The sequence below is a fragment of the Leptodactylus fuscus genome, chromosome 2 (genome assembly GCF_031893055.1).
Source record: "Leptodactylus fuscus isolate aLepFus1 chromosome 2, aLepFus1.hap2, whole genome shotgun sequence".
NCBI classification, from domain to species: domain Eukaryota; kingdom Metazoa; phylum Chordata; class Amphibia; order Anura; family Leptodactylidae; genus Leptodactylus; species Leptodactylus fuscus.
In genome coordinates, this window is record NC_134266.1 from 42157310 (window position 1) to 42445667 (window position 288358).

General features: G+C 40.8%; 2 protein-coding genes across 2 annotated transcripts; one reads left to right on the forward strand and one right to left on the reverse strand.

Annotated features, from left to right (window-relative positions):
- Positions 1-2112: 2112 nt before the first annotated feature.
- PUDP (pseudouridine 5'-phosphatase) lies at positions 2113-211905 on the forward strand. Its single transcript, XM_075263657.1, has 4 exons — positions 2113-2218; positions 80280-80498; positions 88052-88281; positions 211646-211905. Exons 1-4 carry the CDS (start codon positions 2149-2151, stop codon positions 211820-211822), a joined length of 696 nt encoding a protein of 231 aa, XP_075119758.1. The 5' UTR covers positions 2113-2148; the 3' UTR covers positions 211823-211905.
- LOC142196158 (uncharacterized) lies at positions 95339-137392 on the reverse strand. The gene is made up of 7 exons (XM_075266383.1): positions 137301-137392; positions 136933-136984; positions 135146-135211; positions 133205-133281; positions 96509-96907; positions 95758-96299; positions 95339-95589 (listed from the first exon to the last, which is right to left on the reverse strand). Exons 1-6 carry the CDS (start codon positions 137390-137392, stop codon positions 95780-95782), a joined length of 1206 nt encoding a protein of 401 aa, XP_075122484.1. The 3' UTR covers positions 95339-95589; positions 95758-95779.
- Positions 211906-288358: the final 76453 nt, after the last annotated feature.

The window sequence follows — 288358 nt, forward strand, 5'->3', positions numbered from 1 at the left end:
CCCCAACAGAAAACACCAAATTCTATTAAACAAAACAAGGTCTTGACACTCTGTGTATCAGTGCAGGAGACGTGATGATGCCTGTTGCGCTCAGATGTAGAGGTCTAAACCACCCCAGGATAGGGCTGCTTGGTTTGTTTTAGAGCGGCCCCATCCTGGACTAGTTTAGAAAAAAAATAGTAAAAAAATGAAATGGTGAAGCTGCCGTCCCCTCCAAAAGTTCCGCCTGAGGTGGCCGCCTCACTAGAGCTGCAGCCCTGTATGTACTTAAAGGGGCTCTATCATTGGGAAAAGTCATTTTAGATAAGCACGTCCTTGCATAGCCTTTAGAAAGGCTATTTCACACCTACCTTTGGCATGTAAATTGCCTCAGTAGTCTTTGAATAATGCTAATTAGCTTTCTGAGTGCACCTGAAGTCTCACTGTGCACTGTCTGCTCTTTGTATGTACAGCAGAGGCTGCTGTGCTGATGGCCCATCTCCCTACTAGCACACACAGAGAATAGCAGACACAGACACTTCCGATGCACGCAGAATGCTCATTAGCATATGAATAAAAACGGACTTATTCAAAGACTACTGAGGCTATTTACATTCAAAAGGTATGTGTGGAATCACCTCTCTAAAGGCTATGCAAGGATGTGCTTATCTAAAAATGATGTTTCCCAATGATAGACCCCTTTAATTTCCAGCAATGTTAGGCGAGATCCCGACACCTTTTGCTCTGTAAATCCAGGATACTTAGTGATCTTTCATACTACCATATTCTGATTATACTTTTGGAATACGTAGATCACCTTTATCCCCATCTCTACAATGTCACAGTGTTATAATTACAGTCATTGTTACTAGAGTCAGAACTAGTGCATAATTAAAGTCTTGTTGGCCCCGATGCAATCTTTTGTCCGGGACCTCCTACCTCATCCCTACAGCGAATTCTTGATAGTGATTGTTACAAGAGCTCAGGAGTTTAATCCACTTTAGTGTAGTTAGGGTAATCTGTGGGTCTCCTTGATTTATGGGCCAGATGGAAGCTGCAATCTCAATACTGATGCCAGTGCTTATGGGTCCCCTAAGGGTTTTTTGATCAGGATTTTGAGGCCTCAAAATCCTAACTAAAAAGACGGCTCCCATTGAAATCAATGGGAGCAGGTCAGTTGTTTTTTCCGGGAGTCGTTTGTTCCGGCTTCCAAAAAAAGAAGTGACATGCACATCCGCCTGAAGACACTCCCTCCTGACTAGGATCATTCATTTGGGCCTAATCCGGAGTGGAGTGCACTACTGGATGCCGATGCACTGCACCGGCATCCAGTTGTAGCTACCCGCATTTTGACCTGAACCTGAGGTTCCCGTCCAAAAAACCCTGTGTGACCTTACCCTAGGGCTCCTGATGCACCTACACGCCCTCAAGTTACGATCCTGATCAGTATGTGCACAAGGAAAGTAGCATTGGTGATGGTTACGTGATATAGAACTGCAATCTATAGAGTGCAATAAGTGCCTCAGACACCTGGTCTATATGTCACAAATAGCAAAAAAAAGTCACATGTAATTTCGAGTACGATTGAATCAAGTACTAACACACACACACACACATATATATATATATATATATATATATATATATATATATATATATATATATATATATATATATATATATATCCATCCCGCCATGATGTGTAGGTTACTGTATCTGTGTACAAAGAAGATGACAGATTCAGCTCTGCTGCTTGTGTATGAGCGCTGCTGTAAGAAGATAAACCTATACGCTATTGGTTTAGCGGCGGTCCTTTACGTATTGTGAAGGATTTTTGCTATTTTCTTTAGGCCTGCCATTTATTTCCTTGGCGCTTTCTATCCCTACGTCTTTAATTAAGTCGCTTTTGCTGTAATATTCCCCAGCAGCGAAATGATTAAATTAACTTGGGATTTCCTCGACTCTGCGATCATTTATATTCCCAAGAAAAGAGAGGAAGAAGCAAGTGGCGGGTGATTTATAAGGCGGCCAGCAGAATTACAAATCTGCCTGTGATCCCACGGTTAGATTGTGGTTGTCCTTGAGGTGTGTCTCAGGCTGCCCATTCATTTCCTCCATTGCTCTAGCTCAGCTCGGTGTGTGAGGTGAACTCTCCCCTGAAGTGACAATATGGCGCTGTCATCCAGCACACTGCAGCCTGTCTCCCACATCATCTTTGACATGGACGGCCTTCTGCTCGGTGTGTACAATGCCTTCTTATTACTAAGCTGGTGTGCGCTCTGGGAGGGAGAGAGTTAACAGCCGGTCCGGTCTCTATTAACCCTTTCCAGTTCGCAGGCCGCACTGTCTATGGCATGTGTGCACTGCAGCAGAGTAGTGAGATCTCTGCAGTGGGCGGGAACAATCCTGTCACACGTCACTACTGCTAGTATATAGTACAAGCCCTCCTGACGTGACATATATCCCTCTTATACAGGGGGTAAAGCCCGTATATGTGGCACAGAAGTCGTGCAGGTACTGCACAGCACACAGGTCTGTACTGCAGCTGAGGGAAGTGCGTCCTCCATTACCGTAATATCTGTTGTACGTGGGAAGTAAAATTACCACATTCATCCTAATTAAGTGGCACTGCAGCTGTGTGTAGCTCCAGGGCTGAGTATATGTATATCTGTGTATAGGGCCGCGTCACACTTGTGTATGAAAATACAGATACAATAATGTGATTATTTTATGTGGTTATTATCTACTTTTGTTTCAGTATTTTATTGCTTTTTATGAGATATTCACTTTTCTTTGTTTTCATTGTTTTTGTCATCTTTGTAATATGTGATTATTCTCCACAAAATATTTATTGTATGAAACAACAGGAAAGCAAACTCATGTCCCCCCCCCCCCCCCACACACACACATATACATACACACACGTATACATACACACACGTATATATATACACACACACATATACATACACACGTATACATACACACACGTATATATATACACACACACATATATACACATATACATACACACACGTATACATACACACACGTATACATACACACACGTATACATACACACACGTATATATATACACACACACATATATATACACACACATATATATACACGCACACACATATACATACACACACACATATACACACACACACACACATATATATATACACACACACACACACATATACACACACACACACATATATACACACACACACACACACACATATATATACATACACACATTCATACACACACACACATAAAGCAAGAACATATCTTAATCCTTTTTCCACTATAGGACGGTATATGACAGCGAAGCGGGGACTCCTAGTACGATGATCACTATAATACCAGGAGTCCGTCTTCCAGCAAAGTGTACAGGGCGGTAAATCTGTCCCACATCCAAAACTTAGTGTGATACCAGCCTAAGGCTCAAGGCTGGAGCTCTACACAGATGCATCTTTATATATGAGGTGCTCTATCAACATTGTATAAGATGGCAAACATTATGCCAAAGTATTAAAGGGATTCAATCATTAAAAAGCAATTTTTTTTTTTGTCCCTAACACGTAGGAAGAGCCTTAAGAAAGGCTATTCTTCTCCTACCTTTAGATGTCTTCTCCGTGCTGCTGTTCTTTAGAAATCCCGATTTTCTTTGGTATGCAAATGAGTTCTCTTGCAGCACTGGGGGCGTCCACAATGCTGCGAGAGAACTCTCCAGCGCCACCTCTATCTTTGCCTGGAACGGCCTCTCCTTGCATCTTCTTCCGGCGCTGACTACAAACTTCTAGGTATGCGCAGTCGGCCCTACCTTTGGGCCTCGGGCAGAGCTGACTGTGCATGCCAGCAGCAATTTTCCTGTAGTAAACTAGTGTAAGCGGCCATTTTCCTGTGGCTGCTTACACAGCAAGCTGGGGTAAGCAGCCACAAGAAAATGTCCACGAGCATGCGCAGTCAGCTCTGCCCGAGGCCCGACGGCAGAGCCGACTGCGCACGCCGGAAGAAGACGCAAGGAGAGGCCGTTCCAGGCAAAGGTAGAGGCGGCGTTGGAGAGTTCTCTCACAGCATTGGGGACACCCCTAGTGCTGTTTGAGCGCTGGGGCCCGCCCCCAGTGCTGCGAGAGAACTCATTTGCATACAGAAGAAAACTGGGGATTTCTACCGAACGGCGGCACAGAGAAGACATCTAAAGGTAGAAGAAGAATTGCCCTTCTTAAGGCTAGTCCTATGTGTTAGGGACAAAAAATAGCATTTTAATGAATCCCTTTAATTGAATAACACCAGGCTACCATAAGGGTGCGACTAGGCCGTGAACGTTCACACGATTTTGCTTGCAGACTGTGCAGTCTTTTGATATGACACATAGGTGTGGATTATTTGCTATGTGCATTTAGCCAAGTTTGTCCTCAGCCTTGTAGCCATACATCATACATCAGTTTTTAGCCTAATATGCAGTTCTGAAGTGTCGTAACAAATATTCTGCTATTTTAGATGCACAATTTGTGGCTTTTCTTGCTCACCAGTTTTAGAAAAGTAAATGCGATCTTCGAAAGAGATGTCGTTTCGGGCAGATTTGGGGCGGTGACTTGCAGAGATGACTGCGCCAGCCTTTCCCTGGGCTTATGAGATACAGTCTATATAAATCATGCGGCTTGTTGCTACAGATCTTGCCAAGTGCCATGTGCATATTCACTATAGTGACAGTAGGTACTTGACCCCTGAAGGGCCAGCGTGCGGCTGATTCTAATGCACACCCTATAGCCATGTCTGTGATATTACAGGAAATCTCTCATCGCAACGCTTCCCTCTTTTAGTGTATCATTTAGTTAGACCTTAAGAAAGTGAAGATAAATTAGCATTAAACTGGCAAGAGGACTGAAAGAAGGCGGCAATCATTTTCCTCTTGCTTGGCACATAAAGCAGCTAAGTGTGTGTTCTTCTGCTAGGAGGAATTATTTCTTCGAGAAAAAGAAGTATGTTGTGTAATGTATTGATGCTCCAGGTGGAAGACAAATGCCATAAAACACTTCTGGTTTTTTGTAGTTGTATCTAACCCAGTACACGTACAGCTCTTCTATCTATGTACCAGTATCTATAAAGTATCTTTACAGAGATGGATGCTTTACTGTATATACAGCACAACCTTCTTAACCCCTTGTAAGTCCAATGATCACTTCCGTAATACTGTGTATAAATCTGCTTTTTAGGTCTTTTTAGTCACTAACTTTTCACACACCTCATTTCATTCATAATAATAATAATACATTTTATTTATATAGCGCCAACATATTCTGCAGCACTGTACTATTTGTAGGGTTCAAATACAGACAGAAAGATACATTACAAAGAAAATCATTTCACACAATGGGACTGAGGGCCCTGCACACAAGAGCTTACAATCTATGAGGTAGAGGGGGTGACACAAGAGGTAGCAGGGGCGGCATTGCTTATGCAGAGGTCAGACACTTTTGTAATAGAGATTACTGTCATTACACAAACAAAACTTTATGAGCCATCACTAGTGGTGTCCTGTAACATGTAGATGGAGCTTGGACCTATGAAGTTATCCTGAGATGACATCATATCATGTGGGGAAATGTGGGAGCGGGGACAGAGGAGGGTTAAGGGTTTATGTTAGAAATTGTGATAGGCCTGTCTGAAAAGATGTGTCTTTAGTTTGCGTTTGAAACTGTAGAAATTGGGAGTTAATCTGATTGTCCGGGGTAGAGCATTCCAGAGAAGTGGTGCAGCTCGGGAGAAGTCTTGTATACGAGCATGGGAGGTTCTGATAATAGAGGATGTAAGTGTTAGATCATTGAGTGAGCGGAGAGCACGGGTTGGGCGGTAGACAGAGATGAGGGAGGAAATGTAGGGAGATGCGGCATTATGGAGAGCCTTGTGGATGAGGGTGATAACTTTATATTTTATTCTATAATAAATAGGCAGCCAATGTAGTGACTGGCACAGACCAGAGGCCTCACTGTAGCGTCTAGCCTGATAGATGAGCCTGGCCGCTGCATTCAGAATAGATTGTAGAGGAGAGAGTTTAGTGAGGGGAAGACCGATTAGTAAGGAGTTACAGTAGTCAAGGCGAGAATTCATTCTGGACCATAATGTAATTTACTTTAATTAAAATGTGTGGCTGCTGTCTGCCTGAAAAACTTCTTTAGGTTAAGGCCCTACGTAGCGGGCCGAGGCAAAAAAAACATTGTGGAAGAAAACGCGGCAGCGACGCATCGCTGTTTATCTCACGGAAAGTCGGCCGAGGATTTCTCTGCGGATTTTCTACTTCCATTATACCTATAGGGAATCTACTGGCGTTTCCATAGTTATAATTGATATGCTGCGATTTCCAAAAACGCAACAGTTTTGGAAACTACAGTGTGTTCGCTGCACATATTTTTCTACAAGGTGTGGATGGGATTTGCTAGAATCCCATCCACCTTGCAGTACCTGTAAAGCGCCGCATTGGGGCCCCCTATCTTAAAATTCCTGCCACTAAGTGTCTCCCTTCTAGCTAATTTGCGGTTGATTCCTTTACCAGTTCCTTCCCTTGATATGAAATAGTGGCAAGACGGAGAGACAGAGAGAGGACGGAGGAGCTGCTTTGCCCTCCTCACACAGTGAATGTAGAGTAGGTGGGAGGGGCTGATTCTCCTCACAGACCCCACGTGTCTGCAAACTGCTCTGTGCAAAGGACTCGATTCTGCAAATCTCACAGCTTACAATGTAAGAAAAGTCTTCTCTGCACTTGTATCTACCGTATTTTTCGGACTATAAGATTTCGGAGGAAAATGAGGGTGCGTCTTATAGTCCGAATGTGGGGGGAGGAGCGGATTTGCAGCATGGCCGCGCTACTGCCACCGCTGGTTTTCTGCAGCGGCAGGAGCGTGACAATCTGCAGGCCCCGGCAGCTAAGACAGTCCCCGGCATCTGCCGGTCTATTACAGCAGATGCCGGGGAGTGTCTTAGCTGCCGGGGCCTGCAGATTGCCACGCTCCTGCCACTGAAGAAAACCAGCGGTGGCATGCTGTAAATCCGCTCCTCCTCTGCAGGTCCCGGCAGTTAGTTAGCCCCGGGGCCGGTCCCCACCGGCCCCATACCTTTAGTGATACAGGCCGGCTCCTGCACGGCGAGGCCGCAGGAGCCGACCTGTTCCGATGACAGCTGGGAGCCTAATGAAGGCTCCCAGGCCTGTCATAGATATATATTACTATCGCGGCTGGTCTATGACACTCCGCGATAGTAATGTATAGAATCTCCCATAGACGGCAATACACTTGTATTGCCGTCTATGGGACTTGCAATCAAATGATAGGCGGGGGATAATAAAATAGTAAAAAAAAAAAAAAAAAAATTCCTGGATTACGATCACGATTAATTAAATGTTTTACATTGATTACAGTCCATGAACAATTATTTTAGGCCACTCCCCTTTGATAAGCCACACCCACTACATATAGGTCATACCAGACCGCTGAGTGTTGGTTTCAGTTATTCACACACCAGTGACACTTAAAAAAAAAATATAATAAAAAATAAATAAAAGTTCACCTCCTTTCCCTAGAATACATATAAAGGTATAACATTACTGTGAAACATACACATTAGGTATCCCTGTGTCTGAAAATGCCCGGTCTACTAATAGTTTTATGTACAGTGAACGTCAAAATCAAAAGTGCTAAACTGCCGGGTTTTTCTCTCTCTTTTGCCTCTGAATTAAATACAAGGTGATCTAAGCAATAAACATTTCCCAAAATGGTATAACTAAAAAGTACACCTGGCCCCACAAAAAAAACGCCCTATACATCCCCGTACAGCTGCAGGGTCACCTGTCAATGTGGCCTTGCAGCTGTTCCAAAACTACAACTCTCATACATTAAATATTTTACCATTTTTTGCCTGAATTTTTTTTTTTCCCTATTTTTCTCCTCTAAAACCTGGGTGCGTCTTATGCTTGTGTGAGTACAGATTATTCACAGACAGCAAGCAGCTTTCCTGACCGTGCTCATAGATTAGTTTTTTTTCTTGCTGTTTAGTTGCATGTATTTGCCTTGTATTTGCAGTTAAGTGTTCCTGTATCTCTATATTATGGTCACTTGGGCTTTTCTTAGTTTTTTGTTTGCTGTTGTACAGTTACTCCTGGAAGTATGGCAGAACATTATCAGTAATAGATAAAGAAGGGGGCAGGCCGCTCCTTATTGCACAAACCCTGCCTGAGAGATAAATGCAAAATGTATTTTAGCCACATGTGTTTTTTAGAAGCCGAAAAACTGAAAGCATACCACATATGAAAACTTATACAAGCTTTTGAACGATTATCCAGCAAGACCCTGCACATATTTCAACCTTTTATAAAAACTCTGGTACCCTTTAAAACATAAACTTGTACAGTAATTGCTCTAGTGACCACTAAAGGGATCTTGAGAATTAGCTCACAGATCAGTTATTTATGCTAGGTTCACACTAGGGCCCGGACTCCGTTTTCAGGTTTCCGTCTTCTGCATGCAGAAGACGGAAACCTGTCATGCCGAGTCCGGCCATAAGCGACGGTGAGCGTTTTATGCGCTCCGGGGCGAAACCGTTTTTTTTTTAAACCGGACACCGAGTACTGCATGTCCGACTCTGTATCCGGTTTTAAAAAAACAGTTTTGCCGCGGAGAGCATAAAACGCTCACCGGCGCACACGGCCGGAGACTTTTCAAACCCATTCAAATGAATGGGATTGAAACATGCCTGCAGGTTTCCATCTCCTGCCCCTGTTTTGTGCAGGAAACAGAAACCTGCAGAACGGAGTATGGGCGCAGATGTGAATGAGCCCTTATACAGACTGAAGCAATGACATGAGTGCTGCGACCTCTTCATTGCATACCAAGTATGGCACTGTACATTATGTAGGGCTGTGTTTAGTATTTCACCTTAACCCCATTCACTTGGATGTGACTGAGCCACAAACAGGCCATGTGACAAATGAACATGAAATCAGTGACCTGTGAAGCAGAAGTGCTGCTCACTTGAATGCCACTGCCGATAGCCCTATACTTTACAATGTAACAATATCCTGTATACACTCATGCTCCCTCTAGTGGTGGCTGTAGTTAGCCAGAATGTTATCAATTCTAACAGTTATATCTTGGACATTATAAAACATAGAAACTTGTTTCTAGAGTTGTATGAAAGAGGACATTCTCCTATTTCATATAACTGCAGTTGCCGTTCTCACTGTATTATTTGCAGAGATATCACTGGTTGAGGACGCAGGCTGGATTGGGAGCACCTCTATGACTATGTCTTTCCTGCCAGTGAGATCTCTGTAAATAATACAGTGAGTCTCCTCCAGTGAAGCACATACTGTATCTACACTTTATATTGTTTATGATATCACTTTTATAAGTGAACCTCCCCTACCCTTATTTTCGCTGCACTACATACAAGCTTTTACTCTGTACCCAGTAAAGAGCAGGTACAGGTCTCAAGAGAGAAACAAGGGAAAGAATAAAGAAAGGAGCCGGTCAGTTCTTTCTTCCGGGAGCTGTTTGTTCCGACTCCCGGAAAAAGGAACGGACATGCTCATTCTTCAGGCTCAGTCATCTTGCGAATCCGCCTGAAGACACTCCCTCCTCCCAACTAGGCCCATTCATTGGGCCTAATCCGGAGCGGAGTGCGCAACTGGATGCTGGTGCACTGCACCGGCATTCAGTCGTAGCTACCCGTATTTTGGACCAGAACTAGAGGCAGCCTCCGCCTCAGGTTCCGTACCAAAAGACCCCGTGTGACCACAGCCTAACTTTCTCCAGCATTCACTCTGCTGCTTGCTGGTTTTTCCAGCTCTTGACCAAACCTTTTGTCCTAGTCACTAGTACTAGTATTTTGTAAGCTTAGAATAGTCAGCAATTATATCACATGATAAGAAGTGTTTGGTTGCAGTTGTATTTTTTTTTACTTCTGGTGATTGGGGGACCAGTTAATAAGTTGGTGCCAAGTATCTATGTGTTCACATACTTTCCAGAAACATCAAATAACACACACACAAAAATATTTTTATGACCCAAGGCTCCAACAGTAATGTTGTGTTCCTTCATAACATACTGGTATATAGAGAAATGCCCTTATCCTTTATATACCATCTTATTGTATGCTTTAATAATAATAATAATACATATTTTGGCATACAGACATACAATAAGTATTGAACATGTGACCAACCAAGTAAATATATTTCTAAAGGTGTTATTGACATGAAATTGGGTAACAACCCATCCAATCCATACCGGCAAAATAAATCAAACCATAGATGTCCATAAGCTAAGTTATGTGTAATGATGAGAAATGACAGAGGGAAAAAGGATTGAACAAACCTACTGACATTTATTTAATACTTTGTACAAACACCTTTCTTGGAGATGAAGCTTCAAGACACCTCCAGTATAAAGGAATGCATTGCTTAGATGTGATTTTTGGCCCATTCTTCACACAAACATTCTTCAAATCCTGAAGGTTCGGTGTGCCTTATCTATGAACTCTTGAGCTTTAGCTCCTTCCATAGATTCTCTATTGGATTCGGGTCAGGTTATTGGCTCGGCCATTCTAGCAGCTTTAGTTTCTTTCTCTAAAACCAGTTGAGAGTTTCCTTGGTTGTGTGTTTGGGATCATTATCTTGCTGAAATGTCCACTCTTGTTTCATCTTCATCATCCTGGTAGTTGGCAGCAGATTTTTATGAAGAAGGTCTCGGTACATTTGTACATTTGTCATCCTTCCCTCTATTATATGAAGTTTGATAGTCCCGCATGCTGAAGAACAGCCCCACACCATGATGTTCCCACCTCCAAATTTCACTGTTGGTGATTTGGGGTCATGTGCAGGGCCTTTTGGCATCCAAACATGGTGTGTATTATGGCATCCACAATTCAATGTTGGTCTCATCTGTGCAGAATGTATATACCCAGTATTTAACAGGCTTGTCTGAATATTGTTGAACAAACATTAAAAATGGTTTTTGTTCTACAATGGAGTCTTGCATGGTGAGCATACATACAGGCCATGGAGGTTGAGGGAATTCCTTATTGTTTTCTTCGAAACAATTGTACCTATTGATTCCAGGTCTCTCTGTATCTCTCCACAGGAGGCCCTTGGCTCTGGTGTCCAGTTTCTGGTGAAATCATGTTCTTTCCACTGTCAGATTATGGCCCCAACAGTGTTCACTGGAACCTTCAGTAGTTTAGAAACTCTTCTGTAACCAATGTCATCATATATTCTGCAACAATAAAGCTTTGAAGGTCCTGAGACAGCTCACTGGTTTATCCATCATGAGATGTTGCTTATGTGGCAGCTTAGTAATGAGACACCATTTTGTAGGCAATCAGTTAAACCCGATAATACACAGTCCAGTCACATTAATGTGACCACCTGTCAAAATCCAGAATAACCACCTTTGGCAGAGCGGACCGCTGCGAGACGTGCAAGAAGAGAGGGGATGTTGTGATGATGTCACTGGGATGTTGAGCCATGCCGACTCCAGTGCCGTGGCCAGCTGTGCTAGGTTATGCGGTTGAGCATCCATGGCGCGAACAACCCGATAGAGGGGGTCCCACAGATTCTTGATTGGGTTCAAGGCCGGGAAATTTGCTGCTTAAGGGAGTACGGTAAACTAATCCTGGTGCTCCTCAAACCACGCACGTACACTGCGAGCTTTATGACACGTCGCATTGTCCTGCTGGTAGATGCCATCATCCTGAGGAAAAACAATTCGCATGTAGGGGTGAACATGGTCCACAAGGATAGATGCATACTTGTGTTGCTCCATCGTGTCTTCCACAATGATGAGTGCACCCAGATGGCTGATGACACGTGCCTTCTGCGATTGGTTATTTAACGTTGTCGTCAAAAGTAGGCGGTGGCCACATTAATATGACTGGACTGTGTATTATCTTCACTATGATTCTTCTTATTCACTATTTTTCTAATTCCTGATAGATTTCAACTGGTGTCAGGTCTTTACATGGTTTTTTGCAACTGACTTTCTTCATGTGTTTAATACTTTTTCCCCTTTGTCATTTCTCATTTGTACACATAGCTTAGTTTATGGACATCTATGGTGTGATATCTTTGACTCTGACGACTGGATAGGTTGTTACCAACATCCGATGAGAATTTCATATCAGTAGCGACTTTACTTCCAATTTACATTTTATTTACAATTTACTTAGTAAATTGGTCACGTGTTTAAATCTCATTTCATCCATTGTATTTGTTATGTACCAGGATATTATGCAGGGAAACATAAGTCTGAAGCATTGGGTTAAAAAAAAATATGAATAGCTGATAGCATTTAGAATAGCTGGAGCTGTGGCTTTGTCATTATGCTATTATCTGCCATGCAAGCGGCCGTGGGTTCAAATCCCAATATATATCTAAATCAGATTTACATAGAAGGAGACTTTAGAATGATCTCTTGCACTGAGCTGACATCACTTCATTGAATACAAATAACTGGGCAGCTGGGTAAAAGAGTATGCTGCCAGGGTATTGCAGCCTTGCAGCGCTGGAGTCCTGGGTTCAAATCCTGCCAAGGGCAAAACATCTGCAAGGAGTTTGTATGTTCTCCAGTGTCTGCGCGCCTTTCCTCCCATACTCCAAAGACATACTGATAGGAAAAATGTACATTGTGAGCTCTATGTGGGGCTCACAATCTACAAAAATAAAATAAATGAAGGTGTTGGACAACTTTGCTTTTATATTGATACATATCCACAATACTTTTGTGCTGATAAGTTTACATGCCCCTGGCAGGCTTTGTAAGATTTGTGCTAGTTTTTTTTTTTTAAGAAAACAAAATAATCAGACAAAACACATCTGTTATTTTTAATGTGTTTGAGATTAAAGTATCTTGCATCCAAGAACCGCACAAACCTTCAACAACCCACGGCAATAAAGGAAATAGTAATATGCTCCTGCTCAAAAGTTTACGCACTCTTTGTTCTCTAATTCTCTGTATTGCTTCTTTTTATATCATTGACGTCTGACAATATTTTGTGACTGTTGTGAATGAAGCCATTTATTTTCTCATGTGGCAAAGCTACCCACGGGCAAAAAGTCACACATTTAAATTCCTTAGTAGAGGTATCTAGCACAATCCCCATGTTTACGTTTTCCCCAAAATGGGTAGAACCCTGGTATGAAGAGTTGGCATTATCCTCCATCTTAAAGGGATTCAATCATTAAAAGGCAATGTTTTGTCCTTAATACGTAGGAATAGCCTGAAGGCTAAGACCCCACGGGCCGTATCCGCAGCACTAAAGCGCTGTGGGAAGAACCGCTGCGTGATCGCATTGCGGTTCTTTCCGCAGCGGTTTTAAGAGAAAGTTCAGAGTTTTCCTCTGCGGACTTTCTCTTAACATTATATCTATGGGAAAGCCATTGGCGTTACCGTAGATATAATCGACATGCTGCAATTTGCAAAGCCGCAACGGCTTTGCAAATCACAGCGTGCCTGCGCTGTGATCTTTTCGGCAAAGTGGGGATGGGATTCGCATGAATACCATTCACTTTGCCTGCACTGTACAATGCCGCGATTTTTCCCGCAGCGTCTCCGCTGTGGGCAAATCAGGGCGTTTACGTCCCGTGGGGCCCCAGTCTAAGAAAGGCTATTCTTCTCTGCTAGATGTCTTCTCCGCGCCACCCTTTGGTAGAAATCCCAGTTTTCTTCTGTATACAAATGAGTTCTCTCACAACACTGGGGGCAGTCCCCAGCGCTCAAACAGCATCAGGGGCGTCCCCAATGCTGCGAGAGAACTCTCTAGTGCCGCTGTCAGTTTTGTTCCTATGAGATACTGTTGGGTCAGTTACTGTGTTACATTGCCCATACTGCTCTATGCATGCTATTGTAACTTATGGACTACTATATGTTATGTATAATGTTATGATTAATGCCCAAAATATAATTAGTTTAATGTTAAAGATCGGCATGACTCAACCAGTTTGTAGCAAGTTGAATAAGCCACAAATTTTACAAAAATGTTGGGTTCTGCTGAATATGAACTTTTTGGGGAACCTCACCCTTGAGCCATTATTATACTCTAGAATCTCTTTTAGACCCCAGGGTATAATAAATGGAGGGTAGGTGCAGAAGATACACACTGATACCCAATGCCCTTCACCTCTTCTGGGCTCCTTCATGGCATCTATTGATCAAGAGACATGTTTGGTCCTCTTCTGCTCCCGGCCATCTATATTCTCTTCTTTCACTCTCTGCAAAGCACTAAGTGCTAGAACATTTTCTTGACCATTGCTTCTGTTAGTTCTGGATGTAAATCCAGAGATAACTGTGCAGAAAATCAGGAAGTGGGGGGGAGAGGAGACAGGAGGGCAACTGAGATGAAATGCCCACAGGACCTGCCGAACCACATTTTGGATTTCTGAGTTTTCCCTACGCTGTGCTGAAGAGGTCTAACCAGATCAAAACAGCGCTGTCCACAGCTGGGATTCTGTTCCTTTTGGAATAGATTTGGTTTGGCATATCCTTGCAGCATAGCAATAGACTTGTTGAAAAAGTCATGCATGATGTTTAAGAGGGCTACTCCTGGAGGGCAGCAACAGAGGTACTGTTTTCCTATTTACATCTTGGAAAACAGATTTGCTTATTTTTCCCATAATCCCCCAGTGGAGTGAAAATGGCTTTGTAAGACTCTGCAGAATGTTTGTGCCCCTTCATTCTAAGGAGTCTTGGGATCTAGCCCCTACACCAAATTCACTTTATTTTCTATTATATAGGAGAACCTTCGCACAAGGCCTTACATAATACATCATTATATATATCAGAGATAATTTCAGAGATAAATTTCCATTTGTATTTTTTGAAGAACTTTATTTTTCTTCCTATTTCATAATAACATTATGAATCGAATGTATCCATTCCAGTTATTGAAGTCACAAAGTGATCAAATTGAGCTTATGTAGCAGTTTATGATACTTATTGTATGACTAAATCAAATGCCTTCAAAACCAAATCAGATTTTCTATCTCTATATTTGGATCAAAGTGTAGTACGATCTGCCTAAATTCCATCAAGGTTGCTCTGAGAATGTTTGCTGGCAGCCTTCCCTATGTAGGGCATTTACAATAACCGAATAACTTCTCCTTCCAAATCAAGTTGTTGGAATGCACTGATCCACAGAAAAAAGCCCTGGGCTTTCTTCCATTCTACCCTTAGCTAAAAATTTCTGCTGTTTTCTGCCAGATTCCAACGCATCTATCACAACTGACAAATTCTAAGATATTCTTTTCATTTCAGACATCCAGAGGAAATAAATAGGAAGTTGAGTGAAGAATCATTCAGACATGTTTACTTTAGATTGTATGATAATATGGAAACTGAACAAAACATAGAAAGAAAATTGAAATTATTGGTTCTAAATATTTCTAATTACTACATAAAATATAAGCGGTTGTCAAGGCTAAACAATATTTCTATTCAGGCTGGAGGAGGTGAAAAAAAAGCAAAAAAAACCCAAAAACATACCTGTCACCGATTCTCTGGTGTCCTGGGTGGAGGTCTAGTCCAGTCAACTGCCTTCTTGTTGATGAATTTTTCATCAGCTGTTACGTCCCGATTCTCTTCAATCACATGACTCCTGTGGCCAATCAACGGCCTGAAAAAGGGAATCAGGGATGGCACAGATAGTGACATCTCCTGTTCTCTTCTTGATGCCACCGATTGGCCTCATCTGTCACGTGCGATAGGTACTTCCTTTGGAAGACAACAACGGAGCTGAAGGATCGGACCATGCGCAATGGCGCCGGAGCATCGGGTGAGTATGGCTTAATTAACAGATACAATTTTAGACTGGACAACCCCTTTAATTTCCAATCAGTAGTTAGTAGGATTGTGCAGTGAATAAAATATGTTTAACTATAAAAAAAAATAAAAAAATAAAAAAATAAAGTTAGATAACTCACTAAAATACTTCAGTTGTCCATGTCTCCCAATCGGAAGGTAGCTGCTCTGTCTTGCTCCTAGAGGGTCCGCTTCCATCATTTACTCAGCATGTTAGTAAGTTGCCTAATTAACTATTTCAGTACATTTAAACATTTGACTTTGCCTTTGTCTCAGACAAGTTGAACATGTGGAAAAAAAAAAATCAGTACAATTTCAGACAGATTCCACGAAGGTCACAGTCACAAGTGATTTGCATTGCGGTTTATAAAGGTAGTTGTCTGTGACTTCTAACATACAGTACGACTGAAAGTCTAACCGGTTGACTTTCCTTGCAACACAATCAAATAGACAACCATTAAATGCAGTGTTGCAGAAACATGTCACCAGGTAGGCCTAGCCTAATAATGCTATCCCGCTGTCTGTGTCTTGTGCAGAAGCTCAGTCTGTTCCAACAAAAATGTTGCAAATCCTGGTGAAAGCAGGTCGCTAGTAAATGTAAATGGCTGGTAGTAAGCCACCTGTACAGTTAGTACTTATTGTCTAGTTAGTGCTCAGACGAGCAGGAGTTTTGCCTGAAGTTAAGGCTGTATTTTATTTTGCTCGTTTTGTACCTGAAATGAAGGTTTATTTATTTTGCAGTTTTTTTTCTAAATAAACCTGCTTGCTACTAATTTTGTGTACCTGTCTCTGTCTGGTTGGGTCCGCACCGTTGCTGCCAAGCTACCTTCCCCACACTTTATAGACATCTGCTATTATTAATATTGTTAATTAGAATATATGCAAGAAGGAAGACAAGAGGACAGCATTTTAGTTTCCATCTGAAGTGTATATTTTACTTGTCTTTTCTGAACAGCTTTGGATCAGTGCAGAGATATATACAGTATGATGTGTTCTTTTTATTAGCACTATAAAGTTTTATGTTGCTGGTTCCCTGTTTAAAATGCACCTAAACCTTCTGTCATGAACTGAACTGTGTCTCCCGTACAGCCGAGTACACTTTGAAACTCTGAGCAAAAACAACCAAAGCTGTAAACTAGTTTTAGCAGAGAAAAGAAATATGTTCTGCAAAGAGTAGTTACAGTATGGAAAATACTCTTATTGGTAAAGAAACGCAAATCAACTATAGAATCTGTATTTAGCAAAATTGTATCTATCACGGAGCCTGTAAGACTTTTTAATGTTTCCTGATTTTTAGTTCTCCTGCTGTTGGTTAAGCAGCATCCAAGGTATTTTTATGGCAGGAGCGTGCCTACTAGGTGTGCAAAAGGCCCACTTGTACCCTAAAATAATATTAGCGGTCCCTCTGTGCTGTTAGATTGTAAGTAAGAATTAAGTTCCTTACTATTTATGGATTTTATGGAGAGCCATGAATGGCCTATAACTATTAATCGACTCATCAGTTAGGAGTTAACACTTATTAATTTGGACATACAGGACTATTAAGGGTGGGAGGGTCTTAATGTAAACTGTGTTGTAGAATAGCCTCAGAATGGTGGTGGCTAATGTGGGTGTCAATCCCTTAAATCCTTAGATGCCATGTACTGTCATGACTGCTCTAGCTAAAGGTTTGAAAGGGTCATTGCCCCTTCCATTGATAACCCCACAGTGTGATCAAGGAATGCTGATGATTTGTTAGGCCCGGGTCACACGGGGAGTGGATTGGTGGATTTTTGTCCTGAGAGTGACACGGGAAGCTGCATCACAATAGGGCCAAAATGCGCCTGCCATGACTGTCGCAGCTTCCAACAGTCGCAGCTTCCCCCTCCGGAGTAGGCTCAAATGAATGGGCCCAGTCCAGAGGGTGCTGCCACGAGGCTGACGCCAGGGCTGAATCAGCTGTGTAATCTGCTTGAAGAAGGGGCAGCTCACTTTGCCGCAACATACCACTCACGGAAAAAAGTAAGCTGGCGGTCTAGATGGACCTCCATTGTGAGGGGGCGGATTATGACGTGGATTCAGCGCCATAATCTGCCCCCTCTTTCCCCATGTGAACGAGCCCTTATGGTGGCAGGGGGCCTACTGAAGGATTATGGAGGACACCATCTTGACTCAGCTTTTCTTGTGCTCTTTTAAAGTGGTTGTGCTGAACTTCGAAAACAAGACCGCTTTATTTGTCTCACATAGCGCCATCATGTCTGTTGGTCACAACGCCATGCTACATGTCATGGAGAAGAAAAAAGCAGCCATGTTTTTGAGCCCTGCACAACCCCTTGCTTTACTCATTGAGGTCTTCTGCTTACACATACTTCTCAACTTTCAAAGGACACAAAGATGGAAAAGCTGTGCCTCTAACTCCGCACATGTACCCTTTGACCCCACCAATTCCTAATGATTTGTTGTGTTCCCAAATAAATAATACGTGATGATGATGATACCGCCTTAGTTCCTACATGACATTATAAGGTTCCGTAAGTGGTCCCACACCGTAAAATGTCCTCTTCACGTAATATAATGTTCGTTAAGTAGCTCCAAACTATATAGCCCCGATGTACAGCATAATGCCCCCTAAGTGGTCCCACACAACGTATTGTCTCCAAATGCCCCCACCAGTTGGCAGCATAGCTAGCAAGTAAAGCGTTCCTTAGATCAATTGGTGGTACATTCCCCTCAATTAATAATAGCAGGTGACAGAAGTATGATGGGAATGGGCTCACTGTAAGGGTAAGTTCAGATGGGGTTTTTTGGACTGGAACCTGAGGTGGAGGCCGCCTGAGGTTCCGGTCCAAAAAAACAAGTTGCTGCGACTGAAAGCCGGTGCACTGCATCGGAATCCAGCCGCACACTCCGCTCCGGATTAGGCCCAATGAATGGGCCTAGTTGGGAGGAGGGAGTGTCTTCAGGCCGAATCGCGAGGCGAAACGGCCTGAAGAATGAACACCTCGCTTCTTTTTCTGGTAAAAAAACATGAGCGGCTCCCATTGATTTCAATGGGAGCCATCTTTTTGGTCAGGATTTTGAGGCGGATATGGCCTCAAAATCCTGACCAAAAATCTCCGTGTGAACTTACCCTAAGTAGGGAAATAACTGATACTATACGGAGGAACTACGGATTCACCGAAGTCATGGTTTGAGTCAAGGAGATCTGTGCTGTCACAATGTAAGCTATTACAGTATTTATTGCTTTACTTATTAGTTTATTTTTATTATTTTAACTTTCTTTGTAGGAGACTAGAAGTAATTCTTTACATGCCAAAAAAAAAGTCTTAAGAATTAGAGATCAGACATTGACATTAGGCTTTCTTTACATTTGTATATAGCGTATATCGTGCAGCACTTATCAGGGCAATGCAGGTTTGGTGCATGAAAAGGAAATTCATTGAACTTCTAGCTCAAAGCATTATTACTTTGCCCCGGTTTCATTTCATATTGTTTTTGTTCGTATTCCCTCTTGCTTATCTTAGACACCTAAGTGACCTTGTTTGTCGTCATTCTATTTTCTATTTCCTTATGATACTTATTTGCCCTATTCTTGCTATTCTGCTAAGTGACTGTTGATAGCAAAAAATATTCCCCCAAGGAAACAAGAATATGTTTCTTTCTTCTCTGTGTTTGTAAATCCCTCCTGGATGTGATCAATCCATGGTCTCGTGTCTTGGATGTTACTACATAACCTACAGAACAGTCTATGTATAATAAAAGGCATAAAAGGCTTGTTTGCTTGTTCTTATAGGTCTTTGTTTTTCTTTTTGTTTAGAGGAGCAGATACAATAAGTTAAATTCTACCAAATTTTCATGGGATTGCTCAAGACCGAAATGAATGACTTATCCTTACTGTAGGTCACCAAATTAAAATGGTGGGGCTCTGACACTTGATTCCCTCATTGATAAACTGTTGCCTTCACAATGTAAAAAGCCAGAAGCAATGACTGAACTGTATTCTCCAATGCCCGAATTCTGTTTCAACTCACCTACCATTCATTTGAATACGAGGTGAGGTGGAATAGCACATGCTGCAGGAAGCAAGCGGCAGGAATGGGCGATGCTGGAACCCCGCTCCTCTGCCACTTTCCCCTGCTAAAACACCCCACATTTGGACTATAAGACACCCCACCGTTTTCCTCCCAAATTTGGGAAGGGGGGGAAAAATTGTGTGTTATAGTCTGAAAAATACAGTATATGAGTGTATATATTTTTTTAAAATTGAGACTTATACAAAGTTAGGGCTCGTTGACATCTGCGCCCAGGACTCCGTTCTGCAGGTTTCCGTTTCCTGCACAAAACAGGGGCAGGAGACGGAAACCTGCCGGCATGTTTCAATCCCATTCATTTGAAATAAAAACGGTTTCGCCACGTAGAGCTCAAAGTGCTCACGGCCGGACTCGGCATGACAGGTTTCCGTCTTCTGCCGGCAGAAGACAGAAACCTAATATGGAGTGCCGAACGCTGGTGCAAACCCAGCGTTAGAAAGTTACAAAAGAATTGAGACTGATACAAAGTTTGCTTAGTTTTTAGTTCTTTTGGTTACTTGTTTCTATGGTTACTGAAGTACAATTATAATAATTTCATAAGTTTTTGAAATTTCAATGACAAATTCATTAAGTTTATGCAAGGAGTCAATATTTACTTTGTTGACCCTTCTTTTTAAAAGGGTTGTCCCATGAAAAGCATCCTATCTATACTGCTAGTTTATGTGGATTTAAGACTTTTCCTAAATACACTGCTTTATCAAAACTGCTTTGTTTGGCCACTTAAATTTAATTTATTCACTTCATTGTTGACACTGAATTCTATGGCCACTGGGCTTATCTACTAATTTCCCAAGTGATGTAGCTGCCTGCTCTCAGGGAGGAGGGAGGGGCTGACAAGCAACGGAGCTCCTTAGATAGGGTAAGGGGGAGGTGAGAGCTCCAGGATTACTGTGCTGTCTATCTTCAGCTTTTCCACTTATCAGCCAATTTAATTGAATTTGACTGATAAGGGCTGAGATAAGGAGTCCGTTACCTCTATATGTAATGCAAACTGACTCAAATCCAGCTCTGCTACATCAGTTTCCACATCAGCTTTATACTGTGGTAATGCGTTTACAACCAATCCCTCATTACTGACTGCAAACATAGCAGATAGCAGAGCAAGTGAAACCTCGCCCACCAATGTGCCGAGAAATCCAGGAAGTGAATAGAACACAGAGCCTTCAGGCTGCAGAACAAGAGTTATGGGAATACCCCTTTAAGGTCTCAGTATTAGCTTCTGTGCCAGACTGTGGCTTTACTGATGACAACTAGAGATGAGCGAGTACTATTAGAAACTACCATTTCGAATAGCATGCACCCATAGGAATGAATGGACGCAGCCGGCACGCAGGGGGTTAGTGGTCGGCCGCTGGCAAAGTCTGCGCGCTGGCTGCTTCCATTCATTCCTATGGGTGCGTGCTATTCGAAACGGCTATTTCGAATAGTACTCGCTCATCTCTAATGACAACCTTTTCAGTGCTAGGAAATGATCATAGCTTCAGTTTTCTTTTTGTGTTTGTTTTATTTTTTGTTTATCCTCCTCCTTTTTGAGGACTGACCATAATTTCTCAATGGTATTGAGATTTGGGGAAATTCTTGACCATGGACCCAAAATTTCAATGTTTTGTTCACTTAGCCTGTTAGTTATCACATGTACTGTGACATGGTGCTCCATCATGCTGGAAACAGCCTTGTTCATCACCAGATTTCTTAGGGATGATTTGATGAAGTTGCTCTTGGCAATGTTCTTAGAAAAGACTATCTTCTATATTATTACATTATGTGGTGCATAACCAAAACTCTTATATTACCAAAATACTAATTGCTGTTACTGTCAAAGCCAAAACTGGCTACAAAAGGAATAGTAAACAACAATGGAGCATATAGCCCCTCTGCCCCACGTATTGCGCCCCTTTAAAAAAACTTGATATAACATGCCTTGAAGTAAATCAACAGGCTTTTATTTGTGTACACGAAGGTGTATTACATCCAGTTTTTTTTAAAGGAGCGCAATACGTAGTGCAGAGGGGCTATACGCTCCATTGTTGTTTATTGTCTGGCACAGTCAGTCTACGCGACGACCAGTTGCCCCTATCGTTTGCAGCCCTACCCAAAAAGGGATTCCCCCAATATACAATCTGCTCAAACATCCTATTTGGATAAAGCAAGTTCTCCCCTGGTCCTCAGAGGAAGGTTTCAGGATGAACACGCAAACTCAAAGTTTTGGCAGATGGAGCGCAACTCTTCTTTTTCGTCAACCACTTACTAAAGAAATAGGAAATATATAGGAAACTCTTATACTTCTACTTTCTGCTCAATCCACTCCTGGCTTTGGCTAAAAAAAAAAAAAAAAAAAAAAAAAAAAAAAAAAAAAAAAACCAGCAAAATCTGCACCAAAAAAGCAGTCTTTTTTTTTGCAACATTGGTCAATCGCCTTAGGCTAAGTCCCCATGTGGCATCCCTAAGCAAAAAAGCGCTGCGGGAAAAAACGCGGCGGCAACGCATCACAGTTCTTCCCACAGTGCTTTAGTCAGAAAGTCTGCAGAGGTTCTCTTTGCGGACATTATGTTTCAATTATACCTATGGGGAAAAAAGTGTTTCCGTAGGTATAATTGACATCCTGCAATTTCCAAAACGGCACCGATTTTTGGAAATCTCGGCATGTCCGCAGTGTGGGCATGGGATTCGCTAGAATCCCATCCAGTTTGCTCTGACTGTAAAACTCCATAATTTGGTGCCCTGGCCTTAAACAGAAGAAACTCATAATCTATGGCACCTGCTCAGTTCCTGAGTGAGCGCTGTGTTTATCTTTCTGTATTTTTGCAGCTTTCTTTTTTCTTCTTCTCATAGTGGCACCTTAGCCTTAGAGAAATTTACCCAATAAGTTTTCCCAAAGGTCACTGTCGCAAAAACCACCTAAATTCAAGTGATTTTTGCAGTGGAAAACCTACAAGAATCACCACAGATCATCCTCTGCTTTTGGCTCCGTTCTCAGAGAGTAACACGCCGCTCATTTAGACACATATACACGTGTCAGAGCGCGGCGCTTCAAAACAGGTCTCATTGATTTCAATGGGTGCCGGCTTACGTGCGCTACACATTGAAATCAATGGAAGGCTTTGTAACCCATTGATTTCAATGTGTATTGTGCGTAAGCCGGCACCCATTGAAATCAATGGGATCTGTTTTGAAGCGCCGCGCTCTGACATGTGTTTGCATGTCTAAATGAGCGGCATGTTACTGCGTAGGAATGGAGCCTAAGCCTTTGAGGCTATTGATTGGCCGAGCGACCATGTCCTGTTTGCAGATTGATTAGAGAGAAAAATACTGATTTTTTTTTTTTTTTTTTTTTTTTAAATCTCCCTCTCTTTCCTTCCCAGGATATCTCAAGTGTATGGATTTCATCAATATCAGCCACTTGAGCTATTGATTATCAAGAGAAAACAACAGTTGTCGTTAAATATATATTTGCTATATTATTTGATACATTATCTTTCATAGTAAAAAGCATTCCTATGACACAACACGCTTGCTGGGCTCTAGAGGATTTTAATATTCAGCTTTTGACCTGTAGCTCTGGTAACACAATACAAGCTGCTTTGTATGGCCGGCTGTATCATCTTAAGAAGTAGTAGATATAAGGCATTTTGTTGGGAAAAAAAAATACCTGTGTCAAAATCTTTTCTGCTCTATTAAAAAAACAATCTTGTAAAGTTATCACATCTAATATTATGCATTAATTGGCACAGTTGTAAAGTAACATAATTCTAACGTGTGAGATGGTTTATTAAAGCGCATTTTATTTTACTTGTATATTGAGATCTCGTGCACACAGGGAAATACAAGAGACAAGGGACCTGAATTGTACGTAACATAGACTGAGTGGACATAACACTAACATGGTAGATGGCTAATACCCCACGTAGCAAAATGCAGCACTAAAAGCTGCAGAAAAAAAACACGTCAGCCTTTCCGCAGGTGTTTTTGAAAACAGTTTTACCACTGCAGAATGTGTGGATGGGATTAACCGGTTAAGGACCAGGCCCAGAAATGTGTTAAGGACCGGGCCTCTTTTTTCAAAACTGACATGTGTCACTTTAAATAGCAATAACTTTGAGACGCTTTAACTTACACAAGTGATTTTGAGATTGTTTTTTCGTAACACATTGTACTTCATGTTACTGGTAAACACTAATCAATATTTTTGTATTTATTTATAAAAAAATTGGAAATTTGATGGAAATTTGGAAAAAAATTGCAATTTTCAAAATGTGAAATTCTCTGCTTTTTAGGCAGATAGTCATACCATCCAAATTCATGAATAAATATTATCTCCCATATCTCTGCTTTATATCGGCATCATCTTTTGATTGTCTTTTAATTTATTTTGGACGTCACAAGGCTTACAAGTGTAACAGCGATTTTCCAGATTTACAAGAAAATTCCCCAAACTAATTTTTTAGGGACCACTTCAGTTCTGAAAGGAATTATAAAGGCCTATATAATAGAAACCCCCATAAATCACCCCATTTTCAAAACTACACCCCTCAAATTATTCAAAACAGCATTTGGGATGTTTGTTAACCCTTTAAGCATTTCATAAGAATAAAATTAATATGGAGGTGAAATTTAGACTTTTCATTTTTTTTCACTAATACATTCATTTAGACCTAAACTTAACACATTCACAAAGGGTTAAAGGAGAAAATGCATCTCAGATTTTGTTATGCAATTTCTCCCGTACATAGAAATACCCCACATGTGGGTGTAAACTGATTTTTGGGCACACAGCAGTGAATGGAAGGGAAGGAGCGACACTGGGTGTTTGAACAGCACATTTTGCTGGAATAATTTTCAGGCGCCATGTCTCATTTGCAGAGCCCCTAGAGTACCAAAACAATGGAAACCCCTAAAAGTGACCCCATTTTAGAATCTACACCCCTCACAGAATTCATCAAGGGGTATAGTGAGCATTTAGACCCTACAGTTGTTTCACAGATTTTACTAACATTGGAATGTGTAAATGAAAAATGACTAAAATGTCACGTTATCACCAAAGTTTTCATTTTCACAAGGGTTAAAAGCCCCCCACAATTTGTTAAACAATTTCTCCTGAACATGGCAATACCCCATATGTGGCCATAATCTGCTGTATGGGAACATGGAGGGGCTTGGAATGGAAGGAGTATTATTTGGCTTTTGGATGGCAGATTTTGCTGGAATAATTTTTAGGTGCCATGTCGCATTAGCAGAGCCCCTAGAGTACCAATACAGTGGAAACCCCCTAAAAGTGACCCCATTTTTGAAACTACGAAAGCTCTCTAAAGTTTGAATATTTTTCACCTAACCCCTGCCCCCCCCCCCCCCCGCACCCCTCCCCCTGCCAGGAAGGTACCTAAAGACCGGACGTATTTCGGCAATAGTCCGGTCTTTAGGTACCTGGACCACAGGCCGTAAATTTACGTACGGCGGTCCTTATGTGGTTAATCCAAATCCCAATCACTCTGCCAAGACTGTAAAACGCAGCATTTTTTTACCGTGGCATTTCTGCATTGGCAAAAATGCTTTGTTTTCACATTGTGGGGCTTCGGCCTAAAGTCAAAGCCCCACATTAAAAAATGCTGCATTTTACATTACCTAAAAAATGGATGGGATTCTGACTAATTCAAGCAACACATTGCTGAAAAAAATCTCAACGAAAAACAGTGCGAAAAAAAAACACATTGTATTTTTGCCGCATTTTGACACTTGATAAGTGATGAGTACCCAAAGTATGAGGCAAATGTTAACAGGTAAAACTACAGGCATCACTCCTGTCCTCACAGGTGATGCTCCCTGCTTTCGGGCGGGTTCACACCAGCGCCCGATCTCTGTTTTCAGGTTTCCATCTTCTGCCAACAGAAGACGGAAACCTGTCAGACCGTGTCCAGCCGTAAACGCCTGTCAGCGTTTTGTGCTCTCTGCGGCTAAACCGTTTCTTTTTTTTAACCGGACACAAAGTCCTGCATGGTTTGGAAACTGACTGCATGTTTCCATCTCCTGTCCAGTTTGGGCAGGAAAAGGAAACCTGCAAAACGGAGACCGGGCGCAGATGTGAACCCGCCCTTACTCACAGACTAGGCCGCCAACCTCTTGTCACGCAGTAGCTCTTTCCTGGGTTGACATGGACCAAGCAACCCAAGTATGAAGACTGCTTTTATACTGCTTACTATCACCTTGGTGTTACCTAAATGTCATGCCACAGCTAGTATAGGGTCGTACCATGGGTTATGCTCAAATCCTTCTGGGGGGCAACACCTAGACGGAACTAACATTTCAGCTACACACTTTGCCAATGGTTACAAAATATATCTGGCAAAAAGTTCCAATGAAACGCAGCCTTCTCTTGGAATATTAACCTGTCTTGAGCCTTCAGACAGCCAGCCTGACAGATTAGATACTAAACCGCATCCTACAGCTGGCAATGTGGTGCATATATGCAATTCAATAATAATTAGAAACAGATTGATGCGTAGCCATTCAGGGCCGATCATTACGGGGGTGGAGGTATGTTACATATGTACATTCCAAGCAAATAGAACATTGTTTTCATCCTGGAACTTTTCTATACATGAAAGATTCAATACGTCTTGTGTTTCGACGTGGATGTGACGTGAATGGTGATTGGCAACTGAAGGACTTTTTAAGGTCTTTAAAAGTAAAGAAGGAAGATGTTATTTTTGCCTAAAGCCAAATAATAAATACTTGGATTTTATATAATAATAGGAAAAATAATCAGGTACAAAGTTTGACTATAAACTTACCAGACCTGACCTGGAAGGTTCTGAACTGTATGTCGGTTAGGAAGCAATACTAGCAATTTATATACCCGAAACTAAAAAGTATGCTTTTTTTTTTCTGATGCTTTTACTTATTCACATCTCAAATTTGCTGAATGTCTGTATTGCATAATTAATAATACTGCAAGATTCAGAATTATTGCTTTGGCCTAGATACATACCTGCTGATACATAATGGATTAGTTCATATATTCAAATTTTATAGTCCCCATGTACTTTTTCATCCTGCTCAGATGCTTGACATAAAATTCTACATATGTATTATACATTGTATTCTATACTGACCCTACACTAAAGAATGTGAATGTGTGTTGACTGTATATAAGGACAAGTGTGTTCTCCTTGAAGAACTACATAATGTGTCCCCGGTCTCTTAAGACCTTCTTCTTCTTTCATCAGCATCTTGCATAGTACAAAGATAGAAAACGGCAGCATACTTTATCCTACTCCATATCTGGATAAGGACTTTTACCATCTTAGATTCGACTAGGACAATGAAAGTATGTAAAAAAATCTATCTAGTGCATTAGAGCTATTTATGTAAGTGCAAAAAGAAACCTGTGACCTTTTATGAGAGGTGTATGCAGACTCCGAGATAAACTTTCAAGGTAGCACTGTGGTATTTATAGTCATATATTTTTGATAGATATGATATGCTTGTGTTTTGACATTGTGTATAGATCATTGCGTTATCAGATTGACGTTAAATGGAACCTGTCATCAGGTTCATGCTGTCCAAACAATGGTCCCTTATGACAGAGATCAGTTGTATGTTTTGCTATAAAACACTACAGTATTTCAGAGACAATATACACAGTCCAGTCATATTAATGTGACCGCCAGCTACTTTTGACATCAGCGTTAAATAACCAATTGCAGAAGGCACGTGTCATCAGCCATTTGGGTACACTCATCATTGTGGAAGGCACAATGGATCAACACAAATATGCATCTATCCTTGCAGACCTTGTTCACCCCTACATGCGAATTGTTTTTCCTCAGGATGATGGCAGCTACCAGCAGGACAGTGCGACATGTCATAAATCTCGCAGTGTACGTGCGTGGTTTGAGGAGCACCAGGATGAGTTTACCGATAGCTTTAGTATCCCGAAAGCTCGCAATATGTCATCATTTTTTAAGTTAGCCATTAAGAAAGGTATCAACTACTGAAGACTTCTCTCAAAAAATGTTTTATTCCCTTGGCCAGTAAATTCCCCAGACTTGAACCCAATGGTGAATCTGTGGGACCACCTCGATCGGGTTGTTCACGCCATGGATGCTCAACCGCATAACGACACGCGAAACCTGACCACGGCACTGGAGTTGGCATGGCTCAACATCCCAATGAACATCATTACAACATCCGCTCTCTTCCTGCACGTCTTGCAGCAATCTGCTCTGCGAAAGGTGGTTATTCTGGATTTTGACAGGTGGTCACATTAATGTGACTGGACTATTTATTATGCCTTGCGTGTCAGTTTTCCGATGTTCAAAGCATAAAAAGTTTCCATTTTTTGTGCAAATCGTTTTTGGGGAAAAAAAATGAGACTTCCTTGCTTTTGTACCGCCTGTACCATTTTCCCAAATAGAGAACATAGCTAGAACTGTCAGGGGGCAAGGCTATAGACCCCACCAAATTTATTATCATTTATGCCAAAAATCTGGTGCAAATATGGTGCTGTAAATTTATATCAGCTTTGAGGTAGCACAGATGTCCCACAAGGCGCCTCATTAAGGACAAGGTGTCCACCTCATCATAAATTGGCCGCATCCTATACTGGCCTTGGAATTATGAAGACTGGCATTGAAATAGAAATTCTGCATAAGATATTTAGCATAATATATGTGTCATTTTGGACCTATTTGTGTTATTTCCTTATCTTATTTACTATGCTTTTAAGCGTTTATCTCCCATTGGTAATTGTCAAACAATGAACACAATTAATGCTAAAATATGTTTGCCAATAGGTATTTGGCCAAGAAAACACAATGCACATATGTTCACACAATCCTATTTAGCAATAGATAATGGTGCTTTGCGAAAGTGTAAGCAGTCAGCTATGTAATGAATTCTGTAACATTTGCTTAATAATTTTAAGCCAGTGCATCATGATAATTACATCCAGTGCATGACTGTATAATCAGGGCCGGAGATGAAAATGATCACAGTTGTTCAAGTCAGAGAGAGAAACTTGACCTTTTATACTTACATATATGTACACATTGCATACTTATTATATTGTATACATATTGTCAGGGTCTGGGGTTGCTAGGTGGGGTGGCATATACACACAAGTCCAGTTTCTTTAGTCCAAAACAAAGGTAGAGTTTACTTTTCTCTCAAAAATATAGTGCAGCATCAAAAGGAAACAATACAAAAATAAATACCTGCCCGGCTAGGCTCTAACTAAACATAGAATAGGTTACCTCACCTAGAATAACAGAAATCTAAAAGCCAGTAGAATCATTCAGGACACCGCTCCAAAAATATGACCTCTCTCTTTGGCTCTCCAGGTAAACTCTGCCAAAGTGTTGCTGCTGGAGCAACTTCTTAAGTCTCCTTGACAGGGAGACTCTCTGCAGCTGAGTTGCTGCCGGAACATCCCCAAAGTGTGGACTGGAGGGGGTGGAATTACAGGTCCCACTAACAACCTACCTGTCATTCCGAAAAATCCAGCCCAATACTGAGCATTTACCAAAATGCTCAGCAGACGAAAGTTGTCTGCTGAGAACAAACATTCCTTCTTGAGTTTTCTCATCTCACCCACCTTAGTAGTCTGGGTGAGATGTACACCCCCTCCATTTTCTGACCAGCCATCAGCTTACAATATTTATAAAATTAGGTGCTGTTTTTTTCCAAGTTAAATGCACCCAATTGTCATTGCTATTGACTTGAACCATTTCTTTATCTCAAATTTTACAGTAAGATATCCAGAACAGTTCTAGGGGCAACACGGTGGCTCAGTGGTTAGCACTGCAGCCTTGCAGCGCGGAACTATATCTGCAAGAAGTTTGTATGTTCTCCCAGTGTTTGTGTGGATTTCCTCCCATTCTACAAAAACATACTGATAGGACATACTGATGGGGCTCACAATCTACATTAAAAAAAAAAAAAAAAAAGATATCCAGAACAGTTCTGGATGTCACCTTGGAAGTTATTTACTGCTCTTACAAGTTCTTATTAGGCCCTGCCTTCAGCAATGCCTATTAGGTAGCAGTTTTATAGGATATAACACATTGCAATATTTACACATTATAGGCTTGGGGGAAGTGATCAAACATAGAAAACAGTGCTACTCAACTCTCCCGGGCTCTGGCACTACCCCTGCTTTCTTCTGGTGTCGGTACGCATAGACACAGATGTCACAATGCTGTGTGACCGATGTGAATGCTTCAGTAGTTCCTGAGATCAGTCAAAAGACCGAAGGACAGCAAGGAAAGGTGCTGGAACCTAGGAGAAGTGAGTAACACTTTTTTAAAAAAAATTTTTGATTATCTCCCCTGGGTCTCTGCCAACTATAGTCAGACCCCAGAGTATAAAAGCAGTTCCAGTTTGGCTTTAATCTCACAGTGTTCATAGTTTCATAGTAGAAGACAGAGGTCTAACAGGTCCAACCTATAACCCTACAGTGTTGATCCAGACGAAGGGGAAAAAAACATGAGGCTTTTGCCAATTGGCCCTCATCAGGGGAAAAAAATCCTTCCCAACTCCAATCTGGCAGTCAGTATAAAACCCTGGATCAACTTGTTCTTAACAAAATTTAAAACACATAACCAGTAATATTCTTTTGACACAGAACGGCAACCAGGCCCTTTTTGAATTTGCTCAATGAATCCACCATCACCACTTCCTGGGGCAGAGCGCTCCATATCCTCGCTGTTCTTACAGTAAAGAATCCCCGTCTATGTTGCTGATTTCTCTCCTCCAGACGTAGAGGATGTCCTGTAATTGCACAAAAGGAATGTCCAGCACCAATCAGTCGATATATAAAACTTAGCTTTTATTGGTATTCCATTAAAAAGTTTCTCCAAACAGCAGCGACCATCAAGTTAACGTAAGTGCATAGATGTTACATTTGCTACGCGTTTCGGGACCAGAAGTGTCCCTTCCTCTTGGCTGATGCTCCTGCTGCTGGGCAAACGTCAAGAAACTTCTAGAATCTGCTCAAGCCTTAGAGACACAGCTGACCCGAAGATGACCTCCCATAAGAAACCAGTACACCTGAAGAAGGGCGTAGTATAACGCCCGAAACACGTTGTGTGAGAGTTTTTGATGTTAATAAAACGAATTTGCCATTTTACCAAACAAGAGAGCGCAGTTCCTTACTCCTGAATTCATACCGAATCTGAGTTGTTGGTCCTTCTATCCCCATTCTTGCATTTGTACAATTTTATTAGATTTCCCCGTACATGTCTTTTTTTTTTAAAACTGAATACCTCAAGTATATTAATCTATTATTGTACTTAAGTCTACCCATACCCCTAATAATTTTGGTCTTTCTTCTCTGCATTCTCTAGTTTAATGATGTTCTTCTTGTATACTGGGTCCCAAAATTTTGCGCCATACTCTGTGGCTAAACTAGACATTTGTATAGACATAACTATGTCCTTGTCATAAGAATCTATGTCTCTTTTGATGCATCCCATAATTTTATTTGCCTTGGCGGAAGCTGCCGGGCAATGGTCACTTAAAGTAAGCTTACTGTCCACCAAAGTCTCTTTCAGTGGCAGTCTTACCCAGTAATTTACAGTACATAATAATACATTTTATTTCTTCGACCGAAATGCATAACCTTACACTCAGTAAATTCTCTACAGGGTCATTAATAAAGGCATTAACCACTTTCGGACCGCCCATAGACTATATACGTCCGGGAAGTGGTTGCCTTGTTCTGACAGTCAGTCGTATGCGCCGTGCTATCTTGCGGCCGCAAAATCACGGCCACAAAATAGCGCGGAAATCAATGGGAGCGTGAACGGCCCGCAAAAGCTCACGTGGCGTCTACGTGCCACATCACGCGGCACGTTACACCGTGTGAACCCGGCCTTAAACTGATTTCTTCATAGAAGCTGATCAGATTAGTCTGACTGGGTGTTATAACATTATTTACATTGAGATACTCCAGGATATCATCTCTTAGAAAACCTTCAAATATCTTACTCACCACAGAGGTCAAACCAGTCTGTAGTTTCCACGCTCACTTCTAGACCCCTTTTTGAGAATTGGCACCACATTTGCTATGCAGCAATCCTGTGGAACAGGCCCAGTCAATACTGAAGCCTTAAGTATTAGATATAAGGGTCTGTCTATCACCGTGCATAATTCCCTCAGAACTCTGGGGTGTATGCCATCTCTATTTTAGTATTTTGAAAGTGGCACCACACTTTGTTCTGGGCTAAATAGGTTACATTTAATGGAGTGTTTAAATGACCCCTAATCATGTTGCTGATCATTGGATTTTCTTGTTTCAATACTGTAGAGAAGTAGGTATTTATTAGATCTTTTCCTCATCCTCCTCCACCATTACACCCAGATTATATTTAAGAGGGCCAAAAAAATTGAAAAAAGAATACAGTGAAAAACAACCTTTATACTGGTGACTTTCTTCTTACATTTTTACGCAAAAAGCAACAGTTTACTTTCACTGATACTATATGTTCTCAAAAAGTTTACTAACGAAAATGAATACAGCCTAACAAACACAAATCTTCATGATTCTTTCACGATCTTGAAAATGTCGCTTACTGATATTTACAGTATATAATGTTTTAGACTTGGATTAGATACTTTGGAGTCTTCTGAGGAAGCCATGTTGTTGATGTATAAAAACTAACTAGGAATGTGAGAAATGCATATGTGGATGTAATGTATGCAGTGTAAACTATAGCAAATCCCGAAATCAATTTACTGTGTCTGCTGTATTAATTTGTTGCCTGAAGCTGTCAGTTTCAATGTTTCAGCTTTAGATTGGACCATAAATGGTTCTTTATGTAGGTGTCTAAATCATACTCCATTAGAGGGAATCTGTTAGGGCTATATGGGGCACCAAGACACGCAAAGGTCATTATGGAACAGTGTCTTAGTCCCATGGTATCTTAAATAGCCCACTCCTAACTCTGTGGCCACAGTTGAAAAGAAACAAACCTTTATACTCTTAGGACAAAAAAAAAGTAAAGAAAATAAAAAAGAGAATAAAATAGTTCCCTATTTTATTTTGGTAATTTCATGGTCTGGTGGTTTAGTCAATAAAAAAGATAAATGATAAATTCCTAGGTGGTCTAAGTCAGTGGAGGTTGTTATTTCATAATGTGTAGTCTTGTAGGACAGTGAAGAGGTCATTGGTGAATTCATATTACATCTAGTAGCTCCATCCTTGGATGGCTGTTATAACATTGGGACTCTGGGCCATTGCTGTTTCGTCACTCCCTAAAACTATCCTTGCCTGTTAGAGACAACCCTTATCAGTATACTGTAGATGTAATAGCGTTGAATTCCTTTACTAAAATTCCTCCCTATTAGCCATTGAATGTTGTTTGGTACTGGGTAATGTTACCCTAGGCAATAACAATGGATCATTTTACAGTAAGGAGATGTTATGTGGTAAGGGGTTGTCCAGGCGGTCCACTCACCAAACATTGTAATTCCTGCTATGTATTGATAAATTAATTAATGATTATTACTACTATTGTTATTATTATTATTATTATTATTGACAAAAAATCTGGCATTCCATGATCCCATGTTGAAATACTGAGGTAAATTTCAATATTTTTTTTTTTTTTTAACTTCCTGTAAGACTTCCTGAGCCACATTGTGTACATGAAGGATATAACATATATAGAGAACTTGTCACATGAAAATGTGGATGCGGACAGCGTGGTACAGAGCAGGGTGAGCTGAGCAGATATATAGTATAAGTTTATTGGAAAAGAGTCAACTTTTATTTCTTCCATTCTGAGCTTATTAGTCAAGTGGGTGGCTCTGTTATTTTATTTATTTTTTTTTAATGTAGATTGTGAGCCCCATATAGGGATCACAATGTAGTTTTTTCCCCCTATCAGTATGTCTTTGTAGAATGGGAGGAAATCCACACAAACATGGGGAGGACATACAAACTCCTTGCAGATGTTGTTCCTGGCGGGATTCAAACCCAGAACTCCAGCACTGCAGGTCTAACCACTGAGCTACCGTGTTGCCCCGTGTGGCTCTGTTATGGATTGACAGACTCCTTTGTACGAATGTATATACAGCCATAGCTGTCAGACACCTGCTTGCCTACTGACTGGACATTTACATGAATAACATGAACATTTCACTGAATCCTATCCAAGTAAAGTCTCTGCCAATCCGCTCAGCTCATCCTATGCTATAACATTTTGCCTACAGATTATTCTGTATTTTCTCTGGAATGTGGTTTTTGCAAGAACCCCTCCCATCTTCTATCTCCAGGATATGTGATAAGCTTCTCATTGCTGAGGGTCTCACTACTGGAATCCCCATAGATCATGCAAATGTGTCCCCCATAGGAAACAGAGATAGCTGGTCTAAGTAGAAGAAAAGTGTCAAATCCAGGCCTTACTATTTAGAAAAATTCACATTTAGTTGCAGCATATTAAAACATCTTGTAATATAAGCACCGGCTCTCAGATGCTTACCTTTTAAGAAAAAATACATTCATACTCATGCCATGCTATAGTTAACCCCTACTGTGTGACTCAGAACTTTCTTGCCTAAAATGCAAACACGCCTGAGCTCTTTTCCATGCAATACATTAAAACCTCTTGTAATATAAGCACCATGTCTCCGATGCTTACATTTTACAAAAAAATACATTCTTACTCACACAATGCTATAGTTAACCCCTACTGTGAGACTCAGAACTTGTTTGTCTAAAATGCAAAAGCATTGGAAATCTTTTTCCTTTATAGTACGAGGTTTTTTTTTAATGGGTTGTGAATAAAAATAGTTTTCATTAAAAGAAACAATTTCTCTTACTTTGTTAGGGTTTTGGTTGGTACTTGTGAGTCTTTATTAGAGATGAGCGAGTAGTATTCGATCGAATACCTTCCCACCATAAGTATGCGTGTAAGTGGCCGGACACCAAGGGGTTAAGCACATTGAATATTCGATGCGTTTATCCCCTTGGTGTTCGGCCGCTTACACGCATACCTATGGCGGGGAGGTATTCGATCAAATACTACTCGCTCTAATCTAGTCTTTATCTGCAATTTTTTAATTTATTTTAATTAGAATTATTTGTCTTTATTCTTTTGTTGTATCCGCAGAAAAGTTGGAAAGACTATGGTTTGTCTTCACAGTTTACTAATGATACTGTTGCTTAGAGCAGTGGTCCCCAACCTTTTTTGTACCAGGGACCGGCTTCAAACAAGACCATTTTTCCATGGCCTGGCGGGGTGGGGCAGGGCTTTGGTCATATGGGGCAGTGATTATATGCGGGTTCCACCGTGTGGAAGGCTCTCCGCCGTGACACTCAGCGAGCCAGGCGGGCATGACAGGAGCGGACATGGCAAATTGCTAGACACCGAGGCTGGACACTTCGCACTAGGCCACATTGCTATGGTAACATGTAAACTATCAGGTAGTGCCGCATCCTTAGTAACTACACTGTAGCAGGGCGGCGGCCTGGCCCCAGACTTAGATGGACACTTCACGATAGGCCACCTTGCTATTTTAACATGTAAATTATCAGTTAGCGTGGCGTTCTGTAGCTGGTACAGGACACCGTGCTACACGATAGTTTACATGTTATCATAACAACATGGCCTAATGCGAGGTATCCAGCTAAGACTGAGGCCAGGCTGCCACCCTACGGACCGGCAAGAAAATCTCAACGGCCTGGTCCTAGCCCTCCGATCATTGATTGGCCACCCCTGGCTTAGAGGTACAAGTGACATTGGCAATCATAAAGTGATCATGTAAATATTGAGGAGGTGCAAATATGATTCAGTAATAAAAGTAGTAAATTCCGTACTATTTTATAGTGTTCTGTATAAGGCAGCGTGTACAATCAGAGGAAATAGAATAGGACTCCATAAAGACTCTTCTGAATTCTGTGCACTGTGTGAAATGTAAGCCTTTCATCAATCACCATAATAGACAGAGAATGATCATAAAGATCAGCAGAAGCTCATAGAGATATTATGTCAGATCGACTGCCATGAGAATGCGTTACATACTGGTGGACGAGTGGCCTCCAATTGTACACTCATGTTCATTGCTGAGCAAAAATGAATGATTTTTCCAAGCTTTTCAAACAAGTATCCAAGGTCCAGCTCTCAATCTACTCATATATATGTTCAGACAATAGCTACAGTATTTATTCAACCACACCATTCAAATGCAAGTTTGGCTGACGATGTTTGTGTATGTCAATGGGGAGAGGGGGATAAAGACCCTATTAAATGGGCCAATGTTCAGGGTCAATGTTCAACTATCAGCAATGAGCACTCCTAGGAACGCTTGTTGCCCTGACTAATTGCGTTCTCGATCAGTTGATCTGCTCGCTTGCATATTATCAGCAGCACATGTATCAGGGCAGTGTTGCCAATAATAATCCATGCAGCAAAATGGGTGAGGGCGGATTCACACCTGCACCCGGTTTCCACTTTGTGAGTTTCCGTCTTCTGCCGACAGGAGACAGAAACCGGGCAGTCAGTGTCCGCCCGTGAGCGTCTTCTGGTCTCCGAGGCAAAACCGTTTTTTTTTTAACTGAACACAAAGTCATGCATTTCCGATTTTGTGTCCGGTTAAAAAAAAAACGGTTTTGCCGTGGAGACCAGAAGATGCTCACTGGCGGACACTTTCAAACCAATTCAAATGAATGGGTTTGAAAACTGACTGCTGGTTTCCATCTCCTGTCCAGTTTCTCAGGCAGAAGATGGAAACCTGTAAAGCGGAGACCGGGCGCAGGTGTGAACCTACCCTGATAAACAATTGCAGTAGTTTTATTAGGCCGATGCAAATAAGTGCCAAACAACGGTTTTCTCATCGAACAACACTTCCGCCACACCAGATCTGGCTTTATAACACAGCCTTACGCTACCGGCAGACACCGCCTATCTCTCTTATACTCAAAGGCTTGCATGGAAATGCAACATGTTTAATGTCTCAACTAGAGATGAGCGAACAGTTTCAAATAGCACGCTCCCATAGAAATGAATGGACGTAGCCGGCACGTGGGGGCCGCTTCCATTCATTTCTATGGGAGCGTGCTATTCGGAACGGCTGTTCCAAATAGTGTTCGCTCATCTATAGTTTCAACATTTACCAGAGGGAGATCCTCATACACAAAACGCCAGGTTCACAACTGTGTTCGGGTTCCCGTTCTTTGTGTCTGCTTGTGGACCCAAAACCAGAAACCCAATCCACTTAAAAAGCGGTTACCCGCAGAAACTCAAGACCTCTTGGACTATAATGGTGTCCGCTGGGTTTCTACCCAGTTTCCGCCCGAAAAATGTCGGGTGGGTTCACATCTGTGCCCCGATCTCCGCTTTCAGGTTTCAGTCTTCTGCCGACAGTAGACGGAAACCCGGCAGACAGTGTCAGCCCATGAGCGCCTGTGAGCGTTTTGTGGTCTCCATGGCAAAACCGTTTTTTTTAACCGGACACAAAGTCCTGCATGGGTTTGAAAAGTGACTGCCAGTTTCGGTCTCCTGTCCAGTTTCTCGGGCAGAAGACGGAAACCTGAAAGCGGAGACCGGGGCGCAGATGCGGACCTGCCCTTAGTACACATTTGTACTCCAAGGTAACTGATACATTTCATAAATACATTGCATGAGTTAACGCACATAAATGTAAGGGCCCCTTCACATGGCGTAAGCGCTCGACTCATTCCGAGCCGTACACGCGAGCGCTTCTAAACACTTCCCATTCACTTCAATGGGAGCGCGCGTAAAGCCGGCTTTACGAGTGCTCCCATTGAAGTGAATGGGAAGTGTTTAGAAGCGCTCGCGTGTACGGCTCGGAATGAGCCGAGCACTTACGCCGTGTGAAGGGGCCCTAAGACATTGCATAGTGATTAGAGATGAGCGAACACTGTTCGGATCAGCCGATCCGTACAGCACACACCCATAGAAATGAATGGAAGCACCTGTGACGCCGGCCGGCGGCAAAGTCAGCGTCACAGGTGCTTCCATTCATTTGTATGGGAGCATGCTGTTTGGATCGGCTGATCCGAAAAGTGTTTGCTCATCTCTAGTAGTGATCACTTTGTGACATAAAAGAAAAGAATAGAAGCATACATAAACCACCACAGTTACAAGAGGATTATACCTTTTAGATTGTATTCTACCTCCTTTATAGATAAGACAATGTCCCATAGAAATAATACGAATACTGAGATCTTATTGACATGCTTTGCAACTGACTTAATGGGGAAAGAGAAAAAAGGCAAATGCGTTTCCACAGCAGAAATTTAGTTAATGCATTAGCAATTATCCAAATGATGCAAAGCAAAAACATTCATTTACAAAAACAACAAGGTAGCGAATGGTTAAGAAAAACCTACGCGCAATGGTTTACTTATGTCCCATTTCCTTTAAACCATCTGGCATGATAATATCTACATTCTCATTAGGAAAATATTGTAAATTGAATCTGTCCTTTCCCCCCTCGCTAATGGAAATATATCCATCAGTCTCTGAATGGTTCAATAGTAACCAAAACACATCTCAGACAGTGCCCGACATCTGTTCACACTGTTTTATGACCCTAATATACATATTTATAAGTACCTTTAATCTCACACAATGTCTAAAGAAAATCACTGGCCTCTTTTGACTTCACATCTACAGAAAGGTTAAATCCTAATGGTCCATTATGGATGAAGAGCTTGACAAGGACCAATAAAATGTAACTAATAAGTTGTGCATTATTACTATTATTATTTCTGATTCCCATTTGCGTAGCATCTTGTAAAATAATCATCCTAGCGTAGATATCGTGATAATTTAGCGAGCTAATACATACAGAAATCCCAGAGGTGACAAGAAAAAGCGAAAAACAAGCTGATGTTGAGAAAAAGACGCTGAAAAGCTGTTGTGAGCTCATTTAAATATGTGGAATATTCTATACATTATGAATATTTTATGGGAACATCTTTAACATTCATCATTCTATCTGATAAAAAAAAGACTCAGCAGAGGGCCTGTGACTTCTTCATCACATAAAGGTTTTTCGTCTTCTTTTATAAGTTTTCTCAGGTGGCAAAAATGGTGGTTCTAATTGTATTCCTTTTATCCTAACTCCATGTTGTGCTTTTGCATACCACTGTGAACCAATATGCTTATGTTGCAAATGATTTATGTAAGTACAGCGTATTGATTTCAAGATGACAGCAATAGCTAATAGCTTATTCACCCTGCCCTCAGGGAAGCAAGCACTGGCTTTACCACATGTCAGGGGTTCTTTTAAGCTGGATCTTTATTAAGCGAATGTCTCAAGATCCATGTAGGGTTGTGGTTTAATGACGGGTTATAGGGGGTTGAAAGATGTCGGTGCTATTATATATTAAAGAAAATACATGATGAAAGTGTACACAAAATATAGTTATCCTCACTGTTTGCCAATCTAACATTTTCGGCATGATTGTAGCAAAAATAGTCTTGTAGAAATCTTGCAGAGAACAAAGGTGATCTTCTCCATCTTCGGCTGGAGACTGACCGACGGGTAGAATATAGCCATGGGAGCAGGAAGTAAGGATCTTTACCCTACCACAGGGTAAAAGGGGTAGTCACCTGCTTCTAGTTGCCTTAGGCCGGGTTCACACGATGTCTTTTGATCAAAAGATCCCGCGGCGTCTACGTGGCACATTACTTGCCAAAAGACATCGTGTGAACCCGGCCTTAGGGCTCATTTACACGGGGCAAGAGGGGGCGGATTTTGGCGCTGTTGAGAAAGGTGTTACAGCAGTCTAAGCAGGAGATTATAAAGGTGTGGACTAGTATTTTTGTATTTTCAGGGTTGAGGAAGGAGATTTGATAAATGTTCTTGAGTTGAAGGCAGCAGGAGTTGTTGAGAGCTTGGATGGGAAGTTTGAAGGATGGGGTAGAATTCAGGGATACCCCTAGACAAAGGACTTTTGGGTCTAAGGGAAAGTGTGGCATCACTAACTTAGATAGATTTTGCGTTTTCTCCATGTGAAGTTAGAGAAAGTGGAAGGAGGCTATGGCTGCTAGACTCTCTGGGACTCTGGACAGCTGAGTGGTTGTGTCTGGTCCAGAGAGATATATTTGAGTGCCATGAGCATAACAGTTGTATTGGGACTCTATGAGTTAGCCAAGGGTGTAGATGGAGAACACAAGGGGTCCCAGGATAGAGCCTTGAGGGTAGGACCGCTTTACCCATAGGGCCAACAATGCAACCACACCAGGCCAATGGTATTTGAGGGGGCAGAGGGCTATTTATGCGGAAATTAAATTATGGGGAGCCCACTTAAAAGAAAAAGTTTGAACAGGACCCCTTAATATATTAAAATGGCCCTGCTTGAGGGACACCTACAGAAAGAGGACAAAGATGAGGAGGTAGTGTGTGTGGTTGGTGAGGCTATGAGATAGTTTTAAAAGGTGGTTTAGAGTAGGAGTAACAACTAGGGTTAAGGTTGAGGTACGATTCGATCAGGTTGAGCATGCGGTGAGGTGGCATTTTGAGATTTGAGTGGAGAGTTTTCCATTGGTGACAGTGGAGTAGCAAGTTAAGGATGCAAAGCATTGCACAATTGGGTTGAGGCTCACTCTGATGGTGTTCATTTTGAGATTAGTGATGTGGGAGGGGGAGGTTGTAAGAGGTATTGAATAAGTGTTTGGCATTATGGAATAGGGAAGCTATAAGTGTGGTGACGTAGACCTGTTTTTCAGAGATGAATTAATTCTTGAAATTGAGAACTTCCTCTTTATAACTGATAGTCTTCCTTGAAGTGGCTTTTCTTCCAGAGGCATTATGATAAGGCACGTCACATTATCCCTGCACAATTTTCAGAGAGATCACTGGTGGAAAACACGGTCGAGACTGGGATATTTATATGCAGCTATGATATACACCAGTGATATCTATAGAAATCTACCATGTAAGAGATTCTTCTCTTTCACATGACACCAAAACAAGTTTCTACGATTTAGAATGCCTGTGATATAACCAAGCGACCTATATAGTGACCCTATAAGGCAGTTGTCTGAAAATAACTCTGAAAATATTCTATGAATAAAGTTCTAAATATTCACATTAGTAGTAAAGTATATTGGCAAGTTTAACTCATTTACATTTTAAAACCACTGAGAAACTTTTGTGTCTTGTCAGAAATCTCCTATAACCTGATCCCCTCTACAGTATAATGTTATTATGTTTCATGTATTTTGTAACTTTTCCTTTTTTTATTATATAATACCCTGTTGTCCTACTACACAGGCTCTTATGAGCAAGAGGTTTTGATCTAAAGGCAGAGTTATAAATAACAATTAATTATGATAAGAGAGTAAATTGATCTTCTGCCGTCAGACGACATGTTCGTTGTTTTTCCTTCAGTGTTTGTTATAGAGAGGCAGATAGAGGCTAGAAACAATTTCCTGCTATGATTTGTACTTCAGTTTGTATACCTGCATTAAACATTTCTCTGCAGGCAGCTTAAGGAAAAGATGAAGAGTCTAAAACATCCCACATTTGAGAAAATATTTTCAAGGACACAGTAAGTGGTTTGCTGAAGATGATGTTTTAAAAAGTAACCAGTAGTTACCATTCAGTGCAGAATTTGAGAATTTCCAAAAAGAGGTTTTTTTATCAAGTGGAATTGTGTGTTTGTCACCTACTCACATTCGAGAGATATGTCAACAGACAACATGAAAGACAATATACTATTCTATGTCATATTAACTGGGTTGTCTGGTCTATGACGTTATTTAGAATACAGTACAAAATTCATATTCACCTTTGTACTTCCATTCTGAAGGTTCCTTGGTCTTCTGACACTGTGCTACAAGGAAGCTACAAGGAAGCAGGGAACAGCAAGGAAGACAGAAACTTTGGAATGGGTGTGATGAGTTGAGGTAGTTCTCAGAAAGGGTGGAGGTAGAGAAAGAATTCCAACTGTGCTGGAATTAGTGGAGGGTTGTCTCTCTCGTGATGGTGGAGATGGTCAAAGGTTCTCTTTAAGTTTCAGGAGAGGTCCTAAAGCTTTAAAAAGGACTTTTCACCTCCTGGGGCACATGCGGTTTAATTAAATTCAGCGCACTATCGGCTTTCCCGTTGTGTGCCCCTGCTGAAGCGCTATTGGTAGAGATGAGTGAGTAGTATTCGATCGAGTAGGTATTCGATAGAATACTACGGTATTTGAAATACTCGTACTTGTTCGAATACTACTCCTATTCGCAGTAAAGATTCGATTCAGAACCAGCATTGATTGGTCTGAAGTCAGCTCCCGCATAACCGCAAGCTACCAGCTCTCCCGACTAGCAAAGAAGAGCCTGCTGCAGAACCAGCGTTGATTGGCCAAATGCTATACAGCCAATCAATGCCGGTTCTGCAGGATGAGTAAGTTCACTTGCTTCCCACTAAGAAGGAGTCCGCAGGAGGACTCCCCCGAACGGAATATCTGTGCAACTGCAAGTGCTGTGTAGTTAAAGTGCATGGACCCGTTATAGTCTATGGCAGGGGTCCTCAAACTGCGGCCCGAGGGCCACATGCGGCCCGCCAAGCACTTCTGTCTGGCCCCGCCGACAACGCTGGCAGGCGTGCATTTATAATGAAGTTCCTGGGGAGCTCGGGCCAGGCCATGGAGCGCACTTCACTTTACCTATTGGAGGGCACTGCTCCCGATGTCTGTGCGATTTGCTCTGCCTCCGGCCCACTATTTAAAAAGTTTGAGGACCCCTGGTCTATGGGGTCCGTGCGCTTTAACTGCACAGCGCTCCTCCTAAACACTCTCCTCCTGCTACTTGTGGACTTGGTGACTTTCCTTTAGTCGAATAGTGGTTTCCCCTGAAATGAGCATTTTTTTCCATAGACTATAATGGGATTCGATATTCGATCGAGTAGTCGAATATTGAGGCTCTACTTGAAATGAATATCGGATCTTGAATATTTCACTACTCACTCATCTCTAACTATCGGTGCCGGTACTGAAGCTCTTCACTGTCGGAAGGGCGTTTCTGACAGTCAGTCAGGAAAGCCCTTCCTCACAGCAGCGTCTATAGCGCTGTACTATGAGAGGGGGCGTTGCTTACCACCCAGCCATGATGCTATCAGGAGTGGGGGGGGCTTTCTAGCGGTGTATTAAACTACATGTGCCCCAGATACTTTTTCTGTGTGTTGTATTAAACTGTTCCATTGGATTTTTTTAGTTGTAGCTACATCCGGTGCTAGTATTTGGCATATCCTACAGTATACATGAGTATATGTTTAAAATATCAGTTTTTCAATAGTTACAATATGGGGGATAGTCAAATGATCCAGACTCTAAATGGTTTGACCTGGATTTAATTAGGTATTGAACCTTTGTGTCAATAGGTAAAGGGATGAGTTGGCAACAGCTATTGAATCGTGCTCTCTACTATATTGTCAGAACATTTACATGCAGAGTATTACATGGAAACAATGTACTGTAAATTAGATATTGGAAGTAGCTGGGTATAGGCAAGTAGCTCAGTTATTAAAGGAAGACAAAGATGTTCTAATGTGATATATACATAAATATATATATCATTATTTATTTTAGAATAAGGCCTTGTTCACATTTGCCCATATTATGTTTTGTCAATATACTGTCTACAATACTGCCTGAGCCTATCATAGTATATAGTACTTATTTATAAAGCTGGCTGAAGTATATGTAAAGGTTGTAAATATAACTTTTCTCTTCTTTCAATTGTTTTCTCACTAGGCTGACTGTAAGCAGTACCTGTCCACCTAGATATGATGAGGTTATGTGCAATGTAACCTACTTGCTCTAAAACTTTGGAATTTCTTAGGTTTTTTAAAACAAAAGCAGAATAACATAATATAATAAGGCTGGAAATTAAGAAGTGGGCAAGGTAATATGACAGAATGACTGAGCGCAGGAGACAGATTAGGGGTGCAAGGGCAGTCTCTGTGTGTTCTCATAGTGGGAGTATAAGCAAATAGTATATTACAATCCTATAGAAATTAGGATACAAAATATTCTGTATACTTCATGCATGTCATAAATCGCACATTTTATAACTTGAGACGTGCTGTATTGGGTAAATAGAGATGCATACAAATAATGCCAAACCAAAAGTACATCAGCAAAACTGACTCTACGCAGTCTTAAAGGGGTTGGCCACTTTCAGACCAATATTACAGGACAACATTTTTTTGTTTGTATAATGAAAAGTTCTCCAATTTCTAACATACTTTCTGTATCGATTCCTCTTGGTTTTCTAGATCTCTGCTTGCTGTAATTCATTGAGCTTACTTCCAGCTGATAAGAATCAGTCCATTATCATGTGATATATGGTCCATGGTCATGTGATATATGGTCCATGGTCATGTGATATATGGTCCATGGTCATGTGATATATGGTCCATGGTCATATGATATATGGTCCATGGTCATGTGATATATGGTCCATGGTCATGTGATATATGGTCCATGTTCATGTGATATATGGTCCATGGTCATGTGATATATGGTCCATGGTCATGTGATATATGATCCATGATCATGTGATATATGGTCCCTGGTCATGTGATATATGGTCCCTGGTCATGTGATATATGGTCTCTGGTCATGTGATATATGGTCCCTGGTCATGCGATGGACACATAGGTGCAAACAGGCAGTCTACTCCGCTCCTTCTATGACTGTACATACATAGATAGCTGTGCATTCAATGGTTAAAGCACATTATACTGAATCTTACCCAAAAAAGTTATATATCAATCTACTCAGATCCTCCAGCAGTTAGAACATCATTAAGTTCCCTTTAAATTCTTGTTATGAAGCTGTCCTTCTGATACATGTAATGTGTCCAGTCCTACTGAGAAGAGGTCACTTTTAGTCTAAGGTCCCACGGTGTGGAAAAGCTGTGTGTGTGTTTTTGTTTGTTTTTTTTGTTGCAGATTTTGATGCGTTTTTTTTTTTTTTCAGCCAAAGCTAAGAGTGACTACCAAAGGAACGGTAATTGTATAGGAAATACTTATACTTCTCCATTCTGCTCAATCCACTATTAGGTTTGGCTCAAAAGAAAATGCACAAAAATCTGCAAAAAAAAAAAAAAGCAGCTTTTCCGCAATGTGGACTTGGCCTTAGTGTGTCAGTTTTGATTGACTTCATGCAGAGTCAGTTCAGCAAAAATTACAACCCTTCTTAGTAGTATACATTGCCTATTGTTTAGACAGATATTGACTGGTCTGACGCAGTGCTTGATGTCAGATTAATTGAATGTGAGGTTTGTGGGTTTGTTTTTAATGTAGATTGTGAGCCCCATATAGGGAACACAATGCACATTTTTTTTCCCTATCAGTATGTCTTTTGTAGAAACGGAGGAAATCCACACAAACATAGGGAGAACATACAAACTCCTTGCAGATGTTTCTTCTGGCAGGATTTGGACCCAGGACCCCAGTGCTGCAAGGCTGCAGTGCTAACCACTGAGCCACCGTGTTGCCCCTAATGTGAGGTTTGTGTTTGATACAGGAATACACATTATATAGAAGGTTAGGCTGCTTAAGATGTGTGTTTGTGGACCTTGGGCAAGAGTATGCATGCCCTGGGAAGGAGTCAGAAGAGCAATTGGCGGCACCCTACAATCTCCATTATGGCCTCTGCATTCTTCGTAAACTGTAATAGAAAGGTTTATGATAGTTAAAGAATAAGTTGAGCGGCACTAGCGCTCAAGAGATTGTGCAGATGTGTATGGAGTAGGGTTGAGCTGATCTTAAGATTTCAAGATCGATTTTAAAATCCAATTTCCGATCATTTTCCAGCCGATCCCAATCTCGATCGTGACATTTGTTCGATCGCTGATCGGAATCCGATCTTTTCCGATCCCGGTCCTCAACCCTAGTCAATGCTTCTCTATGAGAAGTCACTTTTAGGGTTGAGCCGATCTTGAGATAACCTCCGATCTCGATCCCACTGGAAAAGATCGGGTCGGAATTCCGATCTTGATCGTGAAATTTACTCAATCGCCGATCGGAATCCGATCTTTTCCAATCCCGATCGCTCAACCCTAGTATGGAGACTTAACTACTCTATGTGCGTCTGTATAGTGGTCTGGACAGCATTGTATTATGGGGTTATTGTCTCTTAGTAGACATTCTTTCGGCGGAAGTAGCTATAGCATGTAATATATCATCCATTACATACATTTTCTTTTTGGATTCTGCATAATCAACATCAGGCTAAGTGAAGATCACTCCGCACAGAGAACTAAATGATCCTGAGTCTTTCTTTTTCTTTTTAATTGCTATGACTCCTATAATATCTTTTCTATCTTCTTTTCTGAGCTTGTATGTGTTCTGTCTTGTAATATATTACTGTATTATCCATGCTGCTGTAACACACAGAATTTCCCCATGGTGGGACCATTAAAGGACTATCTTATCTAATAATAATGAGACACTTTCTAGAAATCTAAAGGTACCTTATTATTTCTCGATGAAATTCAAAGGTCATACAGAGCAGTAAAACACTTGTTTTCACGACTTCTGTTCTATTTACCTCTTTATTTTCCCTAATAAGTGAGAAATACAATTTAATGGATGCTTTGGTATTTGGAGCTCTAATCATTACGGAGTTTACAATTTTTCTTTCAGCGAGGGTTAAACGTGTCACCCTGGACATGAAATGCCTATTTAGCATAGTGGAGTAATCGGAATTAAGCAGGTAGATTTCTTTTATGTGCTGACTTCTGTTTCAGGAGCTTTAATCGTGTAAAATGAATTCAACACGATGATCGTTATTCAGGTGGAAATACTTTCCACAGCAAGACAGCTTGTTAATGTAATGTTATGATAAATCTCCAATTTGGTGTCTGAATTTCCTATTCATTTGAAAGCTACGGAGTGGAGATCTAATTAGCAGAAATCCAGAGCCCCGGGGACAACAAGCCTTTACTCCGAGCCCTACTAAGAGTCCACGGGATATGTTTGGAACAAAATACTGCTTACCAGTTTTATTTAGATTGATCGACTTTGATATATCATTTCCTTAAACCAAGATAAATAGAAACACAGCACAGAATTTGTCTAGAAGTAACAAAGTAAATATTGTGTGTGTGGCAATGGGTTTTGTTCAATCTAGGTTAATAAAGCAAGCTGTCGGTAATTTAGAATTGTGCATATTTAATTGAAATTGACTGGCTGCTTAAAATAAAAAAAGAAAGGTAAAGAGCACATTTCATTGCAGAATCTCACTACTTATCCTTGTACAGATATAGTATTTCAATGTCTGTCATGGCTCAGAGACTCTTTTATCCTTCCAAATATTGTAATCTACTATCAATTATTTTGTCTTTGGTTTGATAGGCTGACAGTAATTAGAAAGATAAGACTGGTTTCTTCCAAAAATCATGTTACACTTGCTCGATGGTTGTGTCGGGTATTACAGCTCAACTCTAGTTTCTGGGGATATTATCACTTCTTAAAGGGACTCTACCATTAAAACACATTTTTTCTCATTGACACATAGTAATAACCTTCAGAAAGGCTATTCTTCTCCTACCTTTAGATGTCTTCTCCGCACCGCCGTTCCATAGAAATCCCGGTCTTTGTCGGTATGCAAATGAGTTCTCCCGCAGCACTGGGGGCGGGCCCCAGCGCTCAAACAGCACTGGGGTGCCCCCAATGCTGCAAGAGAACTCTCCAGCAATGCCTCCATCTTCTCTAGGAACAGTCTCTCTTCGCATCTTCGTCTGGCGCAGGCGGTCAAACTTTTAGGCCTCAGGCAGAGTCGACTGCGCATGCCCACAGGCCAGAAGAAAATGTCCGCTTACTTACTGTGTAAGCGCCCATTTTTCTTGTGGCTGCAGGCATGTGCAGTCGGCTCGGCCCAAGGCCTAGAAGTTTGGTGGCCTGTGTCGGAAGAAGACGCGTGAAGAGGCCGTTCCTGAAGAAGATGGAGGCATCGCTGGAGAGTTCTCTCGCAGTATTCCTTATTCAGGAATGCCTTCAACCTCCAGTAACACTACTACCACCTCATCACCATCTGAACAGTCTCTTTCCTCACCTTCTGTCTCTTTCCCTCTTTCCTCATAGATTGTAAGCCCTTGCGTGCAGGGCCCTCTACCCCACTGTGCCAGTTGGTCACTGTTAGTATTCTATCTACCTGTATATTTTGTGTACCGTGTGTAAATCCTCAAATGTACAGCACCATGGATTTAATATAATAATGTACAGCACCATGTAATTAATATAATAATGTACAGCACCATGGAATTAATATTATAATGTACAGAGCACCATGGATTTAATATAATAATGTACAGCCCCATGTAATTAATATAATAATGTACAGCACCATGGAATTAATATAATAATGTACAGAGCACCATTGAATTAATATAATAATGTAAAGCTCCATGGAATTAATATAATAATGTACAGCAGCAGGGAATTAATCGTGCTATATAAATAAGCAATAATAATAATTTGAGGTGTGTCAACGCTTGGCAGACTCCTGGGAATGAAGACTGGATGCTCTGAGGAAGCCCAGTAGAATTGAGGGAGGGTAAGTATGACTGCTTATTAGTTTTCTGCACTTTCTTGTCCTTTGCTTATTATATTCTGGGGTTTGAAGAGACAGTACAGTAATAGCACTTCCAGTTTGGACCACAACAAGACTGGTGGACGAACCATCAGTCCAACTAATCTCTCGAGGTCTGCCCATCTCTTCCTCCAACTGATAGCACCCAGCTGCCAATTTGCTCATAAATAATAAATAAATAGGAATAACAGAGGAATGGCACAAAACTCACATACAAGAATAGTTGCTCCAAAGTTGTTATGAGGAGCAAAACAGATATTACTGTATATGTCAGGAGATCCACCGGGAAGGCAGTATTTTCAATCCACCAAAAAAAATAAAAAAATAAAATCATGGCCCCTTGTGACACATACACGCTAAACGATAAAGCGGCTAAAGCAAAGCAAATGAACTATCACGGCTGTCATGCTACAAAACCTTATTCTGTAGGGGCAGAGGAGTCCCAGTCCAGCTTGTCAGATTCAGCATATTAGCCAATCACATGACTAAATAGCTACATAGTGGATTGAAAAAAGCCATACATCCATCATGTTCAACCTTTAATACCTGCTCACCCCAGAGAAAACGTAATCCGTTCTGCCTTTGTGTTGAAATATTCCTTTCTGGACTTTAGTTACTACTGCAAATCATGTAATATTTTGCTTCTGAAAAATGGTGTCCAACTCCTTCCATAATTACACATAAAAAATTCTACTCAAAATTTGTCCAATTCCCCTGACACATACAGTACGAAATCTTGGCAGGTTAGTGCAGCTAATAGAGAATTGTTCCATATGCAACTCCTATCTACGTCAATACAATTGCATACAATTTGGCCTCCAAAAGGCATCAGGCAGCTCAGATGGTTTTTGAGTACATATACGGATGTAAATCCAACAAACTAGAAAAAAAATATCAAAAATCATAGATCCGTCAAAGCAATACACTAAATTACAAATATCCACAGACTCTTCTATACTTATTCAATACATAATTGACTTTATTAAAAGAAATACATAATAAAAAGGTAAAGAATCAACTGAATCTTAAATAGGAATGTCGTAAGCATTGTATAGCATTGCATAACTCAGAACAAAGCTGTATTTTGTATATTGATATGCAAAACACTAGATGGATATTCTGAGTATTATTATTACTGTACATATTGGTCTTTGGCTTGGTGATATTTCACCCTTCTTAGGATGGTGGATGGATGTAATCTTTATGATGGTGAATTTAATTTGTTCTAGAAACCTATAATGTTTATTTTGTTTTTAAAGGTGACCGCCGGTGTCCGTATGCGGCCTCTCTGCCTGGAAACAGTTTTTTTGCACAGATACAAAGTCGTACATGCAGGACTTTGTGTCCGGGCAAAAAAAATGGATCCAGGTGGAGAGGCCGCATACGGACACCAACGGTCACCTTTAAAAACCCATTCAAATGAATTGGTTTTAAAGCTGGCCTCTGGCAAGCCGTTCCCTGTCCAGTTTCCCCGGGGTTTAGGATGGAAACCCCAGGGCGGACAGCAGCGTTAGTGTGAACCCCCCCAAGTGGTGCAGCTTATGTCATTCCTTTGTAAGATCCAAGATTTTCTTTTTGTTGTCTTCTGTGATAAAATGTGCTGTGGCAGTTGAACCAATTGCAGAGGGTTGGTTTAACTCTGCTATATCTGTATACAGATGTAGCAATGTTTAACCTGACTTTCTGCAGATTGATAACTTTTTGCGCTATAATATCTTATCACAGAAGACAACAGCAGCCATTGAAATCAACTAAGCACATTAAGTGTCATCTTAAACGTTGCTACATCTTTGTGTAGGGAAGGCAGATGAAGGGTGATGTGCAGGAATGCCCTTTGGTTGGTTGGTGCCCTGTTCAGTATCTTCTTTAATAGTGCAGGACGGAGGTACTCAGTTAGTTAACAAACATATATATATATATATATATATATATATATATATATCAGAATTTTAAAAAATAATAATTTTTAATAACTCACCGGCCACTTTATTAGGTACACCATGCTAGTAACGGGTTGGACCCCCTTTTGCCTTCAGAACTGCCTCAATTCTTCGTGGCATAGATACAACAAGGTGCTGGAAGCATTCCTCAGAGATTTTGGTCCACATTGACATGATGGCATCACACAGTTGCCGCAGATTTGTCGGCTGCACATCCATGATGCGAATCTCCCGTTCCACCACATCCCAAAGATGCTCTATTGGATTGAGATCTGGTGACTGTGGAGGCCATTGGAGTACAGTGAACTCATTGTCATGTTCAAGAAACCAGTCTGAGATGATTCCAGCTTTATGACATGGCATTGCATTATCCTGCTGAAAGTAGCCATCAGATGTTGGGTACATTGTGGTCATAAAGGGATGGACATGGTCAGCAACAATACTCAGGTAGGCTTTGGCGTTGCAACGATGCTCAATTGGTACCAAGGGGCCCAAAGAGTGCCAAGAAAATATTCCCCACACCATGACACCACCACCACCACCAGCCTGAACCGTTGATACAAGGCAGGATGGATCCATGCTTTCATGTTGTTGACGCCAAATTCTGACCCTACCATCCGAATGTCGCAGCAGAAATCGAGACTCATCAGACCAGGCAACGTTTTTCCAATCTTCAATTGTCCAATTTCGATGAGCTTGTGCAAATTGTAGCCTCAGTTTCCTGTTCTTAGCTGAAAGGAGTGGCACCCGGTGTGGTCTTCTGCTGCTGTAGCCCATCTGCCTCAAAGTTCGACGTACTGTGCGTTCAGAGATGCTCTTCTGGCTACCTTGGTTGTAACGGGTGGCTATTTGAGTCACTGTTGCCTTTCTATCAGCTCGAACCAGTCTGGCCATTCTCCTCTGACCTCTGGCATCAACAACGCATTTCCGCCCACAGAACTGCCGCTCACTGGATGTTTTTTCTTTTTCGGACCATTCTCTGTAAACCCTAGAGATGGTTGTGCGTGAAAATCCCAGTAGATCAGCAGTTTCTGAAATACTCAGACCAGCCCTTCTGGCACCAACAACCATGCCACGTTCAAAGGCACTCAAATCACCTTTCTTCCCCATACTGATGCTCGGTTTGAACTGCAGGAGATTGTCTTGACCATGTCTACATGCCTAAATGTAATGAGTTGCCGCCATGTGATTGGCTGATTAGAAATTAAGTGTTAACGAGCAGTTGGACAGGTGTACCTAATAAAGTGGCCGGTGAGTGTGTGTGTATATATATATATATATATATATATATATATATATATATATATATATATATATATATATATATATTTTTTTTTTTTTTTAATTTAGATATTTAATTTTTTTTTATTCTGAGTTTATTATATTTAATTTTTTTTATCACTATAGTTGCACTGACATGAGGAATAGAGTTACCATTCCATTTATGCCATATGGTGAACAGCATAGTGAGAACATTAAAAACAATGCCAGAATTGCTGTTATTCTGTTATGTTTACCTTAGAAACAAAAATGAGAAAAATGACCAAAGGGTCATATGTACATCAAAATGTTACCACTGAAAAATACAACTTGTCCTATAAAAACAAGCCCTCACACAACTCCGTTGACAGAAACAGCTTAAAAAAAAAACATCTCTATGGTAGCACAAAAACAACAGTGTCTTTTTTATGTAAAAGTAAAGCGACATAAAAACCCCATAAACATACGGTATTGGGCACAGTTTAAACTAAGCATGAAACTGATAACACACTGTCCTACTGTATTAAAAATAAATACATTTTTATAAAAATGTAAAATTGCTGTTTTTTTCCAATTCCTACCAGAAAGAGTTATTCATTTGTTCAATCATTTATATATGGACTCAAAATGATCCCTTTGAGAAAAACAACCATTGCCAGGAAAATATATAACGCTCCAAATATAACAGATTTTTCATAAACTTGTTTTCATTTTGAAATAATAATAAAATATTGAAAAGAGTTCTGAATAATTTGGCATCATTTTATTCATATCAACATGCAGAAAAAGTTAAGCATATCATTTATACTACATGGTGAACATAAAAACAAATCTATTACAGAATTTGCTGAATTTTTTATTTTCTTCTAAGTAGTGTCAATAGTTTTCAATATATCACGTACTCCGAAATGAAAATTGAAACTCATACTGCACAAAACAAGCCCTCATTTGGAGGGGCAACACGGCGGCTCAGTGGTTAGCAGTGCTGGAGTCCTGGGTTCGAATACCACCAGGAACAACATCTGCAAGGAGTTTGTATGTTCTCCCCGTGTATGCGTGGATTTCCTCTCATTCTACAAAGATATACTGATAGGATAAAAACAATGTACATTGTGATCCTTATATGGGGCTCACAATCTACATTAGACAACAAAAAACAAGCCCTCGTTTGAAAAATATAAACATGACATGAAAAAGCCCGAAATAAAATTGCCACATCATCCCGGCAGTGATAATCGGTTAAGTTTTTATTTATTTGCTTATCATAATTGCAAGATTGGGGCTGAACATAATATCTAATAATAATAGGATTGTCCAATCTACGTTCCAGACGCTCTGCATCACATTTTTGCAGCCACTATTTTCAGCCCGTTGTATCATTCCTCCAAGAAAATATTCAGGTCACGAGAAACATCTTTAAAAAGAAATTGTCTTTAGTTGTTTTATAAACAGCAGTTTTAGTAAAGGAAAGGCTTCGCGTGAACAGTGCAGGACACAATATTAGCATTTCTGAAGGTTTAATGCTTGCCATAAAACACCATTTTTATCACGCATCATGTTGCTCAAAATTCTGTGTACTCTGTTTATTGAGGAATAAAATTAATGAAATTGCCTGTTTGCAAAAACGATATTTTTCTAAAAAGAAATGGATGTTGAGCTGCTTAAGATGCCGTTTTGTGACATGGTGTTGTACTCTTTCAGCACCAGTAATAGAAAATGCCACTTAGTATCTATTACGTCTGTATCTCTGTTTCAAGTTTGTGTGTTATTTATTATAAAATCTGAAAATTGGTTTCGCACAGGGTAGGATTTTTTTATGTGTTCATTTCACAGTGGCTGGCAGATTGAGTACAGCTGTTTTACAGACAGAATTACAGGAACCATGTTATTAAATCTGACTAGTCAGCACAGTGATACCATAGTGACCCCAAAAGACTGTAGAATTATGAGTAGCAGCCCTATGTCTCTTGCAGTTCTCTATGCTGGGAAGGTATTTTTAATGAGTTCAGGCTGTCGAATGACTCTGTACATCAAATGTGTTTTGCTTGTTTTTTTTATTTATTTATTTAATTTTTTTTAGAAAAATGATCATATAGCGTTTTTGTTTGATACTGTACAGCACGTATGGACATATAGAATGCTACATAAAGGACCTGTCGCTGGAAAACACAACTTTGCTGGTGATCAATGAGATTGTGAATCTGCCTTCATATTTTTTAAAATGTATATTCGATTGATTTTATGACCATGGGATTAAAGCAGTGGAAGCAATTTTAGTAGGTTTTCTGAATTGTTTTCTGAAAATGAAACCTACATAAGAGACAGGGAAGGCATATTTCCAGTAAATAGATATATACACATAAACAAGATAAAAAGATCCATGCAGCTTAAAGAAACACTAAGCCTAGCTATAAACAGTACCATTTAATGGAGATGATCTTACCCCCACTGCTTGTTAGCCTACAGCTTTTTGTACGTGTTCCTTAACCTGTTAATGTCCTCGTAGATGTGTGGTATATAGCTAGTATAGGCTTAACCAGTATTCACCCAGGTGCTGGAGATATTGGTGCTTTTAATTTCAGCACTGATATCTCTCCACTATCAGAAGGATGGGCCTTCCAGTCTAGCGTCCCCTTCTCTCCCTGACAGTATAACTCTATGGAAAACTGTTGTCGGGGGGCATTCCTCACAGCCCAGCAATGGCATTAGGCTATAAGGCCCGCTCTTCTGACAGTGGAGAGATAGCGGTGTCAAAATTAATAATTCTATATCTCCAGCACTGGAGTGCATACTGGAAAAGTCCGCAGTGCGCTAAATTCAGCGGTGTATATAATACCACACATTTGGAAAGAGGATGTGATAGGTCATCTTTAAGAATAGGAAGGTAGGTAGGGTAGTTTGGACGTTATTACTTGACTGTTTTCATATCTACCTTCGCTGCATTCCAAAATTCATAACCTTTTAAATCATTCTGTCGACATTTTACGTGAGAGCTTATTCTTTGCGTGATGAGTTGTATTTTTATATGGCACCATTTTGGGGTACATAGAATGTTTTGATTTGCTTTTATTAACTTTATGGGGGGTCTGTTTAAAAAAAATAATAAATTTAAGATTTTCCTGGTCAGCGTGTCCTGATGCTTTCAACTTTATTACTGTTTGTGTAGATGATGGAGTATAGAGTTTATGGAAAGGGCTCTTTGTGGGGAAACTTGAAATTTTTATTGATACAAATTTTTGATATCTATGACTTTTTGACCACTTGTTATGCCATTTTTGAAGGGTAGTGAGGTGGCCAAAGTACATTTATTTTCACAGTGCGGTATAGTATTTTTTACGGTGTTCTCCACATGGGATAAATAATGCTATTTCTGTATAGCATAGAGTTATACACAAGGAGGTACCTAACATGTTTGTTTACTTATTTCGGTTACTGTAACATCTCTGCCTGTTCGGGTCTCTGCACCGCCCTCTGCTCTGCAGGAGGCGGGTGCAGTTTGGTTCATGGCTTAAAATTTTTGGTTGCACTGTGTGAACATGGCTCTAGTGCTGTGATTGTATTTGCACCACACCCGTCTTCTGCCCTTGTTTGTCTCTTCTCCTCTAATGGTTAATCTAGCCTTGCCCTGTGATTGACAGCTGCCTTCCTGTCAATTCCATGGGCGGGTTCTTCCTCCCTATTTAACCTTGGCTCTCATTCACACCTATGCTTGCTATTGCTGTGTGCATACTCGCTCCGTACTGTCACTATTTTGCTTGCTTTCTTATCCTTGACCTTTGGCTTTCCTCACTGATTATTCTTTGGACTCTGATTTGGCACTGCATCGCTCGACTGTTATTGATCCTTGGCTAGCTGACCTCTCTTTCTTGTTGTCCGTCTTGTCTGCATTTTGTGTCTCACCTATACAGGAAGGTTGCCGCCTATTACATTGGATAGGGCCTGGCAATAGGAAGGGTCAGTGGGGGGCTTCAGCTTAGGGCTCACTGTCTCTTGTGTCTTGTCCCAGGGTTTAAACAGTTACTGGGGAATTGCTGTCCTAGCAATTCGCTTACAGTTACTTTGTGTTTGTTTTTAAATTAAAAGGTGTTTTTTTTAACTTTTTGTTACTGTTTTCTTATTCCAATGAATTGATCTTGCTGATCTTTTTGTCTTACACATCAGGCAGGTTCCTGCTGCAGCCAGTTGTCCTTCTGCCAGACACAGGACTATAAGCAGAAGGACAATGGACATAGTAGTTCACCTGTTACAAAATAACATTTATTTTACGTATTTCTTAGTATTTTGTAATATGAGATAAAATAGTGTAGGATCAAATGTAAGGACGAGATAAGGGAAGGAAGCGAAGAAAAGTCGAGGGATTATTCTTTTATTTGTACTATGCATTTTCTTGTGTAATATTCTATTCAAGGCAAACATTGTATGTATGTGTATGTGTGTGTATGTAGAAGTAATGATCTTAACCTTTTTCTATGGTAAACCCCTGAAAACAAGCAATTTTATTGACATGTATATGGTTAGGCTATGTTTACATCATTTAAAGAATCTTCGGCACAGAATCCATCTAAGATTGCAGACAACAATTGCTACAGGCACAATTTTTTATCCAAGAAAACAACGGATATCGGGATCCATTATTATCCATTATAAAATGGATGTCTTTATTGTTTAATCTGTTCTTCTGTTCCTACGACGGATCAGAAGAATGTGTTAAACAGCGCAAGTCTGAAAGCAGCCTTAACAGATAAATAGAGAATAATGTGTTGTTGCACAGTATTTGCTGGATAAGATTTCTCCCATGTTCTGCTGGTTCAGAACTCAGTCTTTGAAGTTGCAAAAGATGAACTTGTCATTTCTGCAGTTCAAATAACAATGTGGCCGTACTATCTGCTGTGGAACTCCTGTCTGAGCTCCCGGAAACTCAGGCATTCCTAGTTGGCAAGCCTTGTAATAGCACGTTCCTTTTGAGCAATGTAGTTGGACAAAACTGGATACGATTTTTGAGAGTCAACTCTTATGTGGAAATGAATTTCAGTAGAAATAACTTCACAGTGTAGATTACTAATGGCAGATTTGTAAAGGTCCTAAGCAGAGAAAAGAAAAAATTTACAGTATTACTCTCACCAGTACAGCTTTCATTTTGTTATGTGATGTACTCACAGCATTATGTGATATATTATATTGTAATATATGTGTCACATAATATGTATTATGTGACACATATATTGTAAGTAACAATTACAAATCTCAAGGGCCCTATCTATAATGGTAACTTATGTAAATTGAAGCCTTTTCCTAAATAAATGACTTTAGAAATTCTGCTTTGTTTGCCTGCTATGTGAATTTATTCCTCCTATTGTTTACACAGTGTTGCTATAACCACTGACTTATAGGATAAGTGACGTCACTCACTCAATGCTCATGCCGACAGGACTTTCGCTCAGCTAATTGCACTTTGCTGATAAAGCCCAGTCTGTTATCTCTCTATGTAAACACACAGATAACACTGAGTTCATTCTGTACAAGCATCTGCATAATATCTGATCTGTATAAGTGTTGTGTGTCCCGTTCAGCCAGAGGGAGGAGGGGGAAGACAAACAGAGGAAGTGTGAAGCAGAAACTGCAGGCAGACTGTAGAAACACTGAGATGTGAAAACCCCTTTAAGTATTACTAGAAGGGTTAAATTGTCAAATCATAGTAATTCGATGTTAGAAGTTGAAAGGGACTATCCAGGTTTGGAAAAACTTGGCTATTTTCACCTAGAAACAACATGATCATATATTCTAGGTTGTATGTATTTTTGCAGCTCTGCACCATTTACTTCAAGCTGTAATACCAGATACAAGCCATGGACATGTATGCCATTGTACATGTATTTTTACAATTATGGACAAAGCCCTTAGTAGTGATTTTCCATGATCACTGGAAAAATCCAGGAGGAGCTAGGGTTAGGTTAAAATAAAAATAAAGATATACTCATCTACCTCCAGTCTTTTGTTCATGTGTCACATCCTCCATTCCATCCAGTACAGAAGCTCCAATGACCACTGCAGCTAGTCGCTTGGTCTCAGCAGTTGCCTGATGAATATTGGTGACCTCTCTGCTGATATATCACTGGTCCTCACATGCTGGAGTCTGGCGTATTCATGTACTGCTTCCTCTCTCTCCATCTGTTTAACTGGACTGTACAGATGGTAATTGAATGTTATATGAACTGGTTTGATTTCAGCAAGTCACAGGTGGGGGTGGGGGTTGAATGACATGCTGGAGTAGGAGGAGCTGGTGTGTGATCAAATCTGTTGAAGAATAGATTTAGTTCATTGATCTACTTTGCGTCTCCTTCTGCCTGGGAAACAGGATGTCAGTGACCAGATATTGCTGTAAGACTATTCCATACTTACTGACACATCCCTGTACCATCTGCTGTTCCATCCTTCTCCTGTAATTGGCTTTCCCCTCCCTAATTTGTCGCCTTAGCTCTTTTTGCACAACCCCCAGGCATTCCTTATCAGCCCTCTCTTTTTATCTTTGAGAAGAGCTTTTATATCAGAGTTAATCCATGGCTTGTTACCAGAGAACTTAAAGCTAAAGAGGTCGTTAAAACCTTCTAACTTTAGTTTTTGCTGCTTTAGGGACATGATAGGAAAGCTGAATATGTGATGCTGCAGCTGCCTGGACTTATTTGGGGGTTGGAAAGAGACAGGTGCACTTTAATATAATACACTGGTACTATCTAGTATTACATTGTAAGTTGAAATATCAGTTTTCTTTTCTCTCAGTTGGAGTCGTTGGCACCTTTTGCCTTTTCTATAATGTTCAAGACTAATATTGTCTATAGCAGTGGTTCTCAACCTGTGGCTCATGTACCTCAATAGTTATGCCGCGCAGTCTCGGAGTACACACCATGGCTGGGAACCACTTTTCTGGAAGTGGCAGATTTAGTGATTGCTCTGGGTTTTGAGGCTCCAGGAGGGGCTAGTTGCACCCAAACCCCTCAAATATTGATGTTCAATGGTTGCCAAGCTAAGGCAGATGTCAGAAGACATTGGGCCATGGTTAAGGGACTGGATCTCCTCTACAGCAATGGGTAGTCTGAGCTGAATAAACAATTTCTGATCTATGATCTGATGAATGTAAAGAATGTTTAGGGTATGTCTGCCACAGCTACCTCCACAGGCAAAAGGATTTACTGGGTGCCCACCAGTTTCCTTCCACACTTGAGATCAATAGTAGGATCTATCCCATTACAGACACTAGTATCCATTAGGGGCACTCGGTTAGAACTTTTTATCTTGAAAAGGTTGAAGAGCACTTGTCTATAGTCGTATTGTAGTCTTGTAATCCATCCTTATATTTTACCTAAAGCAACAAGTTAACCTTGCGGTGCTTGCTTTGCATTATTCTGTTATTTGTATGTGAACCTGCTATTTTATAGTATTGTTGGGTTATGTATACAATGAATTGAGTTCCATATCTTAAGCTAAGAGTCAAACTTCAAGGTAGGCAGTCATTTCTAATGATGATAGTACAATGGATATGTCCAGTGTGTGCGAAGCCAGGAGTGGCTGTTTCTGCAGATAATTCTAGATTAGTTATGTTTTGAACAACATATAACCCATCAGCAATGACTGAAAGTATACAGTTCACCAAATAAACCCTCTAAAATGCCATAAAAGCCTAAATGGGGAAAAAAATAAGAGGAGCGACTCACTAAAAGCCATTTGTGACAATATAGTCCATTTGAAAGAGATAATTCTTTAAAAAAAAATCACTCGCATTGACTTTTATAACGCATTCAACAAAGTGATGTTATCGTCTGATCCTGTGTGATAGTTTAAGTAACACTGAAAATGTCATCCCGTGCCATTGTGAGACAGTAAAAGGCATAAAGTGTGAAGGATTTAATGAAGCTACTAGGACAACATCAACGCAGTATAGTGTGACACTATTAAATAAAAAATTGTGACCATTATGCCACCTGCAAAATAAAGCAGACAGAGGTTCCTGTGTTCTCTGGTTCGCTTAGGCCACTTCTCTTACAATTCCGCAGCAGGGCTAGTGTATGTTTTCATACTGATCTTTCTGACATTTATACTAGACAAAAGGTCAGAATTTTAATGTACAATAATAAATTCTCCATGAAGCATTATACATATTTTATATATCTACTATTTTGATGTTCAAAAGAAGGATCTCTCGAAAAAGAAATTACATTGTACAAAGAAACAGAGTGAAGGCTTAGGAGCGAGAAGAAAGACTGTGCAGATTAATTTGGAAACGGGATGTCAAAGCTTGGGATGGGTACTAAGTAAATTGTAAGAACTTCTTTTTTATGTTTTTTTCTTCTAGTAATAAATCTAAGTCATATAATGAGATTGGTTACTTTGAATTGAAGTTAAGAGATATCCTAGCCACTTTAGCACGTCGTTTCTCAAATCTTGACCTCTAATTATAGGATTTTTCATTGTATACTTTAACATATTTTGCAAGGAACAATGGCAACCCTGTCATTTTTACTGAGGCCTACTTATCCCGCCAATGATTCTTCTCCGCTTTCCATAGTGAGATCTTAATTATCTTTTTTTTCCCCTTTCTTTTTGTCAACACTCCGCTTATTCATAACTGAGTCTGCCATAGGATAAGACTAAGCGGATCTTAGATTAATATTAAACATTGTGTTAATTGCTACGTCTCCCGTATTGTTAGTGAGGTGCTTGCAGATTCGATTTGTTATCTTGCAACTCGTTCTGAAGTCTGAGAAAAATACTCAGCGAATGTGTTAATTCAGAATTGCAGATGTCACAGAAGGTGATTTAGTATTCTGCTGTATATTGTGGTGCCTGTTAGAAAATCACCTATTATGTCTAATTGCATGTCAGGCCATTAATAATCAATAGGACACAGAATGTTTTCACAAAAGGAATGTGGATTATCTTGGAGAAAATGTGATTTTATTTTTAATCTTATGTATTATTACATTTCTGTGCACACATCATACTTGATCCATGGTGTATACAGTGAATTCAATGGTGTTGCTTATTACAGTGATCTTAAAGGATTACTAACTTATTTACTGCTGGTATGAAAATAGGATATTCTTTGAGAGAATTACTGGGATGACATAATTTTAGAACTAACGTGATACACATTGGCCACTTCCCATAGTCAGTTAGCCCTGCACTACTATGTATTGTAAGACGTAATACATCGGACAACGGTGCTGCTCTTCACTGCAACTTCCATAATTTGATCCCAATATTTTCTGTGCAGTGCATTTTAATTTTATAAGACTCCCCTGCTGACTGCATTAACATTTCTGATCCTGGACAACCTCTAAGAGCACATACAGGAGGTATTGGTAACTAAGGGGAGTACAGGGTCTATAATTTAAAGGTACATACAAGTATCTTTATAATGTACAATGTAAGCCGATGGCTGGTCAGGTAATGGAGGGGGTGTACATCTCGCCCAGACTACTTAGGTGAGTGAGATGAGAAAACTCCAGGAATGTTTGTTCTCAGCAGACAACTTTCGTCTGCTGAACATTTTGGTAAATGCTCAGTATTGGGCTGGATTTTTAGGAATGACAGGTAGGATTGGAAGTGGGACCTGTCATTCCACCCCCCCTCCAGTCCACATTTTGGGGATGTTCCGGCAGCGACTCAGCTGTAGAGTCTCCTCATCAAGGAGGCTTAAGAAGTCAGCTCCAGCAGCAGACTTTTGGCAGAGTTTGGCTGGAGGGCTGACAGAGAGGTCATATTTTTGGGAGCTGTGTCCTGAATGATTCTACTGGCTTTTGGATTTCTGTTATTCTAGGTGAGGTAACCTATTCTATGTTTAGTTAGAGCCTAGCCGGGCAGGTATTTATTTTTAGGCTACACTCTGAATGCCGTAGAAACAAAGTCATAAGAGAGCTGCACCAGCGCAGTTATTCTCCAATTCCACCCAATTTAGAATTTTTATTCAAGCTCCCCAGTACATTTGTATGAAATATCCAAGAGTACCACTACAAAGTACAATTTGTTTGTGGACATATAAATAAAAAAAAAAATGGCTTTAGGAAGGCAGTGGGTCAAAAATCAACATTGAAAAATGCATATGGAGTGAAGAGGTTGCAAAATTTTCAAGTATGTTTCTAGGTAATTCTGAATTAATTTGGGAGAGAGCCCAGACTATTACTGTTACTAGTAGACCAGTGCATTAAATTAATCCCAATACGAATTCCCATCCAGTTTACACTTTCATTTGCACATTGTTCTGTTTACCTGGGCAATAATCTATCATTTTTAATCTTACACAAATGCTTTGGTCACACAACCAATGACCATTTTGCCCATTTGTCAGGTCATTGTTTATACATTTACTTGGAACAATATTTAGTGACCAGTGTATGTAGGAAATTGTGTTCCCGATAATTGGCACAGTTGTAAGGATTAACGAAAAGGGATTCAAGCCTTCAAGCCTATGATGGCCTAAACCCCAACCTAAAATAATACAATTTTTAATAATATTGAAGCCAATAGTGAAAATAGAGAGATATTGCTATTTATGTGTCAGACTTTATAGTAGACTGTCACATACAATATGTAGCAATTCTGTTATTTAAGGGTGTAAATAAGGCATTCACATTTCGGTATGATCTGTCAATTGTTTATCTTCCAGCACCGCAGGGTTTACACTTCTTGTTACTTGTGGAACTTGCAGTCAGTTGAGACATTAAATTACATGGATAGGTGAAAACATATATTTCACCGCAGTGTAAATACTACGGAGTATGTTAGAAAGAGAATGAATAAGAGAGATATATCAAAGTTCAGCTTGTCATTTGCTATCATGTACATTGCAGTAACACCTGCTGATTTTATTCCTTTAGAGCAGGGATACACAACTCTTTCTGGTTTGAGAGACATATTGTCAGATAGTCCTACTCCCAGGGGTTACAATAAACTTAAAGAGGTATTCCTATCTAAGATGTTCATGGCATATTAACAGTATGTGCCATAAATGTTTGATAGGCAGGGACTGCGCATCTGGGACTCCCATTTACTGAGACAACACAAAATCTCCTATAAAGTACAGAGGAGAGAGCGGCACTTCTCTGAAATATCAAACAAGATACTGGGCAATGGAATATTATAAGGTAGTGCATGGCATCGAATTCATCTACTAGACTACAATACGTTCTGTGACTTGATCTTGGATGGTATTGAAAGAACATGGTCAAGACATGGTATTGATGGTTGAGAATGAAGATGACAACATTGCAAACCATAGTTTGTGTTTTCCCAGTTGACTACCTCACCATTATTTTAGTTTTATTTTTTTAAACTTGTTTTATTGAAGGAGATGCAACAAAATAAACAGGGTAATCAAGAAAAACATGTACAGTACAGCAAAAAGAATAAAACAGAAAAAAAAAAAAAACACAGATAAGCAATCAAAGAACTGCCACGCCACCATCCCACCCCCGCCCTCCCACCACGAGCAGAGAAAAGTGCAAAAACGGAAGGGCACTACAGTGTCAGCAAATACACAATTTCACCTATAGACAAGGGGCAACGGATCCACCCAGCAGACGTCTCTCCTCAGGGTACATAAGCGCCCAATGCTGAATGCATGGAGGCAGCAGAATATTAGGTGGCGGAGAAGTACACCACGCCCCCCGAACCTTAGTAAATTTCTGAGGGCAGCCCCTGCCTTTATATATAATTTGGTTAAAGGGGAGGATTGAATTAACCAATTTGCGCCATTGAGACACCGACGTGGACCGAGGGGCCATCCACCGCAGGGCAATAGGCTTCCTGGCATAGAATAAACTTTTTCGGAGAAATATCCGTACATGATGGTGCCAGGAACATTATATATTTTTAATACTTGTATAGAACCATCATATCCTGCAGTGCTTTACAGGCATTGTCAGTCACAGTCTAGGATTGCTATCAGGATGTCTTTGGAGAGTAGAAGGAAACCCACACAAACATGGGGAGAACATACAGACTCCTTACAGATGCTGACCCTGGTTTGATTCAAACCTTGGGCTCCAGGGCTGCAAAGCAATAGTGCTTAGTTGTTGTAAGTGACAGGCTAGCTCAGATACACCGCTCACTATGTTACCATTTAGAAGTAAAATAAACTACTAGTTTTCACAGTATTTCAATCTCCAGTGCCAAAGGTGCTTACATGACAAGGTATGGTACCTGAAGCCCTAAAAAAAGCCTTGTCGTCTTAGTATCATTCTGAATCCGATAAGCTCTTATACGTAAAAATTTCACATGTCGTCTATTATGTTATAGAATTAGTCCTATTTGTATTCTTGCCAAATAAAAGTTCTATGTAGTCCACAAGCAATACTGCAATACAGTGCAGATATTCTACATTGCCCAAATTATACTACTATTATACCACTTTATAGCTCCCATAACAAGAGCTATCGTTTCGTTAAAAGCAAACAATTTCCTGAGAAATTTGTCAGTAAATTTTTATATGAGGTTCCGAGCTGCGGGATTCCCATCTACCATGGTCTCTGCTCCAATATGTATAAATCTGCAATACGCACAAAGGAAGTAGGGCACTGGAGGTCCCCTGTAGCTTACCAGCAGGTCATGTAATGTAATAGTATTGATCTCTTCACGATCTCTTCACAGTTTTTGAGCCAAAGCCAGAAGGGATCCAGCAATATGAGGAGGTATATATATATATATATATATATATATATATATATATATCATTCCTCTATATTTTTTTTATTTAGTTTTTAATCCACTTCTGGCTTTGTTACAAAATCATCATTACAAGAAATTGTGGGCGATTTGCATTTTAGTTTATGATGTAAAGCTTCCACCTAACAATATAAGGCCGGGTTTAGATGGGTTTTTTTGCTCCAGAATGTGACGCGGAGACCACCTCAGATTCCAGATCAAAAAAGGCTAGCCACACCTGGATGCCGTGCACTGCACCGGCATCCAATTGCGGCTTTCTGCTCTGGATTAGGCCCAAATGATGGGCCTAGTCAGGAGGATTGTGTTGCGAGACGGATATCTGCGGCTGAATGAGCCACTGAATCCACCTGAAGAAAGGGCATGTCGCTTTATTTTCCCGCTACTAGCTAGCGGAAAAAAAGAAGCGAGTGGGTCCCATTGAAGTCAATAGGAGCCGTTTTTGGCAGCGGATTTTGAGGCAGATTCCGCATCAAAATCTGCTGACAAAAAAACTCAATGGGAGCAAGTCATTTTTCTTTTTCCGTGAGCTGTTCACAGTGACCGGCTCCCATTGATTTCAATGGGAGGCGTTTTTTTGAGCCGGATTCTGATGTGGATTCTGCGTCAAAATCCGGCACGAAAAACCCCGTGCGAACCCAGCCTAACTATTGACTATAAAATTACCCCTGGTCTACTCACGCCACAATATGTCTGATAATTTTGGCTTCCAGACACAATACAGGACAGCATCGGTATGAGACATCACTAACCTTCATTCCATTTCTCCACCAGTTTTTTCTTTTCTTTGTTGCATAAAATTGCTATTAAAAAGTGAGTTTTACAAAAATGTTTACTTTTTGGCTGTCTTTTGCGAATACTATTCTCGCTCTATAGAATCTCCTCATAGATTTGAAACAAAACATTCTTTCATGAGCAAAGGAATAATTTACAGTATTTGATGGTTGGCACCCCCAAGGATTTACTTCTAGCCTTCTAATAATTGTTTTCCTCCAGAAAGGAAGTAAATCCGGGGAGATGAACTTAAAACATATGTTTTTATTTATCTATGTATAACAAAAAAATATGTAGATCAATACACCAAGATCAGAATCTTCAGCCACATATCTGGGGACCGTAGATTAGCATTTTAAGCAGACAATGTATTTCAGAAGTTTCCTTTCATGTTTACATTATTGTGAAGCAGTAAAGGATGTACAGAATCTAATATTTACATTTACTGTAATATTTTGTTAAAGTTTTATTCTAGTTTTACTTATTTATTTTAATTTTATTTTTTAGAGGGTTATACAATTTTCTAATTTACATTTCAATTTAAACACTGTTTAAATTGTCTTCTATTAGTCGTGTTTTCTTGGTAGAAGGATTAGTATTTTGAAGAACATTTGCTATCATAAGGCTAAGGCCCGATTTCACATCTGTGTCAGGGTTTCCCCATCCTATCCGCATAAAAAGCAGTTACCTTAGGAAACCGGCAGACCCCATAGACTACAATGGGGTCCGTGTGGTTTCCGATCAGTTTCCGCACGAAAAATGCAAAGAGAAAAGTGATGTTTTCAGCGCTTTTCTCTCCATATTTTTCATGCGGAGAGGGGAAAGGAATCCCAAAATGCAGATGTGAACCAGTCCTGAGGCTCCACATAGTTAAACACAGCTAAAAAATGCTACAGGAAAAATTACACCAAAAACACATTGTGGCACATTTATCAATATTGTCTGCCTTTCACTGTCTTAGGCTGGGTTCACACTACCACCTCTGTCTGCCCTGGGATTTCCATTATAAACCCCGAGGAAACTGGACAGGGGACGGCTTGCCAGCGGTCAGCTTTAAAACCCATTCATTTGTATGGGTTTTTAAAGGTGACCACCGGTGTCCATATGCCACCTCTCCACCTGGAAACCATTGTTATTGCATGGACACAGTCCTGCATGTACAAATTAATGGGTTTTAAAGCTAACCGCCGGCAAGCTGACCCCTGTCCAGTTTCCCCGAGTTTTATGACGGAAACCCTCGGGTGAACAATGACAGTAGTGTGAACACCGCTTTGGAATACAAATCCCATTAGTAGTTTTAGATATATTTATCAATCTGTCATACAGACCTAAGTTTCTAGAAGCTCCAAAATTTTGACTCCCCATAAGACAAATATGTAGCGCAAAAATGAAGAGAAATATTTGGCGAAAAACATGTAAACAAAAATTTTAACTTCTAGGCTGTAAAGAACCAATATTTGGCACAGGCATCAAAGACCCTGCTTTTCTTAGCATTATAAAAGCAGATACAAATCATCTCTCAAACATTGAGACAAATATCTGGCACACCACAGGGATTTTTGGTGCACTAAGTAAATTGTCGTAAATTCTTTACACCATTTTAAACTTGGACTCATTTGCACTGGAAATCTGCGGAATATTCGTAATTTTCATTTTCATAAATGTGTCATAAAGTGAGACCCTTCTAAACCTCGGCCATTCTGGTTCGTATTTTTCAAAACTGTCGATCCTTCGTATTTATATTTTCTTTCTTTTGCACACTGTTCATAAATATGTCATAAATGCTGTGCACTATGAATTTTGGTGCAAATGTAGAAAGAAAAGTGTTAGACTTGGATTGATAGATGAGCCCCATTGTGCTTTGTATTTTCTCACCTTATTAAATCTATAGGGAAAGCGCTTGAGCTCTTCTTCTACTTTGTTGAGATGAGATAAAATGAAGTCTAATTCACTTTGCTTGAGCTATAAAACAAGTTTCTTCCTCCGCTGAGTTTCCACTGCAGCCATAAATGCTGGGTTTCTGCAATGTAGAGCCTTAGCCGAAATGGGAATCCCCAAGATCGTAACCATATTAAAATTTGTAGACAATTAAAAAAACATTTTGTAACTGTAAACAATTAAGGATTTTGCTGCTTTTAAAGAATTTCTGTAAGTATATTAGAGTATATTATTGATGACAGACTCGATGGGTTGCCAATGGATAACGTGAATGCAGGAACTTTCGATGCTTTGACAGAAACTCAGTTATGATTTTGTTATTGAGGCCTAGTCATCTTCTCATGCATGTAGTTCCTTCTGTCTCTGTGTTCCTGCAAAAGAAGATAACCAGACCACAAAAAGGTTGTTATGGCTGGGTTTCTGGCAAGTCCCAGACTATAGAAAGTTCCTACATTCATGGTCATATCCATTGGTAACCAATCAAAGCAAAAGACTGTCTTCACTAAGATGGATGGAGAAAAATTTAGAAATTCAGGATTTTTTTATCATTGTATATTTAAAAAAATGTTTGACTTTTATTTGTCTACAAAAATGGTGAGGAATAGTAAAATGGTGAGGAATTTGGTGTGGAATTTTCCACGCTGAAAAAATTCCACTAGTGGAAAAAGAAAGCTAGCAGAACCCATTGAAATCAATGGGAGGCTTTTTTTTTTTTTTTCAGCGTAAAAAATTCCACACCAAATTCCATACCATTTTCCTCCATGTGAATGGACCCCACGGGATTGTGGTTCTTTCCACAGCGCTTTAAGGATCCATTCACACGGAGAAAAATGGTGTGGAATTTCAGCGCTGAAAAAAAGCCTCCCATTGACTTCAATGGGTTCCTTTTTCTGCTAGCTGCTTTTTCGCCTCAAAATCCGCTGCCAAAAACGGCTCCCATTGACTTCAAAGGGGGCTGCTTGCTAGCTAGTAGCGGAAAAAAGAAGCGACATGCCTCTATTTCTCGCAGACTTGGCGTCTGACTTAGCCACGGCGTCCGCGGCGCGAGGCTCCCTCCCAATTAGGCCCATTCATTAGGCCTAGTCCGGAGTGGAATGCCGCAACAGGCTGCCCGTACACTGCATCGCCATTCCAACGTGGCTAGCAGCACGGTATGTTCACACGCGGATCCGTTTTCCGTCATGTAAACATACCCTTAGTATACCTGCTACCTGTATATGAGGTAGTCAGAAGAAATAGCATTAAGAGCAGAGTTATTTAACGCCAGTCCTAGTGCTACTCTCTTATTCTTGCTGTTGAATATAGTGTCAGTCATGCTATCCCAAGTGGATCATGTAATCCTTGACATTCAGATAGTAACGTGGATACATGACCTACTATAGGACTTGTGCCTGATCATTACTCAAGACACATCTATTGTCTAACACCTTGACTGGCAACTATCAGATTGCTATCTACTACAGCTATTTTATTTGTTTCTTGTTCAATAATCCAGAGTTCAGTTTGCAATGTTGAACTAATCCTACACCTGCGAGACCGCTCTGCCAGTCTGACCAAGGGAAACCTCTGCATGGAGTTTATTTGTTCTTGATATATTTGTATGGGATTCCTCCTATGCAAAAATAAAAAAAAAATCATAGATTAGTCTCCCATTTAATCGGCTCATGTGCGTATCTAAGAAGATTAGATTACTGTAGATTGTGAACCCTGAGATATGGAATAAATAAAATGTAATATCTTTTGTACAGCATTACTGAATATCTTGGTGTCATTATAACCGATTGGAAATGAATATTTAAATGTAATGTTGAGAGGTTAAATTGTAATATTAGACCACTGCATACAATATCTTTGCCAGGCGTGTGAGCATAAATCTACATGATTTCAGTCTGGATTACAGATTTTGGATCTGCGTGCATTTCGGATATACTGACACAATAGAGTGATTTCCTTTACAATCCAGATGTAGCCAATTTCATTAGAAATTTCGTTTCGAATAGCACGCTCTCATAGAAATTAATGGACGTAGCCTCTTCCATTCATTTCTATGGGAGCATGCTATTCGAAACGACTGTTTCGAATAGTGTTTGCTCATATCTAGAGATGAGCGAATCAAAACCGATTAAGTGGAATTAAATCTGAATTTCAGGAGATATTCGATTTGTATCAAATCTTGAATACCTCACTTTTCGTGGTAATGAATCGCACAGTTCTGATCGGGGGTTTTAACCGAAGTGAAACATGACCATGGCATCCAAGAGGTTCCACCATGCTACATGTCCCCAAAATTGGGAAGTGCTGTCGTGATTAAAAATTAAAAAATACTGATACTCACTTGTCCTGGGCTCAGCATCCACTCTGGAGATCTGGGTTCCAAAATAAACCCATTGAAGTCGATGGGAGGCTTTTTTTTTTTTTCAGCTCTGAAACTCCACACCAAATTCTTCACCATTTTCCTCCATGTGAATGGCCTCTTAAAGCGGAACCTGGGAAGGGATAACGCAATTAATTTTTTAAATTAATTCGGATAGAATCGAATAGTATATAGTAATTTTTGAAAAATTTGCTCATCTCTAATCTTCAATCTGGCAACTCGCTGGACAGTGATGGTTTATAGCAAAAGAGCCATCGAAGGCAAGAGAAAAATTTGAGTAAAAGCAATTAGCAATTGTTTACTTAATTATTAACGTTCAACTTCATCTTGGCTACAACTTGGCTACATCTTTACACATGTACATTGTTAACAGCCAGCCTTATGTTCAAAATATCAAATATTGTCCAACATATAGAACAAGTCTATTCCCAGTTCCTTCCCCAAATGGTTTCCATCCTGAAGGTTTAATACTGAGCTTCCACCTTCGTACTTGGTAGCACTAATAAGAATTACATCCCGAATCTACAGAAAGTTAATCCCATCCATCACACATTAGGATTAAGTTAGCCACATCACCAGATTCTTATCCAATGCGGGGAGTTTGAGCTTGACAAATTGCAGCCTATGAATGGTACTTGGTATATTAACATAAATCGTCTGAGTAATAGCTCTTATCAGATCCTGGTAACCCGTATAAACGGTTTGGCTTCCCATTTGACGCTGTGTGGTTTTGTTTGCCTGTTTATATTGCGGTAGTAGAGACAGTTTATTATTCTGGCTTGATCTTAAAAATGTACGAGTACCACATTGCCCTCAGATCGTTGTCTATTCCTTTTATTTGTCTCTTAGTTCCCACTGCATCAGTAATAAATTAGGCTGTAGGACAGCAACAGCTTAAGCCATATGCCTTCAATTTATCTTTAACTTTCACTTGCTGAGAACGCCACCTGGTACTGCCAAGTGTACACTTTTTTTTTCTTTTAGTTAGGCTATCAATCTTGAAACTATCAGAGCTAGTCTGTTAAATTTGTGCTGATTTGAAACAGTATTGTGATATATGTCCTGTGGGCTTTTGGGGCTGCGCTACTCCATTTTTTTTTTCCTATTAAGGCGTGCTAAAGGATTTGTCCGCACTAGACTATTGTTGATGGTTGGTTTTAGTCATATGTATTTTATGACTTTCGCTCACAATGAATATGCCCAGGGAAAGGTGGAATAAGGTGCGCCAGTATTTAATCACAAATAAAATTTCACCGCCATCAAAATTCTTGTCGTTTTCTACTATATATTTTATTTCTAGGATGCGAGGAACTATATGTTTTGTAATATTAACCCCTTCCCGCCGATGGCACTTTTTGACTTCCTGACCAAGCTCGATTTTTCAAAACGGACATGTGTCACTTTATGTGGCAATAACTTTGGAATGCTTTAACTTACCAAAGTGATTTTGAGAGAGTTTTTTCGTAAAACATTGTACTTCATGTTAGTGGTAAATTTTGGTTGATATGTTTTGTGTTTAATTATGAAAAAATAGGAAATTTGGTGGAAATTTTGAAAAATATGCATTTTATAAAGTTTGAAATGATGTGCATTGCATACAGATAGTCAGACCGCCGAAATTATATCATAAATCTCATGTCCCAGATCTCTGCTTTATGTCGGCATCAAACTTTAGTCACCCTTTTATTTTTTACGGACATTATAAGGTTTACAAGTGAAACAACAATATTCAAAATTTTCAAGAAATTTCCAAAACCCATTTTTTAAAGGGACTAATCCAGTTATGAAGGGGTTTTGAAAGACCCTTGTATTAAAGCCCCCCATAAATCACCCCATTTTCAAAACTGCACCCCTTAAATAAGCCAAAGCAACATATACCTAGTATTTTAACCCAAGAAGTGCTTAACAGGAATTAATACAAAATGGAGGGGAAATTTTCAAATTTGATTTTATTTTACTAATATTTTTGTTTAGCCCTAGAATTTGCACATTCACAAGGGGTTAAAGGAGAAAACGCATCGCACAATTTGTTATGCAAGTTCTCCCGACTACCATAGTACCCCACTTGTGGGTGTAAACTAATATATGAACGCACAGCGAGACGCAGGAGGGAAGGCGCGCCAAGGAGCTTTTAGAGGGCAGATCTGGCTGTGATCAGTTTCAGGAACCATGTCGCATTTACAAAGCCCTTGAGGAGTCAAAACAGTGGAAACCTCTAGAAAGTGACCCCATTTTGAAAACCGCACCCCTCAAAGAATTTATCAAGTGATGTAGTGAGCATTAGTAACCCCGAAGTGAATATGTAAGCTGTGCGGAGTAAATTGGGTACACCAAATCCAATTCTATTTTCCCACTAGCTCCTATGACACAGATGGGGAAGAGGGGCATTCTGGGGGATCAGCGCTGGTGTATTATCTCTCATAAGCTCTAAATATGGGGTGTCCCCTGAAAACGCTCGCACAGCTTACACATTTCCTTCTAGTCGCAACCACTTATGTCCTAATGATTTGGCGACTTTTGGGGGTTTTGTCTTCACATTGTACAAGCTAGATTTTTATTTTTATTTTCTGGCAATGTGGCCATATGAGGGCTTGGTGTTTGCGGTATTAGATGTACTTTTCAATGCCACCATTTTGGGTCCTGTAACTTATTGACTACATTTTATTAACTCTTTCTGGGTGGGAATTAAAAGGAAACATCAATTCTGCATTGCTTTTTAGCATTTATTTTTTTTCCCGTGCAGCGTACAGCATAGGTAACATGGGGTAACCTGTGGGACGGTACGGTTACAGCGATACCTCATTTATATGATTTTTTAATGCGTTGCTATTTGTGCAGCATAAAATTCAATTAAGGGAAAAAAAATCAATTATTTTTGCATCGCCATCTTCTGAAAGGCATAACGTTTTTATTTTTCGCTAGACAGAGCTGGTTGAGGGCTTAATTTTTGCGGGAACACCTCTTCTTTTTATTGTTACCATTTTGGTTTTCATCTGACCATTTGATTACTTTTTATTGAACATTTTGTAAGGGAAAGGTGGTGAATAATCATTATTTTGTGCAGTTTTCTACGTTTTTTTTATGCCGTTCGCCGTTCGGGTTAAATAATGTTTCAATTTTATTGTTCAGGTTATTACGGACGCGGTGATACCAAATATGTAATTTTTTTTATTTTTCTTTACTTTACATAATAAAACATTTTACATGGGGAAAAAGGGATTTTTGGGGCTTTATTTATTTCTAATTTATTTTAAACTTATTTAAACTTTTTTATGTTTACTTTTTTATCACTTTTTTTCTGTCCCCATGGGGGATTGAAGCAGTGATCGGCTGATCACTGCTTCAATAGATATACGCTGCAATACACGTGTTACACGCACAGGCTGACAGCTTCCTTTACGGCAGGATCAACCAGGTACGAGGATGGGGTAAGTGATGGGGCAGACCCGGGGTCACTGATCATGTTGACCGCCGGCATCTCAGGGGTTAACACCTGCGATCGGACCCGGTTCCGACTGCGGGTGTTACGGGGCATTGTCAGCCGTGTATTACGGCTGACACCCGCAGTGCATGGTGCGCACACAGTTTCTGTGTGTGCACCATGCAGCCGCCGTACTATTACATTGGTTTGCGGGAAGTCCTTCCTGGCAGCGCCGTACTATTACGGCGGATGTCGGGAAGGGGTTTAAGGGTCTCTGACGTTATAGCTGTGATTAACCTTAGAAAAAAATGAAATGAAAAAAATATAGGTTTTTTTTTTTTTTTTTTTTTTGCAGTTAAAATATTGGACTATGAATAACGTCTAGGAATTCACTGTTGTGTAGATTGAGAACTATAGTGAAGGAAATAAGTATTTGATCCCTTGCTGATTGTGTAAGTTCGCCCACTGACAAAGACATGAACAGTCTATAATTTTAAGGGTAGTTTAATTATAACAGTGAGAGATAGAATATCAAAAATAAAATCCAGAAAATCACATTGTATAAATTTTATAAATGTATTTGCATTTTGTATAGTGAAATAAGTATTTGATCTCTCTGGCAAACAAGACTTAATACTTGGTGGTAAAACCCATGTTGGTGCGCACAGCAGTCAGAGGTTTTTTGTAGTTGATGATGAGGTTTGCGCACATGTCAGGAGGAATTTTGGTCCACTCCTCTTTGCAGATCATCTCTAAATCATTAAGATTTTGAGGCTGTCACTTGGCAACTCGGATCTTCAGCTCCCTCCATAAGTTTTCTATGTGATTAAGGTCTGGAGACTGGCTAGGCCATGTCATGACCATGATGTGCTTTTTGTTTTCCCTGGCGGAGGGAATGAGGTTGTCACTCAGGATTATACAGTAAACGGTACATGGCTCCATCCATTTTCCCATTGATGCAGTGAAGTAATCCTGTGCTCAACAGAGAGATACTCCCAAATTATAATGTTTCCACCTCCATGCTTGACAGTGGGGACTATGGACAGCTTTTCTCTTCCTCCAAACACGGCGAATTTAGTTAATGCCAAAGAGCTCAATCTTTGTCTCATCTGACAAATCTGGATGCTTTTGAGAGTGATTGGGAGAAGGTGCTGTAAGGAAATTCAGTTTGTTACAGCAGATAGATAAAATAATAATAATAATAATAATAATAATAATAATAATAATAATAAACTAATCGTAATTAACTAGATGTAATTAATACTGTACTATAACCAACTCAGTACCAGGATCATTGCACAAAACAGTACCACAGAACCAAGATCACCACAAAATATATCACCAGAACAAGATCACAACATAAATACAGTACCAGACTCATGTTCACCACAAAATACTCAAGAACTCTTTCCATAAATATAGTATCAGAACCAAGCTTAGTACTAAGATCGCTACTTAACCAAGCTCAGTATATAAATATAGCATAAGAACAAAGCTCACTGCAAAAATATAATACCAACACTAAGGTAAGTATATAATCACAGTAACAGAACCAATATCAGTGACCAATATCACCTTATAAATACAATACAAAAACCAGGCTCACTACATATCTATAGTGCCAGAACCAAGCTCATTACATAACTATAGCATAAGAACCAAGCTCACTACATAGCTATAGTACCAGAACAAGCTCACTATATAACTATAGTACCAGAACAAGTTCACTATATAACTATAGTACCAGAACAAGCTTACTATATATCTATAGTACCAGAACAAGCTCACTACATAACTATAGTACCAAAACAAGCTCACTATATAACTATATAACAAGAACAAGCTCACTACATCACTATAGTACCAGAACAAGCTCACTACATAACTATAGTACAGAACAAGCTCAATATATAACTGTAGTACCAGAACATGCTTTCAATATAACTATAGTACCAGAACAAGCTCTCTACATAACTAAAGTACCAGAACAAGCTCACTATATAACTAAATAACAAGAACAAGCTCACTACATCACTATAGTACCAGAACAAGCTCACTACATAACTATAGTACCAGAACAAGCTCACTACATAACTATAGTACCAGAACAAGCTCACTATATAACTGTAGTACCAGAACAAGCTTTCTATATAACTATAGTACCAGAACAAGCTCTCTACATAACTATAGTACCAGAACAAGCTCACTATATAACTGTAGTACCAGAACAAGCTCACTACATAATTATAGTATCAGAACAAGCTCAATATATAACTATAGTACCAGCACAAGCTCACTACATAACTATAGTACCAGAACATGCTCACTACATAACTATATAACCAGAACAAGCTCACTACATAACTATAGTACCAGAACAAGCTCACTATATAACTGTAGTACCAGAACAAGCTCACTACATAACTATAGTATCAGAACAAGCTCACTACGTAACTATGGTACCAGATCAAGCTCACTATATAACTGTAGTACCAGAACAAGCTCACTACATAACTATAGTATCAGAACAAGCTCAATATATAACTATAGTACCAGCACAAGCTCACTACATAACTATAGTACCAGAACATGCTCACTACATAACTATATAACCAGAACAAGCTCACTACATAACTATAGTACCAGAACAAGCTCACTACATAACTATAGTATCAGAACAAGCTCACTACGTAACTGTGGTACCAGAACAAGCTCACTATATAACTATAGTAGCAGAACAAGCTCACTACATAACTATATAACCAGAACAAGCTCACTACATAACTATAGTATCAGAACAAGCTCACTACATAACTATAGTACCAGAACAAGCTCACTATATAACTATAGTACCAGCACAAGCTCACTACATAACTATGGTATCAGTACAAGCTCAATATATGACTATAGTACCAGAACAAGCTCACTACATCACTGTAGTACCAGAACAAGCTCACTACATCACTATAGTACCAGAACAAGCTCACTACATAACTATAGTACCATAACAAGCTCACTATATAACTATAGTACCATAACAAGCTCACTATATAACTATATAACCAGAACAAGCTCACTACAGCACTATAGTACCAGAACAAGCTCACTACATAGCTATAGTACCAGAACAAGCTCACTACATCACTGTAGTACCAGAACAAGCTCACTACATCACTATAGTACCAGAACAAGCTAACTACATAACTATAGTACCATAACAAGCTCACTATATAACTATATAACCAGAACAAGCTCACTACATCACTATAGTACCAGAACAAGCTCACTACATCACTATAGTACCAGAACAAGCTCACTACGTTACTATATTACTAGAACAAGCTCACTATATAACTATATAACCAGAACAAGCTCACTACATCACTATAGTACCAGAGCAAGCTCAATGTATAACTATAGTACCAGAACAAGCTCACTACATAATTATAGTACCAGATCAAGCTCACTGTATAACTATAGTACCAGAACAAGCTCACTACATAGCTATAGTACCAGAACAAGCTCGCTATATAACTATAGTACCAGAACAAGCTCACTACATAACTATAGTACCAGAAAAAGCTCATTATATAACTATACAACCAGAACAAGCTCACTACATAACTATAGTATCAGAACAAGCTCACTATATAACTATAGTACCAGAACCAAGATTATGATATAAATACAGTCACAGAATCATGCTCACAACATAAATGCAGAACTAAAACTAAGTGTATAACATGAATCGAGCACCAGAACCAAGTTTATAGAATAGATTTTTTTTTTTTTTACAAATATTCATGAGGTTTAGTTTCAGGCCAGACTTGTTTGGCACAACTACTATTTTACTCTAGAGTCTCCTCAGATCCCAGATTATAATGGAGGCCCAAAGATGGTGAGTAAAAATAGCAAACGGTTATTATAATCTTGCCTCATCTCTTCTGGTTCTCCGGCAATCCCCTGTTGTCCTCTTCAGGTCTCTGGCTGAGGCCATGTGTTCTGCGGTCACCACTGAGGCCTGTGGGCATGTAGACTGCGTCGGTGTTGTAAGTATAACTGTTTGTTAATTTTACATACATCCCCTTGGTCTTCAGTTGATATACTTTGGGGTCTGAGGGTAGTTGGTGAACCCCAAAAGTTTTAGATTTGGATTGATAAATAAATACAGTGCGAGAACAAAGCTCATTAAAAATACTGAACCAGAACCATAATCAGTACATAAATTCAGTACATAACTAAGGTTATTACATAAAGAAGCAGAACACATAACAAAACTATAGTACCACAACCAAGATTGGTGGTGACTCAAAAATTTTTTTTATTATTCAAACAATTAAGTTCCGACTGCTGCTGGGCAAGAAGCTTTGCATAAATTTTTGTGTCACAATTACGAAGTGATGTGGTGTGAAAGTCAGTTGGAATATTGGGGGAATTTCTGAGTTTAGGCTGCGGCCCAACATCGCGAAAACACAGCGACTTGACCACGGCAGACACACTGCTAAAAAGCACTGCATTTTACATTCCCTGCAAAGTGGATTGGATTTGCAAATCGAAACATGTCAATTATACCTACAGAAATGCTTGCGTATTCCATATGGGTATAGAGTAGAAAGTTACAGAGGAAAACTCTGCAAACATTCTGTGAAAAACTGCAGAAAATACATGCGTTTCTTACAAAGTTTTTTGGCTGTGGCTCACTACATGGGGCCTTACCCTAAGGCCCCTTGCAGACCACCATGACATGGTTCAGTGGGTTTTTCCCAGATAGCACACTGACCAATTCATTTCTGTCGGCCCACACATGACTGGATAACGGTGCCTTATGCGGGCTGACAGTCCGGGACGCAAAATTCAGGACAAGTCCGTTTTTTAGGTTGTTTCTCTGCAGCTTCTATTCATTGAATGAATGGTCCATGGAATCCTGGCCTGTGCATGGGAAGCACACGGATAACATCAATCACAGCTGGAGGCTAGCACATGGTTGTGTACAACTGGCCTTATGCTAGGTTCACACTAGCGTTCGGCAGTCCGTTCTGAGCTTTCCGTCTTCTGCATGCAGAAGACGGAAAGCTGTCAGATGGGGTCCGGCCGTGAGCGGCGGTGAGCGTTTTATGATCTCCACCGTGAAACTGTTTTTTTTGTTTTTTTTTAATCAGACACAGAGTACTGCATGTCCGACTCTGTGTCCGATTTAAAAAAAAAACGGTTTCGCAGCAGAGAGCATAAAACGCTCACTACCGCTCACGGCCGGACATCTTTCAAACCCATTCAAATGAATGGGTGAGAAAGAGTCCTGCAGGTTTCCATCTCCTGCCTCTGTTTTGCGCTGGAAACGGAAACCTGCAGAACGGAGACCAGGCGCAGATGTGAATGAGCCCTTAGATCGTCACAGTTTTGATTTGCATCACATCGGAGGAAGCCTGACAGACTGCCAGGCTATAAATGGTGGCCATTTGGGGAGTCAAAATGGTTTGAAATATCTGGTAGCATGAGTTAGATATCCTGAAGACTGATCATAAAATAACTCATGTGAAAGATATTGCAAACAGCTTTAGATCTTTCTGTTGCCAACAATATAACTTAGGATGATATTGGAACACTGTAACTTTCCATAGATGACATGAATACTATTTCACAGTTTGTACAGCTTTCCTATTTCATTGCAATAAGTTATTAAAACTTTATGCCTTACTAGAAGTCTTCTGGTCTTAATGGCTTCTCTTTTAATTTAATCTCTTTTGATTTTTTAAACTTTTAATACACAACAGAAATAAATGTTTTAGTGCCTATTGTTACTGAGTAACTGAACATATTGTTTAGTAATTATAATGTTACATGGTATACAGTCCAAGGACAATTCTATATCAGGCCCAAGAACGCCTGGGCATTGGCTGTTTATCTTTCCAGGGACCCAGCTGTATGATCTCACGGCCATCCCAGAGAGTAAGCTGGGATGGTTTATTACCATCCCTGCCTTCCCGATCACTATATAGAAAACATTCAGTGACTGAGTATATAGCTATGGGAACTGCCATGATGTTGCTTCCATTTGGTTAATCAGTGCAACTGTCAAAATTAAAATTTACATAAAAATTATAACCCAATGTGTCACCGAAAAAATATGGTGAGTATCTTGTGCCTGTTTGACAGAGGTTCTGCCAGTCGTATCTGTCGATCTAAGATTGATGTCCTATCTTATGGATTCAATAACAGTTGTGAAAAGTTGAATAGCTTCTTTAATCCACCAATATTCAGCTCATTTCAAAAGACTACAATCAAGGGAATAGGAAAAGTAGGTGCAGAACCTAAAATTCCCTCTACTGAGACCAATACTGAAAGTGGCACAAGGGGCATAGGAGTTGGGCCGTACATTAGGCTCAATTAATATCAAGTTTCAGTCCGGTGCTTGATAATCTTCAGTCTCACAAGGTCAGAATCAGAACATTGAACAAAAAAGATCCAGCTTCTCTGACCAAAGTAAAATGTCATTGTATCAGAATTGTATTTTTGGGGCTTCCTTTTGGAGGATTTGAGTAATTAAAGGGATTCTCTCATTAGGATCCATTTTTTAACTAATTCCACGTAGGAACAGCATTAAGAAAGGCTATTCTTCCCCTACCTTTAGAATTCTTCTCCATGCCACCCTTCCATAGATATCCCGTTTTTTTCTCTGTATCCTAATGAGTCCCCTGCACTGCTTGAAAACTCTCCAGTGCTGCCTCCATCTTCTACAGCTGCACCTCCCCGAGAAGAGGCGACTGCGCATGTCTGTTTGGCCATTTTACTGTGGCCAAGCGTACTGTTCCTGTAAGAAGCCACAGTAAAATGGCCAAACAGTCGGTTCTTCCCAATGGCGGAGCCAACTGCGCATGCGCCGGATTTACATCCCGAAGACAGGATCACTGGAAGGTGAAAACGCAGAGGACGTGACGGAGAGGCGCGGTTGTAAAAGATGAAGGCGGCACTGGAGAGTTTTTAAGCAGCATAGGGAATGCACCCTATGCTGTTTGAGAGGGAACGCCCTCTGGGCTGTCTGGATACTCATAAGCATACCAAGAAAAAATGGGATACCTACAGAACAGCAGAGCAGAGAAGAATTCTAAAGGTGGGGAAGAATAGCCTTTCTATGAAGAATAGCTAGTCCTATGTAGTCTTAGTTAAAAAATGGATTCTAATGATAGAATCCCTTTAATTACTCAAAGTATAGTAAATACTATATATATTTCTGTTACCATTCAGTGGTCCATAATATTTGATAACTTGCCATTTCTAATTTCCCATTACAGGAATTTAATTGCTTTTCTTTTTTTTCTGGTGTAAAGTACTACTATATCCCACTGTACAAATGTAAGTAATCCAACCTAATGCTATTACATGCTTTCCTTTACAGATACCGAGCGCCTCTACACAGTGGTTTTCACAGAAATCTGTGACCGATTTGGGAAAAAATACACTTGGGATGTCAAATCCTTAGTCATGGGGGAAAAGGCATTGCCGGCAGCCCAAATTATCTGTGATGTTCTTGACCTTCCTATAAGTGCTGAAGAATTACTGAATGAAAGTCGAGTTATGCAAGAGAAGGTTTTTCCGACTGCATCCCTTATGCCAGGTATAGTAAAAATTATACTATGAGGGTCTTGCAAATACATCTATAGCTGTAGCAGAGTTAACATGAACGTCTGCAACTGGTTAAACTGCTGCAGCATGATATAGGATTACAACGTAAACCAATAAATTGTTTTTCATTGCCTTTCCTTGTTTTTGTGGCCTTCTGTGATAATATATCACCTTGCAGGAGTTTAACCAGTTGTAGACATTTGGGTTAACTCTGCTACATCTGTATGTAGTGCTGTGTATAATACTGGTGTATGAAGCCTTGCTCCTTCATACCCTTCCTGCCACAGCCGTTTTTTCTACTCCCTACTAGAGATGAGCGAACACTGTTTGGAACAGCACGCTCCCATAGACATGAATGGACGTAGCCAGCACGTGGGGGGGTTAAGCGACGAGGGGTTAAGTGTACGTGCCAGCTGCTTCCATTCATTTCTATGGGAGCGTGCTGTTCGGAAGAGCTGATCCGAACAGTGTTCGCTCATCTCTACTCCCTACCTTTTTTATTATTATTATTATTATTATTATTATTATTATTATTTTATTTTTCCAGTCATAGAGAGTACATGGGCTTATTTTTTGTGGGACAAGTTGTATAGTTACCATTCTAACATTTATTCTCAATAATGTACTGGGAAGCTGGAAAAAAAATCAGAACGGGGTAGAATTAGAAAAAAAAAACAACAACCTAATTTACAATATTTTGTTTTGTTTTTGTAGCATTCACTGTGCAGTCAAAATGACATGTAGATTGGTACGTTGTGTGAATGTAGGTTAAGGCTGAGTCCTCACGTTGCAGGCCGCAACCAACAAGTGCTGTGGGACAAACCACGGCAGCAATACATTGCATTTTTTCTCACAACATTTTTCATAGAAAGTCTGCAGTGGCTTCCAACAATTTTCCAACCTACAGCATTCTTGTAGGTATCATTGACATGCTGCGATTCCAAAAACCGAAACGGTTTTAAAAATATCAACATTTCCTTGGCACATATTTTTCTGCTACAATCCCATCCACGGTTTAAGCCACGTAGGGCCCTGTTTTTTTGTTTTTTGTTTTTTTTTGCTGGGTAAGTTTTTATTGATACTATTTTGGGGATTGTCTGAACTTTTGACTCTCTTATTCTTTTACGGGAGGAGAAATAGCAAAAAGACAATTTGATTTCTTCCCCACCAGTCAATGTCTGCATGCCTCTATCAACCGATTACCTCGCATATTGAAATGGAAGTTAAGACATCTGGATTCTTCAATGACAGATGTAGACCCTGAGATTTTATTTTTCTAAAATTGTCAAATGTGTTAGACAAACTACTTTACAGTATGTGATGAAGATTCTTGTTATTTTATATATATATATATATATATATATATATATATATATATATATATATATATATATATCTGTATGTATCTGAATGACTCTATTTACCTAGTTATGCCCCCTGTGTCTGTTCTCATTGGGTATATTGTAAAAAGCAAGATGGTCACTATTCTGTAATGTTTGATTCATTTTGTCACAGAAGACAAACACCTGCACTTAGAATTTTTTTTTTTTCTTCAGTCACAAACCTAAAAAACATGATAAAGTTTTTCTTCTGTTTTTTACTTTTCTGACTGAAGGAAAAATTTCTAATTTTTACAAGTTAGTGAATGTAGATGGACACCAGGAGAAGGGTGTTTTTTTTTTTTTTTTTATAGAGGTGTGTTAGTGCTAGTGATGGGTTAATAAATACACCCATGTACTTTTAGCAGTGTTTGGAGTGTCTGGGTGTCTCTGATTGCTGCAGCATTCTCTGTGTTTATTTCCATGGTGTTATCTTCCTGCTGTGCTGCTTCCTGTGTAGCTGCTGCACTAACTCCCTCTCACTCAGCCCCCTCCTGTCTCACTCGTTACAAAGCCCTCCATCTCACTAAGCATAGCCCCTCCCACTCTCACTGACTAGCGATCACGCTTATTACTAGCCCCTCCCACCATCCCTATCTTACAAAGAGTAGGAACCCCGCCAATTACTAGCCCTTCCCACATCCCTATCTTACTAAGACTAGGGATCTTGCCCATTAATAGCCCCTCCCACCCTCCCCCATTTCCCTAGCTAAGCTATTCCGCCCACTACTAGAAGGCAGGAAGGAGCCATTCCCTGGATACAGGAAGGCTTAGTAAGTATTGATGGGGATAGTGGAGGGGGAAGAGTAATGGTTACGTTCCGTTTCGGAAGTGGTGAAACGGAACATCATTGGATTATCTGAAAGTGAACCTGGAGATATGGGGAATTTATAGATTTTTTAAAATTTATGTAAATTAGAAGTTAGATGGGGGAGCGAGTTTAGTTTAAGGGTTAATTATCAGGTTATCCTGGACAACCCCTTTAAGTAATATTAGTGTGAAGCCATCCTTATACTGTATAAAATTTGCCTTTCAATTCCATTACTATGTTGGTAGACAAAACATGCATGGACCGGAATAAAGGACCGCGCTTCACCAGATTACAAGTCAACTTCTTTATTAAAGTTCAGCACAACGCGTTTCGAGCAGATCGCCCTTCCTCAAGTGCAAAGGAACAGTTTTCAGTGTGTTAGGACAGAACTCAGCTCCTCCTCTTTCCCCCAGGAAGTTAATAAAGAAGTTGACTTGTAATCTGGTGAAGCGCGGTCCTTTATCTCGGTCCATGCATGTTTTGTCTACACCATTGGTGACTAGGATCCAGCTGCTCAATCACACATAGGGAGGAACCCCCTACAATTGGTTTCCAGGCGCATATGGTAGTTGTGAATTTCTCACAACTCCATCAGGTGAGAGTTTATCAAACTATCATCACCATAACCTTATCCATACAATATTTCACCATATACAGCTCGGTGCTGTCTTGTTTTTTATTATTACTATGTTTTGTGGTATGATTCAGGTAACCTAGAAAGTGTGAGTGCTTCTAGAGTTAATACATACCACAAAAGCCATAAAGTCACCATAAAGTCATATGAGTCAAGTTAAACTTTGCTGGTTTTTTTTTATTATTTTTATTTTTTAAACTTCTGGATTGTTTTTGGTTAAGATGAATTGAAAAAATGAGAAAGGTATAAAAAAATAAATGACATTACAACTGGATTATTATTACTGGTGCGATACAGTAATGGACAAGTCTCTCATTGAAATACTTGGTCAAACATTTAGCTATACAGTTGTGTTCTAGCTAGCAGCAGGAGAGTTGACTTATTCACAATCCCATGAATTTGTAAGCTTAGAAAAATATTCATATATTTAGTTTCTGAGTTTTTTTTGTATCTGCTGTTATTTATACTGACGGGTAACAGCTCAACTTGCTGCAACTGACATATCGTAGGGAAAAGTGCCAGAAGCAATGAGGTGTCATAGTACTTTATATCTAAACTAAATTTAGCTAAATAAGTTATTGTACAAAGGTCAGTAAAGCATAAATGCTCGGGAATGACTAAATTTCCTATGCCTCAATTATATTCATTTTGTATACCTGCTGAATAACCGTATTATTCACATATATACACTCACCGGCCACTTTATTAGGTACACCATGCTAGTAACGGGTTGGACCCCCTTTTGCCTTCAGAACTGCCTCGTGGCATAGATTCAACAAGGTGCTGGAAGCATTCCTCAGAGATTTTGGTCCATATTGACATGATGGCATCACACAGTTGCCGCAGATTTGTCGGCTGCACATCCATGATGCGAATCTCCCGTTCCACCACATCCCAAAGATGCTCTATTGGATTGAGATCTGGTGACTGTGGAGGCCATTGGAGTACAGTGAACTCATTGTCATGTTCAAGAAACCAGTCTGAGATGATTCCAGCTTTATGACATGGGGCATTATCCTGCTGAAAGTAGCCATCAGATGTTGGGTACATTGTGGTCATAAAGGGATGGACATGGTCAGCAACAATACTCAGGTAGGCTTTGGCGTTGCAACGATGCTCAATTGGTACCAAGGGGCCCAAAGAGTGCCAAGAAAATATTCCCCACACCATGACACCACCACCACCAGCCTGAACCGTTGATACAAGGCAGGATGGATCCATGCTTTCATGTTGTTGACGCCAAATTCTGACCCTACCATCCGAATGTCGCAGCAGAAATCGAGACTCATCAGACCAGGCAACGTTTTTCCAATCTTCAATTGTCCAATTTCGATGAGCTTGTGCAAATTGTAGCCTCAGTTTCCTGTTCTTAGCTGAAAGGAGTGGCGCCCGGTGTGGTCTTCTGCTGCTGTAGCCCATCTGCCTCAAAGTTCGACGTACTGTGCGTTCAGAGATGCTCTTCTGGCTACCTTGGTTGTAACGGGTGTCTATTTGAGTCACTGTTGCCTTTCTATCAGCTCGAACCAGTCTGGCCATTCTCCTCTGACCTCTGGCATCAACAACGCATTTCCGCCCACAGAACTGCCGCTCACTGGATGTTTTTTCTTTTTCGGACCATTCTCTGTAAACCCTAGAGATGGTTGTGCGTGAAAATCCCAGTAGATCAGCAGTTTCTGAAATACTCAGACCAGCCCTTCTGGCACCAACAACCATGCCACGTTCAAAGGCACTCAAATCACCTTTCTTCCCCATACTGATGCTCGGTTTGAACTGCAGGAGATTGTCTTGACCATGTCTACATGCCTAAATGCACTGAGTTGCCGCCATGTGATCGGCTGATTAGAAATTAAGTGTTAACGAGCAATTGGACAGGTGTACCTAATAAAGTGGCCGGTGAGTGTAGTAGGTTTCCATTGAGTGACATGTCAGCTAAGCTTATTGTCAACCAGTTCTTTAGAAAACGTATAAAAGTTCAGCTACTGTATTTTTATCTATTATTATTATTATTATTATTATTATTATTATTATTATTATTATTATTATTTTATTTTAACTAATAATAATATAAACTTTTAGGGCATCATTAATTTTATGAAGAGATTTATATACATAGTACAAGTACAATAAAGATAACTAGTTGCCTATATTGTATAGTTGGAAGGGAACATGCGGACAGGAAAGTACTTCACAATCTGCTTTTCTGTCCGCATGACTCGTGCGGAGATCTGGCAGCTAGCACACGGATCACATTACAGTCTATGGGGTCCGTGTGCTTTCACTGTACACCGCTTGCAAATGTGTTCGGTAGTCCATTCGGGGGGTCCCCGTTTGGCTTCCCAAATGGATTACCAAATGCAGATGTGAACCAAGTGTAAGTGGGGTAGGAGCAGTATGCTGTAGGCTATTCTGAAGCAGTGTTACTTTTAAAGAGTTTGTGGGAGACATTGGAAAAATCTTGCAAATGGTTGTATGAAGTTGAGATAAGAGTGAAGAGACAAATCTTGTGAGGATCAGAGATTACATGTTGGGAGGTAATGGGCAAAGATATATGGAGAGAACATGTTGTGGATGGACTTATATGTCATAGTTACTATTTTGATTGAATTGAATTTGTTGTGCCATGGGTAGCCAGTGGAGGACCTCACAGTAATGAGGCAGATGAGAAATGGGGAGATACCCTGTTTCTCCAAAGATATGTCCTAGCTTGATTTTGCAGGGTTTATGGAGCAGGCTTGAAATATAAGCCCTATTCCAAAAATAAGCAATAGCTACAATCAGCGACTCTAGCACTAGGTCATATCACGTCTTTCTAACACTTTTCATTTCATGCTCCGGGGCCCGAAAATTAAGTCCTAACCTGAAAATAAGCCCAAATCTTTTGCGGAGAAAAAAATTATATAACACCCTGTCTTATTTTCAGAGAAATACGGTATGAGCATGCTTGTTCTATCAAATATATCCCTTTTTAGACTGAAGTCACCAGGGCGATCAGCCTATGGTTACATGTTTGGCGCCCAGAACACCAGATAGACTGCTAATTTCACTTTGGAAAGCTGTGGCCAACCAGCCATGTTACAAAGGTGATATAATATATCATAGTGGACATTCTGATGAGTATGTCCTCTCCATCTTCCTCCTTCTGTCTGATACGCTCTCTATTCCTTTCTACCTCCCCTCTCTATTCTGGAGACGAGCAAGCGTTCTGAATAGATGACATATGGTTTTCCCATGACAAAGACACTTGCGCTTTATGTTGTAGTACAGAAACCTGACGCATATTTAGTTGTAAAGGAGTATTATAATGATATTATATGATTAGTTATTGATAACCTATCCTTGGGATAGTTCATCAGTATCTGATTGGTAGGGGTGTGGCTCATAGCATTCCAACTTTCTGATAGTTTAGGGGGCTGTGGCACCATGAAGGAAGAGGAAGCACATATCTATATATTGTATAGTCGCTATGCCTGGCTATTGTAGATCAGATCCATCCATACTGTAGTGTAAGTTCACGACTCTTTCTTCTCATTACCGGGTCATAAGTTATGGAAACAACCAAATATATACCAGTGTAGCATAGTGATGCTGTTCCCTATACAGTGAGGTACAGAAACAGTGTAGCTCACTGCATTATGCTGTTTCCATAACTCCTATTCACCTATAGGAGAGTTACTGTATCAGTGTAAAATAGTTGAATGCTTTAACTACATAACCACGTCAGGAAGGCAAATATAGGTCTATTCCCATCTGGGATAACCCTTTAAAGTCCAAGAAAGTATGTGATCTTTGGTATGTGATCTGGTGATCAAGGTGTATGTGTAACATTCTAAGAAAACATATTTACTTTTATTGCATAATGGTACACAGTCCAGTCACATTAATGTGACCACCTGTCAAAATCCAGAATAACCACCTTTGGCAGAGCGGACCGCTGCGAGACGTGCAGGAGGAGAGGGGATGTTGTGATGATGATCACTGGGATGTTGAGCCATGCCGACTCCAGTGCCGTGGCCAGCTGCGCTAGGTTATGCGGTTGAGCATCCACGGCATGAACAACCCGATCGAGGTGGTCCCACAGATTCTCAATTGAGTTCAAGTCTGGGGAATTTGCTGGGCAAGGGAGTACGGTAAACTCATCCTGGTGCTCCTCGAATCACGCACGTACACTGTGAGCTTTATGACAAGTCGCATTGTCCTACTGGTAGATGTCATCATCCTGGGGATAATCAATTTGCATGTAGGGGTGAACATGGTCCGCAAGGATAGATGCATACTTGTATTGATCCATTGTGCCTTCCACAATGATGACTGCACCCAGATGGCTGATGACACGTGCCTTCTGCGATTGGTTATTTAACGTTGACGTCAAAAGTAGGCGGTGGTCACATTAATATGACTGGACTGTGTATATAAATGACTTTCTTCTATAAAAACCTGGCACATACAGTAGCTCTAGTACTAAAGGGGTCGCTTGTCTGAGACGTTCTATATAAAAGTATCAGTGGATGATACGTGTGCTCTGCAAGGTACAGTGGTGTCAGTATGGTGTCTGTGATTTCATTGCTTTCCCCATTCATTTCCTATAAGAGTGAACTCCCAAACTCTCTTTTTCCAGAAACTGTCACATATTATTATTATCTGCTATCAATGATAGTATGGACACGCTTTATCATGTAATCTTTGCATTTCTCATTTATTTCCTCTCTCTTTTTCCGTCACAGGGGTTGAAAAGTTAATCTACCATCTGAATAAGCACAACATCCCAATGGCGGTCGCCACCAGCTCAGCCAGAGTGACATTTGATATGAAAACAAGTAGGCACAAAGAATTCTTCAATTTATTCCATCATCTTGTGCTTGGAGATGACCCAGAAGTGAAAAACGGCAAACCTCAGCCTGATGCTTTTCTTGTATGTGCAAAGAGGTTTAACCCCCCTCCGAGCACCGGCAAGGTAAGTGTGAAAATATATATTACCGCCACCGCTGTGTAGTGCTAGATTTAGGATCACGCAATCATAAAGTAGTTAAGTTTCCACCGTCCAGTTTTGCTTTGCAGGGCAAGGGGCTTAATGGGTTATAGGTTATGTAATGTCTTTGAAAGCAGAAAAAAACTGGACTGAAAATTAACTTTTATGAGTCGTTTTTCAAGGCATATCCTAAAAATCGACTTGTTTGAAGGCTATACTAATTTATATATGTAGAATACATTGTATCAAGTGTATTTAGAATACAGCAGAACCTGATTCCAGGTAGTATCTTATATCATTCAGTCCTGCCAGATACAATGAATATTTATAGGGGAAGGTAACGGACCACTTATCTTAGTATATAAATTGTTGTATGGCTTTAAGGCGTACTGTACTGCTAAGGCACTCATTATCTTATACTTAGAACCTGGAAGCCAGCTGATTTATGTCAGTCGTACCACTCCATCTCACTGCTAAATGGCCATGCAAAGGTTATTCCCATAAGTCGAGCTGTCAGGTTGCATAAAACCATTACACTTTTTTTAAAGAAAATGGAGAAAAAGTTTCTGCAGCAGGAAGCATACCGTATTTTGCCTCACAGGGCTTTTTGTATTTCAGTGGAGATAATGTTTGTTTCGCCCAACTTAGTTCATTGCTATCACACAATCGCCAATATCGGTACCTTGTATCTTCACAGACATCTAATAGGAGTCTAGTTTTAGAAAGCATATACGGTATAACAGGCATAGGTAGCTTAAATTATAACATTGCATTTATTGCTAGGATCTCGTGGTATAGGCCGCTCTGCTACCTAATGAGTGAAAATTCTCTTTGGGGTCAATTATAAGATATTGCAAACATGGCAAATCTGTAAACTAATGTGCTATCGGAATTGTTCATTTTCAGTAATAAGTAAGGTCCGTAAGTCTTCAAGGCATACATTAGGATCTTGGAATTCCTTTCAGCAAGTTATTTGAGCACTCTGGTGACTAAATGAATACTTTGAAATAAATACAAAGCATCTTATAACAACAATGGAGGAGATACAACCTATGTACTGTATGTAGAGGTCTATGTGACTGATGGTATATTAAAATAGATGCTCAAGAGTGATCGGATATGTGCAGATTTACCTGCAGATTGGGGCAAAATGGTGGCTCAGTGGTTAGCACTGCAGCCTTGCAGCGCTTGAGTCTTGGGTTTGAATCCCACCAGGAACAACATCTGCAAGGAGTTTGTATGTTCTCCCCGTGTTTGCATGGATTTCCTCCCATTCTGCAAAGACATACTTAAATGTACAGTGAGGTACAGAAACAGTGTAGCTCACTGCATTATGCTGTTTCCATAACTCCTATTCACCTGTAGGAGAGTTACTGAATCAGTGTAAAATAGTTGAATGCTTTAACTACATAACCACATCAGGATGGCAAATATAGGGCTATTCCCATCTGGGACAACCCCTTAAAGTCCAAGAAAGTATGTGATCTGGTGATCAAGGTGTAAGTGTAACATTCTAAGAAAACATATTTACTTTTATTGCATAATGGTACACAGTTGCCTTTTAATTCCTACCGTTATTGACTTGTGTGGTTATTTTGTTTTATTATTAGAAAATATTATATTACAAAAAAATATAACTGTTGTAGATATATAAAATCTAATCAATAATTGGACAAATAAGACTCAGCAAGAGAACCAAAAGCAGCTCTAATATTAATAATATGTTCTTTGGATACTGTTCATGTGTCTTTTGTGCTACAGTATTTGCGATGTACACAAAAATGTCCATCTTCTATTGAGCTTACTTTTTTTGTTTCTTCTTCTAAGGATCATGTTTGCTTATCAAAAATTTATAAGTGACTTTAAAATATGGGCCAGTGAACATCTTTAGATTTGAAGCATTATTATACTCTTCAAAATAAGCCCTAACAGAAGTAACATATAAATGTGCACCAACCTTATATTTAAAAGCAGTGTTATGAGGTATGTAGGCTAAGATAAGATAAAGTAAAATATTCCTTTAACTATATGATTTGTAAAAAATCTAATCAATCCTAGCAGGACTTATAGGAGAAACAGTAAGGGAGCCTTCGCACGGAGTTTACACTCCGCTCATTATGAACGTAAACTCGTTCAAAATGAGCGGCGTAAAAAAGCCTCCCATTGATTTCAATGGGGAGCGTGTGTATGCTGGCACCCATAGAAATCAATGGGATCTGATTTTACGCCGCTCATTTTGAACGAGTTTACGTTCAGAATGAACAGAGCATAAACTCCGTGTTAAGCCTCCCTAAGAGTCTTACTAGAGATGAGCTAACCAGATTCATTCTGAATTTTTCCAAAGTTGTTAGATGTACATAATATTATACATAATATTTATTAATAATAGTAATAATAATATAATACCTCCTATGCAGACAAACCAAGTCAAAATGAATGAGTAACTGGAAGCAAGAGATTTACAGCTATCTATCAGAAAAAAGAAGTTTTGTTCCTTCTGTAAATTGTCCATTATATTGTAATATTAAGGTATGTTCACATGGTGGAAACCTTTGTTGGCTCAAAAAACCGCAACAAAATCTGCAACAAAAGAAGCTGCGTTGCTGCAACATGAGGCCTCATCCTTAAGGCATGAAAGTGCCCTACTATTGCAACATTGAGCAAGAAGGGGTCAAAAAGACACGGAAAGGGAAGGGGTTAAGGATAGATAGTCAATTTTATTAACGTAGATAACCAGGGCTGACTCTAGGTTTTGGGCCCATGGGCGACAGATCCTCAGTGGGCCCCCTTGTGGAGGAGGCAGGGGAGTCGCGACACTGCACGTCGCAGATGAAGTGAGTGACATCACGCAGGAGTGTGGCATCACCAACGCCATACTTCCCAACTTTTGAAGAGTAGAAAGAGGGATAAAATGTGCGGCGCGCTCTGCGCACCGCAGCAAATTTAGCTCTGCCCATTTTTATGTTGACTCCGCCCATTCTCATTCATTTTTCGTGTGCTCCCACACAGTATGATCCTCCTACAGTCACCTGTAAATTATATGCCCCCCTCCATCTCTCCCCCAGTTTTATATACACCCTTCCTCTGCCCCCAGTTTCATGTCCCCTCTCCATCTCTGTCCCCAGTTTCATGTCGTTCTCCCCCCTTCATCTGCCCACAGTTTCATGTCCCCCTGTCTCTGCCCCAGTGTCATGCCATTCTCCCCCCTTCATCTGCCCCAGTGTCATGCCGTTCTCCCCCCTTCATCTGCCCCAGTGTCATGCCGTTCTCTCCCCCCCTCATCTGCCCCAGTGTCATGCCGTTCCCCCCCTTCATCTGCCCCAGTGTCATGCCGTTCTCCCCCCTTCATCTGCCCCAGTGTCATGCTGTTCTCTCCCCCCCTCATCTGCCCCAGTGTCATGCCGTTCCCCCCTTCATCTGCCCCAGTGTCATGCCGTTCTCCCCCCCTTCATCTGCCCCAGTGTCGTGCCATTCTCCCCCCCTCATCTGCCCCAGTGTCGTGCCGTTCCCCCCTTCATCTGCCCCATTGTCATGCCGTTCTCCCCCCTTCATCTGCCGCAGTGTCATGCCGTTCTCCCCCCTTCATCTGCCGCAGTGTCATGCCGTTCTCCCCCCTTCATCTGCCGCAGTGTCATGCCGTTCTCCCCCCCTCATCTGCCCCAGTGTCATGCCATTCCCCCCCTCATCTGCCCCAGTGTCATGCCGTTCTCCCCCCCTTATCTGCCCCAGTGTCATGCTGTTCTTCCCCCCCTCATCTGCCCCAGTGTCATGCCGTTCTCCCCCCTTCATCTGCCGCAGTGTCATGCCGTTCTCCCCCCCTCATCTGCCCCAGTGTCATGCCATCCCCCCCCTCATCTGCCCCAGTGTCGTGCCGTTCTCCCCCCTCATCTGCCCCAGTGTCATGCCATTCTCCCCCCATCTGCCCCAGTGTCATGCCGTTCTCCCCCCTTATCTGCCCCAGTGTCATGCTGTTCTTCCCCCCCCCCTCATCTGCCCCAGTGTCATGCCGTTCCCCCCCCCCCCTCTCCTTCATTTGCCCCCCAGTTTCATGGGCCCCTTCATTATGTTCCACCTTAATGTTTAACACAAAAAACAAACACTTACACTCACCTTCTATCGCTCCCCTGCCGTTCTTCTCTCTGCTCTCACGCCATTCACATAGTTGTAGGCGCGATGTGACATCATCACATCGCGCCTACACACGCCGCAGCGTTAAAGCAGGAGCTGAGCTGTCACAGCTCCTGCTTTAATTGCCTATGTATTCAGCTCATCGCCGATGAGCTGAAATCGGGACAGGCAAGTGCTGGGGCTGGCAAGTGCCGGGGGCCCCCCAGAGACTCTGTGGGCCCTGGCACTTGCCCGACTACGCCGTGCGCTGACGCCGGCCCTGTAGATAACCCCTTCAAAAATATACATTGTAGCAAACATGAGTTGGAAAATCTAATATGTAGAAAGTTTTGTGGTTTGGAAATTGAACACTGAGTAAAAATTCTTTGTTTATTAGTTTCGATCAACAATGAAAAAAAGTATTTGGATTTGACATTCAATTCAAGCACTATTCTTACGTATCTACCTCGAAACAACTTCCTTTGTCATAAACCCCTATCAAGTATTTTTAGAAGTAATATAAACCAAGTTTTCTGTGTGCACTCAATGCAGGAATCAATTTAAGCTACTTTATTACCAAGACTACAGGACCGTCATTCTGCGGAGATGTCGAGAGAAATATAGGCCAGAATATATGTCAATGTCAAGATACAACTTTTTAGAAATACTTCTAACTTGTGTAACTATTCCACAGAGCAAACTATCCCTGTGTGGATATTAAAGGGTCTCCACTATACACGAATTGATAAAATATCACCTTGGGAATAGCTTCCTTTCCTATTTAATACAGTACAAGTTCTCAATGTGTCAAAAGTAGAAATCTGTTAAAATACATAACAAAATACATAGACGACTGAAGTAACAGCATATCAGTGAAAGACTTTCAGCAAACTGACACCTTTTTTATACCCAACTCAGAGATGAAACAAGAACACTAAGCTAGGAAATGAAAGTATATACTGGTAGCCATATCTGGGCCCTGTCTCTTTACCAGCAGGTTCTTTTTAAAGTTACGTTCCAGTACCTAGTATGGCCAATGATTATTAAGTGTATGAAAAAGCTATATATAATACAAAAGAGTATTCTTCTGCTAACGTATAAAATACATTTATGATCACATCAACATGAGATTTAATGAAAAGAGTAAAATGGCATCCGAAAGGATAGCTACTGTACATGCTATACCAATTTTTTTGGAATGACACCCAAGAAAAACTACATTGTGTGTTGCCGGTAGCTTCTGTGTTAGTATTGACTGATTTCTGTACAGTTATCAGTTGAGTGACAAAATGGATCCATTTAAAGGGGACTAGAGTTTTTATAAAAAACTGAAATATGTGATGGGTTTTATGAATGTATAAGCCTCCATGCATGGTTTCCTATCAGTTTTTTTGCTTCTAATTATCACTTTATGGCTGAAACACATTTTACGTTTTCTTTCAGGCTGTGGGAATGTACTATAAGGATAAACATAGAAGCCTTTTCATATGTATATAAAAGTGGGAGAATTGCCGAATCTGACTGCTGAAGAGCCAATCAAACAGCTTCAAGCTCACATTCTATGACTGGCCAGGTGGGACATGTGACCCCTCTGTATAAGAGGCAGGGTCACAGGTCCTATCGCCATTCCAGCTAGGTAGACTAAGTAGGGAGAGGCTGCAGCTGGAGATGGGACAATCAGGGACAGTCAGGTGAAATTTTATAATTGTCCTTTTCAGGACAGTACAGCGAGGTAGCGAGAGGAGCCAGATACTGTGAGGGAAAATTAACCTAGAAATAAAAATAGAAAATTGTGTGTACCCATAATGTCTCCAAGTGCAGTAACAATAACTGTATGTGTACCCATACTGCAACACTCAGGAGGGCCAGGACTGATGTCACGGGTAATATGTCAGATGTGGCCGGCTTGTAGAGGGGCCATTGATCCCAAATGTCATTGATCCCAAATGTGCACAAAGTCTTTTTGATGTCCCCGACTACCCGCCTCCATGTGGTACCTGACAATGACAACAGACAACGAGGTCTCGGGGGTAGTCGTTGCTCTTTTACTAGCAGGACGAGGTAATACAAATATACAGATGATGGAGTAATTCTTCATATACAATACTGTGATCCCTGCAGACAGTGTCCAGTTAAGCAGTTGATGAGCTTGGAGCACGAATGCTTTGGGCTTGGTTACTTGTAGTTGCTTGGGTAGTTAAACTTGTATATACTTGTAAAGATGGCCTGTATCCAGGGGGTTAGTCCTCAAAAAACTGGGTACACGTATATAGAAGAGGAAATAGGGGTGTTGACAGCGGGAGACCCTCAAATTCTGTCAGACTAGCTATGGGCTCTTTAAATATAAATTTGTCCCAAAGACTTACTTGCATAGAGATACGTGCGGGGTTCCCAGATTTATGGATAACAGGTCAGCATACTTTAGTACTTGCAGACTTGGAGCTTCAGAGGAAAACACTCTCTGATGAGAATCTTGAGCACAGAGGAAAAGACATCTCTGGTTGAAGTGCCCTGATGCTTGGCTGCCACTTTCAACTCCACATGTCTAGAACTCTTCACACACAGAACACAAAGGGTTCCCAACCCCCTCTAGAGAGGGGTGTAACTCCTCCTGCTCCAGGCCAGTCAAGGGAGCTTGATTGGTCCTGAAGGTCACCTGATCATACTGGAAACTCCTTTACATTAGCAACATAAATTACAATGGAAAGTATAGGCAGGTGCAGTTCACAAAACATCCACAAGATGGTGCATTAATAGACCCCCATGTGTGCTGGCTCTGGTGAAATAGAAATACTGTTAAATATATAGGAAGGAATGGGGAGATACCTCTTTACCTTATATGCAAATATCCATACCATCTCGGTCAAGGACTATTAAAGGGAATGGGACGAGCAGTACCGGGACATTACAATACTGTCTCTAAGCCAAGTAAAAATAACTGCATGTGTACTCATACTGTCTCCTAGAACAGTAACAATAACTGTGTGTACCCATACTGTCTCCTAGCACAGTAACAATAACTGTATGTGTACCCATACTGTCTCCTAGTACAGTAACAATAACTGTGTGTACCCATACCGTCTCCTAGTACAGTAACAATAACTGTGTGTGTACCCATACTGTCTCCTAGCACAGTAACAATAACTGTATGTGTACCCATACCATCTCCTAGTGCAGTAACAATAACTGTATGTGTACCCATACTGTCTCCTAGCCAAGTAACAATAACTATATCTGTACCATACTGTCTCCTAGTACAGTAACAATCACTGTGTGTGTACCCATACTGTCTCCTAGTGCAGTAACAATAACTGTGTGTGTACCCATACTGTCTCCTAGCCAAGTAACAATAACTATATCTGTACCATACTGTCTCCTAGTACAGTAACAATAACTGTGCGTACCCATACCATCTCCTAGCACAGTAACAATAACTGTGTGTGTACCCATACTGTCTCCTAGTACAGTAACAATTACTGTGTGTGTACCTATACCGTCTCCTAGCACAGTAACAATAACTGTGTGTGTATCCATACCATTTCCTAGCACAGTAACAATAACTGTGTTTGTACCCATACCGTCTCCTAGTGCAGTAACAATAACTGTGTGTGTACCCATACTGTCTCCTAGCACAGTAACAATAACTGTGTGTGTCCCTATACCGTCTCCTAGTGCAGTAACAATAACTGTATGTGTACCCATACTGTCTCCTAGCCAAGTAACAATAACTGCATGTGTACCCATACCATCTCCTAGCACAGTAACAATAACTGTATGTGTACCCATACTGTCTCCTAGTACAGTAACAATAACTGTGTGTGTACCCATACTGTCTCCTAGCACAGTAACAATAACTGTATGTGTACCCATACCATCTCCTAGTGCAGTAACAATAACTGTATGTGTACCCATACTGTCTCCTAGCCAAGTAACAATAACTATATCTGTACCATACTGTCTCCTAGTACAGTAACAATCACTGTGTGTGTACCCATACTGTCTCCTAGTGCAGTAACAATAACTGTGTGTGTACCCATACTGTCTCCTAGCCAAGTAACAATAACTATATCTGTACCATACTGTCTCCTAGTACAGTAACAATAACTGTGCGTACCCATACCATCTCCTAGCACAGTAACAATAACTGTGTGTGTACCCATACTGTCTCCTAGTACAGTAACAATCACTGTGTGTGTACCTATACCGTCTCCTAGCACAGTAACAATAACTGTGTGTGTATCCATACCATTTCCTAGCACAGTAACAATAACTGTGTGTGTACCCATACCGTCTCCTAGTGCAGTAACAATAACTGTGTGTGTACCCATACTGTCTCCTAGCCAAGTAACAATAACTGCATGTGTACCCATACCATCTCCTAGCACAGTAACAATAACTGTGTGTATACCCATATCGTCTCCTAGTGCAGTAACAATAATTGTGTGTGTACCCATACCGTCTCCTAGTGTAGTAACAGTAACTGTGTGTGTACCCATACTGTCTCCTAGTGCAGTAACAATAATCTGTACCAATCCTACTACTGAGCAATGGGTCCTCCCTATTTATTTTTATGACTTGGTAATTTGGACACGTGGCCAGAGCTTGCCTTTTATGCCATGGAGATACTGGCCTGCCCTGGGTGCTGGCTCATTTTGCAGCCCTCTACCCCTTACTATCCCTATTTTACAGCCAATTTTGGGTCACCAAGTTCGGGTCCCCATTGATTTTATTGGGCTTTGGGTTCTAGTTTGGGTCAAGTACAGATACCCAAATCGAACTTTTGGGCAAAGTTTAGCTGAACTCATCAAACCCGAACTTTGACAGGCTCGTTCAACACTATACAGTAGTTATACACCAACATTGTATACTTTAGGCATACATTAAAAATTTACAATTAAAGTATTATTTTTAGGAGCGATTTTCAAACTTTAATGTGACTTTTGGAGGATTAAGTAGCTTCACCATTGTAAATACTTACGGAGACAATGAATTAAGCGAACATATTTTTCAGTCATTTATAAATTCAGTATCTATGTCATTGTAGAAGTTTAAGATGACCCGGAGTCCAAGAATTCCGAAATCGCTGCACTCTCTCAGTTTCATTGTTTATTACATGGAACAGAAACAGGCAAGCAATAATAGGAGCAGAATGCTGCATTACATACATTTACCCTTGGGAAAAAATTTTGACCAGTTCATTTCAGGAAAAAGCATTGAATGAACAAATTCTTTGGCTCAATGTGATGATACTTGCTTCAGTTTCAGGAGCTATGCTCCACTAAGAGACTTGTGCTAAGTAGTCTGGAAAAGGCTAAATGGGGTCAAGCTGTATCCCACACACAGCATCTCTAGAACATCCAGACAGAGGTCTGGAAAGTGTAGACTTCTCGTCTGACATTTAATCAATCCACAATTTAATGAGGTTACATATAACAGTTCTATTTAACAAGGGATATAAACATTGAAAGTAGACAACTTTCTATAGTTATGTCTGCAAATTCTTTATCTGTCTATAAATTCGCTCCTAGAGGGCATGTTTATTGAGCATAGCAGTCTATGATTGTTTTATATAAATGAGCTTTTTTTTAACTATTTTTTTTCTTTTAAGTGCATTTTTAACGCCGGTGTTCGAGTGTTTTCTGCAGCTCATATGTAGAGTGAGATAAATACAATACACTTTAATATGCTGAAGCATGCTTGAAAAAAAAAAAGGGTCAAAGCTGCCGATGTCTTGTGCAATAGGTAAACAAAAATAACCAATTTGGCATATTAGAGTCTTGTCTTTTCCAACTACTTTCTCGGAGATTCGAGCGCCTTGTTTATCGATAGTGATTCTGGATGCCTGCACCATAAAGATGCAATCTTATTAACCCATTATGCTGTTCACAGGAAGATGCTGATACTGTAGTTTATCTGTCTGAAATGCATTTGTGATGTCATCTTTATTCATAAAAGGAGAGTTGTGATGTCATAGCTGCTTATCTGCCTTAAAGGGGCTTTCCAGGCAATTTTTTATATTTTTTATTTTATTTAAAATGTGTATTAGTGCTATTAATGGGTTAATAAATGTACCTATAAACTATTTAGTGTGTTTTGACAGTTTTCTGGGTGTCTCTGGGGGCCCCTGGTGTCACCTACTTTTGTTTACATCCTCTGCTTCCTGCTATGTAACTTTTTAACCCCTCTCACCTCTCTCCACCCTCCTTCCTTACTCCCCCCTCCCATACACCCCCTTCCTGTCTCTCTAGCTAGTCTTTCTTGGCTAACTATCTTATATGTCCTACTCCAGATACTCAGCCAAACCCCAGACCCATATTACATACTTGCCTTCCATGGCCTCTTCTCCTGTATTGTGCGTACGCTCCTTTACTACCGTCACCTCTACTGCGCATGCGTGGACACGCAGTAGAGGTGATTCACCGGCAGCATTGTGCTCACACTGCTAGAAGAAGAGGAGAAGAGCCCACACCCTGCCAGTACAGGAGGACGTACCGTTTCACCTGAAGAAGCCGTGGATGGATAAGTATTAGTGAAGTGGATGGGGGAAGAAGTAGGGACGATCCGTTTCCAGAAATGGGGAAACAGATTGTCACCGGATTCTCAGAAAATGTCTGTGGGGTGGTCACATGACTGCCCCAGGGATATGGGTTAATATACATTTTTTATTATTAATGTTATTTAGAAAGTAGGAGGGGGAAAGGTGTTTAAGTTAGTGTAGGGTTTTTTAAATATCACGGACAACCCCTTTAAACATTCCTATTTTTTTTTTTATAGTAGTTTACCTTGCAAACCTGTTGTTATGTCACTTCTTGTGCTTTCCTGAATGAAACAGTTGTTGCTGCTGACACAGCATAACATAATAGAATCACAGTTGTGGTATCCCAGCCAGAGATATACTGAACCTATACACCAGTAGTCGTGAGACATGAATGGGAGCCTAACCCATAATATGTGATCTAATAACTATCAGGAAGCACTATATTATGTCTATTTACAGGTAGGATTGGACAAGCTTAACTGGGGTTGTCCAGTTTCAGACAAATATTGAGAGACAAATGTTAATTTTTGTGCAATGAAAAGATACACAATTTTCCAATATATTTTCTGTATCAATTTCTCATGGTTTTCTAGATCTCTGCTTGCTGTCAATCATTGTGCTTACCTCCACTGGATAAAAAGTAGTCCATGGTCAGGTGATATATACGGTCCATGGTCAGGTGATAAACACACAGTCACATAGTCACAGCACAGGAATCAGACATCTGCCTGGTAATGAGCTGTGCACTTGTGTATATCACATGACCACGGACTGTATATCACATGACCACGGACTGTATATCACATGACCATGGACTGATTTTTAACTACTGGAAGTAACAGAATGAATCACAGCAAGCAGAGATATAGGAAACTGTGAGGAATTGAAGTTTTCATTATGCAAACAATAACGTTTGTCTCCAGTATTTCTATGAAACTAGATGACCCCTTTAAATGCAAGGCCTCCTTGTTGCTGCATAGGTTGTATATACTGTATTGCATGTCCACCCCTTGTGTCCCTGCTGACAGCTGTTTTTGCAAGGCACTTGTTTTCAAGTAAATGCCTGTTTATGTAGTACATGATCAGACTGGATGTTCGTAGCATTTTCTTGTAGCTGGTACCCGGTCTGGCACTAGCATGTGACTCCGTGACTCCCTCTAGGATGTTTATATGCATATGGAAAAAGGTTGTCAACATGAGCCAGAATGCAGTTGATAAAAACACACACACACACACACACACACACACACACACACACACACACACACACTATCAACCTCCAAACAAAGGAAATAGAATGTGAACACAATATCAAACTATATGCAAGAATAAAACATTCCATGCAGAAATCAAGCCCTCACATCTCCATGAACCAAACAATAAAAGTAATATTATGGCTGTCAGGATGTGGCTTCTAAATATTCATCTCTTAATACAAAAAAAAAAAAAAAAAACTAAAGCAAGCTGTGATATTGGGCTGAATTGGTTTCACAATAAAGTGGAGTCCTAACCAAGGAGCATATCGGTTACTGTAAATGTGGGCACATCTGTATACTTTTTTTAGGGACTGTTAGTAGTATAGGGTAATCTTGCTGCAGAGAAAATCAACTTTTAATCCATATGCAAATGAGCTTTTCAGGACAGGTCATGGCAGTGCACTAAACATCTAATTTGCATATGATTACGTTGATTTTCTCTGCAGTAAGTTTGCAGATAGACACCTAAAGGTAAGTTCACTAAGCCACTAAACAGCTCTGCAGCAGAATAGAAATGCTTTAGAACCAATTTGGATGGTGGTAGACCCCTTGAAATGTTAATATTTATTTTACAATGGGCTGAAGAAATTTATTGCAAATTTTTTAAAAAATTGTTATTGATTGATTCTCTATTCTGGGGGGAGAAAAAAGCAAAAAACTACAGTGGGCTAAATGATTTCATAGATCTGTTTGTCTCTCTGGATGATAAATTGTTCTCTGGGATATCTCTGATTCAATCTCCAGACCCTTCAGCTTATTTTCTGCCAAATGTCACCAGGCAAAATGTACAGTTTTTTTGGACGATGCTGAAAGCAGCCTAATAAACATTACAGATAGAAGGCAACTAATACAATAGATGCTTATTGCCGATTCCCTTTGAACATGAAAGAGTTAATTAAAGCACCTCCCCTGATACTCGTAGAGTTGCTTAGAATAGGAACACCTGTGGCAAGAAGCTAGGGACATCTAGAACCGAAAGCTAAAATGTAGGATAGTCATTTATCATTTTGAAAAGTCCTTTTTTTTTAGTTTTTGCTTCTGACATGTTCCTTGATATCCATAGAATCCTGCGATACAGATTTATTTGATTTCAATCTTTGGGTAATTCCTGTTTTTAGTATCATCTAAAGTAAGCACAAAAGATCACGTGGTTCAGAAAATTTAGTGAATTAAAAAAAAAAATTGCATCAAATTTTAAAATAAATAGTGATATAAATACTGTAAGTAAACCACCACGAAAGATCAAATTCTTAGCTCTGTGCTTAATAATCGTACTCTTCTACTGCTACTATTAAAATAAATAATCACAATTACAAAAAACCTAAAGGACTCTCTTATATCCAAATTTCCGTTAAATTCTAATCTCATGCAAATTACAAAATTATATATATTTTATTTCCTACTGCTATTTTTTTCTACATTTCACTAAGTAGGGCCTTAGCCTAAAGCACAGTGTTTCTTCCATTGCGTTTCTGCAGCAGCCCAAATTGTTGCAATTCCTTAAAAAGGACCTTTCACCGATTTGGGCACAGGCAGTTCTATATACTGCCAGAAAGCAGACAGTGTGCTGAATTCAGTGCGCTTTCCCGATCTGTGCCCCGGGTAAAGAGCTATAGGTCCCGGTACCGTCGCTCTTTACAGTCAGAAGGGCATTCCTGACAGTCTGTCAGGTACGTCCTTTTTCACAGCAGCGCCTATCGCGCTATACAGTGCGAGCAGGGAGGAACGCCCCCTCCCTTTGCTCACATTGCTCGTCCATAGATGAGTATTATCAGGAGGGGAGGGGGCGTTCCTCCCTGCTCGCACTGTACAGCGCGATAGGCGTTGCTGTGAAGAAGGACGTACCTGACAGACTGTCAGGAACGCCCTTCTGACTGTAAAGTGCTACAGTACTGGGTCCAATAGCTCTTTACCCGGGGCACTAATCGGGAAAGCCGACAGTGCACTGAATTCACTGAATTCAGCTTTCCGGCAGTTTATAGAACTGCCTGTGCCCAAATCGGTGAAAGGTCCTCTTTAACATGGGGCCTTAGGGTCCATTCACACGGAGGAAAATGGTCAGGAGTTTGGTGTGGAGTTTTCCACGCTGAAAAAAAAGCCTCCCTATTGATTTCAATGGGTTCTGCTAGATTTTTTTTCCACTAGTGGAATTTTCAGTATGTTCAGTTATCCAGAGAACAAAATGAATGTACTGCGCATGCGCATTACGGTTGTACAGTTGACTACAACAAAATGGCACTCGTACATGCGCAGTACCAGTCTGAATGGAGCAGAACTGTGCATTTATGAGATTTGAACTGCAACAGCACAATCTGAACGGCAGAATATCTGGGGAGGGGGAGGGCAGACAGAGTACAAGCAGTAGAGGGGCAGGATGAAAGGTGGGGTACTCAGAGGCCCTGGGGAACGCCCAGGATGTTCCGTGGGGTTCATTTGCATAAGTTATTATAACGATTTATAAAGAAACGGCAGGGTCAATTGAAAATGTAAAGACAGTAGTAGAATAGCATTTTTAAATGCTATTCAGACATGTGTTTAGGTCAAATTAAGTTTTCCCAATGATAGACTCCCTTTAAAAAGTTGAAAAAGCCCAGCTTATAAATTTTACCTCTGAAAAACTGACTTATGTTGCTAAGAAATCCCCCCATTATATTTTAATTTTTGCTTTTGAAAATAAATCCAAGAGCTTGTCTTCTGTGATATTTCATTGAAGCTGTACCAGTAAGCCTGAGCTGCCATTGCACAGGATAGAAAAGGTCAATGAGATTGTACAAAAACTTAGGAGCAAAGCACGCTTGTGCTTTTCTAATATCATATATCTAGATTTATATGAATACACCAGCATCGATTTCGTGAGCCAAGATGGAGCTATTCACTAGCTTTTAATATTTCAACGCTCTGTAAAGAGGAATGTAAAACCCCCATGATAGAAAACATGCACTGATGTAACATCCCTGCTCTAGATCTCCAATGTCCTGTCAGTAGACCTTCACGACTGTACATTTTCTGAGAAAGGTTATGTTTACACCTTGTTGACTTCAACTCAGACATATATACCTTTATGAAAAAGTCATAGCAATGTATCCTGTAGCACTTTCATATGTTTCTATAGCCATATTTTTGACAAGTTTACATCTTTACATAGTGTGGGGAATCGCTCAGGTAGATGCTTGTAGCAGTGCAGGAAACAGGGACACAGACACTGGATTGCACACAAGTACAGGCTTTATTCACATGTAACGCATACGCCGCTTTTGCAAAGACACAGGATAAACAGAACAAAACCCTTCTCGGCTGAGAAACTAACTTAAGGAAACTTTTCCCTGACTATACAGGAGACTGGCTACCAGTCTCCCACCTTGGCAACAACAACGGGTGGCACAGTGCCTGCTTTTGAGGTCCGGTCTGGACAGTACAACTCTGTCAGTGTGGTGCCACATTGCTAGTGTTCACACTCGGACTGTTATTAGGGCCTGATTAGTCAACTGACCTCCCTGGTGTGAATCTTTACCATGCACCCTTTAGGTGCCTGGCTGGAATGTACCTGTCTTCTCAGACTACACCCTTCACTCTCTCACAATAGTCAGCATGTCACTCTTTTACTTTAAAACAAGCAAACCAAAAAGAAAACCACATACAGTGTCAGTAAATACTATCGTGCTATGAAGTCGCTGGGCAGATAGTTTATAATATTGCATACAGTACATATGGCTACAACATTGTGGTTTCAATAGACAAATAACAAGAATACTGAACCATGTCATGGCCGAAGTATTTTGCCACTTTAGCCTTGACACTATTTATCAATATGTCGCACTCACTGTTTTAAGGAGTTTTTATATTGATCCTCTCATCCATGTAATTGATTTTCTAAGATGTTCATATACTTGGGTTACAGTGTACCATTTTTAAGTTCTTATTTCAAAATCGGTGCCTTAGGTTCACAAACATTAACTGTTTATTTTATTAGAAAAAAAAAATTGGGGGGAGGAGATTGCATTTTTTGCAGCCATAACCTGAAGTGGCTTCAAAATAGTGGTATATGAGGAAAAATAAGGGCTTCTTCCAGAGGTATGGCTAGATGTAGAGCACGGAGAGGGGCAAACATGTCCAAGTGGCCGCCAACTTAGCTATACCCATTTTATCACTATATGGTGACCATTTCTCTTCCATTTGGACCACCATGGCAACTTCTTTCAATCTCTGTAAAGTCTGCAGCAAAGACATCTTTTGCTCCTCACTTTTCTAGGCACCTGACCACATTGTCCTCACATGCACACCCATCCTGACCCCCAATTGTGTAAGCACCATGATCCCTTCCCTGTTTATATATTGTCATTCATCTCCTAGTGGCCATGTAATGTAACTACAGCCTCGTCCTACCCTGTTTGCCCGAAAATAAGTCATCCCCCGAAAGTAAGACATAGCAGAGGTTTTGTTGAATTGCCTAATATGAGGCACTCCCCGAAAGTAAGACATCCTCCAATAATAATAATCTTTCTGCGCAAAGATTGTATGAGGGAAAACATTGCAGCCGTCTGAACACTGTGCGCGATGTTCCGTGTGCACAGGTATGCTGGCTGCTGACACGGCTGTGACACGTTGTATCCACTGTTCCTTTGGCTGTAGGATGAGCTGGGAGATGCTGTGCATACACTAAGCATCATATGCGGCGGGGGGTCCACTCTCCCAGCTCATCCCACAGCAACAGGAACAATGGATACAATGTACGGTATCACAGCGGTGTCAGCACACGGCTGTGCACACGGAACACTGCACACAGCGTTCAGCCAGCTGCAATGTTTTTCTTCATATAGTCTTTGCACAGCAAGCACATCTCAGCATAGCGCAGTGGTGGCAGCAGCACACAAAATAAAATAAGACATCCCTTGAAAATAAGACAGCATTTGTTTAGGATCAAAATTTCATATAAGATCCTACCTTATTTTCAGGGAAACACGGTATACACGTCTATGTGACAAGACTGTAATTGCATTATACGGTCATTATAAACAGACAGCGTTTGATATAAAAAGGCACCATAGCCCCTTCGTACAGCTGATCAGTGGGGAATCACTGATCTGTTACACTGTCTACCAATAAGCATTTGGACACCTGTGGTAGAATAGTAAAAACAACATTTATTCATATTCAGTAGTTGGTAGAGCCCAGCAGATGCTTCCTTACGGATGGTATTGATCAGCATAATACTCCTGGATGCCTGTTGAAACACCTGGTCAGTGTCGGACTGCGGTGTCTAGGGCCCACCAGTGGAATTATTTCTAGGGGCCCACCATCAGGATCCCTGCAAACCAGCAATACCAAGACAGGGCGGTTGAAGGTAATAACATATCAGGAGCCATGCTGCTCACCCGCCATACGATGTGCAACACTGCACTACCTAAACTTATTGCCACATACTGTATGGAAAGTGAACAGCGTGGCTCCTAGAAATGTTAGCATTACCTATAGCTGCGCTGTCCTGGAACAGCTGATCTGCAAAGGTCCAGGCTGTTGTGTCATCACAGATGTAATATTGATGGTCTATCCCAAGGACAGACCATCAATATTACAAAGATGGATAAACCCTTTAAAGATTTGTCCAGGAATTGGAGCGACCCATGTGCTGGGAGGGAGGTGTAAAATAAAAAATAAAAAGCGCCTTCACCTGTTCCTGTTGCTCCGTTGTCCGCTGCCAGTGTCCATTCAGTCTCGCGCCGGTGCCTCCATGCTGGGAGTCCTGCACCTCATGTGACCACTGAAACCAATTAGGTCTCATTTCTGGAAATCCTGTATCTAACAGACACAGGCGGGGACAGCGGGGTGCTGGGGACAAAAGCTCAATGAAAAACACTGTGGAAAAAAATATATTGAGATTCACTGCAATTTTTTCCCACAATGTTTTTTTAGCTGCATCTCGCTGTTGTGCCTAATCCTTAAAGAAGACCTTTCACCATCTGGGGCACATGAGGTTTAATACACCGCTAGAAAGCCAACAGTGCGCTGAATTCAGCGCACTATTGGCTTTCACATTCTGTGCCGGTACCGTAGATCTTCATCGTCAGAAGTGCGTTATGACAGTCAGTCAGGAACGCCCTTCCTTACGGTAGCGTCTATAGCGCTGTACTGTGAGAGGGGTCGTTGCTTACCAGCCAGCGATGACGCTGAGCGCCTATAGCGCTCTCACAGTACAGCTCTATAGGCGCTGCTGTGAGGAAGGGTGTTCCGGACTGACTGTCAGAAACGCCTTTCTGACAGTGAAGAGCTACGGACTGATAGCTCCTCACCGGGGGCACAGAATGGGAAAGCCGAAAGTGCGCTGAAATCATCGCACTGTCAGCTCTCTAGCAGTGTATTAAACCGCACCTGCCCCAGGAGGTGAGAGCTCCTCTTTACCATCTCAACATACTGCAGACCACACTATAAGGATAAGGCCTAACACTGCGTCCCACAGAAAAAAACCGCTGCGGGAAAACCCCCGGCACCGACACATCAGTTTTTCCTGCAGCGCTTTTTGCAGAAACTCCACAGAGGTTTCCGTTTCCGCGCTCGTTTTGTACACGACACAGGACTGGGAGCAGAAAGCTTCATCCACTGTATAGTTGTGTGGCAGATTCACTGCAGCTCAGCTCCCACTGACTTCAATAAGTGGCGAGATGCAGAGAAGGTGCCGGCTGATATACAGTGGACAGAGCTTTCTGCTTCTGGCCCCGTATTGTGTACAGGACTGGTGCCAGAAGTGGCTCCATACAGCTGATCGGTCTGAGGGCTGGGTGTCGGCCCCCTACAGATCAGGCATTTATAGCCTATTCTGACGATAAACCATAGAAAATTATGCCTGGACAACTCCTTTAATTTTCCCCCAAAATGACCCACACTTTAAAGAGGTTGTCCAGCATAATTTATTTTTTATAATTAGTTCTGGGAGGTGAAAAACAAAGTACACATAAAAAAAACCCCAATCATCTGTTCCCAGTGCTCCGGTCCTGCAATTCTGCTGGTAGTTACATGCCGGACTGGACCGCACTGGGAGACACTGGGACAGGCAGACTTCCCCCTGCACACTCCGATCGGCAGTGTGCTTAAAAAAATAGAAAGTGTTTTTAAGGGCTCGTTCACATCTGCGCCTGGGGTCTCCGCCCTGCAGGCATTTTTCAAACCCATTCAAATGAAGTGTGTGTCCGTAAGCTCCTGTGAGCGTTTTGTGCTCACCGCGGCGAAACGTTTGTTTTTTTTTAACCAGACACAGAGTCGGACATGTAGGACTTTGTGTCTGGTTTAAAAAAAAAACGGTTTTGCCGCAGAGAGCATAAAACACTCACCGGCGCTCATGGCCAGCCTCAAACCGATAGGTTTCCGTCTTCTACATGCAGAAGATGGAAACCTCAGAATGGAGACCAGACGCTGGTGTGAACCTAGCGTTAACTGTGTTTTGCTCAGTAGGGCCTAATCCTTAGTGGCCCCTGCACACAGTATTATCCCCCATAGTGGCCCCTGCACACAGTATTATGCCCCATAGTCAGTGGCGTAACTAGGAATGGCGGGGCCCCGTGGCGAACTTTTGACATGGGGCCCCCCCCCCATCCCAACTGACGCCGAAGACCTCGACCGACCCCCTCCTCCACACTCTATTATGTCCCTTACTTGCCCCTGCACACAGTATTAACCCCAATAGTGTCCCCTGCACACACAGTATTAACCCCAATAGTGTCCCCTGCACACACAGTATTAACCCCAATAGTGGCCCCTGCACACACAGTATTAACCCCAATAGTGGCCCCTGCACACACAGTATTAACCCCAATAGTGGCCCCTGCACATAGTATTAACCCCAATAGTGTCCCCTGTACACACAGTATTAACCCCAATAGTGGCCCCTGTACACAGTATTACGTTCCTCTGTGGACACCCATAAACAATTATTATACTCTGGGGTCTTTTCAGACCCCAGAGTATAATAATCGGAGACCCGGGAAATAAAAACATAAAAAAAAACAAAAAAACACTGTTGCTTCTTACCTGTTCCCCGGCTCCTGTGCTGTGCTGTCCTCCTCTCGCGTCCTTCGTTAATGACGTCGGACGTCACATGACCCGGGAAGCATGCCGGGTTCATTGACGTCAGAGACGTCAGACAGCAGTAGGACGGAGGCCTGGCAGGATCGCGGAGAGGTAAGTAACAGTTTTTTTATGTTCCCTTACCTCTCCGGTCCGCCGATCATTATACTCGGGGGTCTGCAAAGACCCCCGAGTATAATGATAGCCCTTGTGGGGCCCGCGGTGTCACTTGCCGATCCCGGCCCAGCCAGGATCGGCAAGTGAATAGGGCCCGTAACTGCCTATTGAAAAAAAACCGCAGCGGTAGCGGCTGTCACCGGGCCCCCTAATGGCCCGGGCCCTGTGGCAGCTGCTACTGCTGCTACCACGGTAGTTACGCCACTGCCCATAGTGGCCTCTGTACACAGTATTATGCCCCATAGTGGCCCCTGCACACAGTATTATGCCCCATAGTGGCCTCTGTACACAGTATTATGCCCCATAGTGGCCCCTGCACACAGTATTATGCCCCTCAGTGGCCTCTGTACACAGTATTATGCCCCATAGTGGCCCCTGCACACAGTATTATGCCCCATAGTGGCCCCTGTACACAGTATTATGTCCCTCAGTGGCCTCTGTACACAGTATTATGCCCCATAGTGGCCCCTGCACACAGTATTATGCCCCATAGTGGCCCCTGCACACAGTATTATGCCCCATAGTGGCCCCTGCACACAGTATTATGCCCCATAGTGGCCCCTGCACACAGTATTATACCCCATAGTGTCCCCTGCATACAGTATTATGTCCCATAGTGGCCCCTGCACACAGTATTATACCCCACAGTGGCCCCTGCACACAGTATTATACCCCACAGTGGCCCCTGCACACAGTATTATGCCCCATAGTGGCCCCTGCACACAGTATTATACCCCACAGTGGCCCCTGCACACAGTATTATGCCCCATAGTGGCCCCTGCACACAGTATTATACCCCACAGTGGCCCCTGCACACAGTAGTATTCCCCATAGTGGCCCCTGCACACAATATTATGTGCCATAGTGACCCCTGCACACAGTATTATGCCCCATAGTGACCCCTGTACACAGTATTATACCCCACAGTGGCCCCTGCACACAGTATTATACCCCACAGTGGCCCCTGCACACAGTAGTATTCCCCATAGTGGCCCCTGCACACAGTAGTATTCCCCATAGTGGCCCCTGCACACAGTAGTATTCCCCATAGTGGCCCCTGCACACAATATTATGTGCCATAGTGACCCCTGTACACAGTATTATGTCCCATAGTGTCCCCTGCACACAGTATTATACCCCACAGTGGCCCCTGCACACAGTATTATACCCCATAGTGGCCCCTGCACACAGTATTATGCCCCATAGTGACCCCTGCACACAGTATTATACCCCACAGTGGCCCCTGCACACAGTATTATACCCCACAGTGTCCCCTGCATACAGTATTATACCCCACAGTGTCCCCTGCACACAGTATTATACCCCATAGTGGCCCCTGCACACAGTATTATGCCCCATAGTGACCCCTGCACACAGTATTATACCCCACAGTGGCCCCTGCACACAGTATTATGCCCCATAGTGGCCCCTGCACACAGTATTATACCCCACAGTGGCCCCTGCACACAGTATTATGCCCCATAGTGGCCCCTGCACACAGTATTATACCCCACAGTGGCCCCTGCACACAGTAGTATTCCCCATAGTGGCCCCTGCACACAGTAGTATGCCCCATAGTGGCCCCTGCACACAGTATTATACCCCACAGTGGCCCCTGCACACAGTAGTATTCCCCATAGTGGCCCCTGCACACAATATTATGTGCCATAGTGACCCCTGTACACAGTATTATCCCCCATAGTGGCCCCTGCATACTGTATTATTCCCCACAGTGGACTTCCCGAAAAGGGAAGATGTGAACCAGGCCTAATACATATAACATACATTTACACACATACATTCATATACATACACACACACACCTATCTACAAATATACAGGACTCACACAATATATCAGACACTTTACACAAATATACACACATTAAATATACATATTTTACCCAAAAAATGTACTTACATTTGGCTGTGTCCTGTCTGGCTGTGGTGAAAGCTCTGTTTACAGCAGCCGGCAGACGTCCCCCTGCACACTCCGATCTGTGTGGGGGAGGGGCAGCACAGCTCCTGCTAGTGACGGCAGTGTGCAGTGCAGGGAGCAGAGACACACACTCGCACCGATTAGTACAGGGGCCCATTTTGGCACGGTCAGGATCCCGATCGGGCCCCTGAAGATCCCGATCGGGCCCCTGACAAGTGCATTTAGATAAAATTAATAGTCAGGCTCGGGGGCCCACCGGGGAATCCCCCGGTGCTCCGGCGGGCCAGTCCGACCCTGCACCTGGTGTATGTGAGCCATCGGTTGGATGCGGTTCTTCCGAATTTCTCTGGCCAGCACCCAGTTTCGGGGGTCTGCCGACTCAGGGCACATTCTGACAATCACTGTTCACCTTCCACTTTGTAATCATATAGGCCACTGTCAGTTTTGGGTAATTCAGTTCGCTTGCTATGTTCCTTAAGGATCGATCATTTCTGTGGTACCCGACAATTACCCCTTTCTCGAAATCGGACAAATCTGCACTTCGTGGCATCTTGCATGCAACTAATATCTATGCTGTTTCCTATTTAACAGTGGAAGGCGTGACGCGCATCATGACCGCAGATCTCTTCATTTGCATGAGTGTCCAAATACTTATTGGTAGTCAGTGTATTGATGATTTATTCTGAGGATAGATCATCAATAAAAATGAGGTGGAAAACACCTTAAGGCCAGGCACATGGCGTAAGTGCCATGGTGGGCGACGCTATAAAAGCTGCAGAAAAAAAATGCAGTGTTTTACAGTTCCTTCAAAGGATTCTAGCAAATCCTATCCACATATTGCAGAAAAATATGCGCACTGGACATGCTGCAATTTTGAAAACCGTTGTGCTTTTAGAAATCGTAGCATGCCAATTATACCTACGGAAATGGTGGTGGTCTCTCTATAGGTATAATGGAAGCAGAAAGTCCATAGAGGAGACCTCTGCAGACCTCCTGTGAAAAGTGCTACAGGAAAAACAGTTCTGCGTTACCTCTACAGTTTTTCCTGAAGTGCTTTTTTTTCTGCAGCCTTAATAAAGGCACTTTAGCCTTAATAAAGGCCAAGCGCAAACCTTAATTAAATTAATTACCCCCTTATATTATGCCCCTGATACCTACTGACATAAAGAATGCGCCCCTAATGACCCCTTATATAAATAATACCCACTAATGGCCCCTTATATAAATAACTTCGCCCCCTTGTATTCATAATGCCCCCTAATAGCCCTTATATAAATAACCCCCCTTATCGTCCTAAGGCCCTAATAAATCCTCCCTTATAATTCCCCCTCCTAACCATCCCCTTATACTGTTAAAAAACCCACAACTGCGTTAAACAAAAGAAAAAGTTATACTCACCTACGTGCAATCCTGATGAATGCGGCCTCCGCTGCCTCCTCTTCTTGACCTGTGCTCTGTGCGCAAGGTCCATACATAGGATACCAGCATCTTGGCCAGAAGGGCGCAACGCAATGACGTCATCATGCTGCTGACCTATGCTGAGAGCTGATGTGCTGTCTGCTCTCAGTGTCTTGTAAACCGCAAGCCTAAAGTGGCTTGCAGTTTACAAGACTGTTAACATGCAGAATGAGTTTTAACTAGATTAGTGTCTGCAGACGATTTGCAAAACTGCATATTTTTTCACAATTTCTCTAGAATCTCATTAACATTGCATAGACTGTTTTTTCCCATCATGGCAAAATCGTGGCGTGTACACCAGGCCTAAGATAATCACTCAAAAGACCTGCTCTGCGCAAACATGCATACTTCAGTGAATGGATAGGGCATATTCCAAATCATTGTTTCCATCAGATTAAAATGAAGAAAGCTCTGTGTATCTGCTTGTATAGACAGGGTCACAAGTCACCAGACAGGTGACAAGAAGAGGTTGGAGGGACACTTCGTCTATGTAGCAACTATTCTACAGTGGGGCAGATTTAATGATACTGCCTAATAGATAATGTAAACTTAGAATATAGTCTAAAGATGGACCAGTGGCAAGTAGTATCCCAGCAGTGAAGTCCATATTCCTGTATGGGTCTAAAGCAGTGATGGTGAACCTTTTAGAGACCGAGTGTCCAAACTGCAACCCAAAACCCACTAATTTATCACAAAGTGCCAACACAGCAATTTAACCTTAATACTGTGCGGATCCACAATTGAGGACAATTAAGGACCCACAAATACGGTTGTGTGAATAGGGTTTTACCAAGCTTTCAATATTGCAAACAACTTTGTACTGCATTTGGTACAATTAATGTTCATTATTTACATTGCACAGATCTGTTTTATAGTGACCATGTAATGTTGTCATGACCTGTAATAATATTACATGTCTGCTAAAACAGATATTGTGTGATATAAATAGTAAAGGGCTCCCACACAGTCCAATCTGCTCCACAATGAACCCCACACAATACAATCTGCTCCACAGTGAACCCCACACAATACAATCTGCTCCACAGTGGACTCCACACAGTACAATATGCTCCACAGTGAACCCCACACAATACAATCTGCTCCACAGTGGACTCCACACAGTACAATATGCTCCACAGTGAACCCCACACAATACAATCTGCTCCACAGTGGCTCTACACAGTACAATCCGTTCCACAGTTGTCCCCACACAGTATAATCTGCTGAAAAGTGGCCCCCACATAGTACAATTGGCTCCACAGTGGCCCACACACAGTATAATCTGTTCCACAGATGGGTGCCCACAGAGAGGACTCGGAGTGCCACTTCTGGCACCCGTGCCATAGGTTCGCCATCACGGGTTTGAAGGGTGAAGAGTCTATTTAGACAATGCCCTTGGCAGTGGCCCAAAGTCAAACTGGTCAGGTGCAGTTGCAACTACTCTCGGTTCCTGGAATGTATACTTTCTGTTACATGTCTTATATAGAACTATTTATCATAACCAACCTATTTAACCTTCAATAATTTGATATTTCAAAAGCCCTAACTGAGGAACATGCGATGAATCATCGCCAAGCTCTAAAAAAGATAACTGAACATTTTTTATTCCTACCATCTATAAAAATAGTTTCTGTGACTATTTTTTTCAAGTACGTGACAATGATAAATGACAAATATTCTTGACAATCTGCTAATATTTATATTGAAATTCAGTTCTCCACTAGAGTGCCCATTTTCGTAAATGTGTTTTTGTCACATAACTTAATATAAACTGTTTTGGTGTTTTATTCTGCTGGTTATCTAGTTTTATCTCTTTCAAGCATTTCAGTCCTTAAAAAGATAAATGTACCCAAAGAACAAAGCAAAGCATAATACCGGATCAGCTTTTTTTCCTGACATAAATGTCATTGCATTCTCCGTACAAGTGACCTACAAAAGAAAATGCATATTGTAACATTTATGCTTTTTCTCCATTTTTCAACCGCTATTTAGTGTGAAAAAAACCGGCGCCGTGTAGGTCTAAAATAATAATGATCTTAATAATGATAATAATTCAGTTAATAATACTAAAAGTGAATGCATCGATATGTATTTAATTGATTTTCCAGGCTCGGTGTTGTTTCTATAGAACAGGGTTGGTAGAATGGAGTCAGAAGCATTTGCACCATTGATTGGTAATTATTGTGTTTCATGCCTGGAGTATTTTATTGCTCCATAAAGTGTGTGTTTTTCTCTTGATAATGATACATTTGCATAATAGTGCAAGGTAGAACCTGAGTGCCATTTTCGATAAGTCACAATTAATGTCATTTACAGAAACCGTTATTAGAGCCGGTAAATGGAGCTTTTAAATGCATCTTTTGTGAGCAAACATTTTCACCAGAGACCTGGAAAAAAATCCAATTTTATACCGTTGGGCCCTGCATTATATAGTATAATTGTTTTATGAAGTGCGTGTGTAACATCTCTGCCTGTTCAGGTCACTGCACCACCCTCTGCTCGCATGTGGTGGTGCAGGAGGCGTGTGCAGTTTAGTTCCTTGCTTAGAGTTTTTGGTTGCAGTGTGTGAACACAGCTCTAGTTCTGTAATTGAATTTGCACCACACCCGTCTTCTGCCTCTGTCCATGAAGTAGTTAAATTTGGTTTTGCTCTGTGATTGACAGCTAGCCTTCCTGTCAGGTCCAGGGAGAGTTCATCCTCGCCTATTTAGTCTTGGCTCACATTGACACTGGTGCCTGTTATTGCCTTGTGCTTGCTGGCTTTCTCTTGCTGTTTTGTTACTTGTATTCTTAATCCTGACCTTGGCTTTTCCTATTGACTATTCTTTTGGACTTCGATTTGGCAATGCATTGCTCGATTGTTACTGAACCCTGGCTAGCTGACCTCCCTTTGTTGTTTGTCTTGTCTGTGTTCTGTGTGTCACATATATATACGAAGGGATCATCTCCAAGTTGCCGCCTATTGCGTAGGATAGGACCAGGCAAGAGGAAGGGTCAGCGGGGGGTTTCAGCATAGGGCTCACTGTCTCTTGTGCCCCTTCCTCCAGGGTTCTCCAGCAGCTACTGGGGAATTGTCATCAAAGCTATTTCCTAGTAGCATGTAGGAATTAAGCAGTGACTTCCTAGGTCCTTGTTATGAATGGACGCCAATACTTACATAGCTTACTTTTCTAATCTGAAGGACATTGCAAAGTGAAAACTAGAGGTGAGCGAATGGAAGCTGACAAAGTGGAATTCGATCCGAATTTCAGGAAATATTCAATTTGCATCAAATTTGGATTTCCTTGCACTTCGTGGTAACACATTTTTTCAGAAAGTGGCTGCTGCACGTTAGGACATGGGGCAAGGAACTCTGGGAATGCTCATAATGCCATGCAGCAGCCAGCCAGCCCTGTGATGTCACAGCCCTTTAACTCCTTCACGACTGCCCACGGCATCTGGAGCGGGTGTTAGTTGTAATCTTTCTCCATATGCCCCGATCAGTAAATTACTCCACTAAATTACAGATGATACATTCTTTAGATAAAGCCCCATGTAGCGAGCCGCAGTCAAAAAGCTCTGCGGCTAAGAATGTGGCAGAAACGCACAGCGTTTTTTTCCGGAGGGTGTTTCGCTTTCTGATCCTATTATGCAGCGTTTTCCAAGGTATAATTGACATGCTACGATTTGCAAATATGCAGCAAGTATGCTATTAGTTCATGAATGGATGAATACTGCAGTATTTACCAGACGTTTGCAATGGCATCAGTGAATGATAAGGAAATTTTTCATTAGATCTGCGCTAGAGCTAAACCTCATGACATCCCTTAAAGGGGATATATGCAGGTTTCATATTCCTGTTTCACTTGACCAGAAGTGCTATTATTATACTGTGGAGTTTTTTCTGACCCCAGAGTATAATAAGTGGAGACCTGTGATGGGGTGCACAAATAAAGGAAAATCTCCCAGGCTCCCTGTAAGGGAATTGCTAAGACAGCAATTCCCAGAACTGTTAAACCCTGGGAGGGGCACAAGAGACAGTGAGCCCTAAGCTGAAGCCCACCGCTTTCCCTTCCTATTGCCAGACCCTATCCTAGGTAATAGGCGACAACCACGAGGACAGTCCCTCCCTGAATACGTGAAACACAAAATGCAGACAAGACGAACAACAACAACGGAAGGTCAGCTAGCCAGGGTTCGGTAACAGGAGAGCGATGCAGTGCCAAATCGGAGTCAAGAGAATAGTCAATGAGGAAAGCCAAAGATCAAGTATGATAGTATAAGCAAAACAGGGACAGTAAGAGCAGGTATGCACACGGCAATAGCAAGCACTGGTGTGAATGGGAACCAAGGCTAAATAGGGAGGAAGAACCCGCCCATGGAGTTCACAGAAAGGCAGCTGTCAATCACAGGGCAAGGCTAGATTAACCACTTAATGGACAGAGGCAACATAGGCAGAAGACGGGTGTGGTGCATATGCAATCACAGAACTAGAGCCGAGTTCACACAGTGCGACCAAAAACTTTAATCCAAGAACCAAACTGCACCCGCCTCCTGCGCCGCAGCACGCGAGCAGAGGGTGGTGCAGTGACCCGAACAGGCAGAGATGTTACACTCCCTCATGGCTTTTGGCGCTTCCCTAGGGTCCTCTTCCAATCTCTTGGATGGAAGAGGACGCAGTAGGAAGTGATGTCCTGTGCCCAGAAGATCTGGACAGGAAGACAGGTAAGTATGATGGGGTGGGGGGTGGATTTAATTAATTAGGAAAGGCTTGTAGTGGGCAGGCTAGCTAAGGAAATAGCGAGAGGTTGAGAGGGAGTGAGAGAGAGGGGAAGGGAGTAAGAGAAGGAGGTAGTGTGCGTCAGCTCTAAGTGATGCAAAAGGAATCATGGTAGTTGTAGGAAAACAGAACTGGAAGATACCTATGTAAACAAATGCAGAGGGTGCCAGGAGCTCACAGAGAAATCCAGAAATCACTCAAAACACTGTTCAAGGTATTAGGTGAACTTATTAACTTATTAATAGAACTAAGTGACCTTTTCTGGAAAATGATTTTTTTTTTGTGCCCGGAAAACCCCTTTAAAATCTGTACTTGGCATCATGGTGCACCATCTACATCAAAGTGCACTACAGGGACACATAGCAATTACAGGCAGTCACCGGTGTATTGGTGATGTCAGTGTATATGACAAAATATCACTATGACCATTGTTTTCATTGGTTACAATTGTCATGTTCATGTACATGAAAAAATACGGAACCCCCAGGTACCGGGTACATCAGATTTTATTTTATGTCCATTTAGTGCAACTTGGCCCTTATTTTTATTTGTCCTTGTCTTATTTTTTGTTCTTTTTTTATTTATTTGTAAGATACAATAAATTGAAGAAGGTGTAAAAAAAAAAAAAAAAAAAATACATATATATATGGACAGGTAAAACAATATGTTATGTCTCAGAGCCAGCACCTGGAAAAGTTCGCAAGGAAGTAAAATCCTTTGAGATGACAATTAAATAATATCCAGCATCCTCCAAAGCCTACGAGGCAAGAAAGACTGATAACCAAGAAATCTAACATTACATCTGTCAATACATCTTATTGAAATCAATAAGCCCTTATCAGCCGCTACCTATCCCCAATATCAGCCGCGTCGAGAGCTCGCATCGCTACGTCGACATCTCATCCATTGTTACCATTAATAAACTGGCTTCTCAGTACAGTGTCACTAAATCACTCCGGAGATGAGAGCTGCTGCAAACTGCAGGATAGTGTGTTACGGCAGCGTGTTCCTGAGCCCTCCACTACTTCAGAGTCAAGGCCTAAACCGTGACTACTCCAGAATCATTAAATGACCCCTGCTGTCACCGAGCACTGACAAATGTGTTTCAAGATATAATCTTAACAGAGCACTTTTGTGTAGAGTACTTTCTACCCAGAGGCAGCTCTCTATTCAACATATTATGAAAATCAGGGCTCAAATAGAGATAAGCATTGCTTTATATGCTCGGTGATGAAGCATCACTGCGGAACAAAGCACTTCTATTGTGATAGGATTGTATTATAAAAATAAAAGATAATATGTTCTCTCCGCAATGGCAGGAAGGCCATTTTATCTGTCTTAAAAATAAAATATTCTCACCTATCTATTCCTTCCTTTATTTTCCAGGAAAACGTCTTATTATACACAAGACAACAAAACAACCAGGAGTTCTTATTTATGCCGCGGATTAAATTAAAACTTCATTTTTTGGCGCGTCAGCATAATTGCTGTTCTCGCAAAATATTATCATTACCATTTATATCAAAATGCTTCTGTCTTTCACCGATTTAGTGTACGATGGAAGGAGTCATTTCGGGAAATCTATTTTTCTGCATGACTGTGTATCAAAATAACTAAAACCGTTGTCTATTTCTCTCGAACAATTGAAAAATATCAGCGATAATGTCACAGAACAATAGGCAACCCCAATGTTATCATTTCAATTTCAGGAGAGGGGTAATAATAGCAATATTAATTAACATTATTGCATTGAAATTCTTATAGTTTGGAGTTCATTATATTCCTCAGGCACCAGTTTTACAAAATTTCCAGATAATAAAACCAACAATAACATATTAGGGAGTGTTGACTTGGATTGACCTGTCAGAATTCTAATGGATCTTTCATTGGGCCCAGGCTCCAAAGCTATACTGGGCCTCAAAGATTCAGATGTAGTTGGCAGTCTACCGTTGCGGTTTTGAAAATTGCAGCATGTCAATTATATCTATGGAAATGCCGGCGTCTTTCCCATAGATATAGATAAAACAGAAACTCCGCAGAGAAAAATTCTGTGAACTTTCTGTTCAAAGCGCTGCAGGAAGAACTGCATTGCATTCACGCCGTGATTCCCCCAGTGCTCTAGTGCGGCGGTTCCGGCCAGTGGGGCCTTAGCCTTACAGTGTTTATTTCAGGACACATAAGCCTTGGAATAACTAGCCTTATTGGTTAAATAAGTTGAATTTTTTTTTTTCGCTAGAAGTAGAAGATGTAATGTCTCTGCCTGTTCGGGTCTCTGCGCCACCCTCCGCCCGCATACTACGGCGCAGGAGGCATGTACAGTTAGGTTCTTTGCTTAGAGTTTTTCATTGTGCTGTGTGAACAACGCTCTATTACCTATCTCTGTAATTGAATTTCCACCACACCCATCTCCTGCACTTAGTTTGCCTATGTTCACCAAATAGTTAATTCTAGCCTTGCCTGTGTGATTTATACCCTGTCTTTCAATCAAGCCTAGTGCAGGTCTTTGACTTCCTATAGACAGGCCATCAGCCCACACAGGCTAGCTGGCTATTGTGACTCTGTCCTTAAACTTTGTCCTTGCTAAGCTCCTCTTTCTGCTACTATTGTATTACTGATCTCTAACCCTTGGCTTCTCTTGTGACTATTCTCTTGGATTACAATTTTGTACTACATTTCTTGACTGTTGCTGGACCCTTGGCTAGCTGATCTCCCTTTATTGTTGTTTGTCTTGTCTGTGTTCTGTATTGTCACTTATATCACTTATCACTTGTTGACCAGTTGTCCTCTGCCACCTAGGGCATTGAGGCAAGCAGGTAAGGGCAGCAGTGGGTTCAGCTTAGTGCTCACTGTCTTTTCGTGCCCCTTACCCCAGGGTTCACTAGAAGCTACTGGGGAATTGCTCCTATTGCAATTCCCTTACAGAAGAATGGTATAAAATGTGAAAAAATTTAAATTTTGCTTCTTTTACCTAAAAAAAAAAAAAAAAAAAGTTTTATAAATAGTATTGCATTTAAACATGTTAAAATTTGTTTTCTTAGTTCTTCTGATCACATGGGGCTACACATTTATATAGTTTTTCAACAAAAATTAGGTTTTTTATTGTTTTATATTCAGCATAGCTTATTTTCTGGACCCCTAGTCTATGTGTGAATTAAGCAATAGTTTAGTATAGTAGAGAGCTGTAAACTGCTGGTGTTATCTCTAGCTAGGCTCCCTGCTGAGACAGAGCAAACATCTAGGAAGCAGATGATGAGAGGAGGTGGCAGGGGATGGAATTCTGCTCTATCTAAATGAATGGACAGTCAGTTTCATTTTGCTATGATCACTATAAAGCGTTAAATTTTGTTGATAAAGGTAATAAAAGCTTCCCTTATTACAGTGTAACTCCCGGATATTAACTTCAGCATGGAGATGCCAGTGCTTATCACTCCTACAACAGCAGTTGTAAATCACAAATTGTCTGAGCTCATTAGACGATGGTACCAATCACAATTGGAATTTTTATTATTTTGCGCCAGGTTTGCCACTTTATAGGAAAAAAAAAGAGTGGGGAGGGGGAAGGGGATGAAGGCTGGTTGGATGTGAATGCCTGAGACCAATAAATTTATTAGATTTTACGCAAAAATACTGGCACACATTATAGCTGAAACCTACTTGAGTCCCTGATTGTTTTAGGTTTCTATTCAGAAGCAGAGGACTTCATGCGATGAAGCCTGAACTATTAAGAGGGTAGAGCCTTAAAAGGACAAAGACACAAGGGTTAAAGGACTACACACAAAACAAAGTGGTATAAATTTGAAGAGCTACCCATCGCTCACAGCTCTAGATCCTCATATCTCTGGGCACACATTCCACTGAGTGGGTTCATGTCTTATCCTGCTCATCCTGAGGGGGCTTTAACCGAAAGGTTGCTTCCACTCTTGACTGGCCACCTCCATACTACAGAATTTTATAGTGCCATAAGGTACCCAGAGACTTTGTACAGTCTCCCAAACTTGGAACAATTTAAAGAGGACCTTTCATGGGTTTGGGCACAGGCAGTTTTATATACTGCTGGAAAGCCAACAGTGCACTCAATTTAGCGCACTGTCTGCTTTCCAGATCTGTGCCCCGGGTAAAGAGCTATTGGTACCGGTACCATAGCTCTTTACAGTCAGAAGGGCGTTCCTGACAGTCTGCCAGGAAGGTCCTTCTCCACTGCAGCCCCGATTGCGCTGTACGGCTTTCCAGCAGTATATGGAACTGCCTGTGCCCAAAGCCATGAAAGGTCCTCTTTAACTGTAGTTTCCGAACCCTTTGCATCTTCATTGAATGCCGTCTAAATAGGCAGGCCCATAGATTGCTCAGTAGATGTTCATACATGGTGTTGATTTAGAATTCAACCTTGCTCCTCACTTGACCCGGCTGCAAAACACCTACTCCTTGGAGGCTATCATGCCCCACCAGTTTGGGTGACTTTATGTGTGTTGAGAATTTGTAATTGAAAGTATGCTATCGAATATAGACCTGCCTGGAAAAGGGGAAATTTCTCATTATGAACCATAAGTCTTGATTCTATACTAACCAAAATGATGTGATGTTACCCTTGATGGGATGTTGCATTGTGTCTCGTATAGCACACCTTTATATGGAGTTATTTAGCAAGTATTTTGAAAAAAATATGCCATAACCCTTAAAACTAGCACAGTCTTTGTTCACAATATTCACGTAAGAGGTCTCTAAGGTTTTACCTGGTATTTATTTAAAATTCTGGAAGTACAAGTTCATTTTATGCTAATTTCACACACCTAATGGCTTTTAGATAGTAATGATGGTTAGTCCCAGTTGACATGCATTGGTCTCAAACTAATAACAGAGACATGCAAGCTTTCTTGTTCTAATGACAATTCATTATGCAATGCAATACCTTCCACAGCTTTTTTCCTTTTTACATTCCATACTGTTAAATTAGAGACAATGTTTTTTAATTGAAAATCTTGCTTGCGCACACTTTGGAAACACATCTAGCAAATAGCTGTGAGTTACATAAAGTAATCTACAGTTGTAATATCTCAAAGATTGTTATTGTAAAATCACTTGTGAAAAACAAAACAGAAAAAAATAAAATTATATACTTTTGTATTATATGCTACTGCAATGAATATATATTGTATCATTATAAATAATTATTAATATATATTAATCTAAATAAATCACTTACACTTTTAATTGTTAGACTATTTACACTATACTGCTCAAGGATTTAATACTCTGTATATTGGTAACATTTATTGCTTGGTTCAGTGTCCTTGCCATGTGACAATAGTATATTAGAAAGAAAAGTGCAAATAAGTTCTCCTTGGTGGAAAAGGTGAACTTGCTCTAGTGCCAACTTTTGGAAGGTAGCTCCCTATAGATCAATGCCTGTTTTTTGTGGAACTTAGTAACATAATATGATAATAAAGCCATAATAACCCATCCAAAGCTGTTGTGATATGACCCTGACAAAGCAGGGTAGTGGCTGGATGGGTGAGAGGTCATAAATTTGGATCAGAAGGGGTACTATGGCTCATTAAAGAGACTCCTCAAAAGAGGCCGCTTTTGCAGCATACAGGGACTGTAAACCATCCATGCCCTGATAAGAATTATGGGAAAGAAGTATGCAAATAAGCCAACCTTGGTGGAAAAGGAGAAATTGCTCTAGTGTCACCATTTGGAAGGTAGCTCCCTATAAATCAATGTCTAGTTTTTGTGATGCCTAGTGGCATCATCCTCAAAACAGCTGTCTGTGGTCTGGTCTCTCTTCTTTTATGAAAGAGTTATTCTGGCTTGGCTTTATTCCCAAATTAAGGTACTAGGTTTCCAGTAAACCAGGCACTGATCAATAGGGAGCTACCTTCCAAAGAGTAGTGCTAGAATAAATTTTCCTTTTCTACTAAGAAGGATTTATTTGCATATTACTTATCCAGAACTCTTAGCAGAGCACATATGATTTTAGTTAGTTTGAAGCCTCCTTTCCTAAAGAGACATTGTAGCCCTTCTGATCTAATATTAAAAACACACATTTATAGAATAGAAAGCGCCACTTTGTCAATAGAATGAGCCCCCTCTTGGTTCTATTTTATGTTTTTCAGGCCCCAATAGTAATGCTAGCATGTATGACAGATAGTACAAGGTACTAGGCAGTAGCAGTCTGACAAATGCATGTGATGTCATAACATCAGGACAAGTAAACCGAGATTAGTAGAGATGGTTCAGAGACGGCAGGAAATTCAGCAGGTGAATATAATGTTTATATTTGTTTTTTACCCTTAGCCTTCTTTTGTTTCAATCGCGGAATATTTGCAATATTTGTAAACCCTGCAAATTCTCCTGTACCAATTATTGTATGTTGCATCCTAATGCATAACACTAGTGATACTGGACTGTTTCTCTGAGCTGGCTATGACTTTTTCAAATTGACTGTGGACTATATGAATATCCTTTTGCCTGCCAATATGAGTCTTGTACTATTGTTGCATTTTGACTGTTGTGTCTCTGACCTTGGTATTGTTATTCCCTTGGCTGTAGCAGATTCTCTCTTGTTTATCTGGTGTTAACTCATGCAATGTACAGTTACACTGTCCCCTGTTTGCTATTGTATGTTGATCGGCAACTATTCTGCAGACACATCCTGGGGATTTGCAGATTTGGAGCAATCCGAATTCCTATATATATTCCTATATATAGATTATTGGTATACATAATCTATGGAATGGGAATGGTGAACATTTATACAGTATTCAGAATGACTTATTTGACTTAGACAAATATTAAAACTTCTAATAGTTTCCTATTTTATCTCCAGTGATCCAAAACTTTATTTTCATCAACACAATCATTAAATACAAAGTATAATGTTCCTACAATGCTAATGTAGTGTTATAACCGCCCCATATGTACTATTGTGAGCGCTGTAATCCATCTCGCATCTTAATGTATGATGTACTTTTCCTTCTGCAGTTTCCTATTTAATGTCTGAAGCTTCAAACAAAATGATTCTTTCCAAATAATTAGAACAAAATCTGTAAAAACATCAGAGCAGAATTTATGTGATTTGTGACTGCGCAGGGGACTTAGTGCATAAGAAATGTTTAGTGGAGAAGATCTAGATATGAGTGTGGGGATCTCTGGGGATTCTACAAAGTACATGTGAATATTTGACTCATAAATCAAAATTAAGATGATCAGAAAACATTCCGCAAACTTTATAGTGACAGGTTAAAACAAGTTAAATATCTGCTGTAATGAATTACTACATGTTACAGTCAGAACATTAAGTGCTCATTTGGTTAATATTGATTTGCTGACTTCCATACAGCTAATTCAGGAAATATAGAAATGAATTAGATGTTACCATAATTGAGTTTGTAAAGCCAATACATTTTTGGAAAAATTTGAAATATATTAGAATAGGTCTAAAGCCGATTGCACACGACCGCAGGCTAATGGGGTGCCGTGAACAAACGGCATGGGTGGTGTGTAGAGATGAGCGAACACTGTTTGGATCAGCCGTTCCGAACAGCACGCTCCCATAGAAATAAATGGAAGCACCTGGCACGTACACTTTGCCGGCGGCCGGTCGCCGTGCCAGGTGCTTCCATTCATTTCTATGGGAGCGTGCTGTTCGGAACGGCTGATCCGAACAGTGTTCGCTCATCTCTAGTGGCGTGCTATTCAATGAATAGGAGCCACAGAAGCAAGAGTGCAAAATCGGACAGGAATGGGACCCGTTCCATATTTTGCAGCCCAGACTGTTAGCCCACACACGTCACTTTGCCATTCACATGGGCCTATAAAAATGAATGGCTCTGCATGCTAGCCGGGAAAAAACAGATAACACACTAACCATTCATGCAGTCGTGTGCAAAGGGGCTAATACTAAGTATAGTCAACACAGGTGCATTGACCAAACCCATTAATTTTAATAGTTAAACCTACATAACTATTCATGAAAGATCCATAGAAGTGAATGGAGAGAGGTGCATATGCAGGGCAAAGACTTCATTAATTGCAGCTATCAAATGGGGTCCGGGGACCCTTGTTCTCAAGATAGTTATGGGTCCCTTGTCAACATATTATAAACATATATATATATATATATATATATATATATATATATATATATATATATATGGCTCGTATGTAGATTGTGAGCCCACATAGAGCTCACAATGTACACTTTTTCCCTATCAGTATGTCTTTTTGGAATATTGGATGGAAATCAATGAAAACACAGGGAGAACATACAAACTCCTTGCAGTAGTTTTTTTGCCCTTGGTGGGATTTGACCCCAGCATTGCAAGGCTACAGTGCTAACCACTGAGCCACCGTGTGGCCCCTAAACATATGCCATATATGTCCACAATCAGAATACCCTTATAAGATAGGAATCGCCATCTTTTTTGGGAGTTACGAATGCGGTCATATAAGTCAAAGCAAGGAATGGATCCAAAAAGTAGAAAACCATAAAGTAATCACAAAAATAACTATTCTTTTTTATAGACACTTATAGCTCTGGCTCTATAATCCACATTAAAAACTGCCACAATGTGTGATTTCAGCCTTATGGTAAGATATGTGCACAGGTATATTTGTGTTCTGTCCACTTGTGATTTAGCAAGCTCTTAATGGACACAGCTCTGTGTATCACCAAGTCACATGAAGTATTACATCTGTTTTGTGGAATCTAATGGCTCAAAAAATCACAACAAAATCTGCAACAAAAAAGTTGCGTTTTTGAAACATGAGACCTCAGCCTAAGGGTAAGTTCACACGGAGTAAAATGGAGTGTATTTTGGAGTGTAATTTTTTACACGTGGCGTTTCAGTAGCGTTTACGGAGCGTTTTTTGGAGCGTTTACTGAAGCGTTTTTTTACACGTGTAAAATGCTCCAAAAAACGCTTCTGAAACGCCACGTGTAAAAAAAAAAAAAACACTCCAAAATACACGTGTAAATTTTTTACACGTGTAAAAATTACACTCCAAAATACACTCCATTTTACTCCGTGTGAACTTACCCTAAAGGTATTTTCTAGCGTATATATCACCTCCACCGTCCATTACCTTGGAACCAAGCTCAAAGTGTCCCCGTAGAGTTTTCTTTTCCACTCATAAGTAAAGTCTGAGTTCTGAGTTTTTCCTATTATTAGAGTACTGTGCAGAGTGAAGAGTTGTATGTGTGATTGTAGATTTATTGCAATCTATTTCCATTCCAACTCTTTCTTCATTCATGATCTTTGTTAGACAGGAGTCCTAATTGATATCTCATATCCCACAATACAGCTAATATCATAAAACGTGGCATTGTTCTTTAGAGTACGGTTCCAGCTACCGATGGGGATACTTCTTCCATCAGAATGTTTAAAAATGACATAGAGATAGTGTGGGTCGTCCATAGACAACCTTATAATCCTGGATGCTAAACTTCTGGTGGAAAATGTGGCTGGAACTACCCTTGGAATATAAAGAATTTTTTTTTATACAAAATTTAACAAATTTAAGTAAAAAACAGAACAAAGTGTTACCATGTCTAGGCTCTACTTCCTTGCCAAGTATATATCATTAAGACAGCTTGACAGTGCCGCTCTGAAACTACAGATCCCATGAGCGCACTGTTATCTTCTCCTCCTTTCACATTCATGTAAATGATAGACTTGGTGGCACAACAAAATAACACATTTCCACCGTCCAAGGAAATAACTGATAGAAATTAAAGACATGATTTGTGTTCGGTCTCAGCAAGCAATGGCAGATGGAGATAATAGTGTAGAAACAAGAGTATTTTAGACAGCTGGATGTTTTACTTAAAATATTACATTTCTTATATTAATAATAAATATATAATGCCTATAATATATAAAATATATATTACATTTTTATGTTCATTTTTAAATTGTTTTATTTGTAAAAGCATTGTAAATCAGATCAATAGGCATAGTCTAAGGACATGGAGATGTCAGGGTTTAAGGATTTAATAACATAAAATGTAACAACTTTAAGGCTGAGGCCCCACGTTACTGAAACACAGCTTTTCTGTTGCAGATTTTGCTGCTTTTTTTTGAGCTAATGCCATAAGTGGATTTAGAAGAACGTAGAAGTATAAGAACTTCATATATTTTTCTCCATTCCTTTTGTAGCCATTCTTGGCTTTGGCGCCAAAAACCACAACAAAAAAGCTGAGGTTACGCAACGTGGGGCCTTACCCTTAGTTCACATCTGCGTCAGTAATCCACATGGGGACCCCCCTGAACAGACTACCGAATGCATTTGCAAGTGGTGTGCAGTGAAAGCACATGGACCCCATAGACTATAATGGGGTCCGTGTGCTTGCTGTGAGATCTCCACACTAGAGATGAGCGAACAGTAAAATGTCCAAGGTTCGATATTCGTTTTGAGTAGCCCCTCAATATTCGACTACTCGAATCAAATATCGAACCCTATTATAGTCTATGGGGGGAAAATGCTCGTTTCAGGGGTAGGCAATGTTCGATCAAATTATACTTACCAAGTCCACGAGTGAGGGTCGGGCTGGATCCTCCGTGCAGTCTTCTCCTTGCAGCATCCCCACAGCGTCTTCCGGCTCTTCATTCACTCTGCCAGGCATCGGGCCTGGGCAGAGCCGACTGCGCATGTCCACACTACAAGTGGACATGCGCAGTCGGCTCTGCCCAGGCCCGATCCCTGGCAGAGTGAATGAAGAGTCGGAAGACGCCGCGGGGAAGCTGCACGGAGAAGACTTCTAAAGGTAGGAGAAGAACCAGCGTTGATTGGCCGACTGTATAGCATTCAGCCAATCAATGCTGGTTCTGCATCGAACTTTTACATTCGAACAGCGAGTGGTACTCGATCGAGTACAAGTATTTCGAATACCGTAGTGTTCGATCGAATACCTACTCGATCGAGTACTACTCGCTCATCTCTACTCCACACGAGTCATGCGGACAGGAAAGTAGGCTGTGAAGTACTTTGCTGTCCGCATGTTCCCTGCAGAGATCTGGCGGCAAGCACACAGACCCCATTATAGTCTAAGGGGTCCGTGTGTTTTCACTGCACACCACTTGCCACTGCATTCAGTAGTTCTTTCGGGGGTCCCCATGCAGACTCTCCCGAACAGATTACCAACGCAGATGTGAATGGGGCCTTAGCCTAAACCTGCTTCCACACACAGCAGACGTCAATGTGTTTGCCGCCTAAACGACCTCATTCAGAGAAATGGAACTGATTTGCAGTCGTAGAAATTTCTGCAACTAAATCTGTCACACGTGAAGGCGCTAAGAGAGTTGTTAAAAGCAGATATTTATTTTGATGGACTGTTGTATATTCGGCTTTGTACTTCATTATTCCCTGTGGCATAGTGAACCTTTATTACAAATTGTTCTTGCTCCATTGTCTAACCACAGAAGTGTGGTCTGGTGTATGCTCTCAAGTGAAGTCTCAGCATATTTCAGGAATTAATCTTCATAAAGTTTAAACTACATCATGGATTATTTATTTATTCTTGTACTTCTGTGTTCCATGCCAATATAGATGCGGCATGACATTATCTAAACTACAGTATAAAGATTATCCATAATTGAAAAGAACAGAGGAGAATAGAGCTGGATGCCCTGTCGGATGTAGCAGCGAGGTCAGATCTCTACCTTTAGATTTGATGATGTTAGAGAATGTATAATATCCATAATAAAGGAAGTCTAGACGACATCTCCGTTTGTAAAAAACAAGAAATCAGTGCAAACTTACAGCTGTGCCAACTCTATGGCAGTCACTGTGATTCTGGAGAGCGGTGACCTGAAAACCAAGGAATCGCTCAGTGGTTGCAGTGGGGCCTGGGAGGTAGAAGTTTGTACAATTCTCATTTTGTTCAAAGTATGTTCAATTCTCGATATGTTCACTTCCCAAACTCATTAAAGGGATTCTACCATTAAAACCTCTTCTTTTTGTGGAATCCCATCCCCTATGCTTGCACTGTACAATGCCGCGATTTTTCCCGCGGAGCTGCAGACAAATTGCAACGTTTACGACCCGTGGTGCCCCGGCCTTTGCCTTAGGCTGCTTTTTTTTATGGCAGATTTTGTTGTGTTTTTTTGAGCCAAAACCAGAAGTGGATTGAGTAAAAGGTAGAAGAACTTCCTATATATTCCCCATTCCTTTTGTAGCTATTATTGGCTTTGGCTCAAAAAAAACAAAACATAAACTCTGCAACAAAAAAAGCTGCGTTTCTACAACGTGGGGCCTTAGCCTTAAGCTAAGGTTCCATGCAGCAAAATACAGTAGAAAAAAAAATACAGTGTTTTTCTCCCCAGCATTTTTCATTGTGTTTTTGCATTTTTTTCTAATTGTTTTTCCTGTTTAAAATATATAAAGAAAACACTTGTGATACCACAGCTAAAAATAACATGCTGCGTTATTTAAAACGTTTCTTTTCCATAGTTCTTTTTTTTTCCATAATGTGTTGTTGAGATTAACCAGAATCCTATTCACTTTGCTGGTACTCTGTGCATTTCCACGGCAGACAAAAATGATGTGTTCCAAACAGTTACATAGTTACATAGTAGATGAGGTTGGATGAAGATATCAGTCCATCAAGTCCAACCTATAACCCTACAATCCCCTACAGTGTTGATCCAGGGGAAGGCAAAAAAAAAAACCCATGAGGCTTATATAGGGGTTTGGTTTTAAAGGGTTATTTCTATCTCATTCAGATTGGAATACTGAATTAAATGTCAGTTATTCCCATCTCAGTCACATGGAATTATTAAGTTCGATGTCCATGTCATTTCCTTAAACAGTGACACAGTTAGGGTTCATACCTGTGCCCGAACTCCATTATGCAGGAAACCTGCATTCACTGCCCGCTGGTGAGCACCTGTGAGCGTTTTGTGCTCTCTGCGGCGACAAAAATCGGACACAAAGTCCTGCATGTCCGACTTTGTGTCCAGTTGAAAAAAAACTGTTTCACCGAAGAGAGCACAAAACGCTCATGAGCGCTCATGGCCGGACACTTTTCAAACCCATTCAAATGAATGGGTTCGAAAAGTCCCTGCCGGTTTCCGTCTCCTGCCCAGTTTCTCGGACAGGAAACAGAAACCTGCAAAACGGTGATCGGGCACAGGTGTGAACCCGCCCTTAGTTATGCTGTTTCCATAACTGGGGATTTATAGAAAGAGTGTAGCTTGCTATGCTACATTGTTTCCATAACTCCTATTTATCTCTGTGGGACTTACAGAAACAGTGTGGAACATAAAACACATTGGGGCAGTTTTTTTTAAGACTGGCATATCATAGGGACTGGTCCTATTTCAGGCCGTTTCCACAGATCACTCATTACACTGAAGTCTATAAAGGATTCAAGAGAACGCATGACCCACAGATAACACAGCCATAACAAAAATGGAAAGTTTGTCTGTTTTTATAGTCATTTTCTCTGTATTATTGTAATTGTAACCAGAACATCTAGGGTGGATACATTTCAGCAGTAAAAGTTACTATAGTATATATGTGGTGCTATTTAATGACAATAAACTACAAATACTGAGCACCATGATGGTTTATTGCCCAGATGGAAATGGAAATGTTGCAGGCGCATGAGGTCACTAGAATAATGGAAGTGGACCTTAAGAAGTCTGTATGTTGTTACCATGATGACAATAAGGATATCCAACATTACTTGATATTGCACTTTGATATTTTTGTGAGCTGTAGTACTAGGCCCTTTTTTAATCTCATGCAACCTCTTCTATACTTGTTTATTACTAGTGTTTGGCTGCAACTTCGTCTGTGTGTTGTTGTCGATGATCCACCTATATGCAGCAAATTGCTGCCATCGATGATCCACCTGCTCCGGCATTTCAGCAGCTTTCAAGCTGTCCTGCTTCTGAACTTGTTCCTTGCGCCATGTCTGTGATTGTTCCAGCATCTCAGCTTCTGGCTGAGACACCATATAATGAGTGTGTTGTTGGCATCGATGAGCCACCTGCTCCAGCATTTCAGTAGCTTTCAAGCTGTCCTGCTGTTGAACTTGTTCCTCGTTCTGTGCCTGTGGTTGTTCTGGCATCTCAGCAGCTTGCTGGAACGCCATGTAATGAGTGTGTTGTTGGCTGATGATCTGCCTGCTCTGGTGTTTTGGCTGCTCTAAGAGCCGCTTGACACCTAGCTTGCTCAATCCTCCTCAGCTCCGCTTGAGGAGAGGTCAGTTGACTTCTGGCTGCCTTCATAATTCTTGTTGTTTTATAATTTTGCGACAAATTCAATTTTCTTTTTCATGTTTAAAATTGGCAAACTGACAATTTGGATTAAAGGAATTTTCCCATGTCAGTGTCTCAGCACTAGAGCAGATCAGATAATATGCAAATACTTGTACACAATGGCCTCAGTGTTATCTGTGTGTTTACATAGAGAGATAACAGACCTGGCTTTATAGGAAAACTGCAGTTGAGAGAGTCCTGCTGGCAAGAGCAGTTTAATATAGTATATGAACATAAATTCATAACAGCCGTGAAGCCATGTCATTTACTGGGATAAAAAGTAGCCTATGTGTTAATTGAGGTTACAAACTATCTGTGTCCAAATTTCATCCAAATCGGTGCAGCCATTTTTGTGTGATTGATTGAGTAACAAACATCCAAACTTTCACATTTATAATATTAGTAGGATAGGATAGGATTAGTAGGGTAGGATAGGATAGGATAGGAAGGATAGGATACTTCTATAATAAATGCAGTGAAACTTAAATTTTTGGAGTTTCCCTTTACCGGTAATAGCTTATCCTATATATCTCATCCCTGAAAATGTCTTGACCACGTAATTATTATTAGATACAGACAAAACATGATTACATCAGCAAAAATCTATAGTAAAATACAAGATACATAAAATATTATTCGCCCACCAACTATTCTGTAATTGAAATTTTGCTTCCTTGCCCATGCAAAACTTTTTCTAGATTTCTGTCTATTAATTAGCCGCAGTAACCAACAGGCATGCTTAGCTGCATAAAATTAACAAGGTCAGGCTTTTATATTAATACCTTCATCACATCAGACCTTTACACCATTAATATTTGTTAAATTGCTACTTTCTATGTCGGTTAATGGTCAGTATAATTAGGTGTAGCATGAGATCCTAAGATTTGGAGTCACAAGGGCTACAATAAATTCTTTAGTGCAGTAATAATACCCATTAATGTACTATGTCTTCCATTTAAAATTGTATAGCGTGTATTAGCATTCATCTATTTCAAGAATAATGGGAAGTGTCAAGTGTGCACAAGTGACAATTGAAGGTGTTTCACTATTATATTTTATTCATAACATATCATGGGTATAATTATTGTATTCAGGATGCACTTGTACTATGCTGCATAAACACTCACTGTGGCGCACACTCTACATAGTTATTATACATTTTATGCTTTACCTGTTTATGTAGATTATAGAATTGCACAGACAGAAATCATTTTATACAATGTTTAGGAAGCAACTAGAAAGTCAACTGTCCTATTAGCACCCTTTCCGTCTTTCTGCAGAGAAAATTTTACTTAAAGGGATTCTATCATTAAAACAACATTTTTTTTTTCTCAATAACACGTAGGAATAGCCTTAAGAAAGGCTATTCTTCTCCTACCTTTAGATGTCTTCTCTGCGCCACTGTTCGGTAGAAATCTGGGTTTCTTCCGTATGCAAATGAGTTCTCTTGCAGCACTGGGGGCGGTCTCCAGTGCTCAAACAGCACTGGGGGCGTCCCCAATGCTGCGAGAGAAATCTCCAGAAATGCCTCTATCTTCTTCTGGAATGGCCTCTCCCCGTATCTTCCTCTGGCTTCAAACTTATAGGCACGTGCAGTCGGCTATAATGTCAGGCTTCGGGCAGAGCCGGCTGCACATGCCCGCTTGGTGTAAGCAGCCATTTTCTTGTGGCCGCTTACACAGTAAGCTGGAGTAAGCTGCCACAAGAAAATGGCGCACGCATATGCAGTCGGCTATGCCCGAGGAACGATGGTCGAAGTTTGACCGCAGCAACGGAAGAAGATGCGGGGAGAGGCTGTTCCAGAATAAGATAGAGGTGTTGCTGGAGATTTCTCTTGTAGTATTGGGGACGCCCCCAGTGTTGTTTGAGTGCTGGGGACCGCCCCCAGTGCTGTGAGAGAATTCATTTGCATACCGAAGAAAACCCGGATTTCTACCAAACGGCGGCATAGAGAAGACATCTAAAGGTAGGAGAAGAATAGCTTTTCTCAAGGCTATTCCTACGTGTTAGTCAGAAAAAAAGGGTATCCAATGATAGGATTCCTTAAACAGGTAGAATAATACCGGCTGTAAACTGCAGCCTGTACTCTGCTGGTGGGTCTCATAGCTCAGCAGTGTGCTGTAATAGTCATTAACCATTAATAATATCATTTATTATTAATAATAATAATAATAATAATAATAATAATAATAATAATAATATATTTATATAGCGCCAACATATTCCGCAGCACTGTACAATTTGAAGGGTTCAAGTACAGACAAAAAGACACCTTACAAAGAAATTTAATGGATTGTAGTGCAATACAGGGCATGCTGCCTAGGTGTAGCTTTCTATATCATTGGATACATGTTACCTTTTTATTAGTTGTATTGGAATCCTCTGGACTTCAGATGAGCAAATCTTCAAAAAATGCACCTTGCCAGCATTTTCCTAACAATAAGTTTTTCAGGGGCATTTTTACCATATATTAGTCTGTATGGGCTAAATTACTGTATTTCTAATTCCTTATACTTCTGTGGCATTAAAATAGAAAATGCGACACCTATAGCAAGGTAGCAGGAGAGCTAGTAAGGTTGACAATGGGCTTCAGAGTTGCCAGTTGTATTGTATTGCCCACTTAATAGTGTCCCTAAAATATGTAGCAGCTATAATGTCCATTACATTGCTGTAGGATGTAGCTGTTTTGATAATGTAAGATCTATGTTAGTACCATTTGTCCCTATAGCCAGTTAGGGACATGCACAAGCATACAAATGGTGGTTAGGGTTAGGATTGGGTCATGGAACAAGAGCCCCTTATTGCACTTGGCAATGAGTCCGTGCAGATGGCAACTTTGACTGATACACAGTATTGTATCGGCAGCCATAAAACTGCAGTCCCAACAAGTAACTAACTTGTTTTAGTTTGTTAGCATTCTTATTGAGTCATTAGTTTTAACACCTAAATAAAACCCGTTGTGGAAAACATCTTGTAAGTTAAGTGTTGTCTGGGCTGTTACATCAAAGGAGGTGGAAATTATTGTATCATTTTCTAGATCTACTCCAAAGATCAATATTGAAATTTCTACAATGAACACTTTATTTAACCATGCACCGCCTGTGGAATTATACCAAGCAGGTAATGAAAACCATTATATCCTTGTCATCAAGGCCATAATGACTGTTAAGTAGCGTATTTTGTCTTTATTTCAGCAAAATTGTCATTTTAACCTTTAGATTAGGAGAATTATATTACAGCACCATCTGTCTGAGCATCATTACTATGTAGTCTTAAACAAATCAAACAAGTTAATAAAAACAGATTACCTAGCAATGAAACATATTTTAGGATTCCATATTTATTCATAACATTGCATGGATTTTTAATATGCTACAAAAAAAGCGCTACTTAATACCGTACGCTATGACACTGCACCGATTTTGTAATTCTCCTTATACACTGTGATGCAATGTGTCGCTTTTTAGGTGGCAAAATATCAATTTATACAACATGTACCGCCATCTCTCCTGAGATCGCTGACTAGGTAAATAGTTATATTCTCCCCCAAACGAAAATTTGGGAGCACTGTTTCTTAGTCCTCTGCTCTGCACCATTCTGTAGGTAAACTAGTAAGTTGGCATTACAGTTCCGATTGTTAATAGGATGTCTCCTTATACACTTACGCTAGTATTATTTCACGAGTGTGAGTTAAAACATACGGTAACTTTTTAATATACATTTGACAGGCTATGTTCATTTCCTTTAGGAATACGTATTTTGCATTGGCACCTTTATTAGTAGCCTTCCATATTAAATCATGTCCTGCATTCATAACTTTTCTGTAAAATGATGGAATATATATAGTCAGTGGGGTCCTTTGGGATCTGTTGGTGTCTGTCATTACACAAATCTGTCTTACTGTTCAGTATGTGGCAGAACAGAAGAACTGATTCAGACAATGCACATGTGGACATATAAAAAAAACAAAAAACTTGATAGTCTTCAGTAGTTGATACCTTTTTAATGGCTAATAATGATGACAGATTACAACGTTTCAGAACTCTAGGCTCCTTTCTCAAGTAAATTTTAAAACCATTTCAGTCCTGAGGAGGGAGTGTCTTCAGGCCGAATCGCGAGGCAAAACGGCTTGAAGAATGGGCATCTCGCTTCTTTTTCTGGGAGCTCAAACAAGCCGGCTCCCAGAAAAAATTCCTGAGCGGCTCCCATTGATTTCAATGGGAGCCGTCTTTTTGGTCAGGATTTTGAGGCGGGTACGGCCTCAAAATCCTGACCAAAAATCTCTGTGAGAACTTACCCTTAGAGTAAACTCTACTTTAACAACAATCTGGCACAGTTGTCCAGGACCTGAATATTTTTGATACTGATTAACCAAAGGATTATCCAAAGGATATGTCTCAAGTGTCAGATCAGTTTGGGTCTGACACCTTGAACCTCTAACCAATCAGCTGAAGCGACCGCTTATTCAAGTGAAAGGGAACGGGGCTGTCGTTTCAGGCACCACCACTATTATGTACAGGCTGAAGCCCACATCAACAGATTGGTTTGGAATTTGGGTGAAACAGCCTAATCAGTGGGGAGCCTCAAGGCATGAACACCACAGCTGAATCGGCCACAGCATCCGTGGCAAGATTGGGCAGGGTGGGAATGCCATTTGTTATGTTCTGTGATAAGATATCATGCTACAGCAAGTTATCAGTGTCTGTATATATACCCATGCAGTATATATCTTTAGTTGCACAATGACTCACTAGTTTTCTAACAAGTAAAATGGAACCATCATGTCTACTGATGTCCAATAGTAAATTCTTGCATTCTCTATAAACATTTCTCTATCATCATTTTGTATTGAGCAGTTCTTCTGTAATATCTCTATAAATTTATGAATAACACTTGCATGATACCATTGCCCTTGTCAATCCCTATGTGTCGTTGCATAGTTTGTCAACAGTGATTGGACAGCGTGAGAGTGTTAGTGGGACACAACCCTGAATTGTTACACCCAGATGACAAATATACACAGTCCAGTCACATTAATGTGATCACCTGTCATTATCCAGAATAACCACCTTTCGCAGAGCGGACCGCTGCGAGACGTGCAGGAAGAGATGAAGAGGAGAGAAAAGGGATGTTGTGATGATGTCACTGGGATGTTGAGCCATGCCGACTCCAGTGCCGTGGCCAGCTGTGCTAGATTACACGGTTGAGCATCCATGGCACAAACAATCCGATCAAGGTGGTCCCACAGATTCTCGATTGGGTTCAAGTCTGGGGAATTTGCTGGCCAGAAGAGTATGGTAAACTCACCCTGGTGCTCTTCGAACCACTCACGTACACTGAGCTTTATGAAACGTCGCATTGTCCTGCTGGTAGATGCCATCATCCTGAGGAAAAACAATTCGCATGTAGGGGTGAACATGGTCCACAAAGATAGATGCATACTTGTGTTGATCTATCGTGCCTTCCACAATGATGAGTGCACCCAGATGGCTGATGACACGTGCCTTCTGCCATTGGTTATTTAATGTTGATGTCAAAAGTAGGCTGTAGTCACATTAATATGACTGAACTGTGTACATTTGCAGAACAACGCAGCGCGGTTATAAGAAAAGATGCTCTGTAGTTTTTATATTATGGAGAAGAGAATTATTCTCTACAGTGGGGAGAGCTGCTCAATAAGGAAAGTGTGAAAACAATATAAAACAACTAATACATCTGGCAGACACCACATACTGTATAGTACTTCATTTTTGGCCAAGTCTGTAACATAATACAGGTGCATTTTTCTTAGTTTCTTTCCCCCATTCTTTTCACCTCCAACTGTCTAATCTTGAGACAGGTAAGAAAAGTGACAACTGCTTGACAATGTTCAAGGCTCAGCCAAGTCCCTGTCACTTTTCACACCTATTGGCCTGACAATCTTCGCTGTGAATCCCTTCACTGTCACAGCCTGATGGTAATTTACTATAGTGTACTACTAGAATACTGCGTGTTATCTATGCAAATATGGACCTAAAAGTTTATGAATATTTTTATAGTTGCTGTTACATACTCAACTTCTATCTTACAAGCCGTCAATTATACTGTCTTTAGGATGTTGAAAAGAAGCTTGGAAGAAGCAGCTGGCTTATTATTGCTGTGAAAAGAATACAATTTGTGTACAACGTAATCCATCTTATTCTATTGCTATTCAATAGTTGTGAATAAGGCGCCTGTGCTCTGTTGAAGTGTATACTCTGTTCTGCTGGTGTAAATCAGCTCCTGGTATAGGCCGCAGTACACACATTTGTCCTTGTATTCTAGCTTGTTTATTAGACAATGATGCCAATTACTACGATGAATAAATAAATACATTACAATATAATTAAAGGAATATTCGCGTAAATGCAAATGTAGGTTTTCACTTGTATAATAGGAGCTCGTATAGTTTTCTTGTATGGTTTGCGTCTCACATATCTCTGCTTGTAGACTTTGGACGAGAATCTTCATTATTTACTTGAGGCTGAAAATCTGTTCTTATCACGTGTTGCTCACATGGATGCATGGCTCGATGACCGGTACATTTACAGTATCAGACCTGTGATCATCTTCTACTAACCAGGACACCGTTTCATTATACAATCAGCAGCTGTAAGATTCACCTTTGCAACCATTCTTCTATTATTTTTGATACCTATATGTATTTAAAGTGGAAACTGAAGCAACTTTAACCCCTTTTCCGACCCGCATTACTATTCCGTTGGAGGAGCTGCAGCAATAGTAAGATGCGGTGACAGCGTGCACCATCATTTAAGAGTCTTATATCTATTTCACAGCTGACACCTCACTATAATGGGCGGCATTGCACAAAACTCAAATCCCAGCTGTTTAACTCCTTTGATGCTGTAATCACTGCTGACTACAGCACCTAAATGGTTGGACTGAGTGAGGGCTCTCCTTCTGTTACCCAATTAATGCCCCCTATGAATTGTCATGGGGTGTCACCTAATAAAGGCCTGCTATGGATGTCAGTCTAGTCGGCCCTGACAGAAATAAGACTGCTTTACAGAGGTATTGCGTTGTAATGGGAGCTTAGTAGGCCCTGACAGAAATAAGACATTGCTATACAGAGGTATTGCATTGTAATGGGAGCTTAGTAGGCCCTGAAAGAAATAAGACATTGCTATACAGAGGTATTGTGTTGTAATGGAAGCTTAGTAGGCCCTGACAGAAATAAGACATTGCTATACAGAGGTATTGTGTTTAAATGGGAGCCTAGTTGGCCCTGACAGGAATAATACATTGCTATACAGAGGTATTGTGTTGTAATGGGAGCTTAGTAGGCCCTGACAGAAATAATACACTACTATACAGAGGTATTGCATTGTAATGAGAGCCTAGTAGGCCCTGACAGGAATAGTATACTGCAATACAGAAGTATGCAGTGTACTCAGTTAGGCTAAAGCCATTCATTGTGGAGACACAACATTTTTGGCCATTCTTATAATGTACCAAAGGAAAATAGGCGAGATATATGAAGACTGGTGTTTTTCATAAATTCTGCCAGTTTTCTGGTGTAAATGATAAGAAATCTGTCAGGTCACAGCACGCTCTTGTGATGCCCCTTTCAGGAAACTTGTGTGGGCAATGCAAAAGCACCAGTTGCCACAATTGCCATAAGTTTTTACACCATTGATTTCTTTGGGGTGAGGGAACAAGGCAGCAAAACTGAGGGAGTCATTTCATTGTGAAAATGTTCTACGTTTTCACAGTTTTTTTCCTAGTGTTTTTTTAGCTGTATAATAATAAAAATAATTAATAATGATAATAATACATTTTATTTATATAGCTCCAACCTATTCCGCAGCACTGTACAATTTGACATCTGACATGTGTGACCTTGGACATACAGCAGCAATCAAACGTTTGCATGGACAAGTCTCACTGTGTGACTAAAGAAGATTACAAAAAAAATTGCAGAAAAAAGAATGCAAAAGAAAAATGACTATGGGAAAAATATTTTTGGATTTGGACTAGTTATAGCGTGTTTCCACTTGAATTTTTCGGCCTGCATGAGAGCTGTAGACACAAAACGACAGGATATTTTTAATGAAAACTATTTGCAAGTTGCTTCATTTCCTATTTTAGATACAGTGGAACAATAAATAAAATTTGCTGTAAAAGTGGACACACAGTGCTGTAACTTTTAAGCTTTATTTGCTGAATCTAGAAAACCCCTTTACTGCTGAAATGCAGTGATAGCAGTTCTGGTGAATATTATGTGCAATTACGATCAAAATAATGTTTAATGTATGATTCAAGCATTTCAGTTACGGATATAAAGAATGATATAGACATTCTGGTTCTGCTTCCATTCTGTATCCTGCAGTCTAAATGTGGCAAAGATTGTTGCAGTATTGTGAACAGCCCTGAACTAAATTACAAGGACATCAAGCACATAAACTTTTAACAGGATATCTGTCTAAGCACTGGATCATGCTCTATACGGTATAATAAGATTATTAGTCATGAAGGACATAGAATTTGATACTTACAACATTACAACAGTCATTGGTTTGAGTGCAATGTGATATCGCACAGCGGGAGAAACGTGATAATCTACTTTATCAATTTGTTTTGTAAGTCTAAGTGGCCATTCCTTACTCTGGTGTTTACTGAGATGAGAATTATGCTTTTCACTTTGGGAAAGAGGACATCCAAGATTTGTTGGAAAGTACTGTATAGAAACTAAATTGTCCCCTTAACTCCTTCAGTTCCAAGGCCAAGACTGAAAAGTTTTTACTTTGGTTCCAATATTTGTTTAATTAAACTGTTAATTCCCAGGGGCAAAAAAAACAAAACAAAAAAAAAAAACTGTTAATTCTCAGGTATGTAATGCAAGTTTAACCCATAAAATGCCCTACTAAGACTAACACCCCACATAGTATCCCACAGCAAAAAAGCGATGCGGAAAAACCGTGGCGGCGGTTCTTCCCACAGCGCTTTGCACAGAAGGTTACCTCTGTGAACTTTGTGCTTTGATTATACCATTCGGCACACTGTTGGTGTAGGTATAATTGACTTGCTATGATTTAGCCTAAAAAAACATGCAATGCGGTTTGGCCATGAGATACCTATCCTGAATGTTTGGCCACCCAGTAGTTGAGTGCAGAGATGCAAGGGGTTTGATAGTATGTCTCAATAGAGTACCGGTAGTGAATTTATTTCATTAGTAATTGAAATCCTTAACTGAATTTGGTCTAGGAATGTACAGATCTGTATAGCAGACCGACATTGGAATTGGATTATATTCGACATGAACATTCCAAATGTAATAAGAAATAAGAAAAGAGAATTCACATACTGTAGTAAACAGCCCAAAGGTCCTTGATCATAAGAACGTAAAACATAGAAATGGCAGCATACCTCCCTGTAATGTCTTTTGTTATTTTTAGCCTACTAGGAGTAATTGACCTCTAGGAAACATATACACATAATAGCTGGATGCAATGTGATCCTGGTGGCCTATACAAGTCTGCATTTCTTTTTAATTACTTCTTTTGTTCTTTCTATAGCACGTGTTCTCCATAGCTATAGTACATAACCACATCAGCTCTAGTAGAGAAGCAATACTTAACTCTTCCAGTATTTGAGATAAGAAAGTACATATCTATACAAGACTGACATTGGAAATTGTTTATGTTAGACATTATCATTTGAAAAATAATAATAAGAGGATAATTCACAAAATGTAATAAACAACCCAAAGGAACTTGATTATTGGAATGCAAAACATAGAAATGGCAGCGTACCTGCCTGAAATAACTTATTTTTAGCCTTCTATGGGCAACCGACATCTAGTAAATATATAGCACATACTAGCTGGATGTAATGTGATTCTAGTGGCAAGTCAAGTCTACATTTCTTCTGAATTACTTCTTTTGTTCTTTCTGTAGCATGTGTTTTTCCATGGCCATAGTACATGACCACATCAGCTCTAGTAAAAAGTGTCTATTAGTGCTATTAATGGGTTAATAAATGTAACCATATACTATTTATTGTGTTTTGAGTGATTTCTGGGTACCTCTGAGGGCCCCTGGTGTCTCCTGCTTTTGTTTACTGCTTCAGCTTCCTGCTTTCTAACTTCCTGACTAACCCCTCTCACCTCTCTCCCACCTCTTTCCTCATTTCCCCATCCCATACACCCCCTCCCTGTCTCTCTATCTATCCTGTCCTTCCCTATCTACTCAGACCCATATTATATACTTCCCTCCACGCTTCTTTCTGAGACACAGTCCCTCCTCCTCATGTACTGTGTCTGTGCACGCTCTTTTTCTCCAGCGATGAGTCACCTCTACTGCGCATGCGTGGATGCACAGTAGAGGTGATTTACTAGCAGTAGTGCGCACAGTGCTTGGAGAAGAGAAGAGTGCGCACCTTGCGCCAGTACAGAGGAGGGAGGAGCCATCTTGCCAGTAAAAGCGTGGAGGGTGGATGGGTGGGAGTAGTAGTGACGATCTGTTTCTGGAAATGGGGAAATGGATCGTCACAGGATAATCCTAAAATGTGACCGCCCCAGGGATATGAGTAAATATACATTTTTATTACTAATGTTATTTAGAAAGTAGGAGGGGGAAAGGTGTTTAGATTAATGTAGGGATTTCAAATTATCCCGGACAACTCTTTTAACTCTTCATGGTCCAGAGCTCTGTTGGGATGTAGTTGTGTCTGATCGGTTCATCAAGTCTTTTATATACCCAGTCAGTATATATAGGGCTTATAGGTGTACCTGACAATGCATATGCCCTGATTCTTGGCTACTATGTTTTATTTTTTGATCTACTCTCCTGGTGATGGTGCTTGGCTGCTCATGTCACCAGTTCTACTATTGTATCCACATTTTGTTTTATGTTCCAGTCCTGCTTCCCTTTCCATGTTCAGGTCTACTCGGGGGACCACTTTCCTGTCCTGTTTGTGTGTTCATGTTTCTGTTTCTATCTCCTAGTACTTTCCTGTTGACTTTTTCTAGAATACGGTCCCTTCCTAGTATCAATATTCCAATTTTTTTTTTTTATTCCGTTCTCATTGTCTACTCTTGTATCTGTCTGTCTGTGCTGCTGCGTCCTGCTATAAACAAGTGATTTTCTTCTGGAGACTGCAACCTGGAGATTTACTTGCAGATTAGAGATGAGCAAGCAGTATTCGATCGAGTAGGTATTCGATAGAATACTACGGTATTTGAAATACTCGTACTCGATCAAATACTACTCACTATTCGCAGTACAGATTTGAATCAGAACCAGAGTTCTGATTCGTCTGTGACGAGGCGGAGTCTAAGATTGGACCACAGCAGTCTTCATTCTTCAGTCTTCAGTCCGTTCTAGACTCCGCCTCGTCACAGACGAGCCTCCGGCAGAACCAGCATTGATTGGCCGAATGCTGTACACTGTATAGCATTCGGGCAATCAACGTTGGTCAATGCATTCCTATTAGAAAAAGTCAGCTCTCCCGCAAGCTGCCAGCTCTCCCGACTAGCAAAGACGAGCCTGCTGCAGAACCAGAATTGATTGGCCGAATGCTATACAGTGTATAGAATTCAGCCAATCAATGCTGGTTCTGCAGGATGAGTAAGGGCCGGGCAGTGCGTGGCAAGCACCCGGAGCCCATTATATGCCATGGGGTCCGTGTGCTTATCTGTCCAGCGCTTGCAGTTGCGCTGATATTCCGTTCGGAGGGGTCCTCCTGCGGACTCCTTCCGGATGGGAGGCAAGCGCTAATGTGAACCAGCCCATAGTCTAAGGCAGACCTGGGCAAAGTCCGGCCCTCTGACTGATTCAGTCCGGCCCGCACAGCTCTGACTAGGGAGGCGTGTCAAGGGGGGCGTGACTTAGTGCCGGCCGAAGATGGAGATGTGGAGCGTGTCATAAAGTACTGAGAGATGTAAGGTGAGCTGCAGAGTGGAGAGAGAGAGTGTGTGTGTCTATATGTGTGTGTGTCTGTCTATATGTGTGTGTGTGTGTCTATATGTGTGCCTGTCTATATGTGTGTCTGTCTATATGTGTGTGTGTGTCTGTCTATATGTGTGCCTGTCTATATGTGTGTGTGTGTGTGTGTCTATATGTGTGCCTGTCTATATGTGTGCCTGTCTATATGTGTGCCTGTCTATATGTGTGCCTGTCTATATGTGTGTGTGTCTATATGTGTGCCTGTCTATATGTGTGTCTGTCTATATGTGTGCCTGTCTATATGTGTGCCTGTCTATATGTGTGTCTGTCTATATGTGTGTGTGTCTGTCTATATGTGTGCCTGTCTATGTGTGTGTGTGTCTATATGTGTGCCTGTCTATATGTGTGTCTGTCTATATGTGTGTGTGTCTGTCTATATGTGTGCCTGTCTGTGTGTGTGTGTCTATATGTGTGTCTGTCTATATGTGTGCCTGTCTATGTGTGTGTGTGTCTATATGTGTGTCTGTCTGTGTGCCTGTCTATATGTGTGTGTGTCTATATGTGTGTGTGTGTGTGTGTCTATATGTGTGCCTGTCTATATGTGTGTCTGTCTATATGTGTGTGTGTGTCTGTCTATATGTGTGCCTGTCTATATGTGTGTGTGTGTCTATATGTGTGCCTGTCTATATGTGTGCCTGTCTATATGTGTGCCTGTCTATATGTGTGTCTGTCTATATGTGTGCCTGTCTATATGTGTGCCTGTCTATATGTGTGTCTGTCTATATGTGTGCCTGTCTATATGTGTGCCTGTCTATATGTGTGCGTGTCTATATGTGTGTGTGTCTATATGTGTGCCTGTCTATATGTGTGTCTGTCTGTCTATATGTGTATGTGTGTCTGTCTATATGTGTATGTGTGTCTGTCTATATGTGTGCCTGTCTATATGTGTGCCTGTCTATATGTGTGCCTGTCTATATGTGTGTGTGTCTATATGTGTGCCTGTCTATATGTGTGTCTGTCTATATGTGTGCCTGTCTATATGTGTGCCTGTCTATATGTGTGTCTGTCTATATGTGTGTGTGTCTGTCTATATGTGTGCCTGTCTATGTGTGTGTGTGTCTATATGTGTGCCTGTCTATATGTGTGTCTGTCTATATGTGTGTGTGTCTGTCTATATGTGTGCCTGTCTATGTGTGTGTGTGTCTATATGTGTGTCTGTCTATATGTGTGCCTGTCTATATGTGTGTCTGTCTATATGTGTGTCTGTCTATATGTGTGCCTGTCTATATGTGTGCCTGTCTATATGTGTGCCTGTCTATATGTGTGTGTGTGTCTATATGTGTGTCTGTCTATATGTGTGTGTGTCTATATGTGTGTGTGTGTGTCTATATGTGTGCCTGTCTATATGTGTGTCTGTCTATATGTGTGTGTGTGTCTGTCTATATGTGTGCCTGTCTATATGTGTGTGTGTGTCTATATGTGTGCCTGTCTATATGTGTGCCTGTCTATATGTGTGCCTGTCTATATGTGTGCCTGTCTATATGTGTGCGTGTCTATATGTGTGCCTGTCTATATGTGTGTCTGTCTGTCTATATGTGTATGTGTGTCTGTCTATATGTGTGTCTGTCTATATGTGTGTCTGTCTATATGTGTGCCTGTCTATATGTGTGTCTGTCTATATGTGTGCCTGTCTATATGTGTGTCTGTCTATATGTGTGCCTGTCTATATGTGTGTGTGTGCCTGTCTATATGTGTGTGTGTGTCTATATGTGTGTCTGTCTATATGTGTGTCTGTCTATATGTGTGCCTGTCTATATGTGTGTGTGTCTATATGTGTGTGTGTGTCTATATGTGTGTCTGTCTATATGTGTGTCTGTCTATATGTGTGCCTGTCTATATGTGTGTGTGTGTGTGTGTGTCTGTCTATGTATATGTGTGTGTCTGTCTATATGTGTGTGTGTGTCTATATGTGTGCCTGTCTATATGTGTGTGTGTCTATATGTGTGCCTGTCTATATGTGTGTGTCTGTCTATATGTGTGCCTGTCTATATGTGTGTGTGTGTCTGTCTATGTATATGTGTGTGTCTGTCTATATGTGTGTGTCTGTCTATATGTGTGTGTGTGTCTATATGTGTACCTGTCTATATGTGTGTGTGTCTATATATGTGCCTGTCTATATGTGTGCCTGTCTATATGTGTGCCTGTCTATATGTGTGTGTGTGTGTGTCTATATGTGTGCCTGTCTATATGTGTGTCTGTCTATGTATATGTGTGTGTCTGTCTATATGTGTCTGTCTGTCTGTGTGTGTCTCAGTAACCTAGGGGCACAGAAGGAAGGGGAATGTTATACTAGGGCAGAGATGGCAGATGGAGGGGGGGGACATGAAACTGGGGGAGAGATGGAGGGGGGAACATGAAATGGGGAAAATAAAGGGGGATATGAAACTGAGGGAGAAATGGAGGGGGGGGACATGAAACTGGGGATAGATGAAGAGGGCACAGACTGGGGGGACATTAAACAGTGGAGGAAGCTGTAGGGGGACCTGTCTGCCTCTAGTTGCCCCCAGTTTGTCACCCTCCAGCTACCCCTACAGTTTAATGTCTGCTTCCTGATTTTAATGTACCCCCCTAGTTGCCCCCAGTTTCATGTCCCGCTCCAGCTGTCAATTTATTGCCGCCCTCCAACTACCCCCACTGTTTAATATCCCCCTCCAGCTGCTCCAGTTTCATGTCCCCTCTAGTTTCCACCAGTTTATACTGGGGCACCAGGAGAGGGACTTAATACTGTGGGGCAGTTGGAAGGGAACATTACAATGTGGGGATATATAATGTACGGGTGACTGTAGGAGGATTATACTGTGTGGGGGCACATGGAAAGATGATTGGGAATGGGAGGAGTCAACGTAGAAGTGGGTGGAGCTAAATTTGTCGTGGCACGGCCCTCTAGCATAGTTTCAATTTCTTATACGGCCCCATGGGAAAATTAATTGCCCACCCCTGGTCTAAGGGGTCAGTGCTCTTTAACTGCACAATGCTCCTCCTCAACACTCCTCAACTGCACAGCGCTCCTCCTAAACACTCTCCTCCCGCTACTCATGGACTTGGTGACTCTCCTTTAGTCGAATAGTGGTTTTCCCTGAAACAAGCATTTTTTCCCATGGACTATAATGGGATTCGATATTCGATCGAGTAGTCGAATATTGAGGCTCTACTCGAAACAAATATCAAATCTCAAATATTTCACTACTCGCTCATCTCTATTGCAGATAATTCCGCATCTCTGTAAGGAGGTTGAAGGATAAAAACAAGAGATCTCTCAAACTTCACACCCTAGTTTAGTCAGTGGCAAACCAGTTGTTGCCATATGAATTTACATTGATGTTAAGAAACCTCCAGTATATTGAAGCCTGACAACTTTGTTACTATTCTTACTTATCGCAGAAGTAAAGTAACATTTAAGCTTAACAAGGAAAATCTCTTCTATCTTGGAATTACAACATTTATCAAGAAAATATGAAAGCTTTAATTTAGAATTATTACTTTTTTAGAATGTATAATAATATATGTAATAAAACATTAGGTAAAGCCTGGATAAGCAGTGTTCCATGAAAAGGACTAGCTTCATCAAGACATGATGCAATATTTAATACATGTTCTATTAGATTTACTGTTTAAAAGTCATTAGAGCAGAACAATTATACAGACTAATCTTTTTATTGCTGAATGGAAGTTTCTACTGGTTGTCTGTGTTGCATTATGATAAAATTTTTACTTTATAAATTATAATAATGATGTTACAGGAAAATAGAAAACACAACTTGACATAAAGTCAAGGACTTGTAGTGTTTCCATTGGTACTATTTATGGTTATACTCTTCACCAACTAAACCTTCCTAGCACCAAACTATCATTTGTTTTGCTGTATCATACACTTTGAAAATAGCGTAGCATAGCCACTTGTAGACAAATTGAATGGTGGCTGCAGTACGCCAATATGAGGGCCGTACTAAGCAAACCTAAGCTTACATAGTATTGTAAGCTGCAATTTTCTCGTGGCCGGTGGGCGTGTGCAGTCGGTTCGCCCTAGGCCCGAGGCCTAGAAGAAGACGCGGTGAAGACCTCGTTCCAGAAGAAGATGGAGGTGGCGCTGGAGAGTTCTCTGGCAGCATTGGGCTGTTTGAGCGCTGGGGCCCGCCCCCAGTGCTGCGAAAGAACTCATTTACATACCAAGAAAAAACGGAATTTTAGGCGAATGGCAGCACGGAGAAGACAACGAAAGGTAGAAGACTAATAGCCTTTCTTAAGGCTAGTCCAATGTGTTAGGGAGAAAAAAAAATGATTGAATGATAGGATCCCTTAAATTTAATAACATACAGCACCATGGAATTGATATAATAATATACAGCACCATGGAAGTAATATAATAATGTACAGCACCATGGAATTGATATAATAATGTACAGCACCATGGAATTAATGGCGCTCTATAAATAATTATAGACATGTTAGAGTCTAGAGACTCCGTGGACAGCGATCTGCTGCCTGCAACATCCTTCAGCATGACCGGTTTGGCAGTGGGTCAGTAATGGTGCGGTGCGGCATCTCTTTAGAGAGCCACACAGCCCTCCATGTGCTCATCAGAGGTAGACTGACTGTCATTAGGTCCTGAGATGAGATCCTCAGACCCCTTGTGATACCATATGCTGGTGCGGTTGTCCCTGGGTTCCTCCTAATGCAGGACAATGCCAGACCTCATGTGGCTGGAGTGTGTCAGCAGTTCCTGCAAGATGAAAGCATTGTAGCTATGGACTTGCCCACCCTTTCCCCAGACCTGAATCCAATTGAGTACATCTGGGACATCATGTCTCGCTCCATCCGCCAATGTCATGTTACACCATAGACTGTCCAGGAGTTGGCAGATGCTTTAGTCCAGGTCTGGTCCTGAAACTGTAGAAGCTGCTGTATTCTAGAGGACCTAGATCAGCTACTGATACTGGACCTAATTGTATCAGCCCTAGAAATACAAAAAAGTACTATGAAAATTCCCCCTAATGGTCTAAAAAGTAAAAAAAAAAAAAAAAAAAAAAAAAGATAAATAAAGCATAAAAGTTAAATATTAAAGTGTAGAAAATAATATTAAAAAATAAAAGTGTTGTGTCACAACCACAGGTTGCAAAATAAAAATTACCTTGATGGAGAGAGAAAACTATTTTTTTTTTTTTTTTTTAAGTTCTTTTGTTCGTCCTTGTGCTATTCAAATATATCTGTGAAACATTTGAAAAACAATTATAACAAATAAATAAAATATTCCCTATTTGTCACAAAAATAATTTAAATAACCAGAACAAGAAAATGTTATAGCCCTCAAAACTGCCTGGACAAAAAAAAAAAAAATCAGAAACTGCATCTGGTCCTGAATAGAGATGAGCGAACACTAAAATGTTCGAGGTTCGAAATTCGATTCGAACAGCCGCTCAATGTTCGTGTGTTCGAACGGGTTTCGAACCCCATTATAGTCTATGGGGAACAGATACTCGTTAAGGGGGAAACCCAAATCCGTGTCTGGAGGGTCACCAAGTCCACTATGACACCCCAGGAAATGATGCCAACACCTCTGGAATGACACTGGGACAGCAGGGGAAGCATGTCTGGGGGCATCTAACACACCAAAGACCCTCTATTACCCCAACATCACTGCCTAACAACTACACACTTTCCACATTCAAAAAAACCTCTATCAAAGTGGGAAAATACCTGGAAACCTTCTTTACTCCCCAAATGGATGGACACAAACCCCAATTTAAGCTCAACAAACAGTAACAACCACCCCTTTAAATCACGTTCCCCATGACAACCACAAATGGAATAGGCAATGGGAATTCCAAAAGCCCTCACCCTTAACTGTCATTTTGAGTGTGTGTGTGTGTGTGTGTGTGTGTGTGTGTGATGTGGTAAGACCTTCCAAAATTCACTTTTCTAGCCCTTAACATGAGCCCTTCCAAACAAAGTTACATGACCTTAAGCTGAGCTACCAGCAGAGATTGAGGCCCTTGGCATGAGTAGAGCCTTGCACCAGCAGTGTTTTTGGCACTTAGGGTGAGTTGAGCCTTGTACCAGCGTGTGTCCCTTAACATCAGGCGGGCCCTAAGTTCTGCGCTTTGCACAAAAGTTCCACATTAACTAGGCTGAATGGTACAAAGATTAGTAGGCCCGAGAACCAGGAACAGATCTTGCAATGGCTGTCAGATAACGCTTAAAGCACATTGTCCACCAGCCAGTCAGCCTCTACCTCCTCTTACCCAACAGTCTTGTCCTCCTTCCACCCAAAATTCCCAATCTTCCCAGAACAATAACCCCAACTGTCCCTGCTCCCCAGAGCTGTTCTCCCTTCCTTTGACTGTACCGCAACCTGCCCCTCCATTTCGCGATTCCACGGACCTAACAGACGAGTATCTGTGTCCAGATGCTCAAACACTAGAGTCTCCTCCATTCCATCTCCGGTCGATTTGGTGGCGGATGACCAGCAACCCACCCTCATCGACGACGATGAGACGCAGTTGCTGTCAGGGCAGCCAGTTGACATGCGCATTGTGCAGGAGGAGGAGGCGAGACAGGAGTTGGAAGAGGAGGTGGTGGACGACGAGGACACCGACCCCACCTGGACAAGGCAGATGTCAAGCTGGGAAAGTAGTGTGGATGTTGAGGCAGGTGCAGCACCAAAAAGGGTAGCTAGAGGCAGAGACATGTCCAGAGGCAGAGGTCAGCTGCTTTGCCGAAGCCAGGCCAGACCCGGAATGTCCGAAGATGTTCCCTTTTGTACCCAGCCCAGAAAAACTCCCCCATCGAGGGCACGTTTCTTGAAGGTGTAGAGTTTTTTCAAGGAATGCGCCGAGGACAGATATAGTGTCGTCTACACAATTTGCCTCTCGAAATCGAGTAGGGGCCCTGAGAAGAGCAACCTGTCCACCACTTCAATGCACCGTCATTTGGAATCCAAGCAATGGAATCAGTGGCAGGCAGCAACGGCAGGACAAACGTCGCCCGCCGTTCATGCCACTGCCTCTGCTCACAGTGCTGGCGATGCACTCCAGAGGACGAGCCAGGACATCACTTCATCTGCCTCCGCCACTTTGTTGACTTCTCCCTCATCCTCCCCTGTTTCTGTCTTATCTCCTTCTCCTGCACCATCAAAGGCACCATCAGGCGCTTCTTTACAACAACCCACCATCTCTCAGACATTGGAGCGCCGGCAGAAATACACCGCTAACCACCCACCCACGCAAGCCTAGAACGCCAACATCGCTAAACTGCTGGCCCAGGAGAGGTTGGCGTTCCGGCTTGTTGAAACTCCCGCCTTCCCGGACCTGATGGCAACTGTGGCACCTCACTATGCCGTCCCTAGCCGTCTCAACTTCTCCCGGTGTGGCGTCCCCGCCTTGCACCAGCACGTGTCACTCAACATCAGGTGGGCCCTTAGTTCCGCGCTTTGCTGCAAGGTCCACTTGACCACCGACACTTGGACAAGCGCCTGTGGTCAGGGATGCTGCAGTGCTTATCTTTAATGACAGGCAGGGTGAATGTGGTGGAGTCTGTTCCCCGGGTGCAAACTGGGGTGGCCTATCTCCTCTCCCAGGCCAAAATTCATGGCAGGAGTAGACTGAAACCCTACGAAGCTGCAACCTCCACCCCAGCTACTAGCGGAAAACACTGTAACACTGGCATGGGGAGATGTCAGCAGGCCGTGCTGAAACTGATCAGCTTGGGGGACAGACAGCACAGTGCCTCCGAGGTCAGGGATGCCATCCTGGCTGAGATGGCATTTTTTTTTCCCTGCTACACCTGGGGCCTGGCATTTTTGTGCCTGTGATAATGGCTGGAACCTGGTAGCAGATCTGGAGCTTGCCAGACTCAAACACGGTCCACGCATGGCCCACGTTTTCCAACTTGTTGGTGCCATGTTTCTTTGAAACCTACACCATTGTGCCTGATATACAGGTCAAAGTGGGGCCATTTTCGTAAGTGAGAACTAGCCTCTGCTAGGCAGAAAACATTCAGAGCACACTCCTCTCATCTTCGCACCGTTGGCTGGCGGAGGAAGACGAGGGGGTTGGAGTGGCATCTGATGTCCCTATCCCACACGAGGCTAGAGGGTGCACTTCAGTGCATCCCATTGCTTCACCACAAATGGTGTGAAGGGGAGTGGAAAATGGAGGAAATGGAGAGTGACCCTTACAGTTGGGGCCAGCAAAGGCATGCCAAGTAACACACTGGCACACATGGCTGACTTCATCTTGGGTTGCTTTTCAACACATATTTCACATCATGAAGAACAAATAATACTGGATTTTTTCAAGCTTCGAACCCCGGTCTAGGTCTAATGTCTGTTCCTTTCTTATATTAGGGGAGAGGGAAAAAAAATTACTTCAGTGATACGTTTAGCGTACATAGACTGACTATTAATGTGTATCCCACTTAGTGTTGTTAGGGTTACACACCGTCGCAACCTGGCTAAAGCTTCTATAGCTGTTAATAAAGTCAACATAACTTTACGGTATCCAAAAAGACAGCTGGTACCGACAGAGAGCAAGACAAATGTCACCCAAAGCTGTGAGCTCTGAACACCCACAGTGACTTTGGCGTCATCATCATTATAAGGGAGCGGGTGGTAATAAATAACTTGGTAGTGCCTAAAACCCAAAAAGCTTATACAACTATATTTACATTAAGATACACAAATGAAACTTTTCAGTAGCATGTCATGAGACAAGCTGATAAGCTCTTCCTTTGTGCAGTGCTATTTGAAAGTTAAACGCTGCCTTTATTTTAATTCTGGAGAAGGTGCAGACATTAGATTTAGAACATGTTGTCTTCATTGTCCAAATCCTCTATATAGGTAACGTGTTTTTCGGGCCGAGCTGTCTGGGAACGAGCTGGTGCAGCACTGACAACCTGGGTGAATATGGCAAGAGCCTGAGATGTAGGGTGAATGAATCCCCAAATTATTTGTGGAATTCCCAGTGAGACAATGGCACTGTATACCAGTAGTAAAAATTGTGGGTGCACATAACCCCCATATATTCTTTGAATTCCCAGTCAGACAATGGCACTGTATACCAGTAGTAAAAATTGTGGGTGCACATAACCCCCATATATTCTTTGAATTCCCAGTCAGACAATGGCACTGTATACCAGTAGTAAAAATTGTGGGTGCACATAACCCCCATATATTCTTTGAATTCCCAGTCAGACAATGGCACTGTATACCAGTATTAAAAATTGTGGGTGCACATAACCCCCATATATTCTTTGAATTCCCAGTCAGACACTGGCACTATATGGCAGTAGCAAGAAATGAGGGTATTTGTATTCCCAATATATTCTTTGAATTCCCAGTCAGACAATGGCACTATATACCAGTAGCAAAAATTGTGGGTGTATATAGCCCCAATTCTATTGCTAGGGGACTTGCAGGGTATTTCTGAGGTGAAGGTGGGGGGGCACACCGTTGGAACGGGGATTTGGGGTGTATATATGGGGTATACAGGAATACACTGTCAGTGTGTTCCATTCAGGATCCTGGGAAAGCTGGGTTGCGGCGATTGAGCCCGTCAGTGCCACGTTACACTGACAAGCTTCTCCCTGGAATTGAAGTTATATGTAAGCCCAATATATTCTTTGAATTCCCAGTGAGACAATGGCACTATATGGCAGTAGCAAAAATAGTGGGTGTATATAGCCCCAATCCTATTGCTAGGGGACTTGCAGGGTATTTCTGGGGTGAAGGTGGGGGGGCACACCGTTGGAACGGGTATCGGGGGTATATATCGGGTATACGGGAATACACTGACAGTGTATTCCATTCAGGATCCTGGGAAAGCTGGGTTGCGGCGATTGAGCCCGTCAGTGCCACGTTACACTGACAAGCTTCTCCCTGGAATTTAGCTCTTATAAGAACTGTTGGTTGTCTTCTCCTTCCTATCCTAGCCTGTCCCTGCCTACCCAGAATCTAACCCCTAGCTAACTGGACGGAAACCTCCGTCCTCGGTGAATTGCAAGCTCAGAATGACGCGAACCTGGGCGTCGCTGTTCTTTTAAATTAGAGGTCACATGTTTTCGGCAGCCAATGGGTTTTGCCTACTTTTTTCAACGTCACCGGTGTCGTAGTTCCTGTCCCACCTACCCTGCGCTGTTATTGGAGCAAAAAAGGCGCCAGGGAAGGTGGGAGGGGAATCGAGTAATGGCGCACTTTACCACGCGGTGTTCGATTCGATTCGAACATGCCGAACAGCCTAATATCCGATCGAACATGAGTTCGATAGAACACTGTTCGCTCATCTCTAGTCCTGAAGCAAGAAAAGTACCCCGGCCCCTCAGTGGTTAAATAGGATCTGTCAGCTCTCCTGACATGACGGTTTAGTAATTATTTCTATTCTATATAAAGCATCAATTCTGGGGCGTATGATGTTACGCAGTTGACAATACACATGTTTCTAGCATGAGTTACAGAGCTGTGTCACAAAGGAACGTTCTAAGAAAATATCCACTACAATTATTATTTCTTTAGGAATACAAGCATTTACTAAAACCAACATGTAGCTAGAGCTGAAAACTTTCCATTTAAATTATTTTTCCAGGTTTTAGAGAAGTTCACCTTATTTCCTAGAAACACCGTCACTCTAGTTTAAGATATGAGTTGACTGAGCCTGAGCTGCAATAGCAGTCTCTAAGCTATGGACCCACATTGCGGAGAAGCTGTTTTTTTCTGTTGCAGATCTAGATGGGTTTTTTTTTGAGCCAAACCCAGGAGTTGCTACAGAGGAAGAGTAGATACAAAGGGAACACTTAGGGTCCACTCACGCGGAGGAAAATGGTGAGGAATTTGGTGTGAAATTTCAGCGCTGAAAAAAAAAGCCTCCCATTGATTTCAATGGGAACTAATTGCGGCTAATTCAGCAGAGGCATCTGCGGCGCAAGACTCCCTCCCGATTAGGCCCATTCATTCAGGCCTAATCAGGAGCGGAATGCCATGACGGGATCCCGGTGCACTGCATCGGCATTCCATCATGGCTAGCCACGCTGTATGTTCACACCCGGAATCCATTTTCCACTATGTGAACATACCCTTACTAAGGCATGGTTAACACTACCGTTGGATTCTGTTATGAAGGTGTCTGTTAAAAAAAAACCAAAAAAAAAAAACCAGACACCTATCATAATAGACATTAACGGACACTAACTGGTGTTAATGTGTCCATTTTTTTTAGCTCATCCATTTAATGGATCAATTACAAAAAAACAGACACACTAACATCAGTTACTGTCAGTTTGTGTCCATTTTTTTTTATACTATCTGTTTTTTCTTGTTTTGTTTCTGCAGGCACAGAAAACAATGGACACAAAATAACAGACAGTAACTATCAGTGGCTATTAGAGATGAGCGAACAGTGAAATATTCGATATTCGTTTCGAGTAGCCCATCAATATTCGACTACTCGAATCGAATATTGAATCCTATTATACTCTATGGGGGGAAAATGCTCGTTTCAGGGGTAGGCAATGTTCGATCAAATTCAACTTACCAAGTCCACGAGTGAGGGTCAGGTTGATTCTCCGAGAAGTCTTCTCCGTGCAGGGTCCCCAAGGCGTCTTCCAGCTCTGAATTCACTCTGCCAGGTATCGGGCCTGGGCAGAGCCGACTGCGCATGCCCGCACTACAAGAAAATGGCCGCTTACAGTCAAAGCGGCCATTTTCTTGTAGTGCGGGCATGCGCAGTCGGCTCTGCCCAGGCCCGATGCCTGGCAGAGTGAATTCAGAGCCAGAAGACGCCGCGGGGAAGCTGCACAGAGAAGACCTCTAAAGGTAGGAGAAGAACCAGCATTGATTGGCCGACTGTATAGCATTCGGCCAATCAACGCTCCGAATGTATTAGCGAATGAACGCTCCCTAAATGTATTAGCATTAGAGATGAGTGAATAGTATTTGTAACTCTAGTTTTGAATACCTCGTTCCCATAGGAATGAATGGAAACGTCCAAACACCAAGGGGTTAAACACCGGCCGTGCGCCGGCCGCTTCCATTCATTCCTATGGAGCGAGGTATTCGAAACTAGAGTTTTGAATACTATTCACTCATCTCTAATTAGCCTTATTCACAGACAGAAACCATTTTTTAACTGACCATGGATATAGTAGAAGTTCCAGCACTGATAATAAAGTTATATGGTAGAAGATACTATAACACTTTGCTAAGTAGTGAAAATGGAAAATGATCCAATAATTACAAAGAGTGAGATAGAATGCGGGATTATATTAAAAACATCAGACGTTGCGACTGATTAAATAACCTCTATTATCACAAACTTTGTAACTTTTTTCAGATTTGTCTTATTAGTATAAATATTATTGTAGCACATACAACAAAGCTGGGGAAAAAATGAAAGACCCCTCACTGAGAATGTGACAGAATGTCTCACCAGGGGCTTCTTTTTAATCCTATACTATTTATTCAGATATCTCATGCATTATTAACATTTTAGGTTTATGAATATAGCTAAGGCTCTGTTCACATGTGCAACGTGACTTTTGTCTATAACGAAAACAAGGCTCAGTTTCAGACTTGTTGTATAACATATACCACTGACAACTGAAAAACTCGATCAATTTACAGTATTACTATAAACTTTTAATAAATTCGTAGTTAGCATTCATTTAACTCATCAAACATTAACTTAAAGAGGAACTTGTCACCACCTCCAACAAGCCCAGTTCTTTACTTAAAGAAGACCTTTCACATCCTCAGGGTACATGCAATGTAATACACCGCTAAAAAGCCGACGATGCGCTGAATTTAGCGCACTAATGGCTTTCCCGTTCTGTGTCCCCGGTGAAGCAATATCGGTACCGTTACCGTAGCTCTTCAGTGTCAGAAGGGCGTTTCTGACAGTCTGACAGCATCTATTGCATTGTACTGTGAGATGGGGCATTCCTTACCACCCAGTGCTGCCGCTGAACGGTGAGGAACTCCCCCCGGCACTCTTCTATGGACGTGTACTGTCAGGAGTAGGGGAGGCGTACCTCACCGTTCAGAGACATGGCTTGGTGGTAAGGATTGGGAATGCCCCCTCTCATAGTATAGTGCAATAGACGCTACTGTCAGGAGGGACAAACGCCCTTCTGACGCTGAAGAGCTATGGTAAAGGTACTGATAGCTCTTCAGTGGGGGCACAGAACGGGAAAGCCGATAGTGCACTGAAATCAGTGCACTGTTGGCTTTCTAGCAGTGTATTACACCACATGTGCCCTGAGGATGCGAAACGTCCTCTTTAATTTAATAGCTGCTCCTCCACCAATTCCAGCACAGTTGGAATTTTTGCTCTAGCCCCACCATTCCCCGAGCTATCAGTGCTGTTAGTTTTGGTGCCTGATATGCTATTTAGTCTCTGTACTGTCAGGAGGGTGGTGTCAGGCAGGAGCAGACAAGGGGTGTGATTCTGAGCTCTGACCCTGGCGGCCTCTGATTGCAGCTCTGAATCACACCCCCTGCCTGACACCACCCGTCTAACATTTCAGAGCTTACATAGCATATCAGGGACCAAGACTAACTACACTTGTTGCTTGAAAAAATTACAACTGTACCAGAATCAGTGGAGCAGTTTCTATTAATCGATGCTAAGAGCTAAAATTGGTGGTGGTGCTGAAAGGTCCTTTTTAACTTGTCATTTCGGAGGCCGCCTCAGGTTCCAGACCAAAATACGGGTAGCTACGACTGATGCAGTGCATTGGCATCCAGTCGCGCACTCAGCTCCAGATTAGGCCCAAATGTATGGGCCTAGTCGAGAAGGAGTGTCTTCAGGCGGATGTCGCAAGGCAAATCCGCCTGAATGAGCAACTCGCTTCTTTTTGCGGGAGCCGGAACAAACAGCTCCCGGAAAAAGAACTGGAAAAAGAACATCTTTTTGGTCAGGATTTTGAGGAGGATACGGCCTCAAAATCCTGACCAAAAAACCCAATGTGAACTTACTCTAACTCAACCCCCGTTGAATTCAGTGGGAGCTTTGCTGCAGTACCGTAAACTCTGTTGCTCGATCCTACATCTATGCTCCTTTCTGCCTCCTATTTAACAGACACTTAAAGGGAATGTGTCACATTAAAATGACCTATTTTTAAATAATTTTTGGTATTTTTTTTTATTCCCATATATATCTTTTTTATTTTTTTTTTTATTTCTAAGTTCATTTTAAAAAGGAACAAAAAAATGAGACATAACACAAGATGAACATCAGACAAACAGAACAAGTGGAGTCAATGAACATAGCATGAGGCTGGCTGTCATGTATCATAACCAGAAAGGAAGTGAAGGGGCTAATTAAAAGAAGGTAGTAAGGAAGATAGGGTAGAGGAGTCCCAGTGGGTAGAACTAACTCAGAGCAGGGATAGTTAAAATCTGAGATGTGTGTGAAAGCTATCACATGTGGTGAATAGACCTGACCCAGAAGTCTAGAGTACCAAGTCTTACTAAGTACCAATAATACCAAGTCTAGAGTACCAATAATACAATTCTTGTAAAAGTTGTCATATAAGTCATTGATGGAAGAGGTAGGATTTTCCATGTGCATCTCATCAATGACCCTGGGGATTCAGAGACAGCAATGGTGGGCTGGTTTGTTTCCACATCAAACAGAATGTTAACTTGTATAATGACTTTTCAATGGCTTTTGCTGTGTTCTGTAATAAATTTCTACAGCTAGTTAAGACCTGGTTCACACCTGCATTCAGTACTCCATTCGGGGAGTCCGCTTGGGACCCCCCTTCCCGAACGGAATACCAAATGCATTACAAAGAGGTGAGAAATGAGAGCACACGAACCCCATAGACTATAATGGGGTCCGTGTTTTTTCCGGATGGTGTCCGCACAAATCATGTGGAGAGAAAAGTTGTGCTTGAAGTACTTTTCTCTCCACATGATTTGTGCGGACACTGCGCAGAAAACACACAGACCCCATTATAGTCTGTGGGATATGTGTGCTTTCATAAGCTCACCGCTTTTCAATGCGTTCAGTATTCCCTTCGGGGAGTTCCCATGCGGACTCCCCAAACGGAATACCAAATGCAGATGTGAACCGAGCCTAAGATAGCCACAAGTCATATACATATACAGCAGGAAAAGGATCTCTCTTTAGGCCACATCCCCTTTTTCCAAAAGCAAAAGTGGCAATGGCAGCATATTATCTGGATAAAGAGGCATAAAGGCTTCATACACTGTGTTCCAAATTATTATGCAAATAATATTTTCTCATATTTCCAAAAATTACATATATGAATTGCAGGAGAAACAAAAGGGGAGAAAGCCGACCCTAGTGTAGTATTTACAGCTTCCTTTGGCAAAAAGGTGAGCAGAAGTAAAGTCTCTCACCTGGTGGGGTTGTGTGGGACACAACCACCTTTTAGGGCAAATCACAAACACCGCAAGAGCAGCTGCTGGAGGATGACGTCCCGAAGACGTGGAGGCAGAAGACAAGCAGACCAGCCTGCTGGAAAAGCTGGGCCAAAAAGGATTACCAGCGCTCGCTCGATGTGGTGTAATATAAGCTTTATTGCACAACGCGTTTCGAGCCCTACACGGCTCTTTCTCAAGAGCACAACATTGACCTTCCCAAGCAAACCACAGACGGAAGGAAGGATACACCGTAAGCAGCTTCTGAACTCTCTTGTCCATTGAATTTGTCAGGTTTTGGATGGTTTCTGCTTCAATTGTTTTGCATGAGGACTGAATACCCTCCCAGAGCTGTTGCTTAGATGTGAACTGCCTCCCGCCATCATAGACACTCCTTTTGATGATGCTCCAGAGGTTCTCAATGGGGTTGAGATAAGGGGAGCATGGGGGCCACACCATAAGTTTGTCCCCTTTTATGCCCATAGCAGCCAGAGATGCAGATGTGTTATTTGCAGCATGAGACATTGGTGCATTATCATGGATGAAAATGATCTTGCTGCGGAATGCACGGTTCTTCTTCTTGAACCATGGCAGGAAGTGCTGTTTGAGAAACTCCACATACATTATGGAATTCATCTTTACCCCTTCAGGGATCCTAAAGGGGCTGACAATCTCTCTCCACATAATTCCAGCCCAAAACATTACTCCACCTCCTCCTTGTTGGCGCCGTAGCCGTATTTTCATGGGGTGTCCATCAACCAGCCATCCTCCACTCCATCCATCTGGACCATCGAGCATTGCATGGCACTCATCGGTGAACAAAACAGTTTTGAAGTCAGTCTTTCTGCTTGTGTGCAGTGGATAGAGGAGGTCGACAGGATGGCTTACGCACAGCTACAAACCTCTGAAGGACCCTGCATCTTGTTGTTCAGGGGGTGTTGGAGGAACCAGCAGCTTCAAAAACATGTCTGCTGCTATGACAAGGCATTTTTGCAGTTGCTCTTTTAACCTGACGTAATTGTCAAATTTCCCTTATCAGCACGCACACGTATGTGCTGTGAATCAGCTACTTACTTCTTGATTGTGCGATGATCACGATGAAGTGTATTGGCAATGTTGATTCTAGTCATTCCTTGACCTAAATACTCCACAATTTGTTGCTTCTCAGTAGCCGACACATCCTTTTTCTTTCCCATTTTGGCAGAAGATATAGGCTGCTTAATAATGTGGGACAGCCTTCTTAAGTAGTCTTGCCTTTAATTGGACACATCTGCCAAACTAATTAGCACAGGCGTCTGCAATTGCTTTCAGTGATATAAAGAGCCCTGACACACATCACCATCAATGAGTTTAACTGAAAAACAGAAAAAAACCTTACCTTATCACTCCTAAACACTTTTTGCATAATAATGTGGAACACAGTGTAAATAAAGCGCAGAGCATAAAAAGACCACAAAAAGGCGCAAGTAGTTTAATGAGTGTGAGCCAATAATTTCCCCAATGATAAGTGTCTAATAAGGTTGGTTGTAGTATGTAACCATTTAAGCATAAAGACTACATACTTAAACTGGTACAGTAAAAAAAAAAAAAATAAAATTATTAGCAAAATTTTTTTTCCAAAAAATTTATCTATCCTTACGTACTCTTGATCATTGTTCATATCTGCAGTACTGCTTACTGTTACTTGTCTGTGTGATAAGCTTTGGCATAGTTCGTTGCGTTTTGTATATTATTTTTTTTTGTTTACTTGACAAATTTAAAAAAACAATAAAAATGTATTTGTGAAAAAGACTCAAGTTCAGAACCTGTACAGATACATTCATATTTAGTGTTGGATGTGTGTATCATATACAGCACCTTCTACTTTTTATCTGGTGATCTCATGTTATATTTTTACAAGGTGATGAGAAATTCAGCGTCCAAAGAATTGCACTGAGCACAACACCAGCTTGTTTGTGCTCGAAAACAAACAAGACAACTGTGCTCATAAAAGGAACAGTACCTAACATTAAAACCCATCTCCATCCATACTACAAAATAGGGCATGCAAGCAATGGGATATAGAAATATTGTATGTTAGGTGTTTCTATACAGAATATAAGGCAACCGATATAAAGGTATATAAAGGTTTTACTACTAGAAGTCCCCGCAGCAAACACAGCGCTTTTCATTGCCTTTTCGCAGAAGTTTCCTCTGCTGACTTTTTGCCTTTTATTCTACTTATAGGGGAAAATGGCAGCATTTCAGCAGGTATAGTTTTCAAAAACGCTAACTTTTCCGCTGCTGATTTTTTTCTGCAATGTGTGGATGGGAATAGCCAGAATCCCCTTCACTTTGCAGGTACTGTAGAATACAGCGTTATGGTTATGAACTCCTTTGGAACATTTGTTATTCCATTGGTTGTATTTTGAGATGTAAAACATTTTTGCTAAATAGTTTAAAAATTGTGTTGCCATTTGCAGCCATGTTCTTTTTTATCCTACATTAAGGGAGCTTGTCTGATGGTTTAGTCTGTAACCCCTCTCTCTACTCTTGTACTCACCAGACTGTCCATAAAGCTGTACTTTGTGGTTTATTTTATTTGGTTGTAGCAATGTCAGCTTTGATGAATATTCAAGAGAGTAGACATAAAATCTACAAACTAGGGGCAACATGGTGGCTCAGTGGTTAGCACTGCAGCCTTGCAGTGCTGGAGTCCTGGGTTTGAATCCCACCAGGAACAACAGCTCCAAGGAGTTTGTATGTTCTCCCCGTGTTTGCGTGGATTTCCTCCCATTCTACAAAGGCATACTGATAGGAAAAAAAAATGTACATTGTGATTCCTATATGGGGCTCACAATCTACATTAAAAAAAAAAAAGTCTACCAGCTGAGCAGTCAAACTCTCTTAAGGGAGCTAAGCAGCCTTCAGTGTAAGAATACATGCAAGCTGCAGAAGCCTCATGGAGCAAAAATATATCAGAAAAGCAATTACAAACATGATATATATATATTTTAGATGGTAATATAGCTACAGCAATAAAAATTTGCCTCAAAGGTGTTTGCAGCTTTTCACTCATTTTTCCAGGTTCCATATAAATGCACTTATTCCCCCCTGACCCAGAAGGGCTGATGAAGGCAATTCAACTGTCAGGCCTGGTTCACATCTGGAAGCAGCACTTTTCTCTCCGCGTGATTCGTGCAGACACGGTGTGGAAAACACATGGCCCCCATTATAGTCTATTGGGTCCATGTGGTTTCTTAGTAACCACTTTGTAATGCATATAGCCCAAGTGGACTCCCCGAACAGAATACCAAACACAGATGTGAACTGGGTCTCAGGAATCCCTTAAATACTGTGGTCGCTACAGTATCTAAGTGACTAAGTTCCTCGGAGTGATTTCTGATCATGGGCACTGCACCTGGGTGTTAGCTGCATACTATTGCTGATTTCTGCGGCTAATGCTACCAGCTCAGGAAACCCATAGTGTACATGTTATCAGCCATTCCTACATTATTGTTATGGTGTAGGAAGGGATATATGTCTGAGAAATAATAAACTTCTTAAGATAGTCCATGACTGTTTGCTGAGTCAGGGCGCTTATTAGCGATACTTGCTTATCATGTCACTGGAATGCTGCAGCCCTGACACATCAGTATTTGGACTAGTGGCTGAGTTAGATACTACAGCTCAGCCCCATTGCATTTCTAGTGACTGGCAGGGGTCATGGGGTTGGAGCGTGCTGCAGTATATGACTTCATATAGAAGAAAGCTCCTGTACGTCAGATACTGAACACAGCTATGTGCTTAGGCTCTTACCTTATTTTCGATTTGTTTCCCTTCACTAGAGGAGCTGCGAACACAAAGATGCAAAAACCGTATTCTGTATGTCGATGTGAACTTCAGGTTGTGATTTATAGGCATATTGGGGAACAGAAGCTAATATAGAAGACAAACTAAGGTTTTGTATATAAAATCCCTCCTCATAATCAGAGAGATTTGTTCCCTGATAGATTTTAGATTGCACGCTCCATCCTTCAGGCAAGCAATTTTTCATAAACTTGTCACTTCACCCACACTTCGACTTGCATATATTACCTTGTTGCCAAGTCAGTGAATGCTGTTCTGTATGAATCCCTTCTCCGGCTCTGTGTCTGTCCTCAGTCGCTGAAGCCCTCTGCTGTGAGGGTGGACATATCCTTGACAACATCACGGTGCTTCTATAAGGTTAGTTCATGCTAATTTTTCAATCATGATTTCTTTTGCAGAGTCTTGAAGGAAACAACAGACTTGATGCTGGATGGTTGAGTTAATCATCCTGAAACACAGATTTACTTTAGACAGCTCAATGCTTTGAAAGAAATGTCATAGATGTTACTTTACTGTCTACATCCCATTATAAGGAGGAATTTCCAGGCTGCATTATAATCCGAGAATTAATAGCAGTATCATTACCAGAAATTGCAATAGCGATCTATCATAAGCCAAGAAATCTTGTTACTGGTATTATAATGTTGTAACATACTAGATACTAGGGCTCAGATTCAGTATTAACCCTTTAAATGTTAAGTGGCATTTTTCATATTTTCCATTTCCACCTTCTAAATTGTAAAACTTCTTTATTTTTCTATCGACGTAGCCATATGAGGACTTATTTTGTTACAATTGTTGTTGTAATTTTATACTTTTTTGTTGCCATCATTTTACTGTCCGTATAATGTTTTCATTAGATTTTATTAACCTTTTTTGTTGTCCGTGTGAAAAAAAAAATGTAGAGTTCTGTCATTATTTTTTATGTTTTATTTTTATCGCATTCCCACTGTATTAAAAATTACACGGCAAGCAGGCGCAAGTGTGAACGCCCCATAAGGGATTTATTTTTCACAGCAAGTTGTAGTTTGGGTTGGTACCGTTGTATTACATGTACACATTTTTGATCACTTTCGTCTGCTTTTTTTGAAAGTCAGGGTGACCAAGAGACATTCAAGAAATTAACTTTTTTTACAACGTTCACTGTATGATATAAATAACATTTTTAGATTTGTACGCATACAGCAATGTTTAATATGGAAAAGAGAAATGTTTTTTAAACTTATTATTTATGTATGTTTTGTACTTTGTAAAAAAAATGTTTTTTTTTAATTTTTTACTACTACACAAGGGGACTTGAAACCTGGGATCTATTGATCCCTTGGACTATATACTGTAAAACTTCAATAGTCCTAGCTACCATGGCAACCCCGAAGAGGTTGAAGGAGGGTGATCTCTCCCTCTAATCACTCAGATGCTATGATTGCTATTGATCACAGTAGTTAAGTTGGACCTTATACTGCTGAATTCAGTGCACTGTTGGATTTCCTGTTATGTGCACCGGTGGAAGAGCTATCGGTGCCGTTACTGTAGGACTTCACTGTTAGAAGGGCGTTTCTGATAGTCTAGCTGTTAACGTCCCTCCTAACAGTCTGTGCGTAGCACTGTCAGAGGGGGCATCCCTTACCGTCCAACCATGACGCTGAGTGATGAGGAATTCCGCCCCCCCCAACAGTACTTGTCCATAGACTAGTACTGGGGGTCGTTCCTCACTGCTCAGCGTCATGGTTGGACATTAAGGGATGCCCCCTCTGACAGTATAGTGCTATGGACAGTACTGTCTGGAGTAGACTGTCAGGAATGCCCCTCTGACACTGAAGAGCTATCAGTAAATGCTCCTTCACCAGAGGTACATAATGGGAAAGGCAACAATGCTCTGTATTCAGCGCACTGTCGGCTTTTTAGTGGTATATAAAACTGCATGTGCCAGAAAACATGAAAGGTCCTCTTTAAGCTGATCCGGATCCCGGTTGTGACCCAGATGTCATGAAGCAGACACAGCTCTTGTGCCTGCAACAGAACTGCATTGTATTATTATTTTTAATAATTTTAATATTATTATGGTGCTGAGTAGAGATGAGCGAACACTATTCGAAACAGTCGTTTCGAATAGCACGCTCCCATAGAAATGAATGGACGTAACCGGCACACAGGGGGGTTAAGCGGCCAGCAAAGTCAGCATGCCGGTTGCTTCCATTCATTTCTATGGGAGCGTGCTATTCGAATAGTGTTTGCTCATCTCTATTACTAAGCATTAACAAAATAGTGTAGCACAGAGTGGCAAGGGGTTAATAGCCATATATAATGTCATATAAGGGCACAAATATTACACATTTGCTACTCAAAAGTGGACAGGTATGATTCCTAGCACCCCACTGATCAGTTGAAACGAAGGGCCATTCACTTGCAGCAGCGCACCACCACAGCAAAGTATACATGGCTGTGCCTGGTAAACAATGAAGGAAAGTGAAAGGGATGATGAGAATTGGACCTTCACAATGTTAACATTGATGTTCTAATGTGGACGCATAGATCTGCAAGGGATCAACTGAGAGATAAAGCCGCCAGCAGACCTGAGTGATACATCGCTCCGCAGTTAGAGGAAGATGGCAGGCAGAGACTGCAGAAAATACATATCTAACAATTGTAGAGAAGTCTTCAGGCTGCAGGTACTGTAAGGGCAGGTTCGGTAACTTGTCTCTGCACTACTGGCCATACAGAGTATATATTGTGCTGACTATATACACTGGGGAGATTTATGAAACTGTCAAAATGGAAACTGTCTCTGTTGCCCATAGAATCCAATCTTTTATTTTGCATTCTGTATTTGAAAAATTAAAGCTGTTCTGCGATTGGTTGCCATGGCCAATAAAGCAAGCTTGGCTTTTAGGCTGGGGCACCGTGTTACAGCAACTTGGCTGCGGCTAATCCCATCCACACATGGCAGAAAAATATCCATAGTGGAAATGCTTCGATTTCAATAACACTCACATTTTGTGAATCGCAGCACGTCACTTATACCTATGGAAATGTTGGCGTTTTCTGTATAGGTGTAATAGGAACAGAAAGTGCGCAGAGAAAAACTCTAAGGACTTACTGTGAAAAGTGCTGGGGAAAAAACTGCAATGCATTTCCACCACTATCTTTTCCCCTGCGCTTTTTGGCTGCATCTCGTTACATGAGGAAAGTTTCCTAAATCTGTCCCACTGTGTATAGAACGGTCTTTCCTTGGCAATGATCAGTTAGATCAATACTAAGGGTATAATTTATATGCAGTTTTCGCCTATAAAAAAGTGAAATAAGTTAATAAAATATATAGGAAAAATGTTCCTCCAACAAACCCTACACAATAGTAAAAGCAGTGAAACGAAAAATAGACTTTAATTGCCTTTTTCTTTACATATTTTTCAATATTCCAAAAACCCAGGATCTGCCGTATACTAAGATATTCTGTAATAGATTTTACGTCTACAAATTAGGTTTGGCCAATCTGGTCGGGCCAGCTTTCGCGGTCTAGAGTTAACACTTATATATTTTATGGATGACATTGTATAATCGCCAAAGCCTATCGAACTTCCCAGCATTTGTCTGCAGCTGGAGCAGTCGGAACGTATTACAACCTGAATTCTATTACATCTTTTCTATGACATTTAGATTGTGCCAGGTAATCTCCATTTGTAAACGCCACAACACATGGTATGTTGTCTACTCGCTATTGTTTTATTGTTCCTAAGACGATGATTATTCTTGGCACATATGTAATACACAATGTAAAAACATATCATGGGCCCAGGACTAGTTATTCAGTGGAGTTTAAAGGTTAACATACATTTTTCTTGTGTTTGCAGGAAGCCCGGTACACAGTATGATGGATTTATCAACTGAAACATATGTGAATATTGGACTAGATTTTCATTTTTTTCCCCGTTGTTTTTATATTTGCAGTGTATTCTACACAAATTCTAATCATTCTCTTCTGTGCTCCTAAAGAAAATGCAGCACCTATATGCACGTATTCTTGTTTCTAATCTAGTCCTATTTTTTGTTCGTAGGTTTTTTTTTTTTTATTTTCTGTACTTGATTATGGCTGGTTATCATGTCTGAGCTACGGCTGGTTATCATGTCTGAGCTACTCTTACAGAGTTTTTCCAGACAAACAAAAAAAACATTTTTCAAAAATAGATCTATTAGTGCTATTAATAGGTTAATACGTGCAACCAAATACATTTAGCAGTGCTTTGAGTGATTTCTGGGTTTCTCTGGGAGCTCCTGGTATCTTTTGCATTTGTTTACATGTGTCCTGTTCTGTTTTCCCACAACTACCATGATGCATTGCAGTATAATCATTGCTGACTCACACTACCTCCCCCTCATTCCCTCCCCCTCCCTCTCCCTGTCTCCCTAGCTTACTCCTCTCCACTAACAGCCATTCCTAACTAACTAACTCAGCCAAGCCAACCCCCCCAGCTCATCATACTTACCTGTCTTCCTGTCTGGATCTTATGGGTAGGGGACATCACTTCCTTCAGTGGGGATGGATCCTCCTCTTCTTTACGTTTTCCGGCGCCTGGATAAAGCCGAAGTGCTGACTGCATCACTTTTTTCAGAGGGTCGGCTCCTCCTCCTCTTCACACAGACCTGTGCAATAGAGCTGGAGTGCTAGCTACAGCACATGCCGGCACTCCAGCTCTATCCAGGCACTGGCAGATGTGAAGAAGAAGAGGAATTGACCCCCCTGAAGGAAGTGATGTCCGATGCCCAGCTGATACAGGCATAAAGACAGGTAAGTATGATAGGGTGTGTGGGAGGGGGTCCATTTACAGAAACAGGGAGACAGAGCGTCACCATAAAATTAGAAAATGTGCCGATCTGGGTAAATGTAGATTTTTGTAAATTAGAAAATAGGTGGAGGGAGGGTGTTTAGTTCAGAAGTATCATTTTATCCCAGACAACCCCTTTAACAGTATTCAGAGATATGCTTTACAGCAGCTCTATGGTCTAAAGAAACCTGTAGTCTGGAGATGACTCACATTTCTGCACATACTGTACTTGTCTCCAAGAGCAGCCTTATTTCTGAGAATTTCATCTTTTATTCCATAAGAAGATGAGCTGTTTGGATCACTCAGGCCAGGGCCACAACTGTTGGAGAACCTTTTTCTTAATATATGTTTTCACTTATGGGCAATTCCAGTTTATATGTACAAAATCTGCTGTTGGCCACTCACATTGATGGCAACGTTATCATTAAAATAGGTTTCCAAAGTCCAAAGCTGAGCTGCAGTTACAGCGTCTGGCCAGTATCCACGACTATCCAGAGCTATCTGGCTCCATGCACTGTCTATTACAGGACCCAAATGTATCCCCAAATTGAAGACCTGCTGCTAGCCCCTCGCTGATCAGGTATTGATGGCCATAAATAATAATTTAAAAAAAAAACTTCAATCCCATTTTCTTTGCAATAATACTGGGCTATGTAATATTACATTTCACTTACTGACCGTTCATTTTCTGCAAAACAGTCTTAAATTTACTATATATACGACCCACTGATCCTGTTCTAAGGGACCAATATCCCTACTGTGAAGAATATATTACTCAACATTGTCCCATTAAGTGTCTGATAAAGACTTGTCAGTGATACAGCGGCTTGTAACAATTTACTGTTATTTTCAATTTCGTACAGCCTCTTTGGGGATATTCACACACAGTAGACTTCCTGCAGTAATTTTAGTTAATAATATAAACATTTAACACATTTTGAACAATCTCTTAGAATGGAAGTGGGTGGATAGAAGTGGAAAAGAAAAGGAGCAAGAAAAGGGTGGGAATAAGCACAAAATGTTCAAGGCCCAGGCCTCATGTAGCGGAAACAATGCAGCAAAAACTGCACCATTTGAAAGTTCTTGCAGATTGGTTGGAATTCTGGCTAATTCCATTCACACATTGCAGAAAATAATCTGGAGCGGGTTATTTTCGCAGCACGTCATTAAAACCTACGGAAAAGCTGGCGGTTTTCATATACTGTAGGTTTAATGTAAGCAGAAAGTCCGCAAAGGAAAAACTGAGACACGCGGGGCCTTAACCTAAGGGTAATAATTTTTTAGGCAAAGCCAAAGGTGACCAATATTAAATATCCATTCAATTCCGTTAATACGATATTTGGGATTGTAACAGCCGTTATACTTTGCACGAGAATGATTCAGAGATTATCATATCTAAGGAAAGGTTCACATGGTGGATTTTGCAGCATGAAAAGTTAAAAATTCACCTGCCGAAGTCTGGCCATGGCAGAAAGATTTCCTATATTTATTCACTTCATTGGGAAGTTCAGACATAACCTGCCAAAAGATAGAGCAGGATGCTGAAAGTGCTTAAAGGATTCAGATTTAATACTAATAGATTTAATACTACCATTAAAATTATTATAACTACTACTACTACTAATAATAATAATAATAATTATTATAACTACCATTAAAATTATTTTTTTTGTTGGTCACACATAGGAATAGCCTTAAGAAAGGCTATTCTTCTCCTACCTTTAGATGTCTTCTGTGCATTGCCATTCCGTAGAAATCCCGTTTTTTGTCGGTATGCAAATTAGTTCTTTTGCAGCACTGGGGGCGGTCCCCAGTGCTCAAACAGCACTGGGGGTGTCTCCAATGCTGTGAGAGAACTCTCCAGCGCCGCCTCTATCTTCTTCAGGATCAGCCTCTTCACACGTCTTTTTCCGGTGCTGGGGGTCAAACTTCTAGGCCTCAGGCAGAGCTGACTGCGCATGCCCGTGGCCACAAGAAAAATGGCCGCTTACACATGTCATAGTATAGATAACATAAGGATTCTGTGTGCCACCATAGAGGCTCCATTTCTAAGGTAAATCTATCTGACATTTTGTTGGTTCCTGATATATAATTTTTTTTTATAATACATTGGTGTAGAGCTGGGTAATTTTGGTTAAAATCAAAAAAATTTTTCCAACTTGATTTTTAATCTTAAATTTGGTTTCTTTTTTTAAATTCTTTTTTCTAAATAAGCTAAAAATACAAATTCATATAAGGGGATTGCGTACACAGCAATACTTTACTACTGTATATACCTCATTGTCTCTTAGGTGTCGTATCACCAAGGTAAGAGTAAGTTCACAAGGGCATGAATGCAGATTTTCAATCCAAATTTTGTGGCTGGAAAATCTGTAGTGTTTTACAGTATCGGCAAAGTGCCAAACATCAGCACACTTAAAGGAGTCATCTGAAAAGGTAGGAAATAGTAAAAACTTTAAAAAAGAAAAAATAATTAATCCTGTCAATGTTCTGTGTTCTAGCCAATTGAAAACGTGCGTGCATGTGACTGGTGGAGTCAATGATAGGTCTCATCAATCACATGATGTTTAGGCACAAACAGGACCAGCTTGTAAGGACCAGAAATGGTCACAAACTCCCTTTAGGCTAAGGCCCCACGGGACGTCAACGTCAGCAAAAAAGCTCTGCAGGAAAAACCGCGATGGCAACGCATTGCAGTTCTTCCCGCAATGATTTAGACAGAAAGTTTGCAGAGGTTTCCTTTGTGGACTCTCTGTTTCAATTATAGCTATAGGGAAACTGCCGGCGTTTCCGTAGGTATAATTGACATGCTGCGATTTACAAAAACGTGCCAGTTTTGCAAATTGCAGCGTGTCTGCACCGTGGTTTTTAGTGCAAAGTGTGCATGGGATTCACTAGAATCCCATCCACTGTGCCCTGACTGTAAATCGCTGCGATTTCTCCCTGTAGCGTTTCCACTGCAGGTAAATCCTGGTGTTTACATTTCGTGTGGTCCCAGCTTAAAGCTAAGGCCCAACGTTGTGAAGGGCAGCAAACTTCCCCCCCCCCCCCAAAACACTGCAGAAAAGTGATGCAATTTTTGTGCAAATGAGCCCAGAAAGTCGCAAATTTCTTCTTTGCAACTTTTTTATTCTCAAGAATTCTGGAAAGCAGGGTTTCAAAAATTCTTCCCTACGGCTTCATTATCATCTTAGTGTTTTATATATATATATATATATATATATATATATATATATATATATATATATATAATTTTATTTTATTTTTTTTTTCAGGCTTTTTTGAACAGAGTTCTTAGAGCATTATTAGTATTATTTGATAGTGCTGTGCAATAGTTTTAGGCGAGTATGGAAAAATGCTGCAAAGTACGATTGCTTTCAAACATAGAAGGTAGAAGAGTAAGGGTCCATTCACACGGAGTAAACGTGTGCTCATTTTGGCAAAATACACGTGTAAAGAATATATGTGTAAAAATAATGCGTTACCTGCTGCAGTTTTTCCTGCAGAGCTTTTTTTACTGTATCCCGCTATGTGGGGTCCTAAACTCAACTGCTTGATATAACAAAGATTTTAGAAGTTTTCCTAGTTTAATTGCAGCGCATTATTTTTCTTTAGCTGACTCTCATATTTAGGCCATTTGGATTATTTTCTCGTTTTACTTCGAAGTGAAAAATCTCAATATTCTGTGCATCCAATGACTGGTATATGATGCGCATTATTTAGTAAGGGGCAACACGGTGGCTCAGTGGTTGGCACTGCAGCCTTGCAGCGCTTGAGTCCTGGGTTTGAATCCCACCAGGAGCAACACCTGCCAGGAGTTTGTATGTTCTCCCCGTGTTTGCGTGGATTTCCTCCCATTCGACAAAGACATACTTAAATGAAAGAAAAAAAAAAAGTACATTGTGATCTCTATATGGGGCTCACAATCTACATTTAAAAAAAAAAAAAAAAAAGGAATATCAATATGAGCTTTGTTGGATTATTAAACATCTTAAGAGAAACTATCAAGAAGAATACGGCTGGTCATATTATATCGTACAGTGTTACAATAAGTCGCTGTAGCTGCAACCAAGTGGCATCCCCTGACAAGGCTGCACACTTTTATAATGGGTTCAAAACAGTTTTGTGTTGGGATCTTATAAAATTTGACACTGTAATAATAGGTTCCATCATCACTGTGTCTGAAACATCAACCGGAGTTTATGCAATTCCAGCCGTCCACCTGCCATTTACTTAGGATTTCTTAACGTGTGATGAAAACGCTGCAGAAATAATAATCGTAGCAAGATGCGGTCAACTTGTATTTCAGCATTGGCTCTTAGAATAACGTTAAGCAAAGACTGGTGTATGTGTTATGGAATTGCCACTTAAACAATTTGCTATTTAAGCAGTTTCCTATTATACAGCAGGTAACTGAGAAGACCAGCAGACAACACATAAACAAACCTTCAACCCTAAACTGCTCTGGTTTGCAGAGTCTAAGGCTACTCCAAGGTATTCACCAGAGCCCACTACAAGGCAAGATGAATGTCATGGTTTGGGACCAAGTTTGCAAATCCAGAACAAGATACCAGAAAATTGGTGTAATTGCTGGCAAAAAGGCTAGATTAGAAATCCCATTGTGGACACAGTCAAAAACCAGTAGAGTATGAGAATAGCCATAATGAAAGGAGAAGAATATTTTAAAAGCCCGGGTCATGGTTGAGTCCAGAAGATCATAGATAAAGGGAAATCAGCAAGAGAGGGAGTAACCAGGAAAGCAAACTAAAATCGGTAAACCAGTGAATCTGCAAAAAACAAGGAAAGGCATACCTCCCAACTTTCAAAGAAGTGAAAGAAGGACAGAATTTTTGTGATTTTAGACTAATACACTTCCAATTTGATTCCACCTATTCCCATCCATTTCTCTTTGTGCCCCCACACAGTGAAACACTCCTACAGTTACCCTGATATGGTATGCCCCACATTATAATGTCCCCTCTAGCTGCCCCTACGGTATAAAGTCCCCTTCTAGTTGCCCCCACAGTGTAAACCCTCTCTCCTGGTGTACCCACAATATAATATCCCTCTCCAACTGCCCACAGTGCACTGTCCCCTTTGGTTGTCCCAGAGTATAAAGTCCCTCTCCTGGTGTATCCACAGTTTAATGTCCCCCGCAATATGCACCACAGCTTAATGTCCTCCACCAGCTGCTCCCACAATAAAATGTTCACCTTCAGTTGCCCCCACAGGTTAATGTTTCCCTCCAGCTGCCCCACAGTTTAATGTCTATCTCAATCTGACCCACAATTTAACATCTCCCTCCTGTTATTCCACAGTATAATGTCCCTCTGGAGTTTCCCCAACTGTATAATGTCCCCTACCAGCTGCCCCCACAGTATTATGTCCCTCTCCTGATGCCCTCAGGGTATCAAATAATATAAAAAAAACACTACTCATCCCATTCTTCTGCTGTTCCTTCTCTTCTGTCTCTGGTCCAGAGCCTTCAGGGAACAGAAGGTGCAATGTAAGTGACATCACTTACTGCTCCTTGAGAAGACTGGATGGTGAAGTAGGGAGCAGTCGGCTTCCTGCTTCTCCATTGTATGCAACCCATCTGTATCCTCAAGATGCAGATGAGTTGAACCTGGGACATACCTTCCACCAACTGAGACAGTAGGACAGATCCCAGAATCTGGGACTGTCCTGCTTAATCTAGGATGGTTGGGGGGTATGGGAAAAGGTCCTGGGAGCAAATTCTAAGAACACGAAGCCTAGAAATCTAATGCAATCACATGTGCATTGGATGCTGAACAAGAGTTCTGATTGGTCCTGCATATCAAACCTCTGACCTGCTGAACAAAATCCAGCCAAAGTTTGACTAGCAGCCATAGCAACTGTAAAGCAACAGTCATACACAAGGGAGTATGACAACTGCTGGATGGAGAAGTGGGGCTCTGTTAACCCTAGAATGCATACCTGGGGCCTCGCAGGCCCGCTCTGTTAATTGTTTTCTATTTACTGCAACATTACTTTAGTTAGAATTCTGAAACTCTAGGTATTCCTCAGGTATATAGTTGTTAGTCATTTCCAGTTGTTCATATATTTTTATGTTACAGGCATTTCGGAATAACAACTCTTTTTTGTGAATACCCCATATTTACATACCCGGGGCCTTTTAGGCCCGTACTAGGTTTACATGTGATCCTAAGTCTTTTTGTCTTATGACTCTGCTGTTGCTGTGCAGAGTGTGGATTCTGCCTGACTACATGGTCACGTGAAGGTTTTGCAAACCTGCTAAATATGGTATTAAAATTTTCTGGATGTGTGATGCTGCAAGCTATTATGGAATGAATGGTCTGATTTACTGTGGCAAAGATGTTGATGCTCCAGTCCAGAAGGACCTATGTTCTGACGTAGTAAAAACACTTGCTATACCAATTTTTCATTCTGGAAAAAATATAACAATGGACAACTACTTCACCAGTCTAGAACTGGCCAATTTTTTGCTTCAGAAAAAAATTACACTTGTTGGTACAATGAAGCAAAACCGCAAAGAAATTCCTCCAATCATGAAGCACAATCAACATCGACAACTTTATGATAGTGTATTTGGCTTCTGCAATCAAGCGACAATGGTGTCTTATAAAGAGAAGAAAGAAAAATCGGTCATATTACTGAGTACAATGCACCATGATGGAAGTATAGACACCAATAACAGGAAACTGAAACCCAAAATAATCTTGCATTATAATAAAACCAAAGGAGGAGTTGACAAGATGGACGAAATGATTGGAGAGTATACGTGCAAAAGGCAGACAAAACGTTGGCCTATAGTTCTTTTTTTATAATATGCTAGATGTGTCAGCCCTCAATACCTATATTGTTTATAGTGAGACTCATCCAGAATTCCATGCCAACAGAAAGGACAAGAGACGTCTATACTTGACGGAACTTTGCTATGAACTTTTAATGCCTACCATGATGGAGAGAAGCAGCACAAAATGCTTGCCAAGACAAACAACAGAAGCTATGATCAGATGTGGTATACGTTTTCAGGAACATCCAGAACCAAGAGATAAAAAAAGAAAGCGATGTTACATTTGTCCAGCAAAGAAGGACAGGAAATCGGAGCGTGTTTGTACTACTTGTGGACAAAATGTCTGCAAGGATCATTCTTCCGACCAGATAATGTGTGAAAGTTGTTGCAGTCGTTAGTAAATTCGAAAAGGAAACTTTGAAAAGAGATATTCCTGCAGCATGTTTACTGCAAATTTTATATAAAAAAAACTTTGACAAAAAAACGTGATTATAAAGAGTTATATCGAATGCGTATATTGGGCGTTTTAAGACCGTTCAGTTACTTTTTTATTGTTTTTTGCACATAATGTTTTGAATTATTCACATCTTAGGATGCATTCCCACTAGCGCTGGTGTCTGCCTGGAGGTGATCTGTAATGGATCTGATCTCTTGGTAACTCCAGTTAAGGCTGCCGGAATGCCCGGTTTCTACCAGCCTTAGCTGGGTTCACCAGGAGGTCAGATCCATTACAGATCCCCTCCTGGAAGACACCAGCACTAGTGGGAATGCATCCTTACTTTGCAATTTTCAAATAAACTTTGAAAAGTATTTTTATTTGAGTTATTCCATGTTATTTGCACACGGGCCTAAAAGGCCCCAGGTATGTAAAAGTGTAGATTTTTATGATCATGCATTCTAGGGTTAACATCTGCACCATAATCCCCATTGAATGTGCTGAACCACAACTGGAGACAGGTATAGGGCTTGCTCCAGCATTTGCAGCTGCAAAAACTACGGCTCTATATATGTATGGACCCATTGAAATGTATGACATTTTATTTGCAATTGCGGATAAAATTGCAGCCACGTGCATGAGGCCTTACTGAAAATAATTGATTTTATTTATTTATTATTAATGACATTTTTTTAGACTCAGTAACTATATTTTGCAACAGTAGCTTTGTATTTTTAGAATGTACTTGGATAACATAAATCTCCAAAATTCTTTTTACATTTTCATCTGTTCCAACACCCACCAGATTGTTTGTAGCCAGTCCAAGTCCCAGCAGTGTGAAAATGAGTCATGAATCCCACTACTGTCCAAGTTATGATGGCAGATTGTTCACACCACAACATTTCTCATCCAGTTAGTAGTTCATATTTTGGGCACAGGCGTCTGGCACTCTCTCCAGAATGTGAAAAAGAAAAGCTGTCCCTCTAGCAAACATTTGGTTTTCTTCTAAGAATTTCCCATTTCCTCCTACTTCCTTCCTGTTGTCTTTGTTATGTTTCTAATTCACAAAGAAACAACAGAATTTGTTGACTTTCTATGAAGGAAAATCCTAAACTGGCCATGCTATAACAAAGTATCATTTATCCTAGTAGCTCCAGATCTGTCGGCACAGTAGTAAGTAGTTTATAGGAATACCTCCATGACTCTCTTGTATTATTTCAACTTGTTATTGTGTCACTGGACACTAAAATCCTATCACTTTATAATATAGATGCAATGAAATTTCTTCCCAGACTGATATCACAGTAACTTCTGTTGTGGACCTTGCAGTGTTAGTTTTCATATTCGCATCCATACACGTGTCTTATAGATACATTGTGGCATCCTTGTCATTACAATTATGTTATTGGTGAGAATGAGAAGTGAGAGCCTTATTTATCAAGATCCTCAACATTGAAGAACTTTCTTTAGGGAGTATGATGTGCATGTTGTATACTGTGTAACTTAGTCCTGATTTTATTCTTTGTGCTTCTGCACAAATGGTGAAGTTCTGTATGTTTCGTATTGTGTGAAATAGCTCAGTGGCTGTAACATATTTCCCAACTGCTGATGGGGATAGGGAATGCAATCTGTGCAACAATAAAAAATATCATATTGTAGTATGCAGTAACGCTTGTTCTCATTTGTGAATTTAATATACAGTTAGGGCCAGAAATATTTGGACAGTGACACAATTTTCGCGAGTTGGGCTCTGCATGCCACCACATTGGTTTTGAAATGAAACCTCTACAACAGAATTCAAGTGCAGATTGTAACGTTTAATTTGAAGGGTTGAACAAAAATATCTGATAGAAAATGTAGGAATTGTACACATTTCCTTACAAACACTCCACATTTTAGGAGCTCAAAAGTAATTGGACAAATAAACATAACCCAAACAAAATATTTTTATTTTCAATATTTTGTTGCGAATCCTTTGGAGGCAATCACTGCCTCAAGTCTGGAACCCATGGACATCACCAAACGCTGGGTTTCCTCCTTCTTAATGCTTTGCCAGGCCTTTACAGCCGCAGCCTTCAGGTCTTGCTTGTTTGTGGGTCTTTCCGCCTTAAGTCTGGATTTGAGCAAGTGAAATGCATGCTCAATTGGGTTAAGATCTGGTGATTGACTTGGCCATTGCAGAATGTTCCACTTTTTTGCACTCATGAACTCCTGGGTAGCTTTGGCTGTATGCTTGGGGTCATTGTCTATCTGTACTATGAAGCGCCGTCCGATCAACTTGGCAGCATTTGGCTGAATCTGGGCTGAAAGTATATCCCGGTACACTTCAGAATTCATCCGGCTACTCTTGTCTGCTGTTATGTCATCAATAAACACAAGTGACCCAGTGCCATTGAAAGCCATGCATGCCCATGCCATCACGTTGCCTCCACCATGTTTTACAGAGGATGTGGTGTGCCTTGGATCATGTGCCGTTCCCTTTCTTCTCCAAACTTTTTTCTTCCCATCATTCTGGTACAGGTTGATCTTTGTCTCATCTGTCCATAGAATACTTTTCCAGAACTGAGCTGGCTTCTTGAGGTGTTTTTCAGCAAATTTAACTCTGGCCTGTCTATTTTTGGAATTGATGAATGGTTTGCATCTAGATGTGAACCCTTTGTATTTACTTTCATGAAGTCTTCTCTTTACTGTTGACTTAGAGACAGATACACCTACTTCACTGAGAGTGTTCTGGACTTCAGTTGATGTTGTGAACGGGTTCTTCTTGACCAAAGAAAGTATGCGGCGATCATCCACCACTGTTGTCATCCGTGGACGCCCAGGCCTTTTTGAGTTCCCAAGCTCACCAGTCAATTCCTTTTTTCTTAGAATGTACCCGACTGTTGATTTTGCTACTCCAAGCATGTCTGCTATCTCTCTGATGGATTTTTTCTTTTTTTTCAGCCTCAGGATGTTCTGCTTCACCTCAATTGAGAGTTCCTTTGACCGCATGTTGTCTGGTCACAGCAACAGCTTCCAAATGCAAAACAACACACCTGGAATCAACCCCAGACCTTTTAACTACTTCATTGATTACAGGTTTACGAGGGAGATGCCTTCAGAGTTAATTGCAGCCCTTAGAGTCCATTGTCCAATTACTTTTGGTCCCTTGAAAAAGAGGAGGCTATGCATTACAGAGCTATGATTCCTAAACCCTTTCTCCGATTTGGATGTGGAAACTCTCATATTGCAGCTGGGAGTGTGCACTTTCAGCCCATATTATATATATAATTGTATTTCTGAACATGTTTTAGTAAACAGCTAAAATAACAAAACTTGTGTCACTGTCCAAATATTTCTGGCCCTAACTGTATATATATATATATATATAAGTATATATATATATATATATATATATAAATATATATATATATATATATATATATATATATATATATATATATATATATAAAATGATATTAATAATCAATCAACATAACCCTTTATGTTCAATGTAATCTGAAATATTTTTTTAAAAAAGTTGGTGACACATTGAATTAATTTTATGTCATCTTTATTTATTTTTAAATAGCCTCCGCCTGTGACTTCCTCTGCGTGTTGTTGGCGTCGATGATCCACCTATATTCAGCATGTTGCTGCCATTGATGGATTGCCATCTCGGGCACTTCGCCGTGCCTGTGATTTTTCTGGCATCTCAGCATCTGGCTGGGACACTATAGTATGAGCATGTTGTTGGCATTGATGATTCGCATGCTCCGGAGTTTTGGCAGCTCTCAAGCTGGCCTGCCTCTGAACTTGTTCCTTGCACCATGCCTGTGATTGTTCTGGCATCTCAGCAGCTCGCTGGGACGCCATATAATGAATGTGTTGTTGGCATTGATGATCCCCCTCAGCTCCGCTTGAAGAGAACTCTGTGACTTCTGGCTACCTTCATAGCTCTCATTGTTTTAGAATTTTGTGACAAATTAGATTTTATTTTTTCCGGCATTGTTTAAACTTAGATATTATACAATATGTATCAGGGAAAGCGCTAATCTTGGTCTGCTGAGACCCAGCAGCTACAAACGTTACTTGGTCTTATAATTGGTAAAACGGAAGCACAATGTCTGATGGTTTTCTGGTTAGTACAGAACTCTTTGAGCATTGTGTATATAGTGATCAGGAAGGCAGGTCAGGTAGTACATGCTCACTACTTGCTCCCCAGGACCCTAGACATACATACTCTGTGGGGGTCATGAGAAGCAATACTATGTGCCTAAAGCATAATGGGACATTGTATTAAACAGGGACATCTTTGTAGTAGGCAAAGGGGGCAGTATCCTGTGTTTGGGGAATAAGAAGGCACAAAATACTGGGGAGAGGCATAAGGAGAAAATATACTGTGAACTGGGTATAAAGGTATGCTATACAGTGCGGGGCATAATAGGACATTATTCTGTGCACTAAGGGGTATTATATTGTGCGGGGAGCCACTAAGGGAGCATTATACTGTGTGTTGCCCCTTAGGGGACTTATATTGTATGGAGTTACTTAGGGAACTTAATACTGTATGGGGTCACTAAGGAGACATTATACTATGTTGTGGGAAGCAAAGGGGCATTTGTGCTATGTTTTCTGATTTTGAAAAAGTCAATTTCATTGGTGTATTTTTACCATTAGTTGTTCTCTGTTTGCCTGAGTTCCGCCAAATGTTTACCTTTTTGATGGAAAAAATCAACTGCTGCCTCCTTTTTTGGAGCTTTCTGTTTTTTACATTGAAGTTGATACATGATGGATAAAAATTTAAAACTTCCTATTTATATGTGTCTTGTGACGCTAGGTTTACACCTACGTTCGGGTTTATTTTTGGGGGATCCACTTGGTGACCCCCGAACAGAAACGTAGTCTACTTAAAAAATCAATTACCAGCAGAAACCTATGGATCCCATAGACTATAATTGGGTCCGCTAAATTTCTGACTGAAAAGGGGAAAAAATGCAGAGAGAAGAGCACTGCATGCATTCATGTCAACCCAGCATTAAATGAGACATGTTGTTTTTTTGTCACGAGTCAGAATAATAGAAAACAGATGATAGATTGGAAGAAACTCAGTTTGCCTAAACTGCTTAGGGACCAAAATACCTAGTCCTGGCCCTGGTCTCAAGTGCAGATTATTCTTTTTTATGCATAAAAGTACATAAAAGCATGGAGGTAAGGCACATATGGCAGCAGTGGTGTAACTAGGAATGGCGGGCCCCCGTGGCAAACTTTAGACATGCCCCCCCAGGGGTGAACCTGCCCCTTTCGCCGACCAAGGCGAACTACAGAATGCTGCCCCCCCCCCCCCCTGCCGGGAGGAGGGGGCGTGGTGAAGTGCAGGGGCGGGGCTTAGCGCCGTTCGCCGGCAGAGAGCAGGCATGGAGACGACCTGCTCTCTGCCTGAGCGTGAGAGGAGGCTGCTGGAGCAGCGCTGCTCCAGTGGCCTTCCCAATCCACCGCTCGGTGCTAAACCAGTCCAGGACAGCTTGTCCTGGACTGGCTTAGGTAACCAAAAATGCCGCCCTCCCTGGGGCCCTGGCATAGCGCCGCCTGAAGCAGTCGCCTCATGGGAGGTGTGGCGCTGCCCCCCCCCGTCCTCAACCAACCCCCCTGAAGACCCCGACCGACTGATTTCCTGTATGCACTATTATGCGCTATATAATAATTGGAGATCCAGGGGAGGATACAAACCTAAAAAACACTGTTAGTTACCTCATCTGGGCTCCGCTGTATTCCCCGCCGATGTCGACCATCTTCAATATTGGACCAGACATCACTTGAGCCGGGGCTTGCGTCGTAAGGACGCAAGCCCGGCCCATATGACATCTGGGATGTCACTAAAGTAGGCCTGAAGCCTGCTGGAGCAAGGAGAGGATCTTTTGTGATGTCTTAGAGACAAGTCATGTCCTATTACTGTGAAATTCTGTGGTTTACAGAACAAATGGGCTACAGTACACGAATGCGCGTAATGAACTCAATGATGTGTATAAAGCCAATTTCGGTGGTCATAAAAAAGCTGCATGTTAGTGTACATGAGCAGAGCTTTGATCACCATAGAAATCTATTATGTCCAACCACAGGGGTCAACAAAGTATACTGTACTTAAAGGTGCAATATGTCCATTAAGAACAGTTAAGTACAAAGTTATTGATAGATCTGACTATGGTGCGGAAATTTGCGGAAATTTTTAGCTGCCTGGAATTTAATACAGGTCTTTAATTCTGGACCTAGTAACTAATGTTATCTTCTAAAAAAAAAAAGTGTAAAACTTGGGAAAACATTAGTATTAGAGATGAGCGGGTAGTATTCGATCGAGTACTATGGTATTCGAAATACTCGTACTCGATCGAGTACCACTCGTTATTCGAGTGGAAAAGTTCGATGCAGAACCAGCATTGATTGGCCGAATGCTATACAGTCGGCCAATCAACGCTGGTTCTTCTCCTACCTTTAGAAGTCTTCTCCATGCAGCTTCCCCGCGGTGTCTTCCGGCTCTGAATTCACTCTGCCAGGCATCGGTCCTGGGCAGAGCCGACTGCGCATGCCCACGCTACAAGAAAATGGCCACTTTGACTGTAAGCGGCCATTTTCTTGTAGTGTGGACATGCACAGTCGGCTCTGCCCAGGCCCGATGCCTGGCAGAGTGAATTCAGAGCCGGAAGATGCCGCGGGGACGCTGCACGGAGAAGACTTCTCGGAGGATCCAGCCCGACCCTCACTCGTGGACTTGGTAAGTATAATTTGATCAAACGTTGCCTACCCCTGAAACGAGCATTTTCCCCCCATAATGTATAATAGGGTTCGATATTCGATTTGAGTAGTCGAATATTGAGGGGCTACTCGAAACGAATATCGAATATCGAACATTTTACTGTTCGCTCATCTCTAATTAGTATAATTCTGCTTTAAGACCCTGAAATATTCTTGATGTTGCTATTCTGAGTGTACAGTTCTGCCAATTTATCCATGTCTAGTACTCGCTATAATTATGAAGTAAAATTCCTTGCGCTGGTCATTAACACATTATGTGACTGGAGATTAGACGGGAAGCCGCATAGCGGTAATTACTGTCACTTAATGGCAACCTTAACATTAAGCTACCTTTAGATAATGACTGGATCCTCCTTAAAAGCTGTTGTATTACCGCACATCTAATTGTCTTCGCCTTCATAGAAGTTGTCACTTCATAGGGAAGTACACACTGTTAGAAATAATAGATGTAAATAAAAGGTGACAGATCTCCCTTCACTTCAGAAAAAAAAGGAGCTAGTGACTATCTAGATGAAATGCTGTTTTCCAGTTGAAATCCTTTATCTCTGCGTTCATACTGCAGCACGGAGCCATCATTTTGGAGCGGTGTTTTTTCTTCTAGTGATGTTACCTGCTCCTTTCATGGCATTTCATCCTGTTAACAGTGAAGCAGGAAGGCAAGCAGAGAAATGAATTCCATAATTGCTTTATAATTGTACTTGTGACAGGTGATTTAACTTCAGCAATCTCGAGAACACAGTTAAAATATTTTTCTCCTTTGTGAAACCGGTCCATGTTCCATTTTCACGTTTATCACAGGGGATCGCAAAGCAGCTGCCAGTGTCATCGATGGCAAATGTACCGCTGCAATATTGTTTGCATCGCAGCTCGAAATTTGTATATATAGTCATCGTATAACCATAGAAAACTAGCTTTATCTGCAGAGTGGTAAAATATTATAAAGAGGATGAAATTCTACAGACTGAGACTAAGCATGCCACACTTTATGGAAAAGCCTCAACACTTCCTGCAGGGGGAGCCAGATACAGGTGAAATGAATATATCACACACAATGTATATACAGACACACACACACACAATATGTATTCACACACACAATGTATACACACACACGCACACACACACACACACGCTACACACACAATGTATACACAAACACGCACACTTTAGAGCTGGATTCCCAGAAAATCTATGGCAGCCTTTCTGTCAAGAAAAATCATAAACAGATTTCAGCTAATAAAATAAGATAATCCTTTAATAGTCCCACCATGGGGAAATTTCAGTGTGTTACAGCAGCATAGTAATACAGATACAGGATAATAATAGTAATATATTATAGAAAGAGACACACAGGCTCAGAATAGCAGATCGGAGAAAAATACTAGGAGTCAGCAGCAAAAGATAGAAGGAAGACTTCAGGGTCATTTAGTTCTCTGTGCGGAGTAATCTTCACTTGGCCTGATGTAGATTATGCTGTCTGGCCATGGATGGGAGGAAGGATCTCCAATAGTGCTCCTTCTGACACTTGGGGTGAAGCAGACAGTCACTTACAGTGCTGCCAAGTGCCATCAATGTCTCATACATGGGGTGGGATTTGTTCTCCAGCATGGAGCTCACCATAGACGGTATCCTTCTGTCACCCACCACCTGTACTGGGTGGTACTATATATAGTTATTGTATCACTTTGAAATAACTTGTCGCTCACTTCTATTGTGTGTAGAAAGTATACTTAAAGGGGTTGTCTGGGGTAACTAGAAATCCCCACACTTATATAAACACCCTTTTACTTTCTAAATAATGTAATGTATAAAAAATGGCTAGGTACCCATATTACTGGGGCGGTCATGTGTCCGCCCAAGGACATTTTCTGATTATCCGTTTACGATCCATTTCCCCATTTACAGAAACGGGTCGTCACTATTACTCCCCCCCCCCCCCCCATCCACCCCATTATACTTACCATACAGACTACCATCAAATATGTTCGGTCCAGGGCCAACACGGTGGCTCAGTGATTAGCACTGCAGCCTTTTAGCGCTGGAGTCCTGTGTTCGAATCCCGCCAGGAACATCTGCAAGGAGTTTGTATGTTCTCCCCGTGTTTGCATGGATTTCCTCCCATACTACAAAGACGTACTGAAAGGAAAAATAATAAATGTACATTGTGATCCACGTATGGGGCTCACAATCTACATATAACAAAAAAAAGCCAAACATATTCGGTCCGAATGAAACTGCAAATATTGTAATTAGCTAATCGAAATTTCCTGGTTGATGTTCGTTTTCAGTTATTCTTGGATTAATCGCGCAGCACTAGTCTAATGTATTCTTGAGACTATATTATAAATAGTTCCTTATGACCTTATGTAAGATGACGTTCTAGTAATATGAACAGTAGGTGTTGCACACAAATAAACCAGTGCCCAGAAACATAGAATATCTAGCAATCAGCTGTCTATATCAGGAATAATTTCATGGAAATATCTTTTTGACCCTAAGGAATGAACAAGGCTTCTCTATTCATCCTACAGGCATCTGTCCATTACGTTAAAATGGTTATACTTCATATAATCAAATACTGTCTAAGAATTGCCTGGGAATTTTTTTGGGCCCTGCAACTCAAGAAGCCTGACAAAGTTCTTAGTGTTGTCTTCCAAACACAGCCCTCTATGAAAAGAATTCTCCATCCATCCGGAATGATGACAGTAACCTCCCATGTAAATGTGACCTTCTCATTACTTCATAGAGTCACAGTGTCTCTGTCTATCTGTCATTCACAGACGCACATTCTTTCACTTGATTGAATCCTATTTAGAAGCAACAATTTGTAATTCTTTCCCTCTCTGTCTGGATCATTGCTTACTTATTCTGTTTTCACTGCCGGTCCTTAAAAAAAGTGAAATTTAGCAATTATTTTCATCAGTATTTTTATTGACTTCTTAGTTAAAGTAATCTATGAACAAGGAACTTTCAAAATAAATAACATTACAATCTTTTGTATTTTACTGAGAGGCATTTTCTGCATTTCCAATGTACAATTTTTCCTTTCTGCTTAACTGCTCATTTAGATGCCCTCACAAGATCTGCTTTGCTAGCACCTGTGTTAAAGCTAATACTTGATGGGACCGAGCAGTTCCATCTGTCAATCCCATCATAACAATTTAGTGATAATAGAGTAGAAATGTAAATTTATTTATAGATGGTTTGCACTGAAGTTTAACCTGTACCACACTGTCTATTGTGCTGTTTCATCTGCCCATCGTAGTGCTTGAAGTGAAAATGGAAATTCTATATATTCGTTTGTGTGTGTAAGTATATATATATATATATATATATATATATATATATATACATGTTACTGTGCAAAAGAAAAATCGATATTTGACTTGCCCTACAATCAATTCTTGTGCTACCCATGTTTTTCCCGGATAGCAAACTGACCCATTAATTTCTATGGGCCTGTACACATGACTGTGAACTACACGGTCACAAGTGTGGGCCGACAGTCCAGGCTGAAAAATGTAGAACAAGTCCTACTCCTGTCCTATTTCATGGCCTTGCTTCTGTGGCCCCTATTCATTTAATGTGCCGCATGGGCAGCACACAGGACACATCCGCGTATCCCCCGTGGGCCACCTGTGCCTTTAATTCATGGTTGGCCATAAGCCTTTTGTAACCAGCCTTACATGTTTTTGAAGGAGCTCAGGGAGGTTGTTTCAAACATCTTGGAGAACAAACCAGTAATCTTCCGTGGATGTAGACTTAGTCAAATCCTTCTGCCTCTTCATGTAACCCCAGATAGACTGGATGATGTTAAGATTACTTGTCACACCAAATACTGATTTGATTTAGAATTTATTTTTTTGGTTCATTCATTTGTAAATTGACAAAAAAAAAAAAACCTTAGGCGCGCACCTGTCTAAAACTTTTACACAACATTATACACGGTATTTTGTACAGTGGTATACATATTATATGTATGCAATGCAACAAACACACTTGGTCAGCACTGTCAAAGTGAAATACGTGTGCAGGGGCATGCTGTGACAAGTGACCACTTTAGATGGAACCTACACTACAATGACTCATTTCTTTATTACAAACTGTTAAGAAAATGCAGCACCGGGCTATGTAGTGAGTCCCAGCACTAAACACACTGATCAAACGACAAAAACAGTGCTGAGCGTCCAGCACACTCCAAGCTGCACCAAACCCGACCCTCCAGAGATGTTCACCAGAGCCCCTGATGGTGAGAATGGACTTGGAAGCTACTATTGGACAGGGCAGTTACAGGTCAGAGAGTGCAGGACGCACAACGCACCACTAGTTTCATCAGACTCAGAAACTGAAATCACTAAGGATGGGTTCTCATCTGTGCCCAGTCTCCGATTCGTGGGTTTCCATCTTCTGCCGACACGAGACGGAAGCCCGGCATTCAGTGTCCACTGGTGAGCTCCCGTGAGCATCTCCTGGTCTCCGCGGCGTAACCGTTTTTCTTTAACCGGACACAAAGTCCTGCATGTCCGACTTTATGTCCGGTTAAAAAAAAAAAAAAACTATTTAGCTGCGGAGAGCAGAAGACGCTCACGGGCGGACACTTTGCAAACCCATTCAAATTAATGGGTTTGAAAACTGCCTGCTAGTTTCCGTCTCCTGTCCAGTTTCTCGGGCAGGAAACGGAAACCTACAAAATGGAGACCAGGGCGCAGGTGTGAACCCGCCCTTACCAGAAAACTTCCAGAGACAGTATGAAAGTCTGATGATGCAGAGGCAGCAGATGGCAGTAACCAGAATGTGGCAGCAGTACACCAATAGAGTAGTCGTCCAATTCTAGTCATCAACGAAAGGTCAGCAGAGTATAGAGGGAAGAGAGGTCAAAGAAGCCAGGTCGATAACAGGAGAGCAGAGTAGTACCAAATCATAATCAAGGAGCAGGAGTCTAAAGGCAAGCTGAGGTCATAGCAGGAGAGTGTGGAGGTACAAAGTCAGGAGACGAGAGCAGAGCCGGGGATGAAACGAAGAAGTCAGGCTGGACACTCACGGAACACAGGTCAGGAGATCTAACTTCCAGTACCGACCGAATAGCCAGCAGTGAATGGAAGCAGAAGTGAGGAATAAATAGTCTCTGACAGATACCCACATTAAAGGGATTCTAACATTGGTGTCAGTGGTTTTGAGATAAAGACATTCCTGGATAGCCTTTAAAAAGGCTATTCTACTACTCCCTTCTTTTTATCAATTCTCCCCGCCGTTCTGTTGTAATCTTGGTTATTTACTTTATGTAAATGAGCCCATCTAGCACCCTGGGCGTTCCCCAGGGCCTGCGAGCACCCCCACATCATACCTTTATTCACACTTCTCCATTGCTTATGCCCTGTCTGACCCTCCTCCTCCCTGGATGTTCTTCCTGCTGGATCGCGCTGCTGCATTTGAATTCTCGGGCATGCGCAGTTCCGCTCCGTTCAGAGTGATACTGCACATGTCTGAGCGCCATTTAGGTGTAGATCGCTATAGAACAGCATACTGAGCTGTTAACGGAATAATTAACCCTTCACCTGAAGAAGAGAGGTCCTGGTGCATGTTAGGAGGCCAGCAACCCCCACATTGCCACTGCGGAGGTTCCAGCACTGCCCCTAACACAAGCAAACAGCCAAACAATATATAATATCTGTACCAATGTATATAACAAAAAAATATAGAGGCAAATTTTTACAGCACTAAGAATATTAGTGCCATGCAAACTACATATCTAGTTCTAAAAATTTAGGTTCTTAGCGCACACTTTGATAAAATTGTGAGAGCCCATCTGCAGTGACAAGTAAACCTCTTTAGATGCCCTTCCAACTGGTGGATAGGTTCTCACAATTTCTTCAAAATGGACACTCAGAACCTCTATGGTTGCAGTACTTTTTTCTCAGAGCACACCCAACTATACAGTCATTCATTAGCCCCAGCTGTATTTTTTACAAGACCGCTTAGACTAGTTATTACAGTGGTGGGTAGACAGACTTTCACCAAAGATTCGTGGAGTACTATAAAGAGGTTGTACAGGAATTAACGATTTCTGTCGGGATGCTGGGGAGGGTGAAAAAAAGAAAACAAAACATACTCATCTGATCCCAGTGCTCTGGTGTCCTCCACCGCTCTATAATCCAATGGTACACAGGGACTTGTTCTGGCGGAAATCCTCACCGCAAGTGACTGCTGAGTAGCCTAAGGAAAGGAACCGGGACGTCAGTCACATGTGTCTCCTGTGACGCCCTGGTTCCTTTCCTGATTGGAACAGGTGATTATGTTTAAAAAAAAAAAAAATAATTATAATTATTATTATTAATTTTATTTTTTTCACCTTCCCTGCTCTCCTGGCAGAAATCTGTAATTCCTGGACAAGCCCTTTAATATACTGTACACATTGCTTCATTGAATGAATACCGCTTGATTTTCTATATGCCAACAGAGATGACGATGCATTTTATATTTACAATGAAAAGTTTAATATTTAACTTCAAATGCAGAAGACGTAGAATTTAGAACATAGGCATATTTTGATAAAAGAAAGGTCCTGTAAAGTTGTTGTATTCTTTTTGCTTTGAAGTACATTGAAAAAGACATATATTTAAATCTAAGATGCATATTCACTGGCAGCCAAAGTAACACTTTTAGGTTTAAGATTCCCTAAAAGCCAAGTTTAACATTGGAAAGAAAGTTCCTTCATGAAATATTTAGCTGCCTGGGATACTGTTCTTGACATCCATGGTTTTATATATCTTCAGGTTGACAAACTTCAGTTCAGATCCTTCTTTTTTTTCGTGAAAAGATTTAGCGTGACTTATAAAACATGTCATTTTGTTATGTTGGTAATGTCATCTGACTGTATGGTGATCACAATATATACATTCTATCTATCTATCTATCTATCTATCTATCTATCTATCTATCTATCTATCTATCATCTATCTATCTATCTATCTATCTATCTATCTATCTATCTAATATAATATACATTATATCAATATAAGAAAATAACAGACATGAAAAAAGGGATAATAAATCATCATCATATTAACTTATTTATGGAGCAAGGACGTTTTCTACCTTTGTACATAGATTTCCAAAGAGTCGATAAATTGATGGTACTGTATATTAAAGGGATTTTTTTCTGAAGCGAGCCTAGTGAATTTATGATCTTTGTGAGCCGGCACTAGCGTCTCTAAACCCTGACAATCAGCTGTTATCACGTCTGGCCATACATTCCTGCTGCAGGGAAAATGAAGTACTACATGCCTGCAATTCAAATGAACGACTATCCATATAATATACATGGATGGGCCAGTACCATTAGAATACACCACGCTCCAAATGATTATGCAAATTATAGTTTACTCTGATTTTCCTAAATGGTCGAGGCAAATGACAGTCAGTATAATGTTTTTTTAATAATAATAATGACTTTTATTAAACAAACCTCTAAATGATAATATATTATCATTATGAAGCAAGAAGATCCTTTCTCTTTCCTATGTTGCTTGTAGCCTGTGGCCTGCTTAAAGATAGGAAATGTCCTTCTGGCTAATCCCATTCACACATTGCAGAAAAACCTTTCTAGTGTTTTCCATATATGTGTAATTGCAGATTTCTTAACCCCTTAAAGGGGTTTTCTGGGCAAAAATGATATTTTTTTTAAATAAAAGGACTGTTAGTGCTATTAATGGGTTAATAATTGCACCCAAATACCTTTAGCCTTGTTTTGAGTGATTTCAATGTTTCTCTGTGAACTCCTGGCATCTTCTGTATGTGCTTATATCGTGTCTACAACTACCATAATGCTTTGCTCCCTCTTCCTCCTTTTTTCACTCCCTTACAACCCCTCCCTGTCTCCCTAGCCAGCCTTCCCACTACTAGCCCTTCCCAACTAACTAACTCAGGACAGGTCCTATTGTCATCCAATTTTGTGGCCCAGTTTTGAATGAATGGGGCCACAGAAGCATAGCCGATCAATCAGACAGTGACCCCACAATCATCTGCAAGGGGCCCTATAGCGTCACACAGGAACATACTGTGAGAAACACTGTTTTAAGTGTTTTATACTAAATTACTGTACTTTGAGTTTGTGTACAATATTGGTACTGTGCCTGTGACTAGAGTGAAATGAAGAGCGTGTGAGTTAGGAGAAGAGCAAGTAGGGCACATTTGACCAAGTTAGTTCCTTGGAACAGGCCACCCCAAAACATTAGGCTTAGTGTCCATTCACACGGAGTAACGTGCCGTGTGATGTGGCACGTATACGGCGTGTGAGACTTTGCGCGCCATATAAGCTCCCAATGATTTCAATGTGGGCCTGGATCGTATACGCGGCATTATTTTGCGGCCGTGATTTTGCTTTTACGGCGCGCAAAGTCTCACACGCCGTATACATGCCACATCATGCGGCTCGTTACTCCGTGTGAATGGACCCTTACAGTTATTTCTGTCAGTGAGAAGATCACCTCCAGTTACCAGTGAAGGACCTTGTAAATGGCATATGTGTTCTGACTACCCAAAGAGGGCTGAATTTCAGAGGCTAAATAAGGGACGCAAAGTTTATCTAGACAGAGAGTACTGAGGTTGGTCATTACCCTTGGATCACCCAAGATTTGCCTCAGGTACTCTATCCTATATCAGGAGAGCGATTGCAACTTCATCACTATACCATGCAAGTGAACTTGGGGCTCAGTTATTTTTTCATAAATCCCTGTATCAATGGGTAACCAATAAGCTAAATTAAAGTAAATGTGTCACAAGTTCATGACTGGTAACTACTACTATGTCTCCTGGTGTCTTTTGTTTCCATTAAAGGCAGCGCAATTCACCACCAATACAGTCCGGTGTGCTCCAAGGGTAAAAATGAACTTCTTATGGACTGTCCTGGGCCTGCAGGAGAATTAAGCCATCTATAATGACAAGAGCAGAGTGAACCTCTCGCCCCCCGCCTCTCCTCATTGTTTCCTCTTTGTGTGTTTACACTAATGCGCCTTTAGTTCAAAAGGCAATTTTCTAATGATACACTCCCTTTAAGTGAATGGGGAGAAGTAGCTCCTGGATGGTGATGACTTAGCAGTATGCTGTCTCTTTTTCCTTGCTAATCTATTCCATTATAACTAAGGCCTGGTTCACATCAGTGTTCATGTTTCAATTTTGGGAGACCTCTTGGGGATGGAAACCTATATGCATTTAAAAACGATTACCGAAGAAACCACACAGAACCCATAGACTATAATGAGGTGTGTGTGGTTTCCGCACAAAACATGTGCAGAGAAAAGTGTTTCTTGCAGTACTTTTCTCTCCGCATGTTTCATATAGAAACCACATGGGGACCCCATTATAGTCCATGTGATTTCTTGGGTAACCGCTTTGTAATGCGTATAGGTTTTCGTTCGGGGGATCCCCAAGCGGACTCCCTGAATGGAAACCTGAACGCTAACGTGAACTGGACCTAAGTCTATTCTCTTTTGTAATATTGATATACTATATAATAATTAGAGATGAGTGAACACTAAAATGTTCGGGGTTCGAAATCCGATTCGAACAGCCGCACACTGTTCGACTGTTCGAACGGGTTTTGAACCCCATTATAGTCTATGGGGGGAAATGCTCATTTCAGCGGTACGCAACATTCGATCAAATTCTGCTTACCAAGTCCATGAGTGAGGGTCGGGCTGGATTCTTCTCCCTGCTTAGCGTCCCCGCGTCCTCTTCCGGCCTTGAATTCACTCTGCTAGGCATCGGGCCTGGGCAGAGCCGACTACGCATGCCCAAACTACAAGCGGACATGCGCAGTCAGCTCTGCCCAGGCCCGATGCCTGGCAGAGTGAATGCAGATTCGGAAGAGGACGCGGGAGCGCTACGCAGGGAGAAGACTTCTAAAGGTAAGAGAAGAACCAGCGTTGATTGGCAATGTATAGCATTCTGCCAATCAACAGTGGTTCTGCATCGAATCTTAACTTTGAACAGCTAGTAGTACTCGATCGAGTATGAGTATTTCGAATACCGTAGTATTCGATCGAATACCTACTCGATCGAGTACTACTCGCTCATCTCTAATAATAATATGTAATGATTCATCACTAGAGTAATGACTTCTTGTCTGTGATCTTTCAGCTAGGACTCCCCCCAACCAGTAAGCAGCCTATGATACAGTCTATGTTTCCGGTGACATCATATTGCTATATAACATGGGCCATAAACACAAAGTCTTACATTTCTAGCCTTGTAATTTATAGCTTAAGAAATAGTTGAATCCATTTCACGTTCTTTTTAAATCTCAGAAATCTTGGCTGTACTCTTATTTTTTTCATCCAGCTGTATACTATAAGTCAGTGCCAATATTACCTCTACAACCTATTGCAGATTGTGATATCCTACTTCATAATGATCTGTTATGTTACCTAAGGGAGCTATGTCATATTGCACTTATGTTGAGCAGATTTCTTACTGTTTTTAGGAAGGATATTTGAGCTATCTTGACATTTTGGAGAATGCTCATTGTTTAAAAAAAAAAAATTGGAGAGAAAGATTTGCTGAGCCAAGTAACCTTTAACAGTTATATAACAGAACCAGTTGCAGTGAACTTTAGGAAAATAATCCTGAACAAATTAAGTAACCAACAGTTAAATCTTGTGCTTAGAAGGCAGAGGAGGAAATCTTAAAGGGTTATTCCACCAATGTTATGTAGCAGCTTAGTAGGGATCTGACTGCTGGAACCACCGCTGATCGAGAGAACTGGGATATTTTGTCTCTCCTATTTTGTAGTCACAAAAGTGCAACCTCACTCTATTTATTTCATTGGGACCACCAGAGATAGCTAAAGTACAGCATCTCCAATGGTCCCATTTAAATGATTGGGGTCGGGGTGTACTTTTGTGTCCACCGCCCCATTCTTAATGGGGAACAATAACACCCTGGTTCTGGTAACTGGTGGATATGATCACAGATACCAAGGAATATTTACTATGCAAAATGTATTTGCCATGCTCCAAAGATGTGTTTCATATACCTTTTGCGACTGCCTTAGTCATCTTTAAGAATGAGGCCCCACATTGCATAATCATTGCACTTTGGCCGTGGTTTTTTACAGTCACTGCAAAGTGGATGGGATTCTAGAAAATCCCATCCACATATTGCAGAAAAATGTATCATGGTTTTGGAAATCGCAGCATATCAGTTATACCTAAGGAAATGCTGGTGGTTTCCCTAAAGGTACAATGGAAGCAGAAACCCTGCAGAGGAAACCTCTGTGGACTTTCTGTGCAAAGCTCTGTGGGGAAAAAACGCAACTCGTTGCCGCTGTGTTTTTTCCTGCAGCACTTTTTTCCTACAGTCCACTTCATGGGGCCTTAACCTGGCTTTTCACATTAGATAGAAGGAATAGTTGTCATCTGAACAAGCGTCCAGTTAACTAACTCCCTCTCTACACATGCACACACTATATTCTAAGTCAAGAGTCTATGAGTTCTCAGTAGGCTGAGTGTGCATGAGTTCTAAGTAGGGAGAGTGGAATAAACTCTTTCTAGACACCTCTGACTATTTTCCTCCCTTCAGAACAATAAGAAGGGACATCTTAGAATTCATCTGCCCAACTGCTATCAGGGAAACGTCAGCTAGTCCTGACTCAAGATTGAGCCCACTTTCATCTAATGCATTGGTTCTCAACCAGTAAGGTTTTTAAAGAATAATACAATAGGTTACAGAAGCCTTTCAACCTTTCGTTGCGATCTTCATTAATAACATCCATATACTTTACTAGTTACACTACCATTCTTTTCTGTGATTGATTTCAGAATTTTACCTGCTTCATATCGGTGATAAGAGATAAAAGGTTTAAACATTTCGTAAAAGGCAAACCTGTCACTCCAAGACAATATATTGTGCACATCACAATTAACGTCATTGTAATATTAGCTGTTACATTGTTTGTGGCAAATTTGAAAAGCTTTTGAACATAAGAGCAGGTTTTGTACTCTGAGAAAAAAATCGAAATTACATGGTAATTATTTAGTTATGCAATTTTTTTTATCTTTTACAAAATTTTGCTACACACAAAAGAAAGGATGATAAATAATAAGGTAATGATGGTTCTAAAGAACAGGTTAAAGGGGTTGTCCAACTCTTTTTAGTTATGTCCTGTGCTCAGGACCCCTGCTGATGAGCTATTTGATGGCATGGTGGTGCTCATACAAGTGCCATGACATGTTCAAGAGATCAGTCAGGGCTCTACATCCAGGACCCCCCGCTGATCAACCATTTGAATGGATGTTGACGTTCATACACAAAATGACATCTTTAGTGTTATAGCAGCCGTAACCAATTCACCTCTATGGGACAAAACTCTAATTGCATTACATGGCCGCTATCAAATAGCGAAAAATAAACTAATAGCACTATCCCTCCTCCTCCACAAAAACTTACAGTTGGTACTAAGCAGTTAGTCCTGATGTTTTCCAAACCTAGACCCGTTCATTAGACTGCCATTGTTACTCCACCGAACATGTTTGTATTACTCTATAGCAGCGGTCCCCTACCATCTTACCAAGGACCACTCATATGTAGGTCAATTTTCTTGTGGCCCAGCAGGGGGTGGGGCTTTGGGCGTGTGGTTTTGGCAAGGGGAGGGGGGGAATTGGCACTTTTAGGGTTACAATAACAGTCCCCCCACACACAGGTAATGCTAGGCTCTTGGAGGAGCGCTATAACTGTAAGAGGGAATTCACACGTAGTAAAATGTAGCGCAATCTGGCACGTATACGTGTGAATTCCCCCTTAACAGTGCCCTAATATTGCTCTCCCCTCAGGTTGCTATTTACTGGGGGTGGCACTATAACTGTACTTGGGCACTATTACAGTTAGCATTATTTACGGTGTGTGTGTGGGGAGGGCACTATAATAGTCCCTCCACATATTGTAATCCTAATAAATTATACTTACCTGGTCACTAACACAGCTCTCCAGGGATCTGTCTTTGAACACAGGGTGTGTGCATCTTCTATTCTGTTCCCCGGCCCCAGCGGCACCAAGGTGAAGGTTTTGGAAGTAACATAGAATATGCAGACATCTTGTGTGTCAGAACAAATCCAAGCAGTTGCATTACTACTAGATAAATGGAAAGTGATCTGTAGGCTACACCAGCAAACCACTCTCTAAATCACGTTCTGTACCAGGTGTCTGCCGATGCTCCTATGCAGAATAGGAGCTTCAGTGACACCTAGTAGCCAGAGATCCCTGATAACTGGGCCGGCCCACCACCAAGTGATAAACGGCCCCGATACTGGTCTGCGGCTTGGTGTTTGGGGACATCTGCTCTATAGAGTTCACCATCCCACGCTTGGCATGTGCTTGATGATGTGAGGCTTGCATGCAGATGTCTGTCCATGAAAACCTATTCCATTGGCACACAGTTTTTGTGCTGAAATTATTGCCAGAGGAGTTTTGGATCTTTGCTGTTACTGAGTCAGCAAAGAATTTGCAAATTTTATGTACTATCCACTGGGTGATACCTTTTATGGCTGAGTGGTTCGCAAACACTTCCCATTTTCAATACCACTTTCTACTAGTGGTATGTGTAGTCTGTGTATATCCTTTTCCATGCAATTAAAGGAGCAGGCAGTCATATATATTGTGTTGAAAATGTACAGGCAATGTGTTACAATGTCCAATGTACCTGTAAGCAAAAGCTCCAGGGCTTAACCGAATCAGGGTGACATGGACCTACTTGATTTATTGGGGTTCCAAAGTGCACCATGTAGATATATTGCCACACCATCCCAAGGAAGACAAAAGCAGGAATAGGCATATCTGCACTACTAGCCTTCTACATTTAGGTAACAGAAGAGCAGACCAGCCGGTGAAGCTAACCAAAAGCTCCGAGAAGGTGACAACTAGAACTGATAATACGTACCCCTCACTGGCTAAGTGCAGTGACTATGAAAGACATACAAGCAGACATAGCGCCTATGGATCTTTAATTATACAATACCTTCAGTTCAATATTTAATTTGATAAAGTATGTTATTACATATATATATTTATTATATTATGGATTACAGTTTTCAAGCCTGTTGATCTAAGCTTATTCTTCCCTTTTTTTGCTCCTGTAAAACCGTCTTGTTAGGATTTTTCTTAATTATTTTTTTCTTTTTTTTGGGTTTCTGCTCTACTAAAAGTCCGCTTTTTTACAGCAAAATCAGCTATTCAGTGCTATATTCTTATAAATCAGCTAAACCCTCTGAGAAAATAGGCTTTAGCTGCCCCCTGAGAGGCCTGCTTGAATGCCAGTGTCAAGTTTGTCGTAAGGCAATGGTAAAAACAATTTTGCTCTTTGAAACATGTCACAGCAGTGGCATCTAACACTGATGTGTGCATTCAATGCAAAGCATAAAAATGACAGACTTCTTTTTCTTATCCTTGTCATTTTCCTATAGATATTTTTTTCCAAGCGTCCTGACATGGCAACATTTTTCTTTTAAAAATACTGTTATTAACTTCCAGAAAAATACATGTTTTGCTAAAATTCATGATGAGCTTGCATTTGTTTGTAAACTCTACTAAATGCGTTGTTACATACTTTCAGCCTCAGGCTGGATGCACACTGGTATTTTGTCATGGCCTTCTAGAACCCAAGGATCCCCCATTTTCATGGACCCCTTGTACATTTAGTGTATGGACGGATGCATGAAAACAGTCGAAATAGGACATGACCATTATTTTGATGGTCCTTGTTGTCATTCGTAACATTTGCCTCGTAACACGTTGTGCACCGCTATGTCCATCACATGACTATGGACTGATTTTTATCTACTGGAAGTATCTAGAGAATGACAGCAAGCAGAGATCTAGAAAACTAAGAGGAATTGGCACAGAAAGTACAAATAATAACTAGAGATGAGTGAACACTAAAATGTCCGAGGTTCGAAATCCGATTCGAACAGCCGCACACTGTTTGGCTGTTCGAACTGATTTCGAACCCCATTATAGTCTATGGGGGGAAATGCTCGTTTCAGGGGTAGTCAAAATTCGATACAATTATACTTACCAAGTCCACGAGTGATGGTCGGGCTGCATTTCCCTTGAAGTCTTCTCCCGGTGCAGCGCCCCCACGGTGTCTTGCGGCTGGAATTCACTCTGCCTAGGCATCGGGGCCTAGGCAGAGCCGACTGCGCATGTGCGGTCAGCTCTGCCCGGCCCGACGCCTGAGCAGAGCCGACTGCGCATGCGAGGGCATGCCCGCGCATGCGCAGTTGACTCTGCCTAGGCCGGATGCCTAGGCAGAGTGAATTCCACCTGGAAGAAGACGCGGGGACGCAGCGCGGAGAAGACTTCGGAAAGGTAAGAGAAGAACTAGCGTTGATTGGCAGAATGTATAGCATTCTGCCAATCAACGCTGGTTCTGCATCGAATCTTAAACTTCGAACAGCTAGTAGTGTTCGATCGAGTACGAGTATTTCGAATACCGTAGTATTCGATCGAACACCTACTCAATCGAACACTACTCGCTCATTTCTAATAATAACATATAACCCCTTTAAGTCCTGCTTTGAAACCACCCACAAAATGTGTCTCTCTATCCCTTTCTCTTCCAATGTAGTTTTTCAGTTTGTAACTATTATACATGATATACAGAAACAGATGTGTGCACCTTTACTGCTTGCATTTGGTTAAACCATACCTGCAGATATAAAGGAACAGTTCATAAATGGTTACTACAAGTAAATACAAGAAACTTTAGAATTTGTTACATAAATGTTTCCTTTTCCACTTATCAGGCTAAATTACTTTCTATATATAAATCTATGGAGAGGGGAGAGAAGAGGAGGAGGAGGCCAAAAAAGAAACCAAAGGTCATTGCAGCTGCTAAACTCTGCTAAACTGTAATTGAGGAGCTATTTTGGCATTGCTCTATCTTTAAGATAAGGCAATAAATCAATTCAAAGCCTGCTCCTTCCCACTCCAGAGACGCGTGTGTGAGACAAGTACAGAGACAGACTTTATTAATAAAGAGTTTCAGTGAAGATGAAGGATGCACAATGTTGTACTATTTATTCATAACTGTTGGTACACGTATAAGTGTTTTATAAGTGTTGGTATACTTTAAGGATTTTAATTTCTTATTAACTCTGTGACAGTTTTGAACGTATCTGCTTGGGTTTTGAGTAAAGTACATTATAGTTTACCTCAATGGTGTAACTAGGAATGTCTGGGCCCCAAGATGGCTGGGCCACATTTTACATGGGCCCCCCCTTACCCCCCAACCAACCCCTCCCCTGTCACACAAACCTCATTCATGTGCACTATTATGCCCCATAGTGGCCCCTGCACACAATATTATGCCCAATAGTGGCTTCTACACACAGTATTATGCCCAATAGTGGACCACCCATGAACAATTATTATACTGTGGGGTCTTTTCAGATTAGAGACCCAGTATACAAACATAAAAAACAATGTTACTTACCTCTCCTGAGCTCCGGCACACTCCCTGCTGTTTTCGGCCATCTTCAATATTAGTATAGACGTCATGTGAGCCAGGTCTGTGTCACGACGCATAATGGCACAGGCCCAGCCCATGTGATGTCTGGGACGTCACTAAACAGGCCTGAAGCCTGCCGGAGCGCAGGACAGATAAGCAGATAAGTAACAATTTTTTTTTATGTTCCCTCGCCTCCCCTGGCCCTCCAATCATTATACTACCAAGCCCAGGATCCTGAGGTGGCCCCAAAGTACCCTCTTCCATAAAAATATTATTAATAATTTGTGTACACCAATCTAGTTAAAAGTAAACCATTAATGGCAGCCCCAGGGGGGCTCCACAGAGTCAGTGGGCCAGGGCAGCCGCTCCCTCTTCTCCCACTAGCTACGCCTCTGGCTCACTTATCTCTAGACTGCAGGCCAGCTCTATTATAAGTCCAGAAATCTCACCTGCAGTTATGCTGTCCTGATCTGCAAAAAAGGCCACTGATCTGTTACAAAGATCAGTGGCAGAGAGTAGACATTTCTCCCCACCTGCAGACATTTTTCCACTACTGACTGAATGTATGTCTATCAACTTGCTTGTGCCAAGAGCAATGACTGCAATCCCCAACCCCCCTACAGATAGAAAGAGGACAGAACAGCGCTGGCCATTTACATGGGTATCTTATAGACATGTATTGTCTTTATTTTAATAAAGTTTCTGTACTAGATTGGAGGTGTGGGTCAGTTCACTTGTGATTTGGGGGACCTGCCCTGGATTTAAGTGACAATGTCATCCCAGCTTATGGTTGATATGTTGTCCGATTATAAAAGTTTTTTAACCTTTCACCATAAATTCTGCCATACCAAGAACACCTCTTCTCCTTTCAGATCACCACCTCTTCCCTTTAAGAGCAGCACATGTCTTTCTTCTTAGTGTATAGTTGAGGGATTAAAGTCAGCAGTACATCTATAGGTCTACCAAGTTCCACCTTTCATATCAGCAAAGCCTATTTGATTCAGAGGAAGGAGAGAAACTAGCTTATTAGGCTCAGTGCAAGTTGTATTTGGTGGAAAAATTCCCTCTTTGACCTCATTGCCGGCAGTAAAGTAGATCCATGGAAGGATAGTTTAAATTGTTCTATTCCGCTATTAATAATGTATTTTATGTTACTTGAACTGTTTTATTTCTTAAAGTGGTGAAGTCATTCTATAAAACCATATATAATAGTAACTAATATTACATGTGATTTCTGCATCATAGAACCTATAATAACCATTCATCCATAATGTATACACCAACTGATATTCAACCTGTCAAGTTTGAGAAAGATATGTCCAGTCATGGCTCAAATTTGGTTAAAATTTATTGTGAAACCAATTCAACACAATATTGACACGTTAGAGAAAAATCTTAAAAATCTTGTTAGCTTATGCCACATATGTGGACATGTTCCGACAAGAGTAACAATACATTTGTAATGCGCTTTTCTCACAATAGATAGTAAAGAAGGACACATCTGTATGTCACACATAATGGTGACTTTAACAAGGCTTATGTTGAATTATATTTATCAAGTGTTGACATTGAGGGTTCTTTGGTTCTTTCAATTCAGTATTTACTATCTAGGAATATGATGTTGCTATATAATAAGAAAAATAAATAAATAGACAGAAAAATAGCTGAGCAATAAATACCATCTGGGGTACTGTGTGTGGTTGTCCCACAAAAGACATATTCACAGGATAGGTGATAAATGTCTAATTACTTGGGACATTACCAATGGAAGTCTATGAGCACTAAAATGGGGGGCCCTGATCCCCTTATTCCTCCTCACTGAGGAAATACAGTTGAGCTTGAATGCAACAGTGATCGTACAACTGCCAAGACACACACTTTAATGCATGTGGCTGATGAGTAGGGTTTGTCACTGTTTCTTTTTGGGCCCATAGACATTGAATGGAATATCAATGCACATGCCTGACCATCACTCCCATTACCATATTTTTTTATATTACCAGTTCCAGTAAGGACATGTTGCAATGTTCCACTTTTGAGTTAATGGACAGCAAGGTCGTTCAGGGAATTTAGATTGGGTCCTGTACAGGTATAAGTGTCACAAGATGACCAGCTTTTCAAAACAACATGGCAATCCTACTAATATAAGTGTGATAGTTTATGTGTTTGTTACTCAATCACGCAAAAACGGCTAAACAGATTTGGATGAAATTTGGCACATTGATAGTTTGTAACCTTGATTAACACGTAGGCTACTTTTTATCCTGGTAAATGACATGACTTCACGACTATTGTGAATTTATGTTCATATACTATATTAAACTGTCTTGTCTGCAGCATTATCTCAGCTAATTGTAGATTGCTGATAAAGCCAGGTCTGTTATCTCTTTATGTAAACACACAGATCACAATGAGTCCATTGTGTAAAATAATTTACATACTATCTGGCCTGCTCCAGGCTGACACACTCAGATGGGAAAGCCACCTTTAATCCAAATTGGCAGTTTCTCAATTTTAAACATGTCAGGAAAAAGAAAATAAAATTTCTAATAACATTCTCAAAAAACGAGAGCTATGAGAGTAGCCTGAAGTCAACAGAGTTCTCCTCAAGTGGAGCTGAGCAGGATTGAGTAAGCTAGGCATCAAGCGGCTCTTAGAGCAGCTGAAACCTCAGAGCATGTGGATCATTGACGCCAACAACACTGTCAGGATACGGAGTCGCCGCGGTCTCCTTGCTGCGCGGCGTCTCCCTGGGAGATGTGTTAGGAGTTCTATTGGGTGTGTTTAGGTCATTAAGGGTTAATCTTTTCCTTGCCTTCAGTCTCCATGCCGTTAGCCATCAGGTGTGTTCTCTGCTGCTATTTAAACCCCACCCAGGCATGGATCCTTGCCAGCCATTCACTTTGTGGTTCCTGGTTCCCCTGCTCAGTCTGTTTCCCTGTCTGTTTGTATTCGGTCTGTTCCTTGGTTATATACCCAGCTTGTATTTTTGACTATCCCTTGTCTTTTGATTTGGTACCTTTTATTATATCTCCTGGCTTGACCTCTTGCTCGTCTGACCTCGCCTTCTCTTCTGTGTCTTGCTGGGACTTGTGGTCCTCCCTGGTTCCATGCTGTTTAGTCTTTTGTTTTGCATTGCATTGACACTGTGCTTTCTGTTTAGGTGTGACCCCGTGACTCCAGTCCCTAGGACTTTCAGGGCCTCCTCTCCCCTTATCCTAGCTGCCGGATAGAAGTGTAAGGAGCCTTGGTAGGCGCACTTCAATTAGGAAGTGCATGGGTCTGCCTCATCTCAGATATTACAGCATAGTTATAGCTGCAGGGCCTGCGACCCCTTTTGTCGGTAGTTGCACAGTGTTGCTTTCCCAGCTGTGTCACTTTGCACTGCCTGACCCTGACTCCAATCCTTACAAACACACTCATTATATGGCATCCCAGCGAGCTACTGATATGCCGGTACAATCCCTGGCACAGTCCGAGGAACAAGTTCAGCGGCAGGCCAGCTTGAGAGCTGCTGAAACGTCAGAGCGGGCGAACTGTTGACTGCAGCAATTTGCTGAATGTAGACGGATCATCGGCGCCAACAGCACACAGAGGCTAGTCTTATATATTTTGGTGTATATATTTTGGTGTGACTCTCTGATGGAAAAATTATTATTAGCATTTCTTAAGAAGCCTATAATTTTACATATACATTTGACTATGCAGATTTAGAAAATTGTAACTTAAATTCAACAACACTTAACAGGCTATCATACAACAAAGCCACTGTCAAGTTAAACATTGCTACAACTGTACATCTGTTAGCTCCTTTTGTCCTGAATAAAACATTTAGTATGGGAAGACCTTCCTTCAAACCTGACCCCCAAATTACCTTATAAAATCCCACTTGTGCTTTTTAAACTGGAAGAAAAATAAGGTTTAGCTTATAAAACGATATCCCATAATGGGTAGATGCGGCAGGTTGACATTACATGCTCTAGTTTAGTCTATTTAGTCTTTAGTTATATATACATCTCTAATTTTAGACTCGCACATTACAAGTCGCACCCTGAAGGCGAGCGCTGATTCAATTCCATTCTGACTTTTTGTCTTTGAGTTTTTAAAAGGCCTTCCTTCTGTATAGTTCTAGCCATGCACTTTGAATTACCAAAGTATATTGCTGCATTAAAAGCAAAATAATTATATCTAATTTTTCTAGGTCAGTTTGTAATTAGAAAATAACATTTTCTCCTTTTAATTTTTTTGAAGTTAATTCCTAGTGCACAATGCTATCTGTAATAATTATTGTCTCATGTACGGCTATACCAGTCGCATCACAGAAGTCAATTAGAACTTTGCAGGGCTGATGATTGAAGAACATTCTTTTATGGAAGTCTGTATAGCTATAATAATACGGCTTTAGATGACATTTTCACTTAAGGGTTGAAGTTGTGTTTGCCATTTATTTTCTGTATTGTTTAACTAACCCATTAGTAAATCTTATGCAGGAAATAAAAATGGAAGAAGCAAAAAAATCTATTTGATAAATATAGGTTGCAGTAGACCCGAAAATTAATGGTATTTTGGTCGGCAAGCAGCTGGTTAAAGGGATTCTATCAATAGAATCCCATTTTTTAAGTCTATTTAAGACTATTCTTCTCCCACCTTTAGAAGTCTTCTCCGTGCCGCCAATCCGGTGATATTCCCATTTTTCTGTGTTATGCAAATTATTATTTTTTCACAGCACTGGGGGCGTCCACAATGCTGCTTGAAAAATCTCCAGTGTCACATCCTCTTCTTCTGCAACGCCTCTCCGCCGCGTCTTCTTCCGACCTGGTCTTCAAAATCCTAGGTATGCGCAGTCGGCTCTGCCATTGGGCCATTTTCTTGTGGCCGCTTACACGAGTGCATGCAGGGGAAAATTATTTGCATACCGCAGAAAATCGGGCATATAACAGGAACAGCGGTGCAGAGAAGACTTTTAAAGGTAGGAGAAGAATAGCCTTTCTTAAGGCTATTCCTATGTGTTATTCTTAAAAAATGGATTCTAATGATAGAAGCCCTTTAAAGGGATCATATCATTAAAACTCAATTTTTTTGTAGCTAACACGTAGGAAAGCCTTAAGAAAGGCTATTCTTCTCCTACCTTTAGATGTCTTCTCCGCCCTGCTGTTCGGTATAAATCCCGGTTTTCGTTGGTATGTAAATGAGTTCTCTTGCAGCACTGGGGGCGGGCCCCAGTGCACAAACAGCACTGGGGTTGTTCCCAATGCTGCGAGAGAACTCTCCAGCACCGCCTCCATCTTCTTCTGCAACGGGGTCTTCACCGCGTCTTCTTCCGGCGCTCGCTTCAAACTTCTATGCCTCGGGCCTAGGGCAAAGACGACTGTGCATGCCCAGCGGCATTAACAGAAAATGGCCGCTTACAATACAATACCGGAGGTGGCGCTGAATATTTCTCTCGCAGAATTGGGGACACTCCCAGTGCTGCGAGAGAACTCATTTGCATACCGCCAAAAATCAGGATTTATACCGCACGACAGCGTGGAGAAGACATCTAAAGGTAGGAGAAGAATAGCCTTTCTTAAGGCTATTCCCATGTATTATTCTTAAAAAATTGGATTCTAATGATAGAAGAATCCCTTTAAAGTAAGAAGTAAAGTCAGACAAAGATGTTGCCTACCTCAATGGAAAGGATTAATTAAAGGATGGTTTATTAACTTGCAAAGGATAAAAAACCGGTTACGTTTGCAATTGTTCATTTTGAAAGCACCCGGACAGATTGATGGACACAGAGACACCACTGTCAATAGGAAATAGACATCACAGGGTTTTGTCATGCTGTGTAATTCTGGAAAAAAGACAGTTTTCTTCTCATAATGGAAGTTAATAGAGTTTAACAAGCACTAGGAGTCTAATGTACAATAAGAGCTAGAACATAGATTTGTTTCCATTCTCTTTTGTTCACAAACTGTTCGACTGATGAATTTCTGGGGCTGGGACTAAAGCTATGCTGACTACAGCTATAAATAGGAAAGGCTTTGTCATTTCCTCAGTTTTGTGTTGGGGCTTGTGTTGTGAGTTGTTAATCCTTCAATTTCGAATTCACAAAGAAACTCATCGCTGGCTGAAAATCAAGTTTTCAAAAATAATTTTTGTTCTTGATTTTTCTAATTTTCTCATTTTTCCAAATTTGTATGTATTTATTAACAGTGAAACAGTAGCTTGCAAGACACAAAAGCTTACGTCTTCAGAATAACACATGAATTTACATAATAAAGCATACTGGAAAAGTTCAACAAGTTGAAGTTGAAGAAAAATTTGACTATGAAAAAAACATACAATGGTATTTGACTTTGACTGCTACAGTATTGTGTTGATTTAGGATGGAAATCCAAAGGTAGTCAGATTTCATAGGCCTAGTTCTCCAGCCTTCAAGTAAGTAGTCTTAAAGGGGTTGTCTAGGTAAAAATAGACAACACTTTTAACTTTTAAATCAGCTGGGGGCATTGAAAGAAATAAAAAAAAAAAAATGCATATTCACCTGTCCCCAATTCTCCGGTGTCCTCCCAGCTAGGGTTGAGCCGATCTTGACTTTTCAGGATCGATTTTAAAATCCAATTTCCGATCATTTTTCATTCGAACCCGATCTCGATCCCAATTCCAATCCCAATGCAAGTCAATGGGATTATTTAATTAATCGGAGATCGGATTTTAAAAGCAATCCTACACTGTGTAGTGAATCCCTAAAGTAGCCATAGGATTTTTTTTAAATCCTCTGGCTACTTAGTCCACCCTGGTGTCCACTTACCTCTAGAGATGACTGGTCCAGTGCCTTCCTTCTTCTTTGCTTTGCTGCTGCTCCCTGCCCCCTCCCTGCCAGGTTAGGAGAGTATGGGTGGGTACTGGGAGGGGAAATGTCACGTCTCCCCGCCCTGTACCCGCCCACACTCTCCTAAGCCACAAGCCCCGCCTACCTAGCCCTTTAAACACTAACCAGGGAGGCGGGGCAGCGAGGCAAGAAGAATGAATGGAGGCAGCTGGCGCACAGGGGGTTAAGGCTGTGTGCCGGCTGCTTCCATTCATTCCTATGGAACTGCAGCGGAGCCTTCACACAGAGTATACAGCGTATACTCCGTGTGAAGGCTAAGCAATGCATTGTGGGAAAAGATCACCGATCTCGATCCCACATAAAAAGATCGTGTTCGGAATTCCGATGGCGCTCGTGAGATTTTCTCGACCGCCGATCGGAATCCGATCTTTTCATAACACGAACGCTCATCCCTACTCCCAGCACATTCTGATTATTCTGCTCCACCGGCTTCTCCCGAGTCTCTTCTGGAGTTCCGCTGAAGCTGCTGATTGGCCTCAGCAGTCATGTGACTGCTGAGGCCAATCAGCGGAACTCTGAAGAGACCCTTTCAGCAGAAGAACCAGGAGGACACCGGAGCTTCGGGGACAGCAGAGTATGAATTTTTTTTATTTTTTTTCAATGCCCCCAGCTAAGTTAAAAGGGTTGTCCATTTTTTTGCCTGAACAAGCCCTTTAATAGACAAGGTAATGCATGACCTCTTTACTTTAAATAAACTTCATTGCTGTTGGAAATTTTGACTTCTCTGTGGGAGTACTGAGCTTGTCTGATTGGGAAAGCATTTACCTGAGCTTTGAAGAGGTATAAATTGATCACTTTTAAGATTATACAAATTATTTTGGAAAAATTTGGAATGGAATAATTTTGGGAAAATGTTAACATTAGTGGATGCACTGCGAGACTCCCTCCCTATTAGGCCCATTCATTTGGAGCTAATCCGGAGTGGAATGCCGCCACAGTATGCCAGTGCACTGCATCGCCATTCCGTCACTGCTAGCCACACGATATATCCACATGCTGAATCCATTTTCCGCCATGTGACCATACCCTTAAGTTGCATATAAAGAGATTTGCTAATTGTGGAGCCTTTTATATTAGGTAAGGGTTTGATTAGTATCATCCAACAAGAATTAATACAGGTAGTTTAGTTTTGACAGTCATTAAAACACATCAGTAATAAACTCCTTGGCACTTGACTCTTCACTAGTGGGTGCTTTGGAACTGATCCAACTCCCAACTCAATTTGAGTATAAAGAAAAATTGGGATGGCCTTCCACATACTTTAACCCCATAAATTCTGCAGTAAGAGGCACACTATCGAGCAACACAACCAACAAGCTAGGGCCCTAAGAATTGGGTAGGAGGGAAAAAGCACAGATGGGCTTGCGCTCTTATTGGGATAGGTGTATCATTCAATGTGGTGTATCAGTCTAACCCTCCAAGCTAAGGTGGAAAATAACCACTTCCCAAAGTTTTGGGGAATCCACAATAACATATAATGATGTAATCGTCTGTAGTGAGGGTCGCAAACACCCCTGTGGGACCGACCGGCAACCGGAGGCCATGGATAGTCGGTGATGGAGGACTGGCTGGACACTGAGGAACAGTGATGAAAAAATGGGTGGCACACTCCTCAAAGGCAGAGACTGTGATGTAGGTAGAAATGTACTTTATTGGGTAGGATCCTACCAATAAAGTACATTTCTACCTACAACACGGTCTCTGCCTTTAAGGAGTGCGCCATCACTGTTCCCCAGTGTTCTGCCAATCCATGCTAGGTCCCTATATATAGATAGCATGTGGGTTGTGCTGTAATATACTGCTTGTTATGTCCAGACCCTGCAACATCGATACCAAAGCTTTACCTAAGGTGTTGTCTTAAGATTGATTAGTTTTAAGAAATGTAAGTGATCCCTTCAATGTAAACTGATCTATTTCTTATGTGCAGCACCTGTACAGTGAAGTTGGTGGCAAATGTTTTTCCTAATATGTTCCTTTAGCATTAGTAGGAGTCTAAATTGTAATATTTTCAGTTTCTGGTTATACGGTAGCTTACCTTTTAAGAACTGCTCTAGAAGCTCTTGAAGATTCTTTAGAATAAGTAAAAATATTCTCATTTTTCTGCTTTTATATTTGCTGCAAAATGTTCTGCTCAGCCTGCATCTGTCACAGTGAATAAGAGTCACATAAACTTTTTATTTTGTAACGCATTGTATATTTATTTATGTAATAACAACAAAAGGCAAAACCACCAGTATATTAGTATAAGAATCCAGGCTCCTTTGTTATGGTTCCTTACATATTTCCACTGAATTTTTTATTTGCTTTTGTGAACCATGGTCTTTGATGCCTTCTATAGGATTGAAATTAAAGGCACAGGCATGTTTCGACTGATACTGTAGCAGTGCAGGATCCCAAAGGATTTCAGTGACATTCTAGTCATAAAAATGAGATGAATAATTTTGTCAAACAGAAAGAGAAAAACCGGTGACACTTGAAAACACCATTTTGCACTTAATAGAGCAGCTGGTAGTTATCACGTAAGAAGAAGAAGAAATCATTGTCCACTGGTGTAGAAATACTTGTATGCGCGGCAAGATCAGGATTTTACTTTTTAATGTCTTTGTCTACTTTTACAGACTTTTTGTGTAGTTTTTTTTGCATCGAAATATGGCAAATTTAAAGAAGTTATAATGTTTTATTTATATACTATAATACATATGTACAAATCTATTTTGCAACAGCGAACCATATGTAGTTACACTCCAATCCATCTGTCCCATACAATCCTTTTTAATGGCACCCATTTGGAAGGTTAGCAAAAATTAGGAGTCGAATACAAGGAAATATGACTGCAGAATCAGACTACATTGGATTTTTGTAGTCTGTTACCGTAGAAATGCCTATGTGTACAGCGGCTATGGACACACTGGGGAAGATTTATGAAAACTGGTATATCCATTCCAGTCTTCCTATCTGCGGCACCTGTGGAGGGTGCGCTCTCCATTTATGATGAGGCGCATGCGCACTGAAGTTTTTGCCAATTTGTAGCTAGCATAGATTTTGAGCATCAGTATGCTGGCGTAAATGATGCTAAATTTATCGCACCCACACATCACCATCCATGAAAGTAGCATGTAGCATGAACGTCGCAAATCAGAAAAAGTTATATTTTTGAGTAAAATCTTATGCAACTTTTTATGCTGTTTTATCTGGATTGGGCTTGGGGCTAAACCTGAGAATGGAGTCTAACCCTCAAATCACACATCCAAGTTTAACCCGTGAAACTCAATCCTGATTTCCCGGCCTGGACTTTTTGCTAGGAGAAGGACTCCTAGTATCATAGTTATCTATTACAGTATGGGGCAGTATGTTGCTTGGGGAAAGGGACATCTAGCATCATAGATTATGTTTATCATGCCAGGAGTTCCTCTCCCAGCAGGCAGTTCAGGTTGGTAAATTTAGAAAACACACAAACCGAGTTTCAAGGGTGAAACTTGGTTGTGTGACACTAGGGTTAGGGGTTATCTGGTATTCACCCTGTAACTCACATGCAGGGATTTGGACTTTACCACAGGGAACCCTCAGTTCTGGCAATACGGCAAACAAGCAGAAGATCAGGGCAGGCAGTGGACTGGAAAACAAGATTAATCATTATCAAGTCAAGTAGAACAGCCCACACAGTAAAGAAACCAGAATCATATTATTGTTCAGGCCCAACCAGGGTCAGCAGGGTATTGGATAAGGCAGAACAGTATTGCCATGCTTGACCTCTAAGGAACCAAGGGTCAGTGTGTGCACGAGAGCACCACAGATCCCAGCTAGCCACATCTACTGTGCTGTGAGAGGGCAAAGAAGCATTAAAGAGGTTGTCCAGGCAATTTTTTTTATTGCCAGGAAAACTGGGGGAGGTGAAAACAATAAAAAAAAAACCTACTACTCACCTGTCCCCGATGCTTTGGTGTCCTCTTGGCACATTCTGGTCCTGCTTCTCCAGCGTCTTCTCAAACTGTTCACTGGCTGTGACATCATGAATCCTTTCCACTGAAGCCACAAGACCACTGAAGCCAATCAGTGACCTCAGCAGGTCTTAAGAAGAGACCCGTGGCATCACAGGTAGTGACAATGCAAGCCCTCGGCCTCAGTGGTCACATATAGCTTGGACTTCCTCCAAACGTCAGCGCGGGACTGAGAAGACCGCACAGGAAGGCATCGGAGCACCGTGGAAAGGCGAGCATGAATGTTTTTTGTTTTTTTTTCACTGCCCCCAGTCTATTTAAAACTTAAACAGCTTGGACATTTTTGCCTGGACAACCCTTTTAAGTCAGACAAGGTGCTGAGGTCACCAAGAAAATTCAGGCAAAGCTCTGGTCGGTGAGAGTAGAGCAACGGCTTAACCAGCGGACAATGACAACCAATTGCAAACCATTATATTTATTTGATGAATTAGAAGTGGAACACGAATAGTTCTGGTATTAGAGCTGGGCTTATGTCGGGAATGCTAATTGTGTCAGCTTTAATAATTGTATCTCAATTTTGTAACTATATCACAAAGAGGAAAAAATATATAACTAGATAATATTTTGTGCAGTGAGTAAAATTATGCAAATTCTCTGGATTTTCATGGGACTGCATTATAGAAGTAATGCTGTGATAAGTGAATGAGCAGCAAGCAATTTTGGCTGTGACCATTTGCATGAATATGAACAGACAGTGAGCACAATGGGCAGTTTGCCTCTAGCTAAACACATTTGAAAAGAACTATTGAGAGGTACATATTGGGAACAAAGAAAACACCTGACATTTAAATATATATGTAATGACACAATTTCGAGTAACGCTCCAGCAGCGCAGTGATAGAGGTTTGACAATTACTGAAGACCATTCCTTAAATAGCAGAGTCAAATAATTGGAATATTACAACTAGTTATATGTCTCTATTTATAAACTCGAGAAAATGGAGAAATATACTAACCTGGTTTTTTTCTATAAAATCTGGAATGGGTAGTGTGCATAAGAAGGTTTCCAGAAATGCTGAATAAACTAGGAACGTGACATGATAGATGAGTAGTAGACATGGAGCTCTTGGTGGTACAACAGCAGTGGATCGGTATTTTAGATTTAAATGAGTTACCCAGTTCATTAACCCCTTATGGCCGGCGTCCCACGTTGCAAAAAAAGCAGCGACATAAAATGTGGACTTCTAGATTTTTTTTTTTTAATGATACCAATGTTATAAACTCTGCAGTACGGTTGTGGTTGTGTTGTTTGCTATTTTTTTTTTTTTTTGCCCAGTTTCTGTATTTATTCATAACTTGTACAATTTTCAATAAAACAACTTTCTAAAAAAAAAAATTAAAACGTATGAAAATCTAAGGAAATGAAAAATTATGCAGAGTTTTAAAGTTTGGGTTTTTTTTTTTTTTTTTGTTTTTTTTTATAACCATTTTGATCAACTGCCAATGGATACATTCATGAATGCAGGAACTTTCTATGGCCTGGGACTAGTCAGAAACCCAGCCAAGATTTTCTTAGGGTAAGTTCACACGGAGTTTTTTGGTCAGGGTTTTGAGGCCATATCTGCCTCAAAACCCTGACCAAAAAGACGGCTCCCATTGAAATCCCAGCTCCCGGAAAAAAGAATCGAGATGTTCATTCTTCAGGCCGAGTTGCCTCGCGATTCGGCCTGAAGACACTCCCTCCTCCGGACTAGGCCCATTCATTGGGCCTATTCCGGAGCGGAGTGCGCGGCTGGATGCCAGTTCAGTGCACTGGCTTTCAGTCACGGCTACCGATTTGGACCGGAACCTGAGGAAGCCTCCGCTTCAGATTCTGGTCAAAAAACCCCGTCTAAACTTACCCTGGTACTGTGAGTTCCATTCAGTTTCATGGCCATTAGGGACCGCCTCAGGTTCTGATCCTAAAAACCCTGTGTGAACTTGCCCTTATTGTGGATGGGCTATTTTCTCATAGGCGTGGCCTGATAACCACATTAAAATAGAAGGTTGTAAGGTTTTTCTTTTTATTTCAGTTTTTGGGGCCAATGTGACTTTAAAATAGCAATTCTGGCATAGATTTTTTTTTTTTTTTTTTACAGTTTACAGAATTTGCCATGCTGGTTAAAATAATGGGTTAATTTTACAGTGGTCATTTTTTTTGTAGTGTAATAATTATAATGTGAAATTAGCATTTTTGCCAAATATTTATATTTAGTTTCTGTAAATTTTTGGTCAGTTTTGTTTATTCTCAGTATGGAATTTGACTATTAGTGGCCATGATTGCTACTATAATACATTGCAATGCAATATAGTTTATTTATTTTGCTTACTTGTATAGCACCAATATATTCTGCAGTATTTTACAGGCTTTGTCAGTTCAATATAGGACTCACAATCTAAGGGGGCATTCACTTGGGGTAATGCAGCGCTGATTCTTGCATGATAACTCACGTAAGAATCAGCGCTTTCAAAACAGAATCCCATTGACTTCCATGGGTTCCTTTTAACGTGTGCAACACATTGAAATCAATGGGAGGCTTTTTAACCCATTAATTTCAATGTGTTATGCGCATTAAACGGAACCAATTGAAGTCAATTGGATTCTGTTTCGCAGCGCTGATTCTTACGCTGATTCTTATGCAAATATTGTTGTCCTTGGTCAGATTTGAACCTAAAACTCCAGCCCTGCAAGGCCACAGTGCTAGCTGTATCTAACAGTACAATATACTATGCAATCTAATTGTATGAAAACTACAATAGAATGACCTAGGTTTGTTACAAGGGGGCCTTCAATAGACCACCTGTTGCAATGACAGTGTAGCATTTGCTCTCACCATCACATTGCAGGGGCAATGGTGGTGGTGGGGCTTAAAATAACAAACCTATTGCATGCCAAATTCTCTAATGACAGCTCCATGTAAGGTGTTAAACATCTGAAATCTGTGTTTGTACTATTTTATAATTGTGATCAACTCAAAATATCTAAGTAATCCTTAACCACTTCCTGCCCAGCGAGGGACAGGGGCAAGTGGCAATATTTGTGATGTGCTTTACTATGGTGAAGTTGACACCCTGCCGCAATGGACTCAAGCATTGCGGCAGGGTGTCATCATCACCATAGTAAAGCACATCACAAATACTGCCACTTGCCCCTGTCCCTCGCTGGGCAGGAAGTGGTTAAGGATTACTTAGATATTTTGAGTTGATCACAATTATAAAACAGTACAAGTTTAGAATGGTTCATTCCAATGTTGAGGATAAAATGGGTCAAAAAGAAACAATATTGGATTCTGGTTGATTCAGAGGATAAAGAACATCTAAAGTGCCTTGTGTCTCTTATATAATAGAATAGGACTATAACATTATTAGTGCTTTACTCTGTTTTTTTTCTCTTCTAGTGCCTTGTATTTGAGGATGCCCCAAATGGCGTTTTAGCAGCACTTGCAGCCGGAATGCAGGTAGTTATGGTTCCAGATGAAAATCTGAATAAAGATCTTACAAAGAAAGCCACTTTAACCCTGAACTCTCTGGAGGAATTTAAGCCGGAATTATTTGGTCTACCACCTTATGAATAAGATGCCAATAAAATTTCATTAGAATTTGTGATGTTTGTCATTAAAAATGGTTTCAAATGATCATTCATTCACTAATAGTTTCAATAAATATCTCAATCTCTTTGTTCTTCCAATTTTCTTTTTTTACTACATATTATAAAGTAAATTTGGTTGAGATTTATAAAATTATTTTGATGTACTGTTAGTAGAGATGAACAAACCTCACAAGATTATTTTTTTTTTTGCCAGATATTCGAGAGTTCGTCTACTTTTTAGTTTCTACACCTAGAACCAAAAGTGTTATCTCTATGCTCTGGGGTCTCTTCAGACCATACAGTATATCTTACTTGATCCAGGCCCAGGACTGTTAAAAGTGTTTCAGGTATCTGCTTTGACTTTGTGTATGGTCATATTTTCTCATTGCAAAAACCAGTAGTAGTCCTCCATCATGTTGGGATTCCAATGGCCTTGATATCTGTTCTCCATTGTAGAACTATCTATATGGAACCGCTTTTCATGTTTGTCACTTACATGTCCCAAATTAGGTGAAAAAAAGTCAAGATGGGGATGTAAGAAATGCATTTTCAATTACATTTGGCAGCCATGTTGTTCATACGCTATAAGCCTGTTGTCTACTAATTCAGCAGAGTTTTTAGCTCATCTGTTCCCAAGGAAGTTCTGCACTACCAGCACAAATACATCCCAAGCTGCAAGGTCCAGAGGGTTGAGTTGTGTTCTGAATGTGTCATCGCATTAGTTTGTTGATTTTGGGGCCAATAAAAATTCCACCCTTTATTTTAGCCTCAGTTTTCAGTGTGATAAACTTCTCCTTCATATACTGGAAACCATTTTCATCACCATCAAGGGCAATTACAACATTTTTTATTAAACCAAGTTTAATGTGAAGTGGTGGAAAATAAACTTGAAGAGGATGGACCAGTGATTTTTGTTGTACATTGTACTGACCAACTGTGTGCTCGACTCTGAGAGGTCATTGTCTCATATTGTAATGAGTGTTGTTATCACCACTGTTCCATAGGCACAAGAAACCCCTATGTTCTGTGTACCCCAACTGTAGATCAAGCAGCCACTTTCAGGTTAGCACACATTTTCTATTTATGTTCTAAGTATTTGATAATTTCCAAAATTAACTCCATAGAAGTATGGGGCTCTTTCATTCCAACCACATGAGCCAATGGAACAGATGATTTTTCGTTACCATTGAAAGACCGCTTTCAATCTTATTTTGCTAGAGTGGGGGCATTATAATGTGTGGCGGTACCAAGGTGGAAACGTATCATGAAAAAAAACACTAAAGTGGCCTTATACAGTATGGCGGCACTAAGAGGGCATATATAAGGGTACATATTCAACTACTGTTCAGCTTGGACGTTCTCCCATGTCACTGGATCTTTATTAAAAGTACTTGAGCACTCCACCATAGACGGTGCCATAGAAAGAAGACCAATACGAACTGATAAAGTGAATTTTATTAGTAAAATCATTTATAATATTAGATAATTGCTCTTTATAAAAAAAAAAAATTGGTTTTATGTCACATTCACACTGGAATTATTTGGTGAATAAAGATACCAATACAATTTCATGATGATATCACGGGTCATGAGTCAAAGCATTTATATTATTAGAGTATTCTTCTTTATAAAACTAGTTTTAGATTTCACATTCGAGCTGTTTTTGTGATATTGAAACATCTATTTTTTCCTGTGATAATAGCTTTTATTTACATGTTTCGTGAAATTGCCACAATTATAAGATGGAAGTTACAATATTTCACTTAATGTATGTTCTATAAGAAATTTCATTTGCACATTTGATTTAACTGTTAATAAAGTTGAGTCGGACAAGTTAAATGATTATTTAGGGGCATAAGAGGGACAGGCAAAGGAAATCGGTATGAGCATGAAGGTGTCTGGATATCCTGCCTTTCCCTTTGCTCTCTTTCCTAGGGTTATTACCACTTGGTGTAACTTGAGTTAGTATCATATCTCTTGGGAGGTGCAAAAAAGGAACAGGTAGTGGGCAGAGAGATTCGGACACCTTCAAGAGAGATACATGTGTGTGTTGTGTGTATTTATACAGTCCTATGAAAAAGTTTGGGCACCCCTATTAATCTTAATCATTTTTAGTTCTAAATATTTTGGTGTTTACCACAGCCATTTCAGTTTGATATATCTAATAACCAATGGACACAGTAATATTTCAGGATTGAAAAGAGGTTTATTGTACTAACAGAAAATGTGCAATATGCATTAAATCAAAATTTGACCTGTGCAAAAGTATGGGCACCTCAACAGAAAAGTGACATTAATATTTAGTACATCCTCCTTTTGCAAAGATAACAGCCTCTAGTCGCTTCCTGTAGCTTTTAATCAGTTCCTGGATCCTGGATGAAGTTATTCTGGACCATTCCTCTTTACAAAACAATTCAAGTTCAGTTAAGTTTGATGGTCGCCGAGCCCGCTTCAAATCATCCCACAGATGTTCAATGATATTCAGGTCTGGGGACTGGGATGGCCATTCCAGAACGTTGTAATTGTTCCTCTGCATGAATGCCTGAGTCGATTTGGAGCGGTGTTTTGGATCATTGTCTTGCTGAAATATCCATCCCCGGCGTAACTTCAACTTCGTCACTGATTCTTGAACATTATTCTCAAGAATCTGTTGTGACCCTCAACTTTAACAAGATTCCCGGTGCCGGCATTGGTCAAACAGCCCCAAAGCATGATGGAACCTCCACCAAATTTTACAGTGGGTAGCAAGTGTTTTTCTTGGAATGCTGTTTTTTTTGGACGCCATGCATAACGCCTTTTTGTATGACCAAACAACTCAATCTTTGTTTCATCAGTCCACAGGACCTTCTTCCAAAATGAAGCTGCCTTGTCCAAATGTGCTTTTTCATACCTCAGGCGACTCTGTTTGTGGGGTGCTTGCAGAAACGGCTTCTATCTCATCACTCTCCCATACAGCTTCTCCTTGTGCAAAGTGCGCTGTATTGTTGACCGATGTACAGTGACACCATTAGCAGCAAGATGATGCTGCAGCTCTTTCGAGGTGATCTGTGGGTTGTCCTTGACTGTTCTCACCATTCTTCTTCTCTGCCTTTCTGATATTTTTCTTGTCCTGCCACTTCTGGGCTTAACAAGAACTGTCCCTGTGGTCTTCCATTACCTTACTATGTTCCTCACAGTGGAAACTGACAGGTTAAATCTCTGAGACAACGTTTTGTATCCTTCCCCTGAACAACTATGTTGAACAATCTTTGTTTTCAGATCATTTGAGAGCGGACTGTCCATGCTCGGCGACCATCAAACTTAACTGAACTTGAATTGTTTTGTAAAGAGGAATGGTCCAAAATACCTTCATCCAGGATCCAGGAACTGATTAAAAGCTACAGGAAGCGACTAGAGGATGTTATCTTTGCAAAAGGAGGATCTACTAAATATTAATGTCACTTTTCGGTTGAGGTGCCCATACTTTTGCACCGGTCAAATTTTGGTTTAATGCATATTACGCATTTTCTGTTAGTACAATAAACCTCATTTCAATCCTGAAATATTACTGTGTCCATCAGTTATTAGATATATCAAACTGAAATGGCTGCTGCAAACACCAAAATATTTAGAACTAAAAATGATTAAGATTAATAGGGGTGCCCAAACTTTTTCATAGGACTGTATGTGTGCATAATGTATTTGTGTACAACATATGTGAGTATGGCTTATGACTATATGTATATTATGAGTATAGATGAGCGACTCAAAGCTGACAGTGAAATTTGAACCAAATTTCAGAAAATATTTGATTTGCATGGTATCAGGATTTCCTCACAATTTGTGGTAACAAATTGCAGGCGGCATTGGGAGCAGGTGTTATCTGTAACTGACAGCTAACATCCTGCTCCATAACCCCCAATCGAAGCACAGGTCAAACATGACTGTGGCATCCAAGGGGTTTCCGCCATGCTACATGTCCCCTTCAGCACACTCCATGACGATATGGGGGGGTGCTGGGTTCCCCGACCGCTATACATATTGCTAATTGAGAGGGGCCTGGCGATCGCCAGGCCCCTTTTCATTAGATGACAGGCCAAAGGAGGTGAATAAAAATAAAAAAAATACTGATACTCACTGTCCTGGGCTCAGCATCCACTCCGGAGCTCTTCTGGCCAGTGACTGAGGTCCTGCTTTCCATGCCTGTGATTGGGCTCCAGCGGTCACATGGAGAGCACCGGTGTAATGATGTCATCGCACCCCACGTGACTGCTGAGGCCCAATCACAGGCGCCAGCAGTGACGTCTGGGGAGCAGGGGCCTGAAAAGCTCAGTCGCAAGGCAGAAGAGGAGCGAGGATACACAGGAGAGGTGAGGTAAGTATAAGTATTTGTTATTTGTAATCCCTTTCCCTGGGCCTCTGAATATTATACTCTGGGGTCTCCTCATAATAGCACCAATTCTAGGGAAGCGGGGTCTTAGGAGCATATAATACCATGTGGGGGCCGCTACTTTTTTAAAATATTTTTTTATTTTGTCCACTTAGGGGATTGAAGCAGCGATATTCTGATTGCTGCTTCAATAGGTATACGCTGCAATAGACATGTACTGCAGTATATAGGAGGCTGTCAGCCTGTGCAGACAGTCTCCATTCAAGGCAAGATCAACCAGGTAGGCAAATGGACAGTGATGGGGTAGACCTGGGGTCACTGGTCAGACCCCAAGCTGCTGAAAAGGAGCAACGGCACCCCCAAAAAAAGTCACGGGAAGCCAATCTCTTAGAGGACAGTGTCAGTCATTACAGTTTCTGTTTGCGCACAATGCTTCTGTGACTAGCAATGCTATATATGTCATTGGTAAGACAGTACGATGCATGTGTGTATTATAGCACTAAATTATTCACATGATTTTGAGTAACTATTTTCTGCAATATGGTTAAATGGAATTCTCTGGTCATCACCCAGTCCCCTGCCTATACTTATATTACAGACTTCAACTTGTGTTAGACAGCTATGAGTATGCAAACAATATACCATGTCACTCAGGCTCTTGCTGACTTCTTTTGAGGATGTAGATGGAAAAGCGAAGGCCACCTCAATACACCAAGGAACCTGATTGAGTATTTGTCCCTGGTGATGAAAAGCCTTGTTACAGCTTTGTGATAGCCATTTACTGCACAAACCACTATTACATAGACAGTAATGACATTTTTCATGTATAGAGAATCAATTGTTACCAACAATTACATTTAGTTGATTATAATGTGCCGTTACACCGGGCAATGTTTTAGTCGCCATGTGGCTCCGTGGTTTACGTAAAAGTTCAGGTGCATTCCAGCAGTTATTGTATTGTGTAGCAAATGCAGGCGGGACGCTCCCTGTGTGGGCGCTCTTACTGTATATTACAATTATGTCTCCCTCCCTATCTAGTCTTGTTACAGCAAAGATGAAAAAAAATGAGAAAAAAAAACAACACACTCTGTGCTAATCACATAATAAACTATAGTCAAATTTAGTGTTCTGCGTTTCATAGTGGCGGAAAATGACATCTCATTAAGTTTGTCTTGTTTGCATTCTTTAAAAATGAAATAATGCCAAGAAAGGATGTCAAGTGCAGAACAGTCCACCCATCACTAATTAAAATTACCTTAGTGTCATGTAACAATTTTCTTGAAGTAATGAAGAGATTAAGGACTTCAACTTACAATTACTATGCCTGGCTGTGAACTACTGTAAGTGGACCTGGAGCTATCCGTAAGATACCACTCATTTACCAATAGAATAGGTAATCAGTCTTAAGTGGAAAGCAGATCTCTTGGAAAGATGAAGAGTTGCATGTTTTTATTATGTTTAGAATTAGAAGATATAAGAAACTGAGAATTTCCTGTCCTGTCCTGGCCCGGCCATGTGGGCACGTACCCTAGTTACGAATGGGGCACACAATACATGGCTGAGCAATATCAATGCATTGTAGTTATAGGACCTTTCTCTACCTTCATCAACTATTGTTAATTTTGGTTCCTGATATGCTAATTAGGCTGGACTCTGTTGGGAGGGCGGTGTCAGGCAGGAAAGGGGGTGTTGCTCAGAGATCCTATCAAGATGAACAGTTCAGAGCTCAGAAACATCCCTTGGCTGCCCCTGTCTGACACCGCTGCCCTGACACTACAGAGGTTAAATAGCATTTCAGGCACCAAAAGTAACAACACTTAAGAAAATACTTAAAGGGAGTCTGTCATCAGACACCATCATATAAACTAGGGTCATCTGAATCAAAGGGTGAATTGTTCCCTTCTGAACACATGCCTTTGTTTTTAAGATATTGCTGGTTTTGTTAATAAGTAGAGATGAACGAACAGTAAAATGTTCGAGGTTCGATATTCGTTTCGAGTAGCCCCTCAATATTCGACTACTCAAATCAAATATCGAACCCTATTATAGTCTATGGGGGGAAAATGCTCGTTTCAGGGGTAGGCAACGTTCGATGAAATTATACTTACCAAGTCCACGAGTGAGGGTCGGGCTGGATCCTCCGAGAAGTCTTCACCGTGCAGCGTCCCCGCGGCATCTTCCGGCTCTGAATTCACTCTGCCAGGCATCAGGCCTGGGCAGAGCCGACTGCGCATGCTCACACTACAAGCACGGAGAAGACTTCTAAAGGTAGGAGAAGAACCAGCGTTGATTGGCCGACTGTATAGAATTCGGCCAATCAATGCTGGTTCTGCATCGAACTTTTACATTCGAACAGCGAGTGGTACTCGATCGAGTACGAGTATTTCGTATACCGTAGTATTCAATCGAATACCTACTCGATCGAGTACTACTCGCTCATCTCTATTAATAAGAAAATGAGCTGAGCATTGAAGCGTTGTTGTTGCTCCAAAGAGGCAACCCTCGTCTTGCTCCAATTTGCATATTAACATAACATGTCTTATCTTGGCAATGGAGGCACCAATTTGATTCATGTGACCCTACCCTATCTATTGGCTAGATATGCTGGGGTCTGGTGACAGATGCCCTTTAAGGAAATTGTAATGTACTCTTAGGACATTTTTGGATACAGTATTTATTTTTTTATTATGTAGGTTGTGAACCCCACATACAGCTCACAATGTACATTTTCCCCTATCAGTATGTCTTTTGGAATATGGAATGGAAATCCATGAAAACATGGGATGAACATACAAACTCCTTGCAGATGGTTTTTGCCCTTGGTGGTATTTGAACACCAAGACCCCAGCGCTGCAGTGCTAACCACTGAGCCACCGTGTGGCCCTGGATACAGTATACTATTTGACACATACACATGCCTGTCACATGATACACATACACATACACATGCCTGCCACATGATATTAGCAATGATTACTAGAAAAGGGGTCTTGATACTGTAGGACAAGATTGCAGATAGATTATAGGAACCCAAATATGAAGTCTAACAAACCCTTATATTGTTATGTCAATGGAAACAAAAAAATGATGACTCTTGGCGTGCAATGCCAATGTCAATGATAATAGGCAAAAACAAGCTTCGTCTTAAATGACCAACATTATCCAGTCCCGAAGAGGATATACTGTAAGTTGTCGGAAATTGATTTTGAGGTTGCTCACCAGCTATGCTTTCAAGCAGCTCAGATAAAAGCAATGCTTCTACGTGTATACCTCAGTGGCTAAACATCCCTGATCGGCCATGTAGAGTTATCCAGGGATTATTTTGCAGTCAATTTAATATTTTTAAAAAGTTCTTTTATTTTAGATTTAGTCTTTGTTACTATTCACATGGACACTCTTCAGTATTCACAGTCTTCTCGTTAGAGCAAATGTTAAAGCAAAATACAATCAATGCAATCTCCTTTCTATATAAAGACACTACGGCTTTTAAGGTAAGAAGGTTTTGATGTCTCAAGTATTCAATGTTCTGCTTGTATAAAAATTGATGCCTTTGCAATCTTCCTGCTGGTTTCCAAATAATGGGTTCCCTAATAACTGCAGCCACCAGTGTAGTGCTATGTTTTTTGCAATCGATCTCTAGTTGTTTAAGCTACACTTTCTTATATGTACTCAGGGAAACCTTGGCAGATATCCATTTCCCCCTGTAGTTTTCTAAACCAATTCAATGATATCTTCACTGTATAGTTCAATACATTTTCTCTAGTGTTTGAATCTGCTTTATTTATTCAGATCATTTCTAGTTTTTCAGAGACTGATAAGCTGAAAACAAAATATATCTTCATTTTTAAGACATGATATAGACACAACATATGATAAATATAATATATTTCATTTTAATAGATTTGCCTGTCTATCTAATGTGTATGGGAGGTCTCCATACCAATGGCGGTCCAATGGTAGGAGAAGGATTTGAACTACTTGATCCTTTTGTTCTTGGGATGATAAGCTTCTTTCATAGGAGTCTGTCAGAAGCTTTCTTCCCTCTCCCAGTTCAATATACAACCACTGCTCATCCAAGCCGAGTATGCGTGTTTATGGATAAGATCTGAAAGAAAGCTGTTGTCCGAAAGAGTGCCTGGCCAATGGCTATTTAAAGAATTCAATGGGTTTTGATGCTTACCTGATTAGTGAGAATCATAGCCAACGGTCTTAATTAGTAAGAGCATCCTTTCATCAAAAAGATATTGGAGGGGGAGAGGGGATGTATTTTATTCTGGTCTTGATAATATCTGCTCCAGTGCAAGAAGTAGTTATCATCATGAATTAGGTGCTTCCTCCCAGAGCACAGCCACAGGTTGCTATAGATTTTGTCAACCTTTATGCCACTTTTGTGTCATACATGTTGGTGAATATGGCGCAGGCAATGGGCCTCTCCATGACACCCCAAGCCCCTCCTGCATTCAGAAAAGTGACCAAACCAGAACAAAAAGGCCACTTGCTACCATTTTTGTCTCAAGTGGAATTAAAAATTAGTTGTAAAGCACTGATTTGTGACTATTTTATGCCACAAAACAGTGTAGGGGATTTGATAACCCTAAAACCCTCTGTTTAAAGTCTTAGTTTAAGGTTAAGGTCACATATGATGGAGAAGCTGCATTTTGCTGCAGTTTTTTGACCCAATGCCAAGAGTGGAAGAAGTACTTATGCTTCTTTTTACATGGCTCAAAAAAACTATACATAGAAATATAAAGCAGAAATACACAACTTATTGTAGCCTCAGTCTAAGGTCAGATTCACGTCTATGATCGGTCTCCATTTGGGGTTTTTCTCTATATTTTTCTGCCCATTTTCCACCTGAACCTTGCGGACCCCATTATAGTCTATAGGACCTAAGAGCTTCCTTGGGTAACCACTTTAAGTGGATTAGATTTCAATTTGTGTGGTCGCCAAGTGGACCCCTCAAACGAAAACTTGAAAACAGGTGTGAACCTAGTGTAAGGCTGGAGTAATTCATCTTTCCCTTTACAAATGACTCTTTCTTGCACAAATCTTGTACCACATGCCCCTCTCCACGCTTTGCAAGACAGATTATACAACTCATTAAGATGTATTTCTTTTTTAAGATGTACAACATCCAGTGTTAAAGAGGTTGTCCAGGCATTGTCCAGGGGGAAATAAAAAAAAAAAACAAAACATACAAACATGTTCCTGGTTCTTCAGGGTCCTCCCAGTAAGATCAATTCCTTCTGCTCCAGCGTCTTCTCAAAGTGAAACTATTGACTGGCTGTCCCGCAACCCGTCCACTGAAGCAGCTGATGGGCCTCAGCCATCATGTAACCGCCAATCAGTGGCCTCAGGAAGAGACCCATAATGGCACAGGGAGTGACATTGCATCCCCTCACTGAGGCCACTTATTGGCCTCATCATCAGTCACATGTACCTGGAACCGAGAAGACTGGACCGAGAAGACTGGACCACGAGTGGAGGCACTGGAGCACCGTTGAAAGGTGAATATACATTTTTTTAATTCTTTTCTCTGCCCCGGCCTATTTAAAATTTAAATGGGTTGTTAATTTTTATAAATCTGCCCCATTTTGTGTGTATTTTTTCCATGGATGACATTACTCATCATAGAAAGCGTGAATTTTGATGGGTCTATTCACATGGCACTATCTATGTCTGTTTTGATGGACAGAGATAGTATATGTGAAAAATGGTTTGTCAAAAGATCGGATATGTGAACAGACACATTAAAATCAATGTGTTCTCAAAATGGACACGTGATAGAAATTGCATAAATATAGGCAAATATATTAATATCATATAAAATAAAACCGTATTAAAAAAATAATGTACAAAATACAACTACACGAGAATAATGTTATGGGCTAATGAAATTGTGTCCATTTGCTATGTGGAGACAGAACAGATAATAGAATATTATCCAGTGATCCCAGATCCTCTTGATTTATTTTATATTTAATCTGAGAACGCTATTAAACATTCCATCAACATAATCTCATTTATCCTTATCATCAACGAGTCCCTAGAAAGAGAGTGATGTTGCTTCTAGATGGCGGAGATACAGCGTTTTGCTGTCGTCGATATATGAGTAATTAGTTTGGCTCGGCTTCTAGGGATATGCTCCAGAGGTTTAGCTAGCAATAGGGATGTGGGATTAAGATCAAGCTTAATGTCAATCACCTGTTCAATTATACTGACAACTGCCAGTAAGAAACAATGGTAAGGAGGAAAAAAAAATATGAAATTGGATCCTCTGTTGGTTGCAATTCCTTCAACGCTGAAGAGGAACTGATCCAGAAGCATCTATTCTGTGACAGTGCAAATTGAGGTCTTAGCCTCTTTCTCCCATAAATCAAACCATTCATCATTGGAACCAATCTCCTGCTCTTTGGTTTAGAGGGAGAGCGAAATTCTCCTACAAAGCTATATAACATAGACATTAAAATTGACAGCGTCAATTTGAATTTATTGATGTATGCAAATAAGGTAGGATATAGCAAGAATATATCTGCGAGAATCTCATCTAAATTCAGTTTACTAGAATCTGCTGAAGTATATAGATTTTGCAATTAATTAAATTTGCAGTAAACAATCTCTAGAATATATACCATTTTCTATGAACGGAATAATAATGAAACATAATTAGATTTAAGTTACTCATTACATATATATATAGTAAAGGCTTGCTTAGGCTAAGGCCCCACGTAGCAAAACATAGCTAAAAAATGCTGCAGAAAAAATGCAGCGGAAAGGCATTGCAGTTTTTTCCTATGGCCAATATGCTGCTTTTTTCACAAAGATAGGCGTTTTTTGAAAAAGCAGGGTTTTTTTTCTGCAGTTTGTAGACGGGATTAGCCAGAATGTCATTCACTTGGCACGTACTATAGAACACTGCATTTTCGCAACATGGGGATTCAACATCAAAGTGAATGTCCTCCTTTAGGCCAGGGCCCCACGTGGTGTAAACTCTGTGGTATGCCTGTGGCAGAAAAACAGTCACAGCAAAGTGGATGGGATTCTAGCGAATCCCATCCCCACGTTTTGGTAGCAAACAAGCGGCAATTTCAGTTGTACCTACGGAAACATTGGCGGTTTCCCTATAGGTATAATTAAGGCAGAAAGTCCACAGAGGAAACCTCTGCGAACCTCTGACTAGACCCATTCATTGGGACTAATCCAGAGCGGAGTGCAGAGCTGGATGCTGGTGCAGTGCACTGGCTTTTAGTTGCGGCTACCCGTTTTTGGGACCGGAACCTGAGGCAGCTTCCGCTTCAGATTCCGGTCCAAAAAACCTGTATGAACTTACCCTGATACTGTGAGTTCCATTCTGTTTCATGGCCATTAGGTTATGGCTGAAATAAACAGATGCAATGCATGTGCTACTCAATACTGCAATTAAAGGAAACCATGTAGGTTAAAAATACACCATGTGAACCCAGCCTTAGATGGCCTATGGTTGGTTTGGGAAATATGATTCTCATATAGACTGTCAATCACGGCTGTCTAAATGGGCACCAAATGACATCACATTTATTTAGTTTTCGTTTTCTAAATTTCAATGTAAAGTCAGTTTTTGGCTAGTCCAATGGAGCTATACATTTTTTCCCAAAGATATACTTAAAATATGTAATTTGACATTTTAACTTCAATCCTAGGACAGGTTGACATGGTCAGAGCTGAACAAGTTAACATGACATTAGAGCAGCACTGAAAAGGAGAAAAGGAAATATCACAACTACTAGCTGTATAATTTCCATTTCTGCCTACCATATGTCTTATATCCGTACTGCTCAGTTTTTAAGTTGTCATGACCATGAAGGGCTTTAGCGACAGCCTGCTAGATGTCAATAGGGAATGACATCCTTTAGGTCCATAAAACTTTTTGGAAAATTTTGAATTTGTATTAGGTCCCATGGCACGGAAATGCCACGATTTGTCCCGTGGTGCAGCGTTGTACAGCACGTCAAAGTGGATGGAATTCTATCAAATTCCATGCCTACTTTGCTGTAAAAATCACTGTGCAGACATGCCACAATTTCCAAAAATGGCACAGTTTTGGAAATTGCAGCATGTCAACTATACCTACAGAAACACAATAGGTATAATTGTAACAGAAAGTCCACGGATGAAAATTCAGCAAACTTTCTGTTTAAAGCTCTGCAGGAAGAACTGTGATGTGTTACTTCTATGGTTTTTCCCGCAGCCAGGTTGCATGCAGTGTCTGCTTTGCACTTCCTGTATTTCTCTCCCTCCTCCTTCCTGCTGAACAGGACACACAACACTTCTGCAGATCAGATAATATACAGATTCTTGTACAGAACGGACTCTGTGTTATCTGTGTGTTTACATAGAGAGATAAAATACTTTACTTTATCAGCAAAGTGCAATTAGCTGAACAGATTCCCCTGCCGGCACTGAGAAAGTGATGTTACTTGTCCTATTTCCCAGGTACGTGGTTATAGCAACGCTGTATAAACAATGGAATGAATAAGGTCACATAGCAGGCAAGCAAACCACAATTTCTAAAGCAATATATTTAGGAAAAGTCTTTAATTTACATAAACTACCAGTATAGATAGGATCCTTGAGATGGGACAATCCCTTTAAATGAATGTGCTTACATTTCTACAAACTGATTCTAAACTGGATCTAAAGTCTAGAGGACTGTCAAGGAAAGATTTCAGAGCTGAATTTTAAGAAAAGTAAGCACTTACAATAAAGTACACTAGAAAAAGTCCCCCAAATTTTTTAAAATGATTCTGTCAGCTATAAAATGCCCTCCTGACCAAAGATGGTGCTATCTTCATGACCGCAAATCGATGAAACAATATAGAGACAAACACCATTTTTTTTTGGATATGCAAATCAAACTGCAAGTCTGGTGAGCTGGAAAGAAGTAATGGAGTGGCAAGCGATGATATGTTTGGTTATACTTGCTTTATTTTAATGTAATGTAAGTTTTTGGTTCAAAAAGTATTGAAGGGGCTGGATAACACCTTTACATGAGTGTTTGAAGTATTTCCACCCCCATCTCAGCAAATATTTAAAATAAAATGTTCACACTTACCTAACTGTTTAGCCTAGGGAAATTGTCCATTAAGATTCCTAGTCCATGTAGCCAATGAGTGGTTAAGCAGTGATGCTCCTTTCACATGAGCATCATCATTCAGACTGAAACAGTCACTTGAGCTCAGAAGAACAACAAAAACAGGGACCAAAACACAGACTATTCTCATGTCCTTGAATTGCTCTTTGTCACCTAATCAGCTGAAGATCTTATAGCTGGTTGAATTGTATCTCTCCCATCATGGCCTGTTGGGTTTGTGATGATAAAATTCTCATTAGGAGATGAAATCTGATTTCTTGCAGATAAATAATTGCTTGTGTTCCAACTGGTTGAAAAATTGCATCCTCCAACCAATGAAGAGCTTTTGCTATTGACTATAACTAGTCTCAGTATTAGACCACTATAAGTATACCACTATAACTAGTCTCAGTATTGGACAACTATAAGTATACCACTATAACTAGCCTCAGTATTAGACCACTATAAGTATACCACTATAACTAGTCTCAGTATTGGACAACTATAAATATACCACTATAACTAGCCTCAGTATTGGACTACTGTAAGTATACCACTATAACTAGCCTCAGTATTAGACCACTATAAGTATACCACTATAACTAGCCTCAGTATTGGACTACTGTAAGTATACCACTATAACTAGCCTCAGTATTAGACCACTGTAAGTATACCACTATAACTAGCCTCAGTATTAGACCACTATAAGTATACCACTATAACTAGCCTCAGTATTGGACCACTATAAGTATACCACTATAACTAGCCTCAGTATTGGACCACTATAAGTATACCACTATAACTAGCCTCAGTATTAGACCACTATAAGTATACCACTATAACTAGCCTCAGTATTAGACCACTATAAGTATACCACTATAACTAGCCTCAGTATTGGACCACTATAAGTATACCACTATAACTAGCCTCAGTATTGGACCACTATAAGTATACCACTATAACTAGCCTCAGTTTTAGACCACTATAAGTATACCACTATAACTAGCCTCTGTATTAGACCACTATAAGTATACCACTATAACTAGCCTCAGTATTGGACCACTATAAGTATACCACTATAACTAGCCTCAGTATTGGACCACTATAAGTATACCACTATAACTAGCCTCAGTATTGGACCACTATAAGTATATCACTATAACTAGCCTCAGTATTGGACCACTATAAGTATACCACTATAACTAGCCTCAGTATTGGACCACTATAAGTATACCACTATAACTAGCCTCAGTATTGGAACACTATAAGTATACCACTATAACTAGCCTCCGTATTGGACCACTATAAGTATACCACTATAACTAGCCTCAGTATTGGACCACTATAAGTATACCACCATAACTAGCCTCAGTATTGGACCACTATAAGTATACCACTATAACTAGCCTCAGTATTGGACCACTATAAGTATACCACCATAACTAGCCTCAGTATTGGACCACTATAAGTATACCACCATAACTAGCCTCAGTATTAGACCACTATAACTATACCACCATAACTAGCCTCAGTATTAGACCACTATAAGTATACCACTATAACTAGCCTCAGTATTAGACCACTATAAGTATACCACTATAACTAGACCTATGTATAAGACCACTGAGGCTAGTTATTGGCTGCAGTATTAACTTGGTTAAATGATTTAGTATGATTTTAGAAAATGCCTTTACCTTGAGCTGACAAGCAGTCCTACCCTTACAGCAGATACATGGGCTGTCTTTATAGATGTTGAAATAATTTCACAAATAATATTTTTTTATGTAACATTATGCATAGTTTAGTTACATGTTAGACCAACACGTTAGTACAATGGTTGAATGCCAACACGTTAGTACAATGGTTGAATGCCAACACGTTAGTACAATGGTTGAATGTACAAATACTGTAATGTAGATTTAATTTTTATTACTGAAATACTGACCTTTTATCTGTACAAATAAAGTTGACATTGTTGTCTTAGTCATTTTCTTCACAATGGAGTGACGTCACTACAGCATCTTTGCTGCTTTCTGTATGTGAAGGTCATGTACTCAATGTGGTTAGTCTCTACTATTCATTAGCAAACATGAACTGGAAGAGAACCTTTAACTGCTGTTGTGGTGTCTCTGATGGAATCATTATTCCTAATGCTTGTCTAGTATGGAATCGATGAGGTATGGCTGTCCTATTTATAATCATTGTAACTGTGTGCTTATTTATGTTAAAACATAATTGCTAAATACTATCCGTGCAGGGAAAGAATATAAATTGCCAACATTGGTACGACAGAAATTCATCCACAGGTTAGTGATTTCAATATCCTTCAGCAAAGTAAAATAAATATTCTGTTTTGCTCACTTTAACTTAGAGAAGCTACAAGACATTACAAATGCAAGCTAATATTTACTCTTGGTTATTACCATAGACTCAAGCATGCAGAATATCACAGTGCCCAGCTTTATTTTCTAACACATTTTCCTGCACAACAAATTAAATATTGAAGGATATCTCAGTATAAGTGAAAGTTACACATAGTTGTGATTAGCATTCATGTGTGTTATTTGTATTTTAACCCATGGTGCAACTCCGAAATGTGGTTTTCATCATGTAGTAATATTATTTTAATATATAAAGTATGTTTGCCTTGAACAAAAATAGATTTTGATTCATCTTTCTGTGTGTCTAGCTAGCTATACAAAAAATTAGACCACACCGAATGTGCAAACAGTGGGGGAAGTTTATTGCCCCATGCAACGTTTCAGCTCAGACATGAGCCTCTCTCACTATATGCACATCATATTGGAATGCTGCCTGTTCTATCTATCTATCTATCTATCTATCTATCTATCTATCTATCTATCTACAGATTAGAGAAGAGAAACTGGTTCAGATCAAACTGGATTTGACCTGAATTTTCCAAGCATATCAGGATTTGACCCAGTCATGAAACTTTTGGGTTTATATTCTGAAATTTCTACATACCCCAAAATATAATAAGTGGAGGTCCAGGAAAAGTATGGCAAAATAATAATCACCTATACTCACCTTGCCATTGCAGGCTCCTTCCTGATGTCCAGCTGTCCTGTGATGTCCTTTTCTGGCCTCCTGCATGACATCACTCAACATGGGGGACCACTGAGACCTGTGATTTACATTTCAGTAATAATCTCACTACCAAATAATATGAAATATGTGTGCAGGTTCAGTACAGAGAGAAGTTAGTTATTGTAGTGTAGGGTCTCATCTAAAGAGGTTGTCTTGTCACAGGGGGATGGACACTCACAATTTGATCAAAATGTCATCTAAGAACCCAATATTAATAACTATATGTAAAGTAGTAAACATAGTAGTAATATTCCTATTGCTTTTGTAGAGTGTTTTTTTTTTTTGCTAGCATGTGTATTACAGTCATGTCCAGCATGAACCTGCACACATTTTTCATATTGTTTGGAAGTGCTGAGTTTATTATCTATCTATCTATCTATCTATCTATCTATCTATCTATCTATCGTGAGAAGGTGACAGGCAGAGTGCTTGAGGGTCAAAACATATACCTCAGGTTTCTCATGTATATAAGGTCTAGGCTGACTTTTGGGAATGCCTCAACACAGCTGGGGGAGCTTGAACTCATCGCTGGTCCATAAGGGGCCATATTACATAAACTTCAGGGCAAATTCTGGGAGTGAGAGGCGGCATCCGGTTCTGTCCTTGGTCTAGTTGGCCAAGAAAATTACCAAACTTCATGTGAGTTCCACGATAGTTGTAAAAATACAAAATGAAGTCCATCAATCCATTAAAAAGCCAAGAGGTGGATATTCAGGCAAAAAATTGAAGTCAATAAGTCGTCTCATCACAAGATCTATCAATTCTGGCGCGAAAAACATGTCACTGGAGGTGACTTGTATGCTTCATAATAGTGAGATCACAGATGTCCATGCAAGCACTGTGGAAAGCACGTTGCACTAGTCTGGTGACCCGAAATAACGTAAAGAAGTCTTGACTTCAATATTGTTATAAAAAGCATGGGCTTAAGTATGCAAAAAAGCATGAATAATTTACAGTAGAACATTGGAACTTGGTGTTTTGGAGCAATTAGATGGAAGTCAATAGACTGTGTTCTGATGGGTGCAAATGGGTCTGGAAGAAACAAGGGAAAAGGGGACTAATGGATTGAGAAACTGAAGAAACTGTCAAGTTTGGTGGAGGAAGCCTGATATGTTTCACAGCCAAAGGTGTTGGATACTTGGCCAGGATCAATGGTGGTCTCAATTCTATCCCCATCCCCATCCATCCTCCCTTCAATATGGTGCACTATGAAAAAAAATGCTGCTGCACACACTAAATTGAGGTGCAATGAATTTATTTACAAGGTCCAAAGTCGTGTTTACAAACGTTGTGCCATGGACATAAATCGGCATACAGGAAAACAATAGATCAATAATTCTAACATTTCGGTTGTTGAACCTTCATCAGAGCTGATCTAAGAGATAAAAATCACAGATCTCTCTATTCTTTGTAGGTAAGAAAACATGCAAATCGCCAGTGTATGAAATACTTGTTTTCTCAACTGTATACAGTACTGTGCATTCATGTTGGTGTGGAAAAATTTAGCAAAATAGTGTTAAATAAATAAAGAGTTAATAGTTTAGATTTGTCAATTAATAAAATAAATGGAATGAACAAAAGCGAAATATAAATCAAATCAATGTTTGGTGTGACAGGCCATTGGGGGAGGAGTCCTGGATGTGGTGAAATAGACTATTGATGCTTGTATTTTTCCCCCCCAAAAAAATTCATTATATATAAATCAGTATATTTTGTGTTATTACAACTTTTACCAGTTATTTTTGTCTTTGCCTTGAATGCCTATGACTTGCCTTGAATGAAGTGTTGGGGGGTGTATACAGTATCTGCAAAGCGATGTATGAATTATTGTAGACTATCCTGCTATTTGCCTAGTATAATGCATTAGTATGCTACCTGAGATCAAACAGAAGTAATTTGACACCAAATTAAAGGGGCAATGTCATGATTAGAGATGAGCGAACAGTGTTCTATCGAACACATGTTCGATCGGATATCAGGGTGTTCGCCATGTTCGAATCGAATCGAACACCACGTGGTAAAGTGCGCCAAAATTCGATTCCCCTCCCACCTTCCCTGGCGCCTTTTTTGCACCAATAACAGCGCAGGGGAGGTGGGACAGGAACTACGACACTGGGGGCATTGAAAAAAATTGGAAAAAGTCATTGGCTGCCGAAATCAGGTGACCTCCATTTTAGACGAATAGTGGATTTCAAATCCGGGTCATATGAGAATGTGAACTTTGTGACTATGAGACAGGGATAGCTGTACAGGCAGGGATAGCTAGGGATAACCTTTATTTAGGGGGGAATGTTATTAAAAATAACTTTTTGGGGCTCTATCGGGTGTGTAATTGTGATTTTTGTGAGATAAACTTTTTCCCATAGGGATGCATTGGCCAGCGCTGATTGGCCGAATTCCGTACTCTGGCCAATCAGTGCTGGCCAATGCATTCTATTAGCTTGATGAAGCAGAGTGTGCACAAGGGTTCAAGCGCACCCTCGGCTCTGATGTAGCAGAGCCGAGGCTGCACAAGGGTTCAAGCGCACCCTCGGCTCTGATGTAGGAGAGCCGAGGGTGCACTTGAACCCTTGTGCACCCTCAGCTCTGCTACATCAGAGCCGAGGGTGCGCTTGAACCCTTGTGCACACTCTGCTTCATCAAGCTAATAGAATGCATTGGCCAGCGCTGATTGGCCAATGTATTCTATTAGCCTGATGAAGTAGAGCTGAATGTGTGTGCTAAGCACACACATTCAGCTCTACTTCATCGGGCTAATAGAATGCATTGGCCAGCGCTGATTGGCCAGAGTACGGAACTCGACCAATCAGCGCTGGCTCTGCTGGAGGAGGCGGAGTCTAAGATCGCTCCACACCAGTCTCCATTCAGGTCCGACCTTAGACTCCGCCTCCTCCGGCAGAGCCAGCGCTGATTGGCCGAAGGCTGGCCAATGCATTCCTATGCGAATGCAGAGACTTAGCAGTGCTGAGTCAGTTTTGCTCAACTACAAATCTGATGCACACTCGGCACTGCTACATCAGATGTAGCAATCTGATGTAGCAGAGCCGAGGGTGCACTAGAACCCCTGTGCAAACTCAGTTCACGCTAATAGAATGCATTGGCCAGCGCTGATTGGCCAATGCATTCTATTAGCCCGATGAAGTAGAGCTGAATGTGTGTGCTGGCCAATGCATTTCTATGGGGAAAAGTTAGCTTGCGAAAATCGCAAACTGACAGGGATTTCCATGAAATAAAGTGACTTTTATGCCCCCAGACATGCTTCCCCTGCTGTCCCAGTGTCATTCCAGGGTGTTGGTATCATTTCCTGGGGTGTCATAGTGGACTTGGTGACCCTCCAGACACGAATTTGGGTTTCCCCCTTAACGAGTTTATGTTCCCCATAGACTATAATGGGGTTCGAAACCCATTCGAACACTCGAACAGTGAGCGGCTGTTCGAATCGAATTTCGAACCTCGAACATTTTAGTGTTCGCTCATCTCTAGTCATGATTAATGCACCTTCTACATGAATGTGCAGAATAAATCCGAGCTGACACGTGATGTGCACGAGCATGCAACAAAGGGCAAGAGCAATGTGATTTCAAGGTTGAATAGCATTTTCAGAATTTTTACTGACCCGTCTCCCAAGATCAGCATGATATCATACTTATTATTAGAAAGTAATATTTTGTTGCCTCTGCTACACAGTATGAAATAATTGCAATTCAGCTTATGGATTTTATAAATAAATAGTAAAGCCTGTGTTGAAATATAATCAATGAACAATACAATGAGCCTTTCCTGGTTCAGAAAAGAAGGAAGAAAAATAAAGAGGAACACAATAAATCCATTAATTTTAAAACGATGGAGAAATCAAATTAGTCATTCAAGCATAAAAGGCTGGAAAAATCCTGCTGCAAAGTGCATGTTTTGTCTAGCGAGAAGAAAAACTCAGTGTGGATTGATGGTCATGTACAATATCTTAAAGCTGTGTTTTAGACGTATATCATTGGCTTTCATCCAAAAGCTTCATATTTTTATTGAAAAATAGGAAATTTGATTAAGTCAAAATAAATTTTCCCAACAACAGGGACTTGTAGCTTGTCCTGTTATTGATTATAACATTCAACATTGTTCGTCTTGTCATCCCGGCTCTAAATATTGCTATACAGAGTACTATTAGCAATAAGTATTTGAAAACATTCCATGCATGCTGGACTCATATTGAACTATTGGAGGTAAAAGGGATTGAAGTCTTTGCATTGACTGCATTGCAACAAAACCAAATGATAGGGTTACAGTAGAACAGAAGGATTAGGGCATCTTTTTGGGAAAAAAAATACTACAATTACTTACTATCCATTAATGTTTTTTTCCCATTATTATAATTTATGTTACTATTTAACAGTTTAGTTTAATGCTACCAACATACACTGTAATACAGTAATATAACATTAAAGAGGACCTTTCACCTCCTGGGGCACATGCGGTGTAATACACCACTAGAAAGCCAAGAGTACACCGAATTCATCAGCTTTCATGTTCTGTGCACCCGGTGACGAGCTATCAGTGCTGTTACCGTAGCTCTTCACTGTCAGAAGGGCGTTTCTGACAGTCAGCCAGGAACACCCTTCCTCACAGCAGCGTCTATTGCGCTGTACTGTGAGAGAAGGCGTTTCTTACCACCCAGCGATGACGTCTATGGATGAGTACTATCAGGAGGGGAGGGGGGAGTTCCTCCAAGCTCTAACAATACAGCGCAATAGACGTTGCTGTGAGGAAGGGCGTTCCTGACTGACTGTCAGAAACGCCCTTCTGACAGTGAAGAGCTACGGTACCAGCAACGTTAGCTCTTCACCGGAGGCACAGATCATGAAAGTTGGCTTTCTAGCAGTGTATAAAACTGTGTGTGCCAGAAGAGGTGAAAGGTCTTCTTTAAACTTCATAGTATACACATAGGGGGAATTTATTAAGACTGACATTGCCTACACCTTGGCTGCAGCTTCTTAATATAAATCCACAGCATTAGGTCCCATGTGCCAGAAATGAAATCCACACCATTGGCAAATGGCATAAACTTAAAGCATGACTCTCACTAGATTTCTGGCATGAGCGATAGTCAAGTTGTAAGATTGAAATGCTCCTACCAGGCCTGATTTGTTCTCCGTCCTGCTTTGCGGAGTTTCCTAAAAAGTCACAAAACCAATATTGTGGCGCATCTTTGTCAAAGTGACTGGAAAGCTGGAGTAGATGGGTTAGTAAATTGTGAAGAGTGCTTGGGGCAGAGCAGGACAGGGATGAAGACAGACCCGGACAAACTGGTATAAGTTATATCTGAACTAGGGTTGAGCAGATCTTGACTTTTCAGGATCGATTTTAAAATCCGATTTCTTATCATTTTTCATTCGAACCCGATCTCAATCCCAATGCAAGTCAATGGGATTTTTTTATTAATCGGAGATCAGATTTTAAAAGCAATCCTATTCACTATACAGCATGGAATCTAACAATTGAATGCTTTAATTGTTAGACTCCATGCTGTGTAGTGAATCACTAAGTAGCCAGAGGATTTTTTTTTTTAATCCTCTGGCTACTTAGTCCACCCTGGTGTCCACTTACCTGCAAAGATGGCTGCTCTGGTGTTCTTCTTCGCCTTGCTGCCGCTCCACGCTGCTCTTCTCGCCTGGCTTCCCCCTGCCTCCCAGGTTAGGAGAGTGTGGGTTGGTTAGGAGAGTGTCGGTGGGTACTGGGAGGGGAGACATCACGTCTCCCCACCCACACTCTCCTAAGCCACAAGCCCCACCTTCCTAGCTCTTTAAATGCTAACCTGGGAGGTGGTGTCAGCGAGGGGGTTAAGGCTGTATGCCGGCTGCTTCCATTCATTCCTATGGAACCGCAGCGGAGCCTTCAGACTGAGTATACACTCTGCTCAGAATGAGCAGAGCGTGTACTCAGTGTGAAGGCTAAGCAAAGCATTGTGGGAAATAGTACCAATCTCGATCCCACCTTAAAAGATCGTGTTTGGAATTCCGATCGCGATCGTGAAATTTTCTCGATCACCGATCGGAATCCGATCTTTTCCGAACACGATTGCTCAACCCTAATCTGAACTTATGCCATTTTCAGACTATTGTAGGTTTCATTTCTAGTACATGGGACCATCTTGCATAAATGGCCTGGAATTGGCTCCAGTGATGTTTTACATATATTCCTTTCATTTAAATTTTTGGTGATTTTATTAATTTATTTGATATCACAAATGTAACAATACCTTCCAATACAACTGGATTGCCTGATATGTACAGTTCATTGTCAAATATGTATCTTTTAAGGACATTCTAAGTTGATAAAGGATAGTCTCTTATTCAAGACCTCTATGAATTGGTCCATTTTTTTCAAAACCAAAATCTCATTCAGCCATCCATCCAGTGGGGTGGGTAAATTGCAGCCTTTAAGGGCTTTTATTAGGATATTTTGGAATTGTGTTGAATTGGTTTCAAGACAAATTAAAGTTTTTCAAAAAAGAAAAAGACACCGAGTGATACTATAATGTAGATATGTTTAGGAAATGACAGTAAACAAATATGGAATCGTAATAAAGACCAATTGGTCTCTTACTTTTGGTTGTTTTGATGGGTCACAACAACAATATAAGTATACGTAGGTAGGCCAAAGGCAAGAGTGACGGTGGTAGTCGCAGAAACCACTGGTGAACCAGGCAGATACAGATCAATGGAGAGCCACAGAGGCTCTAAGAGAGAAACGGTCCAGAACTGAAGAGTCAGTCGGAGGTATTTGCTTGAACTTTTTATTGATAAGACATCACAACACGTTTCAGGCTAACACTGCCCTTTCTCAAGTGCAAAAAAACTTGGTTCTTTGGTCTTCTTTCTTTTCTCCATGCTCAATGTGGTACACACAAGGACACAGGACAGAGGTTGAGTCAACTTTAATCCATTTCAACTGGCTGAAAGTGTGATTTAGTTATTGCCACCACCTGTTAGGTGTCTCAGGTAAGTAACAGGTGCTGTTATTTACAGAAATTAGAGAAGCATCACATGATTTTTCAAACTGTGCCAATATTTGTGTCCACCCCGTTTTTTATGTTTACTGTGGAATTATATCCAATTTGTCTTTTTGACAATTCTTTTTGTGGTTTTCCATTGAAGACAAATTAAATGAAGATAATAATACCAAAGAATTTGTGATTGCAATAATTTTCTGGAAGAAAATGAGTATTATCTGACAGAATTGCAGGGGTGCCAATACTTTTGGCCAACACTGTATCTATACATTGGTTAAATAGAGTGCCTGCCAAAGTGTCCAGCCATCCCCAGATTATGAATGAACTAGTTCATACTAACTGGTATCATATTATTCAGTATTTTCCTACTCCAAGTCGGAAGAAGGTTGGCCCACTCATGGAAGAGGAGGAGATAAAGATTACATTTTAGAAATCTGCTCTGTGAATACAAATGGAGAACGAAATGACTTGAATTAATAATACTATAAAAGTGTATAAATTTTACACACTCGCTAAATACACCATAAAAAGTATTAGGTTTTTTTTTTAGGCCCATTTAATCGCCACAACCTTCTCGACCTTAACTTTGCCGTCATTTTAAGCTTAACGAAATTGATGATTAATTCAATGCGTTCTATGCGGGATTACAACATAACTTCTGAACACTGCCCAACAACATTAACACAGAACAATTTAATCAGTGCTCTGCTGAATGGCATTGCCCTTGCCCTGTGCCTTGCCGGCTCTATAGGAAATATATTTCTGACAGCATTACTCAGCAGATGCTTTTAATGTACTGACAATTAGGTTTTAACTCATTCATTCATATTGTGTTTCGCTAGAATTGTTCATTTTCTATTTACCAGTTTGGCCTATAGACACTATTAGGGAAGAATACTTTCTTAACTACTCAATTTAATTTGGAAGTTTTCTATTCTATTTTTACATAGTTATCAATTTCACTAATAGCAGAGTATAATATGCAGCCTCATTTCGCAGAGAGACAGTACAGCTATTTGACAAATTGAGCAGGGAGAATGATGAAAGGCCTGCCAAAAGATATGACAACTCTAGCAGTGAAGGCATGTTATCATTCCTTTAGAATGCGCTTTTTGGACAATGGATGTGATCGTTCCTATGTGTGAAAGTTTCAGCCCCACTTAGAGATATCAACTTTTTCCTATTGTAATATTTATATCATCCATAATGTCTTAAACAACAAGAAAAAAATATTTTAATTAATATATTTTATATTATTATCTGCTATATACTGATCATAACATTAGAGATGTATCATCATTTTGTAAAGGGATGATAGCCTAGAGATATATGTCATGACTATATCAGGAGGGAGATGAACGTTGGGAACTCCATGACCCTGAGAGTGGAGAGGACAGAACAATTTAAAGGGCTTTTCCGGGCATACGTTATCTTTTGGATAGGTCGTTGATATCCATATGGAGATCTACGCCAGAAACAGATAGCTCTGTTCTCTGTGTTGTAGCCATGTAGTAGCCTATACAAGTGAAGAATAGAAGTATTGGCTCCCAACTCTGTTCTTCATATAATAGCTGCTAAGAACATATAATTGGTTGGTGTCCTGGGCGACCCCCATAGATCTCTTATTAAAGGGGGCTCTATCATTTGGAAATCATGTTTTTACATAGTTATATGCCTGAATAGCCCTTAAAAAGGCTATTTAGGTGCTGCTAGTAGATTTTGAAAAGACCCTCCCCTCCACTTTTTTTACATATTGGTAAAACTGATATGTAAATTACTGTAACGAACTGAATTCACTGGGTCTTGCACCCATGACTTCCTGGCTATGATCTGCGGCCTTAACCATTGTACTATTTGAAATCCTGTTTTGTTCTGTGCTTCACCTTGTCTGGTCTCTTCTGTTGGAGTAATTGGGTTATTAAGATCACCTGTTCTGTGGCCAATCACAGTTTAGCCCGTCCTATATAAACTCACAGCTTACTCCATCCTGTGCCTGATTATTCTGGCTGTCTGCTCCTTGTTGCCCTGAACCTCACCTGTGCTCCTGTGTACCGAACTTTGCTAACGCCTGACTACGATTGACCTGCTCCTCCTGTGTACCGAACTTTGCTAACGCCTGACTACAGTTGATCTGCTCCTCCAGTGTATCGATCTCTGCAAACATCTGACCACGGTTTCTTCTACTTCTGAGGTACTTATCCTCCATTTATTAGTATTTAAGTACTGTGCCATTTGCCCCACCATTTGGACTCCAAATCTGATAACTAGCATCGTTACAATTACCCTCTCCGAGCACCCTGGGCATTCCCCAAGCCATTGGGCGCCCTGCCTCATGTCATACCTTGGTAATTCTCCCTCCTTTGCTTATGCTCTAAGATGCCCTCCTCCTTTGTAGGTTTAACCGCCTACATTATCTGTAGCCTCAATCCCTGCTCTTTGAAATCTCGGTCATTCAAGTAATGCTCCCTTCTGAGTGCTACTGCTCATGCCATTTTCTTGTGGGCAATAGAAGAAAGCACACAAGAAAATGGTGCCCGGGCATGTGCAGTAGCGCTCAGAAAGGGAGCATTACTGCGCATGCCTGAGATTTCAAAGTGCAGGGATGGAGGCTGCAGAAAATGGAGGCGGTTACGCCTATGGAGGAGGAGGGCATCTTGGAGCATGAGCAAAGGAGGGGGCATTACCAAGGTATGTTACAGGGGGGGGGGGGTGCTAGGTCCAAGGCTTGCAGGGTGCTCGGAGAGGTTCATTTACATATCATTTTTACCGATACGTAAAAAAAACCAGAGGGGTCTTTTCAAAATCTACTGGCCGCACCTAAATAACCTTTTTAAAGGCTATTCAGGCATATCACTATGTAAAAACACGATTTCCAAATGATAATGCCCCTTTAATGACCTATCCTAAGGATAGATCATCACAAAAAAAAGAAGTGGACAACCCCTTTAAGGCTAATACAAGCCTATGATGATGTTTAGAGCCAAATAAGATAAATATTTCCTATTCAATAACATCCTATATTTTAATACCTTATATTAATATATCTAAGATAACCTATGTATATGACGTATACTGTACAATATATTATTCTAATGTTAGCTGAAAAATCTAGAAGCCAAGTCCAACACAATGCACTAATACCAATATTACAATTTCATTCTTTGACTGTAAAGTCATTTTATACCCTGATTTATATTGTTGTAAGAACAAACTCCATAATCTCGGATGGGAAAAGATGAAACGGTTTGAGCTGGCAAAGACATTAATAGAGACAAAGAAAACTTCAGAAAATAAGATTTCGTGAATGAAATCTCCAGTGCCTTTAAAAGTCTTTTTTCATCATAGAGATTGCTACCCCGCTTTGAAATTTATCTCCGTACACCCACTAAACTGAATTTATCTAATGCCATTTCATCACAAGGGCCGAGAACCAGCTGCATTGGAAGATTTGGTGATATGTTATGCACATATAGAGATAATCCTATCAATCTATGACATGACTTCCATTTCAGCTGAGTCGGTGTAATGAGAAGAATTTTTAACCTGCAATTAGAGATATTAATGAGTTTTCTGTATACATAATGGAGATCTTGTTGAAGCTTCTCTTTAGAGGGGTTGTCTAGTCTAGACTAGAGATGAGCGAGTAGTACTCGATCGAGTAGGTATTTGATCGAATACTACGGTATTCAAAATACTTGTACTCGATCGAGTACCACTCGCTATTCAAATGTAAAAGTTTGATGTAGAACCAGCATTGATTGGCCGAATGCTATACAGTCGGCCAATCAACGCTAGTTCTTCTCCTACCTTTAGACGCCTTCTCCTTGCAGCTTCCCCGCGGCGTCTTCCGGCTCTTCATTCACTCTGCCAGGCCTGGGCAGAGCCGACTGCGCATGTCCGCTTGTAGTGCGGGCATGCACAGTTGACTCTGCCCAGGCCCGATGCCTGGCAGAGTGAATGAACAGCCGGAAGACACCACGGGGACACTGCAAGGAGAAGACTTCTCGGAGGATCCAGCCCGACCCTCACTCGTGGACTTGGTAAGTATAATTTGATCGAACGTTGCCTACCCCTGAAACGAGCATTCCTCCCCCCCATACACTATAATAGGGTTCGATATTCGAGTAGTCGAATATTGAGGGGCTACTCGAAACGAACCTCTAACATTTTACTGTTCGCTCATCTCTAGTCTAGACCCTTATGTTTTATTTAATAGAGTTCCATAGTCAGAGGTCATGTAGATCGGGGAGATGTGTCAGGAAATTTCTGAAGCTGGATAGATGGTGTAGGGTTGGAGGTACATGCAGTGTACATTGAGGGTTTTGTGCTCCTTAGAGTACACTAAGCCTTAGGGACAGTTGGCTAGGTCAGGGGTTAACACTGGGTTATCTCATCATGTCTATTCACACTTTCTGACATATCAAAGAGAAAATAAATGTCAGTAAGGGTTTGCACTGAGGCTAGTTTAATGTAGAAATAGTTGCAACAGTAAAGGGGTACAAAGTATCTTATTCTTTACTGTGAAGAGGGCATCTTCTGATAAGTGTAGCCAACTGTGATTGGTGAATAGAAATAAGTGAACCCCTCAAGATACATTTCATAAAAATTCACAATATTCAATTATAAATTCTATTCAGAGTCCAGATTATATCAAGTAGAGGCCCAAAAAAGGTGCAGAAAAATAATATACACTCATACTTACCTTTCCCCAGCTCTCCTGGGCTCCTTTACAGTGTTGGTTGTCCCTTCCAAAGTGTCTTCAGGCCTTTTGGGTGACATCGGGAACCCTGGATCACAGCAGAGGACTCAGATATTATGTGCGGTGTGTCAATATCTTGGTGCTTTGACCAAAATTTTTTGGTTTCATCATTCTTAAGTTATTGTTATATTGTGGGGTCTAGATTATATCATTCAGAGGCCCAGTGGGAGGTATGGAAAATAATAGACATCATATTCACCTTTTCTCTCCTCTCCTGGTCTCCCTGGTCCAAAGTTCTTTCTCAGGAATATATTAAACACAGCAATAATGTTGGTCTATACATACACAAACAAATATATTAAACATGAACAAGTAGGAAAATACTTGGCACTCACCCAAATGCGTAAAATTCAAACTTTGTTTCTTATAATCCAGGTTAAAAATACAAGATCACAGGAGGAGGCACACTCTGAGTTGAGCTCAGCTCAGCTTCAAAAAGTGCAACCTAGCACGAAACGGCTGTCGCTCAACTCAGAGTGTGCCTCCTCCTGTGATCTTGTATTTTTAACCTGGATTATAAGAAACAAAGTTTGAATTTTACACATTTGGGTGAGTGCCAAGTATTTTCCTACTTGTTCATCTATTTTCTGATAAATTTTTCTGCTTAGAGCACCACCTGTTTATGCGTCTTTTGTTCATCCCCATTCAGATTTTTGGAGTAGTGCCACCTAATCTTCTATTCTACTATATATATATTAAACACAGCACTAATTCTGCTGTGTATATATATATATATATATATATATATATATATATATATATATATATATATAGTAAGCCGATGGCTGGTCAGGTAATGGAGGGGGTGCACATCTCACCCGGACTACTCAGGTGGGCGAGATGAGAAAACTTCAGCTGGAATGTTTCTCAGCAGATAACTATTGTCTGCTGAGGATTATTTCAGAGTTCCGGTTACTGGGCTGGATTTTTAGGAATGGTAGGTAGGTTGGTAGTGGGACCTGTCATTCCACCCCCCTCCAGTTCACACTTTGGGGATGTTCCAGCAGCGACTCAGCTGCAGAGAGTCTGCTCATCAAGGGAACTTAAGAAGCCAGCTCCAGCAGCAGACTGGGGACAGAGCTTGGCTGGAGAGGTCATATTTTTGGAGCTGTGTCCTGAGTGATTCTACTGACTTTTGATTTCTGTTATTCTAGGTGAGGTAACCTATTCTATGTTTAGCTAGCCGGGCAAGTATATATTTTTGTATTGTTTCCTTTTGTTGCTGCGCTATATTTTTGAGTGAAAGTAAACTCTACCTTTGTTTTGGACTAAAGAAACTGGACTTGTGTGTCTATGCCACCCCACCTAGCAACCCAGACCCTGACAATATATATATATATATATATATATATATATATATATATATATATATTCACTGTTCATGTCCACATAAATATATCATACACAGCACTAATTCTGACCAATATCTACAACAGATATGCTGTATATATACATGCACACAAATATATTAAGCACAGCACTAATTCTACTCTATATGAACAACATATATATTTAAAATATACAGTATATACTGTTCATGTCCACATAAATATATTATATACAGCACTAATTCTGCTCTATATCCACTGGCACATTAAAACATTGATTGTAAAGATATTTATTCTCATTTATGTTTGTGTTCCACATTCTGTTTAACTGCCCGCTTACAATTACACTTTACTGTTCCTTGAAGCAAAGCCTCATTTCCCGGCTTTCGTACGTAGAATGCTATAAAGACAAACATTTGCTGAAGTGGATGGTGAGTGGACAGTTTAACAAAGGGCCGTTCCAGGACATAAAATACATGCAACACATAAAATGTAAATTATTTAATCAATCGGTCAATGGCAAAGAACATATTGGCCCCAGAGGGATACGTGGCTGTGGACACAAGACATATATACTAACACAAACTTTACTCCACCATCGATACACTAAGAATTACAGTACTTAAAGCAAGAAGATTACATACCAGATCTGAAAAATTCTAATTCTATCTAAGGCACTGGTCCCACATTGTGGAAATGTACCTTTGTTTGTTCCAAATTTTTCTTTTTGAGCCAAAGCCAGGAGTGGATTGAGCAGAAGGGAGAAGTGTAAAAACTTCTTATATATTTAATTTCCTTTTGTAGCCATTTTTGGCTTTGGCTCAAAAAAATTCAACAAAACTTGCGACAAAAAAAGCTGCATTTTTGCAATGTGGATTTTTCTCTTATCTCCATTATGCTATTCCATCACTCAGGAGTGTAACATGATCATCCTAGACCCTAGTGCAAAATTTATACCAGGACTCCAATTGTAATGTATTTTTTATAATCTTAGTCTCCTTATATGGTGAAGAAAAGCCTTCCGGACACATTCTGTACTTCCTCAAGTTATACTCCTGCCTCACTACTTAGTCAGAATTTGACATTGCAATTTTCATAATAGCGTGCCCCTTCACAATTTCGAAAAGGAAGAGACCAAGGCTGGCCTGTGTTACTACTTGGAAAAAATTTGCATTTAGGATATTTATGGATGTCTGCTTAAGGCTGAATTCACACAGAGTAACGCCAGGCGTCATTTGTGTGTAATTTGTGTGTCTTTTACGGCCGTCATAAAACGTTTACATAGAGTTCTATAGGAAAAGACGTCCGTAATTTACTGCCGTCATTTACGGCCGTCATTACAATGACGGCCGTAAATGACGGCCGTAAATGACGGCCGTCTTTTCCTATAGAACTCTATGTAAACGTTTTATGACGGCCGTAAAAGACACACAAATTACACACAAATGACGCCTGGCGTTACTCTGTGTGAATGCAGCCTTACAGTAATTTATTTTTGTTCTATAGAACAATGATTTATACAAAGGTTCAAGGCAGCACTTTTGGTAAGGAATGCTGTGCGAGTCTGTACTATTGCCAAATGCAAAAACCTCAAAAGACATGATACACGTAAACATTGTTGTGTTCAAAGGAAATTGAAAATGTACTTTTGAAAGGAACATTGATCTTTCTGCTCGGTCTGGGGCAGTATGTTATAGAGCTATAGGAGCCAAGTAGATTGATGTATTATTTTTGTGGGAAATGAGTTGGTATAATTTTATTGGTTTACATGTAAGAAAGCTCATGATTTGTGAGTCCACTGGGTGGTACTACTCAGGGACTGAGAGTCAACTAGCAAAGTCATACTAACTCTTTTTCAACAAAACTATATAAAAAGTAACACCTTTTGTGATGGTTTGACTTCCTGACATTGACCTTTGAACATTTGTGTTTTCCACAGTTTCTGCTAATGGGGGATGCTATCTGGGTCTCCGATCCTTTGATTTTGTAGTCTCAGTATCTGTGTCTCTGTGGGTGGGAGAAGAGGCATAACTTGAAACTCCTGGGCCCCAATGCAGAATACGCAATGATGGTGGGCTTGTTGGTAGCCCTCAGCCAATAATGAGAAAATATAGGTGTGGGGTTACGGACAAGACATAGCCAGGAGCCCAACCAGGAACATTGACATTTGGGGATAGAGATTGCAGGGTTGCACAAAAGTTCAGGCTTTATTCACTTGTATTGCATTAATTGCCTTTGCAAAGGCACAAAATAACCAAAAAACAAAAACCTTCTCGGCTGAGAACTCATTTAAACATAAGGAACTTTTCCCTGACTATACAGGAGCCTGGCTACCAGACTCCGACTTTGGCAACAACAACGGGTGGCACAGTACCTGCTCTGTAGATTTGGTCTGGACAGGTCAGCTCTGTCTGTGTGATGCCCCCTCCTAGTCCTCACACACAGACTTCTATCAGGCCTTGATTACCCAGCTGACCTCCCTGTTGTGGGTTTTTACCATACACCCTAAAGGTACACCCATACACCCTTTAGGTGCCTGGCTGGAATATACCTGTTTTCCCAGATCACACGCTTCACTCTCTCACTATATATATATATATATATATATATATATATATATATATATATATGTGGCACCATTATACCACAGTCTTTATCCAACTATCACAACAGCTTGGCTTTACAAAAGAAGACTTTGCATGCTGAGTTGGTTTGCCTACAATCCAGACCTTTCACAATTGTAGACATAGTGAAAGTGAAAGTGAAAGTGTTTTAGATCTGTTACTGCCATCAAGTTTTTATAAAATGAAATGGAGGAAATAATGGGGGTCTAACTTTCAAATTCTCTTGTGTTACATGTTTTATTGTGAATCAAATATGAAATTTTATAAATATGAGATGTCATATGAGATTTCCAGATCATTGCATCATTCTTGTTGTCTTTACATTTTACACAGCGCCCCAACTTTTTGGAATTGGGGTGGTATTTATTATTAATACTTTTTAGCTTTTTTAACTCATGTTATGGTTTGCTAGTATGGTTAATCGTTATTCCATTTTCTTTTCCATCTTGAAATGTACACATATGAAGCATATAGCAGGCTTAGTCTCCACTCCATAGTCAACCACTTCAATACACCAACAAAGACTTACCAACCAACCACTCTCTTTCGTAGTTTCTATTTTAACATTGAGAAAATCATGTAACATAACAGGGTCTACAAATGCAATAACATCAATACATAATCACAGCTTACATTAGACATAGGCACCCATTCACCCTTGCCCTGCTTAGTGCTTTTACATTAGCAGAGATAGGTACATACAAGAATATAACATTCGAAAGATGCAGGAAAGGATCAATCAGTTATTTACTTAGCTCCTGAAGTCCTTTCCACTACAACTTGTTAGCTTATAAGAAACTGTACTTTAAAGGCTGATAATATTATCGTAAGGCTGGAAATGCACAAGCAATTTTTTATGTAGTTTTTTGTTCATATACTTTTGAACCAATGCCAGGAGTACATCCAATAAATGGAAATTTATTGGTCCTTAATTCATATTTGCCATTTATTTGAATGAACTCCTTCTAGGTAAAAGAAACTGCAACAGAAATGTCCCCAGAACATGCATGTATATAATTCCAGCATAAAGAGCTTTTTTAAGGACCTTTTATCTCTGCCAACTCCAATAAATTAAAAATGACCCCTTTTGCAGGTCAAATACCTGTGTGTAGCCGTAGTCACAGCAGCGGCAATACAGCATGGAAGATTATGGACAGTATGAGAAGGTGACAGGCAGAGTGCTGGAGTCATAGTATATCTCCCCAAGTTTCTAACATATGTGTGGTTCAGTGCTGGTCTTGAGTAGGCCTCAGCACAGTTGTGGGTCCTGGGCTCTTTACTGGACCATAAAAGGCTGCAGAGGGCACCTCCAGGGAGTGAGAGGAGGTGCCTGGGTCTGTCCTGAAATACTGAGAGTCTGGTGGACTGTACTGTGCTACTTTGTTTATTCGTGTGGTTGGCAGCACGACACATGTATAGTTTTTTTTACCGTTTAGTTAGTGCTCAGACGAGCAGGGTTTTGTTTGATATTTTTTTGAAGTTAAGGCTTTATTTTATTTTGCTTATTCTGTATCTGAACTGAAGGTTTATTTATTTTGCTGTTTTTCTAAATGAACCTTTTTGCACCAGACATCATGTCCTTATCTCTGACTGGTTGGCTCTGCACCATTGCTGCTACTGAGCTATCTTCCCCATAACATGCAGACAGCATTAGCACCATCATTGACTAAGTTGTAAATAGCCAATTATACATACTCAGCAATGGCAGACATAATCAATGGTATCAACCGAAGGTGTATGAAAATCCTTTTGGGTCTATGGCTGATTCATTTTAGCAGCTTGAAGTTTTGCCACACCTCATCCACTGTCATGTGATATACAGTCCATGATCATGTGATGGGCACACTCATTATAAGTCTGATCTCTGATTATTGTACTGTGACTGTAATGAGCCATACACCTCTTTATGCATCACATGATCATGGTTGGTATATCGCATGGCCATGGACTGATTTTTATTACTATCCATAAAAACTAAACTAAAGATGGTGGAAAACACTCACAAGAATCTATCGCCTACAAGTATCTATTTATGTATCAGTATCAGCAGAGCGAATGCAAAGAGTCATTCAATTCATCTCCTACTTTAGCTCATATTTACGTTAAGAGAATGTGCAAATAAATTATGTTAAAAATAATATTATATTGGACAAATTTATTGCAAACCTTGGACTTTTGGTGATACTGGCATTTTACACTGCCACCGCCACATTCTGAAATGGGGCTTGAAAAGGGTCTACTGTGGGCAGAACCATTTGCCCGGCTGGATTTATCATCTATTACACCAGTTGCTATACATGTCAGTGTCGGCACATGTGCCTCATTGTAAACCGGGAGAATCTCCAGTGATGCAGGGATTTTCAAGACTGACATACTAAATGCTGGTTATAATATTTCCTCCCGCTCCGCTAAGTTTTTAATTCCGGAAACTTGACCTTACACACTTCATGTTCTAATTGGCATTAAGTGGATCTCAGGGGGCAATGTATTACAAATGTATTTGCATTAAACTTTTTGAAAGCATAGCAGAATTTTTGCAGATTTCACGTTGATCTTGGCTATTGAATGTGCCAGATTATGAAATTGTTATACAGTATTTTATATGCAATTTCCATTTCTGCTTATTTGACATACTGTAATTGGAGAGAAGAAATCCCTCTGTTTCCAACCATTATTGACCCAAATTGAATATTACCATCTAGCTTTATAAGCAACACAACATGAATAGATGTAAAGAATTCGCTCAGCTGGATGAAGGCCAAGAAGCTAGTAAACAGAATTCATTTCCACCAATGAAGTGATCAGAAGCACATTACAGTCAAGATGACAACTCAAGGGCACAGACAAGACTCTTCCTTTTGCAGAGAAACATGATGTTTCTAGAATAAGAAAACAAATTCCTTTAAGCCCTTGTCTTATACACCTCGATCTATACTGCTACTAAGAAGAGGAGAGCATAGGCTTGTGTACAATAACTATTTAGAACATAATAAGATGGGGTCTCTCGAAACATTTCAGATATATCCATTTTTTTTCTTTTAAATGTAGATTGTGAGCCCCATATAGGGATCACAATTAGAGATGAGCGAACAGTAAAATGTCCGAGGTTCGATATTCGTTTCGAGTAGCCCCTCAATATTCGACTACTCAAATCGAATATAGAACCCTATTATAGTCTATGGGGGGAAAATGCTCGTTTCAGGGGTAGGCAACGTTCGATCAAATTATACTTGCCAAGTCCACGAGTGAGAGTCGGGCTGGATCCTCCGTGCAGTCTTCTCCTTGCAGCGTCCCCGCAGCGTCTTCTGGCTCTTCTGGCTCTTTATTCACTCTTCCAGGCATCGGGCCTGGGCAGAGCTGACTGCGCATGCCCGCACTACAAGCGGACATGCACAGTCGGCTCTGCCCAGGCCTGGCAGAGTGAATGAAGAGCCGGAAGACGCCGCGGGGAAGCTGCACGGAGAAGGCTTCTAAAGGTAGGAGAAGAACCAGCATTGATTGGCCGACTGTATAGCATTCGGCCAATCAATGCTGGTTCTGCATCGAACTTTTACATTCGAACAGCGAGTGGTACTTGATCGAGTACGAGTATTTCGAATACCGTAGTATTTGATCGAATACCTACTCAATCGAGTACTACTCGCTCATCTCTAATCACAATGTACATTTTTTTTCCCTATCAGTATGTCTGTGTAGAATGGGAGGAAAGCCACGCAAACATGGGGAGAACATACAAACTCCTTGCAGATGTTGTGCCTGGTGGGATTCGAACCCAGGACTCCAGCACTGCAAGACTGTGTTGCCCCCCAGATATATCCATTTTTGACATTCAGTATTGTATATTATCAGCTCACCTGACAGTTTTTAAGAGCTGGACGTGTATTTTGTCACCCTAGGTTACTATGGTATGTAACCAATTACTGTAAATTATTGTCAATTATGATACTCTTTATATAGTATAATGTACAGGCTAAAGTTGTAGCACATAGCAGAGATGACCGACTTAGTTCATTGTTATATCAATGTTTTATTTATGTGTATACGGTACATAGACCAGCGGGTAAACTTATGCATTACTATGCAAAAATGTGCATCAGCATTAAAGATGTACTCTTAAAAAAAAATTCAGTAGAATATATATGATTATACATCTGTTCCTCATACCCTGCACTAGTTACTGAATGAAAAGCTTTTTCCTGCACTTTAGAGGATGCAAATCTGTCTTGTCCATGATAACCACACAGGTGCAGTTTGCTACATTGAAGCACTCACATGTCCCTAGTAATGATACAGCACCTGTATGTCTATCATATGAGCAGGACAGATTTTCATCCTCTGGCAATAAACAATGAATTTTTCCAACTATCACAAGTTGATGTTTTAAAAACTGTAAGAAAAATTGGTAAAGAAAGCAAATTAGAAAATGACAGAACATTTAGCAATGTTAAAGCTGTAGGGAAAATGTCATACCTAGACGAGGCTTGCAGGAAAGAAATTAAAGAAAAAAACATGAAAGTAACAAACAAAAATGCATGAAAAACTGGCACAAAATGCCATGTGTGGGGCCAGACAGAGTTTTTATGATTTAGTTTAATAGAACTCCGAATAGATACATAAATTATACTCTGCTGCATCTACTGTATAAAATGTTTGCTACTTTCTTACTACATAAGATAGTTTACATTTTTTGAAACTAAAAACATTGAAAAATAGTATCAAACAATAGCAATAAACCATATGTAATCATACAATCCTATCAAGTGCATATGACAGAAGCACAAAAAAAGTTTTCTCAACTTACAGGCACTCTTTAGACATGGATCAGTTTGCAAAAAAATGATTTTCCTTGAATAAGATAAGATAATCCTTTAATAGTCCCACCATGGGTATAATTCAGTTTGATACAACATCATGGATAGTACAGTAGTATAGAGCAAGAGAGAACACATACAAGCTCATGGCAGATGAGATACTAGGAGTCATAGCAACTAAAAAGAAAGAAACAAAAGACAAACTGCAGGATCATTTAGTTCTCTGTGGGAAGTGATGTTGATAATACAGCCCAACTGCAGTTAGAGGACACAAGGATGGGGGCACAGCATGTAAACATAACAGGCAGAAACAGGTTTTTTTTTGCAGAGGTGGGAGACATATGCAGCTATTGTGATTACATGGGATAGTTCCTTTGGTAGGTAGTGAGATCTCATGCTCAAAAATGTCCTAAAAAGTACCCCCTTCATCGCAATCCCTGCTCCTATCTACTTACTGCTGTCACGTGTTCAATCTGCCCAAAGAAATCTGAAAGCATCCAGGGAGACACGGTGCTGCTCTATTGCCATGATTTCTTAACTCGTGGGTGAAGGTGTGATGGCTGGTTCCTAGGCTGTAACAGACTCCCACGTAAAAGAAAGAAATACCATTCAGCTGATTGCAGGCATCTTCCACGCATAAGCAATAGATGCCAAAGACATTTCCTTGAAAGAAGAAGTCTGCAATTTCATGCAGGTTCTTCTCCATGCTGTCCTTAGCTCCTGGGGGGATGGTAACAAGTCACATGTACACAGTAAATTCCAGCCAAGCAGGTATCTTCCAAGCTTAAACAAGAGACACAAAAAAAAATAGTCCACAGGTTCTTTCATTCAATATAGTTAGCTAATTCATAGTGCTAGTTTGCTTGAATAGAGGATACTTGAAGATAGAGACAAAAAGAGTGAAAAAGGAAAAATAAAGGTCACTCTCAGCTTGGAGCTTTGTATTGAGGGAGCCACTCATGCGACGCCATCTTGGAAATAGTCCATAGTCAGCATATAATAGAAGGCAATGTATTTTACTATACACTGCAAGCATTAATATTGCAGTGTATAGTACAAGTGATTAGACCCCCTAGGGTTCAAGGTCCCTAGGGAATATGAAAATAAAAGTAGAAGAAAAAGAAAAAAGTTTTTTAACTGATAAAAAAACACAAAACATAAAAGTTCAAATTACCCCCCCCCTTTCCCTAAATCGTATTGACCAACAGAATACAGATAACAGGTTATTTTTACCCTATAGTGAATGCCGCAAAAATTATACTTCTAAAAAATTGTTGAAAATATGTTTGTTTGTTTTTTCCAATTACAACTCATTCTGAATTTTTTTCCAGCTTCCCAGTACATTGCACAGGATATTGAATGGCACCATTACTAAGTACAATTTTTTCACAAACAATAAGCCATCTGAAATATGAAAAAGCCGAACGCCTGTCCTTTGTTTACATTTTATGGGGCTGGAGGAGTGTCTGCTCATGATTACCTGCTCCGATCTCTTGCCTGCGTCACCTCAAGTGTGAGAAGGAGCGCTATTGCAAGTCCTTTCTTCCAACCGCGATCAGGCTACATAATCTACATCAGACCCAGCGAAGATCACTCCGCACAGAAAATTAAATGATCCTGAAGTCTTCCTTCTTTCTTCTCTTACTTAGCTGCTATGGACTCCTATATATCTTCTCTTCTCCGCATATGTGTGTCTACTTCCGTAATATATTACTGTGTATTATCCTGTATCTGTATTACTATACTGCTGTAACATGCTGAAATTTCCCCACTGTGGGTCTTTTAAAGGATTATCTTATCTCTTATTTTTGTGTTGGCACTTTTAGGGTTAACTGTTATGTGCTTGTGTTTTGACAAATTATTTGCTAATCAAGCCTGGAGTGGGTTCTGGACTTCCTATAAAACAGGTTATCAGCACTCACATTATTGATAGCTATTGTGTCTCTGACCTTGCTAAGCATTTGTCCTTGCTCTTGTTTTGTATTACTGACCTCTGCTTTTGGTTTTTGACCTCTCTTTGGATTGTAATTTGGTATGGTTTTGTCTCTCTGGTTTGACCTTGGCTTGATGACTCCTCTTCTGCGTAGTATTGTCTTGTCCTGTTCTGTGTATCACTTGCTTGTAGGAAGAGACTGTCACCCAGTTGTCTTCTACCTCTATAGGGTAGTTTAGGCATGTAGGTAGGTAGGGACGGGGCAGGGATGAGTTTAGGACTCACTGTCTCTGTTATTCTTTTCCTCCCAGGTATCAGCAGCAGCCACTGGGGAATTGCTAAACAGGCAATTCCCTAACAGGCTCAGTCCTTGTTCTCTATATAAAGAAATGAGCTTTAAGACCCATGCATCATTGAGTTATTTCCAATTGACAAATTGTGGCATCCTTAAGGGAGTCTGGCAGTGACCCCATACTACAAAAATGCTACTTCATACTGTAACTATGAAAATGAGGAGTCAACATATTGCAGATAGACTTCCAGAACTGACTAATCCGTGTCAGTGGATTTCCCTTTAGCTAAACTGACCTATTAACCTTAGCTGATCAAGTAATTATCTACTGTGTATATACTGTATCTGGCTATTCCATCATTATCGTGGTCTATGGTATTACAATGAGTCATGATTTATGTGAAGAAATAGGCTGAACAATTAAGTATGGATACCCTTGTCACTATAATCACCCTTGTGTTATTGGATAAATGCATTGTTTGCGCCTATGGGATCACCATCATTCCACTTTTGAACCCATTATGGAATTAAATGAAAATGAGACTACATAAATAGAAAAGGAGTAAGGCCATTTGACATTATGACAGTAAGATGTAGAGTTGGTCCCTGCTGAATGTAATGTATTGTCTGCATCAGCCGGATGATAATTGATTAACTTTAAATCATTCCATACTTCATTGCCATTTACATAGGAGAAATGTCCATTCAACAATTCATTGGTTAACTAATCCTAAAGCACAACAGAAACCATTTTAATAAAGGAATTATATGGTAAAATCAGTTAATATGATAAAACCTATGGGAACTGTGACAAGCTCCAGTAATTACATGCAGCACATTGGTAATGGAAAGCGTTGGGAGAAGCATCTCGTAGCAAACCATATTCAACACAAATTGTCACAACAATTTATTTTTTTCCAATTTTTCAAACTGTATTGGACCCAGCGTCATGATGTCAGCACACACACAATCACAGGGTCAGTGGTGATCCCAAGACAATGGTCGTCGAAGAAGATGGTGGTAGAAGCCACAAGCGCCCAGGGGTGAAGGCTGGATGTTGGGAAAGACGACAACGCCAGGAGACTGAGGAAAGGTATCATTGTCAGTATCAATTATTTTTATTTTGTCAGCACCTCCCCTGGACCTCTGCGTATTATACTTGGCATCTGAAGAGACCCTACACTGAACAGACCGTAAATTTTTGGAGTTTTGTCACAAACCGGACCAGTTGGCTCACTTCTACTCTTACAAATAAGTGATTTACAGTCTTTTGAAGCTTTTGTCATGGTATGTATGTCATGGTATTGTGTTAAATTGGTTTCTTGAGAAGTTATAGGAAGTTGTAGCTGTAACATAAGCCAATATCACACAGCATAGCTTTCACTACTGGGTGACATGGCTTCCAGAGCTGGAGCCTTTTAATAATTCTGGCAAATTTTGTAGCAATGCAGAAGTGGATTAAGATCAGCGCACAAAATGCTGCCTTTAATAAATCTAAACCTAGAATATTAGAATCAAAATCTAAACCTATATCCGGACGTAAAGAAACAGCCAGGCAGTGACATGGTTTAAAGGCAGGTTCTGTCATCTTAAGGCCCATTCACACAAGATGATGTAGACTGACGAACCTCACAAGATTCATTTCAGCAAATATTTGTGAGGTTTGGCCCTTTAGTTTATTTAAGGCCTGACTTGTTTGGCATGGACCATAAATGCTATTATTTTATGATGGAGTCTCCTTAGATCTTAGAGTATAATATGTAGAGGCCCAAGGGAGGTGAGTAAAAATAAAAATCATACTCACGTTGACCACACCTCTTCTGGACCTCCTTGTGGTGTCTGGTAATCTCCTTTGGTTCTCTTCAATCATCTGGCTAATGCCAAGCACCTGAAGCCCCACTAAGACCTGTGCCTTAGCGGTGAAAGTGTTGTGACTTTCCCCAGAGTCACCACGGAGGCCTGTGAATGGGCCTATGAATTAGCCAGAGGCTTGTAAGAGCCCTGAAGAAGGATGCCTGGGAATGTCACCCAGGAGAAGTGAGGAAAAGTGAGTATAAGTGTTTGTTATTTTTACTCACCTCCCTGGGCCTCCACTTATTATACCCTGGGATCTGATTAAACCTCAGAGTATAATATTTCATGGGTGATGAACCCCAAAACTTTAAGGTTCTAGTAAAACCAGATTCTTTTGGAGATTTTGGGTCTGATCTGGTTCTCTCCAAGAAATTTCACTCATCTGTAGTGATGATCAAAAATATAAAATTTCTGAAAATTCATGATCATTGTCACATGGAATCACTTTTGTTTGCCATTCATCACATACTTTATGCAGGTATAAAAGTCTTTCTATCCAGCAGCATATCTCATAGAGGAGGTCCTGTATGGGGATGAACGATTGCTGATTTCTCCGCAGTTTGCATACACACAGTCACCACAGAAATGTCAAACAAGTGCCCATTACTGCTCGATTATTGTGTGCTCAGATTGTCTCCCCTGTGTACAAAGGCTTTTATTATGTATTACTTTAGCGTTTATTTTACTCTATTGTTCTGTGACTCCCCACCAATCTACTTATCTGTATGAATTCCATCTGCCTTGTCTGCCTCTTTTGCTTTATCATAAATGTTCTTTCTCACATTATCTATCCACACAAATTTTAAATGAGGCAACACACAGTAGTGGTTAAAGGGATAGTTTGAGTATAATTCTATAGTGACCATGGTTAACCCCTTCCCACCATAGGCGTATTTTGATTTTCGTTTTTCATTTGTGACGCCCCTCTTTCCAAACCCCATAACTTTATTTTTCACTCTCAGAGCCATATGAGGTCTTAAAATGTTTGCGGGACAAATTTTTCTTCATGATGTTACCATTAATTATTCTGTACAATGTACTGGGAAGCTGGAAAAAAAAAAATTTAGAATGGGGTGGATTTGAAGAAAAAGTGCATTTGTGCAATTTTCTTACGGGCTTCGTTTTTATGGCGTTTACAGTGAAGCCAAAATGACATGCCCCCTATATTCTATGTTTCGGTACAATTCCGGGGATACCAAATTTAATAGTTTTTTTTTTTTTTTTGTTTACAATTTAACTTCTCAACAAAAATCCAAAACTGTGCCAAATTTAATTTTTTCAAAAAGTCACCATACTCTAAAACCCATAACTTTTTTATACTTCCGTGTATAGGGTGTCTTTTTTTTTACAGGTCTGGGAGTACTTTTTAGTTATACCATTTTGGGGAATTTTTTTTAATTTGATCACTTTTTTTTCCCGCTACAGCGTTTACCGTACAGGAAAAATGTTTTTATGTATTTGTAGAGCGGGCATTTTTGGACACAGGTATACCTAATGTGTAGGTGTTTCGCAGTATTTAAGTACTTTTATATGTGTTCTAGGGAAAGGGGGGTGATTTGAATTTTTAATACTTTTTTTTTTCGATATATATATATACACTCACTGGCCACTTTATTAGGTACACCTGTCCAACTGCTCGTTAACACTTAATTTCTAATCAGCCAATCACATGGCGGCAACTCAGTGCATTTAGGCATGTAGACATGGTCAAGACAATCTCCTGCAGTTCAAACCGAGCATCAGTATGGGGAAGAAAGGTGATTTGAGTGCCTTTGAACGTGGCATGGTTGTTGGTGCCAGAAGGGCTGGTCTGAGTATTTCAGAAACTGCTGATCTACTGGGATTTTCACACACAACCATCTCTAGGGTTTACAGAGAATGGTCCGAAAAAGAAAAAACATCCAGTGAGCGGCAGTTCTGTGGGCGGAAATGCGTTGTTGATGCCAGAGGTCAGAGGAGAATGGCCAGACTGGTTCGAGCTGATAGAAAGGCAACAGTGACTCAAATAGCCACCCGTTACAACCAAGGTAGCCAGAAGAGCATCTCTGAACGCACAGTACGTCGAACTTTGAGGCAGATGGGCTACAGCAGCAGAAGACCACACCAGGTGCCACTCCTTTCAGCTAAGAACAGGGAACTGAGGCTACAATTTGCACAAGCTCATCGAAATTGGACAATTGAAGATTGGAAAAACGTTGCCTGGTCTGATGAGTCTCGATTTCTGCTGCGACATTCGGATGGTAGGGTCAGAATTTGGCGTCAACAACATGAAAGCAGGGATCCATCCTACCTTGTATCAACGGTTCAGGCTGGTCGTGGTGGTGCCATGGTGTGGGGAATATTTTCTTGGCACTCTTTGGGCCCCTTGGTACCACTTGAGCATCGTTGCAACGCCAAAGCCTACCTGAGTATTGTTGCTGACCATGTCCATCCCTTTATGACCACAATGTACCCAACATCTGATGGCTACTTTCAGCAGGATAATGCGCCATGTCATAAAGCTGGAATCATCTCAGACTGGTTTCTTGAACATGACAATGAGTTCACTGTACTCCAATGGCCTCCACAGTCACCAGATCTCAATCCAATAGAGCATCTTTGGGATGTGGTGGAACGGGAGATTCGCATCATGGATGTGCAGCCGACAAATCTGCGGCAACTGTGTGATGCCATCATGTCAATATGGACCAAAATCTCTGAGGAATGCTTCCAGCACCTTGTTGAATCTATGCCACGAACAATTGAGGCAGTTCTGAAGGCAAAAGGGGGTCCAACCCGTTACTAGCATGGTGTATCTAATAGTGGCCGGTGAGTGTATTTTTACTTTTTTGTTTATTTATTAGACTCCCTAAGGTTCTTAGGTTCTAGGGTTCCCTAAGGTTCAACGGGTCTGATCAATAATGCAATGCATTGGTCTTATATAGGCCTCCTCTGCTGCTAACCAGACCAAGCCAGGAAACCTCTGGAACTGCAAAAGTTTCCCAGGTTGTCCAAGTAACATTAAAGGAGCAGCAGCCAGAGAGAATCCCGACAATAACAATCTCTAGCAATTTATGAAATACCTGACAGTCCATTTAACCTGGAAACCTTACAGTACTACAGTCATTTTAATGAATCTGATCAAATGCACCTTCTGCATGCAGAATAAGACAGTAAACAGTCACTGTGTTTGTATATTTTTCAAGGTATACAATTTACATCATGTTGTTATAGTACATGATGTAAATTGTGTAAATTCATGTAAATTGTGTTCTGATGTAAATTGTGTTCTCCACAAGAGAAATTATGACTTGAAGACTTATCATCATCTTTGTTTCTTCTTCACTTTTTGCATGTAAATATTTAAGGTGCATTTTTCTTGATTTTTTTTTTTTTTATATACTTTGCTACGAGAGAACGATTCATTATAGTATATGAAAATATTAATCAAAACATTTGTCACATGAAAGGCTGGTTACTTTAATTATTGGATTTATTTAGGTAGGGAAGAATTATGTTGTATCATTCTGCCAATACTGTTATAACCAAATACAGCGCCCATTTCATGCTGCCGGGAATGCGATTTGACTATTTTCTGATCACTTGGAATAATAGTAGAGATATTGTTTTGGAAGTTATTGGATCTGCTTTACAGAGGAGAGTGAAACACAGTCAAGCAGAAAACAAAATGGTAATGTTATTGTAAAAATTCAATGAATATTTATATACATTTTGCTCCATTCTGTTTAATATGAGGACAGTTCAATGGCATGTGTTCAGTGGTGCCTTATGAAAAATAAATGAAGATTAAAGTAATAAGAAACGTCTTTCATATGTTCATCACGTCAACCATTTATTAATAAATTACATGTTATTAAGGACTGTAGTATTTGCCCTTCCCAGACATATTGTCATCTTTAACTTCAACATTTTCAGAATAGAGACATCAAAAGGGTCAATGTTTGCACGGAATGAAATTATCTGCAAAATGTCCATATTCATTGACAAGCAAAAGGGTAACAATGTTTAGACCTTGCGACTTTCAGGCTCCATATCTCACCATCCTCAACAGCTTCCAATGTGAGACTACTATCATTTTATAGACAATCATCTTGGCTATCTCATACATAAATGTGACTTGCAGCTATTTAGCATATGATTAGTTATGCAGATTCTGCATCGTTACTGTTTTGCTCCTAAAAATCTCATTTTGCCACTTTAGAGATATAGAGTCCAATAGCGGACTAATAACATCAGACTTATTTGGAAACAAACAAACCAAAAAAATAATGTATATATATTTTTTTAAAAGTTCTAATAAATATTTTATCAATTAATCTACACTTTACTTTTATCTTGTGAGCTAATATGATTATGAATTAAAAAAATTTAACAAAAAATGATCAAAGCAATAATTATTCCCCAAAATGGTAAAATATTATTCCCCAAAAATCTAAAAATATTTTTCCCGTATGGCAAAGGCGTATCAGGAAAAATGAATGAATTTTAAAAATTTGAATAAAAAGTGATCAAAGCAATAATTATACCCCAAAATGGTATAACTAAAAATTACACCTGGCCCCGCAAAAAAGACGCCCTATACATCCCCATACGCAGAAGTGCAAAAAAGTTACAGGTGTCAGAATATGGCGACTTTTAGAAAAAAAAAAAAAATGGCACAGATTTGGATTTTTGTTAAAGGGTTAAAATGTAAATCAAATCAAATAAATTTGGTATCCCCGGAATTGTACCAAAACATAGAATATAGGTGACATGTCATTTTGGCTTCATGGTGAATGCCGGAAAAATGAAGCCCATAAGAAAATTGCCTAAGTGCGCTTTTTTTTCAAATTTACCCCATTCTGATTTTTTTTCCAGCTTCCCAGTACATTGTACAGAATAATTAAATAAAGCATCATGAAGAAAAAATTGTCCTGCAAACATTAAGACCTCACATGGCTCTGAGGATGGCGAAATAATAAAGTTATGGGGTTTGAAAGGGAGGAGACAAAATTGAAAATCGAAAAATCTACTTGTCTACCTGTTCTGCATTAAAAAGTTTTAAAAAAGATGGGATTACTTTGCAAACTTCCAATATTAATGTTACCTCCTGCATACTATTTTAGGATGATAAATGTTCCAGCATCGATATCCTACTTTATTTACTTCTGAAATGTCAAAGCTTATTTGTGCTTTGTCCACAGAGTAAAATAACTAAACTTGGAAATATGTTAAATGCATTTGACTCAACGGATTCTGGAAGAGGAACTGAGACCTAAAGTGAAACGTTGTATCAATTGACGGGGTAAAAGAAATATTTGCTTGGAAACTGAATAAAATGAGATGAAAGTCCAATACTGTTATTACTGCACTGAACATAATTCAAATGCTTTCCAATACAAAAGGAGAAGCCGTTTCATTTGAGTCCATATACCACCTACTGTTTTCTCTTTGCCTTAGGTCTGGTCCTTCATGCTGTGAGCCCAAGCAAAGCTTAACTATTCCCTGAACCAGGAACACAGAAAGTTCAAAGATTTTGGTTTACGCTGTTTGGAAATAAAATAAAAAGAAAATATTCTGGCTTCCATAAGACTTACACATCACTGCTGCAACTGTAATATTCTAACTACTAATTCAGTACTACAAAAAAACATCACTAAAAGGTAACGCATAGAGATGAGCGAACAGTAGAATGTTCGAGGTTCGATATTCGTTTCGAGTAGCCCCTCAATATTCGACTACTCGAATCGAATATCAAACCTTATTATAGTCTATGAGGGGAAAATGCTCGTTTCAGGGGTAGGCAACATTCGATCAAATTATACTTATCAAGTCCACGAGTGAGGGTCGGGCTGGATCCTCCGAGAAGTCTTCTCTGTGCGGCGTCTTCCGGCTCTGAATTCACTCTGCCAGGCATCGGGCCTGGGCAGAGCCGACTGCGCATGTCTGCACTACAAGCGGGCATGCACAGTCGGCTCTGCCCAGGCCCGATGCCTGGCAGAGTGAATTCAGAGCTGGAAGACGCCTCGGGGAAGCTGCACGGAGAAGACTTCCAAAGGTAGGAGAAGAACCAGCGTTGATTGGCCGACTGTATAGCATTCGGCCAATCAATGCTGGTTCTGCATTGAACTTTTCCATTCAAATAGCGAGTGGTACTCGATCGAGTACAAGTATTTCGAATACCATAGTATTTGATCGAATACCTACTTGATCGAATACTACTCGCTCATCTGTAGTAACGCACCTAAATGTCATGTGTCGTATGAAACGTCTATCACATGAAATCAGCTTTATTTCCTATTACGTACAAGGCAGAATAACTTTACATTTATAATTTCACTGTTTTTCTTATATTTCTGAAATTCCATCTTTATTTTATGATCCAATCTGAATTTTTCCAGTTGCTGTAGGGGATACTATATGTCAGCGCTGTGTTGACAGATGTGTCCCTAAGCGCAGGTTTACAAAGGACATACTGTAGCATCCAGGTGGTGTTTGTGAGTGTCAGAGAATATACTGTAAGATTTAAGATATTAATAGACTGTGATTTATGATGAAGCTGCAGTATTGGGCAACTATACATGTAAGGATTCCACCTGTGACACCCAAAGTCATGAAAGAACTTTGACTCTTTTAGCTCCCTATTCTTTTGACATTTTTCTTGTGGGCTTTGCTCTAAATACAATGAGTGAATTCATTATGTTTTTGGCATAAAATAGTTGCCTATCACTGATACTACAATTTAAAGTGGATCTTTCATGTCTGAATGCAATTGTTATATACCGCCGAAAGCTTTTCCATTATGTGCCCTGGGGCTGGAGATATTGGTGCCATTAATTTCAGCACCAATATCTCCCCACTGTCAGAAGGACGTTTCTCACAGCCTAGCATTGTCGCTGATCTGTGAGGAATGCCCTCTGGACAGTACTTGTCCATAGCCCTGTATTGTCAAAGGGGGAGTTCCTTACCATCCAGTGATGATGCTGAGTTGTGAAGAATCCTGCCCCCCCCCCCAGTACAAGTCTATGAACGGGTAGAGTTGCTGAGCTATGAAGAACATCCTTTTTTTATCTAATGTAGATTGTGAGCCCAATATAGGGATCACAATGTACATTTTTTTTCCTATTAGTATGTCTTTGTAAAAAGGGAGGGAATCCACGCAAACATGGAGAGAACATGCAAACTCCTTGCATATGTTGATCCTGGTGGAATTGAAACCCAGGACTCCAGTGTTGCAAGGCTGCAGTACTAACCACTGAGCCACTGTGTTGCCCCTATGAAGAACATCCTTTTGACAGTGGGGAGATATTCACACTGAAATCATTGGCCTTTGGTAGCCTTGCTCCATTTAATAAATAGAGCTAGAATTGCAGTACCATCATTGTTTCTCAAAGAAAGGCACCATGTTTTGTAATTTTGAACTGTCCTTTTAAAATGTGAGTACAACCTATATATAGAACTAGTGTAGTGAGAAAATAAAGGCTTGGTCTTAACAAGAGCTTATTGCTTACATGGAGGGTAAAAAGACATCCTATGTTAGGGAGAAAGGATTGGAAATGATCCTACACTGCAATATAGTCATTGGTGGATTATCAGCAAAACATACAAAACTGACATAAAAGGATCCTGAACTGATCCTAAGGATAGGAACCAATGTTGCAGACCGCAGCAAAAAAGTGCTGTAGGAGAAACCACAGTGGCAATGCATCGCGGCTTCTCCCACAGAAAGTCCTCAGAGGTTTCCTCTGCAGACTTTTTGCTTCCATTATACCTATAGGGAAACTTCTGGCATTCCCATAGTTATAATTGACATGCTGCAATTTACAAACCGTAATGGTGTCTGCCGCGCATGTTTTTTCCCAATGTGTGGATGGGATTCACTATTTGAATAGACTGTACAATGCCACATTTTTTTTCTGCAGCATTTCCCCCAAGGCCAAACTACACATTTAAGCCATTTGGGGCCCTTGGCTAACAATAGCAGTATTGTTACCCAAATACCAATTTAGGTAGAATTAGTTCAATCATTAACAAATGGAAAGTATACCACCTAGATGTAGATATACCTAGGCAACCCTCCACTCACACTTAGTATTCATTATAAAGACAGTTGTCGCCTGCGATTTCTAGAAAAGGACAGAGTTCCACAAATCAAAACTTTTACGTACCGTAACGTGCACTAGCTTAAAGGGGTATTCCCATGAAGACAAGATCTTTTCTAACTAAAACCAACTCAACAAACGCCATTTAAATATACATTTAGAAACTCTAGTTTGTTGCCAAAGTTGTGAGGTCTCGCTGATAATAATTTTCCATGTTATTTTTTGGTGCATTTAGTAGCAGGGAAGTCGTGCACTTAATCAGTTCTAAGCAATTTAACAAGTCAGCAAATCTAAATGGGTGGAACCCATTGTTATCACATCATAGATGTACGGTAGAATCATGTGTGACACCATTGCGGTTATCTGTAAAATGCATGGAAGATAGCGAATAAAAAATGTAGATACAAGTTCCTAAGATAAGAGTGTGCTAGACGTAATTAATCAGAAAGACACTGAGAAGTCGTCTTGACTTTGTATTAACCTTCTTTGCACAATGTTCCTTCATGGCCAGCTAGAATCTGAGCTAACTTGGTACGTCTAAGCGTTTGAGTATAGCACAAAACAGCTAAAATGAATGAATTCCTTTAATTTGGTAGCAGATGTCTGCAAGAGTCATTGCAATGCTATCATGTGAGCTAAATATAGTCCTACGGCGCCTACTGTAACATGTTCTAAGAATAGAAACCTCCTTTACGACAAAATAGAGTTGTCGGCATACAAAGTATACAGCATGCTACACTTACTATACTTACCTTGTCTGAAGGCTTGGACCTCTACCTAAATAAATAAAATTAACATAATCATCTGCTAAATAAAGGAAATGTTTGAATATTTTCTTAAGATGAGATCTAGTTTTTTTTCTAGTCATCTCCACAAACATGCAAAGCACCGACCACGGAAACAAGGAACAGCTGTATTTCCAGAGATGTGTACAGCCGGTGGTCTATGCCAGCTATCCTATTGTGCCAACTGATTATAGAATTAGAATGACAGTGTCTTGTATCGGTATCTTAATGTATTACCTAATTCTCATACTGCATTGTAAATGTACAGTATAGACAGTAGTCTTTTAGGAACAGCGATTGGATGGGAACTGGAGCTATTATTATTATTATTTATATAGCACCATTAATTCCATGGTGCTTTACATTTGGGGGTTACATACAGTACACAGAATATACAGGTAGATATAATACTAACAATGACTGACTGGCACAGTGGGGTAGAGGGCCCTGCCCACGAGGGCTTACAATCTATGAGGGAAGGGGGAAGAGACAGAAGGAGAGGGGGAGACTGTACAGATGGCGGTGCGGTGATAGGGTTATTGGAGGTTGTAGGCCTTCCTGAATAGATGAGTCTTCAGCGCCTTCTTGAATCCTGTGATTGTGGGGGTTGGTCTTATGTGTCTTGGTAGGGAGTTCCAGAGTATGGGGGATGTACGAGAGAAATCTTGGAGACGGTTGTGTGAGGAGCGGATGAGGGCAGAGCGGAGTAGGAGGTCATTGGAGGATCTAAGGTTACGTGTGGGCAGGTAGCGTGAGATTAGTTCAGAGATATATGGAGGGGACAGGTTGTGGATGGCTTTGTATGTTAGCGTTAGTAGCTTGAACTCAATTCGCTGGGCTATTGGTAGCCAGTGGAGGGACTGGCAGAGGGGAGCAGCTGATGAAGATCGGGGGTGGGGTGGATTAAGCGAGTAGCGCAGTTTAGGGTGGACTGGAGGGGGGCGAGGGTGTTAGCTTTGAGTCCATGGAGAAGGGTGTTGCAGTAGTCTAGGCGGGAGATTATGAGGGCCTGGACGAGCATCTTGGTAGTTTCCTGGGTGAGGAAGGGGCGAATTCGGTGGATGTTCTTGAGCTGGAGGCGGCAGGAGGTATTGAGGGCTTGAATATGTGGCTTGAAGGATAGTTCAGAGTCCAGGGTTACCCCAAGGCAACGGGCCTGTGGGACAGGGGTAATTGTGGTTCCATTAACTTTGATAGATGGGTCAGGTGGTGGGGCCATACAGGATGGGCTGAAGATGATAAACTCTGTTTTCTCCATGTTGAGATTGAGAAAGCGGGGGGAGAGGAAGGAGGCTACGGCTGCTAAACAATCTGGAATTCTGGCCAGCAGGGAGGTAATGTCTGGTCCAGAGATGTAGATTTGGGTGTCATCGGCATAGCAGTGGTACTGAAAGCCATGAGATTCAATGAGTTGGCCCAGGCCAAGGGTGTAGATGGAGAACAGGAGGGGTCCTAGGACGGAGCCCTGGGGGACACCTACAGAGAGAGGGCGAGGTGAGGAAGTGGTGTGCGAGTGGGAGACGCTGAATGTGCGGTCGGTGAGGTATGAGTAGATCCAGGAATGGGCCAGGTCTGAGATACAAAGGGATGAGAGAATTTCTAACAGGAGGGAGTGGTCAACTGTGTCAAAGGCAGAGGAGAGGTCGATGAGGAGGAGGACAGAGTAATGGCGCTTGGCTTTGGCGATTAGCAGGTCATTAGTGACTTTTGTTAGGGCAGTTTCAGTGGAGTGCCGGGGTCTGAAGCCTGACTGAAGTCTGTCAAAGAGCAGGTTGGATGAGAAATAGGAGGAGAGTTCGGAGTGGACATGCTGCTCAAGAAGTTTTGAGGCGTACGGGAGCAGAGAGATGGGACGATAGTTGGCAGGAGAGGACGGGTTGAGGGACGGTTTCTTAAGTATAGTAGTGACAGTGGCGTGTTTGAAGGCTGAGGGGAAGGATCCATTGGTTAGGGATAGATTGAAGAGATGGGTTAGGGCTGGAGTAATGACTTCAGCGAGTTTGGGGATGAAATGTGACTGAATCGGGTCAAGCACGCAGGAGGTGAGGTGGGATTTGGAGATTAGGGAGGAGAGTTTTTTTGTCAGTTATGGAGGAGAAACAGGTCAGGGATGAGGAACAGTAAGTAGTTGGGTAGAGGGGTTGTCGGGGGAGTAGGGTGAGACTGTCTCTGATGGTGTCAATTTTAGTTTTAAAGTAAGAGGCAAAGTCGTCAGCTGAGATAAGTGATGTCGGAGGGGGGGGCGGGAGGATGGAGTTGAAGGTGGAGAATAGTTGTTTGGGGTTGCGGGAGAGTGAAGATATGAGTGTGGTGAAGTAGACCTGCTTTGCAGAGGTGAGTGCGTTCTTAACCCCTTAGAGACACAGCCCAAAAGTGACTTAAGGACCAGGGCTCTTTTTTCAAATCTGACATGTGTCACTTTAAATGGCGATAACTTTGAGACGCTTTAACTTACACAAGTGATTCTGAGATTGTTTTTTCGTAACACATTGTACTTCATGTCAGTAGTAAATTTTCGTCGATATGTTTTGTCTTTAATTATGAAAAATTAGGAAATTTGGTGAAAATTTTGAAAAAAATGCAGTTTTCAAACTTTGAAATTGCAAGCCTTTCAAATAGAAAGTCATACTACCCGAATTTTTTCATAAATATAATTAACCATGTCTCTGATTTATGTAGCAATCAAATTTTAAGCACCCTTTCATTTTTTTCAGATATTATAAGGCTTACAAGTCAAGCAGTAATTTTCCAAATTTTCAAGAAAATTTCCAAAACACATTTTTCAAGGGACCAGTTCAGTTCTGAAGGGAACTTGAAAGGCCTCTCTAATAAAACCCCCCAAAAGTCACCCCATTCTAAAAACTGCACTCCTGAAAGAATCTAAAACAGCAGTTAGAAAGTTTCTTAACCCTTTCAGCATTTCACAACAATTAAAACAAAATGGAGGTCAAATTTACATTTTTCAATTTCTGTCACTAATATATTCATTTAGCCCTAGAATTTACACATTTACTAAGGGTTAAAGGAGAAACTGCATCCCACATTTTGTTACACAATTTCTCCCGAACACGACAATACCCCATATGTGCTGGTACCCTAATGTACGGGCACACGGTCGCTCTCAGAGCGGATGGAGCGCTAATTGGATTTTGTAGGCCAGATTTTGCTAGAATATTTTTCAGGCGCCATGTCCCGATTGCAAAGCCCCCAAGGTGCCAAAACAGTGGAAAACCCCAAAATGTCACCCCATTTTGGAAACTAGACCAGTCAAGGAATTTATCAAGGGGTTTAGTGAGCCCTTTGACCCTACAGGTGTTTCACAGATTTTTTTACCATTGAGATGTGAAAATGAAAAATTACTTTTTTTTTCTTGAAAATTTGGAAAATTACTGCTTGACTTGTAAGCCTTATAATATCTGAAAAAAATGAAAGGGTGCTTAAAATTTGATTGCTACATAAATCAGAGACATGGTTAATTATATTTATGAAAAAATTCGGGTAGTATGACTTTCTATTTGAAAGGCTTGCAATTTCAAAGTTTGAAAACTGCATTTTTTTCAAAATTTTCACCAAATTTCCTATTTTTCATAATTAAAGACAAAACATATCGACGAAAATTTACTACTGACATGAAGTACAATGTGTTACGAAAAAACAATCTCAGAATCACTTGTGTAAGTTAAAGCGTCTCAAAGTTATCGCCAGGAGTGACCGCAGTTTGAAAACTGCACCCCTAAAAGAATTTATCAGGGGGTGTAGTGTAGTATTAGTATCCCAGACGTGACTGCACAGCGGATGGCGAAGAGGGAATATATAAGCGGTGCGGAGGACATTGCAGACACTAAATTCCCTACTGTACCCCCAGTAGCTCCTATGATTGGTGGAGTCACACTGGGGTCACTTTGGGGGTCACTTCTGGTATATTTTCCCTCATAAGCTGTAAATATGGGGTGTCCCCTGATATTCGCTTGCACAGCTTATACATTCCCTGCCTGCCGCACCCAGTTGTGTTCTAATGATTTGGCGATTTTGCGTGATTTTGTCTTCACATTGGTAGAGGCTATATTTTCTTTATTTTTCTGCTGACGTGGCCATATAAGGGCTTGTTGTTTGCGGGATGCGATGTATTTTGTAATGACACCATCTTGGGGTGCCTACAACTTACTGATTACATTTTATTAACTCTTTTTTTGCTGGATTTAAAAGAGAAAAAATCAATTCTGGTATTGAGTTTTACCTTTTACATTTTTCGCCATGCAGCGTACAGTATAAGTAACATGTGACCTTTATTCTGCGGGTTGGTACGGTTACGGCGATACCTCATTTATGTTATTTTTTTATGCGATACTAAGTCTGCAGAACAAAAACACATTTGGGGACATAAATCAGTGATTTTTGCATCGCCATCTTCTGAGAGGCGTAACATTTTTATTTTTCGCTTGACAGTGTTGGTTGAGGGCTTATTTTTTGCGGGACAACCTGTGCATTTTATTGGTACTATTTTGGGGTGCATATGACTTTTTGATCACTTTTTATAGCACATTTTGTAAGGTTAGATGGCGAAAAATCACTACTTCCGGCGGGTTTTTTCCGTTATTTTTTACCGCCGTTCACTGTGTACATTAAATATTGTTTCAGTTTTGTTGTACAGGTTGTTACGGACGCGACAATACCAAATATGTATTGTTTTTATTAATTTTTTGTGTTTTTTTTACATAATTCATTTTTTATAGAAAAAAGGGATTTTTGGGACTTTATAACTTTATTAATTGTTTTCAAATACTTTATTTTTTTTTTTTTACACTTTTTTTTTACTTGTTCTTGTGTCCCTATGGGACACATGGATCAGTGATGATTGCATCACTGATTCTCTACTGTAGACTGAGACACAGGCTGCAGTGACAGCCTGCACGTGTCTCACTCGAGAAACAGGAAGTGAGCTGTGCGGACGGCACAGTCACTTCCAGAAGACGCCGGGAGCATCACCAGGTAAGTGAGTGCTCAGGGCTGTCTGGGGTCACTAACCAGACCCCAGACTACATATTAAAGATACCGGCACCCCCCGATCTCGATCCGGGGGTGCCGGCGGGGGAGGGGGGAGAGATCGCGGCACCCTTTGTTTGCGGTGGTCATGTTTGACCATCACAATCAAAGGGTTAAAACCTCCGATCGGTAAAAGTACCGACCGGAGGTTATGGAAAAGGGTGATAGCTGTCAGTAACAGCCATCACCCAGTTCCGATTCCGCCCGCTCACTAGCTGAGTCACTGAATCACCATGACGTACTATTACTTCATGGTGCGCGAAGTACCTCGCGTCCATGACGTAATAGTACGTCAAAGGTCGCTAAGGGGTTAAATGAGAGCACTGCTTCTTTGTACCTGAGGAAATCCTCCTTGGAGTGGCTTTTCTTCCAGAGGCATTCTGCAACCCACGAGGCACGTCTCAGTTTTTTAGTCAGGTCAGTGTGCCAGGGTTGTCTATTGATCAGTCGGGTTCTGGTGTATGTGTAGGGGGCTACAGAATCAAGGGCTGAGGTAATGGTGGTGTTATAGAAGGCAGCAGCGGCATCTGCGTCCTGGAGTGAGGAGATGTCAGCGAGTGGTAGGAGAGAGTCTGAGAGGGTGCAGGTGTCGAGGCGGTTGAGGTTCCTGCGGGAGCGTGTTGGTTTAGAGGTTGGAGTGTCTATTGGAGAGGAGAGGGCAGAGAATGTCAGCAGGTTGTGGTCTGAGAGCATGGATGGAGAGTTAGAGAGGTTGCATATGGAGCAGAGGCGGGTGAATATTAGGTCTAGTGTGCCCCCCTTTATGTGGGTGGCAGAGGAGGACCATTGGGAGAGACCAAAGGAGGCGGTGAGGGACAGGAGACTGGAGGCAGAAGGGTGGTCTGTGTTAATGGGGATGTTGAAGTCACCCATGATGATGGTGGGGGTGTCTGAGGAGAGGAAGTGTGTGAGCCAGGTGGTGAAGTGGTCAATAAAGGCAGCGGTAGGTTCCGGCGGTCGATATATGACGGCCGGTTGGAGGGTGAGTAGATACGAACAGAGTGCACTTCAAAGGATGGGGGGGTGAGGGCAGGTAGCGCCTGGATAGGGGCAAATGAGCACTTTTCTGACAGGAGGACGCCTACACCTCCACCAGGTTTGTTGTTGGGGCGGGGGGTATGTGAGAAGTGCAGACCTCCATAGGAGAGGGCGGCGGGGGAGGCTGTGTCTGAGGGTGTCAGCCATGTTTCTGTGCGACAGAGAAATGTAAGTTTGTTTAGAATAAAAAGGTCGTGGATGTAGGTAAGTTTATTACATACGGAGCGGGCATTCCATAGTGCACCAGGGAGGGCAGGGGGAGGGGTAGGGGTGAGTGTGATTGGTTTGAGATTTCGGAGGTTCCGTGTGTTAGCGCCAGGTGTGGGGATTTGCTGGGGAGGTCCAGGGTTAGGAGATATGTCACCAGAAGTAAGGAGGAGTAGGGAGAGTGACAGCAGGTGTAGGTAGGAGAGGCTGTGGGGGGTTGTATGTGTCTGGGGCGGAAAGCCTGCAGGTTTGTGAGGAGCTGTGCAGAGAAAGTTATATGATGGGGTAGGAGAGAGGGAGAGATGAGGATTTCTTTACTGACAAGGCTGGTTTGGGGTGGAAAAGTGGATTTTACAAGGAGTGGGAGAACAACAGTGATTAAAATGAGAAGCATTTCTGTTAGACAAGTGAGCAGTTTACAGCAGTTAGATTATGTTACCTTCTGTTCCCTTCTGGTTCAATTCTGGTATAATTCTGAAGTCTACACTTAGATGCACTTGGATTGCACGCTGGATTGCCAGATGACCAGAGGCCTTACATTTATACCAGCCAGAGTTAGTAAGATGGCTATCAGGTGCAAATGGGCTGTGCATATAAGCAGATGCAGTCAGGCCAGAATCAAAGTAAAGGAAATGAGACCAGGGGGAGCCCAGCAGGGTGTATAGACAGGTATCACAACTGATATAATGGCTATAAAATGCTTAGAGACATACCAACAGAATGCTTGAATGATAATAGCAGGTAGAGAGAAATACAGTTAAACTGGACACAGGGGTGACACTGAAGATATATGATCATGTGATAGAGACATACCTGTGGAAGGAGAGAGGAACAGGGTCAGATCACAAAAATGGAATGTGGATGACAGTCTACTTCATTCTGGTATAATTCTGAAGTCTACACTTAGATGCCATGCATCTATAGGCAAAGTTATCAGCAAACATCTATACTATTGAATACTGTCAAAAACATTGAAATATTCATTGTGAGCCAATGCTATGGCACCAGGTTCACATTAAATATGGCCTTTTTGGGCCAATGCCCTTGGGGGACCCAAGTCTCCTCAAAGCAGAGAGACATCTACACTATAGAGAGACAAGTTTCTTTCAAGATACAAAGATATTCTTTCTTGGCTTTATTCCCAAATTATGCAAGTAGATTTTAGGAAAACCACATATTTATCTGGGGGGGGGGGGGGGGCTACATTCCAAAATATGGTGCTAGAGCAACTTCTTATTGGCATATTCTTTTCCCAAGGCTTTTGTTGTGAGTTATGCAATGAGTTATTAGTTTTCAGTGAAAATAGTTGCATTTCTATACACAGAAGTAATAGTTATAGACTCCTGCACTTTTCTTTAGTGAAGTATGTTACAAAGGTCGTTTCCTTCACCTATACTATTACATAGTTACATAGTAGATGAGGTAGGAAGAAGACATCAGTCCATCAAGTCCAACCTATAACCCTACAATTCCCTACAGCAGTGGTTCTCAACCTTTCAAATGCCATGACCCCGCAATGCAGTTCCTCAATTTACGGTGACCACAAAACAAAAAACAATTTTATTCCTCAGTACACCCCCCCCCCCCCACAGTATTATCTATGCCTCTGTACCCCCCACTGTATTATATGCTCCTCAGTATCCCCCACTATATTATATACTTTCAGTATGCCCCCACCCCACTATATTATATGCACCTCAGTATTCCCCCCACCCCACAGTATTATATGCTCCTCAGTACACCCCCCAGCCCCTTGTATTATATGCACCTCAGTACGGCCCCCCCCCAACCCCACAGTATTATATGCTCCTCAGTGCCCCCCAACTGTATTATATGCTCATCAGTACCCCCCACTTTATTATATGCTCCTCAGTATCCCCCACTGTATTATATACTTTCAGTATGCCCCCACCCCACAATATTATATGCTCCTCAGTATGCCCCCCAGCCCCCTGTATTATACACACCTCAGTACGCCCCCCCCAACCCCACAGTATTATATGCTCCTCAGTATGCCCCCCCAGCCCCCTGTATTATACACACCTCAGTACGCCCCCCCAACCCCACTGCATTATATGCTCCTCAGTACCTCCCCCCCACTGTATTATATGCTCCTCAGTACCCCCCACCCGCTGTATTATATGCTCATCAGTACCCCCCACTGTATTATATGCTCATCAGTACCCCCCACTGTATTATATGCTCATCAGTACCCCCCACTGTATTATATGCTCATTAGTACCCCCCACTGTATTATATGCTCATCAGTAAAATCACATACACTCTATCATACTTACCCATGAAGAGCCGCCACGGCGTGTCCTCCTCCTCCTTAATAATAATAATAATAATAATAATAATAATAATAATATAATATCATGTTGCACATTTGATTATATGAGGAATAATTCTAGTAAACAATAGTCATGAACCTATTGAACATTTTAGGAAAGGAAAATTACAGAAACATTTATTCCTCTATTATCAGTGAAGAGCTACAATAATTTTTTTCCTAAGAAGAGTAAAACTTTGAAGATCCTGAGAGATCAAGAGGCACTTATGACTTTGCAGGTGTGATAGAAAGTATGTTATTATAAACTTGAATCTCACTGCACTGCAATTAGAACAATATGAAGCAGTGTTCAACTAGCACTTATTCTTTTTCCTTCACTGTCCGTATGTCTGATCCATTTATTTTTGGTAACATTTATTAGCCTATGAATAAAGTACAGTTCTTTTTGAATGCTTTATCTTATTAAGCCTTTACATTTTGACTGCTGTTAGATGTGGCCTTTGTTCTGTCCCTCCACTTCAGAAGAAAATTTAACTTGTTACGTATAACTTTGCAGGATAGTAAAGTTTCTGACATTTTTTGTGAAAAAAATTATTTTGAAAGATTGGTCTGAAATATATTTAAAGGGATTGTATCATTATAATCACTTATTGTAATACTAACACGTAGGAATAGCCTTAAGAAAGGCTATTCTTCTCCTTCCTTTAGAAATCTTCTCCGCATCGCCATTCAGTAGATATTTCCGTTTTTCTTTGGTATGCAAATGAATTTTCTCGCAGCACTGGGGGACTTCTCTTGCGGTGAAGCAGCACTGGGGGCCACTTTCTTTTGGGTGCTTACATGAGCGTACTGTGCATGCAAAGTAAGTGGTCACAAGAAACTGAAGACAAGAAACTTACTGTAAACAAGAAACTTACTGTGCATGCACAATATGCAAATCTGTTTTCCAGGATGTAGATTTGCATATTTCCCATAATCACCCAGTGGAGCGAAAATGACTTTGTAAGTCTCCACACACCTGTAAAGGTGCTCTTTCCTCAAAGAGTGATATTATCCTCAAAACCTGTGCATGCACAGTAAGCGACCACAAGAAAATGGCCGTAGACATGCGCAGTCAGCTCTCCCCAAAAAACGATTGTATAGCCGACTGTGCATGCCTTGGATTTAGAAGAAACGTGCCAGAAGAAGATGAGGTGGTGTTGGAAGAGTTTTCAAGCAGCACAGGGGATGCTCCCAGTGCTGCGAGAAAACTCATTTGCATACTGAAGAAAACTGGGAATATCTACCAAACAGTGGTGAGGAGAAGACTTCTAAAGGTAGAAGAATAGCCTTGTGTGATAGTAGTACAATATGGGATTCTAATGATAGAATTCCTTTAAAAGTGACTATTGAGATAAAAGTAAATATTCCTTGTGAATCCCATGCCTACCTTGCAGTAAAAAATGTGGTGCGGTTTTGGAAATCGCAGCACAGCAATTATTTCTACGGAAACATCGGCGGTTTCCCCATAGGTATAATTGTAACAGAATGTCCGTGAAGGGAAACTCTGCAAACTTTCTGTTTGAATCGCTGCAGGAAGTACCGCAATGCGTTGACGCCACGGTTTTTCACACAGCGCTTTATTGCTGCGGGTTGTCCCATGGGGTCTTAGTCTTAGTTTTTCATTGTGTTTTTGCTGTATTTTACTCAGCAGTTTTAGTTCCTTTATTAAATCTACAGCAAAACCTCTTGCGTTTCCACCAGTAAAGTTGACATGCTTTTGTCAATTTTGTGCATCAATGCGGGGATGGGATTAACCAGAATCTCATTCACTTTGCTGATACGGTAAAATGCAATATTTTTTATGCAACATCCAAGTTAGTGATGGGCAACCCTTAACTTATAAGACCACCCCCATGACTAGATGACTGTGTCTAAGCATAGGAAGAACAAGGATATAAGTACATGAATAATAATGCCGAATCTTTTCCCACATATCTATATATGAGTCTGTTCTGTTCCTCCTGCTTTATAATATGCTGCATTGTCAGTCATGGTGACAGGTTCACCTTAAATAATAAGCCCTAAAATCCATAAAACTACGTTAAAATTGCTTTTGCTTCTAATATCTGCAGCTGTATAAGAAGCCTGAGAAACACATCATTTCTATTGACCGCTATAATTAATGTTAGAGTTAAGCACCTCCAAAGAAAATTCAATATATTTGACTTTGCTGCATGGGAAAGTATTTATTGCGCCAGTTGCTGGTTGTTGTTCAAAGGCTCTACATTTTTTTTACTCTGGAAAAAGGAATTGAAGCCGTCATTCTGTTTGATTTCATAGAGTATTTTAATTATTTCATCAATGCAAAACCATATACAAACAATGTTTCAGGCCAAGTGCATCTTTTTATCTTTGCTCTTCATGAGAATAAACAAATCAAACAGATTCTCTGCATTACTTCTTTGTAATAAATGTGCTCGGAGAGCTGAGTGAAATAGAAACCACCTTGCAAATACCTTGACTTGCAGAGATAATCTCTTTCCACAGCGAATCTAATTGGTAATGTTTACTGAAAATACTTTCCCAATAATGTTATTTGTACTCTAGAAATCACTACAAAATGTATAATGCAAATAAAGATAAGCAAATCCCTACAGTTTGATTGGCTAAAATACTTTGGCATCTTGGTTTGTGAATATCAGGATGTAAATACTTTTGTTTATGTGGTCTCTCCGGACTCTTACTGCATAATAATATTTTGGCTTAGTTAAGCACCCCCCAAATCAGGGGTGGGTAATTCATTTTCCTATGCGGCCACATGAGAAATGGAAATGGTTGTAGAGGGCTATGCACCACGGCAAATTTAGCTCCACCTACTTCTACGTTGACTCCCCGCATTCTCATCCATTTTTCCATGTGCCCCACAAAGTATAATGCTCCTACAGTCACCCTAACATTATATGCCCCCATATCATAATGTTCCCTTCAAAATGTCCCACAGTATTAAGTCCCACTTCTCGTGCCCTAGTTTAAACTAGCAGAAACTAAAGGGGAATATTAAACTGGGGCAGTTAGAGGGAGACATTAAACAGTGGGGGTAGTTGGAGGGGGACAATAAACTGGGGGCAACTAGAGGAAGATATGTCCCTCTCTAGCTACCTCCCATGGTTTAGTATCCACCTCCAGTTGACCCAAGTTTAATGTCCCCCTCCATCTACCCCCAGTTTAATGCCCCCCCCTACATCTGCACCCAGTTCCCCCCTCTTGCTCACACGTACTGTCTCTTCTCTCCTGCTTATCTTCCATCAGTCTCCATTCCTGGCAGCTTGCTCTTTCTGTGTAAAACCAATCAAACTGTCCTGTGTGATTCCGCCCACTAAAGAGTCTGATCATATCCTAGTGAGCTAAAGGATCTTTGATGACATCATCAAAGGTCCTTTAGCCGACTTGCCATTCAGTGTTTACCTTTATCCTTGGCTATCATAGTCATCATTGGTAGTCATGCTAGTTAGCACTGTCTAGCTAAGGTAGTCTAGTCTCACCACTGTGGGCAGACATAGCACTTGGATACTTTAGTGTTTTTCAAAATCCCCTGATGATTGGTGCAATACGGTGCCAGGAAACGCGTAGGGATATATACTATACCAGGGAACTGCAAGGGACAGCTGTGGGCTGCCCTTGTCAGGGCGGGAATTATGGGGAATTGAGGGTCATTGTGAGACTATGTATAGGGAGTATTCCTGAATTAACCCTTTATCCACAGTACTCCTGCCTGCGACTAGACCTGGTAAGACCGTTTCTATTTATTACATCTGATAGACGGTTGGGCTCTGCCACATGGGTGAGAAAAGAATAATACTCATGTCTTGAGTCCGCATGCTTGACTATCTGTTTGTCTTTAAATAAGGATATATTTTATAAGGGATCAATGTATATTTTATATAGGAACAAATAAATGTTATGTTTTAATATTGGGCATCAGTGCTTTTGCTTATGTAACAGTATCTGGTGCAATTGGGTGTGTCCTTCAAACACTTGGATTGGCACACCATAGCTCCAATTGCTGTATGATTTACCTTTATCCTATACTCTATGCGGGCCAGTCAGAGACAGTTAGAGGACTGGATGTGGCCTGTGGGTCATACAATGCCCAGGTGTGCCCCAAATTATTGAATCATAAGCTGGAACTACTTCCCTTACACATGTGTAAAAAAAAAAATCTATTATATGTTACTCAATAATAACTTACAAAAAGGATAAACTTTATTAAATTCTCAAATTAGACAGGAGAATTTAAGAACACCCATTGTTACATCCAATAAAAGAGAATGCCAATACCCGGTATACATCAATATACATTAGTACAGCAGGGGATCAATGATAAAAACAATATAAAAAAAATCCTAGTAACATTACAAGTCATAAAATAGCCAATGAGGACATAGCCAAATGTGCCATTTGTACTAACTTAATCAATAGTGCTACATCAGTGTATAGTGAGGATGAAAATAAGAGATGTAACACTTAATAGAATTTATCATGTCATCTTACCAGGCACATGCAAGTAGGTTTCACTATCCCCCTACACATTCACAGATCAGGAGAGCACTCTGTGCTGCACTCACCAATCAAATGTGCCAGAGCACGACAAGCCTTTGATGATAGCTGCATAGTAAGAAGTGCAAAGACACTGGATACACCCCAATTTTCTGGTGAATGGATCTCCCAAAATACACCTTTTTATTTCATTTCTGGACCAGAAAATAGACCATTGTTGGACAATCAAAGTATTTCTTCACCTTATTGTCCCCTAAATGTATTACATTGGGGTAACACTAAATTTCCTGGTGACTCATTTTAAAGCATCTCCATAATAATGACACCATTATGGAATGAAAGGCATAAAAAGCTATTTTATTACAGTACATATGTCAACTACATTGTACTTAATGCAAATACATAGTATTATCTAAGTGCTATTACTAGTAGTTAGATAATGTGACCACCGCTGCTGCTATTGAAATTACTTTTTCCTTTCATTGGTTCCTGACCCCTGATAAAAAAAATCGGTGATTATTCCAGAGGTTGGAACCTTCATGGCACACACAGTGGGAATGAGTGATGTCACTTTACAGTGGAAATGACATCACTTATTGTAACGTCATTAGTTAAATGGCTGATATATGGCAGTGTATAAAGGATTGTCATTAATCTATTGTACAACTGGTTACAGATAAATAATGTGGACTGTAGGGTCTCATGGGCCCCATTACAACTGACCATCATCATTTGAGTGGAATCCTGATTAATTGCAGGTATTAAGGCCTCAGTCTATGTGGTGTAAATCATAAAAGTATATATGGTATGCTAAGAGTAAAAAGAAACACATAAACCTCCTTTAGTTATTACAAGATGTTATAGTGATAGTTTGTAGACTCTTAAAATATAACAGCAAGAAAATTTAGTAGTAACACACAAATATTTTTTTTTTATTTACGTGGACTCAAACCCATTATATGAGGCACCATATTTATCATTGGTTATTACTAGAGATGAGCGAGTAGTGTTCGATCGAGTAGGTATTCGATCGAATACTACAGTATTCGAAATACTCGTACTCGATCGAACACTACTAGCTGTTCGAAGTTTAAGGTTCAATGCAGAACCAGTGTTGATTGGCAGAATGCTAGACATTCTGCCAATCATCGCTGGCTCTTCTCTTACCTTTAGAAGACTTCTCGTGCAGCGTCCCCGCGGCGTCTTCCGGCTGGAATTCACTCTGCCTAGGCATCCGGCCTAGGCAGAGCTGACTGTGCATGCGCAGTGGGCTCTGCTCAGGCATCAGGCCAGGCAGAGCCGACCGCGCATGTGCAGTCGGCTCTGCCTAGGCCCTGATGCCTAGGCAGAGTGAATTCCAGCCGGAAGAAGACGCGGTTACGCTGCGCCAGGAGAAGACTTTAAGGAGAATCCAGCCCTACCGTCACTCGTGGACTTGGTAAGTATAATTTTATTGAATTTTGCGTACCCCTGAAACGAGCATTTCCCCCCATAGACTATAATGGGGTTCGAAATCCGTTCGAACAGTCGAACAGTGTGCAGCTGTTCGAATCGGATTTCGAACCTCGGACATTTTAGTGTTCGCTCATCTCTATTTATTACATTACTGTCTGAAGACAAAACAAAATACAGAACTATTTATTAAAAAAATTTTCCCCAGTGGTTTCAACTTTTTGCCGCATGACTGTGAGCACATACCAGGTACAACATCTCAATGGCTGCACATTTTTTTGGCCTGGACAAATGTCTGGAGATAACAATAATATAACAAAATTTTCAACAGCAAATAACAGAGAGAATATTTTGAAGTGTTCTGGTTTATTTAATTTATGATTTATGAGAACTGCCTTACTGTCTATTGTCACTGTCCAGAAAAATCAAAAATATCACAGTACAAAAATGAAAGCCGTGTTCTTATTGGTTGCTAAAGGCGTTTTTTTTTTTTTAACTTCTTCCCATGGCAGTCCGTTTTTATTATTGCATCCTCATTTTTTACTTGCTGCCATCCAAAAGTCCTGATGATTTTTATTTTTTTGTTCAGAGTCACTTATATTTTTGCTGGACAAAATGTACTTTATAACAGCACCAGTTAATATTTCATATAATGTCCTTGCAAGCTGAAAACAAATTCAGAATAGGATGGAATTACATTTGAGACATGTTATTGTCAGTTATGTTTTTAAAGCATTAACCGTGCAGCAAACATGACATATTACTTGTAACATGGAAATGGATGATGAGCGGCGCACTCTTTTTTTGTTTATTCTGGACAGTGCTGTGAGTATTGGGATTGAGCACGCATTCTGAATTTTGTATGGTTTGAACGCATATGGAGATGCCTATGAGATGAGTCAGTACCAGCATTGTATCTTCTTTTGTTACCAACATACTGCACAAGCTCCACGGAAATGTCACCCTCTGTTACAATATTTGTTAAAAAAAAAAGACAAATAAAATAAAAATAACAACAGAAACAAAATAAATGTTGTTTTTATACAAAAAAAGATATTAAGAGAAGCAATACAATACTTTAAAAAATGGTAGATTACCCTCCCCCCTTCTATTGTCCAAAACCACAAGTGACCCTGTGTTTAAATCAAAAATCCAATTTTTGTGCCATGAAGATCCAGAATTTGCCCAACATGTACAACAGATGTTAGGAAGGGGGCTAAAGACAGATTTCATATATTTGTCCATCAAACTTTACAAATGTAAAAGAAATGAACATTTATACTCTGTGAAATGATCCTTTTCAATTACCTGATACACTGTCTACAAATAAGTATTTGGACACCTGTGGTAGACTAGAAAAACAACATTTATTCATATTCAATAGTTGGTAGAGCCTCCACGAGCGGCAATTACAGCCACAACCCTCCGGGGCTTTCCACAAGTCCTTGTATGATGACTAGTGGTATTTCATTCCATTCGGCTTGGAGAAGACAGGTAAGTTCTTTCACCGATTTTGGATGGCTGCAGTCTTGGGGGTCTGTCGACTCAGTGCACATTCCGACCATCACCATTCACCTTTTACTTGGCAATCACACAGGCCACTGTCGATTTTGGGTAATTCAGTTTGCTTACGATGTCCCTTAAGGATCGACCATTTCTGTGGTACCCCACAATTACCGCTTTCTCGAAATCGTACGACTCTGCACTTTACGGCATCTTGTATGCAACTAATGCCAATGCTGTTTCCTACATGATATTTATCGGCAGAAGGCGTGACGTACATCATTACCGCAGATATCTTAAAGGGGCTCTATCAGCAAAATTATGCTGTATGAGCCCCACATATGCGTGAATAGCCTTTAAAAAGGCTATTCAGGCACCGCTAATGGTATTTTAAAGTTCTCCCCCATTTTAAAATAAAACCATAAAAACATATATGTAAATTATAGTTATCGTGCATGGTGGGCGGTGATGCACGGTCTGACGACATCTTGCTGACATGCCTTCCTCTTCTTTCTTCTTCTTTCGGCGAAGCCCTCCGGTCCTGGCTCTTCCACACCTTCATCTTCTTTTCTTCCGGAATGAAGAAGTTTGTGAGCGTACTGCGACTGTGCAGTACGCTCGCATAGTTCTAAGGGTTACTTAGAACTACAACAAAAATGGCGCCGGGGTGTGCACAGTAGTGCTCCAGAGGGAGTGATACTGCGCACATGTGGGATTTGAACACAACCCACCAGAAGAACAGAAGATCAAGGCGGGGAAGAGCCAGGACTGGAGGACATCGCTGGAACAAATTCAGGCATATATGGGACTCATACAGCATAATTTTGCTGATAGAACCCCTTTAATATGCATTTCCATTGGTTTCCAAATTCTTATCAGTAGACAGTGTATTATGATTTAATTTCTTTTTCATTTAAAACAATACAGCCCAAGAGAGTTTTTTCTCCTATGCAAGCTCATACCAGCTAGTTCATTTATAAGTTGTATTTCCATTGACTCCATTTTGGGGCACCTAACCAGTGCAGGGGTGTCAGTCATCTAATAGAAATGGAAAAAGGGTACCCCTTCTGACAAACAATATTGGGTCTACTGAGAATTTAATTAATTAAGAGAATTTTTCCAATATCTTGCAAAACCCATAAACATTGGTGAACTTTTTTCTCATATAACCTTTCTAATACAGTAGTAATTACTATCAGCATCATATACTATAAAAAGGGTTTTACATGTTAACCCTGACCAAAGAGATCAAATAAATAGTTTAATGATACTGTGCGCTTACACTTTGTTAGATGCTGAACTCTCCTTCACTTATAGCCTGATTGATTGCAATTAGGTTTGCTCTGATTTGATATTGATGACCTTGAAACCAATAATGCATACAGTAAGTGATAATGATAGGGCATGGTTTCCGAGGATGTCACTATATTACACATGCTGCCGTGGATATTCTACACTAACCATGGCTGTACAATAAGAAAAATAAATCTTCAACAAAAATAAAAGGTTAAAAAGAGGAATTTACTAAACACGTATTCGCTTGGCTTAGGTCTAGGGGTTTACTACAGTAGAACTGCATCAGTAATGAGACAAGTAAAAGTGCGGTGCTTGATATATTATTGATTAAAGATTTTTTTTTTTTTTTTTTTTCAAATACATGTATGTCATAGCCCCGGGTTGGATCAATGACAATACAGGGTTGTCCAGTAATTGTATTGTCACAGAGATATAGCTGTCCAATTAATGTAGATTACAAATACCCTCACATAAAATTACAAAACAAGCTGTAAATATGATTTTTCCTTTTGCACTTTACATTCAGTCCCTGGCCTTATATCCTACAGTATGTGCTAGGAAAAGGAAAAATATGCAGTTGTGAGAAAAACAAAGTATCCCCTCCTTGCTCTGTTTTTATGTATCAGAACATAATAAAAAACATTTGGCTCTTAGAAGGTCGTGCAATTAGGTAAATACAGTGTCAGAAGAACAATAGCACATGGCAAAACATACCATGTCATTAGTTATGTAACAAAAACTGGGCTAAAATACTGAAGTAGCGTGAGAAAAATTACAATGCAATCTCACTGCTTCCAGAAGAATCAAGGGGGCAAGTAGCAGCCCAGGTAGTGCCGATCAAATACTCTTGATTAACAGCAACTATGACTAGAGATGAGCGAACAGTAAAATGTTCGAGATTCGATATTTGTTACGAATAGCATCTCAATATTCGACTATTCGATCGAATATCGAACCCCATTATAGTTTATGTGAGAAAATGCTTCGCTACAGGGGATCCTACCATTCCACTCAGGAGGGTCACCAAGTCCACTATCACACCCCAGAAAATGATGCCAACACCCTGGAAAGCAACTGGGACAGCAGAGGAAGCATGTCTTGGGGGCATCAAGTACCTTTATTATGTCGGGATCCCCTGTTAGCTTGCGATATGCTGGAGCTAACTTTTTCGCATAGGAATGCATTGACCAGCGTTGATTGGCCAGTCTACAAAATTTGACCAATCAATGCTGGTTCTGCCTGAGGAGGCGGAGTCTAAAATCAGTCCACAGCAGTTTCTATTCTGGTCCGATTTTAGACTCCGCCTCCTCAGGCAGAACCAGCGTTGATTTTCTGAATGCTGTACACTGGCCAATTAACGCTGGTCAATGCATTTCTATAGCGAGATATAACAGAGCTGGCCGTGCGGTTAGCCCGGCTACTCTGGACAGATGAAAGAGCTCTGCACTACACCCAACCATCCCTCCAGCTTCTCCTCCTGTACTAACACAACTAGCTCAGCTTGACTATTCCTTAGTACTACTAACACGCTCAGCTCAGCTATTCCTTAGTGTAATAGCCCAGCTGAGAGTGTTAGTAGTACTAAGGAATAGCTAAGCTGAGCGTGTTAGTACTACAGACCCCACCCACCCCCAAACCCCCCCCCCCGCGCTTACCTGCAGCTCCCTGTTCTTGGTCCACTTTGGTCCATGGTCCGGGTTTTAGAGCCCCTTTCCCCCCTCTCCCCGACTAGTATTATAGAGAAGGCGGGGCTTAGGAGATTGTGGGCGGGGAGACTTGCCCACACTCTCCTAAGCCCCACCTTCTCTATAATACTAGTCGGGAGGGGGCGGGGCAACTTTACACTAACAACAGTTATCTCTTAAGATTGGATGTTAAGTGATTGATGTCTAGGGTGTGTGACCAGCTGATATCGCAAAAAAAGGAGTCTCTTACGTGCATTGAGTTGTCTATATGTGGTCACCATTCCATTTCTATTGGATTGACAAAGGAACCAAAATATAGAGTTCCTTTTGTCCCATGAATGGAACCTTGCACCACCGCTCCATTCACACAGGAGACTCAGGGATCCGGGTTCTCATAATTGTTGGTGGACCCAGAAAATAGGGGATAATTCTTAATGTTGGGAAATATCCCTATGTAATATCCAATGATAGGAAGCAATAGTGGTGATAATTATGGAACTTGTGTAATATTTTGGAGGGTTTACAAGTTTACAAGTTTTCAATTTTTCTTTTCTGGAATAAGCATCACAAGGCATTATATCATAACAATCCATATCATTCATTCATATGATTACATAAAAACCTAAAAGTGCACAATATATCTTCAGGCTTTCTGTAGATAATAATCTTGTCAAGCGGTGAAAGCATTCTAGCTTCTTGCAGATTCTTATCCACACACAATACACAAGTGATTTTGATCCTTATATACAGTAGAAAAATACAGGAGAACAATCTATGTGGAACATGTTAATGATAGCACAAAACAAAGAACGCTCATAATGAAAGAAACATTGTGCAACTAAATCATCTTAATTATATTGTAAATTGTCTTTTGCAGAATCTTCTGCTACAAGAAGGGAAAAGCAAAAAAAAAAACAAAAAAAACAGAAACATGATATGACAAGCTTGGCAATAACAGCGGTGATACAGCTCACTTTCATCCCGATGCTAATGTAATATTTTACATACAAATCCGTGGATGCTGTTTACCCTTTTCTCCCCTTTCTCAACATGCACATGGCTCAGCTGGACTTACATGATACCGCACTGCTGGAGCAAGACACACTTTCATCCTGCTACACAGGGTACAGCCGTGACAACAAGCAGATTGCATGCTTTAGATGTGGCCTACTTAATGTCATCTGGCTCTCCGTGACTCGTAATGAAGAAGCTGCTAGTAGAATATTAAGAAGACAATGTTCTCCCAGTCACTTTTTTTGCTAACATTTCAGCCTAACATTGCTCACAACGATGGCAATTGCTTTGCTTAATTTAGAATTACTTTTGTATGGTTGTGATTTATTGTTATTTACAAGCACAAAACACATCTATTAGTACGGCATTAAATCATACAGAATGCCTTCTCTATGACAGAATAAACAATATACCAGGAGAATAATCTAAAGAAGATGAATATTTAAAACATGCTACATATTCTCCGTTGCCCTTTTTACAGCCCGCAGCAATTTACATCTAAATGTCATCGAAATGGCGTATAGATATATGTTCTTAGTGCTGAAGAAAAATGATTCTTCTTCTAATACTTGCATGGGCACTCTCGGTTTTGTGGGTGTTCTGGGTTAGGGCTACGAGTTTCAGATTTGTAAACCGCTTGCCATTTCCAGATGACGCATGTTATCCTATACTTATTAGAGACAGTCCTTGCAGTAAAATGCGCTATGACTTACTAGACTATAATAGTCAGTTTAATAGCAGTGGATACATTAAAACAAATAGATTTTCATGGTTCTTTATACATAATTTACATTGCCTATCGACACAAGCAAAGTCACAGGAGGTATAAATGATAAATGAAGGTCCATGGACATTTTTGCCTATTCTGAAAGTTATCTGGAAAAATTTAAGTAATCAGGACCAACTGTTAAACAGAATACCGTATAAACTCGAGTATAAGCCAACCTGAATATAAGCCGAGGCCCCTAATTTTATCACAAAAAATTGGGAAAACTTATTGACTCGAGTATAAGCCGAGGGAGGAAATGCAGCAGCTACTGGAAAATTTCAAAAATTAAAATGGTTGGAGATTTTGGGTGCAGTAGATGCTGGGTGATGGGAAAGAGGAGGGGGTGTTTTGGTTGTCTGTCTGCCACATCCCTGAGCTTGAGGACTGTTTTTTTTTTTCCCCCACTTGGAATTCAGTCTGGCTGAATATAGGGTATCTGCAGTGCTCCTATTAACCCTTTTCCAATGGAACAGGAGCACTGCAGATCCCCTATATTCAGTAGACCGGGCACTTTCAGACACAGGGATACCTAATGTGTATGTGTTTCACAGTAATTTTCTACTTTTGTATGTATTCTAGGGATTTAGAACTTTTATTTTTTTTAAAGTTTCTTTTTTTCCTCCCACTATTTTATGAGATTCTATACATTACTATTGCGGCTGGTCATAGACCCCCCCCCTTCTAAAAAATAAATAAATAAATTACTGACTCGAGTATAAGCCGAGGGGGGCTTTTTCAGCACAAAAACTGTATGCGAGTATATACTCAGGTTTTACAAACTTTTGCAAATATTAATAATTAGTAGAGATGAGCGAACAGTGTTCTATCGAACTCATGTTCGATCGGATATTAGGCTGTTCGGCATGTTCGAATCGAATCGAACACCGCGTGGTAAAGTGCGCCATTACTCGATTCCCCTCCCACCTTCCCTGGCGCCTTTTTTGCTCCAATAACAGCGCAGGGTAGGTGGGACAGGAACTACGACACCGGTGACGTTGAAAAAAGTAGGCAAAACCCATTGGCTGCCGAAAACATGTGACCTCTAATTTAAAAGAACAGCGACGCCCAGCTTCGCGTCATTCTGAGCTTGCAATTCACCGAGGACGGAGGTTTCCGTCCAGCTAGCTAGGGCTTAGATTCTGGGTAGGCAGGGACAGGCTAGGATAGGAAGGAGAAGACAACCAACAGCTCTTGTAAGAGCTAAATTCCAGGGAGAAGCTTGTCAGTGTAACGTGGCACTGACGGGCTCAATCGCCGCAACCCAGCTTTCCCAGGATCCTGAATGGAATACACTGTCAGTGTATTCCCGTATACCCGATATATACCCCGATACCCGTTCCAACGGTGTGCCCCCCCACCTTCACCCCAGAAATACCCTGCAAGTCCCCTAGCAATAGAATTGGGGCTATATACACCCACAATTTTTACTACTGGTATACAGTGCCATTGTCTGACTGGGAATTCAAAGAATATATTGGGAATACAAATACCCTCATTTCTTGCTACTGCCATATAGTGCCAGTTTCTGACTGGTAATTCAAAGAATATATTGGGGTTACGTGCACCCACAATTTTTACTACTGGTATACAGTGCCATTGTCTGACTGGGAATTCAAAGAGTATATTGGGAATACAAATACCCTCATTTCTTGCTACTGCCATATAGTGCCAGTTTCTGACTGGTAATTCAAAGAATATATTGGGGTTACGTGCACCCACAATTTTTACTACTGGTATACAGTGCCATTGTCTGACTGGGAATTCAAAGAATATATTGGGAATACAAATACCCTCATTTCTTGCTACTGCCATATAGTGCCAGTGTCTGACTGGGAATTCAAAGAATATATTGGGGTTACGTGCACCCACAATTTTTACTACTGGTATACAGTGCCATTGTCTGACTGGGAATTCAAAGAATATATTGGGAATACAAATACCCTCATTTCTTGCTACTGCCATATAGTGCCAGTGTCTGACTGGGAATTCAAAGAATATATTGGGGTTACGTGCACCCACAATTTTTACTACTGGTATACAGTGCCATTGTCTGACTGGGAATTCAAAGAATATATTGGGAATACAAATACCCTCATTTCTTGCTACTGCCATATAGTGCCAGTGTCTGACTGGGAAGTCAAAGAATATATTGGGAATACAAATACCCTCATTTCTTGCTACTGCCATATAGTGCCAGTGTCTGACTGGGAATTCAAAGAATATATTGGGGTTACGTGCACCCACAATTTTTACTACTGGTATACAGTGCCATTGTCTGACTGGGAATTCAAAGAATATATTGGGGTTATAAATACCCTCATTTCTTGCTACTGCCATATAGTGCCAGTTTCTGACTGGTAATTCAAAGAATATATTGGGGTTACGTGCACCCACAATTTTTACTACTGGTATACAGTGCCATTGTCTGACTGGGAATTCAAAGAGTATATTGGGAATACAAATACCCTCATTTCTTGCTACTGCCATATAGTGCCAGTTTCTGACTGGTAATTCAAAGAATATATTGGGGTTACGTGCACCCACAATTTTTACTACTGGTATACAGTGCCATTGTCTGACTGGGAATTCAAAGAGTATATTGGGAATACAAATACCCTCATTTCTTGCTACTGCCATATAGTGCCAGTTTCTGACTGGTAATTCAAAGAATATATTGGGGTTACGTGCACCCACAATTTTTACTACTGGTATACAGTGCCATTGTCTGACTGGGAATTCAAAGAATATATTGGGAATACAAATACCCTCATTTCTTGCTACTGCCATATAGTGCCAGTGTCTGACTGGGAATTCAAAGAATATATTGGGGTTACGTGCACCCACAATTTTTACTACTGGTATACAGTGCCATTGTCTGACTGGGAATTCAAAGAATATATTGGGAATACAAATACCCTCATTTCTTGCTACTGCCATATAGTGCCAGTGTCTGACTGGGAATTCAAAGAATATATTGGGGTTACGTGCACCCACAATTTTTACTACTGGTATACAGTGCCATTGTCTGACTGGGAATTCAAAGAATATATTGGGAATACAAATACCCTCATTTCTTGCTACTGCCATATAGTGCCAGTGTCTGACTGGGAATTCAAAGAATATATTGGGGTTACGTGCACCCACAATTTTTACTACTGGTATACAGTGCCATTGTCTGACTGGGAATTCAAAGAATATATTGGGGTTATAAATACCCTCATTTCTTGCTACTGCCATATAGTGCCAGTTTCTGACTGGTAATTCAAAGAATATATTGGGGTTACGTGCACCCACAATTTTTACTACTGGTATACAGTGCCATTGTCTGACTGGGAATTCAAAGAATATATTGGGAATACAAATACCCTCATTTCTTGCTACTGCCATATAGTGCCAGTGTCTGACTGGGAATTCAAAGAATATATTGGGGTTACGTGCACCCACAATTTTTACTACTGGTATACAGTGCCAATTTCTAACTAGGAATTCAAAATGCGCAAGGCTCCCGGAAAGGGACGTGGACGAGGCCGTGGGCGAGGTCGGGGGAATGGTTCTGGGGAGCAAGGTAGCAGTGAAGCCACAGGGCGTCCCGTGCCTACTCCTGTGGGGCAGCAAGCATTGCGCCACTCCACAGTGCCAGGGTTGCTTGCCACATTAACTAAACTGCAGGGTACAAACCTTAGTAGGCCCGAGAACCAGGAACAGGTCTTGCAATGGCTGTCAGAGAACGCTTACAGCACATTGTCCAGCAGCCAGTCAGACTCTGCCTCCTCTCCTCCTATTACCCAACAGTCTTGTCTTCCTTCCTCCCAAAATTCCGAAGCTTTACAGAACAATAACCCAAACTGTCCCTGCTCCCCAGAGCTGTTCTCCGCTCCTTTCATTGTCCCTCAACCTGCCTCTCCACGTCACGATTCCACGAACCTAACAGAGGAGCATCTGTGTCCAGATGCTCAAACACTAGAGTCTCCTCCATCTCCGTTCGATTTGGTGGTGGATGACCAGCAACCCACCCTCATCGACGATGATGTGACGCAGTTGCCGTCAGGGCATCCAGTTGACTGGCGCATTGTGCGGGAGGAGGAGATGAGACAGGAGTTGGAAGAGGAAGTGGTGGATGATGAGGACATTGACCCGACCTGGACAGGGGGGATGTCAAGCGGGGAAAGTAGTGTGGATGTTGAGGCAGGTGCAGCACCAAAAAGGGTAGCTAGAGGCAGAGGCAGAGGTCAGCAGCTTAGGCGAAGCCAGGCCACACCCGGAATCTCCCAAGATGTTCCAGTTCGTACCCAGCCCCGAAAAACTCCCACCTCGAGGGCACGTTTCTCGAAGGTGTGGAGTTTTTTCAAGGAATGCGCCGAGGACAGATATAGTGTTGTCTGCACAATTTGCCTCTCGAAATTGATTAGGGGCTCTGAGAAGAGCAACCTGTCCACCACTTCAATGCGCCGTCATTTGGAATCCAAGCACTGGAATCAGTGGCAGGCAGCAACGGCAGGACAAAGGCCGCCTGCCGTTCACGCCACTGCCACTGCCTCTGCCTCTGCCTCTGCCACTGCCACTGCTGACTGTGCTGGCGATGCACTCCAGAGGACGAGCCAGGACACCACTTCATCTGCCTCCGCCACTTTGTTGACTTCTACCTCATCCTCCCCTGGTCCTGTCTTATCTCCTTCTCCTGCACCATCAAAGGCACCATCAGGCGTTTCTTTACAACAACCCACCATCTCTCAGACATTGGAGCGGCGGCAGAAATACACTGCTAACCACCCACACGCGCAAGCCTTGAACGCCAACATCGCTAAACTGCTGGCCCAGGAGATGTTGGCGTTCCGGCTTGTTGAAACTCCCGCCTTCCTGGACCTGATGGCAACTGCGGCACCTCGCTATGCCGTCCCTAGCCGTCACTACTTCTCCCGGTGTGCCGTCCCCGCCTTGCACCAGCACGTGTCACTCAACATCAGGCGGGCCCTTAGTTCCGCGCTTTGCACAAAGGTCCACTTGACCACCGACGCGTGGACAAGTGCATGCGGACAGGGACGCTACATTTCACTGACGGCACACTGGGTGAATGTAGTTGAGGCTGGGACTGCTTCCCAAACTGGCCCGGTGTACCTCGTCTCCCCGCCTAACATTCCTGGCAGGGACACGAGAAGAACACCCCCCTCCTCCTCCTCCTCTACCGCCTCCTCCTCCGCCACCGCCTCCTCCTCCGCCACCGCCTCCTCCTCCGCTGTTAGATTGACCCCAGCTACGAGTTGGAAACGTTGCAGCACTGGCGTTGGTAGACGTCAGCAGGCTGTGCTGAAGCTGATCAGCTTGGGGGACAGACAGCACACTGCCTCCGAGGTGAGGGATGCCCTCCTCGATGAGACGGCAATATGGTTTGAGCCGCTGCACCTGGGCCCAGGCATGGTCGTTTGTGATAACGGCCGGAACCTGGTAGCAGCTCTGGAGCTTGCCGGACTCCAACATGTTCCATGCCTGGCCCACGTCTTCAACCTAGTGGTGCAACGTTTCCTAAAGAGCTACCCCAATGTTCCAGAGCTACTGGTGAAAGTGCGGCGCATGTGCGCCCACTTTCGCAAGTCGACAGTAGCCGCTGCTAGCTTAAAATCTCTCCAGCA

Coding starts and splice junctions, on each gene's coding strand:
- PUDP (XM_075263657.1), top strand. CDS start 2,149: ATGGCGCTGTCATCCAGCACACTGCAGCCTGTCTCCCACATCATCTTT. Junction 80,499..88,051: donor GACTGCATCCCTTATGCCAG/GTATAGTAAAAA, acceptor TTTCCGTCACAG/GGGTTGAAAAGTTAATCTAC. Junction 88,282..211,645: donor CCCCTCCGAGCACCGGCAAG/GTAAGTGTGAAA, acceptor TTTCTCTTCTAG/TGCCTTGTATTTGAGGATGC.
- LOC142196158 (XM_075266383.1), bottom strand. CDS start 137,392: ATGCATCCATGTGAGCAACACGTGATAAGAACAGATTTTCAGCCTCAA. Junction 136,985..137,300: donor AAGTCTACAAGCAGAGATAT/GTGAGACGCAAA, acceptor TTCTTTTCACAG/CAATAATAAGCCAGCTGCTT. Junction 133,282..135,145: donor AAGTAGAGTTTACTCTAAGG/GTAAGTTCTCAC, acceptor ACTTATTGTTAG/GAAAATGCTGGCAAGGTGCA.